The sequence below is a fragment of the Aspergillus pseudotamarii genome (assembly GCF_009193445.1).
Source record: "Aspergillus pseudotamarii strain CBS 117625 unplaced genomic scaffold BDV38scaffold_8, whole genome shotgun sequence".
In the NCBI taxonomy this organism is placed as follows: Eukaryota; Fungi; Ascomycota; class Eurotiomycetes; order Eurotiales; family Aspergillaceae; genus Aspergillus; species Aspergillus pseudotamarii.
In genome coordinates this window covers 1-262,408 of record NW_022475022.1, presented here as the reverse complement: position 1 = coordinate 262,408, position 262,408 = coordinate 1, and the positions used below count along the sequence as shown (strand labels likewise).

Genomic DNA, 262,408 nt, shown 5'->3' with positions numbered 1-262,408 from the left:
ATCACCTGCATCTTCTTCATCATCGCTCTCAAGATCGCTAGATGGCAAATTGTCTAGCGTCGACTGACAGTCTCTCTCGCTGAGAGAAAGATGTGATGTAATCCAGTCGCTACTAGACTTAAATGGCCCTCGATGAACATCCTGAAGGATATGCGACCCCCAAAAAAAGTGCATAGAAACAATTCTGCCCACATCTGGTAATCCTGCAGGCATATGTCCCTTTCCAGGTAGATGTGATATATTAGAATATGCTGAGTTTACAGCAGGCCAGGTCGCTTCCGGTAGTCCGGAAACATTGAGAATAGATTCTCTCTCATAGAGATTTCCAATTCCCTGGAATTGCTTCCGAAAAAGGCAGCTAGAGAAGGCCGCAAACTCTCCAACCAAACTTGCTTTGGCAGAAAATGATAAAGAGCGCCACAGCTCTTCCAAGGGCCTTCCAGGCATTTTGGTCATAATGATCCATTCAAAGCCGATGGGATTTTCTCGGGAAGGTTGATAAGTGATGATTCGAGGAATAGGGATATATGTGGTTCGCGATATCCAGTCCACGGTCGACACTTCACTCATAGTTTTATAGTACGGATCGACAGGCAACGTGACTCGCATAACAAAGACCTCATTATCTATTTTAACGTCATAGAGTTTGTTCAAGGCGCCCTCGGCGAGGAAGGTCACCTTGACCGTGCTTGATGGTAGTAGTGACTGTATTGTCTGCTCGATGACCTGAGGATTGGGCTCCACCGTCCACTGGGGCACAAGATTGAAGACTGTTTGAACCCAGGCAAGGCCCGGGGTCTGTACCTCCAGCGATTTCATTTCTACCGTGATATAAGGGAGTTGTCCTTCGTGAGCTTCCATGTTGAAATTCTGTGGTTTGAGCCTGAATTTGAGGGGCAAAAGAGAATATCCCTAAAGGTCGAAAGAAACGTGTTAAAAGGACATGTGAACCGGGGTCATATCGGGCCGGGATAACAGTGACCCAGCGCAGAAGAGAAACATGGAACACACTTTACCAAAGGATTGAGAAAGAAAATAGAAGAGTGCCCCTTCAATGAGAAAGAGGGTGGGGGAAGTCTGGTATTTGGAAGTGTTGTTACTCAGAATACATGTCTCGCAGAAGGGTTAGCGGTTCACGTGGCCCTCAGTGCCCTAAGCTGGAAAACAATGCCATGCCCGGACAGATTTGAAGCTATCAAGATTTTAATGAGGTAGCAAGGTATCTCCCGAGCCTGAAGGCGGCTATATGGCAGAAGTCTAATCTTATCCAACCCAAACACTCGTATTTTCGGTCTATAGCCCCCACCCCATGCACGTGCCAAGACCCGCAAGCCAACGAAGGATGCATACAGGTTAGTGACATCAGGAATTGACACGAATCAGAGCTGCTTGACTAGGACTAAAACCGACTAATCGGCACCAGCCCCTCCTTTTATGTTTACCAGGGAAAAAGCAAATAGTCTAATCCCGGGTGAAGAAAGGACGCGTTCCCACTTCATTCTTCAATTTTGTGGTTTTTCTTGTGTGCTTTGCACTTAATCACATGAGTATTGGACTTTGCCAATATAATATTGTGCATTTGTTAGATCTATGAACTGTACTACCTACTGTATTCTGCCAGTTGAATTGTCTACGACAAGATGGGAATTCGAAGGAGCCTCTCCAGTATGGTCCTCCCATGTTATCCTGTGCGGGGTTCAGCTGACAATTCGTGTTCACAGGATTTGTTCCCTTCATCGCGTACCACCACGTTCTAATGGGTGTCTGCACAGTTGCGATTATCCTTTTATGTATGATATTTTAGACTTTATACTGCGTCTTTCCCTTATCATACCATACATTTCCTCATATTTGTGGCACACAATGGGCTAATGAATCCACCAGCTGTTCTCCTCGCTGGATGTACATCCTCCAATGGCATGAACAATATCTATCTTGTTTCGCTCAAGTACAGAAATGCCAGTACCTCAGCCCCTAGTGACCCCTCATTCATAAACCCCAGCATTGCACAAAAGGTCTACAACATATCGCAGCCCCGTAATACTACGATTCAAGAAGTGCGGGCGGGATACATGGGACTCTGCTTGACTCGGAGTGACGGCGCGCAATTGTGCTCCAGCAGTGCTGCAGCATTAGCTAGCATGGTCAAAGATCAAGGAATGCAAGGTAGTAATGACACCGCTGATCCGCTGAACCTTATTTGGATTGCGAACAAATTTAAAGAAACAATTGTTTTTGATGGCTTGATGTGAGTTATTTCCCGATTTCGTTTTCCTCTTTGGTATTATTCTGTCACCCTCCCCGTAGAGATATGTAAGGGCGCTTTATAATGCGAATTCGTACATTATGAACCGTGAATAGTTCTGACATGAAAGACTAGATTCATTGCTGTCGCCGTCACCTTTATTTGTTTCCTCGCGTTAGCAACATTCCCTGGATGGCATGAGGAAGTTGATGAGGACGGCTCAGAACGCGAAGTCAAGCCCTTCCCCTCACGGCCGGTGTCACAAGTAGCATTAGGCTTGAGTTCATTAGGGTTCATATTCGCCTTAATCTCAATCCTTTGGCAGCACATCAATAGCAGTGCTGCGGGAACCATGTCGGAGAGTCTCACGTATGGAGCCATCGAGAGCCATGTTGGGACTGCGGCGATGATACTAGGGTGGGCTGCTGTAGTCTGCCTCGGTGTTGTTGCTCTCGCCTTGCTGGTTATGATTATGAGTATTAGTCTCCTCCGTAAATTGACGGACGAGGACTAGTTATGTTTATGTTCCACCTTTGGTGGTAGAGGCTCTGTTGTTCCATATGAAAAGACTTAACTCAAGAGGACAATATACTATGCGATATATACTGGTTGCCAATTGACCATAGGTGCTAAATCACAAAGACTGGGCAGCCGGCTCTGTAGAGGTAGATTCCCTATACGAAGAGGCATACGAGGCATACGAGGTGCTAAGCCTACTCCCGCGCGATATGTTGAGAACCCTAGAATACAAAAGCTGCACCACAAGGAATCCGACACCAGTGAGTAAAATCACCAGAATGGCCGCGGTCAAGCCAGCTTTAATGCCTGACGCCAATGGACGCGTCCATATCAATGCGAGAGGAATTGCAACGAAGCCCATGATCCCAAGCGCCCAGACAAGTAACAAGCGGGTCGTTGGCGGAATCCGGTCGAGCAGGCGCATGACGATCCTGGGCAATGCATAGCGAAAGTCTGGATCGGAATTGCGCCAATACGGTACGCCAACCAGGCCTAGAATAGCAAGCATGATCGCAACTGTAACAGTACTCTGCACGCCTTCGTCCATATTTCGAGTCCAGAGTACGGCTATGGGTGCAGCAGCAACAAGAGCGGTCATTAGAATGAGGCCGACCGGGAATCCGACTACCTGCCATAACTCGGTCCCAGCCTTGCGACTATTCCTGTCGATCCATGCCCACGTTGCCTTGCCACTCCGGTTGAGTACGCTTCCGAACCATCGTAAGAGCAACAACATTGATAGAGACCTGACCTGCACGGGAAGGCTGTGTTGTTCTGCGTAACGTCTAACATCCTGCTTCACGTTCTGCTTCAGACTTGCTAGCCATTGGCTGCGCATTGTCAGCCGCATCAGGTATGCGAACGTCGTTACCGTACTTGCGACAACGAAAAATTTCCACACGGGCGCTGAGTCTTTGAAGGGCTCGATTTGCATACCAAAAACGGATGTTGAGAACGAGAGTGGAATGAAGATGAACGCCAGCTCAGTGAGTCGTGTTACGGCGTGTGCCTCATCAATGGAACGTCGGCTGTCCAGGAGACCCATGTTGGATGTCAAGGACGAAGATGCACGTCTGAGCCGGGCGAGCATCTGGCTGATTTGGTCGAAGAGATCTGATACGCTTTGTATGATATCTGAGCTGTCGTCGGCTGCTGCTAGAGACGCATTGGCTGGGTGTTTGATACCAAAGAACGCTAGAAAGCCTCTAATAGAAGCAATGAGGTCCAATAACTCTCGCTCGGCTTTACTTATGAGTTGACGCCACAATGCCAGTCGATCCTCCATCTTCGTGTCGTCCAGGATATCGAATTCCATGTCGCTCAAGATCTCGTTGAGCACCCGAAGCAAGATCAAAGTATCTTGGCGGATGATCTCGAACAATGTATCAAGCAGACTTACTGGCGTGGTCTTTCTGTCTACCATATGATGAATATCCTGCCGGGTAGACCTAGTCTCATTGAGCTCATCCTGGAGAGTCGCCAAGAGGTTGCCTGTCACAATAGCCTCCTCTAGATCGATAGTAACTGGCTTTCGTGAAGCCATTTGCTTGACCAAAACCTGGGTGGTCCTTTCCAGATTAACTTTTGTTCTATGGACTTCTTGCCTCGGCCGCCTGAGCAGCCAGTCCAATACCCGTCGTCCGGCTGTCTCCCGCCGTGGGTTCTCAATTGGGATCGCAAGCGCCTGAACGCCATCATCGCCCTCGATTATTAAGATCGGTCGAGTTCCTGCTTCGTCACCATCACCAGCGTCATAATCATCGTAATCACTATCAGAGTTTTGATCGAGCTTTGGGATCACCTGCGTCTGATCATGGCTATAACTAATGGCTGGCAGAGGATCAAGCAGCACGATAACTGGATTTTCGCTTAGCTTTTTATGCTCAGAACCGAGAAGAAAGGCAATTACCCACCGATCTCATAGTCTTTGTCCTCAGCTTCCTTCTTCCAAATTGATGCCCGTTCGACCAAGCCAAACTCCCTTGTCTCCTTTGCCGTCCGGCGTGGATCAACGCGTAGGTCCCATTCGGGACGAAAAATATTTGTCTCGGCTTTGAGACTAAAAATTGAGTTTCCGGATATATAATCCAGCCCATCACGATCCAAATCAAGTAGATCTTCTCGGTCGCGGTTCGAGAATAGCGGTTGGCGACGATACATGGGCCGAACCCACTGGATTGACACGTATGACTTGTTCAACCCGGCAGTCTTCCATGATCGCACTGGCGAATCATCATACTGCGCACCGCCGTACCCAGAGTTCAACAGATGCTCCTCGAAGAATTCTGGCGTGATTCCGAATGTCTCCCCTAAGGCGTGGATAGTACGCTTTGATAGGTCTTCAACTATGAACACACGCCCGCTCAACCCCTCAGGCGCGTCGCGATAGTAGGAAATGGACTCGGGGTCATCAATTTCCACACTTGAGGCCGTGTTATCGCTGTAGTATTCATACAGCGTGATGGAGGTTTTCTCCACTCGTGGAGCCTTCCGGATATTGCCATTTTTGATGTGGTCGAATACACCCGCTGCGCGGTCCAGAATTTGAGCATAGGTTTGGCGCGTCGGCGGCTTATCTGTCGCCTGTAGTACTAGTGGAGGTAGTTTCGGTGACGGCGGCAGTGATGGTGGTAATGGAATGGAAGAAGGCAATATGAAGGTGTCATCACGATCAATCACCTCCAGAGAGGATCTCCCTGCATCTCGACCTCGTTCTCCAGGGTCACTGGTCGTCGCCGACCCATCGCGAGAACTGGGCAGTGGAAGTTGTTGCGGGATTTGGCCAGATGCGGCTGGATCATTTTGCAGGACATCCTCTAGCGAGTTTCGAGGTCTTGCCTTTATCTTACGCGTCCTACGTGAAGTGTCCCCCGCTTCGGCATGTTGTTGCTTGATCCATTCCAGGACGCGCCGGGATGGTTGCTGCTGCGCCATGGGGTTTGATGGGATGATTCAGTGCTGAATATTTCCTCTCTCCCAATTTGAATCTTCGGTATGTACATTATCCCTGCTTTGAAACTACTGTTTTGCAAATAAAATGGCTCGGTAAGCGCTGACAATTCGCGTGCCAAGTGGAGGGACACGACTAGTGTGAAAGGCGAGGCTTAGTTGCAGACTCGAAGTGTTGGATAGTGGCCCAGACCCGCTAATTACGGAAAGAAAAATGTCGATCTCCACTGGGACGTCTTTTTCTTCTTTTCTTTTCCTATCTTTCATTAGTTAGTTTCTTTTTTTGCAATTTCCCTGTTTTCGTTTGCCTTTTTCAAAAACTTTGCTTGAAACCCTGTGTATGGATACAGCAGCAGCGTAACCTTAGTATCGACTTGAATCCAATCAGCCCTTTCTCTGTAACAAATATCTTGAGATCTTACTGACTCTAGAATGACCTCTTATATCTCTGCAGCTCATGGTCTGCTGTCATCCTTCTGAGAGGTTGCCCCCATTCTCAACTGCATTCAGGACATTTGCTACTTTCGGGAACAATGACAAGGCCTTGAAAAGCTCCATCTGGCTAGCTGGATTGTTCACGAATATGATGCCATATCTTGTAGGCGTCCAACCCTGTGGTCCGTAGAATTCCAGTAAAATTCTCCTGCTGTCTCTGGTTCCACAACTCCGACCACTAGAAATCCGAATTTAGAGTATAACTCAATCCTGTCGGGCGAGGACATGATGGGGATATCAAGATCATTCTCGTCCACATAATCACAGACTATCTTCAAGAACGTAGGACCGACACCCTGTTGTTGGTGATCTGGAACCATAGTCATGAGCATGATCCCTAGGGAAGATGAGCCACAAAGTCTGAGGAAATCTCACTTAGCTTATAGCTTACTATGTATTCTATTTCCTTGCTAGCTTTGCAAAACTATTTGCATCTTTGTTCTGGGTACTAATTCAGACATACGATGCTATTGTATTAATGATTATGGGGATGGACTGAGCCATGAAGCAGTATATACCTGAACCTACTCCTACCCTTATTTAACTTTCCCTGGTTCAAATTCATTCCCTGAATATGTGTAGAAAAACCGTAGTTAATATTCTATGTGGACCTATATACCTCTCAAGGATCAATCACACCTTTTAGACATGGTCTAGGCCCATAAGAGTGCCGTTAAGTGCTAGACTTTTCTCTCATTATATGTCAGCAAGTGCAGAGCTACACCGGTCCCGAATGACATCCCCTCGGCTCGTTGATATTAACTTCTCGGCTACCAGTCTAATGCAAGAACAATTCTATGTGGATCATCCTGTTCCAACAGCTTTTCCGATTCCCATACTATGCATCTATTCAGTGGTGCTCAGGAGGTTGAAATCAATTGGCTTATGCAATGCGCGCAGAGTCAAACCAACCTCTCGGTCCGTGTTTAATAATGTTCACGCCATAAATGCGCTACAATAGAAGCTTAATTGACAGGCCGGAATGATCCGCAGCGAGAACGAAAGTCTAGCCATACAAATTACTTGGTGATGGCTTCGTGGAGTCGCTTGAGGGTATAGTGTAGAGCCTATGGCCAGCACAGAGGTGAGAGATGGCTGGGCCTAGACAAGGCCACCTAATACGAAGTCACACCACTCATACGGAATCCAAAAAATATGCTTATGTCATGACGATATTATAAACTAACGATGCGGCTGAATTACGCTATCTGATTGATACTGGGACTTAATCGATGTATCCAGAACAAGCAGAACCAAGGTTCCTGGTAAGCCTTCACTTTTTTAGTGGACAAAACTAGGAAGAAGTGGGGCGGTATATAGAGATGTACCATTCCACAACCTCTAACTCATGGGTATCAGCTTATTAACTCCGCGGAAGAAGAACGGCATACAACTAACTTCCCTCTAAAATCCGTACTCCCATTCTCTCTTCTCTTTAGCTGTGAATTTGATTTGGTATTCAAGAGCTTTTTATCAAGCGGCTGCACTGGATTGACAGCCTCCTTCACGTTGGCAGAAGCGTTGGCAAGTTTGGGTTAAGTGAACCGCGATTCTTCATCTCTTAATGTAGTCAGAGCCAGAAAGTTTTGAAATTAACAGATAGTCTCCCATTTCTATCCCTATTGTATGTATTTCGGTGCCCTTCTTGTGCTGCCATTCCTCCCCACTGGACATCAAAATGGACTTCAGATCCGTCAATCCCTGGCTTTTTCTTTGGGCGGTCCTTTCCGTGGCACTCGTCTCCTTCGTCGGAGCAATCAACGAGCAGGACTTTGCACCTGATGATATCGTCGTCCGAGATGTCTGTATCCTTGGCGGCGGGTCCACAGGCACATACGCAGCCATCAGTTTGAAGGACAAAGCGAAGAGCGTGGTAGTTGTCGAGCGAAATAACGTCTTAGGCGGTCACACTGAGACGCTCTACCTACACAACAATCAGTACATTGACTACGGTGTGGAGGGGGTGTTCAACGATGAGCTAAGTCGAAATTACCTGAAGCGTTTAGGAGTAGACCACAAACCACTTCTGCCAAGCACACAGACCACCGAATATATCGATTTCAGAACCGGGAAGAAAGTACCTCTACCGCCTAGGACTTTATCCATTCTTCAGGCTGCAGAAACGTACCGTGTAGCTATTGAAAAGTTTAGCTATTTAAAGGACGGACTGTACAACCTGCCGGACCCCGTTCCCGAGGAGCTTTTGCAGCCGTTTGGTGAATTTGTGGAGAAGACTGGCATTGAGGGTGCGCTCCAATTCGTCATGACATTCGCCCATGGTACCGGAGACCTCCTCCAAGCCCCACTCCTTCGTGTCCTCCAGCTCTGTGGTCTTCCCCAGATTGACTCGCTCTTGCATGGCGGATATATTACGCCCAGGGATGGCATGTATGAGGTATACAAGAGGGCCTCGGAAATCCTCGGGTCCGATGTCCTCTACAAGTCTAGTGTGATCGAAACTGAACGATCAAGCTCTGGTATCAAGGTCGTGGTCCAAGATGCAAGTGGCGCCCAGAAGCTTATCAAAGCCAAACAGCTTCTCATCACGTTCGTCCCCGTCATAGAATCTTTAAAGAAATTCGACCTTACCACCAAAGAATCCTCTTTATTCCAGAAATGGGACTGGATCAACTACTATGTTGCTGTGGTGAACAACACAGGAATCCCAAACGCCATAACGCTCGTCAACGCTGACCCCGACAACAGACCTGGCAGTCTCCCGCTCCCGCCTTTCGAGTTAGAACTGCAATACGCCGGTGCAGACGGATACCTTGTTAGTAAAATCGTCGGTGACAGGACTTTGACCGCGCAGAAAGCGAAGGACCTTGTCCTGTCTGATATTCGCCGGATGGGAACAGCAGGGACGTTTCCTGGTGATGATCCCAAGATTGTTGTGTTTGGTGACCATACGCCCACGACAGTGTCGGTTTCGAATGTTGACATTCGAGATGGGTTCTATAGGAAGTTGTATGCGCTCCAGGGCACTAAGAATACGTTCTATACTGGGCTGGCCTTTTGCTCGGATTATTCGTCTTTGTTATGGGCATATACTGAGACTGCTATCCAGGAGATGATGTCTTCGTGACGAAGTACATCTTCTCTATTTCCAACCGTAAGCTTCATTCGTTGTGAGAATCAGGGTGGTGTTTACGGTCATATTTGTCTCGGGGTTCGTCTTGTGTGAAACGCACGGTTAAGAGCAACGGGCCGATTGAACGTTAAAGGGTTAAAATATCCGTCCAAAGGACTGCACATGGGTCCTTTAAAAGCTTGATAGGAGCATCCAATAACACTTTTTCAAAAGACAAGTACCCATAAACGTTGAAATAAATTAGGTTTACAGATATATGGTTGGCGAAGTAGCAAGGCGATAACTCGGGCAAGTTATTTCTAAATATATATCTCACGGGAGAGTTTTAAACATGGAGGCTGTTGCTACAGATCCACTACGAATTGTAAATATGGTCATAAGGTATATACTTTTGTAGTACTCCGTATATGAGCCTTAACTAAGATAACGATGTACATACGAGGTTCGACTTTACGGGATGCGATTGTCGGGATACTTTCCGTGGTAGACTGAGGAGACGATCTCCACTGATAAGAATCGCGAGTCATGAGGAAGGCTCGGGAGGAACTGAAACATGGATCTTGAATAGAGTTTTATCTGTTATTTAAAATACTTTCCTGCATGCAAAGGCGTACATCCCTCACTGACTATAATGTTGCTAAGAGTGCCCCTTGCGTAGAGGTTATCCTTCGCCGTGCTAGTGGATTCTTTTAAACCGTTTGAGCCGTGCTATATTCGTTGATGAAAACTGACGCGCCTTCGCGTCTAAAGTAATTCAATCTGATTGGTCGCTATATTGCACACCACAAGGACATATTCCTCGTTACCGATGCATTCAATCCTGAGTCTTGCCCGAGTAATGACCGTTAACAGTAGATGCTTTTTCCGCCATATCAAACAGCCCAAAGCTTCCCATACATATCATCAAAATATGCCTCGTTCTGACATGATCACCCCAGCCCAATAGACCCAAAAACATAACCCTGGACAGAGCACACATAACCCCCGCGCGTTAGACCTAGCTCTAACCTCGAACTCATAGGAGCGGTGACGGGAGTGAAAGTAGCGGACCCGCCAGGAGCGGGGAGTCGCCAGTAAGAGGACCAACAGTCACATTGGCCTTCTCCAAGACGCTGCCCAAGCTTGGCCTCTTGCTGTTATCTTCATTGTAGCTATCTTTGATATCGGTAGAGGGAGAGTGATCATCGTAGGACACTGTGGCGCTGTTACGTGACTTGTCGACATTATTGTCGCCGACCGTGGTCTTGTGGATGTCTGCTTCACCATTTTTGGTGCCATTGACAAAGGGACCCCATGTTGGGAAGGCGATGGCCGTTGCGGAGAGGGTTGCGAGGATTGTGAAGAAATGCATGGTTTTGTGAGGTTATGGACTGGATGTGAATAGATTAAAATAGGAAATTGAAGGAATGGATCTCAAGTTGGATTAGTATGGTTGTGGGCGCGCCAGGCGCAGAAGTCGTTACGGAGAGAAATTATTTTCTCGAAGCGATTCGTTACACAGAGGATGCTCTTATATGATCGGGTCTCTAGAAGATTGGCTTAGCTTGAATACTTGGCTATCCTTGGAATGTGCTTGTGGCTGCCGTCTTCGACATCCATAAAGCTTCCCAGGTACCAAGCAATATGGGGAAAGTTAAACTTGGCCTTATAGAATATTAGACGTTTACGGTTGATTCGAGTTGATTCTCGTTTTATTCTGAGTTGGCTATATTGTTGAATTTGGGGGCAATACGGAGTGAGGGAAGGCGGATCTGATTCAACAAGCCCCGATCGATCAGAATAAGAGATTTTTCTGTCTTGGATCCGTCCAAGATAATAACAGGGTGCCAATCCTGGGAGATCCTACTAGGGGTCGTGGGGGAACGTGACATGGGGATGAGATGCAAGGGATACTGCGGAATGGCTGTTGCAGATCATCCGCCAATTACTCTTGTTTCCTAAGAATGTTAACCGGTGTAAAAGCATGCAGAGAACGGACGGAAGTGGAAAAGGTCTGAACGAGAAAATTCCAGGTGTCTGACGAGCAAGACATATGCCACTCCTCGTGGAACAGTCTAGCAATATGATTTGATTTGAGTTGATTACTGATTCATGCACTATCCATCCCTTGGACTGCCTCAGTTGCTGTATGACCGAACTATTGCAGAAGGGCAATTGGATGGCTCTCTCGTACAGAGTACAAATAATAATTATTTCTTTCAGCCAGGTATGAGCTAGTATTGATCGACACCGTCTACATCTTTCATCCGAATAGAGTACCGCTGGGAAGAATGACACTAAGAGCATTATCGCTGGGGTTTACATAGCATACAGCTCTTTTCGATGCGTGTACAGGAGACGCGTCAAGGCGCGCTTTGCTCTGTGGGGCTACTATGAAAGATAGATAAGCAATATGCCGGTCAGCCCCTTTGCTAGATGATCGTGAATGTGAATAGGCAAAGCTCAGTAGCCATTAAGGTGTATTAACTATTTTCAATTAGCATTGAACCGAAATTCGCTCAATAAACATATGCTTTAGTCTGCCCGCTCCTCCGTTGCTTTGTATTCAAAAACACATAATAGATGTGCAACACAACGCATGAAACACAGACAAACAGAAGTAAAGCAGCGTTAGTCCAATGGCCCGTGGGGTATCCCCTCGTAGCCTCGTTAGCCTTGTAAATCCACACCCCGACAATTTGGCCCGGTGCGCCGAAAGAGATATTGAGCGCTATCGCTAGTCCAGCCCCAGCGGTGGAATGAAGGTTGGAAGATAACCACCCAAGTAGGGGAGGAATGCACGAAAATGCGCCACTAGCCGCCACTATTAAGCATCCATACCGACTCTGCGGTACTGTTAGAGGCTTAGCCTTTCTCGGCATAGAATTAGTCTTACCTGATATGCATCTGCAGGTAGGACAGCAGAGGCTAGGAAGCCTACAGCACCAATACATGAGAATATCGCTGCGTGAATTCCGCGCCTATTCCAGTATCAACATTCACTTAGTGTATATTTTGAATTTCGGCTGGATGATTAACATACGCGTTGAAGTGGTCGGCGGACCAAGAAACTGCGACCGTTACTACATATGCAACAGCATAAGGCGGCACAGTCATCAGTTGGGCTTCTAGATTCTCGTACCCCAATCCGGCAGTAATGGATGGGGTGAAGAGTGAAAGACTCGAGAACGGGGTTGAAATGCCGAAATAAATCTATAACATATGAGTGGGTCGTTAGGAAATGAGGCAGATAACAAATACCGCGTAATGGCCGTACAATCGCCAATCGGTCAGGACAGTCTTTGCTTCTGCCAAGCTCATCGTTTTCGCACTGCTCTTAGAGCCTTCCAATCGGAGTCTGTGTCTTGCCAAATTGAGCTCCGCAGCATTCAACCAGCCTGCTGTTTCTGGATAGTCTGGTAAAAAAAACCAAACCAAGATCGCTGACGCGCACGACGGAGCTCCTTCGATTATGAAAAGCCAGCGCCAGGCCGATAGGCCATAGGATCCGTTCAAATATCCAACTCCATAAGCTATAGCACCGCCGAATGCGCCAGCTAGAGTAGCGGAGGCGAGAATAAGTGCCACACGTATAGAACGCTCCGAAACACGATACCAAAACGTGAGATAATATACAAGTCCAGGGAATAGCCCGGCCTCAATGACTCCGAGCAGGAATCGAATACCTGTAACGTCTCCGAAGTTGCGAGAGCCACCCAGACCCATTGTTATGCCACCCCAGGCAAACATGAGGAACGCAATCCACCGCTAGATCATATTAGTGACTTATAGAAAGAAACACATCAAGTGATAGATACATACGCTGGGCCTCAACTTCTTCAGCAAATAGTTGGAGGGTACCTCAAACAGACCATATGCCACGAGAAAGACCATCAACGCAATCCTAGATAAGGCACGGGTTACAAATGATCTACTAAGCCAAGAATTTGATACATACGTATATTGATAGTTGCTCATATGTGTTTCGGAGAGAAGATCGTTGCCCGTATCCTTGTTCAAGACCTTGGCATTTCCTGGAGTCTCTTAGCTTTGTCATTTCAGGGGGCGTAGTTCTTGATTCGCATCTCACCAATGTTGGAGCGATCAAGGTAGCATAGTAAATAAATAAATGCCGATAAAGGCACGATGCGTAGGTCTTGCTTCCATACCAGAGCCTTTTCAGCCGCGGTGTCATAAGTGGGCGTGCCTTCTAGGCTATTCGAACTATCCTGAACCGCAATCAACACCATCTACTATTCTGTATTAGCAAAGAAGCCCTGTTACCTACATGAATACCATTCTCAACGTCCTCCAGTTTATGCTCGTGTGGCTTTTCATCTTGTGCTGTCATGTCTCCCAGATTAGAACGAGAGTCCGATGGGTCTGGTGTTCTCATTGTTTTACGGGGCGGGCTCGTATGGAGAGAGGCCCCAAGAAGCTCGGTAAAATTTGGTGATAAGTATGGTGTACCAGGATATCAAGCCTTATGAAGTATTCCAAAAGCAATGGTCCTGTCTTAGTTCCTGATGTCGTCGGCGTCGGCGGCCGTCACCGACGGACAATGTCCGAGGCCACATAACTAGGGCTTCGCTTCACTGTCCCCGCCCATTTAGCCTGGAGAAAACGCGGGGTAAACGCGACTAGCGAAGAGCCGGGCCCTCGGCATTGGTCTATAGCATCCCCCCACACCGAGTATTTATTGTATCCGGCTTCTCGGACTAAAGCCCGCCGGCTGACTTGTCCGAAAACAACGGAGTCCCAGCACACTTGCACACTCTGGTCGGACCGTAGGCGATATTGAAACATGCATGCATGCGATAGGTGTCATCGGCGCAAGTCCAAGTGCGACAAAGTGCTACCGGCATGTGGGCCATGCCAGAAAGCCGGGGTTGCCTGCAAGTATGTTGATCGGACTAGAAGCCATCAGCAACTTCTGGAAAAATTGCAGCGTCGCTTGAAACAAGTCGAAGCTACGAACCGCACCTTAGCGGCAAGGCTAGCTAGCCATGCTTCTCCAGCTGCACAAAGTGAGCCCGAGGAAGATAGTAATGAGGTGGGATCAGAGATGCCCATACTGGATAATGCCCGTGGAGAAGCTACCACTAGACGGCATGAAAGGGAAGAAGACGAGAATGAAATCATAGAAGAAGTCACCTTTCTATCTAGTGGGGCAGGGGGTGAGCAGCACTTCCTGGGCTCCGCTAGCGGTGTGTTCCTTGCGAGCTTGGTCAGCGCGACGATGGTCAGCTCTCGGCCCCAGGGTTCGCACGAGAAAAGTTCACGAAGAAGATCAAGTAGGTTTCCACCACTATCGCCTGGAACTAATGCCTCTTCTGAGGCTTCCGCTTTACCCACAGAGCAGGTCGCGCGTAATCTACATCGTGCCTACTTTGAACACGATCATCTCTGTTATCCTTTCCTCCACCGCGAGACCACGCTACGCGCACTGGACCAAGCCTACCAAGACCCCAACTTCTTAGAGCAAGACGCCTTTGCATCTTTTGTATTTGAGATGATCCTCGCTATAGCTACGGCTAGCGTGCACAAGTTCAACATAGAGGCACTTCCTGATGCGGAAGCATATCAGGTACGAGCAACGCAGAGGCTAAACGAGGTAATTCGTGATGGTGGTGTGCAAGCACTTCAAGCGCTCCTATTACTATGTCAATACAGGATGACAAATTCGATCCAGGACACATCAACAAGTAAGTAACGGAATTCATAGATTTAGTTGACTAATCTGACTTTCCCCAGGTTTATGGCACATCGTTGGTGTTGCTTCCCGGATGTGCTTCGAGCTGGGACTGCATCGGGAGCAGACTTATCGGCCAGTCGAGACCATAGACACGAGTGACAAAACTTCATATGCAAATATAGAGTGCGATATTCGTCGCCAATGTTTTTGGTGTGTTGTTGCGATGGATAGGTACAGCCGACTCCGTTTATGTTGGTTAAGAAAGCTAACTCTATCCAACCAGGATCGTGAGCATTACATTGGGGAGGCCGCTTGCCATACACCTGCAGGACGTAGAAGTCAGCCTGCCTGACTCTAGGCTTGACACTGCTTGGGATCTGGATAATATTGACTTAAGACACCAGTCTTCCTCGTCCTTTTCCCGCACAGCGTTATTTGTTCACATTGTCCGCTACCGAGTCATCTGTGGCGATATATTGTCTGCACTACACAACACATCTAGTCGAACACAAGGCGATGCAACATCTGCCTTGGAGGCTCGAGATAAGCTTGCAACTGATCTTGTTCAATGGCATCATGAGACTGCGGCGTTGTCGCTTCCAGAAATTAACCTATCTAACCCCCTTCTAGGGGATCAGTCCAGCTATCGTGCTCGGGAGTGGTATGAGCTGTTATATTATAATGCCCTCCTTATGCTATATAGGCCGTCACCAGCGCTGTCATCGGCACCTCCTCAGGATGCGGGAGTCCTGCAGACTATTTTCGTCGCCGCAAAACAGTCCATCACATTATACTCCCACCTCCACCGCTCTCGGCGCATCAACTACACTTGGATAACTCTCCATTCTGTTTTCATGGCCGGCCTGTCCTACGTCTATGCCGTGGGTAGACATTTCCGAGCTCGCAAGCGTGAGACACTTGGCAGGACATCCTCCCTCCTTCAGAGCGATCCTACTATAATGGAAATAGTGCATGACTCAAGAGCATGTTCGAATGTCTTGGTCGGTATCTCTGAGCGCTGGAATGTGACGAAGCATTGCCATGATGTCTTCAACCGGCTTACCGACGCCATGCTCACGGACGCCATCGAATACCATTCTCGGAGCACCGAGCGGGCATCAACCCAACCAACGTCTACAGCCCTTCGACCTGATGAACCATTATTACCGGCAGAACATGCAGCAGTCAGTGCCACACCGAACATTGCACCACCTGGACCCTGGGACATAAGCGATCCGTCTCCGATCTCCCTGGGCATCGACTCCGTTGTTCGGGAATGCTTCGATGACTTGCGGCGCTTCCAGATGCTAGAAGGACAGGGAGATGACCCCGTCGGACGGCTGTTTCATGACTGGTTAGGAGAAATCAGCGATATAGACATGAATCTAACCCCTATGTGGTGAGGATCGAGTTCGCATTACTCCATTAAAGTATGGATCTATCCCAATCTATGTATTTTCCTATGCCTCGCCATATGTGGAGTCTTAATCAAATCCAACCTCGTTCTAAAAACTTCTTCGGGACTTCTACCACTCGACTTCGCAAATATTCCCCTATCCCTTTACCCAACCCATCAATCCGACTAGAGCTAGCGATGCCGCCATCTAAGAAGTCTAGGACCCTGAAGTGAACAGCCAATAAATTTGTAAACTCACATCGTTCCACTGGAGGTTCATTATCTCTTTTTGGCCAATCATCCCCAAGCAGGTCTTTGAATCGATCCACCGTTAAGAATGATTGCAACCATGGATACTCGTCCAAGTTTCGGACGAAGAAGCCCACATTGAAATTATCCCCTTTATCTCCTGAACGGGCGTGAACAATACTGCCCAACGGGGCGGCCTCCGTGACGCCGAACTGGGTTAAAGGTACAAGAGTCTTGGTCTCATAGGAAGGTCTTTGAATCGGGTATGTTCTCGTTTTAGGCGCAGATGGTGCATTCTGTTGCATGCCATTGGAGAGGATGATCCGATGATGTATGAGGTCAAGGGGAATAAGTGCTGGAAAGATCTCCATGAAGGGCTTTGCGTCCATCATCCGAAAGTCAAGGTTCATGTGATATCCTTTTCTCTGTCAGAATAATCATTTCCTACAATTATGTAAAGGGAGAGCATACCAGGATAACTTTGCATCCGCAGAGCATATATCAATGTCTTAAACCTTTCCGCCGAGATATCCGCTATATTCCGTGCTTGCGCAAACACTCGTAGAAATACTGTTCCCGCCTGTTGACTAGCCGGATTAATGGCAGGTGAGCCGTAGAGCTCAATAGACAATTTGCAGAAGTTGTTACCACGAAGAGCATGGTCGAGCTGATTGCGAAACATCTTTGCCTTCTCGTTCACATCCAGACCATTGATATAGAATATTGCTTCGGCTTGATAGCCTCCTGGGGCTGCTATCATCGCTTTTGTCGTTGGTGGTGGCGGCTGTCCTATTGTACCATAGACTCTGACACGATCGGGGCCGACTTCGTCTACGGACACATTTCGCAGGTCGGCTGCGACGTCCGGGTTGAGATATAACTCCCCTTGGAGCTCGTAGAGCAACTGAGCAATAGTGTTAAACTTAGTGACTGCACCACCATAGGCCTCGCATTTAGTGATTATGCAACTGCCATCAGGACTGATTTCAGCAATAGGGAAGGAGAGGTCGACAAGGCTAGGAAGCAAGGGTTTAAAGCCGGAGAAGTTGGCGCCGGTCACATACGGGCCACACTCAATCAGGTCTATGACAATTTCGATAAGTAATATGTCAATTGCATCTAGCATAGAATCACACATACGTCCAGCGACCAGTGCACCGGCAAGCTCATCCCAGGCGTCTCGCTGCCACCTATACCACCACGCCGCGGCACCAATAACTGGCGAAGCATCCGTGACACGACCGCATATGACAATGTCAGCGCCTGCATTTAGAGCTTCCACGATGCCCCAAGCCCCGATGTACGCCACGGCGCAGTGTGGCTTCAAGGGCCAATCTTTCAACTTCCACTCCACATGGTCCAAATGATGTAAGTCCTGGAAGCCAGGCTCTTTCTTCTGGATGGGCGCCGAGATATCATCTCCTAGTACCGAAGCCACTATGACTTGGCTCTGTCCTTTCTCTTTACATAGTGTGCAAACCTGCCGCATCAGGGATGATATGTTCAACGCCCCAGCATTTGCAACAACTTTGATAGCTTTTGTTACAATAATATCTAGACAGTCGCTCAACTGGGCGAGAAACCCGAGCTCATATCCCAGATCAGGATCTTGAGATTTGGTTATGGCATTCCATGCAATGTTCATTTCCGATAGCCAGTCACCAACGATGACATCGACATTGCCATGCTGTGCCATCCGAAACATTGCCTGGGGGTGGTCGCCTGTTGCACCGGAGACATTGCCAATGCGGAGGGGACGCTTGTGGAGCATTTTGATGTTTTGCTGGTTGTTTTCTGAGTAGACCAAGTTTCGATGGCAAGATATATGTAGGGTATAGAACACCTGGGTTTGAACCGACCTGTGTATGGGCCCAGAGCGTCTGACGTAAATGAAATCCCCAATGTTGAGATCAAACAGTGAACAGAGAACCCACAGTTGGTCGGGTCAAAATATACCGACGGCCTATATGTAATTGATATTGTTCACCTTGAGTGTCCCACTATAGACAACGTTCCGTGGTTTCCGTTCCGCATAATGTCATCGGCCGACGGCGCCGAAGGCCGATATATCGGCGATCCGGTCCTAGACCATGGATGATCCCACTTAAGGTTCCACGCAACAGTCTGTACAATATTCAGCCGGTAAATATTACCGGGCCATAAATCATGACTCGTGAAACTCTGTCGATCATCCCAGGAGGGGAAGTTATTGCGCTGAGAACTTCATGTCCCTCGATTCCCTCAAAACCTAAAGAACCCCGTGTCGTCGGAAACCATGAATGCAAGCCAGTGCATCTAAATCCCATCTTCTCTCAGAATGAGAATCCTTCCTATATTCTACGCGTTTAAGGTCCTAGAAGTCGTCAAGGGCATCCCGCTGGAGCGGCAACAGAATGTCGATTGTGCAGGTCTCGCTGGAGTCCAGGTTGACAATGCCGCACGAATCCATCTCGCACAGAATGTGGCTATAGGCGGTCTCACACTATCTAGTAATGGAAACTCGATCCAGAACGAACTTTCTCTCTGCCATGTCCAAGGAACTATGAACTACATGGCGGGCGGGGATGCTACGCCAGACCTAAATGGGAATAACATACTTACCTGGGAATTATTCCTTCCGGACCAGACTCATTACAATGGACGCTTTCTTGCCGTAGGTGAGAGTGAACAAACTATGTACATGTAGCTGCTCACTAATTGAGGCTCTAGGGAATGGGGGCTTCGCAGGAAACATAGACAATTTCACCATGCTCACAAACCTCAATTCTGGCTTCGCAGTCGCGGGCTGCGATAGTGGGCACCCACTGTCAGAAGCTGGACCTAGTGGGGCTAATGACTCCGTACCATTCCTAGATGATATCGCGAAAGTGAAAGCCTGGATCCACAATTCAATAGCCATGACCACCAATATCACTCGGGCCATCACTGCCAAGTATTACGCTGAGCAACCGACCTACAGCTATTTTTGGGGTTGCTCGACTGGAGGTGCTCAGGGTTATGCACTTGCGCAGTATCACCCTATCTTGTTTGATGGCATCTATGCTGGAAGTCCGGGAAACTGGTACAGCCATTTAATACTGAGCTTTCTCTGGAATGGGCTCCGTGCGACAGGGGACGGATTGATCGGTCAAGGTGCTTTGAATTTCATTACGAATCGAACAGTTGCTGCCTGTGATGAACTGGATGGCGTCAAAGATGGTATAATTGAGAACCCGCTGAGGTGTAACTTTGACATAAAGACGCTGGAGTGCCAGCCTGGTCAGACTGCTATCACCAACAATAAGACTATATGCCTTACTCCAGCCCAGGTCCAATCTGCACTCCAAATTTATGCCGGACCGAAGGATCAACGTACCGGAAAGCAGATCTATCCCGGCTTTGACCTGGGCTCTGAAAACGGTTGGTTAGGCCAAGAGACATCTTTGTATTCCTCGTACGCGGCTCCTATCCTTCGACAGCTAGTCTTCAAAGACAAAACATATAACGTCACTTCTTTCAACTGGGGCTCTGATGTCGATTATTTAGACATCACCGCATCACCGGCCATTGACGAAATTTCTCCCGATCTCTCAGCATTCAGTCAGCGAGGAGGCAAGTTAATCACGCTTCAAGGATGGGCAGATCAGTACAATGCCGCCACGTGGCCAATCAAGCACCTGAAACAGATCCAGTCGACTGTACAAGGGCAAGACGCCTCTGAGTTCATCAGATTGTTCATGGTTCCTGGGGGTGGACACTGTGGGGCCAATTCAGCGTACAGTCACGTACCGGCCACTTACCACGCTCTTGATGCTTTGTTGCCGTGGGTGGAGGATGGAATTTACCCCGAGGAAATCATGAGCGATGCGCCTCCTGACGGGTCGAATACAACTAGGAAGCTGTGTGTATGGCCAAAGGAGGCGAGATTTCTGAAGGGTAGTCTAAGTGATTGGAACAGTTACACATGTATTTAAGTACCATGATCCCAGCTATACCGCTTAGTGAGCATTATCCCTGTTTTATTTGTGTCTTTAATATCAGTTCCATGGTTGACATGAAACGCAGGTGGCACAATTTCATTCCCTCGATGCTCCCCTTACCAAGTATCTCACAGTATCGCTCATCTATAAGGGCATATTTACAAGGCTAATTATCACTACCAGCAACCTGGTAGAGCTTCTACTCCCTGAGAGCTGTTCTAAATAATACTAATATACCGACGATATCCCAGGTGGGAGTCAGATAGTGAGGAAAAGCGAGAAGAGTTGCTTGACAAAGAAATAAACTGTGTTACCTTCGGCATCAAGTCCAGCATTATCAACGAGCTCTTAGCCAAGCGCAGTCCACCGGCCTTTTTTTGTTGGTACTTCTTGATGTTGTCGCCGATAAAGTTTCGTTGCCCGGTTGCCCAGTCTTTGATAATTTCCTTGCCAGAAAAGAGCCTTTGCCCACTATATAACCAAGATTCTGGTAAGATTTTCGAAGATCATTACCAATGGAAAGTACTCCGTACTCTGAGCAGAATCTAGACTACATATCTCCTACTTTGAAATTGACCGCCATTCCCGAGCCGCACGATACAAAGAGCAAAGTTTCTTCCCATGCGATCAGATAATGGAGACGTTTGGCCTTATAACCAGTGGCCCTGGCAAGAAAACGTACCCAGCTCCCTAAGTCATCCCTGTTCTCATCTTTCCACAGTAAAGTCAGCCAACGATTGTCAGCACCGCAGAGATGTTTCGAACTTGTATTCTCATTACTTTCTATCTCTCAGCTTTAGTTGTCAGTATAAGATTTTGCCCCGGAAGCCAAGCTGGAAGTAGTGGAACGGGTGGAGCTGGCGCAAATACGATCCAGGACCCACGTTCGTCCACCCGACAGATCCACGACCAGTGCGTGGGTGTCAAGATACTCCCGGCGAGAAACATAAACGCAGCACCGCCGGAGCCAAACAGAGGCGGAGCCAGCAGAGCTGCTCAACCTGCATCAAATGCCATAGTTCCAGAGCCAATATATGAACATCTTGAACCGAACACGGGCGACCCACCCGTACCTCCAAACACCCCCACGAAGCGCGAGCCTGTACCGCCACCGAATGGTGCTCCACCCCCTGCCAGTAACGGTAATCAGCCAGCTGGAAACCCAAATGCACCACCCCAGCTGCCTGCAGCGAAGCTATTTGGTAATTGTAAATCCGGTGGCAGGGATGCACGTCCTACAGAAGTGGTCCTGGACAGTTGTTTTGGTTGGGATACTGTTAGTGAGGCATTGGTCGCTCTACCGAAGTATGTATACTCCAATGCTCTCGTCACTCATGTTTATAGTCAGTCCTGGTTTCATACGTCATGGATGCTGAATGATACATATAGTGGACAAGGGCTCGCGAGAGGCGGTTGCTGGGGCTGCGAATATGTCAGGATCTCTCAGGACAGGTACCGAATCGATTGTTGGTGCGATAATGTGGCCCGGCGCCCCTTGGAATATGTCGCTCGAGGATCCCAGCGAATGGCAGCTAAGGTATCATTTAACGAGGGTGAGTGTTGAGCCAATATCAAGCTAGATTCGGGCTGACATGTTATAGATGGGGTGTTTCAATTAGTCAATGGTCAGCTCACCTGTCCTGAACAGCGGTCTTGAAACCGAACTTCTTTATTTCGCGAAGAATGATGACTATGATCATATCATTTAGGGCTAGGATGAAATAGTAAGGCAAAAGTAGAAGTTGAACATTTTCGACGACCCCAACCAGCTTTAGATTGCTATTATACGTATTAATCTTGTCATCCACCTATTTCCCATTAGCCCTAATATGAGTCTACACGACTAGATCTCACTATTCGCCCAGAAGCTTATAGACTTTATGAAGCTTCATGCAGCTACCGAGGCTGAAGACACAATTGATTCGCTTATAGGTCAAGATCAATTTGTCCATCGCCTCGTCGCTCCGTTGCCCTATCCAACGCGCGTATATATAGCCGGTTAAGGGACTTGCCGATCAGAAGAGCAAGCACAGACCTAGGCATATCCTCAAGCTTCGACCCGTACCGTTAGCCTACTAGCGGGCTAGATTACTTGGCAAGTCTTGTCCGAATGGCCCCCAATGTCGAACGATTCGCTTCTAGGAAACGATCAGCGTGCTTTAGCACTCTTTCATCTCTGCTAATTAAATTAAACTCGGCAAGGCAGTCACTGCTTCGATCCAATTCAGGGACCAATGTTGATCCTGCCAAATGTCAACTTTGACCGGCAAGGCGCATGTCACTTCTGAACTTCATTTTGTCAACTCTGATATGGTGAATCAACCCCGGATGCTACGTATTCACCTTCTCAATCGCAAATCATGACTCAAAAAGCATACGACCGTGCGGAAACGGTCGAACTGCTTGCAATTCCACGAGATGAAGAACCACTGGGGACAAACTCGTCTAGCGAAGACGGAAAAGAACTCAGCGACCGGACGAAACTTCAATCAACGCGAAAGCACCACAAGAAACGCAAAACAGAAAACTGGAAACGGTCGCTATATCTAGGCGCACTATCGAGCGTTATAGTACTTCTATTTAATGTTTCTTTTGTTGCCTGGGCCGTGTCGCATCATGATCTCAAAGACGATCGCGGGGTTCTCTACACCGGCGATTGTACCAAGACCAAGAGAATGAGTACTGGGATTCACTTGGTCATCAACATTCTAAGCACTGCTCTGCTCTGCGCCAGTTCCTATACTATGGTAGAGAACTGCTTCCTTTACCTGCAGGCATGGTGCTTGAATCCTGACTTTAAGACAGCAATGCCTCTGCGCCCCTACACGAACGGAGATTGACCGCGCACATAAAATTAATAAATGGCTGGACATTGGTGTGCCTAGTATGCGAAATCTGTTTCGGATCTCGAAGATAAAACTCATTCTATGGCTGATTCTAGCGCTATCGTCCCTTCCGCTTCACCTGTTGTAGGTTGATATTTGTTACTCGCCACTCTACTTTTAAGCAATACTCTTATCAGCAAGTATTAACCCTAACAACAGTTACAACTCGACGATCTTCTCGACAATTACAAACCTCCAGTACGAAATCTTTGCAGGAAACAAGCCGTTCTCCGATTTCCACGCAACGGACGTCCGACCACCTAAAGATGTTATAGAAATGAGTAACACCAGGTATATGAACCCCTACTTCTCATTCTCAAGAATGCTTGAGGAAGGACTCCACCATGAGCTCTACCGCCTGGAAAATACCGACTGCATGTCCGCCTACGCCACGAACTTCCAATCTACATACGGCAGCGTACTTTTACTCACCGACGACTTTCACCCGAACGACACCGACTTCGACTTTCTGTCGTTCCAGGGACCCTCTACCACCGATAAGGGAGATAATCCATACGCCTGGATGTGTTGCGATCACACCGTGTATTCCTGCGAGATGCAGACTTTATGCCGCGACCAACTTCCGGAGATCCGTGCCCATGCCGACAATTGGATAGTGGGTGGCTACCGCGTGAAATATTGCCTAGCAGAGAAAGTTCCGGGGAAATGCAAGCTGGAGTACAGTCTTCCTCTGGCTATTATTGTCATCGTTTTCAACATTCTCAAAGCAATCGTCATTTCTGCTGTGGCTCTCACCATGACCGACCTGCCCATTCTCACAACCGGCGACGCGGTGGCTTCATTTCTCAAGACCCCTGAGACAAGCGATAGAGTCCATTGTCTCATGTCCAAAACCCTAGCCAAGAATCCAACCTCCAGACCCCTCCCATACAAAGCAAAACCCCAAAGATGGGCCACCGCAGTTTCCGTACTCCGATGGACGGTCTGCATAACATGGTACGTACGCACATATATTCCCCCCCCAACAAACAAACCAACCCTACCAAGCCCCCCACTAACAAAACCCAACACTATCAGCTACACTATCGCCATCGCAATCTGCATCGGCCTCCTCTGTTTCGGGCTCAGCCAAATCAGCAACAAAGGCAAGATCTGGTCCGGTCTCGGCATCACAAACACAGAAACCCTCATCAGCGGAAACACCTGGCCCCCGTCCCTAATCACTAACACCATCATCGCCAACACCCCCCAAGTCATCTTCTCCATCCTCTACTTCGCCTCCAACAGCGTCCTCACAGCTATGACCCTCGCTGCAGAATGGAGCAACTACGCCCTTCACCGAAAGGGTCTCCGCGTCTCCTCCACTCCGCACGGCTCCCAACGCACCACCTACTTCCTCTCTCTACCCTATACCTACGCCATCCCGCTGCTGGTCTTCTCAACCGTGCTTCACTGGCTCATATCCCAGAGTCTATTCCTCGTCAACGTGGAGTCGTATAATATGCAACTAGAACGCTTCGGGTTGTTCGATTTCGCCACGTGTGGATATTCCCCCGTGGCTATTGTCAGTGCCATCGCTGTTGGGGGGTTCATGCTGTTCTGTCTTGTTGGGTTGGGGTTGCGGCCGTTTGCGTCCGGCATGCCCGTCGCGGGGAGTTGTAGTCGGGCTATTGCTGCTGCGTGCTATCGTGGGTTTTCCGCGGTAGAGGGGGATGACGTGGAGACTATGCCTCTGCAATGGGGGGTTGTGTATGAGGGGACGGGGGATGGGGTGGGGGTTGGATGTTGTGCTTTCTCTGGTGGAGAGGTTGGGATGCCGACAGATGGGGTACTTTATCGGTAATTCGGTTGTTTCGACTATTATTATGGTTTGATATGATAATATCTACCCATTTTGTGGTTATATACCTTTTCATATACTGAGGCATGGTTATGGAAATTAGGATAATTGTGTAAAGTTTTATGGCAATTTGGAACCAGTGCCAGCACATGCATGCATTGGTTTCTCTCCAAGTGAAAATGTTCAGATTCAGTGGTTGTAATAAAGAATAGACGCATAATACCACGATATATCCATACCAATATCCGTATATGCAAAGACAAATCCGAAGATCATGAGGTATAGAAAGTGAAAATGTTCAAGAGAGAAGGAAAGGTAGAAAGAAAGTACACACTGTACATCCAATAAATGCACAAGTGTTGGTTAAGACGACAAGGCCTCCAAAGCAGTTGAAGTAGCCAAACAAACTGGTATCCAAGGGAAAAAATCCAACATAAAATCAGAACTCATACATATACAATCAAAACCATCATAAACTGCGCAAGGTATTAGAAACAGATGATACACACCGTTCACATATATACACCGTGTATCCCAGCACATTAGCATATTAATATATACAGGACCTCGACAGAGTAGACCTCGTTCCACGTGGTCCCAAAAAGCCGATCAAACAGGCTCCTCCTTAATGGAATCAGAGGATCTGCGACTCTTAACAAACTTGGGCCATGTATTAGTGAGAACGAGATACTTGATACTCTTCTCGGCGTCGTTAAAGACAGTCGGCCCGAATGCCTCGGGGACTTCACCCCAGAATTGCACGCGGTCGTCTGAGGACACCGGGTGGAGCTCTACCTGGGAGCCGTTTCCAAGGCTGGGTGAGGAAAGAGATTTCAGGGGGAAACTGGGGGTATCAAAAGGAGTGACAGGATCGACGACAGTGCGCTTCTCGCCGTACAGGGCACGAGCAGGAGCTTCGAAGATGTGTTCGAGCTTCCTGAGATCTTGGGAGGAGATGTTCACCGGAAACTCGGCGTGACTAACACTGATGAACTTGATGTAGATGTTTAATGCGCGATTGAAACGTTCGTGGAGCAACTCTTTCATGTTGTCGTCCATGGAAACGGTGTTGTCTCGGAGTGCCTTGGGAAGCGAGTTCTTCCATTCGGCGACGCTGGTGAGGAAGGCGACATTCTCGCCGGAAAAGTCGTTGAGGGCAGAGAATTTCTGAAGAGGAGCGGGGTTGCGTTCCAGGACATGTTCCAATGCGCCCATGGTTAGAACACTGTCGCGGGAGCCGGTGGTATCGACGGAGCCGTTGGTGGATTTCCATCCGGACATCATGGAATCGACCATGGTCGGGACGGAGCTGAGAGATCTGGCTTCTGAACCAGATTTCTTCATTTTTGATTCCCACTGCTCGATCGCGTTGAATGTCTCCTGGCGAAGGGCGTGGTGGCGCATTACTTCCCAGCAGGGGAGAAAGACAGTGAAAATTTCCATGATCCAAATGGACAGGCAAATCCTATATCAGGTGAGAAAATTGTTTTGCGAATATATAGACGAAGGGCTTACCACTGCGGAGGAATCCAGTACTGGTTGACCACTTCCATGGCAGGAACGTAGAGAGCGATGAGCCACATCGGGGTGCCGTGGAGGCTGCGTAAGATGTTAATGAAGAAACCCTCTCGTGTACATTATTCATACTCACTTAGCGAGAGCGCAGCCAATCGTCTGGACTCGCCAGCCTTGGGTATCATGGATATGGCGAGACTTCCAGAGCACGATGGGAGCAACAATCCAGGCCCAAAAGAACTGCCCAAACACGGTGGCCCACCTAATCTAAGTTAGTATCAACAGACCTCGGGCGACCGCTTCACATCGGCATCCATGGTATTCTTACCATTCCCAACCTCGGCCCTGTTCCGTCGCTTGCTCCATCGGAGTACCGGTAACCTCGGTGCCGGGAATTCCCCAAGAGCTGTGCCACTTGCGAGAAATCACCCACATCAGGACAGTGAGGAATATTTGAAAGACCATTGCAATAGAAACGAGGATGACAATCCTTTTCGTATACTCGAGTTGACGGAAGCGGGCAAACAAACCGCCTTTGGGCTTCGCCTCGGGCACAGACTCAGTGATACGGCTATCATGGTGGGCATATTTCCGCTGATGCTTTGCGACGTGCAGGAAACGACTGTTAGAAGCGTGAAAAAGGGCAATTCCGCAGGGCAAATAAGTGCCCATGATCCAGTACTGGGCGTCTCCCGGCATGATGGGACCAATCATAACTCCGAATTGGACGGATGCCCAATACAAATGAAGCAGTACAATTGCTGATAGCGACAGACCAAGGCCTCGAATTCGGAGAGTCGGCATGTTGCGATTGGCGATGAGATAGAGCATACCGAGCACGACGGCGGTCGTCCACACGCCGGCCCAGCATGCCCACCATATGCTCACCGGTGTGTATACAGCCTGCGGTTTGCTCTCTGGGGTGATTCCGAGTTCCGACCCCATGGCGACGGTGTTTCGCTGAAAGAATGGCTAAAAGAGCGTGGTGTAGTTGGGTAGCACTGGTCAGCGATCGCCAGTCAAGGTGGACAGGTTCGCGAGGATATCGAAGCCATGAAGGAAAGAAGAAGTCAATGCGTCTGCAAGGCAGCAGTTGGGCCCGTGGCCAACTTAATGAGTTTGCAGAATCTTAGATTGGCGATATCACTTGCAGATCGGTTCCAGGACGTGCATCCAGAGTGACTCTATAGGGCCATCTCATTGGAGGTGAACTAGCCTAGATTGGAAGTCACAAAGACCCACCTATTGGGAAGATTCCTTGGTTTTTCCTCTCGACCCCTCCGGAACTAACGATCTGTGATTTGGAATTCCCTGGCCCACATCCCACGCTAAAAATGCTACCGTTCCTTTATCACACGTTCAATCCCCGAAACAAAGCTCAAAATCGAGCTTCTCAGGTGGAGACGTAAGACCAGAGGGATTATCAATAACTCAAACTCTCAGTTCAGATCATCAGATAACCAACTAGGCCATATCATGCCAACATGGATGATTATGATGTGGTGTTTTCTTGAACCAGGTAGGGGGTGGGATGGCGACGGGATCACTCGGCGATACCGTCGGGTGGAACCCAAACTAAAAAAGCTAATCCGCGGTCTGGGTTGGAGTATGAGCCCAATTTCCACGTGAACTAAACCGATCTCGCACGCTTGCACGATATCCTCTTGCACGATGTCTTCATGCACGAATCATACAGTGTGGATAATGCTTTGGACCTGCCCACCTAGGCAGGAGTAGATCTTAACCGAGATGGTGTAATCTGCCGCTGAACCAATGTTAACCCTGCTTAAGGTTTTCAACTTAGTCAGTTAGATGAACCTTTGTAGCATCGCAATCTCGCGATTTGGGACCTTTTTTCCTTTGCTAATGCATCTTTGCTGGAGTCGTCCCAAAAACATGGCTCTTTCCGCTTTTTTTGTCCTTTAGAACTTTCGTTGCTTGGTGGAAAACATCCTCACCAATCTCGGCTACAGACCAGCTCACTCATTTGTTACATCATTTCGCTCTCTAGCGAGTCGCGACGCATAATCGTATCCTCGGCAATAACCCGGCGCTCTCCGAAATCTCTCAGATTTATGACCGGGATTACACAGTATAATTAATTAATCTACCCACTAGATTCCCAGCCGATCGGGGATGAGCAGGAGGGATTCAAGATCGGTGCATGCGTCCCATCTCTGGTGTAAACAATGAACATGGGCCACACGGCAGCACGTGGATATTACCCTGTAAGGTACGGACCGTGAAATTGGATATAAAATCCTTCTGTCCAGCTCAGGACAAAAGAGTGAACGAGCCATTAATCTGAGCGCACACCCCTAGCGTCTCTTGGCATTAGGGCTTGAAAGTTTTAAGGAATGGCTTACCTGAGCGGTGTGATGAAGTGGAGTACGTGGAACGGTTTAATAACTCAGTGGAGCTGCTAGCCGGTAAACAAAAAGAGGAGCTTTGAATTTAAGTAACTATCGCTCCCTGTCTCACCTCAAGCTCCCGCATTTTGAGGTTCTTGAATCTTGGAACTCGAGGCAATTGCCGATCCTTACGGCATTTAGCACGTGTCACGTGATAGGACGGGGCGTTGGTGTCTCTACAGTCAAAATTAATTCACCTAAATGGAGTCAGAGGTCTTTCTGAATCATGTGCGTATACCAGCTTGACAGTTTTAGTCTTGTCTTGATCGTTAGTCACTACAGACATAAGAAACATTTCTTGATTCTACGATGGGAGAGCTTGAAACGATCGTTAGTGGGTTTGCGGGTCGTTTATTGACGAAAATTCTGCTAGTCCCGCCTAATAATGGTTATTGATATAATTTAGGAATATACCACGAGAATAAGCTACTCCTACGTGATACTCCGTACTCAAAGGGGTTATGATAGTCAAAGAATGCAACGTTAAATAACCTCATATCACTACCGAAGTAGGCAGCGGGGCTTGAAGCTGAAATCGCCACAGTGGCTCTGTTCGTCCCGCCAACGTTCTCCTTACAGCACGGCATGACGACATCTGGTGGAGTGGAAGGATCAGCAAGCTCAACTAGGAAGAACATTCCTCAGGGGCTAAAAATGATCACTGTCTGCAACTTGAAAAGCAGGAACCCGTCATCCTTTACTCCGGAGTTTCTTCTGGAAAAACTACGGTTGAGTCTACTTGAACGCGCCAAGCTTCAACTTCCGCGAGCTTTTTCCGCCGGACTCCAGCAGCAAATTCCGGTCTCTGGAAGATTTTCTCATGTCCGCGAGAGTAGCAGACAATCCTCGCACTTGTGCTAGACACTTCCACTTTCTGTATTGGTGATTGTTGCCTATCTGATCACCTCGTTATCACTCTTGTGCTCCAGTCGATTAAAGTTGTGATATTAGATTTTAGCTCCAATATCCGCGTCTAGGCCCAGTCCGTAGCTACTGAACCCGTGCAGAAGAGGAACCTAGACTTTCCAAGAATGCACTAGCTGCGAGACATTCCGTCGGATATAGACCGAGGATATATTGATTATTGAGCCATGTGGCAAGGATAAATGGGGTAAGCCGGTGGGCAGCCGCGCGAAAAGAGAAGGAGACGCAATTAGGGGTTCCTTCAGTCACGGGCATGGAGCCAGTACTGATTTCCGGGTGAGTGCAGGGGTTGTGGCAGGGTTGGTGATAAGTAACGCGGGATATTATGATTCAGAGGGAATAGCATCCCTGCCGCACTATAGGCAAGGCTTAGCCTATAAGGGGTAACAGCAAGAGCCATCAGTTGGCCTGAGAAATTGTTGGCTATTCCCAGCGGCATTACAACACATGCCTTTGTATGATCTAAAGCCGATCTATCATGGCAGGGAGAATACTTCCGACTATAACAGGGATGGCAGATTAAGTCCACCCATCAAGGGGACCAAGACTCGTTCTGGTCTTGTGTCTACTGAGTGCCATCAGCGTTATAGCTCTTAAATACTGACTACCATCAGGCCTTTTGGCAGATGCTCATTCACTAAGAAGCTGTTTCAGCGAGTTAATCAACCAAACAAGCACACAATCAACAATCTTTTAATCTATTGCGGCCAAAACAGTTACCTCTCCGGTGAGAATCAATACAGTTCCGAATCGCCATAACACCTCCCGAACCCAATACATCGGAGACAGATAACATAAACAAAAAAAGAAAAGAAAGAAAGAAAGAAAGAAAGACAAGAAAATAGCAAAATAAACCCGCCCGCCACGATACCTATTCTCTGTAGGTAAACCATTCGGTCTGCACTCGTGGCTCTTTCTTTGTGTCCCCATATTTCTTTCTGTGCGTCATTCCTAATAATGAAGTCTCTTCACTCAAAACATAATTCCAGCAATCTAAGGTTCCTGACCTAACCTCCCAATAGTATAAGCACAGAAATTCTACCAGTCAATAACAAGTCAACTTTATCGGATATACTGCTTATTTTATGTCAGAGATTAAGATGTTTAGTTTGAGACATGTATGTCGTCTTTAATCTTCCGTAAACTTTGGTAAGTATACAACTGGATGCAATACCGGCGCCAATGTTTATACTCGTGTATACTTTCAGGTACCCTCAGATGAAACACGCTAAAGCCACGTATGTAAGAGGTTCCGAAAGCCCCTGTTACTGGTTCTTGTATTGCATGGTACTGGGCGTTCCAGGACGCAAAATACTTTACATAACCTGTATCGCCACGTACAAGGTGCCCGTCAGGCCTCGTGGCTACGGCCCGTGAAAGAAGACCAGAATTGCCTAGGTTAGACGTGTGGCCCTGTGGGTACGTCAATGCCCAGAGATGCTGTAATTAAAGGCCAAGCTTACTTGACCACCTTTCGAGCCAGAGAAACCTATCAGAAGAGTGCTTGCCGTGCATGTTGATGCCGTTACCGTCTCGGTCCTCAAGCAGATCAGAATACCAAAGCGGCAGATCATATTATATACCGAACTCGGCTTCAGGTCATAATCAGTTTACCAACGACTGTTATTTATAAACCAAGCCTGTCCGATATTATCTTCATAAAATCCTCCATATCTACTAGAAAGTCCTCAGGCCGCTCCATCGCTGCGAAGTGCCCACCCTGTTTAGTATGTCAGCCCGAAAACGAACCAGATACGATGGTATGCAGGACATACATGATCGTGTTGTCGATAAAACACAAGTTGACCCTTTTTTTCCACGAGCTTCTTGGGCGCCGACATGAGCTCTTTCCTAAACCATGAATAACCGAAAGGCTTGTCAAAGAATGACGGAAACCCGGGAGTGGGCCCACACATAAACGTATGACGATAAGTGTAGGCGCAACGCGGCAAAGATCCGGTGAGCCAGTACAGGGTAACATTTGCTAGGATGTGATCAACGGCACAGGGATGTTCGGGCCATTCAAGGAACTTTTCCCCGATCCTTTACATCGCGTTGTTAGCGTCCTGCTCGTAGAAACGTCAAGCATACTTGCCAGGCGAGATATGCCAAAGGATTCGATGACACGATGGCTGCAATTGTGGATGGCCGCGTACTATTCATGATGGCGGCACCTGATGTGGGCGCTGCAAAGCGATGTAAGCTTTCCTCGATCGCTTTTTGTTCCCAGTCAGTCAGATCCGGGTTGGTCGGCTCGACTTGATCTACGGTGGGCAGAAGGTTCACTCGACAAAGTCAGCGTACATGGCAGCATGGTCAAGCACCTTGGCGCTTACAATGGACCCCGACTGCGGAGGCATATTTGTCTGCGAGGATGGAAGCGATGAGGCACCCAACATCCCCACCCTGCACAACGTACCGAGGGAAGTTCAGCATCTGTAACCCGTTGTGTATGATTCGGGCAGCATCTTCGCCGACCCAAGCATGATCTTGCGGAGGGCCAGAGCTGAGGGTGTAGCCTGGCAGAGAGGGAACGATGACATGAAAAGGAAGCGTAGCTGCAGTGTACTTGTCTCGTATAAGCTGGAGCATTGGCAGAAACTCGAGAAAGCTCCCGGGCCAGCCGTGCAGCAAGACGAGTGGAATTGCCTCCTCCTTGGCGGATAGCAGCGCAATAAAATGTAAGTCTACATCGCCTGTCTGGTCCTTGACCCTGACTTTGAAATTAGAGAATGAGTTGATGCGCTGTTCCTGTGCACGCCAGTCGAATTTAGTCAACCAGTAATGTTTCACCCAGGTGAGCCAGTCATGAGGAATGCCATAGCGGCCATCTGTATGCAGGCTCTCCCAGGTCGCAGGTCCAATGCGGGAAGTACGAAGAAGCTGTTGAAGTTGTGAGTAATCTTCATCCGGAAAGTTGATCTTGAACGGAACCGCCACGTCAGGTAGTGAATAAACCATCTTGTTCTGGAGGTTGTTAAAAGTCACACATGGGAGAGTTTATATCCTACCATATCGTAGGAAGGCTATGACAAGTAACTAGTGGCTGCATGCTTATATAACTTTGTATAAATAGTAAGTATTCCCTTACGTCAACATGCCACTGGCATAGCCAAGCGGAAAATGGCCTTATTGGCGGGCTTGCAGATCTCGATGGGCGGAAAAGAGGTAGTCAATGAATCAAGGTTTGTTCCGCTGTCTAGTGTGAGTCAGACTGACCCAGTCAAATGATATCTACCCTTGCTTGCCACACAGTGCGCAACCCTTTTCGCCAGCGTCACAGCCAAGGATAAAGGTATCCCTGGCTTCGGCCAAATTTTAGTTCGCTACGAAAGCCAATCTATTCCATGTGGCCACCACAGTTAACTGAGACATGATTTACATCACAGCCTATCGACTTGAGTACGCGGGGATACAATTTTTCTGACTCATACTAGTCATCTTCGGGGAGATCTGTAGGTGGAAAGGAGCGTTTCATGCCCATCCGTTCCGTTACGGAAGTGCTAAAGTGATTAGCCGGAGCAGTGGGCACTTCGATAGAGGCAGTTAATTCTTAACTTCCCTCTGTTCTGGTAGTGGCTGATGAAGTCTGTAGGGTGGGTGAGCAAGGAACAAGACATGTTGGTCATGAAGCATCTCTCTCAGCCCCTATAACAGGATCAATATCACCACTTTCAACCCCCACTACTCGATGATAACATCCTGTCAGGAGGCCAAATTGACTCATTTTGCCAGCGTAGACCCGGTCTTCAATATTAAATTTGACCTCGCCACAATCTGATAGGTCCATGTCATGTACCCTTGAGTGTGTACGTCACTCACGACCTTAAATTACGATGACTCACATCGGTCGACTCCGAATTCTGGTCACCGTTTGCAGATTGAAATATCCACCTCGTCTACTACAGGTTTTGGAGTGCCTAGAATCTTGAATGTTACTTGTTATCTGGAACGTTGCCAGAGGTGCTTCCTCCTTGATCATGTGGAGGGCGGAACTTCTCTGAGCTGTCCCGGAGTGACTCCTCAAATTTTGTGGGCCACACATGGACAGTTACTATCCAGTAGCCTCTCTAACTTAGCATGCTCGAGACCCATAGTAGCAGTATTTCGGACAAACCTCGGTAGTAGGCATTCCCGACAGCCCGATTGTGTCCAATAGATTTCGCGCATCTTTACCCCTCGTAGACGGAGTCCGGAGACTCAACGCGCTTCACCTATCTCCTCGGGCATGCTTGCGACATTCGCTACAAGTGGCACCCCGTGAGACTATTGTCGTATTAATGGATATTTGAGTCTTCTTCGTCAGATCATGAACACGGGCCATCCATAAGACAGAAGCTGACCACAGGGTTAAAAGGCACGATACAGGTCTACCTTGTTATTAGCGATTCGACACACATCATCTTGTTCGGTACTTATCAAGTGAAGCGAGCTCCATCTCTTGTTAATCCTTGACAATATGGCCCGACAAACAAACACAGAGCCTCTGGCGCAGAATGTGGTTGTGGAATTACCAACATTTACCACCCCTCGGTATACCCAGAAAGTGACTGGCAAAAGGTCACCTTTATCAGATGACTTGGAAGAATTCCGTGGAATCCCATATGGTGAAGTTACTAAGAGATGGGAGCATGCAAGAATCCGTACTTGTCTTCCCCATAATGATTTTGATGCAACCGAAAATGGGTACGTGAAGCAGTAATGATCGAAGTGTAGGGACTCTACACTGTGTTTTCCCACACTGACCACAGGTCTTTTTTATAGACCTATATGTCCCCAACCAAGTGCGGCTCGAAATAGCGAGTACTATCAAGCGTACCTCGCCTTTCCCGACGTCAAAGAATGCGAATTCGAGTGTCTGAATCTACTTATTATCCGTCCTAGTACAGAGGCGTTATCTCGGGTAGGGACTGACAGACCATCCAAATTACCTGTTCTGGTTTATATCCACGGCGGAGCTGGTACTGGTGCGGGAAGCGATCCTATCTATGGTAAGCGAGAAACAAACTTCAGTTCATCCGCGTGTTAACCAAGGTAACTTTGCTGACGACTATTCGTCTGAGATCAGACCCTTCACGCTTGGTGCTCAGGTCTCTGCAAATCGGCTCTCCTATAATCGCTGTCAACTTAACTTACAGAACCGGCATATTTGGGTCTCTTGGCTCAACTGATATCCTTAAGGCTCAAGATCAGTCACAAGTCAGGGGCCTTAATTTTGGCCTGTTTGATCAGAAAGTTGGGATAACTTGGGTGGCGCGTAATATCGCCCAGTTTGGAGGCGATCCAGAGCAGATTACCCTTTGCGGCAGCTCAGCGGGAGGGAGTTGTGTATATGCTCACCTGCTTGATGCCGATGCCCACATGAAGAAGCCTCTTTTTAGGAGAGCTTATATACAGTCTGCACCCATGTTAACCATCCTACCAATGTCACTCGCTGAGGCTGAGGCTAATTGGGACAAGATTTGCCAGCACTGGGGTATCAGGCCAGAGAGCAAGAGTCAGCAGAAACTAGAATCATTGCGCTGTATATCAATGGCGGACATGCTCAAGTCTTCCGTGGAGATAAATCTCTTTATGCTGCCACCCATTGCTGATAATGTTACAATGACGCAAGACACTGTATCATTTCCATGCGTGGATTCACATCAAGGGCCTAAATCCTCTGACTACAAGCCAATTGAAGTCATGATAGGCACCACCGATGTCGAGGTCAGTTACTTCCAATCTATGACCTCGGCTGTCAAACTACACAGCCACCAGCTCTTGCTGACGAAAGGTTCATTAGTCGGCCGGGTATGCCCATAGCGGTGTTAATCTTCAGAACCTGCAACAGGGCTTTACGAAGGCTCTCCCAACGGCTGAGGCAGGCGCTCATATCTTGGCAGCTTACGACCTCATCGAAGGCTTGGAACAAAATTCATTGGTTGCAGCTTTGGAGCGGTTTCACTCAGATGCAGTTTTTGATTTAGGGATCTACCGCGCACGGAACCTGTTGACCGCCCAGCGCCGAGCCCAATATGGAAACGCCACCAGCATCCAACCCTACCATGTTGAGTTTGGAAGTCCTTTCCCAGGACCGAAGAGAGGATGTGCACATCATGGCGTCGACGTCATATACATGTTTGACGCGTTCCATGACGCCCTCGCCGATGCCGATAACCGCATCTTCACATCGTACGCTGAGGGCAAGGCAGAGGCAGAACACTCCGCCACCCTAGGAGAAAAAGCTATAGTTCAAAAGCCAATCATAACCTCGCAGTCATCCATGGGGAATAATCTCGACCTCACAAGGAGATTCCAGGACCATGTGATTGGGTTCATTGCTGGAGAATCTGTCCCCACTGTCGCGGAGGGCGAGATCTTGGTCTGGGGGGAGGACGGGTTCTTGAGGGTTGAAAAATTGGCGGAGACTCCAAGATGGTTGGAAAGGATCGGTCGCTTGGAGCAGCTAGAAAACTATACCTCGTCAATTCTCAAGGTTCTCAGTGCTATTTGATAGATTCTATAGCAGATAGGGACGCCTGGTCTTAATGACGAAAGACACATCTGTCATGCTCTGAAGGCATTGCTATTACATGACCTGCTACCTACTGGCTTCAGACAGAAGCTCATAGGTGGACACAGTGTCATACAAAGCTATTGCAACAAACAACTAGACATTGAAAATGGAGCTTTGGCAACTGGTCGTCCGGGTCTGCAACAAGATGAATCGCTCGCTATTTAATTCTAAAGAAGCCCTAGCCCATGACCTTGCAGTTTTGTTGCGTGGATCGAGGACGTAGTTCTTAAGACTCTTGCTAATGGTCGAATCCCAAGCAAAGACGGATTTGACTGGGTTGATTCGGTTGTTGAAGACTTGCATGCATACCAGCGCATAAACGTTCTTGAGAAGCCGTACAGCAAAGTTAGGAGCGCTTGCCGTCGACCACAGCCCGCAAGGCAAGACTGGTAACTTGACTAATGATAGTAAATCTTTCCTGAATAATCAGGGGATACGGGGTTGGGTGTCTCAACAGATAATTTCTTTTTACATAAGTCCATGGACCTTGAATCTGAGAGTGTCGAGTAGAGCTTCTCTGGTGCCTTTAACGATTTCCAACTTGATGCCATAGGCGCCGTGTTAAATGCTGTTGATCGTGCAATATTTGGTACTAGTATGGTGTTGGAAAGCAACTCATGTTTCCGTAACATAGATATGGTTTGAGATGCGAAAAATGGGAAGAAGCTAAAAAGCTGCCAGGAGGCGAGGAGGGAAGGAAGATACGAACATGGAAGAATTGGAAGAGCATGTAGGGATGGCAGGATACGAATAGTAAAGTGACTTGATAGTTTGCCAGATCCGCCAGGCACCGCAGCTGGCAGTTGCCAGCCGCTCATGGATCGCCCGTACGGAATAAATACGAATACCGTATGTAAACACCTCATATTACGGAGTACGGTTTTCTACATTCTCGTTAAATTACACGGGAAATAGATATTCCGGGGCTTACTATTTACGGTTTAGTTCCAGAGAAAAGCCGAGAACTATAAACGTTTGCACTGGTATTGCATCCAGCTGTATCTGGGATGCAGATGCTTCAATCTAGGTTCTTTTATGCAATTCGTCTGTTGGACGAACTATATTGCGTAAAACACGACGATCAGTAGAGGTTTCTTATGATAGAATTCACAGAGGACACAATCTACTAATATTGCGGCTATGGCTGGTTGTATGATGTATCCAGGGTCCAAGTTCGTGTCAGCCTCGCGTCCTCGCGTTGCCAAGCAAGCAAATCATAACGGAGTACAAACAAGCAGTTTCCACATGAACATTTAAACCCTCGTCCTTTCTTACCTCCATGTCGGGGTTTACGGATATATCTATGATAGCAAAAAGACAACCCCAATATACTTCACGCTGACCCGTACACTATGCGTAGCACCTCGAGTACCACGAAACTAACAATTAATACCTTTCAAACACACCATGGCCCATGAAACCAACAAGATCGGACGGGTACACCAAATTCTCCACCCACGTTCTATTCTGGCAATATATACGATCTGTACTTACTAGTTGCCATGGATATATATCACTATTGGTATGGATCATATAGAACATAGAATAAAGCTCATCGTGGATAGAGAGCTAGGTGGCCCAGGAAAGTAAATGCAAGGTGGTGGGCGGAACCGTGCAAACTTTGTTATCATTTTACGATCAACATTTGAAGTCCTGCTTCAGGCACTACATTTCGAACCTATGGAGGGAAAGTTATACTTGCCATCTGTTCTCGGTGAGGCTTGTCATGATTGTGAGTTGTGACTCGTTGAGGGAGCTACGGATGTAATGGAAATAATGGAAGTAGTGGAAATAATGGAAATAAAGGAAATAGAAAAAGGCTGTGTTGTTTAGTCACTATCAGCTTTCCTTGTTGTTGCCTGAAAAATTCGGCAGCCCCCCACGCAGCTTGTATTATCGCCCTGCGATGACATATAAACCATCAAGTATTCCCATCCCTAGTGTTATTATGCGCACTTCTTGCAAGCCTCTCGATGACAAACACGTTGCTCCTTTTTTACTGCCTTCCTTCCTTACTTGAGTTTCTACTCAGATCAACATCGTAACTCCTGATGATGTGCCCTACATGCAGTTTCCCATTAGATAATAGATCCATGTCCTCTATGAGAGCTTGCTGGTGTACAGGCTCATCTGAGCCTTCTTGGGTTGGTTTTGAACATCAACGGCCCTTCCTCGCCACACCGGATCCAACCGCTTTCGCATACCCGCCTCTTGCTGCGTTGTCTGAGTCGGAGGTTACGGCTCCCAGCTTGCCAACTCAATCAATTCTCGGTGCCACGATAACCTCCGTCGACCATTCCACCGAGCATAGTAATGGCTCAGGCGGAGCAAACATTCCGCCCCATGCTCAAATCATGAGCTGTGGTGACTTAACATCCAGCAGCCCTAGAGCCAGCCTCTTCGAACAGGACTCCGCCATAGGAGAACCAACGAGGCGAGCAAGCGACATGAATAAATGTGGTAAAAGCCATGTAGCCCGTATCCATCGTGGAACATTTAAGTCTAGGTACGCTCCTTGGCTTATCCAGTCGCTCGTCTGACCATTAATTTCTAATACGTATGCTTCGTCCTAGAGTATATCGGACCGGTCTGTATAGATGTGAGTGGAGGGCTTGTAAATACCCCGGCGAATTTTCGCGTGAGGCAGAATTGATGAGGCATATTCGGTCCAAGCATGTCTGTCCTGGTTTGTACGAGTGCCCAGAAGAAAACTGCAGAAGGATGTTCAACCGAAAGGACAACATGATGGAACATTTTCGACGGATGCATTAGAGCGGCAATCCTCAAGATCAAGACTTCCTGTTTCTCACTTTTTCCTTCCAAAGCACACCTTCGATAGTTGAGCATATCTCGGGCCTTTGCTTGACATTGCATCTCCAGCTTCTCTCTTTTTGTTCTTTAATCCATCGTCGCTAATGTTTTGAGCTTCCGTTTGTTCGGTGTCAAAACCTGGCTGCAAACTATGTCTACTGAATCTGGTGATGCGCACAGATATGTATCTTTGACATCAGATACCGAAGCACTTTCTAGAATTTTCATCAACAGTTGTAAATTGCGATAAAGGATATACGCATGTATAACGGGAAATCTTACAACGGCATGGTTGAATAACAATGGGGGAGACCATCGATATTCAAGGGGCTAAATGGGAAACAGCCTTGGGATTTAGCATTTTACAAATCATTTTGACTTGCACAACCATTCCCTGTTCTCTAATTTTATCGTTTCGCATTTGCGGCTGTTTATGTGGCTTGAGAAGCCATATCCTCCTATCAATAGAATGTTGATACTCAATCCAACCGATTTTTGTTTATCATCCTGACCCGCTCCGGTTAGCTACCCAGAATATATATTTGCAAGGAAGCAGCAAGGAAAAGGCCGCTAACTGAAAACCCCACCACAGATAATTAAAATTGCTCTGGGTTCAAGTAATGCAATGACTCTCATATTAAGAAATGCTCTTACTATTTGAACTGGTAATCACTAGCTTTGGGGAATGTGTATATATATCCTGCTCTGCCCCCATGTGAAACGTCTTAGATTCCCTTTGTAAAGAGTTCTATTATCAAAATAGAAAGCACCTTCAACAACAGCTGGTTGTGTAGTGTAATGGTTAGCACCCAGGATTCTGATTCCTGTAATCCCGGTTCGATCCCGGGCACGACCTTTCCTTTTTTATGTTTTTTTTTTTTTTTTTTTTCCCTCTTTACCCCACTGGGACCCACTGTTTACCCGTGCCCATAGCTTTGTTGCTTTCTGAGAGCTGAATCACCTTTGCTGCGTTCTAGCTTGCCCAAGGAGCTAGGGCAAGTTTCCAAGCCGTCGAAGTTGTATGAAATTGATTTGCGATTTCTCAGTTCCATTTCTTTTGCCAGATTCAGCTCCACAGTAAAGGCAAAGCCAAATGTTTCTCCAAAGCACAAAACCTTTAGCAGAATTATTGTTCGCCATAATATATAATATATACATACCCCAATCACAAGTCGGATGAAGTGCTACGTATAACCGCCTGCTGTTACTCAACTGTGGTCCGTGCCGGTCGTAACTTGTTCATCGACAACAGTCCATGGCAGACCACATTATTAATCATCAATTGCCTCACGCAAAACACTAACTGCAAAGAGGAGAAAGGAAATACTAGCAGTACATCTCCCATCAACATCCGAAAGCCGAGGGACAAGCCCATTAACAGTTGACTCTCTGGTCCTGTGGCCGCAAGTTGACGGAAAATTGACTGTACTTGTCGTTAGGTGTAAAGCCACCCCTATCAAAAAGTAGAAACTGGTGTCATGAACGAAGTTATCGGTTACAAAAAGCTCTGCTATGGTAGATGAGTGGAGGATGTAGCGAATAGTTCATAACCTGCCTTATACCTCCATTGCTAGCTAGGTCACAGCGAGGATGAACTACGCCGAGTCAAAAAGAAATAGTAGGTACCCTTGGTACCGAACAGCTTAGGTGTATCCATGGCTCCTGCAACCATATTATCGGTCACATAACGAAAGTGGTCAAAAATAGGCTTCTGGTCATAGATCATGGCGGTCGAGGTTACTCCTCGATAGACCATCTCCCGTAGCTATCCAGAGATAAAATGTCAGCATGTGGTTAAGGAATGGCTTCAATTACGAGCATGCGTACCGAGCAATGTCCCCAATCTTCCCTCCATACCCGGTTGCCCTGTGCATCATAAACCATGATCGGATCACCGTCGTCTACCGACCGAAAGTCTTTCCCAGCCCATTTCATATCCTTTAAAAGCTTGTGCCCAATATGTCCCGTATCGATATCACCGCCGTCCCACTTGCCTATCAGAAAGGATGGAGAAACCGGCTTCAATTGGTTGTATACATTCTCAACCGTTGATTCTGGCACGAGGTCGGTGGTCTTGGTGAGCTGGATAAACTGTTTTTCAGGTCTGTCATAGATCGTGAGTTCTTTTACTGCATCTGGCTGTTACCGAATGACGTATCGTGGAAAAGACTTACCCTGACATGTTTCCTAAAGTGTTTTGCAAATTCTGTCAAAATCGTCCGTGTAATGCGTGATAAATATAGGACAAGATTCGTTGGTTTGCAAAATGAGTTCCGAATGAATGGCGCTTTATATACACATCTACTTCGGCGGGTGTTCCCCATGGGCACCGGATGATTGAAAAGCCTAGGTCCGCGGGGAGATCGACCCGCGGGGGTTCAGCAAACGGCCGTGGGGAAAAAAAGCTCTCCGTGTCTGTGATACAATGTCGGATATAGTTCTGTGCATGCCCTATAAATATCCTTTAAGAGGCTCTACGCTTCCTCTAACTTGGACAATGGCGAGGAAGCTTTATCGAACGAAGTCTCAGATTATCTGCTGTGGCCCTGTTCAGTAGACAAAGTATTATCGCGGATAGTTGGCAGTGGGTGTTTAGATCCGGTTTATCGGCGGCCGATAACGTTCACCATCGATCGCCATACACGTCACTATATTGATATTGTCCCAGGTATCTCCTTCCGGGATCTGGTAGCAGGTTTCGGTTACCAGGTTAATATACTCTAGAGAGCGATCTTCCTGCTTCAGCTGGGATAGCGCCATTACAGCATTCTCGATTTTGTCTGCCGGCTCAACAGCCGGGAACCGACAAGTAAGTTCCTCCCCCAACCTCTCATAGTTATCCTTAGTGGCCTGAGATAAAGACTGCACAAACCTAGCGGCAATACCGCGAAGACCTGATCGGATTGTAGTAGCGATCGCCTTGTTTCTCTACACTTCATCGAGAGTAACTCCTACCCACGCAAATTAATAGTAATTAAGGTATAGGTCCAATTCCTCGTTCGTCTTTCCCAAAAACATCGGTTAAGAACTGAAAGATATCATATTGCCAATAATCGGCACCGACTTCTCGGGACTATATATTAATAGAAGTCGAGTGGATATCAGGAACTCAGTAAAATATCAGTTATAAAATCAGATTATTAACTGATATAAGTCTGATAAATCCAGGATATTGTGCCTAGCTCTGGATTCGAAAGGAATCCCTCTCTGTAATACCTCTGAAGCGATTCAGCAGAGGGGTTGGTAGGTCTAGAGAGTAATAGAATAGAAGAACTGGTTCCTGATTGCAGTCAGGAGAGGTGAAAGAGGAAGACTGATCAGTTGAGTTCCAACGTCACTCGCAAGCTTCAGGACTACTGATCTACCAGTCCTTTTCCTCCCGGACGATTGAAGCTAACAGCCTTAAGGAAGGAAAGGCAAAATTACAACAGGTGAAATCAAGGAAACATAGGCTCCTCAGCTAGAAAGAAAGGTCCTAACAACTCAGACACCCCAGCCTGGTCACCAGGTGTAATACAGATGGATGAAATCAGGTCAACGAGGTCAATTCAGACGATCTGGTGGGTCAAGGTCATAGAACGGAGATGGTTGTAGTTGTCCTAAACTAGGTTACCGGAGACTAACAAGTAAGAACGCGGCAATATCCTATGCTCTGCTGTGTCTAAAACGTAGGCACGTCCTAAGTTGGCCTTCTTAGTGTTTTCAAGGTTCTTTGTCGATTGGTTGGTCAAATATCCGGCTAGCTGGCGCTATGAATACCTTCCGCCATGGGAAGGTGGAGAGTAAATCCGTTTCCGAATACACTTGACTATTTGGAAACTGATTCTTTTTCACTAAAGCAATTCACTTTGCTATGGTTGAGGTGCCACGGAGGATTATATTTGTGCTCGTGACGCTTTTTGCCACGTTGAGAATAAATGCCAACAGCAGGTTTGGGGTGGGCTAATAACAGTTCCCAGCATGTCTGACCTAGTTGGAGGAGCCAAAGTGTCATTTTATGTGCATGAAAATAAAGAACAAACTTCTGTGACTTTGAATAACCATGACGGTGTAAAAAGTCAAGCCGTGCACGTCAGCTGTGGGAATAACGGTGATTTGAAGCCGGAATTACGGGACAAATTGAGCAGGAGAAACCCTTGGCGAAAACAGAGTTAACATGTATGTACTAACATTTGTTAGACTCGTCCGACCGGTATGATGATGGTAAGGACTGGATTTCGGAATCTGAAATGCGTCCATTGTTGAACGATATTTCTAGATATCCTTGGCTCACTAGCACTTCCTGAGATGATTGATCGAGAATGTAACTTGCAGCAGCCTGTCTCTCGTCCTTGTATCTTTTTTTAAGCCTCTTTGTATAGAAATGTCAATAACGTCAACTTCCCTTCGCCAGGCTTACCCTAGATCCAAAGAAGACCGCGGGTGTTCCTCTCAATTTTTGTATTTAAGTCTAGTATCTATTCGCAAGTGTTGGCAGAGGGCATCAATCTCGAGTTCTTTTTCAATAGCCGAGGGGCAGAGTCACAGCGGACACCACTTGGAATGCTGCGCTCGTTATTAGATCAGCTCTTTCGGCAGGACGAGGTCGTACGCCCTGTGGTAAGGGACGAATACCGTGAGAAGTGCTGTGCTTTTGGAGGGAGCGGATATGGCTGGCGTTAGCAACGGCAGGAGTTGGAGCAATTGCTTCAAGATTCCATCGTCTTGTCGGCTCAACAACAGCAACTTACAATATTTGTCGACGAACTGGATGGAGCAGGCGCAAAATTTGCGTCGGAGATTGTCGCATAATTCCTCCGGGTAAGTGGCTCAGTTGCTGCCAAGATGGCATCGGCCAAAATATGTATTTCATGTCGAAATTATCCTGTCCCCACTATTAAGCCGGGGGTCGAAATATGTATGGAACAGCATAATCAAAGCGACATAACGACATACGTTGAGTGTCACCTAGGTACTCCTTACCTAGGGACTTCCGACAATTCAGAGAGGAGGGCATGGTCTCGTCTGAAAGCAGATATCATTGCACAGAGCAGTGGGAATTTCCACTGGGTGCGTCTTATTGTAGCCTTGGTTGAAGCAAAATCGCCGACGGTGGATCAATGGGTCGGGTTTGCCACGGGTTGCAACATGTCCCTAATGAACTGAGCGATGTTTACCAGGACATCCTGCAGAATGTCATCAGGAGAGATTATCGTAGCCAGTCGTTTCTTCTTTTTCAATGGGTCTGCCATGCTGGGCGATCACCCTCGATGACGGAGATGCGATATATTTTTGCTGCAACGGACGCTGCACAAAAGCCGTATTCCATCCAATGCCAAGGGACAAGCGACTTCACTGAAACCGACGACGCGGTGAAAAGGCGGATCTGTGACTTATCTGGCGGGTTGGCCGAAGTTGTGAATGTGTCCAAGGTTGGTGGGAAGGAAACCGTGCGAGTTATCCACCGATCGGTAACTGAATTCCTGCGCGCACGAGGATTAGGTTATCAAAATGCGCTCGAGGAGGACATCATCTATAGCTATCAGGTGTCATCCGACGGCTTATGTCTGAATTATCTGGTTATAAAGTATGTGAAAAGTGTCGTAATTGCTATTCTTTTAACGATGATATCCTCAACGTTCCCGACAAGGCTAGCTTCAGGCCAGGGATATCTGGGAAACAGTTATGGATTGACAATTTCGCAATGTCATGGCCTTCGAGTTGGTGTACATATGTTACCTATATGTGCATACAAACTTGCTCGCGCGAAAAAATAGTCTAGGCTTGTCTATAGATAACAAGTGATGCATTTGCGAGGGCATATAGACAGATAGCTATGATATATATGCTTTTTAAAACGTTATCATAAGGCTGATCAGATTCATGTCTACCGTGGCGAGTATAACACGCGCAATTCAACTGGAGCAAATAATAAGACTCTAGATGTGATAGAAGTATTGTGTCTTTTCTGTAGTCTAACATATTCCTGGCCAGCTGAATCGAAACTCTAATTTCAATAGTTGTCTCCACTTTGTCGGCAGATTGGAATGTACAGAGTACTCTGTATGTACTTTGCCTACAGGATGCGTGTTTCATACTCTCAGGTTAAGAGTGTCGGCGTCCCACGAACAGTGCATGATTGGCCAGGGAAGTGCAAGATTCAATTGGCACATATGGTCAACCTTCACGCTAAAAGGAACGAGATCAGTGGAACTGGTACCCATCATGTCCACGACTTAGACATATCCAAAGTAAATCCCTAGCGCGGCAGAAAGCGCAGATCGGCAGTGGGGACGAACAGTTCAGCTCGCTTTTTGCCCTTCCTTTTTAGGTCTAGATAATCAACTTTTCAGCTCAGCCCAGGTGTAGAAAATTAATTCAAAAAAGGCCCCTTGTCGCGTAACAGCGTACAGAAGAATAATCTTTTTGCTCAACCACGGAGTATAAGCTGGACAGAGTCTTCTATTGAGTTTACAAGATAGACTGGCTCAATGTCGCGTCTCGCATATCCTGTGAATGCTGCCAAGATATGGCTTCGCTCGACTAAAGTACGCGTAGTGTCAACGCTCACAGGGCTGCCATTTCGGCAGCTCGGGCTATTGGGTGAGTGTCGGTGCAACACAGTGACCATATTTTGTCTACTAATCAGTTTCTCTAGCAATATGTCACTTTGCTGAGGCGGGTATGTATTGCTCCGGAAAATAGTTCCGAATATGTGACCAACGACGCGTCGGGTTGAACTGACGTTCTATCAACATAGTCGTACTCACCTCCATCGTCCCGTATATGGTACGCTAGCTCAGCTTATATCTCGTTTGAAGTCATCTGCGCTTCACAAAGATTAGACTAATCACTTCTCATGCAGCCCGCCATGCTCGAACATGCCGGTGTACCAAAGAACGATGTGCCTAAGTGGGTTGGCTTCACAACGACGATAACCGCTAGCTGTGCCGGCTTAATGGGCGTGATATGGGGTATGGCTTCTGATTCCATGGGTCGGAAACATGTCATCCTGCTTGAACTGAACCTCATGTTGGTATTTATCCTACTGTTCGGCTTCTCACAGCACCTCGCCCTCCTGGTGATGTTCCGGGCCTTGCTGGGTCTCGTGAGTGGTAGCGTCGGGATTATGCGCACCATGATCGCAGAGATGGTCCCTGAGAAGCTATTACAGCCATATGCATTCAGCATCCTGCCAACAGTCGAGACAATTGGGTCGGGGTTCGGTCCCGCCCTAGGAGGATTGTTGGCCCAGCCAGCAGAGCATTATCCTGGCATTTTCGGCAAGATTGGCCTCCTTAAGATGTTTCCCTTCGCCTTGTCTAGTATCGCTTCCAGCTGCGTTGTAGCTGTCGCTATTACTCTGGCATCTTCTTCCCTTCGTGTACGATTTATCTTTCCTTGAGGAAGCTCCGATTGCTCTAACAGTTTGTATAGGAAACGCAACCTGGGCGGAAGGACTCTCCTGATGACTCTGGATTGATGATCGGAAAGATTCTGAGTAGCGTGTGGGCGCTGCGTAAGAGAAAGGCCGATATCCGACCGGAGGTCGTTGATGAGACAACAGCTCTGCTCGGTGACACAATAGAAGATGTAGAAGAGGTTTTGGAGCAGAGAGCAGCTGCTCTCGCGAGCCGTTGGAAAAGTGTTATCTCTCCACAGCCTCTACTCCTAGTGCTGATATCAGGTGTGATGAGCATGCATACTGTGGCTTTCGACTCACTGTTCCCGGTACTCTTGCATCTTCCTAAGCAACAATTGAAGGGGAATCCAGATGTGCACCTGCCATTCAAATTCAGCAGCGGACTCGGGCTAGGTAAGCTAAACACATCTGACGCTATTACACTTTTACTAATGACCGTTTGATGCTATTTAGAAGCAAATGAGATGGGGCTCTTCTACTCGATAGTCGGCGTATTCAGCATGGTAGTCCAGCTCGTCATCTTCCCATGGGCGGCCAGAAAGTATGGAATCCTCCGATGTCTGAAACTGGCTTCTATCGTTTTCCCCATTCTGTACCTTGTGGTCCCATTTGTCCCTCTTCTCCCGCAGCCCCTGTCCAGTGTGGCAGTATGTGCACTGTTGATTTCGAAGATGACGGGGTCAGCCTTTGTTTTCACGTCCTGCACAATTCTAATCAGTGAGGTAGCGGGAGCCATTGGCATGTTAGCCACGGTGAACGGAATCGCTACCAGTATTATCGCTTTTGGACAAGCTCTTGGACCGGGAGTTATGGGGCCTGCGTTCTCACTTGGTGTGAAAATCGGCTACACGATTATGCCTTGGTGGTTGCTGGCTGGATTCGCGTTTCTGAGTTCGATTCCAATAGCGTGGATTACGGAAATGGATATCCAACTGCCCCAGGAGGATTTCCTTCCTAGTGAAGAAGAGCAGCACACTGGTGATGGCGAGGATTATATGGGAAGCCGTGGCAGACAGCCTTTTCCGGCTTAGTGCATCTTTTGGGATAGAAATCTACGGCATCTGCTATACACATCTTGAAGCGCCGTTTGCATGTTTAGTGGACTCGTTTCATCTTGACCTGAAAATTCGCTGGAACACTAGGCTTCTATTTACTGCAACCAAAATGCCATCAGTTTCTGGGGACTTTCAAAGAGCGTACATTTTTGATTATTTTTTAGCCATTACTTTCAAACCGTGACTCCTTCCAGTATTAACTAAGAAACAAGACCATCTCCAAGCTCATCTCCTTAACCCCCACTGGACCAGTGAGACAGAAACAGGACACTCATTCACGCCTACCAAAACATGTCAAGCTTGTTGGCCACCGAGCCATCATCTTCCTCGCTCCTACAGCAAGTGTGGCATTCCTTTTATGTCGTGTTAACAAATGTATGGGAGCCCGGCATTGGTTAGAACTTAGATATTACTCACCCCGAATTTCTTGGCATGCTGTAGTCCTAGAGTTAGCAGTATTCCAAAGAGTAATAAGATGTCCGATGCGCTTACCCATCCCTCGGGACAATGTGGTTTCTCTCCAAAGCAGGCCCTCCAGCAAAGTTCGGTGCTTTGGACCTCCATAAGACGTGGCACGGCGTTGACACCAGTCAGGAGGGCGGTGGTTGCGGTAAGGATGGTGGAGAACTTCATTTCGCAGAGTTACTTTAATTTTAAGTAAGAAAAGGAATCTGATTTGTTGTTGTTCAAGTTGACGCGATGTGTCTGAAGAATGGTGCAATTTCGAGAGATAATGGCGCTCTATTTATCTTTGATTTGGGTGATTCTAGACCTTTGTTTAGTTCAAGTTGTTTTCTTCTATACATGTCGACATCGTGACGTTCATAAAGGATAATGTACGGTTTTGGTAACACCCTTATGCTATTCGGGCAGGATATGATTCAATTGCTCCGTTCGTGATTGTAGGGCATTCCATTTTGGTGAACGTACTTCACTAACTTCCATGATGTGTGCGGGTAATGTATCCATTTTCAAGGTTATCTTTCAATGTAACCTAACTGGTCCAACAAGGGAACCAACGACAATCTTGCGGTTAAGCTTTCCGACAATAACCTGATTCGACTAGACTAGTAGTGAAAGGTTCCAATTGCCCAGGTCATTGTGGTGTAATAAGGTTCTCGCCGGGCTGTCACAAACCTCTGTTGACTGGTTGACATAAAGTTAATAGATATATTGGCTGAAAACGTCGGTGACAGCATCAAAAATCTGATTTCATGACGTCAACCATGTCTATTTGATATAGCTTCCGTTTGCAGCTGTCGTAACCTCTCTAGGCAGACCCTGTATCTCGCTTTACGAGTTTCTGTGATGTTCCTTGATGTAGTCAGCTATCGTAGGTTCTGAATACTAGGGATCAATCATTGGATGGAGATAAGTCACGGCAGGTTGAAATGACTTTCAGATCCAGCACAGCTAGCATTAGCATGAGGCCTTACTATTGATATTGAAGTAAATGCAGTAGGCATAATGACACCATTTTTAAATAGTTTATACCGGTATATGACGGGCGATCGGGAGCGCTCTTCCGTACCAAGGTAGTGGTTATGACTGGAAGCCAAGAGAGCGGGGGCTCATCACGGTCCGATGGCAGTCCCGCTCACGGAAGGTTCCAACCCATGCCAATGCGGTAGATCGAAGAGTAGCCTCTTAAATTCATGAGCAAAGTAGGCTTGACCCTTCAGTGGACCTGTCGGGCTGGCAAATATGTATTGGAGGCCATAGTCCTCCTGTGAGCCTTACGACTTGTAAATATATACAGAATCAATGTATAATATAGGGAACCCTCACGGAAGTGGTAGGTAGGAAATTCATATATACATACGCCCTCAAACCGAACTTGTTTTATCGCGTGGCAAGCTTTGTGCGTGGGGTTTCGGGGGTTGCTCTGGGCCTACTCAGAAGCTTCCCTAGTGACAACCCTAACATATTGATCTGGTAGGAACACTGTTTTAACTACGATGGAGTCGTGGGCCATTTATGTGGTCTTGCCCAATCGGTAAAAAGCTCCACATTTCAGCTCCAGCGCTCAGCATCTTCATCAATGGAATACATACTCCACCTGGACAGTTTACGGCTGACTCGCCACAAACCTACCCTCCGTGAGGCATGGACAAAAGTTAAATGGGGTTAATATCTGCCCCTGACATGAATTGGTCCGACATGGTAGACTATTTCCCAATATCCTGCGTCTGCGAGTCGGCAAAAGAAGGTACTCATACTCTGTCTGGTCCAACATTGATATTCAGAATTAGAATCATTCCTGGACTTCGCTTAGCCCAAATGCTCTTGGGAACTACCCACATGCAGTCGTTGCCGGCGCCTGCGATCAGAAATCGAGAGAGCACGACAACGGTGTCCGATCGGCTCGACCCGGATACCCATGCAGAAATCTTCCACACTATTCAAACCGCGGCGCTTGCGACCACAAATCCAGTTGAGCAACCGATGGCGATCCTCTTGGGCGGTCAACCGGGCGCCGGAAAATCGCGTTTGGCCAGAGATGCAATGAATGATCTCGGCGGCAATGCTGTGAATGTTGATGCTGACGAGCTGCGGCAATTTCACCCACGCTATATCGATATGATGCGCGAAAATGACCTCACGGCGAGCGATCGAATCCATGCCGACGCAGGCCCTTGGGCTCTAGCGCTCACGCGCGCTGCCATAACTGCGCGCCGGAATCTTGTCATTGACGGCACAATGCGAAACGCGGACGATTTAGTCGCACTTTGCCGCAGTTTCCGTGAGGCTGGTTATCACATCGAGGCTCGAGTCATGGCCGTCAGCAGGCTTGTCAGTCTTCTGAGTATACACGAACGCTACAAGCACCAGCGCCAGGTCATGGGGTTCGGTCGCTGGGTAAGCTGCAGCCACCATGATGCCGCTTTTGCGGGCGTACCACTCACTGTAGAGAGGCTTGAGGCGTATAGGTTGGTTGACCGGATGGCGATCTACGCGCGTGACAGCGATGCGCCTGTGTACGAAAATCGACTCGAGCACGGCATATGGCAACAACCACCAGCAGGCCGGACCCACCTTGACGCCGAGCGCATGCAACTGGAAGAGAATAGCGCCGGCTTAAGGAGGTTGACCGGGGGCACATCGGACTATGCCGCAAAGCGGGATTGAAGACGTCCTCTCCTCCTTGCGTACCATAATTGAGAGATGTAGCACGTCCGGTCGCTTATTGCAGATCTTCGCCCACTTACCGACAAAACTAATGCGCTCACGCTGGGACCAGGCGAATGGGCTATAGCCTCCCAGATGAGGTTATCGAAACCTTCCTATAATCCGTCCTGAACAAACCGTTCACTCCACTGTCTTATACACGTTACCTCCTCCAGCATCCAAAGGCAACATCTAGGCTCAGTGAGACAGGCTAAGGCTTATTCAACATTGGACATCTCGCGTTCACTCACGCGTTTTTTTTGTGTGAACACCTTGAGCTTGCAAGCAGCCTGCTGGGCGGAAACCGCATTCGCCCACTTTGGTCTTGGCGGCACGCTCTTGAACAAGCGTGTGAGGACATTGCTGGGACGATTAGCAGCCAGCCGAGTGTTGGCCTGTCGGGACTAGGGCGAGAGGATAGCGGCGTACCGATTCTTCGACAACGACGAGGTGGGTATGGTTCTCTTATCATGTTATTTGTGTCGTAAGTATGAGGGACTTGGTCGTTTGAGTAAGTCGGATTATAAAGATGACCAGCGGACCCTGTTACTCTGTTATGGTGGGATACTTGCGAGGATCAATCGCAAAGGCAAACCAGGAATCTTCATGATACTGTATCCTGATTAGTTAACGGTAGAGACCCGGTGTTAAAACTATTAGTAGCTTATCAAGTAGGCCAACGTAGAAAAATTGCACTGGTAGGTCAGTCGTTATAAAATTTATCCTCAGTTATCAAGGAGATACAATTATATTACATCCGGTGAAGAATCAACTAAAAGAAACTGTTATAGCGCGAGTATATAAAACACGCTACCCACAATCTAATGTCCTTGCAACGTCGTCAGAAAGACAATCTCAAGTAAAGAGGATTCTACAAGGCTGACTGAATTCATTGGCAGTTCGTCGAGAATCTCTCGTGAGCTTACTTCCGAACCTGGGACCCCAGCCATCAAAAGTACTTACCACGAGATCGCGGATGACAGTGCGATATTGACTAAGCTTGAAGAGGCAAGGTGCGACGGTCCACTCCATGCCTAGTTAAGCTTCCCAATAAAGTATAGCGAACACGGGACCTCCAAGCTTATTTGTCGGATTCTCCGTAAGCGTTGAACGTCACATCGTATTGGAGGAGGATTGCAGAGTCGACAGGCGGGGTCAAAAGACCTCGTTGAACAAGACTTTGAAAATTGCCGACATTTCTGGTATTGGCTTGGGTTCACCCTTGATTGGAAGACTGTCGCGTGGCCATGACCAGATGGAGGTTAGAGGTTAGGGTTGTATCCCCGGGAGATTGGGATTGTCGTGATGGCTGGATCCCTCGGTGGAGAAAGAATGCTGGAGGCGCCAATGATCGACCCTGGCCCCCACCCTCCATCTTTGATCGGGTTGACTCGCTTTGGCAATGGATCGTCATTAAGTATTACGAGAAAAAAAATAAAAAAGAAACCAGGAAAGTGTCCCCTGGCTGCAGAAAACATGACTCAAACGGTCGGGAAGTCGGAGCACTTTCAAGACAGTCGTTCGATTCATCCACCATCTTGTTTTGTCCGGTTTGATCCTGAGATGTCGTGGGTGAAGGTACTTTATAAACGAGCGGAGATTTCTCCATAAAATATTCAGTTAACGGTTGCAGCGGTCGAAAGGCTCCATCTGCGACTATACCGTCAACGTGATGATTGCAAGACCCAGGGCAGCTTAGTCGCGGTTCGTTGGCAATTCGTGAACGGGTTGGTCCATCTGGCTTTCTAGCTCATATTGTCTTTTCGGAGCTTCCAGTTCAGTCGGGGGTTTGAGGGGGGGTTGAGGACTGCTGGTCACTAGGATGGCCCCTTCTCCAGGGGGCGGTTGCTGAGATCGCTTTCGGCCACGGATAACAAAGTACCAAAGAAGCGCAACGATCAATGCAACGCCTGCAACACCACCAACAACCCCTCCTGCAATGGCTCCGGCATGATTACTAGAGGAGGAGCTGTTTGATGACTCGGAGGATGACGTGGTGGTTGTTGCGGCGGGTGTCAAGCTTGTTGATGTAGATCCGGTAGAGGTTGACGTGGTTGCGGCAGCCGTTGAAGAAGTCGACTCGAAACCTACGGATCGAAAATTCCCGGTCAGAATGGAAGCTCAAATTGATTCATATAGCAGAAGGTCACCACTGACTCTGAGTCTTGGTAACTAAGATTGTTTCCCCGCGGGCGGTGGGTGCTTCGTCGGAACAGCCCACAGCATTGTTGGGGTTATCCGTCCAGAACCCTGTTTGCCCAGGCAAACAGCAGAAGTAGCCCGTGTGATTATACATTATCCCAGTCTCATTGGCGCAGTGCGGAGTCGCTTTCAGTGGTGCCGTACAGTCGGATTCCGTCGGACAGCAAACATTGTTTTGGATTGATTGGGTAGCCCCGGGGCAAACCGAATCGCCTGGGCAGCAGGCATAGAAGTTCCCCCATGTTTTACCACAGCTGGTTTCACTGGCAAGGCAGGTGCCATTTCTGCGAAGAGGAAACCCGTACGGTGGATCGTAAGAAACCATATTGTGAGATCCCAGGAATTGACGGATATCCGCGCGCGCGATGTAGAAGAGGAGGGAAAGAGGATCAAATGGGTGACAGCTCGTAATAAAAAGAGGGAGAGGCCTGAGCGAGATTCAAGCCTCCACGCTATGATGGAGCTAAAGTCTTAGCTTCCAGGGGGCCGAAAAAAAAAAAAAAAACCGGGGACTGACTCCACTTAATTCGCAAAGGTGGCAGGACGACGGATGAATGTTATTGCTGCGGACGCGCCTCTACTAGTAGGTTGGTGTTCTAATTGTTGGATATTTCGACCGAGAAGATACTGGTAAGCGCATTATTGTTCTGTAATCGAATAAGACTTGGACGTACCTTGCGAAGTGGTCAGATACTCAGCCGAAGAATAGGTGTGCTGTGAGCAATTTCGCAATAAGCAAACAACTTTGTAGCAGGTCTTAAGAGATCATTTCTTGTTATTATCGTCCGATGAATATAAATTCTGGAGCTTGGATGAACAACCGTCTATGCGTCGTTCGTAACTTGTCTAGTAGAATACCCGGGGCTAAGGCTACATGAATTGTGAGTAGTTCTTGGAACATACTTTGAAAGTGGTAGTGGTGAATATTAGCCACTTTGCATCCTACTCACTCCCATCATCGTTTCTCTATACAAATTTGTATTGAATTTCGAACATATGACGATAGACAGGTCGCCTCCAGTTTCAATTCAAACCCAAACAGTGGAGTATCTTGTCAATGCCAGTAAGCCTCTTGTATTCAATTCAAGTTCTGTATAAATTCAATACCATGACCGTAGAAATTCCCTTATAACTGTTTTAAGTGCAGTTGTCAAGGAATCACCTCTATCTAGTAAATCCTTTAATCATACTCTTTTCTTCTCTCCAAAACACTCCCTACTATGGCCAGAAGCAAGACCAAACGCGGTGGAAATGGTCATCTCTTTGGTGAGGCAGTCATCCTATACATTAGGCGAGGAAAGCCACTACGACGTGGAAAGACCTATGGCAAAATGATAATGCACACATACTCGACTGGCAGAGGGCGGCTTTTGAGGGGTTCGGCATCTACACAGAAAAGGGCACAGAGATAATCGAGCAGTTGGTGAGTGACTCTGCCTTCCTAATCGACATCTCTCTAACAGTCGATATATGACTGGACTCCAAAGGCGTATGAGAAAACATACGAGTGTGCTCCGTGGAATGAAACCCTGGCTAGGACATGCCTTGGCACACTTCTTCACACAACTACCTTTATACCTACGGCCAAACGGCCAGAAACAGTCAGAGTTAATCTCCAGTCCAAGATATTGCTTATATGCACGACAAAGAAGAAGCGGGTACATACTCATGCAGATATACACTCTTTATGATGACCCGTCGAAAGATGTAAGCAATCTGCGTGTAATCGAGGCAAAAAAGACGTGATGAACTCAACTGTGGGCAGGCTGAGCTCCTTGCTTATGTGGGTGAGTCATATCTACCTCTAACCTCGCTATACACTGTTTGAATAACTGATAGTTAGCAATGGCCGTCAATGCTGTAAGTCTAGTTGTCAAAATAAGACGTACTGTTGGGGACGGAGAAAGCTCGGGACTGTTCGGTCTCATGACGGTTACACCTTCCATTTCTATCAGCTCTCCTATAAGATGAAGGTAAATGAAATCCATTTATTGGAGGCAATGGCGGTTGACTTCCGAGTGGTATCAAGAGCCTCCTCTCATATATCATCCTGGAGGCTTTTAGAATGACCACAGAGTCAAGAAAGAAGGTCCGCCAACCTTCTGACTTGTCAGTGTCCCCAGTGGGGTCGATGGAGGTCGATTAGTCTTTTCTTTAAACATTTCTCCTCTCTCCTTTTATTCCGAGAAGATTTCATTGTTTGCTACTCTTCTTTGCTCTTATATTGCAAATAGACCATCCTAATTGGAATTCATGCATCGAACCCTACGGTGGTTTTCAATCCCCAAATCTACCGTTTTAATAAAACCGGCAAATAAAACAAATCACGCGTTTGTCCTTTCGTCAAAAGATCCTCGCTTTCTCTGAGGAACAAATCCGTCTACTTGTGGATATAAGTATGGTAGTTTGCTCTGCAGTATGATGGTTAGCTATAGTGTCTCATTTCAATGTTATTTAACTATCATCTTCCCTCCCACAAGATCTTAAACTATCGTAAAATCTATCAAACGTGCTGAACTGTTCCATGACAATTTATATCCTGTTAAGGCTACAAGAGCAATTATCAATCAAGTCCAACTTCTATTTTCTCACAGTTAATCGAAGACACTGCGCCCACCATTACTATTCTTCATATTCCACCCCGGTTTATCTCTACTCTGGAACCTTTCTTTTCCAGATCTATAAAGACCCCAGACAGGTCGACATCACACAGAAGGCTACGAGCCGCCCAGTCAGGTTATTGAACCCTTTCTCCTTGCCCTATACCTTACAGACCCATTATTTATTATCAAAAGAGTTAATATCAAGACAGACTACAATATTATTCACATGTTTCTAATCTTCATCCAGTCGATATTGCATCATGGAAATCTTGAAGATTTACAAAATTAATTGAGCAGGAGCAGAGTGTTTCCTACAAAGTCGTTGTCCATCTGCACTCCTATGACCACAATTTCCAGTTCTGGGTCGACGGATAATATACTACAGAGCACCCTGGGCTAGGCCAGTAGGTCAGTATTCGCACATGAGACGGCCCCTCCATTCAACCTTTCTTTAAATCTGTTCATATGATTGGTATATAGTCTCTTGCAGGGAAGTGGTATTAGTACCACTTCCGGATCTATGGAAGAGGTAGCTGATCAAGTTTCCATACACATAATGTCGATTCCAAACTAAGAAACATCACAATTAGAAATCCCGTTGATTGAATAAGATCGAAATACACCAAAGGTTGGCGGCGCATTTTACAACAAACTCAACTCCCCGAATGCTCACGTAACCATTGAGCAATCTCAAAATGGCCTTCCCTTTCCGCATAATCCGCCGCCTGACGACGTATCGGCTCCAGATCTGCATCATCCCCATAGGCGTTCAAAAGCAATTGGACCATATCAAAATGACCACGCTCTGCAGCGCCGTCAATTGCTGTCCTGCCGTTCTTCGGTGCAGCTGGCGCGGAGACATCTGCTCCACGCTCAAGAAGCCGTACAGCCAGCTCAAACATTCCATTGATGGAAGCCGCCTGGAGCGCAGTAACCCCTCTATCCTCTGCTGGGAGGGCATTGATATCTGCCCCATGGTCTAGTAAAACATTGGCTATGTTGACATGAGTCCACTTGATTGCCTCCTGAAGAGGTGTTCCCCAAGATTCGTTTGAGTGCATGTTAACGGCGGCGCCACGGTTGATAAGAAAAGAGCAAGATTTGTCATAACCTCTGCAGGCTGTACGCTGAACAAGAGTGCTTCCATCCTTGGCGCGGGAGTCTAGAGATACTCCAGACTCTATGAGAAGCTCAATAGTCTCTACCAGAGTTTCTTTTTCACAACGAAAATGACCGTAACTGAGAGGCAGTGCATCCCATGCCTTCTGAGTTGCTTGGTGACGAAGCAACGGCGGGAGTGAGTTTACTTTCTCAAGTATTCGCTGACGGACGATAGTGTCAACTTCGATGGAGAGTACTAGAGCAACCTCAAGCGCGTTTTCCCATCCAGGATGTTTTTGCAAGTCGGGGACTTTTGCTAGAAGCAAGTCAATAACCCCCAAACTTGATCCTTGGTCTAATGCATGCATCAGTGCGCTTTGAGGGGGAGGCCCATCGAATATAGCAGGTGCAAGAACGTCGGCATCATGTTGCAGCAATAAATCTACCATCGTCTCGGATCTGTTCATGATAGCCCACCCCAGAGGGCTTAATAGCTGCTCTGGAGCATGTTCCTCACTTTCATCCAACATTGCTAGGCCAAACGGAGTGTTATTAACATTCGCACCATGGTCCAGAAGGAAATGCACCCCTTCGAGCCAATCTCGACTGGCCGCCCCTCCAAGAGGAGACAGGAAGCCATATACCCCGGTTGCGTTAATATCCGCGCCATGCTGCACTAGCAATTCGAGAAGTGGCAAAGATTCGTGCTCGATAGCAGCTAGAAGAGCGGTCTTACCTCCCTCGGCTGCCGGGGCATTAACCTCTGCTCCAAGGGTAATCAGCTCTTCTACAAGCCGTATGTCGCCGTGCGTGGCTGCTGCCTGGAGAGGTGTTAACCCTTGCACGGACGATGGACCTATGTTTAAATACGCCCCATCGGCGAGCAAAACCCCAGCCATCAGAGAGTGGCCATTCAAACAGGCGGCCTGCAATGCAGTCATGCCTTGTTTTGCTCCTGCTGGTGCATTTATCTGCACGCCAGCGTGCCGAAGCATCAACAGGATCTTCCAGTTTCCGCTTTCTGCTGCCCCTTGCATTGCAGTGCGGCCATTGCAAGTCGCAGGGGGGGCATTTAAATCAGCACCCCAGCTCCAGAATAGTCGAAACATTTCGAAATTTCCTAACCTTGCGGACATTTGCAAGGGCGTGTCACCTACATAAGGTGCAACTCGGGAGTCTGGAGCAACTCCTGTGGATAGCAAAAGCGTGATTATCTCCAAATTTTGGTTTAGAGCGGCGTATTGCAAGGCAGTGCACACCACTTGCTCGCTGCCATACTCAGGTTTAAATCTCCATGGGTCACTCCAGCTTGGCTTAGCTTGATACGAAAGACAACGTTTGAAATCAGGATGTGCGGAGACCGGGCAAGCCATCGCAGATGCTCCTTGTTGGAGCAGCACTTGAAGAAGACCCACATTGTTCATCTTTGCAGCAATTTGAACAGGGGTTAGAAGGGGGATAAGATCTGCGGTTGAATCGGAGGGTAGAATAGGGATCTCTTCACTACCGAAGTTCACAAAAAGCTGGATTTGCGGGACACAGGGAACGTTGATCTCTGCTCCATGTTGAATGAGGTATTTGGCCACCTCCAAGTGACCTTGAGAAGCTGCAGCTTGCAACGCTGTTCCATAATAGTGAGCAAGGTAAATATTGACTCGAGCTCCTCTATGTAGAAGCAGTTGCACAGCCCTGAGGCTACCATTGAGTGCTGCATCAATCAAAGGGAACCCGGCCTTTTCTCCTGTGATGAATCTTTCCGGATCGGCACCAAAGTCGAGCAATTTATGTAAACTCAGAAGCCACAAGTCCCAGTCACTTGGCCATGGCCGCCTACTGTTGACCTCAGGGCGTACCCCTGCCTTGCAAAGTAGCTCAACCACAGCCTCGTGCCCATCGTAAACCGCTTCGGAGAGGCACTCAGTCCAACGTTGACGTTGAGAGGGGTCATCAGTCTGCAGCCGAACCCCACACTGTAAAAGTTTGCCAACAAGAGATATATTTCCGGACACTAGAGCACTCCAGAAGACCTTTCTTGCGAAGGCCTTCATTAACGGGGAGCGAAGCCGACAGAGAATTACAAGAATATCAGCGCCACCTTTCTCCACGATCCAGCGGAAGGCCTCATTGAACTGGTATTGGTTGAGTAGATTGTTGGCCGACAAAAACGCAAAGCGTTGTACGAAGACCTTGACGATCGATATAGGGGACTTGTCCCGCAGCGCCCTTGCACTTTCAATCGAAAAATTTCCAATGTCCAGGACTTCAGGTGGAAGATACGCATTGAGGTCGTTATTGCCCTCAAAGCGGGAACCAAGAACCACATGCAGCTGTAGTAGATCGCCATCGGATTGAGGAACAAGCTGTCTCATGGAGGTCTCAAGAGAGGTGCCAGGGGTTGATGCGACGATACGCCTTCGGAGTACTCCTGAGACTAAGCATCTCGTCAGTTTTGGTTGATTTTGTCATTGTCTCAGAGTCAAGACCAGGAAGACCGTAGTGGAAATGAAAGGAATAGATAGCAAATGAGTGAGGGTATTAGGGGAAAGGGATAAAGAAGGAAGCCAAGGCTGGCCACCAAACACTTACCAAGGTTGTTTATCTCTTGGGCGCATTGATACCAAGGAAGGTCACGAAGAAGGACGTCACGAAACATACCCGGCGTACCAGTTGGCTCTGCCGGGGGGGTACAGACTATGATATAATCTGGGAGTATATCCTCCGAGCTGCACCAATCGCGTCCCAGAGGAACGTGTCGTGCGATTTCTTTTTCGATTTCTTGTCTCGTGTACTTGCGGCCACGGACATAAACATCGCTATCTTTCCCCATTTGGCTTCGTTTCCGCTTCCTGGATCCGATAATCGCCCAGTCGCTTCCGGGGTGATATTTCCCTACGCCCCAAAATTTCAGCTTTCCGGTATATTGGTTTTTACTAGAAGTAGCCGTGTGTCAGCGGCAGAATATGGGTTTATCGCAAGGCTCCGCCCGAAGCAAGTGGACTTTGTACCTCGCTTGAAAGCCATATTGCTCAACCATATATTTAATCGTTCGGTCGAGTGAATTCCCAGCATAAAAAGCGATAATCGCTTCTTTGTGTCGGTCCCATATCTCGTCCGGAATTCGGGGAGCTTTCTTTGGCATTGTAAATGGCAGTATAAAGACAGGTTAGAAAAGGGGAAGAAATGTTTTGTCCGAGAGTTGGCGCCTTATCACTACTAGTAGGTACTTGTAGGTACAGAAGTACGAAGTACTAAGAGATACCCTGGTTGGCTGGGGTGTCAGCTGCCGCCGAAACAGCAGATCTGATTCGACGAGACCCAAATTTGGTTTCCAGGGAGCACTGCCTCAGGAGACCGACGCTATCATTGGCTGACACCTAAATTTTAGACTACAGGTACCTTTCCAGAATCTGGTTTCTTTGGCTTTTATTGCATAATTCACTACTACTTCCAAATTCTGATTTTGGTTACAAAAGTACGGTTGAGGCCACAGACTACCACCACAATTTGGTCTCTACCAAGGGTTTTCCATTCGACATCCAGAATCTGGTTTGACCCCGGAAATATATAAGAATCCAAGAACATGAAGACACACAATTCTTCAAAAAAGCAGCGGAAATGCCTTGGTCGATAGACACATCAATATCGTTCATCACCCTTCTTCTCACTGGAATCTCGTCCCTTCTTGGGATATGGCAATTTGTCATCAATACTTACAGGGGGACTTTACCCCAAGGTCTGCCGTCCCAGTGATAATAACAACAACAGTAACTAATGGGCGTTGTAACAGGCGAAACTAGTCCCGAAGCCTCGATCGTAAGAGCGCAAGACCGACCGAACAATATCGATCCGGAAATTCTACTCGAGTCAGGGCTTCATAATGGAATGTATCGAACACAGTTCGTTGGCCAGGTTTGTGAAGTGACACCACTCAGGACTTCGAGCCAAGATTGACCGGCAGAAGATAGTCGTTGTAAATACCGGGACATTTGTGCGTTTATGACTGGAATGCGTTGGTTCCAGCTTCATTCTTAACATATATTCTGTTGTATACAGACCTGAGGTCGCTTTGAGAGAGATTAGGGCCGGTCTTGATATCTTGTTTTGACGGTCGGATTTGTGAAACCGAAATCCAGCCTTGCGAAGCATCGTATTAGGCGGGCCTCGATACAGTACTAGTATGGACTTCCTCTGGTCATGTGATAAATAGATCCATCTAGTTACAGTGTAGAATAGAAGAAGGTGTGCTCAGGTAGCTTAGGACCTCGTCTCTCTGCTGGTTAGAATGAGGCTCCGCTACAGATATGCCCTAGTTCTTCAGTGAATTCTTCCCGTCAAGTAGTCAATACAGTTGAGCAGAGCATCCAGCTCGTGGCGGACATGCATGGTGATCTCAGTGGTACAGATGTATCGGATAAATGATCCAGGACAGCCTTTTCCAGGTAGCGATATTCTCGCGTGGGTTTTGTGGCTATGTCATGCAACCAAGCGCACCAGTGTTGGAAGGGATGGATTCAATATCCAATCCAGCTAATTACGGCTAATCGCGCGGGGGGGAAATATTTACAGCTGGATGCTTAAACGACCACTTCAGATGAGGCAAATGTGCCTGCAAGAAGTTGGTCATCCTGTCTCAAATGACTCGCCCTAAACTCACCTGAAGCAGCCTCACCGCTAGATTCCCCAGCCACCTGACATATGGTCGCGTCTAAGCCACACGCCGGGAGATGACCACCAGTGAACTCCTCTTGGTGCCTATGTTTGGGGTAGAGGATATTATTTTTGCTGAGATGGGCTATTCTGAAAGTCGCCTTGCGGGGCGCAGTTACTTGATTGGACCATTCTCTGCAGGAGCGGAAAGCAGGTGAGGCACCCATATATATAACAGTAGTACGAGAAGGCTGTCTACCCTAGTAAAGTGTTCTGTCTGGAACCTTCCTTGCTCCATAGATGTACGGGGGTCAACCATCACAATACTCGATCCCTGTCTTCTCTCTTCCGAAATTAACCAACAGCCCATCGTTGTTTAGGATATCGTACAGTCATTTAAGATATATATCAGGTAACAAGTAGACTGTATACTCTATTGATGAAACATGTATTATTAGTTCTGGTTCCCTAAAGAAAAATCCTGGAGCTGTCTCTTATTTGGAAAAGATACTATAATTCTCCTTTTCAAATTAGAGAAATATCTGATATAGCTCTTCAGGGAGAAAGGGCAGCTGTTGAGATACTAAGTATATTAGCTTTTTTAGTATATGTGATTCGGATTAGAACACATATAGACATATATATGGAGATATTATCTTTATAACCAAATAATATTTGCTAAATATAAATATATTCTTATCTGGAGTCTACTAAGTGCTATAGATGATCGTAGAAATCAGTCATTATAGCCGAACACCAATGACGTCCAACTATAGCCCTATCTGTGTGTAGGTAGTGATCGCATCCAAACAATGTAGGCTTCATCAGTGCACGAATTAGTGTTGAAGGTGCACAGAAATTTAGAGTGATCGGGTTGGGGATTTGATAGGCAAACCCGCACACGCCCCAAACATTATTGGCGTTATCCCTCGCGGACGTCCATCCTTAATTGAAGGTGCTTTGCTGCTACGGAAAAACCGAAGATGGGAGCGAATCCTAGGAATCGCACATATGCTACACTTGGCAGCTTTGGCTACCTAACCATTAGTGAGTGATGAATCACATTTGATCGTATGATTAATCATTTGATGTTTCGAAGGGTTAATACTGTTAGCTACAAAGCGGAGGCAGACCTTGATAAATCAGAAATAGAGAAGAATGAGATTACTGGGCCTTGGGAATATTCTTGAAAATTTAGAATTGAAGATGATAGCCTTATGAATGACTGAGTGGCTACAGGCATAGATTTGAATTGTGGTCATCTTCATGTCCTGATGTACTTTGTATCGGCTAATATCAGACTCGTGTACCGAAGGCTTCATCGGAAGACCCCAGAGCCTAACGGGCCACTAAGCGGATCTCAAAAAGAATTGCTGATGTTGAGTACCATTCTTGGTGTAGGTGAGGGCTTCAGTCCTATCGTCGGTCTTCGCCCCGGAAATGTCGATCACCTTGCTGGGGAATGCAACACTGACAATGCTATTTTGGAACAAAGATATCAGCATGAGCACAGCAAATATCTCAGATCTGTGACAGTAAACTTACAAGTAGGCTCCACTGCGATCCTTGACGGGCTCAATCTTCCAGCGCACACGTTTCTCGAGGGGAGAGATGAGATTCGCAGTGATTTGTTTACTATCATCGGCTAAAAGCATTCACATTATCAACATCACTGCTCACACAAAGGATGAGGGTATCCAGTCGTACAAGCCGTGAGATACGTGCCAGACCTGACATTGATGATGAGGTACTCGTCATTGCCAGCATGAGCGAAGACAAATCGTTGATTTGGACCGTATTGGTCATTGTCAAGTGGCTTACTGTTGAGGGTGTTAGTTACTCCTTATGTAGTACGATCAAAGGGTGTGGAGTGGTATACTAGAGCTGCAGCTTGGTGCCATCTTCCTTCTTGCCGCTGTCGAGATCAAGTCGCTTGTCAACATGGCGGGCGACTATGGTGTATACATTGGGCCCAGTGAAGTCACTCATGGTTATGGTGTTTGGACGATGGACTGAATGGCACTTGTGGTTGTTTTGATTGTGAATTGAGAGTGTCAACTGAGGGCTTTTTGAGAAGGTGATTTCGTAGAACGGATACCCACGCTTTATAGCTTGGTTGCGAAGACTGATCATGGGTTTTGGCTGGCAGGGTATTAATCTCATCTGTTTCCATTTCTAAGAGAAACTGAACCATGCATACGTGCTTTCGTCGTCCCTCCTGCCAAACCAATCATTAACTATGGATGTTGCGTCAGTCTGCAGGCATGATGTGCTATTGCGCGACTTTTCACCCCGTCTTGAATCTTGATCCTATTTTCGACCAATTTATATATGTGAGAAATGCTATTTATTAATGCCATTCCTATAGTAGTTGTCTATCATACTCACCAAAGGGCTGAGCATGAAAGTAGCAACTTGTGGTATCTTATGATGCTCCCGTCGGAGACACGTCCAGAGAGCATCACTCCCTTTGCGATAGAGATTCACTTTACATCGCTCAAGTAGATATTTACATTGACCATCGAGGAAGATACGTGGCTCCCTCGCAGCCGCAGCTTGAATCTGCAGATGTTTGCCTAGAAGTGTCAGTGGTGTATGCAGATGCAGGCCATCGGGATCGATTGGCCAGGAAGCCTCCACTTTGTCCACCCTGATGCATAGTACTAGTATTTTACCTATGTTTCCATCGCATCTAATTTGGCTAAAGATCCTCTGATTACTACCTTCCCCGCTCGCTCTCGCACCGTCCGACGCAAGCCACAACGAATACTCTACAGATATTAGGCCCAGGCATGCATTGAGCTGTCCACCTCAGCTACGCCTGTTAGTTGTTTCAACCCACCATCAAGAGGCGTACGCCAATTGCATCGCCATGCTTCATAGCTCCTCATTCACAAGGAATTCGGTTAGTCCCATATCAGGGTACATCTTCTCAGCGACGTGGCCCTTCCCCGCAGCGTTGCAACCAGACACTTGCCGATTAACCCAGGGACCCTGTCCAACAACGTTTACACAGCGTAGTAGTTACTCTTGCGACAGCTGTAGGTAAGGTCGACATGTCACACCTGGTAAGCAATGTTGGATTTACGCCTTTGCCTCGAGCGCCAGATTCTCGACGGGTCGTTTCCTTGAGAATAGCTAGCTTCGGTAGGATGGAGAGCATTCGCATGATTGTGGAGCCGAGCTCCCATCATCTATGTTAAATTTTCCTCTGCTGGTATCTCGCAGAACTGTCCAATAATATCGCGAACATAGTTCTCTACACGGAATTGTTCATAGCTCTCCAGCTTTTGTTTACTGCTAATTCGTATGGATTGTTGCCTCCAACTCCTCCAGCGCAAGCCATGGCGAAAAGTCGCTGCACCGCAGCCCCACGCACCTGGTGGTTCTAGATAGGAATTTTTATCGTTCAAAATCTACGGGGACAGTTTTCTTTCCTCTTACGGCTACTGTCGCTTTAAGAGATTCACCCGGGCAAGCCAAATAATTTACTCACCCATTTAAAATCCTTTATTTTATCTCTTTACCACCAATACTTACCCTTAACCCGTATCCTCCCTTCATACCTATACCAGTTTTCTAGCTACTTAAACATCCATTCTTTTCTCGCAATTCATGACCACCTCCATACTCGACGCTATCCTCACGTTGTAGCTACCATAGAAAGACAGTGGTTAGGGAGTAGAAGATTTAAATACCATAGATTACTATATACTAGCTTAATAGGCAAGAAAATCACCCTTGTCGTGGCTCACGGCCTCGAGCTCTGGCTATAACGGCTTCCAGGCCTCTTTCACCAATGAAAGCTCCACAGGCCATTTCTCCTGTTCCACAATGCGCGGCAGGATGTCTGGGTCCGACTCATTGTCACACGGATCACTTGACATTCCTTGGGCGTCAGGGAAGGCGATAATTCTTTGGGATTTGAGAGTCGACGCTAGAACTGTCTGGAAAACTAGAGATGCAATTTGAAGGGTTCCACACGTAGGTGCAGATATGATAAGTGAAACTTTCGACTGGTCAAAGAAGGCGCCTTTACGAAGCGATTCACATTGACTCTCACCAGTTGGTGTCAAACGTGGTTCAGGAATGGCATAGCAATCGTCACCAACATCATGAAAGCCTTCCCTATGACGAACGCAATGGATAATTGGTGGTATTTCCTGTAATTCTAAGGTCAGTAGACCAACAGTAGAATTTGCAAGACGGAATCTCAACCTTGACAGCTAGAAAAAGCCTCTACCGCGATGCTGGGGACGGGCGTTTTTTGGAGCCAGAATCTGTCGCTAGCAGATGGTAGATGCTCGCTTAGTGAACGTAAACTGCACTCTTTGTCAGGGATAAAGGATAATATTTAACTAATCAACTAACTATACGCCGTGCTTATAAAGCATACAGTTGCCTTGGAGCTATATGGAACAACAACTGAGCTCACTACGTTAGCTCGTCGAACGTGAGTAAGCTAACCTCAACTCTATCTCGAGGTGACTAGTATCTTGGCAGCCTCATTTAAAAATCTATAGTGGATATGTCTTTCGAGAGCTAATCGAATCAGAACGGTCCTTTGGCCAAACATTGTCAGGGTTTTGATCAAACTATACTTTGTACCAAGAAACGGACCAAGGTTTAGTTATTTTCGACACAAAACCTCTTTCTATTCTGCATTTACTTTTAAAGGATGTATATTGTCGAAGAGCTAGCGATTCTCAAGCTCTCGGGGGTTTGAATCGTTGCGACTGTCACATACCGTCGGGCGGCTCTAAATCTCCATCAGTCTTGGTTTTTTTTATGGCGCTGAAGACTTCCGTGGCAGTCAATATCATCGGCACACCCGGTGCCTTGTTTACTAAACTAATGGGCGTATTTGGAGACTTTCAACCTACGAAGTCAATGAAAGCTCACAACATGGCTGTCAAGGATATACGGGGACCGTTCAAAAAACGCCGTCGAAAAGCACCTCTCGGTCAAACATGCCGGAAGTTCCTCAGGCTGAATCACCATCTGCTCGGATTGAGCGTCTTGAACATGAACGTCCACCGGCATTTGCCAATCTATGGACTGAACTATGATTTTTGTTTGGCATAGTTATGTCACAGTTCTTGACCGAGTTCTTCGTCTCAGGCTTCACGGTCATCTTGCCACCACTGGCCCAAGAGCTGAAGATTCCCCAGGCTTCGCGGGTATGGCCTCCGACTACCTTTTTGCTTGTAATTTCGAGTACTTTGCTCATATTTGGTCGCCTGGGTGATATTTGCGGAGGATACCCTCTCTTTTTCGCTGGCCTTGGATGGTTTCTTATATGGAGTCTCAACACAAGCTACTACTTCTGCATAACTAGCTTCTGGCTGCTTTTTCCTCTTCACGAGCTATGGAATTGCCCTTCGCCTTTTCGATGGCGTGTCGAACTGCGTCAGCGAGACTGACACTAACGGTGACGTTGACTTGCGTCTAAAGCATGCTCATGGTAGATATGTGGCACTGGAGGAAGAAGGAGTATATGTCTCTCCATGAGGCGTAAGAAGACGTTGTGTGTAGCCGGTGTATCTATCTCGACAGTAGACGTGGTGTGAGGCATGTATGGAGATGAGGGAAGGGCAGCAGAAACTGAAAGAAAGGTGGTTTTGTGCCCACGACGCGTTCTGATGCGATCTTGAAGAATTAAAAATTGAGGACACACTTCATTGCTAGACCATGTTACTGTCACAAAGGGAAAGCCGAGAGACAGAGTCCCAGTTGGTTAAGTATCAAGCGTCGAATCGATGTGGGTCTGAAGGATCGAGACCATGAACTATATGTTAGAGTAAGTGCATAATGGCAGGAGATTGACGTATTCTATTGACAATCTTGTATATTGGATGTTGAGCTCATCCATATTGTCCTATCAAGCCCGCAAGATAATCAAGGAATAGAATAACTGTATGAACGTCCGATCTTCACCCCACTCATAGACATATTCGATCCAACGTCGAGATGACCCTTCCGTAGCTCGACGAGCCCAAATCTTCTCAAGCACCATAAAGGCATCTACTACACTGGCAAGTTGCGCAGCTTAGGCGGATCCCACGGTTTGACAGCATGTTATGGACTTGGACATTATACATCCCAGGTAATATTTGTTCAGAATCGGGAGTGAACAAGACGGGGTGGGAAAGTGGATTTTCTTACGCGGAGTCATGCTGGAAGGCATTGACTGCCTCTTGGTTTGAATACCTTGCAAACCGCAATAGGAAAATAAAATCACTAAGCCAGGAAGTAACGAATGTAGAGTCTTGCATATAATCGATGGAGAGAGCTACTAGTAGCTCGTTCCAATAGTCGTCTTCCCCTCCCACCTGCTATTCCAGTCACTCCACTAGCTAGTTTGTATACGAAACATTAGTACCGACGCGTGATTCTGCTGAATATGCCAGCATCCAAAAGTGCAAACCCTGATATTCCATTCCCTGCAAGCATATCATATCGTAACATACCAAAGTCAAAGTTGCTCGACAGGTGACTCTTGCTATCATTCAAAACTCACTGACCTTCAAGCTTGTGTACGCTCTGTTCCACTGCAACACTTTACTCGCTTTATTGCTTTATTGTGAATGGCCAAATTATTATATCAGGCTTGTTAGCTTTTTGGCCGATCCCGTATCCATCCATATTTGCCTGTTGTCGAATACCGCCGAGCATTCTCGTCCTACTTTCGTGTACGTGTCTCTCTGATGTCTAGTGACGAACATGACTTGTAATCTTCGGTTGCAAGAGCAATAAGACGTTGTACAACCACGATAAGAAGAACCAACTTTTGCTGTTAATTGGGGTTAAGTCAAAGCCACTTGGTGAGAAACACCAAGGGAAAATGGACGGGACCGTTTTGAACAACATAACTATAGAACATTAGCGGTAAGGCAAGCTTTGCTGCGACTCAAATACTATTATTTAATGTCATACATGTTTGATAGCACCAAGCCATTTTTGATTAGCTGTACCACCATGTTAAAATGCACTGAACTGGTGATCCTTACGTGGTAGTTGTAGGTCAAGTCGACTAATTGAACTTTCTTAATCGAACTACTTAGGCTCTTGGTAGAGTCCTAATACACAGGATCTTTGAAAGGGAAGCAATCCCGATCTATGGCGATCATAAACTCAAGGGCGAAGATGACCAGTATAGTTAGTTTGTAGAAGTCATATATCGGAATACAGAAGATTTACACGTTTTTATATGACGTCATATATCTATGTTCACTTTAGCCGAGGGTGCTTCTTGTATTTAGACTCGGATCTGACAGGCAGACTAAATGTGGTACGGCCGAGCCGGAGATAAACATTGGCCGTTTTCGGCCACATGGCATGCGCTGTCAAATGGAAGTGTAATTGTGTAATATGACATTCCCTAATTGGGATGTATAGGAATCATAAGTAATTTAGATTTTCGTGTTACATCAGTACATTTATAGTAGACGGGTTCCATCGCTGAAAACAGTAGGACTACTGACCAATGTTAGAAGCTAGAATAGGTCAGCCATTAGTGACCGCTGGAACTGATTCCCGAAAGTCTCGGAGTTAGAGCTACATTGACTGTTACCCACCCGTCTGGCAAACCCTGGACTATTGTTTATCAGCGAGCAAAGCTTGTATTCTAGGGCCTTATCTACTGTAGCCGATGGGCTATATAATGATATCATAATCTTATGGAAGTCATCGTATTCACAGGATCTAGACACAGCAAGTCCCCGGAAACAGCTAGGGTACATCGAGGTGTTTGCATGAAGTATTTCAGCAATAAGAATACTACAATCACTGTGAACGTCACCACCTTGATATCACCGTGGAACAGCTCCAAATATCGAGCAAAGCCTTTATAATATGGCCACAAATGGCAGTAGATGATAGACTAATGACGATAAGACTGGATGCTGTACTACTGAAAACGACACTGTAGCTTAAACACCGCGCAGATAGTGTGCTTCTTGTCGCCGCAGCTAACTATATAAACATGGCGTTCACCACAATGTGGTTGCTTGTATGAATGTCTATCATCCATTATCTTTTAATGACCACTTTCTATCAACCTACCTGTTATCAATACATCTCTTGCTATCAGTGACTGCCAGAATGCTTTATTCTAAGATTACTGCCGTGGTGGTAGCCATCTTGCCTCTCTCCGTTACTGCCAGGTTTTACTATCCTACAGCTACTAATGTGAGTGCTTCCTCACAAACCCAAATGATACGATTAATCAAGGATATGCTGCTGATGAACATAGGTACGGCTATACAGTGAGCCTAGTTTTGATGGAGAGGTCCAAGACCCATATATTCGTCGCTGCACTGATTTAGACCCACCCTTGTAAGTATAGATTGATTTAACATATAGAAGATTGTACTAAGCGATGTTAGGAGACATAACCTTGGATCTGCAGAAGTCAAGCGGGGCCATTACTGTCGCCTCTATCGGTATGGAGTCAACTCCTTATCCATAAACATAAGCTAACTCTGTCTAGGCACCAGGGTTGTGCGGGTTACGAAGGTTTCGTTGACGAAGGCAGTTGGCCGGATCTTTTGCAATATGATACACAGTCGGTATTTTGTGATATTAAGCAATATGATTAACTGTGGTGCATGTTCTGTTTTTATAAGGTCCTGGTATGGTTTTTGCCCCAGTCAGGTTGGGTTTTCCCATACCCTTGGTGCAAATGCAGGGGCCTTAGAATCGTATCTCAATATTAATTTTTAATGAACCTCGTCAACTATCAACTCCCAAAGTATCAATTTCTATCGACAAGAGCATATACGAGGCAAAGTTCCGCTGTGTAGATGAAGGCTCGCCTTGTTTGATTTTGTAGTCAACACGTTTACCCTGTTGAGTTGGATGACTCAAGCATCTTCGGTCAGTTATCGCATTGTAGCACTTAATATTTGTTTTTGGCAAAAGACCGGCTACTAGTCCAGACGCCGGTAAGAATGCGTCAATATAATTTAGGGCACTATGTGCAACGGCCAATTAATGATGATACTGGTGCTGTTCAGCTAGAATCCAATCGTGAGGTGGAAAAGAAATAGTTCTTAACTTTCCAATCTCCACCCCGCTTCCCATTCCCAGGATTTATTTATTTACGTTGATATTTATCAACACGGGATCATGAAGGTCACTTTGCGCAAGTTTGAGTCGTGGGTGTCTTTGACATAGCGCCTGAGCAGAAGGGGAACCTGGGTCGCGTGTGATGGCGAGGATTGGGAAATCTGTGTTGGCTTCCAACACCTCATGACGGCCCCTCCTTGTTCAGCAGTTGCGCCAGTGACGAGATCAGCCTTAGACATTGTGCTAAGAGTTTTCAAAGATTGGAAAAAAACTCGATAGGTTGTGTCTAGGGCATGTATTTTGTTGCACAGAACCTGATGCGGCTGTTTATTACTACTTTTCTTTATACCCCTCGGGAAACCTAATTGAGAGGTTGTCATTTCGTGTCTTGTGAACCGCCACGAAAGCCACCAGGCTGCTGGTGTGTGGCTTCAATTCAGCTGAGCGGGTAAATCTGAACAGGCGGAGCTACGAACGAAAATCTGGAACATGTATTGTAATTCTACCTATCACCGTCATGGAGCCATTCAGATATCTGCCACCCTCCACACAGCTGGGCAGCATTCGATTTCTCTTGCTAGTATCACTCGAGGGTACCAGGATTACGTCCAGAATTTTATGCTTGATACCTAATCTATGACCACTACGGGCTCGTGACTTGCGGTACCCGAGCAATATTCTTCGTTGCTAAGAGACAAGTATCTAATTTTCTATGTAATGTGGAACAAGCGAATAGCTTAGTAAGTTTAAACCAGTAAGAGGAAAATAGTGACTCTTTATTATAATTAACGAATAGTTTGCCACAATATCCCAATACACTGGAAACTAGAACTAGGCGGTTAGGTGGTATGGCAGAAATTATGGCCAATATACGTAGGCTGGATGAAGTTGAAAAAAGGATCAAGTACAAAAAAGCTGCCAAGAAATAATGCTGTTCAATTTGGTAAGTCTTGGTTCAGAGTATGGGGATACCCGGTGGGGTGTATTTCAGTCTTGGGGCTATCTATATGCACTAAGGCTCTTTTGGTATGCCCAGGGCTTTTATTAGTATAGTCAAGAATACATTTTGGAGGAAATTCAACAGGGCACTCCGATTATGGATAACCAAATCGTACGATATATCTATTTATTTGGCTCCAAGATATTGTTATTTCTCATCAATCAAAGAGTATTGGCAGAGAAAGTAGTTAGGTACTGGAACTATATAGATTATATAATAAATATTGTTCTGATCAAAGCCAGAATAATATATAAATTAGATATATTTCCTCAAGATAAAGCGATTATTCAAGAAGCTCTAAGACAATATTGGGTCTATGGACAGATGCCGGGGGTAAGCTGGAGTATTTAATAGGGATATATCTGAATTAGTCTGATAGACCTACTGTAAATATATATTCAAAGCTATAAAACAGATGAAAACTAAGGATGAAGTGTTTTTGTGTAGATAGTTGGGCACTTTCTTATCGGGGCGGAGTATTGCTTGTTAGGATCAGTTTCCGCGCGGGTTGCGGGAGAAGCGCCTAAAGAGGTAACCTCGTGGGGTTTAATATCATGCATGGATGGTATACCTACATCGACCAACGGCCCGCAGTTCATAAATAGCCCGAACCTGGAAGACTGTTAAACTTGACTAAATATTCTCTGTATTGCAGTTGCTTCATAGACCAACGGGTCATCCTCAGCAGTACCAGATCCTGTGTTCTATCGTCCAAAAATAGATAACATACCACCGACCAACTTTGTCAAAGGTATCGCCAGTCGCGCCCCCATTAATTCCAGTTATGGCGGTGATAACGCCTACCAAGCCCACAAAGGCGACAGGAAACATTGGAGATTCTTTTGCCTCCCTATCTGGGGCGCAAGGTTCCCCATTACCGGATAGATTTCGCCAGTTGAAATGTGACCTGGTCAAGGACAAAGAGAAAGACATAGTGGATAGCTGGTTCAGGCTCTTGAGGCAGATCGCAGTCGAGAATAATGTGATTGTTAATATGAGAAGTGACGTTATTCCCTCCATCGAATTCTCACAATTTGAGAGTGACTGTGAAGAAATGAGAGATGAAATTAAGAAGAGAGGTGTCGTTGTCGTGCGAGGTGTGATACCTGAGCACGAGGCCAGAGCGTATAAGGAAGAGATCGAAGAATACGTTCGAAAGAATCCACATACCAGAGGTTGGTGTATTGTCCAAAGCTATATAGTAAAGAAGAAGAAGAAAGAAAGAAAGAAAGAAAGAAAGAGAAGAAATATGCTCACGAAACACCTAGGTTTTCCTCAGAATGATCCCCAAGTCTACGAGCTGTACTGGTCTGCGCCGCAACTCAAAGCCCGCTCACACCCTTCTTTACTAAAAGTTCAACGCCTTCTTATGTCGTTTATATGGGATACGCATCCAGACAGTCGCATATCCTTGAATCACCCCCTCACCTATGCTGACAGAGTACGTATCCGTCAACCTGGAGACCAGCATTTTGCGCTCGGTCCCCATATGGATGGTGGAAGCGTTGAGCGCTGGGAAACGGAGGGATATGGCAAGGGTGGTGTGTATGACAAGGTCTTTGAGGGTAAGTGGGAAGAATATGACCCGTGGGATGCAAGTGGCAGAGTCCATGCGCAAGTGAATTTATACGATGGATTGGGTGCATGCTCGATGTTCAGGATGTGGCAAGGCTGGATGAGCATGAGCAACTCTGGCCCTCTGGAGGGAACTCTGCTTGTAAACCCACTTGTACAACTGTCCACTGCATATCTGCTTCTTCGGCCGTTCTTCAATCCAGTTAATAAATGTACGGGGCCAGAGTTTCTGGACGAAAGCAATTGGGAGTTTACGGGACTGCCGAATATGACCAGCGAGCTGCAGGGTGCTACCTGTGATCATCGTCAGGAGCTTAATGATGCACTCCACCCTCATCTTCAACTGAACCAGACTATGGTTCACATTCCAAAGATCAGGCCTGGCGATTTTGTCGCATGGCATTGCGATTGTATGTTTCTACAGATTTACCTGCCCGCTGTCCTAATACGCATGCTAATATCGGCCTCTTCCCAGCTATCCACGCCGTGGATAATTTGCATGTTGGTAGCTCAGATTCCAGTGTTCTATACATCCCCGTCTGTCCCATCACAGATAGCAACGTTGAGTATCTGAAAGGCCAACGTACAGCATTTCGGAAGGGTATCCCACCAGCTGACTTCCCTGGGGGTGAGGGTGAAGCCCATCATGTCGACCGCCCATCCGAGGAGATGCTCCGGGGGTGGATGAACTCCGAGGGAAGACAAGCCCTTGGTTTAGAAAGGCTCATAGCCTCAAAAAATGCGTTGCCAGGTGAGAAGGATGTAATTCAGACGGCAAATGAGATTTTGGGGTTTGAGGGTATCGTGTCAACGAACTAAGCAGGAGGTAACTACTATATCAAACCAGAGAGCAACTGGTACCCGCTCTGATGGTGACATTGGGCTTATTGCTGTGCCAGTTAAATGATAAGCAGGGAATGTCGACTGCGATACGTGAACAGTCATTGTGTAGTACGCAGAAGCTATGCGTTTTGCCCAGGCACACCAGTGCCGCTTAATTAAGCCGGTTGCTTTGGCTCCATGGAACTGATACAAGTCCATCTACAACTTATTCTTCTACTGTAAAATTACTTCCTCGAGAAAATATGTGTTGTTGGACGCTGAAGTACCGGCTCTACCACTTGAGAATAGATCCATCACAGGTTTGAGTAGCCTTTGCATGTCGATCCGGAGTCATTAATGCCTTGGACTAAAGTACACTGCGCCGATATATTTGTCGGGAGGTAATGATTTACGTCCGCTACTCTGTTTTGGCTGTTGTGTACACTCCTGTTGGTCCCATGGTTGTCACTCCTAGAAATGGCGGTTAATAAAAGGCCATAATGACGACAGAAAAGGTCCTGGAACTTTCATAACCTGGCATTTCCTACCCAGTAACATTGTTTAATTCATTCAGGATATATTTGAACCCGCAGATAGGTCCCACTCCGAGCACCTGGCGCATGGCCTCCATTTACAGGGTATTGCGTACCATGAGAGGGGTTCCCTAGTGGCTATTGCGAGAATTCCTAAATAACAATTGCGCATGCTATAAGCTTATCAGCTTAATAGCACCACCGACACCCATGCAATACTCATTTTCATGGACGTTTACTACTTGTTGGAAATATCAAAAGTCAAATTCTCAGCGGTCCTCGGACCTTCCCTTTTTGGCGTACCGCAGCGGAAGCGGTCTCCAAAAATAGCAGAAAAGACCGCCTATTGAAGATATATTGCTGCACCCGACAGACGGTTTTCTCAATGCCAACACAACTACAATTCCATAATCGACACCATGATATTCACAGAGGTAGCTCGAGGTGCAACCCGACCACTCCGAAAGGTCCAGTCACATCGGATAGTCGTCCGAACGATGCGAACGGTTATGACTTGGGCGGAACAAGACCACTGGGAGGACCCTCGCGGCCCTTTGGGCATTGACAGACCAAGTCCAAAGCTTGCCCCTCTCACTTCTAAGAGTCCGCAGTGGCTTCACGACCTTCATCAGCATGGTGTAAGTGGCCCCTCTAATGTCGGCCGGCCTTTTAGAGAATTGACCGATTCCTAGTGGGCTCTAGTGAAGGGGGCAGTTCCCAAGGAAAGGGCTCTCAAATACGCCGACAAGGGCGAGGATTGGCTCGAGGGATTCAAGATGGGATACAAGCGCGACGACCCTTCAACATGGAAGTCAAAGAACATCCCACGACATCGCCATGGAGGACTCTTTGATCAGTGAGTTTTATGACATCCTTCATAGACGCCGAGACTAAACATGTTTAGTTTCTCGTTTGCTCACGCTCAATTCGTCTGGGATTGTAAATCGGAGCCTGGTGTTCGGGATATTTTTGCGAAAGTTTGGGGTACCGATAAGCTAACGGTCTCGTTTGGTATAAACATTACATACAGTCGCAATTAGAACATTGTTGCTGACCTTGGCAGACGGAGGCACGCTAGCTATTCCCACTCCTGAGGAAGCTGACCACGGCAAAGCGCCCTGGCCGCATGTGAGTGTGGCCGAATAGACTTGTATTTCACCCCGTACTGATTTGGCTATAGTCAGATCAGAGTGCCTACCGACCTTGGCCTCATTGTATTCAAGGTCTGCTGAACCTCGTACGTAACCTGCTGCTCTTCTTTTCTTTCTTTCTTCTATATTATTGAGTTTTGCTAAGTGACAACATTAGCTCCCAAATGGCCCCAAAGATGGGGGCCTGGCAGTTATGTCAGGTACCGCTCCTCTATTTAAGCAATACTTTAAGGAGCATCGACCAGTGAGTGCAGCGTCTTCCACCAACTTCAAAAGAGATGATGCTAAGAGACGTAGCCTGACGGTGGGTGGATCAAGAAAGACCTTTTCAATTGGACGGATGAGGAGCTTCAGTGGTTTAAGGACCGTGGCTGCGAGTGGGTGAAGCCCAGCATGGATCCCGGTGACTTTGTTCTCTGGGATTCACGCGCTGTGCATTACGGAGCCGCGCCCCTCGGTAACGACAAGCGCATGGCGGTTTGTAAGTGTTCCTCCATCGACTATTGTGATTAAAATGCTAACATTGGACAGATACGTGCTACAAGCCCATCGAATTCCTAACTGAAGAGCAAAGAGAGCGCAAAGTCGAGGCCTTCAAGCGAGGTTATATGACTGTAAGATTACGCACCGGGTCTCTGTTGAAAGGAAACTTACTAATATAAGTGCAGTCGCATGATCCTACTGACTTTGTGCTGAAGGAAGAACAAATGGCGGACTGGAACCTCCTCCATCCTTACAGGCCACCGACTATCAATAAGGAGACTCAGCAAGCTATCGGTATAATCCCGTATGATTGATCCATACCCAGCACGAGCTCCTACTTCTCTCTCGAGGATTTTTGGTTCCTTGTTGCCTCTTCCGAGGCTAATCTGATTATGGTGTTCATATGCATGACCTGTACATCATAGACTGCCTGCGTGGCAGTTTGTTTCTTGGGTATTTATGTTGATATTGTTCATCAATGCATGTTGTTCTAAGAAGGTGACCATTGTACACAAATTATAGTAATATTTGAATTTATCTAACAGAATAGAGCCACGATAAATATATTCACTAAATGAATGATGTCTGCTGGGATGTGACCATCATAACTGAATTCCACTTTCTCAAGCAATGTGCACTGATATAAGTCGACTAAGAGATAGTCTGAAATCTCAAATCATATGTATATCCTTTCAATACGTTGGTTTATGACAGTCTAAAAAAACATCAAGAGATTTCTACCATCAGAGACGCTAGGTAGTGTCTGAGGGACAAGGATATATATAGATATGTGTGTATTCTGTTGCATAATGTTCTACCTTCTAGTGCACTACTTAGTTGGAGCTTCAGTATAGCCCTGCAGCTTTAAGGTACTAATTTATTTTAAGTATACTATCAATGTAATAATGTACATCCTTATATTTGGGTGTTGAAGAGAGCGGAATGCCTTCCCGTATGGTTCACTTCCTAAACTGGAATTGCCGCACGCAACGTACTAGCGGAGAACTTTCCGAAAGTAGATTTTGGCCCGCAGGTCCACTTTTTGCTCCCTACTGAACGAGCGAGGGATGAATGTAAAGGGAATTCTCTAATATAAGAGAGTATTCGGTTGACTTATATTCTATAATCAATAGAAGTCAATTATATTTTAGGTGAAATGATGTACAGAGAGGCATATATTCGGCGTAAATGAATTGATGGATCAAGGGGTGGTTTAAAAGACGTAGAATAAGTTAATGCAGTTCGATGATGCTAAATCATTTCCCATGGTTCCCTTTTTTATTTTTTATTTTCTTTCTTTCCTTCCTTCCTTCTTTCTTTCTTGATTACGTCTCGTATTGCACCCTATCTTCCCCACGTTCTCCGCGAGGGGTGAGTGGGTCACCTGGATTCAATCCCGAAGTCTCCCTCGCCGTTCATTTCGTATTCAGAGCCCCTGCCGCAGCCTCCGTTGTGCAGCGACAGAGACACACTAAAATGTCAGGTAATCTCACATTTGTGTCATACCATGATATGAGTGATCGGTCGCGGCGTATCCGATTGCGGAGAGCCTGCAATGAGTGTCGGCGCAGAAAGGTTGGTGCCCTCGCAACTTTCTCGGCAATGTCTAATTTGCCCTATTTAGAGGCGATGCAATCACCAGCTGCGAACGTCTTCTGGAGGCTCTTCTTCCCCTTCACATAACTTGGTGTGGACGGAGTCGCAAACAGTCTCTCAAACTAATGATTCGGGTGCAGGGTCCCGGATACAGTGGACAAACGCCCAAGAGCTATCCCCATCACCGAGCTCTCGGCCAGTTCAAGGTGAACAAGACCAGCCGTCTCCACATCGGCCGGAAGAGCCAGAACAACAACGACAACGACAACAAAACCAAACACAAGAATCATTAAGACTCGATGCTCATGCTAGTCCGCACACAACACGCTTCGTTGGTGATTTGAACCCAGAGGCTAGACTCTTGGGTGAAACCACCACCCCCGAAGATGCGCAGGAAATGGCACCGGGAGAAGTTGGCGTTTGGGTTCAGCCACGACGCTCCAGCAAATGTGCCCCAGGCGGCGAGGGATTGCCCCAAGCAGGAGCAGCAGTTATATCTCCTTCGAGAAACTCTAAGCGATCTCATCCACCGGTCTCGGACATTTTGCCCCATAGAACTATTAAAGCACTATCCGATATTTACTTTGCGAACATCCATCCGATGATTCCCCTTCTCGATGAAGCGGAGTACTGGCAACAAATGTCCCGGGGCACGATTCCTTCGCCTTTGGTACATGTTGTGTGTCTTCTGGCGGCCAAAGATAACACGGCTGGGCAACATCTGAAGCTTATACAGTCCAGGGACGCTGTAGTACCGGTCCGTGAATTCTGTTGTCAGCTATATGTATCTCTCTCGACTGTCCTCTCGCGGCGCACCACATTAGAGAAGACCACTCTCATCCGCATCCTTGGCCTGTTGTCTCTGCACCAGGAAGGAAATGAGGGCATGGATGAATCATCCAGCTGTATTGCTCAAGCCATGCATTCGGCTCAGTCTCTGGCTCTACATTTGCCGCGACCCAACGACGTTAGGAATGAGTTAAGGAGGATCTTTTGGTGTCTTTGGATCCTGGACCGGCTGAATGCCGCGACGAACTCACGACCTTGCGTCATGGCCGACATCGATATAGCAGTCCCCGACCTGACACCGGAGGAGTCTGGCTCTGTCGCGTTTGATGTCTGCTTTCGAATTGCTAAAATCCTCAATCAAGTTATTGCTCTTTATCGACCCACGGCGAAGGACCCTGCATCAGGGTGGGATACAGACTTTCCGGGGTTTGAACAGGTCATGGATGAAATGCATGCCTGGCAACTTTCTTCCTCCACAATCGGTTAGTTCACTGGATGGGACTGAATCTATCTTCTGACTAACAACGTCCCTTTTGATAAAGCCACATTGCATATCTTCTACCTCGCCACTGCAATCCTCGCACACCGCCTCAAGACCATCACTACATTACCCTCACCCACACCAGCCAGGCTGCGACAACAGCTTTCTGCAATCCAAGTGATCCGGTACATGCAGGACTCCGATCGACTAGATGCGTTGCATCCATTTCCGGTTGTGGTGTATGCCGCCTCTCTTGCCCTATCTGTCTCTTATCAGCAGCTGCGATATAGTCGTTTGCCCGGCGAGCAGGAAGACGCCCGGCATGACTTTAACACCGGCTGCGATATCTTGCAGGAGCTACGACTCAAATGGGTCTCTGCCGATGCAATGGCATCCTTGGCGCATCGAATATCCGCCGCACTCGACCAGCTCCCAAGCCTCGACGTACTGCGAATCAACCGTTCCGATATCGCCGAGAGAGATAACACTCTTACCGACAGGCAAGGGATGACTGGAGATGTAGTTGAGGGAGCGGATTCTCAATCGTCGGCAGATGTGCCAATGGCTAACCGCCCAACTGATTTCCAAGCTACCCAACCTCACCTGGAAACTATGGACTTGTTTTCTGGTATGGATGATGTTTCTTGGATGTATCTGGATGCGGAGAATCCTGTTAGCTTTGATGTTTTCCCTTTAATGAATTTCGAGGCGCCATATACTTCCTGGTAGAGGCTATCCTACCATCTTAGGCCCATGAATAACCATAACTGCCATGCATGATATGACTAGATGACGCCTATACAGGCAGGTTGGCTGTGCTCCTCGATTCAAATCGGATCCATGGGCGTTGTTGACTGTATGTCAAAAAGGTGTGTTATACCGTCGTATCCAGACATAAGATGTGGATTGAAGTAGATTCTTTATTTATTATTGACGAACGGCAGCGGAACACGCATAGGGGTGCTGTAGGGCCGAGTTCCATTTGTGGCTTCAGCGGTCCAGCAATAATGCAGGAACGGGGTTGGACTATCTTGGGTGGCCGTTTCCGCCTTAGACTTCAGCGGTCGATAACCGTCTCTGGCGCGGAGGAGATACCATTTAAGAACACGGTTTCTTTACCCCCGCAACCCCGGATGAGGTGAAACCCCGACCCCAGACAGAACGGAAACTATACCCGGCAATGTCAGTCAGATATATAACTATCCCTGGGGCTCCGGATGCTTCCCGCGTATATTCTACAAATAATTCCCTACGGCTTCGTTTCCATGATGTTCGAAAAAGCTAGAAAAATCTTTAAAAACCATGGGCTGGCCTTGCTTTACTGTGGAGTCTCATCCATTGGCGCACTTGTGTATGGCTACGACAACACTTATTACAATGGCGTACTTGCCATGCAGCAATTCAAAAATGATTACGGGACTGAGATAGACGCCAATGGCGATCGGGCTCTCTCCTCGAGTTTCCAGTCTGTGACTGCATCTTCCATCTACATCGGCGATTTATTAGGAGCGATGCTGGCTGCTCCAGTTAACGATCGATGGGGCCGGAAAGCAACCTTCTGGCTTGCTTCCGTTTGTATCCTGTGCGGAGGGATTGCCCAAGTGGCAGATACTCATTTTGAAGCTGTTATTATTGTCGGACGCATTCTGATGGGGCTTGGCGTCGGCCAGTTTACCGTTACCTCGCTTCTGTATATCGGCGAAGTTGCACCCACCGAAATCCGAGGCCCGGCCCTTAGTTCTTATCAATTCCTACAATCTTGCTCGCAGCTCGTGGCTTCCGGTCTCAGCCAAGGAACGGAAAGCATTAGTAGCTCCCTAGCGTACAAGCTACCGATGGGAGGCCTAATTGTGCTTCCTCTGTTTATGTTCGCGGCTCTTCCCATTATCCCTGAAAGTCCCCTCTGGTATGCAGCAAAGGGAAGGCTCTCTGAAGCCGAATCAGTCCTGCGCCGGCTGAATCGCAGCAATCCCACTTATGACCCGACCACCGATCTAGCAACCTTGGAAAGTCTCCAGCACGCCAATGAAGAGAACGAGAAAGAATCCAACTGGGGCGCCTTGCTCTTCGACCCGATCGAGCGAACCAAGGTCATCTGGTCCGCGGGAGCGATGTACTCGCAACAGATTTGTGGGATCCTCTTCTTCTACGTCTACGGTGTAGTCTTTGTTCAAGCCATCGGAATCGACGAGCCGTTTCTCGTGCAACTGATTCAGAACATCCTCCAGATATGCGCGGTCACCGTATCCATGGCCACAGCTAATCATGTCCCCCGAAGAATAAATCTGCTTGTTACCACCAGCATCATGTTTCTCGCGTTTGTTGTTATCGGAGGTATCGGCGTTCAGGACCCCCTGAGTACCGCCGCACAATGGGTCATCGTGATCCTTTCATTTGTCATCGTGTGCGTGATCAACTACGGGCTCTCAACCGTCGCGTACACCGTGGCCCGCGAGATGGCCGTCGGTCCGAACCAAAATAAGATCATGTCTGTCTCCATTATGACATTTTACTTCACGGCGTGGGTTATCTCTTTTACGGCACCGTATCTCTACTATAATGCCGGGCTGGGTCCAATGGTCGGGTTTGTCTACGCCGGAACCACGCTTACGTCTCTGATTTGGATCTGGATCTGCGTTGCGGAGACTACAGGCCGCTCGAATTGGGAGATTGCACGGTTATTTGAGATGCGCGTGCCAGCTAGGAAGTGGGCTGCATTTCCCATCGGCAATATGGGGGATCTTGATTCTGGTCCTTCGAAGGAGGACCCCAGAGATGTCTCTCATTTGGAAAGCGTTCCATAATCCTCTTTTTCTTTTTTACGAAACCTCTGACACAACTCTTTGGGGAGAAAGGGCGGCCACTGGAATACTGAGTACATTGACCTTTGAAGCATGTTCGACTTAGATTAGAATGTATACAATAAATATATGCATATGGATATCTTCTCCACGGACATAGCTCGTTTTTGAATATATGTCTTTATCTGCAAGTACATTAAAGGCCATAGATCATCTTAGAAATAGGTCAATGTATCTGAAAACCATGACGGCCGACTGTAGCTCTACATACTTGTGGATATTCGGTCACCGTCGGCATCCATCTGAGCATCGTGCACTGGCACGAAGGATATAAATAGTGTGGGGTCGAACATGCTTGTATTGTTTAGCACTCCGAGCCTTCTTGCTATGATTCCTGAGAGCAAGTTGAGATACTAGTACTTCTAATGAGAGAATAAAGTGGGTTCCGTTAATTCGATATGGCTGTTTTCTATTGCTTTGAAATACTGAACCAGGACATACGACCATAGGGTGTGGAGAACAGGGCTTCCCGTCCGCTCAGCCGTACTTAAGCCACACGCCGGGAGGTTAGTAGTTGGGTGGGTGACCACCAGCGAATCCCTCCTGTTGTATGTCATTTCTCCTCTTTTTTGTTTTGGTTTAATCATCTTTACCCAAGCTCTAGGGACTCCTAGAGTATTAGAAATTTTATACTCGGCAGAGTCATACTTTGCATGATTATGCCCACCACATACGGACGACAATATCTATCATTGGGCGCAGGATCAGCACCAGCATTAATACCCTGGGTAGTCTATGCTCCGTATGGATATGTTCGATATCCTACGTATTGCAGCAGCGGCATCCCCGGGTTACCAACGTACTGGGCAATATTGGTGTCACTAAGAAAGGGAAGAAGAAGGGGAAGGTGGTGATATGCTTCGGCTACAATTTGGCAGCGGTGGCCACATCTTGCATAGATTCATGGTCCGAATGGCTATGTTACATACGTCCATACTGTAGTAAAATATTTACAAAGCAGGAAAAATACTGAAACCAACAATAGCGCATCTAAGAAAAAGGCGAAAAGGGGGAAAATAGTAATTATATCCTTCGGTGCACCAGGTATGTGGATTCTCTACTAATTTCAGTCATATGAACAGCTGTACCAGATGTTTCGACCCATGCCCCTCGATTCGCCTTACCAGAGCACTTTCTTGTCGTATCTTTATCCATCTGGAAAACCCTATTTAATGTTTGCCACTGCGCAGAGAGCCTTGCTCAAATCAACTGAAGTTGGCATCGACTTCGGTACAGAAGCCTCCTGATACGTTGGATGAAGAATATATTGATGAAGTGCAAAGGGCCTTCTGACACATAGGCTGCTGCCGAGGAAACCGGTAGCAATTGAATATCTATTGTTCCAGAGATTCAAGTGAAATCGACGACAAGTCAATCTAGAGCATAGTGACCAAGGTGGTCCCCAAGAGCAGGCTTCGGCCCCATAACGAACTGCGAAAACATGGCTCAATACACCTCTTTCTAGAATTACTTTTATAGTGGCGGCTTATAGTAAGCTAGAATCTGTCGGGGATGGTTCTCAGTTTGCGACATCCCTTGTCTAGAAGACGAAAACAATGGGAAAAGCGAGGCTATGCAAAGGCACACTCGTCTATGATGACCCGTCGAAGAACGCGAGCAATCTCCTTATTATCGAAGCGAAAAGACATGATGAATTCAGTCGTGGCCCAGCCGAGCTATTTTCTTATATGGGCGCGTTATATAAGTAAACGTTTGAGGAATGAGCAAATGCATTCCGTCATAAGACAGAAAAGTATCAAGAGCATTTTGCTTTGTTGGTTGGTACGTCCTATATATGGCCAAAGATGACGGTACACTGTACAATTGGTTGAAAGAGGAGGGCTTTGGGGAGGATATTCAGAGCCCTCGAAAGGTAGATCCTGGCGCTATGGACTTTGTATTCTGTAATATAGAAGCTATTAGAGTTCTTCTCCATCGATCAATCCCTTCTGTCAAATGTTAGTTATTACTGTACATCTCCGGAGCTGTGAATTTACAAGTCTTCATGTTACTCGATTTGACACCCTAACAATTCGTGCGATTGATATTACGGTTACTAGATACGATCCATTGCATATACAGGAAGAGCATTAGCTACTATCGGTACACTACAATGCCAGCCTGAGCTATTCTTCCGGTCAAGCCAAGTACTCTGTACAAGAAACGATATCTCTATCAAGATAATATAGATATATTTTAGACCCTGGTGGCTTCATCTGTTGCGAATAGCGAAAGTCAAAGGAGCAATATAGTTGAAACCTTCCTCACAATTAGATCCACCAATGTATTCACTATTGCGGGTCGCCTATGGCACCATCAAATGACGTCTGTTCCACGCAGCATAAAAATCCTCCCAAAACAGAGCGCTAGTACCAAATGTTTTGGCATTGTACATAATGATGGCACCAGTAATGTTATGGGATTCCTCACGAGCGATCCTGTGCCACACTGGGTCTAGATCTTCATACCAAAGAGGCTTGCCCATATTTCGTAATCCCTGGACAACAACATACAAAGCTTCCTCTTCACAGCTAGCCACCCACGCACTAGTCTCGCACGACCTACATGCAACTCGTGGCCAGAAAGATGAGTTACATATGAACCGGAGGAGATCAACGTGCGGGCAGAGGAATAAGTGCTCAGTAGGATGGCCCTGCCAGTTGAGATAATCCACCCGCCAATGGGTAGGTCTGTAGCTGTTCATACGAACATGATATCCTGTTTGTGCTTCCAGTCGCATACTCTCGTTGAAACTGACTGTGATCATAATGTCGACCAATACTCCCGGGATGTTTGGTATTGAGCATTTGTGTACAAGAGATGCCTGTCCGGCCGTGGTCAGCAGCTGGAAGGACTCTCGGATACGCTTGGAGAGGGTGTCTGTAAGTCCTGTATGCAACCACCGTTCTAACCGGATTCGGTCGAAAAAGGTCAACGAGAGGCAAGGACATAGGTCTATAACTCTCGCCGTGTATATGCATTCCAGGGATAGCGGCGGGAAAGATTCGATGCCTGGCCAGAACAACGCGCGTGGCTGCAATTTCAAGCATGCCGCACAGTAAACCCAGTAGTCATCTTGGAGCTGAAGCAAAAGCTGAGTTCTTAGAGCAACTGGTGAGATCTCATCACTCGATCCACACTTGCTTAATGTGAATGTTTTACAGGCCAACAGACCTGGCCAAGCTAGCCTCTCATCCTGCAAGGTGGAGCTGAAAAGGCGGAACAAAGACTTGCAGCTGAGTGCGAGACAAACCTGCGAAGGGAGCGGCAGGAGGGGGAATATTTCGAAGAGGATATCAACTGGGAGACCCAAAAGAGGGGGAGTAATTACGTTTTGCAACTCCTGTTGGGGTAGTAGAAGGACAGGCTTCGACTTGCCTTTGAAGATTCGAATGAAAGACCGTATCCTTCCAGCGAGGAGAGGGGTTATGATAGTAGAAAGCATTGCTGGGTTCAGTGAGAATGAAATATGGAGTCCCTAGAAAAATGGATAAAGAGAACTCTGACAGGCTCGTAATAATGATCGATTTACGGAGTACGTCAACAGCAAGGAACTGGCACTATACCCAGTTTGACTGCGTCACCGTGAAGTCATCCGTGCAGATGCATAGACTCGACTACTTCTGATATCAAGGGATCTGAAAGCATCCATAATGGATATGTAAGGCCTTTACTGAGGTGTGTAGACGAATGATGCAGCCTTTACGCATGAAATTGGTTGGCCTTCCGCTAAAAACATATGATCTATTGAGAACATGACCGCCCGGCTCTCAACCTTTATCAAAGGATTACTAGAAAGAATATAGCAAATAGTATCAAGTAATGAAACTCATTGTTTGGATAATAAACTGACATAGCCACGTAGTAGATACCACGGAAGTACCAGCCACACCTTCCCAATGTCAAGCACGGTATCTACTTCCCTCTCTATCTGCAACATGTTTGTCTACCCATTCCGCTAACAAGGTACTTTTAAGAACGTTCGGGATTATCTTGGTAGGGAGGAGAACTGCGAACTCGTCTTGGCTTCACCCGAAGGCTACTGGTAATCAGCACTACGGAGAAGTGCGAGTCTTTTGCTGATGGACCCTCCCCTGGTTAGTGTCGCCGCACTAACGAGGATCATCGGGCTGTGAGTAACGTTTGTTGTCAGCCCTGCCCCATACTACCGAGCTCGACTTGACCTAACGGCAATCTCCAGGCAGCTAAAGCAACCCTTCGATATCAGAGAACAAGCCATAGAGCGTCCTTTCAAGAGCACTCAACCCGTCCTCAACATCGCGGATTGCTTCATCCCGCGCCCGCAGATCCTTCTCCCGCGCGCCCAAGCGATCGGCCAACATGACCAAGCGGTCTTGCCGGTCGTCTAGGCGGTCTTCTCGGTCGTTCAGCCGCTCTGCCCGCCTTTCCAACCGACCTTCCCACTGGATCATGTCGGCTTCCCTAACTCGGGATTGTGAGTGAAGGCTACGGGCTGTGGTCAGCATATCCCGCACAAGTTCGGGGTTCAGGTCCATCCTCAAGGCGGCCTCTGATTCACGATTGGGCTTGGTCTTATCCTTGGGCCAGAGGACAGGGACCAGGTGCTTGACCCAATCCTTAGCGGGACTGACGCCTCCGAGAACATTGGAGGTTACAAACGCTACCCACCCACGAACGTTAGCCCAATCTACCATAGTAAATAAGGGTTAGTGTTTCTGTGGGTGGGTGGATGTGGCTTTGTGTATGTGTGTGCTTTCAAAGAAAAGTGTTCACTTAGCTCTGGTTAACGTTGGTAGAGAGAAGAGTGGCTTGGAAGCTGAAGTTGGAACATAATAGCACAGACTCAATCTCCTTCAAACAGGAAGGAACGGCCATCACCATAGATCCTTGATACAGCAGGTATGCTGAACTGAGAACTATCTACAAGGCAGGAGCGGGTAGGCTGCAAGCTTAGGTTTATCCTTGAGGGCCTCCTGTATATGGTTTCATGTATATTTTAACAGTAGAATAGAAATCTGACTGCTGTAGTGTATGCCAGTTTTGACCACATTCATCGTAGTGAGCCCCTCTAGAACTATACCCTACTATTCCATCGTCTACGCCGTAGGCCTTCGTAGATGTCAGGGGAGAGTCATCCGCGCGTATAGCCTAGATTGGGAAAAGTATAAACTGACAGGTCTACTAATAATACACATTGAACAGGCTTGGAAATACGCACGAATGTACTCTCAGAGAAGCTGCAATGAAAATTGTTTTGATTTAACCATAAATTATCACGTAGGTGAAAATAAGAATGCTACCGTCCTGGAGCTAGTACAGACAACGCATTGGCCAAAGGGGCTTTTGGTAGCTTGGTGGGTGTGCGGTATTGATTCGGGACGGTGAAACGATCTTCGCAAGAGGTCTGACTAAATCTGTGATCCCCACGCCTGTGCCAACGATATCTTAGCTATACCCAGACCCCTGTATATATCAATGTGCCAGAAATACCTAAATCGGCGGATCTGTTCCGGACATGTAATGTAGCCATACGTAGTCGGGAGTGGTTGAAAGAGGAACGGGTAGAGAACGGTTATTTTAACAGGTAAATAGATATGATGCTGAATGTTAATGTATTGATTATTTGGATTCAATACCATATTCTGCAAAATCACCGGAGACCAGATATATATAGCAGTAAGTATGGAGAGATTTGCCATTCATTACAACTATTTTGTAAGCCTGTGAAAGAGGCTTTTAAGAAATAGCCGCCGAGATTCTTGTATACCGTTCTGCAGTGACGACAAACATTGGATTAAAAACCTAACATCACCGCAATACATAAGGGTGGGACCATGTGACTTATGCATATCACAAGTGGTCTTTAGGTTGAGGCTGAGCATTGCTGGAGCCCTAATTCTTGAGGCTTAGCTATACAACGGTTAGTTATTGGCCAGTGCTCGAATGTAAGCAGAACACCTATAAAATCATCTAATGTCCCGACTTTCTCATTATAATCCTACTTTCAAAACCAAGAGTCACATTATGTCACTCAAAGCACCATTCTCCTTCCTGCACTTGCCATCCGAACTGCGGTTCGAAGTCTACCGGCACTTGTTTGGTATCGCCCCACACACGCGACTCCGAGTCGGCGAGGCATGTCTGGACAGCGACTTGCCACACAACACCGAGACCTCGACGCGTCTCTCCACGGCGTTCGAGGTCTACGTACACACACCCTGGCCCCCAAATGCAAGCGATTATGCACGAATACATACTAAGCACTACTCAACGAAGGAACAATCCCGACACCATATATATCGCCAACACCGACATCTGTTTCTCGCTATTCTGGCCACCTGCAAAACAATATATGAGGAAGCAATGCCATTCTTCTACTCGTCGACATTTTTCGCTATATCAGGAAACATCGCAAAGGCTACCAACTGGTTAGTTGGAATGAGCGCCCAACGAAGAAGGCATATTCGGAGACTCAGTTTTCACTTCAGCAGTAAAGCTTTATCGGAATGTTTCTCGAACCAGAACAACATGCAATTCCTCGCTGAGGAACTGATGTATATGGATCAGGTTGATGTTGTGGAATTGCTGATCACAAATACAAGGCTGGAGGAAGAGTTGTTGGATTTCGCGGAGGCAGAGAGTCTGGGTATCCCGCAGTATGCTGTGTCTCGACGACCATGCGAGCCCTTGGTGCTATTTGGTGTGGAGCAGTTGGAGGCAGTGCCGAGGCTGGGGTGTTTACGGATTGTGGGCCGTATGGATAGGTTATTGCAATACACTGAGGATAAGGAGTATTTAAAGGCCATGGCAGAAGGAAGGAAGCCCGCTGGGCTTGGAAAGGAAAATGGCCATCGACCAGTGGTGGAGCTTGTGCAGCTATAAGGGCTATGCTTGACTCCAACTATTCACGAGTTAGTACAAATTCAAGGGATTGAAGCGCTGGTCGCAAGAATATTATTTCGATCATGAGAATCTGGGCACATTTGGTAAAATACTTCCTCTTTGGAAATTCGCGATAAAGGTAGAATATCTCTCTTGTACACCGTACAAAGAATATAGTCAACTCCCTACTACCTTAGTACTTACTTCGGAGGTTCCTCCACTCAAGGCTCGGGCTCCAGCCAAGGGCTTTCTGTTGAAGCTGCCTAAATAGGCCTAGCGCTCTTAGTCCAGAGCGACCCATTTCTTCTCCCACCTGTGAGTAGATTCAACCATTTCTGAAAGGAATCAACGAGCTTCTCCCCACCAAAGACATTATTCGGGGTTGGTTTAAGACATTATCCTGGAAAATGCGAAACCTTACAATATGTGGTCATTTATTTTGGAGTTCTTGATGAAGACCATGATAATAGTCGGGGAGTCGCCAAGCGCTGTGAGCAAGGATTGTTCCTCAAAGGAAATATTAGCAAGCACAAGGTATTCTCTTTTTGTTACTATTTAGTAGCACTTTCTAATTTATTTCGCTAACCTCATTCACGAGTCATTTTGGTTCGCACCATTAAGGGAAAGCTGACTCAGCTTGAGACTACAAGTACAGAGTACAGGGGTCGCATACTCTAAGTCTAGGTAGCCTTATCACCGGCATTGCCAAGAGAACGAACAGTATTCTCTTCGATATGCTTTCTTGGTTTCTGTCGCCTTTGCCCCATGCGATGGTGCCATTGATTCCACTCAGGGCAAGCGGGGGACTTAACGATAGGGTGACAGTGACGGCCGTGATGATATCCAAGCCCTTGGCATGGGGCCCAAGGCCCGGGATTCTTTGATATAATAGATTTGCCAAGCAGCTTGGCCCGGTGCCGAGCATCCCCTATGACCCGTTTGGTAGGCACCAAGATCAGATGAAAAGAATATTTCGCCTGCTCTCCAATTTTTCATTGCCATACAAAATCCGATTACGCCCGGGCGGGACGGGAGTATATACCCTCCCCAGACATCCCTCTACATGTGCAATCCTCACATTATGCTTATGTGAGCCTCAGGATTGAAACTGCATCTTACACCCTGCCACTCGAACCGTGGCGACCATGGTTCTTGTGCCGTATCTGAAAAAGATTGCGGGATGGCTGGCGCCGCCGCCCCCAAAGTCGGAAGATGGGCGCGATCAATGGCCCTCACGCGCGGCGTTTCTTCTAGCAGCCATGGGCGGTTGTGCAGGACAAGGAAACCTACTACGGTACCCGTCGGTCGTCTATAACAATTATGGCTTGCAGTGGTTCATTCCATACTTGTTGGCCGTGTTTCTTATCGCCATCCCTGCCCTCATTCTCGAAATCTCGATCGGTCAGGCCTACCGTGGAGGCAGCGTGATCGCTTTCAACAATATCAACCGACGGCTGAAGGGCGTGGGATTAGGCCCCATCCTGGTCAGCTTTATCGTCACCCAGTACTTCACTGTCAACCTAGCTTGGATCATGAACTATTTTCGCAATTCATTCTACAGTCCCTTGCCATGGGAGGGACGAATTGAAGAGTTCTATATGGGAGATGTCATTCATAATGTTGACCCTGTGCAGGGGAGCTTGAGCGAAGGAAACAAAGGCGTTGTCGCATTTACCAAATATCTCGGGCTTGGTGTGATCGGAGAGACGGTGGGCTGGAGCGCTTTCATTTGGTTCCTGATCTGGGTATCGATCTTTCGCGGTGTGGGCCTGACGGGGCGCGTAGTCTACTGGACGATGGGTTTGCCAATTGTCACTACGATTATTTTCGTCGGTCGATCGCTGAGTCTAGAGAACGCCAGCGAAGGTGTTCGCCTGCTCTGGGCGACTTGGCGAAGCTCAGAGCTAGCATCCGGGACGGTCTGGCAGACAGCTGTCGGGCAAGTCTTCTTCTCTACGGGGATTGGGTTCGGATATTTCACCTCCTATGCCTCGTACAATGCGAAGCACTCTAACGCGGTGATGGATGCCATTCTCATATGTGGCAGTAACATCTTATTTGAGAACTTTGCGGCGTTCGCCGTGTTCGGTGTGGTGGGCTACCTGCGACGGTGGCCCCAGGAGGGGGAACGGCTGGGTGCCTTCGTGGTCGGCTTTTTGACGTTGCCTGAAGCAGTCCTTCACATGCCCGGGTCAAATTTCTGGGCACTTCTGCTCTTCTTTACTCTTGTGGTGCTCGGGTTTAGTTCGGCGTTTGTGATGCTGGACGCGGTGACAACTCTCGCTGTCGATTCAGGGCTCAAGGTTTCGCGCCCGATAATTGTAACGACATTGACTCTGATCTCCTTCTTACTGTGCCTTCCGTATTGCACCGAGTTTGGATTCTATCTGCTGGACGGTATCGACCGGTGGGTCAACAATATTGCTTTGATATTCGTCGTATGGTCTGAGCTGGTCGGCGCGACCACGGTCTACAGGTGGACCGATGTCGTTGGCCAAACAGGACTACCAGCGTTTGTCGTCTATAATTTTGGCTATTTTGGCGGACAGATTGCCGGTATTGCGGTGGCTCATGGAACCGAAAATCCAGCCGCCGGGGCGGGCGCAGGCTTTGGACTGTATGTTGTCTGTCTTGCTGTCGCGGTCTGTATCGCAACAACTCCACAGGCGGAGGCAGCCAGGTTCTGGAATAGAAGCCCAGTCCTCCGTCGATTCTGGTTTTTAGTGTTCTATTCGGTAAGTTGACCCAAGATATATTCACTATTCCGCGGTCCACACACTAAACGTCCCCCTTGAATATAGGGCAACCAACTACGACGCGACCTCAACCAAATTATCGGCGGTGGGCGAAATTGGAAGATACCTGTCTTCTGGCCAGTGCTACTACGGTATATCAGTGCCCCCGTTCTGGCTATCATCTTCAGTTTTGCCTACCCGGAGTTCCACACTTTGCGGTATGATCCCATGATGATCGCTGGGTTTATCCTTGCTCATCTCTGTCTGTTGGCCATGCTGTTGGGTCTCATCCTACCACGCTATTATGATTGCTTCATTCCACCAAGCCGCCAAGGCGAGAGCACGCAGGGGACTATTCCCAACGAGCCCCGGCCGCAAGATGTCGGGCAACCAGGCATGACTTCCTTTCATGGCACGGAGATTGATGCCATCCCGGCAGGATCTACCCTGGGCGACATACAATCTCTCGAGTTCAAGTCACATACTAACCCTGCAGGGACGAAGTTATGAATATCGCATGATTGCTTCCTTTGTAATTATAGTTTATAGTGGAGTTGCTTCAATTGTATTGTCTGGAGTTTGTTGTTCCCGTGAGTTTATATATACATAATGTAGACTTCGTGTCTATAATGAGCATCCCACCATGAACAGTTTGTATTCTTCGAACATAATTACAGATATAACATAAATTATCTGTGATTATACACCAATTAAAATACTCCTACCTACTTTCTATTCATTTGCTTCAGTCTGCTCTACACTGTCTTATATGGAGGCCTCGGGCATAGGCTTATGTAATAAATCTCGGAGATCCTCGGGAGTTCGGAGATAAGCATCATTTCTCGACGCTCGCCAATTCAAGTCTTTCGCTATCTCGAAAACCAGTGACCGGAAACATAGAATAAATGGACACCCCTTTGCAGCCGACCCGGAAGCGCCGACGGCCCGCGTACTCTTGCACCGAGTGTCGTCGTCGTAAAGTCCGATGCGACCGGGCCCAACCTTGCAACCAGTGCACTAAGCAAGATGTGGCCGTGTTATGTACGTATGAGGAGCATCCCCGTACAGCTCCCAAGCGCCAGGAGACAATGAGACGGCAGAGCACTCCGCAAGAGCCACCCTCCGTTGATGGCTCGCCACACACCTCAACCACCTCGAGAGGGATCCGAGGCACCATATCGAAGACACGGGTGTTTGGCCATGGGCATTGGATGAATACCGTCTCTATGGTAAAAGTCCTTTCACCTGTGTCATCAAAGTGCGTATCGTTCCATTAACAATTCTCCAAGGTTGAAGAACTCTCAGCTCTCCAGCCACTCGGGGAATTCTATGATACAATGTTTCAGACGGAAAATCAGAGCCATCACGATAAGATCGCAGAGAAAGTCCTCGAATGCAAACAGCTCGCCCGCGATGTTAAGAGGAAACGTCCGAGTCGAGGTTGTCTCCCGGCTGATCTCTATCGATCCTTTCCCGACCGGCGCGTGATGGATGAACTGATTGCCATCTACTTTGCTACCTTCGAATGCTGCTACCGAATTCTTCACGCCCCCTGGTTCCGAGAGGATTACAAGAGCTATATACACCATTCAGAATCAGCGAGGGGCCCCTTTCTATTACAGGTTGCTCTTCTCATGGCCCTCGCGGGCACATTGCATGCAGATGTGAATATCCGCAGCCAGATGATGAGTAAAGGCTCCACATGGATCCATATTGCTCAAACATGGCTTTCTGCACCGTTGGAAAAAGATCGCTTGACATTGGAAGGCATTCAAATCCATTGCTTATTGCTTCTTGCCCGTCAGGTAACTCGAATAGGCGCCGATTTAGTTTGGATCTCGGCAGGCTCGCTTGTAAGAATAGCCATGCAGATGGGTTTACATCAAGATCCAGACTGTCTCGAGGAGATGAACATAGAACAGAAGGAGATTCGACGGAGGCTGTGGTCCACCATTCTAGAAATCAATGTGCAGTCGGCACTGGACGCGGGCATGGTACCGATGATTACGCATACAGACTACAATACACAGCCGCCATCTATTGCGATCAACGCAGAGCCACAAGACAATACACAAATGGGCACTTCAGCTGGGATCTCCTTTCAGGCTCTGTTGGCGGAATCATTACCTCTAAGATTGCGTGCGACCAGAGTCATAAATAGTTTACAGGACGAACCCTCATACGACGAGGTTGTAGCCCTTGGAGACGAACTAGCCTTGGTATGTGGCAAGGCTGCCGTTGCTATTGAGCAGGCTGCCTCCGACACCGACGCACATTCTGTAGGGTTTGCTTCCAGCTTCTGCAATCATCTCCTTCGTCGTTTTCTTCTCTGCCTTCATTATCCATATGCGGTTAAGGCCAAGAAGAATCCGATGTACTGCTACTCCCAAAAGGTTTGTCTTTCAGCCGCTCAGGACCTAGTATTACTTCTTGAAGACGATACCTATCACCGCCTTCTCCTTACCGGTGGTGGCATGTTTCGTGACCTCATCACGTGGGGGGCATTGCTTATTTTTCTCGAACTATGCCCGGAACCCGATGCAGACATGTCGATGTTCGCCAGGAAGAGTCACCGCGCTCGCAATCAACCATTACTACAAGATGCTCGTCGTGTGGTGCAGTATGCAAGAGACAGAATGTGGAACGGGGAAACGAATGTTAAAGTCTACGTATGCCTTAGCATGATGATGGCCCAGGTCGAGGCTCGGCTTGACGGCTTGCCTGTAAAAGAGGCTATTTCGAAGGCTCTGCACGGGAGTCTGGGTGTATGCCATAATCTTCTAAAGGCTATGGCTGCTGATTCTTCTATCAACACAACGGATCCGGTTCTGGATTCATGGGCGTCGAGTGGCCTAATGATGCCTTTATTCGCTGATTTGGATACCGACTTTGACTTTTTAGGTGACGGAATCCTTGACATGAGCTTCCTAGACAATTGCTTTGACCCGCAGTAAATGGCCGTTCGACTATAAACAACTATCAGAAGTTCGAAACATTATTGAGAAGTAGTAGCAGTGTCCTATTCACTAATAAACTAATATACAACCGAGGATAGTGCAGTGGTCTCTATCCTATATAGAGTACGAGCGAAAAAGCTTCGTTCTTTTGGTTAGATTCACAACATATTGATAAGCCATAATAATACATCGAGCGGAGAATATTCACAGACTTTTACGGCTAGATACAATCTCAAACAGAGACACAATTTAACATCTGCTTGTAGTCCGGAAGCTTCCAACCCTTCGTATCTTCGCGCAGTAACCATTTAGCGAGAAAGTCGAGCCTCAGCAAGGATGCAACCCAAAAGAGAACATAAACCATCTGAACGCCAAGAGGAGACGATGGGAACTTATCCATGTAACATTCACTGTCCGTTAACCCTTGCTGGACTGTATCGATGAACGGCCTGAGCTTTTCCTCGTACTCGGTCAGAGCAGTCTCGATGCTATCTTTGGGAACTGGCATTTCTCCTTTGAAGCCCTTGCCACAGTGCTTCCCAATTTCTCCAGCGAGGATATAGGCACCGGCCATAGCACAAGTTGTCCCCATGCCCGTCATAGCGGTCGGGCAATACGCTGCATCACCAACCAGCACAATGCGACCCTGAGACCAATAGTCCATCGTCACAACACCCATCCGCTCACAGTAGAAGTCACCGGCATCGACCAGGCCTTTGAGAATCTCATTAGTCTTCCACCCAATCCCACGGAAGGCCTCTGCCAACCCCTTCTTCTCGTCTTCGATATCGCCTTTGCTCGCGTTTTTCAGTCGCTCAGAGGAATTCGGGTCGCAGAGCATATATGCCTGGTACCTATGGGGATCGGCGCGACGAGTCATAATCCCTTTGTTACCTGTAGCAATAAACGCAGTCGCATTGTACCCCTCGCCTGGTTGGATCGACTCCTGGATCGTAAAATACCCAGCATACACCCCGAGCGGATGAACCGGGTCTTTAGCACCAGAACCCAGTATCATCTTCCGAGTATGAGACCCGGATCCATCTGCCCCTACAATAAGATCAAACCGCTCTCTGCTCTCGTCAGAGAAAAGGACGTCAACGTAATCCTCCGTCTGTGCGAGCTCCTTGACACACACCCCGAAGCGATATTCGACACGATCCTTGGTAACATCATACAGAAGTTGACATAAATCTCCCCTCATGATCTCAAAGTCGGTCGTGAAGCTTTGCAGCCCTTTCCCAGAACGGTTTGCAGGGAAGTACCCCCAGCTTTTCCCTTTGTGATCGACTAGCTGGAGACCTTGCTCCGACACGGACCGAGCACGGAAGGCTTCTTCTAGGCCCATTCGTCGCATCACCTGAATGCCTGGTCCGCGGAGGTCTACCTGGAGTCCACTCGCGCGTATCTTTGGGAACCGTTCAATGACGGTGGTCTCATGGCCGAGCTTTGAGAGCCAGAATGCAAGGGCGTTGCCTGCGATGCCTGCGCCGCAGATTAGGACTTTGAGTTGCGGCATGTTGCGTATTGTTTTAGTTGGATGGAGAGAGGAATATAATGTTTGATAATGGTATCGCAAGCTGAACAGAGTGGGAAAAGGCGTCTATTATAAAATGATGTCGGTATTCAAACAGGCTTCGGCCAACGCGATACATGTATACTTGCAACCACCGATATGGCCGATATGGCCGTTACAGCCGACATACCCGAAATTCAATATTCTATGGGTGAAAGCAGTTAGTACTGGTGGCGTGGGCTGGCTTATGCTGTCACATAGCGTTCCTTCAGGTCCTCTGAGAGGTGGAAATGCATAAGATGTCTGTCTAACCACTCAGCATAGAAACAGAGCGGCTCGCGTGTCGATGGTTGCACGGTTCTTCTTTCTGAAGAGTTGGACACAACTACCAAAACACTGATCTCAAGATGAGGACAAAGATTGTATATTCCTGAGTACGGCTGACCGAGGATGGGTACAATGGTATCTCAGCCACTGGCCTGACTTTTGCTAGCCATGTACGAGGGGCATCGCGGCCAGGTCACATATATAGACCTCCTCGTCCGACACATGAGCCAGTCTTTGAAGCCGTAGGTTGTCCACTCCAAACCTGACCCAGAGAATCTTTATTCTCCATTGCGAAAGGTTCCGGGTTTCAATTTATTGACACACTATGTCTCCTACCAAGAATCCCTATACCCGACCAACCGACGCGCCAATTCATCAGGTCGTTATAAGGCCGATATTCGACGCACTCGAGCCGCCACAGAAGCCCTACACACACTATATTGCAAAGGCAGCCTGGCATGGAAGCCGAATGATCATGCGACAGGTCTCACCAGAAAGTAGAGACATTTTCGAATTCATCATGGATCTCTACCATGTCAACGGGACGTCTTGATAACGCGATGGGGGATCACATCTGAAGAGCTCGCATCGTTTTAGCAGTATCCAGCCATGTTTCTCTGTAACTTAGGCAACTACTATATACGTTTATTCTGAGCTAGTTTTAGTTTCAGGCCTGACGGGTAATCGGGCCAAGGTGGTACGAAGTTCGTGCCTAATTTGACTATCGAGACCTTGCGAAAGATCGCCAGTATTCGCCCATCGATAAATTCTAGGCTTGAGAAAGTCATCGGTCCGATGATGGCTGCCCCGCCGTTCAGCCTTGGGTATCCTGGTAAGCACGCACAGTCGGGATAGTATCCTAGCGGGGAACTTATCTCTCTCAATGGGATGGCGAAGGTATCGGGGACAATGAATGGATATTGCATTGGGCTTGAGGACACCTGAGTTCGGGAGCTAATTGAGGACAACAAGCCTGTCTACCGGATATTGCAAGCTTCTGCCGACTTTGAAGCTTTTCCGAGCAGTGAGCACAAACTCGTAGATGACATATTTTGTATCAGGGGTGACCACCCCAAAGAATTGTTGGGGGTATGCTCTAATTTCATACATGCAAAGGCATACGTGATCACGACTGAGCAAATCCAGACCTCGGAACATTATATTCAGCACTTTCGCACTGGCAACTTAAAAGCTTACTAGGAGTCGCAGAAGGCATGGGTCTCTGGTGGGTCTGCAGGGGTGGAGCACTTGATCTGGTTCATAGAGCCCTACCGTGATCCAGCTGGAATTTGGTCGGAGTGAGAAGCCATGGTAGGAATCGTCGACCCTAATGAGGCGGCCAGGTTGAAGCGCTTTGTCCAAAGTTCAACTGCTATCATTCGGCAACTCCCATGGGCAGTCGAGGGCGTAGATGATGGGAAAGGACACTTCGAGAAGAGTCTATTCCAAGCTCCTGACTTCACCGTTCTTCACGAATAGCTACTCCTCGACCCTACTGTAATCATGGTAATATGCTAAGTCTTTCAGCGCTCGATGTGTGTGGTGGCATTGTCTTCAAAGCTACCATCCCCCCCAACGCAAGATTCGAAAGTGGATATTCGCAATGGAAAGATATTGACAAGTCATCTAGCGTGAATGGATCCGAGAAACCTGCGGATTCAAGAACATCATCCTCGCCAATCACCTCGATGCCAACCATAACCCTAATCTACTATGTCCCTGAGTCCATCACTTCAAGGCAACTGCACACATCGTCAGATCCATCACTCCAGCCATGGCCGAGTTATTTGATCATGGGATTCTTCAGTCGTGGGCTGATAGAGGGATTTAAGGCTTCAAATGAATAGAAAAGCTACCTTACATTCTCATTGTGATCCAAATAAGCTGATATCGGCAATCAAGGTATGGAGACGAACACTAATGGAACCCACCCTCAACAGGAATAATCTGCCCATTAATGTACGAAGCATCATCGCTGAGCAAGAAGGCGACCGTATTCGCAATCTCCTCCGGCCTAGCCAGTCTCCTCAGCGGCACATTCTTGACGTAATGATCGACAAAGCCCGGAGGCACACGCTCAAGCAAGGGGGTATCCGTTCCCCCAGGCGCAACACAATTGACCCTGACCCCTTTGTCGCCGAAATCTTTTGCCCATGTCCTCGTGAGCCCCAGAACAGCATGCTTGCTTGCACAATAGGATGCAATTCCCGGGCCTCCAAACAAAGACGCCGTAGATCCGATATTCACCAAACTTCCAATTCCCTCCGGAACGGACCCTTCTTCTCTATTGCGCATGGTTTCTGGATGTCGTTCCAACACGTACCGCAAGTAAGCTGTCCCTACATTCCATGTCCCGCCGACGTTGACTGCCATCACTTTGTTGAAGTTCTCCACCGGCTCGAGGATGTTGGTGGGGAGGATAATGCCTGCGCAGTTGACCAACCCGTTGATCACGGGAGAGACTTTTATGATGGATTCGAACGTCTGCGTTACTTTCTCGTTCGAGCTCACGTCGATGTTGGGGTGGAAGTGAAGTCGGTCGGGATTGGCAGAGGAGATGGTTGGCATCTCTGCGGCTTTGTCAATGGCGTGGACTGTGGCAGATACGCCGAGGAGCTTTTTCACAACAGCCAAGCCCATCCCTGATGACCCGCCGGTCACTATATAAGCCCTGCCGGCATGCATGTTGCTGGTTTTGTGTTCCTGGATGGGATCTCGGGGGGTAATAGTATATGAACTCCGTAGCAATGAAGTAATATAAGTAAGCACCTGTTTGAGTTTACCAGCGGGGAAACCGCAAAGTTTCCTTATAAGCTTATTTTCATGAAATGCTTGTCAGTTGAACGATGGCTCTCACATAAAAATATCAGGTTGGGAACAACGATGGATTTATGCGGTGTGATAGTAAGGCTCCTTGCAGTATTTAGCGTGTCTTCTGTCCTTGGCACATTCTTTTGATTCTTTGAGAAATGGCAATTTTTTAACAGTATAACTCAGCTCATCTTCATATATCACTTGCAAATTGAAAATGCTGGAAACTCCTATGGCAACCATATTATTTCCAAGTTTACAATGGATCTTTTTAAGCTGATTTCGATTCATTAAAAATTAAGCAACTTCTAGTTTAGATGGTATTAATTTTAGAACTTCGTCTTCTAATATTCTAAATAGTAACCCGAATGGCTACTATATACATACCGCCTTCCGTCATGATATATATATCACGAGTCCAGAAGAGCACAGAGATGTCAACTTGAAGTATGACGTGGGGGCCAGTCAAAACAACGCTTGCCGCAATTGGCTCTAGTCCCTGCATGATGAATATCATGTGACGTGGTCTCTGTCGGGGCTGGAAGTTCCAACAGCCGGACAACCTCATCCCAGTGTTATCCGTATGTATTATTAACACCTGGAAGTCTGTTCGGTTCCTTAACAGGTTAATGTATCCTTCCATCGGGTCAGCTCTATCAGCTGTCGCTTGATATGATACTTTCTTTTCAGTATAACCCCTCATGGATGAGTTTCCTCCTCCAAACTCTGTGCTCGCGTGTCGAATCGCACGCTAGTCACGTGGTATAGCCCTCTAGAGCGAGAGTCAACGAGCTTATATAAATTGAGAATTGTCTAGCTCCAGGTGATGCCGGCTCAAGAAGCGGTCTAGTAAAGCAGCACTTATTCTCATATAGAGCCGCGGCAACTCAAAATGGTTCGCGAGGATAAAATATCTTCTCGTTTCAATTCGGACGAATTCAATAGGCCAGGCCAGACCTCGCCAGATGTCTCAAACATTTCTGGTGAACAAACAGGAGCTTTAACAACATATGTAACAGAACAGGGTATGTTGTACTTCGACCCCTCAAGACAGCAGCTTTCGTCTTTAGAGCAATTTACGTTGGATGCAGGTACACAAATAAGCCACAACGTTTCCACTGACCCTGTGAGCCTTTATAACCCCCCAGGGGGTTCCGGCCTCCCCGGCTCCGAGTCGGTATCAACTTTCTTGGACTCTTTCGACAACATGGGTCCTTATTCATCCGGTAACCAATGCCTTCAAGACGACTTCGATGATAAATCGAACGATAAGGAGCTACCCTCCACGTTTATGGGCGACCTGGTACAATATGAATCCATAGGTCCACTAGAGCTAGATGATATCGAGAATTCCAGATTTGAGTGTGATTCATTCCCGTCATGGAAGGATATTGCCACAAGTCCCCCGCTTACACCTATAAACGACTCGAAGCCCTTGGTAAGGCGACTGTACCATTCTATGACGCCTCCATCCATAGGCACTGCTGAGCTACATGCACTATTCGACGAGGGCACTGATGAGTTACCTGGACTATTTGACGAAGATATTGTTCTGCTATTCCCAGAAGACTTCGGCCAAGAGGATTACGAAGCTTTGTTTTCCCAGACGTTTACCGCACAATTAGACCAAAATGCGATACCCCCATCCAGATCCACTCCACTTGATGGATCGCCGCCACCTCGCTCACCTGATGATCGAGATCAATTGCCTTCTGTTCAAATGGCCCTGCATGGAGCCCTTAGACTGGAAGTGTCTACGATTGCTTCTGATGGCCCATCCAGAACTGCTAATCCACCGCCACCCATAAATTCGAGTTCAGGAAAGGACGGCGTACACTCTCCTGCTGCAATCGGTGATTTTGAATATCGGTCGAGCGTCGGAGTATGTCAACAGTTGGAGGCTGATGCTACCCCATTCCACGGACGTGAAACCGGGGCTAAATTGGACGAGGTTGCACCGCCCAGTACCACAGACCCTTCTATGGAACATGGCTACATTACAAGCTTAAATTCCTATGACAGAAGCGGGTTCAAGAAAGAGGCCTACGTGTTAGCATTTGCAGAAGAGCTTTTCTCGTCTATGCACTCCTATAACCTAGATGCAGGGGTCCTCGAGCATATGTACCAAGCTCTTCCGGGCTTTCTGGAGGTGTTTGCTCTGAGTTTTGCCCACAACCGCCAAACGCATGTTCATCGAGAGATAATGGCTTTCGTTTACCAACATAGATGGTTAGTCAGCTAAGATAGGGCGGAAAGGACAGGTTCTAATTGGACCGCTTCAACAGTGATATCGCCGTAGCATTACGGGAGAAACTCTCTGAAGGCCTGCTCGCCCAGCGTCCGTCCCGCCATGATGATGGAATGCCCCTACCCGAGCTCATTGATTGGTGGAAATCTACAAAAGATGAAGGAAATGATGATGTGTTGGATGTAATTCTAACGGATAGTTCATCTGAAGCAGTGATCAAAGAGAGTGACGATGTCACCGCTCTAACCACTTCCGCCCAGGAACCGCAATGTGCATCCGATATTGATTCCAACGCGGAAAGTGAAAATCGAGACCAATGTGCAGATGAAGCAGCAAACATATTTCCCGAGATTCTACCTTATATATCGTTGATTTGTGAATCGGGCGCATATTCTGACCTAGTGGCAAATATTCAAAAAGCATGTTTCCTCTCTTCGCCGCAGCCCAACACCATAAAGGGAGTCCGCGATGTGGTTCTCGAAGTCTTACATGTCACAAGTTTCATAAGTAGAAGGACGATACCCGAGAGCTATTCCATGGTATATACCATGAGTTGGGATTTACCTGCCTTTGTAAGCGAACAGGAATACCATTCCGCCGCTCATATTGCAATGGAAGGCTCTATTACACTAACTGGCTCTGAAAATGAGCTACAAGCGCTGGCATGTGGTGAATACATAGTCCAAACTTGGCCGTCGATGGGACCATCTGTCTTAGTATTAGTTAAAGAGGCAGCTAGGTGGCCGAGACAGAAGCATGAAGGTATGAGAAGTGCCATATTGGCCTTTTCGCAGTACTAACTCCGCCAATTAGTTGTCCTACCAGATGGCTCCATAATAAGGGCTTTCCCATGTAACACTTACGACACATATGAAGTTATGGTCAGTGGCCCGTCATACACCATCGCTGAAGTTGGTGAAATGCTAGCTTGGCTGGGATCTACCTTTCGCACATCCCCTTGCTCTGAAGGGGTTATCTATCGACAGCCATTTGCTTTGAAATCTGAGAGTCCTTCCTCGTACCCCGGTGCATTTGGATGCCGTCTAGACTACGTGGAGCGCAAAGGCGATGCGTCGGCTAGCAAGAACGGGAATTGCTGGCACGACCTTTTCAGGAATCCGGTGGTGGTGGAGGGTTATCCTATTAAACGCAGGCGGGCTACCGCACTAGGAGTTGAAATTCCCCTACGGATGATCGCCGAACTGATGCAAACTAAACGTATGAACCCCTTTGCTGGGAATATTGTCCTCAAAGGATATTCAACGATTTTGGTCCCAACTGCTTACGAAGACGGCATAATCTCTTGGCATTTACTATGCAACAGGACGGGGGATCGTATCTCATACCTCAGTGGAATGGCCATCCCTCAGGTAGGGATAAGTATCACGCAGTTGGAGAGGTCTCGTCATGTTATAGGATGGTGCAGAGATATGAAGTTCCATGCAGGTATAGTTGTACAACTCTAGTTTATTGGCTGTGGCTAAACCGAATAGGTGGACCAGATGCGTGCTATGACGTGAAAGGGTCCAGGCTTCCGAGGACACAGGAAAGAAACCTACTTGCTAATGTTTCCATCTCAATGGGGCAGCTACTTATAGGGGACTCGAGTTTCATCCTTGGGAGAAAGGATACCCCAGTACACATCTCCCGTAATGGCTACATACGGAAACTAAAATGGATTTCGAAGAAATACGTGCTCCTGTGGGACGAAGCAGATAAACGCGGCTGGGTAGTTAACGGCACGAGTGCTTTATTGCATCTTGTTTATGCAACCCTAGAACAAGACAAAAGGGATGGCTTTCAGGGCGTCTCTTTGTTTGAGATGAACAAAGTTCAATGGGCGAAGCAGCCATATCAAGCTAAGTCGGCCCTCCAGGTACTCCTCAATCAGAGCAATCTACAATTGAGGGTCTATCCCGAAAAGGACGGTTACACGAGGTTGCAAGATCATGTAGAAAGCCTTTTCGACACATTAGAAAAGATTATTGACCATCAACATGGTATTATGGGAGAACCTCCAGGCCTGGACATATCGAGGGCAAGTCTAGAGGGATGGGACTTTAATGACCTGATTTCTGAACGAGATCCAATATATCCACGAGTGTCGGTAATGGACACCAACGGGAAGTCGTGGATAGACTTTACGCGATCAATCCATGCCATTACTCTCTTCGGACGCGGCTTTCAGGACATCATTCAACCTATGAATGTCTGTCCCTGTTGGGCAACAGTCCCTAAAGACATGTCATATATAGCTGTTTGCCAGGACGATTTGGAGGATATTATGGAAGCTGCGGGGGATCCATCTTCAAAGCCAGTGAGACTTACCGACAGACTCATATGGCATACCCCCGAAGTTCCCTCTGGGACATGCCATTGCCCAGGTTCGGATGGAACTACCCACCTAGACCTCGCACAAGTCATCCTACCATCTAGCATGTGCCAGGAGCTATCCTCACAATGTACCAGGCCGTACAGAGAGGGAAAGGGCGCTTTCATCTTTGGTTTCAATTCAACTTACAGGTGGTTTTGGGGAGACACTGGTGACCCCTCACGGGAGGCAGCAGACGTGGATTTCCCTCAAATAGAAAGGCTATTCAAATTTCCCTCCCAAGATAGTGGAATAGGTTCAAGCCTATCATCAACTACATTCCGAGAGAGTGAAAGCACAGTCGACTCAAGCATTCATCAATCTCCTAATGTCGAACCGTTTGTTAGCTCAACACCCTTTGTCAACTCGATGGACAACAACCAGACGTCTCGAAAGAGGCCATGCCAAAGGTCAATATTACCTCACATTTCCTCTAAGAGGTACACCGTGGGCATTGTATGTGCACTACATACAGAGCTATTGGCGGTCCGTGCTTTGTTTGACTCCACTCACCAGCCGATATCTATCCCTGATGACGATCCTAATTACTACGCACTCGGCTGTATCAGTAATCATAATGTGGTTGCCACTTGCCTGCCGGATGGTGAGTACGGCACCAACCCCGCTGCAAATGTTGCATCCAATATGAGGCGAAGCTTCCCTAATACGAAGTTCTGCCTGCTGGTTGGGATTGGTGGTGGCGTTCCCTCGTCAAAACATGATATCCGGCTTGGCGATATTGTGGTAAGCACACCGTCTGGAGCAAACACAGGCATTATACCATATGACCTAAAGAAGGCGTTAAAATGTGGGACATCCGTGTTGAATGGCTACCTTCACCCGCCACCACAGCACCTACGATGTGCGCTCAGTGAAATCAAATCAGACCCTTCGCTATCTAGAGCACCCCCACTGCAGGGATATCTACAACAGATTCAAGAGTGTACCAAAGACTATCATCACCCGGGCCACGAAAATGATAGGCTTTACGCGCCAGGCTACATTCACGCACACGCCACAAAAGCCTGTGATTCTTGTGATTCTCAGCAACAACTACCGCGGACGCCGCGGGTATCCCTTGATCCTGTGATCCACTACGGCACAATAGCTTCCGGTAACCAGGTGATCAAGGACGCAGCGCAAAGGGACAAGCTGGCCAAACAGTATGACATCCTTTGCTTCGAAATGGAAGCAGCCGGCATAGTCAACACGTTTCCTTCATTGGTAATCCGTGGGATATGTGATTATGCTGACTCCCATAAGAACAAAATGTGGCAGAAATATGCCGCTGCTACTGCTGCATCATTCGCTAAGTTTCTTTTGTCTCGTGTGAGAACCCCTCAGGATTCCGATATAAATTCTTGATGGAAGTCTTTCTGCAATGGAAGATAATGCGAACTATTTTGGTTCTTCAGCACTATCGATTAAATCGATATCGAACTCCAAATATTCACTGCATCATTCCGCTATCGATCCAAATTCAGTGGATCACCTCCATGTTCGGAATCGCAGCGCGAATGCGTTCTTCTCCACATTAAGTTACCCAATGCTAGCTCATATACCGAGGGTGCCTCGCTGAGCTTAGCAGCAGTCGCCTTTCTGTGGTTATTCCGCTCCATCACGCACGTTTCGCTGCCTATCAGTTATATACCTGCCTTGGTTCGAACGTTGGTACAATCATCACGGCAGCTGTTGCGACCATATCTTGCATGGTGCCCTCTGTGTTTCTGGGATTCGGTGGACGACCCAGAACCAACCGATTTGCGAACCTGAGTGATCAGGCTCATGGCCAGCAAATGCCTGGCTGAATCTAAAATGAAGCAGAGCCTATGCTTCCAGGCTAGGGATCAAGTTCCAACTCGGTATAACTTGGGGGTAGTTTCCAATATCTGCGTGTATATCTAAGCGAAATACGTACTCTAATAGGTATCTTTGAAATGTTATACAGGATATACTGAAAACATGAGCATCTTAAAAATTACGAAGTTCATTAATTTTTAGACTATTTCTCGAAAAGTTCTTTCCAACATCAAGCCACAGATCGATCTATCGAACTTTATGCTCTGGATTAAGTGTGCTGGGCTAACTCTACCCCAGAATGAGCCCGTGTATATAAGGATCTGGGCCGCCATTGTCGGATCTGCTATTCCTTAACATACTATTTCTCTCCTCTTTTACCGGCCTTTTAACAACATTCCTGACATCACTCCCACAGATATCTTTCTCCCTTGGGAATCACTTTGATCTTCTTAGTTGACATCGTCCGACAATATCCAAACATGAGAATCCAAATACGGTTGTCGCTTGCCGCTGTGGGTCTTGCCTTCGCTGAACCGATTCAACACCAACGACGTTGCGACGTGGAAAGTCTCAGCACGTGTATAAAAGAAGAAGTCGTCGGTGAAACTCAGGACCTTCAAGACGATGTTAACGGTATGAAAGACGATGCACTAAAAGCCCCTGGCTTCTGTGTTGATCAAACTATCCAAGCAATCACTGGTGCAGACCATGAAAAACCGAGCGATGACGATTGGGCTGGCTTTGAGCATCGATGCGTAAGTGAAAGGAGTGGTGTAGACTTGGAAGACCTGTCCGCTAATCTGTTTATTTACAGCCCCAAAGGCTTCTAGAGTTCTTACAAGGCGCTGCTTTGAGGGAGACTCTACCGATGACGTTACAAGAACTTCCCTCCAAACTCCGAACAGCTTTGGAAAAATGTGTGGCGGTGGGGAGCAACTGACAGTATTCGGGTTTGAATCTTCTGCTTACATGTATCACCATATTCAATATTCCCTTTATTTTCTATCTGGTCGTCCACTCATCCACGTACCCGAAAAATCTACTTTTCTTTGAAGTTCATCCTTAATATGTAGGGCATGGATCAGGATATGCCTTCTGCTGGGGTACTAATAGAACTTGGTAGGAAATGTACAAGTTGTTTTTCGTACGATATAAAATGTTTGATTTTTATATTCACAAAGGTTTGGCCTGGTGTGTAGTACAAGACTCACAGACCAGTTAGTACAGTAAAATACTCATATATGCAGATAAATAGACTGACTAGGTACAACGAGGAGGCTACCATACTACCACACTACCCCCATGGCCGCCCCCCCTCCGCACAAGCTTGCCCAACAGCAACAACAGCAGGATGTTGAGTAACGTGGGGTTTCCAACCCTACGTTTTATACCAATCTCCACTCCCGACGGGGGATGTTCTAGGGTCCGTTCTCCGTTCCGACGGGGAAGTGGTCACCCCCACCCCGGAACCATATTACTCTTTGGCATGATATGCTGATGGTGGCCGCCACATTTTATGTACACGATATCGTCGTAGTGGATGCTAGAGCTGTTGCCCGGCAAAGCTTGAGCGGGGCCGAGACGGACAAATCTGCCCCGTTGATGGGGCCGATGGGGCCGATGGGGCCGATGGGGCCGATGGGGCCGATGGGGGAAGGACAAACAAGTATAGACGAACAGCTTGCATCGCGGAGAGCGACTTTATTTAAACTAGAAGCGGCGCCCCTTGACCCGTCGCAGTTCTGTTTGTTAGATTCATGCCACATACTGTGACCCCTGCAATCCACAGGAATCATGGCCCTCGTAAAGCAACTGGTTGCGCTGCGCCGAAAGGCTGGTCTGACGAAAGAGGAATACTGTGATTATCATTATCAAAAGCACGGTGCTGTAAGTACTGCGCCAACTGCCGCCGAAACCCCTAGGTAGACAAATCTGCTCCTTTCTCTGTGATTTTATCGCTGAATATAGACTAGCAAATACTTCCAAACGCATTTCATTGATGCAGCATATCATGCGGACCCAACGCAGAAGGCTCCCAATGCCCACCCACCGTGGGCATTCAGTGATGGTGTGACGGAGCTGTATTTCGACTCACCAGAGCACCTCAAGCACGTCTTCAAGTCGGAGTGGGTAGCCCAGAAAGTGGGACCCGATGGCGCCAACTTTTCAGACTTCAGCGCAGTTCTTCCGATGTTTGTGAGAGAGGACACGGTTCCCTTACCCATTGCCGGTGCCTCTGCCTCCCAGACACACCAGCTGGGAGAGAATGCCTTCGTCGCCATGTATTTTGTTGCACTGTCCAATGTGGAGATAGCGTCAGAAACAGTAATCTCGGAGCTGGTATCGTGTGTAGATGACCATGCATCACAAGAAGTGCTAGCAATGCTTGTTAACACACCTGATGATACTGATTTTAATTTGGGTGCTTACTTTGGAGGGGAGCCTCCGGTGCACTTTCATTTTATTTTCACGATTACATTGCGGGGTAAACAATCGATCATTGCTATCCGCAAAGCCCAGAAAGACTTTGAAGAAAGGGTCCAGTCTCTCGATCTGCCCGCTACATGGATTGGCTTTGGAGAGCGCGCCGTGGTGCTAGACCAGACCGAGAATATCACAGTAAGCCGGACCCTCTTCCTCTCTGATCCCACAGGACTACAACTAATCACTTAAGTTGCAGTTTGATCCAAGACGCCAACCTTTCAAGAGCTCTACATAAGCCTTGCCTTATCAAGGATTTGGCTCGCACTTCTATTACATCCATATAGGATACTTCAAGAGACTCATTGAATTATTACCAATCATGTTCCTTGCGACATTGACTGATTCATCTATACGTTAAACCAGCGCCATCCTCTTGATATCTCTCTATTATTTTTAGTTTAGTTTTGTATTTAGTTATTTTTATTTTGATTTATTCTTTTCCGGTTCTTACTCAAATGCCATACTGTGGTTTCAGGGTTGACGTTGGATAGCCTATCATGTAGTCGTGATAAAAGGTGACTAAGATAATATGTCGCACGGGGTTCCAGCCGGTAGCCCTCATAGTCATGGTTGGTACGGAGTAGGGCACTGATATTTCTCAAAGGTGCTATATGTTGTGTTGAAATTATCACATTAAAGGGGTTGGCCTAAGGCAGCCTGTAGGGATTGGGTGGCATCCCATTAACATGCTTCCTCTCAGCCATCACTTACTATAATATGAATTCGTGCTATTCCTATATATCTGGATGGATAGCCAAATAAATCCAACGAAAAGTACATGATTCTTCGTCACATGTCAATCAGACTGATCCAAATCATCTTCACCATATCTCTCGACCTTGAAATACCAAAATTATGTCCTATATGTTCGCTCATACCATACGTGACTTAGTCATCAGATAAAGCCTTCAGCTTCTCCTGCAAGGCAATATTGGCTTTACCGTTATCCTTCGATATCTCGATACCAACAAGTGTAGTAGCAGCTGTCCATACAGCGTAGCTAAAGAATATCACAACTGTGGATATCTTCGTCACAACGCAAAGGGAGCCGTCACATTCAGATGCCCCTGCTAGGAACTTTGCGAGGCAGATGAACGCCACCAAGGATACGAAAGATACAAGCCAATAGATGGCAAATATGAATGGCTTGCTGAGGCCTAGGCGGTTTTTAGCACAGTCCTAGTGAGCGAGGATGTCGAGCGTACCTTGTGAAGGGGAAAGCGATATGTAAGCCATATAAGTGACGGCTACGAGTGAGAGGCACGAGGAAGACATCGCAACGGATACCTCCCACGGGACATGGTCAAATGCGGTAAAGTAGGAATGGGCGGCTTTTAGGAAATGGTTAGGTTAGCTATGTTCAATCATGAACCTTCGAGCATAGCCTTCACTTACCGGCGCACAAGAGTGCGAATGTAGCAACAGCGTATATCGCTTGCGAGACTCTCAAGGAGAAGAATACACCAGGCGGGGCCATTGTCGGAGAGGAACCGGAGCTATAATCGATAATAGCTATAGGAAATATGAAAGACACATTCAGACCTTGCCATACTGGAAAGGGGAGCATTAACCGTCATATATAAGACGGGACGATGGTGGCAAAGCTGGACTGAACGTTGTGGGCCCTCGCAATCCTTCTTACCCACCTAGTGACAAAACAGTCAAGCTTTTTAGTCTCGCGTCTATATAAAGCTTACCTAGGCTGTGTGGAGATCATCTAAGCTATAATTGTATTAGCTTAGGTTGCAGCTATATTGCATTTAGGGTCTAAGTACGGAGGAAGTTTCCTGGAGTTTATTCGGTGAAACACCATTCCTTCGAGCTCTGCAACTCGCCATAATTTTTATCACTGGAAGCATGTCATTCAATGACATAATTATTAGTCCGTGCCGATTTCCGGATCCTTCCCACTTCTACCGTGTTCGCTAGCTCTCGTTTGACGTCTGATCTGCTGGCCAAGAAGCTCTTGGACTGTCGGGCGTACTTGGCTCGACATCAGTTCATCCCTTCTCCACCATTTGACAGCTTGGCGACGATCACTCTATTGGCCTTAGGGATATGTCACTCCTTTTTTGGAAGTCGGTGTTTGCGTGTCCATAAACGTATGAGGCCTCTTACCTCCCTGTGCCCCGAAACTTGTCTCATATTCGGCTTCGGGATTAATCGTCTTTCTCCCACCAGTTATATCAAGGCAAAGTCCACCGGCTAATACAAATGTCTCATCCTCTAAGCAAAGAGCAATGTTAAATGGTCATTCTGGATTGCCACGTGCGTGCTCCTGAGCTAGGAAATATTCTCACTGGACCCACATACACAGATCAACGGCTGTACATTGCCACTATTGGAGCCCGGTGTTTGAAGAAACATTCGAATTACCCGGTTGTCTCACATTCCTCCACAGCGGTCCGTAGCGTAACATAAAGCAACGAATTCGGTGTTCTCCCCGTCTTGGCTCAACGGTTAGCCCACCGGCGATGTTCGATACTTATACATAGGGAACACTGCATTGCTAGGGGATCATTTCGTAGCTGCAGTAAACTGAAATTCTCATATCAGTTCCGCTCCTCCATTGACCTGCATACTCGCTGACTATACCCGGTGCTAATATGGTCATATGACAATGCAATTCAAGAGACATGGACATTCCCCTCAGCATTGTGAGTGTGGCTAAGCTTTACCCAAAAACTAAGCTTCACTAAGAGTCTTAGCTTCTGCATGATGATCATTGATGCAATTATAAATGTTATAGTTAAATTGCCACCTGCACGAGTATCCGTATATGGTTAGAGGCTGTAGGAAACGGCTCGTAGTATAATCAGTGGATACAGCCAGTCCACAAGGCTACTCGAATCGGGGCAATGCTTGAACGTGGCTTTCTACGACTGCCTATTCATTCGTATCTGCTGGGTTTACTGAATGAAACCAGAGTTTCGGCTATGGATAGAAAATAGTCCTTTTTATTTCTCCAGAATGTTGTGTTCGGTTGAAGGGAATAGCGTATCATTGAATGTTTAGTCACATCTGCCTTCCGTGGCCGTTCGAGATTCGTAAAGCGCCTGATGTGTGTTATCTTTGTTAGAGTCATATATGTAATCAGTTAATCTCCGCTCCTCTATCAAGTCTAACGTTTCGATATGCATCATGTAGATAATTCTCAACAACGATTGTCTTGGCGTATCGACTATATGGATGAAGGTCATTTGAAGTCTGTCATATCGAGGAAATTTAACGCTGTCTTTAGATATTTTGTTTGTCTTAGTCTCCTGCTGTATCTGTCTTGCACTCAGGAGACGCTTCTAACCCGTTATTAGACATGATAGACTGTATTCAGCCAGGATCGACTGCGCCCTTTGCCTAAAGGAAGCATAGTGTGAGGCCTGCCACATGGGGTTATTCAAGCGTCTGGGTCTAGGGGTGTCCGGCGTGGACGGGCTAATAATGATACTCAAGTTGTCGACGGATGGAAACTCTACTGTACAAGTATACTAATCCGTCGTATGAGCCAGTCAAACTCTACCCCCACTCCATTTTTAACGTTACTGTAGTACTACAACTCTGACCTGCTATAGCAGTGTGAGCATACCAGAAAATCAACATATTCCCCCACGATGGTAGTCAACAGTGGCTGTCCTTCTAGGCTTTTGTCTAGGTGACTGAAAGCCATCTTTGGATATTCAGTCGTAAAATGCCCTCCCTCTGCTCAATCCTCTAGACGACAGAATAATGCATCCCACTAGCGGCCCTTCGTTCTATCTAAGACATCTTCGGGATAACGAGAAGCGCATTAATGCTGCCGAAAGCGTGCGCGATTTAGTATCCTGAGATATTCCCAGCTCCACAAGGTGAGGGAATCATCTCCGAGGTATTACGGAGAAACGAAAGGCCCTGATAGCAAATATTAGGGGAACGTTATGGACACGAAAAGGTATATAAAGGCCTGTTTACTCTCCCCTCTGCTGAAGAAAGTCAACCAGCACAGTTCCTCCGCTTCCAGACAATCCTTATCACTTGCAAGCTCCAGCTTCCTCATCAACCCCATCGAACTTTCAAGATGCAGTTCAAGCTTTTCGTTGCCCCTCTCCTTGTTGCCCTGGCCATGGCTGCCCCTTCGTTCGAGGACGGTCATCTCGCCAAGCGTACCTGCGGCACCCTTACCGGCGAGAAGCTGAAGATCTGCCAGGAAGCTTGCAAGGCCATCTGTGTACGTTGATAGTAGACAAAATCGATGGCCATTTAACCAACCGCTGACTGTGTAACAGAAGGCTGGAACTGCGGGCATTGCCTCGGGCCTTTGCGAGAAGGCCTGTGACCTTGGCGTAAGTCTTCCCGTCCACTATTTCATCTTTATTGTACTAATCAATCCTGAATACAGCCCATGAAGCGAGAGGCCGCTCCTGAGCCTGAGCCCTCTTTCGGCCAGAAGGCTTGTGATGTTGCCGTAAGTTATACACAGGCTAATCCTAAGTCCCTTGACCTTGATTGCTGATGCTCTACTCAGTGTGACGTTGCATGCAACTCTACCGTCCTGGCTTTGGAGCAGCGGAAGTGCCTTGAGAAATGTGTAAGTGTTATGAATTTTCCTTTGTTACTTTCCGCGGTGTTGACATGATTCGATCTCTACAGAAGGCCAAGTGTGACAACTAGACTTTGGGGTACAAATATGCTGGCTTAGGGCTCTGGACCACCTCTGTACTTTAGAACTTGTTACATTAGACAGGAATAAGGGGCATGGGGAGGAATTGATACTTACTTGGCCAATTTACATCCAATTGGCGTTAACTGGAAGTACTCTTCCAAGACTGTGTAGTAAGGGTATACTTTTATGTATTTTTCAAGGAGCTTCATCTAATTTCACCTCTTGGAATACAAGGCCCGAGGAAGATAAATCCATCTCACTTGCTGTTAGTAGAATTGATTCAAGGAACTCCGTAAGGGCAATGTGAGAGGAAGGATAATTGATTACTATCTAGAAATAATCAGTAGGGGGAAGAAAGGGGTATATTAATGCCTGATACAAAGCATCCCGAAACCAGAAAATGCAGGTAATTCGGTCACGCGCATTTTTTTAGATGAAACAACCACATTGCGTGTAATCTAAGGCAATGGTCCATGTAGATGTTGTATTCCACTAATACGGGAGGATACAACTTTACAAGGATGAAGACCTCCACAGGCGAGGTTGTGGTGTCGCCTATGCATATTTACCTCATGGTCGCGGAGTGTTGAATATATATATAGGGGTACTGATAAAAGGCAAATGAGATCATTCAGCCCAACTATAGGCGTTAGAACTGAACCACTCATCACTGGCCCCGAAAGGGTACAAAATATCCCAAAGAAAATCGCAATGAGTCGTCCTGAATTAATTAAGTTTACTTGATCTGGAGAGAAGAAAGAGAAGAGCAGACGGAAAAGATGATTATAAGATGACAGTCTTTCCGCCTCGTTATGTTCAGGAACTAAGGCAGCCGCGACACCAATGAGAAAAGGATCAGTCCCACCGCTGTACTCCACTTTAATGATTGTGCCGGCAGAATCGACGCCAACGTGGAGTTTTCTCTACTATTTTTCTCGGGAATATTTCCCCTCATTCATTCCCAAGCCGCCAAAATGCCCCTCATCACCGACTTCACTCTACCCACATCGCCAAAGCACCTCGAATTGCCCGAGAGCAATGATGCAAAAGCCTTCATTGTGTTTGTGACTTCCGATGACCCTTTGACCGGTCAATCCTGGTGCCCGGATGTCCGTGCCGCGTGGCCAGTTCTGGAAGCCACGTTCTCCGGGGCGAACGCACCGGCACTGAGAGTGGTTGAGGTTGGACAGAAGCCAGAGTACATTGATTTCTAGATATTTAGATTGGCTATTCAGACTACTGACTTTGTCGTAGGTGGAAGGATCTCCAGAATGTCTACCGCACAAACTGGAAGGTCCCTTGTATCCCGGCGTTAGTGCGATACGAACACGTCAACGGTGAGACAGTCGAGACGGGGAAGTTGGTCGAAGGAGAGATTCTAGATAAGAAGAAGCTAGGGGACTTTATTGGTGCGACGCTTTAATCGTTGCTATTGATGTGTATACGAACCTTTTCCGACTGAGATAGAAAGGCACAAATCCCAATTAAACGACTTTCCATGTTTAGACCTGGAAAGAATTTGGCCAAGGAAACACAGCATCGGTAACCGGGCCGGAGCTATCAAAAAAGAACAGCCCATTAATTTACCGTTTGATAACCAACCGCTTGGGGCCCCTTGGATGAGCCAAGTAACTCAACCTCTTAAAGAGACATGCTTTTCGATACTATCGTCTATAGTCTTGTCGTCCAGCCAGGCTGCGGTAAAACCATACGTTTCTTGTTTTGTCCACCGATGACCGGCCTCTCTGATAAAAATTCCACTGTACGGATTAGTACCTCCGTCCTCATCGTGAGGGATTAATGGGCCAAGCCGAAGCCGACACGAATGTCGATCATCCATTGCCTTGACAATCTCTTCTGCCATGAGATTCTTGTAGAATTTGGAGAATGTGATGTCCTCACCCTCCCACCTTTCGTCTTCGTCGAGATATGTATCGATATCCTGTGCAATACATTCGTACCGACTTCCACATCCCCCTGAACCCAAATGTCTAAACGCATTATTTGGTAGGCGTTCAATTTGTGATTGCGGCCTTGGTCTGGTGGTTTCGTTTTTCTGGCATCCTCCACTATTTTGCCCAACCGCCAGAGGTGACCCGACGTTAGAACTCCTTCTTCCGACAACTTCACGTTAACGAATCGACCACGTTTGATGAATGTAAGTTTTCGATCAATATCAGGTGTCTGAAACGTGCGAAGAGATTGGTTCCTCAGATACTCGAATATATTGCTTCTAAGAGCGGCTCGAGAGTAGTTAGGGCCATTCATGAGAATTTCTCCATTTAGTACGAACAGAGCCAGCATTGCAATGCTCAAAGTGCATCGTTTTCGTTCGATTTCTTGGGTATCAAGTCGGATATAGTAGTCTAAACAGTTGGCGATCACTGCCAGACGATCCGACTCCACCGTGATTCCTCGCTTTCCAATATTAGAGAATATTATTGGAGACATGGACTGCCTGATCGTGGGCATTCCCTCGAGATCGAACTCTAATAGCTGAACATTGTATTTGAAGCTCGGTCTAGAACTCTCGCACACATATCCTTGAATTCTGGGTCCCTTCGATAATATATGCAGAATTTAGTAGTTTGAGAGCGAGAGTCCGTGGGTTTGATGCAAAGTTCGCCCTGCAGCCTGCCAAGGATGCGGTGGTTCTTCTCTTTGAGCTCCTTCACAAAGGAAGAGTGAGGGATCAAAAGGCACATTTTTGCTGACGCGCAATAGTCTTCCTGAAATGTCCAACCCCTTCTCTACCAGTGATCAGACGTGATATAATCTAGAAGCTTGAGAATGCCGCGGACCCAGCCCCTTTCATGATTCCCTGGTGAATGCTCCCTCTTAAGGATGAATATAATTTTTTTCAATTGATCCTGTGATTCGATCCGCACCCATAGAAATGCCACTCGGAAGGCACTGTGGCTATACACACGCTCAATGGATTGTATAGCACGCTGCTTCTCGGCTTCATTTCTTGGTCAATGCATTCCACATCAAGCCGGAAGCCCTGAACAGGGCCCTTCCTGGCTTCGCAGTAATTTGCATATCTGATGACCCGATCAAGCACCTGAGCCCTGGCTTTGCTTGATTGCGCATCAGCTCGGTTCCTGCATTGTACTTTATACGCATCCCAAGAGCTGACCTTTCGAACCCGCTAGATGAAGAGGAATAATCTTTTTACTCATGCGATAACCAAGACGAAGATGAATGCCTTCGTAAACTACGTAGATAAAGGAAAGAAGCAGTATTTTTCCTTTTGAACACTTCCATGTATATTAGCATATCTTGATAATACAACTGTCTGATCGGTTAATCCACACCTCGTATTGGTTAGTACAATTCAAGACTAGGTTGAATGTAGTGTTCGCATTAGGAAGCTCATCAGTATTAATATAATGAACATATGCTACTATGGAATGTAAAGCTGACACTGTAACATGTCGATGACTATATATGTTGGCAGGAAACTCGATTTGCTTACAATCCATATATCATAGGAAATGAGGCTCACGTGAACGATTCTCTATTGATTCAACCTTTGCCACGACACTCAAAGCTCTCGGGGTGACTATGGATTTATTTCTGAACCTTGTCAGCTGACTTGTTTTCTGACATATAGATTATCGGGGAGAACCATGGTTCCGAGCGAAAAGATGACAATTGATATCCAATCCTATGCATTGACCATACGAAGCTGCCATTCTTAGTAATACGATGTAAGCGTCATGATTATTTAAACACAATGAATTGTTGATAGGTCATTAGTGAACACACCCACCCTGGATAATGCATATATCAGATGAGGGGTGAACCATTAAGTCATAGCTCCTTCATCCTTCTAAAACTACGAGCTACTCTATGTGACCCTTACGGTGTAAGTCCTCCGTCCCTGTCTCTCATTGCAGTGGGAATAAATAGTTGCTTTATGCATACTAATATTCGGTTATTTGGATCAGTTCAGAGCCACAAAAGAACCACCTCCGTACAAGGAGCCCCACATATCCGGGAATAAGCATCTGGTCTACTTATCCTCATCCTCTCTGGCCAACCTTTAAACGATCGAAAAACCACTTCAATCAACCAAAGATGGACGCAAAGAAAAACTTACTGTGCGCTCAGCTGGCCGGTCGTGAATCCCCCGCCCCTGAAAGCCAGACCGCTGAACAGCAAGAACCTTACTGCTGGGGTAGAATGCCTGCCAGTTTGCAACAGCCAAAAGAGCCCAAAGCGGAGGAGATTCTTAAGCCTTTTGTGTTGGAAAGTAACCCTGTTCATCCCCTTGAGGGACCTCTGATGGCACAATATGCGCGTGATAAACTGAGGCGTATGTCGGACTGACGGTATTACGAGGTTGCCCTCGAGTCTTTCTTTCACTCCGTGAAGGGCCCTCATTACTGTGTATCTTGTGGCAGGACGATTACTTGAAAAAGCCAATCTGTGGGGAACTCTCACTACGTTTTATGACAAAAAGCATGAGTGCATATGTTGGACTAAATGTTAAATTAATTCAACTTCGCGAGAAATCATCAACTCGAATTACCAAATGAACGAATTAATTTCTGTTGCACTAGAGCTTTCCAAAGACGGGCTTCTCTTTGGACAAAATGGATGAAATAGCAACAGGAACATCTTTAGTTTGAACCGCTGCGACGTTATAGGCTAGTTGGTATTGCAGCCCTGAATTGAGAATTAGCACCATGTCCCATTCTAAAACCCGAACGCAGATATGGGACGTACCTTCAGCAACAGTGCGATCTCGGCTGTAATCCAGGAAGTGTTTGATTGTCTGTACCGCAACCGGGCTTTTCCCACTCAGATTCCTTGCAACTCTGAATGCTTCCTCCATCACTTCATTCTTTGTTGGCAGGACAGTGCTCACGAAACCAACTCGAAGTGCCTCATCCGCATTGAAATTCCTGCCGGACATGGCTACATCCTTGACCCATGTGTATGACCCAACGACCTTTGGTAGCCTGGCGAGAATTCCAATGTCAGAGGCTATACCGATATCAACCTCTTTAACACAGAAAACCGTGTCTTTGGAGCAGATTCGCATGTCTGCCGAAGAGCAAACATCCATCGCCATCCCTAAGGCGTAGCCATGCATAGCACAGATCACAGCTAAATATTGTTGTCAGCGCTTAGAGACTAGAATATCGTTTTCAAGATCCACCCTTCGAATCTGTCTTGCTGGGGATGAATTGAACTGGATATGTTGAACAGACAAGGCGAAACTTACGCTTCTCACACTTCTCTATACTGGAAATACACTCCTGGAATTCCTCCCCAAATCTTCGAAGAGTGGTGACTGCACGTCGGCCTGGATCGACATTCTCCCCTGGTGGGACCATAAACGGTGAGTCCTTGTTCGAGACCCATTTCAGATCGATGCCAACCGAGAAACCCTTCTCTCCAGATCCGGAGAAGACCACCGCACGAACGGATGGGTCCGTGGAGAGACTATCGAAGACGGTTCGCATTTCGCGCCACGCACTAAGGTGTTTAAGCTTGATTTCTTTGGATATCATTCATATCTGGGGCTTACTCTTCCAAGAAGGCATTCACATGGCCTGGCCGATTGATCTCGACGTGAGCGATCCATGGCTCCGGTACCGTGACCTTGAAATATTTATAACCCTTATCCGACATGTTGATATTGGCGTTGATAAATTGATATCCCTAGGAGTTCGAGGGTATTATAGGAGACCGTGTGATGATCTGGATTCTTTATTTATTAATGTTTTCAGAATTGGCCAAGCAGGCAAGTCAGGACATCTCTCCTCGGCTCGGTGTCTAGAACGGTTGATAACTTCTCGATTGATCAGACCAGATAATCAATTGGCAGGAGTAGTGGGGATTGCCCCGAAGACCTTCGCGATTGCCGACTCAGGTATCAGTGATCGGAGGAGATGATCCGCCGACTGCTGCGGGATTCCCCCACAAATCGCAACTCCACTATAATAAGGGGCAACTTAAGGACGGATGTTCTATTCCTCTTTTGTCATCAAATACTGTGGTTCCCATCGTGGGCCACGGACCTCGGCTACTACGCAAATACTGCCCGGGTTAATCTGAGCGTTGTTGACTCATCAGAAACATCCAACCTAAAACAATTGGCAGGTCGTACTAATGTTGTATTTTTATCGCCGAGGCTGTTCCGTCCTTGCTTCCCAGAATTGGACCCAGGTCTCTCAGATCAAGCTCCTATGCTAACTCATATGATGGAGACTAAGCCATTTCCCGGTTGTCATGGTGTAATATAAATACGGTAGAAGAAAGCTCTTCCCATCTTCCTTTGTTAAGCTGGAAGGCAGTTCATACAGTCGAATAACACACTCTACATTGCTTCACTGAGATATATGATCTAAGACTGTTGTCTTTGATTAAATACTATAAGAAACACTAAGCATCTTATACTTTGCTCAGATAGAAAAAAAGGAAGAATGCCTTTCAATACAGCTCTCACCAGAACACTGGGGATTGAAAGTAAGTCATTGAAGATCATTGTCCTGTACGATCAGAAGCTGACATCCCTAGTCCCCGTGGTGCAAGGAGGGATGCACTGGGTAGGGTACGCCGAACTGGCCGCTGCTGTGAGTAACGCAGGAGGGCTCGGCCTAGTTAGTAAAACCTTTAACCGCGAGTACCGGCATCGACAAGCTAACATATCTGTTACATGTTACTGCTCTGACTCAGCCGACGCCGGATGATCTCCGCAAGGAGATCCGGAAATGTCGGTCAATGACGAACAAACCATTCGGTGTGAACATCACTCTCCTCCCCTCACTTATGCCACCAGACTACGGCGCCTACGTCCAGGCCATCATTGACGAAGGGGTCAAAGTCGTCGAGACGGCAGGCAATAACCCCGGGACGGTTATCAAACCCCTCAAGGAGGCTAATATCATCGTCATACACAAATGTACGACTATTCGCCATGCCAAATCTGCCGTAAAGCTGGGCGCAGACTTTTTGTCTATTGATGGGTTTGAATGCGGTGGTCATGTCGGAGAGGACGACCTCACTAATTTGATCCTCTTAAACCGGGCAAGACAGGTGCTGAGTGTCCCGTTTATCGCTTCCGGAGGCTTCGCAGACGGGCATGGTCTAGCTGCTGCGTTGGCGCTAGGAGCGGAGGGTATCAATATGGGGACACGGTTTATGTGTACAGTGGAGGCACCTATTCATATCAAGGTGAAAGAGGCAATAGTGGCAGCTCAGGAAACGGATACAGCATTGGTGATGAGGCGATGGAAGAACACGACTCGGTTATATGGGAACAAAGTGGCAAAGGAGGCTCTGAAAGTGGAAACAGAGAGTAAGAACGGGAAGTTTGAGGAAATTGCGCCGTTTGTGAATGGCAAGCGGGGACAGCAAGTGTTCTTGAATGGGGATGTGGATTCCGGCGTAAGTTTTCATTGCCCTAGCTACGGTATAATCGAGCTAACTGTTGCATAGGTTTGGACTGCCGGTCAGGTTATTGGACTGATTCATGACATCCCTACGTGCGCTGATCTGTTGGAACGAATCGAGCAGGAGGCTTTACATTCCATGAAGCGGACAAGATCGTTGTGGACGAATGAAGGAAATCAAAGCAGACTTTAGAGTCCTTCTTTCGTGCCTGATAGCCTCTTAGGTATTCTTGCAATTACAAACAGGTTTGCTGCAGCTAAAGCATGATGGAGTACCCCTGGTCAATACGGCCAATATATGATACTTTAATTTTGAATACCATATAAAGGTTCCTGCTATTCCATGGATAACCTCAATTTGACACGATACCGAGATCGTAGCGTTGTATCTCCGAATCCTAAATTAATGTTAATTGGACCACTTCGCTTGTCGAGATACACTGGGATAGCGATAGGGGAAGTACCTAGATCTCAAAGCCACGAAATATCAAGCACATGGCCACGATAAAGTGATATTCTATGATATGTCGACCATGTTTCCCGAAAAAGGTAGTTCAGGTGAAAACATCAGCCTGGCTCTGCAGTGCTAAGAAAGTTTGTTTATCATGCCCAGGAATAACCTGTCCCTTAGTAATCCGTTCGAGATGCTTGAGACGCTGCGTACTCCTGAACCACGATGGGTGGTCTCGAGCCAACCAGCCCTGGGGGATCCCATCCCGCCACTATTCTAAAGTCAATAAATTGTCCGTGTCCCAAAGAAGCGTCACTTACATTCTCAATCACATGACAATGATCACTAATGAAAAAGAACGTGCCCGTGTTGAGCATGTTAATCTGCATGCCAATGAGACCATCCGTATGTCCCGGCAAATGATGCAGCGTGATGCCCTGACAAAAGTCCAGTGTCTGATCATTGAACGTTTTCCAGTTCCTATATCTCATTAGCCCTACTCCATAACATATCAACCAAGATTGAAACAAAACACCATACAAAGACAACTTGAGATAGTGTTCCAAATAAACTCCAACATCCGCCCCCGTAGCAACAGACCAAAACGCATTGGTCAATTCTTTCTCATGCACCCAGACCTCGACATCCGTGCGATGCAAAAACTCATCTAGACCACCGGCATGGTCCAGGTGCAAATGTCCAATAATAATCTTCTTGATATCATCAAGCTTATGGCCCGTTGCCTCAACAGCGGCCCGAAGCTCATGTCTAGGCTCGTACTTCACCCGCGCAAAGATATCAGCAATAGCCGGACCCCACACTGTAGGGTAATCCTTTCCGCTGCCGGTTTCCCAGAGGATCAGACCCTCGTGCGGGTGATCGATTAAAATGCAGTACATGGGCATTTCACAACGCTCGTTGACGAAGGAGCCGTTTTCTGTGGACTTGATGCTAGTGTTGCCGCCCCTGATTACGAAGCCTTTGTCGCATTCCAGCCAACCAACTTCGAGGACATGGAATTTCGTGCCTGGTGGACAGACATTGGAAATGGCATTGGGGACGGCGCCTTGGTCTAACTGGGCCTGGATTCTGGACATTTTGTCGTGAGTGCTTGGCAACAATGCTTATCACTGCTATAGCCGGGGTTGTTTCATTGGGGACGAAAGAGAATTTGTGTGTAGCATTCAAGCAAGGGAGGATGTTTATATGGAACCTATGCTATCGCTACGTCTACAGCAAAGTGAGACAACCCCGCAGGTATGTGTGATGTGTAAGACCAAGACTGAGGCCCAAACTGCGGGGAAATATGTGGAGTAACGCATACGATACACAGGAGTCATAGCTTCGAGCCCTGTATTTGGGAATGAATATAGTATAACCCTTGTTGGTAATTCCGCTAGTCCGATTGGTCCTGCCCGACAAAAAGACCCAGATAGGTGAAATAGTTCGTATTCTTCAAACGCCTCACTACATAATTATTGCCATTAATTGGCTATAATGTACCAGCTCCCACCTGTTTAGTTCTGGAAGAGCCGCTAAGAAGTGACAGGTTACCTCGATACACGTGTTATGCAACCAAATAAGACGTTTGTTGGCTAAGGACCTCTTAGTGGGGGATCCCTGGTGGAGCTATTTGGTGATACGCCCAACAGCGCCGGGGCAGCAATCTCGACATCCGTTCCAAGAATTTCTGTCACCAGACTTTTGTCATTGGCTGCCACCTAGCTAAAGTGATATCAGCGGCCCGGGCCAGGATGCGCCATGGGCGGGCAGATTCTTGGCAGGTTAACACTTTAAGGGTCCATGCTCTTACCTATTCATACCCATTCCAGGGTTTGACAGGCTTAATTATATGATATAGGAACAGGTGGACAGTGTCCCTAGCTAAATATGTGCCTTGACTGAGTCGGGATTGTACATTGCTTAGGTATAACGGGTTCATTGGGCATATAATTAATTCGGGGAATCACCACGGCTTCGGCGGGGCTGCTTTTACCCCAAATTGGGGTCTCCAGATCTCCAATTTCCTTTTTCTTCGATATCCTTTGGCCTGGTCACGCTTCCACGTTAACCTTCTACATGGGTGTGAAATAGGAGATCTCGATATATATATATTGACGCTGCCTATTTAGGCCTAGCGCTGTTGTTCGTCACAATCGATTTCTTCCCACAGTCATGTTGATAGAACCAAAGCAACACAATCAATCTAATCGAGGAATTCAACGTAGGGGACCTTTTGTCCATATACTAGTCCACTTCTTCGATTCCGCAATCCCGGGTCACAAAGCCATACTATTGGAGTTGCAGTACTCGGCTCGCTTCCATGGACACGATTTGGAGTAGGCCACATAGAGTTCATCCTAATCTTTCTCTCTGTATGAACCTCATTGAAGTTTAGGTCAACATGGGGGCACAAATCGCGCCATGGTCGGAGTGCCCTCGTACCGTAGTTGTGGCTTTCTGACTTCAATCGCTCACTTAGATGCAAACCCAAGAATGGAGACCGGACGAGCTAGCTTTCAAGGAGTTTTTATGAAATAGTCTAACGAACTTACATTCAAGATTGCTCGGTAGTTGTTACGGCTTCATCCAATTTGATTCTCTCAAAATACGCGTATCAGACCACTTATATCTGAAATGTCTCCCTGCCGTCAACCAAATCATACCAAAGAAGCCCCACCTCCGCGGCCATTTTATAACCAGGCAGTCATTGCCAATGGCTTTGTTTTCTGCTCCGCCCAACTTCCCAAGGATTCTACAGGAAGGATTGTCGAGGGCACCGTCCAGGACCGTGCGGTATGTGATCTAATCCTGCTTTCCACTTTGTCCTACAACTCAACATTGTTTCCAAGAAGTCTGAAGCTGACAGAAATCCACAGCATCAATGCATTAGAAACTTGAAGCCCGTGCTGGGATCAATTGGATCCAATCTCGAGAAAATGGTCGAAGTAAATGTTGTCCTGTTGGATATGGAGGACTTTGAGAAAATGAACGAGGTTTACTTGGAATGGTTTGGTGACATCAAGCCCGTTAAAATATAAGTCACTACCAGTCACCCGACTACAAATGCTGTTTCTACAGATTTTTCGCATCATGGCAAGAGCTAAACCATGTTTCCAACGAAGTAGTTGTGTGGCACTCAAATCGATCCCAGAATACAGCGACGTTGAAATAATGTGTGTTGCGCTCTTGTAATTCGAGAAAGCTAAAGGGAAGCGAGCCAGAGATTCCGTATCCCCTCTGATAGCGTGAATCACCGGAATGCAGATGTTCCTTTGCTCAGAAATAAGCTGGGAAGCCACAACGGCTCGAAAGCATAACCCTCTCATCAGATGGAATGAAAAGTGACGTTCAACGGCCGTCTTATTATATAGACTGGTTGCTGAACCAAGGTCAGCAATTAGACCAGATAAATTCTTAATACTATTTTCTAAACGGTGAGATACTCTGTAGATCATTCGCTGAACCGTAAAGCCACCCAGAGCGAAAGCATGACCTCTCCAACATCACACTGCTGGTGTCATCCTTGAGCTTAGTTGCCAACAACAGAGGTGTAAGGCCCCGACTATTCCCAAAATGCGGGCAGCAGCCATTCTCCAGCAGAAGCTTAAGAGCGGGATAGTTCCTCTTCCAAACTGCCCGCAACAGCGGAGTGAAAAATAGGTCATCTAACAGCCACCCTGTGCTCGGATACCCTACATTTCGTGGGACGTCTGAGTCACCATCCTTATACGGCTGCCCGAGGTAATAATCTCGCCATAGAAATTGCAAACCGTCATTCAGAAGGGGCTCGTCTTGCGTTATGATTTCAAACCCTAATGGTAGGAATATCCGCCGTTCCACTTGATATGGACTTATTATCTTGGATGAAGGGAAGCCGTGCCGCTCATGTAGGTTAGGTGTTATATTCAATCCCCTTCTAATCTTCCCCTTCGGGCGGCCCATAACTTCGAGATATTCTGGCAAGTCTTCATATGAAAACTTATATCGTTCCTTGGATGCCGGTATTTGCCTCCAAGGCCGGAGTAGACTCTGAAGCTGTACTGGAAGATCTTCATCTGCAAATTGAGCGAAAGGCGAGTATACAAACTCCATCCTCGGCTTTTCCCTCAGGATAATTTTGAGGGTAGTTTCGGATTTTCCGTCAATAGCCCGAGTCAATGGCGTGCCCCAGCCGGAATCCCGGATGTTAACGTCTGCCCCCTTCCTTAATAATAAGGCGACTATAGCGTCATGGCCTTTCCAGGCTGCATAATGCAGCGCCGTACCGCCATTTCTATCTCTAGAGTTGACTTTGGCACCGTTGTCGACAAGCTGGCTTACGGCCAATGCATGACCGCGTTCTGCAGCGTACGAGAGTGGTGTCCGACCATAACAGTCTACGATATCTACGGGAAGCTTTTCCAATAACTGAATCAAGAGATGATGTAAACCAAAATATGCCACCAGATGCATCCCAGTAAATTCAATCGGGATCTTCCGACTGTAAGACGCATGACGAAATTCTGGAGTGAACAAGCATTGACTGGCGGCGAAAGCATTTTTTTCCTCCATGAGGAATGCTATAGCAACATCTTTCACACTCTCTTCCACGCCTCGAGAATGGTCGGCCCAGTATCGGGAGGCATAGTCGAGCAGAGGGTACTGTTGGAGTCTCGTTTCGAATGCCTTGTCATTTGGACACGCGCCGGACTTGAAAGCATCGTAACCAAGGTATGTGAGACAGCTGACAGCGATGTTCGTGTGGGCGTACGGGAAGTACTCGTGAATCTTTTGCTGAAAATAATCTTTCGCGGTATTATGGACCAATCGAACATTTTTACTTACCGGATCGAGTACCACCAAGCCTGCACAGCTAGAGACTATTTCCTGAAGGTCACAAAAATTGGTGGTGTCCAAACTACGTGTACCAGGTTCAACTGCCAGGGCATGCAGTAACTCATCTCCTGTGAGCAATTTCCTGGCGCAAACAACCCAGGACAGCAACGCCTTGGCCAGGTCGCCGCGGATCCTTTGGAAGGCACCGTTATATGCCTGGTCCAAACCTTGGTGCCCCGTCACCATTTTATCCAATTGACGGTAAATGGCCTTCTTTGTATTTTTATCTTCAAGGGAGGTAATGTAAAGTTGAGCTAGCAGAAACATGCCATTGGCTGATTCTAAGATTCGTGCTTGAATCTCATGTTGCAATGTCTCATCGCCCTCCACTACTCTCGACAGGTGATTCATCTGGCGTCTGAGGTATTGTTGAATGTCTTTCTCATCCGCATGAATGTCTAACACGCTATGGTGTTCTGGTGAGATGTTAGGTCTGGAAGTCAGCATCAATCGAATATCCGTTATCTGTTGCAGCTGGAACAATTCAGACAAGAGGATTTTACGAGTTGTATTGTCTCGGCATTCATCAAGAGCATCAATCACTATAAACACTGTGGAGTATTTGGCTATAGTGGAATAAAGCTCATTCGATATTTCACGCAGTGAAGGTCGTGCTCGTCCTTGATGGTGTCGATTATAGAGTTTAGAAATGGACAGTGGAATGGGACTTTCTTCCAATGCCAGCTGTGACAACAGTGATGCGAACAGGTCGTCAGATTTCTGCTCGCTCTGTCTCTCGTAGCTGCAGTAGATAAAGGCTATGCCTATCCTGTCGTGCTGAGAACAAGAATTGTGTAGGAACTTTGACCGTAAATGGTTCACTACCATAGATGCCATCATCGTTTTGCCGGCACCTGGAATTCCCGGACAGAAGAGTGTTTGTGACGGGCTGGCCACCCACCTTTGGAATTTGGGATGATCCAGGAACCACTTCCCGGTTCCCTCTTGGTAGTTGCGATAGGTGTCGTTTTGAATTGTCTCATAGTCGATTGGACTCAGCCAACAACGCAGGGTTTTGCGGTATTGGTCTGTGCAAACGTTAGAAATGAAAATCCACGAGCCATACAGCGGCAACTTACCCTCTTGAGAAGACTGAAGTAAATAGACATCATGGCGTATCGTGTCAGCATATTTTCCAATCTTATGTACTGTGTCCGACATGGCTTTCATCACCTCTGCTGCTGCAGGTGTTTCGGTCACCTGAGTCGGCGGAATAACCGATAAAAATTCCTTTGCAAAGGCGGCAGCAACCCCAGCCGCATGTTCTTGCCAATCTTTGTTCTTATGTGAGTCGCAATAATCGCAGATCCCCCTAATAATGGCACATGGAAAGCTGTTCATCAGTCCAGCTGCCTCCATTTCAAAGCAGAGGACGTCGCCCCCGAGCCTGGCATTAATCCTGTCGCGAAAAACCGCATCTTTGATGACCTGGTTACCAGAAGCAATCAGGCCGTAGTGGACAAGCATGTCCTGGGGCTGCCTCTTCAATGTCCTGCGTCGGTCACAAAATCGGCAATCAGTGGCCTCTTGTTTAATCATCTGGCCATCGTGGTTCCGCTTTTTACCTAGACCCTTGTCAGAGTGCGTGGTAATCGCTGTGACATGATCATAGTCTGCTTCAAAGCAAACATCCTCAAGCTTTTCCGACTTTGAATATCTTGGCGCGAGTTTTGGCCATTTGATCATCAAATCGTCCAAGTACTGCGGGATTGAAGACCCTTCCATGTCGTGTTTTGACTCGAGCTTCGTAAGCGCTGTAAGTAATGCGCTCGGTGGATTATTTAGTACACCCGTTTGTCTAAACGTCTGTCTTTGTTCTGCTTTCCCCATGTCCCACTGTACCACTCCCGGGAAGCCACCCGCTGGCGTACTGACCACGACATCGCCCAACCTCACTTTCGGAGGAACACCACCACCGATTCCCACCATCAGACCGAACCGGATCGATGGGAATGTAGATATCATCCGAGTTGCCACGGTCGCTGCTGAGTTCGTCCCCACCTCACCTTTAGGCAGGCATGCGATCACCACATTGTGGTTGCTCATAGATCCCAGCGTGTATGCGTTGTGATCGTGAGCCGGATTGAGCAGGTCCTCATGGCGCTCATCCAGCATAGCGATCGCGGCCGTCTGTTCTTTAGCTAGCGCGCAGACCAATCCAACAGTGTAATCATTATGTGTCCGAGATCTTGATGTCATTGCGTGAAATTCCAACGCAATTCGCGATGGCGAGCTTCATTCGTTCAGCGTTTATTAAATTAGGGTGATAATTGAATGGGGAAAACCGTTGATGATGAGGCTATCTACTGTGTAGACTTAGACTAGTACTTACTATCTCAGCGGAAAAAGTGGGTGAGCGGGGCGACCCGCTACGGTGGACCAAATCGACCACCGTATCTTTTTCCCCTCCTAGTATGCTAAGAAATAAGTAGCGGCAGTGTGGGCGGTGGCAGAACCGGGACGGCCGTGACACGGATTAAGCTACCAGTCAGCTACTGTACGGAGTTTATACCCTGACCCACATGCCATTGGCTCTTTTGGATGCTGTGATATACAGACTCTTGGTTGCCTCGTCATGCACAAGGGCATGGGCAACCGCAGTGCTGCTCGACGACAGTACGCCCCAGGGAAATACATGATTATCATCTGACACCCACGGCGACAACAGCATCCTGGTCATGGGCGTCGGTCAATTGGTTAATAGAGACGATAAAGTCACAGTCTACAGCTACATCTACAGGACAGCTGCGACCGACAGTCCGTACGGAAATGGTGACATTGAAGCAACTCAGCTTAATTAGTGCGTTCAGGATCTATGGTCCAGTATTTCCCGAAGCCTATGCCTAGTCAGCCATACCTTCTAGACCATCGGCCAGGCCAGCCGACACTTAGCCCGGCAAGGGTGGCGTTCTTGATCGTGCGTGTCATTGGCTTGGATGACAGTCTAAAGGTAAAATAGCACGTAAATTGATTTTGACGGATTGCGGCTACCCAGTTTCGTTGTATGCAATGTACGGGGCGGGAAATGTTGAGTTTTGAAGGTCTGTAGTTTACGTACAGCAAGCCAAGTGTGGCCCACCCTGGGCTTGGGAATGCCCTTTTTTCTTTTTTTTTTTTTTTTCTACTCATAGCGATATATGAGGCTGTATACATATGATATATTTTACTGGGCCTTTTTCCTACTTGTTAGGATCTAGGGAATGAAGGAGAGAAGTGAGAGGGATGATAAGGCCAAGTTCTCTGGAGGCGAAGGATTTATCTAACCTATGGATCCTATCTGGGCAATATCATTTCATGGGAACAAATCTATCAAAATACTTCTAGTTATGGATTGAGGTAATATAGGCTTTGGCGTTCAACTGATATCCGGAAATACCAAGCCGAGGAACAATCTTTGTCTCAATTTGCCTAATGCAGTGTCATAACCCGCCAAGACATTCGACGTTGGAGAGACCAAGATACAAAGTGTTATATCATTGGCTTTGTCCGTACACCAATAGGTGTGGAAGTGGACCCGGGAGCAGGATTTAGGATATTCCGAGAGGTAGATAGTACTACTTATCCTACTTATCCACGGTAAACTGCCCAATGAAAACATTTCAACCCACTCAGAACTGATATTGATCCCATTGGTGCGCCCTAATGGTCCACTTTCCTCTTCGTCTGATCGTGTGCTGGCTCTGAGTTATCTTTGAGCTCTCAGTGCGGAGAAGTCGGCCAAGGCACAGTCAGTCGGTCTTTGATCGATTGTTCTCCAAACGCGTGAAATCAAGCACAAAACCCCCAAATACCAGCTCTTACTCTGCCAATCAGGAAAAGTGAATCATCCCACATTTGAACTACAAATGTTAAGAACAGGGTATCGGACAATCAGGCTTGGAGTTTCTGGGGCCTTCTGTTGGAGCAGACCCTTTCACCGGCCTGTCATAGCTGCCAACCCCAACGAATTGTAGCTTGCTCTGAAAAAAAACAGTTCCGTACTCATGGGACCCAGGTCTTAAATTGGCGGGAGACCCCAGATTGACTTACCCTATGCAGTTGTATCGAATGCGTGCTTTGTTCGATAGACTCATTGGAATGGCCTTAGTGCTGCTTCCCATATTTGGCTGATAGAGCGTCCGTTTGCCATAAACAGATCGTTCAATCGAGTCAATGAGTGAAGGTTTGGAGGAAGAAAGATTCTACCCCAAACTCTTGTATCGAAATACACTAAGAGCTCCAACGCCGTCAAATGTTTCAAGGCATAATTACTGTTGGGGTAGGTCGCTACCTGGAAAGTCTTTTTGATGAACCCCACTATCTGTCCGAAATTCCGTGCAGGTTCCCGAAAGTTGCCCCAAATATTTACTCGGAAACTCATAAATATGTCGTGCTCTGCCTACCCTTGTTCCCTCCTTTTCAAAATAGTTATCCTTTGATAAATTAGTTGGGACATAAGAACAATGCCTACCGTGCCTGCGCGCAGTTTCGCTACTCAGCGGCTACATGTCGGCCAATCGATAAAGGTCATTAATTCATTTGGCTCCCAGGTTGTTGACTTCTGGGCTTTTTCGATCCCATCGACCCCTTCCTTCCCGCACTATATGTCCATGACTCATACTCGTTCAACGTTGCATAAATTCCTCCCCTCGCTGCAGGAGTCCTTCCTCGACAACCGGAGAAATCCTATCCTGACAATCGTGGAAGACATATCTCCAGGAATTCACGATGTTCTTTATGCCGCCTGCTCCCCAGAGCGCTATCTACAACTAGGCGCCTCTGCAGAACACGACAACTGTGCGACCAACCTTTTCAACGCTGCAAAAAGCATAACAGATCCATCGTTCCAGTACCTTGTGGAGTTCCTCGGGCAAGGCTGGATGCCTGATCCACTGAATCTCTTCATGAAAGTAGCTGTCAACAAGAACGAGTTGACGTGTTTAGACCCGGAGAGCAAACCAGGGGATTTCATCACTTTGAAGGCGGAGCAGGATTGTGTCGTCATAATGAGTGCCTGTCCCATGGACTTGAGCGCTTGTAACGGGGGTCAACCTACTAGTGTGGAGTTCCAAGTTCTTTGAATCTGGAACACAAGGCGAATGTGATACTTTTGTGCATTCCAGAAACAATCTTTGGGCGGCACTCTGGAATGTCAACATGGACTGGTTTAGTAAGAGGTCGTGATAGTTTGTTTGTTCTTTTCTTTCTAGAAAAGCCGCAGAGCTCATTGATAAGTACCTCATTCCGGGCCATACACGTTTGAAACACAAGGGCAAGTGAACTGCTACATCTACACCTCCCATTAATACTTGGTATCATTAGTTAGGTTCTGTGTACACTGTTAAGTGGACAGTATTTATGTATCCAAACCAAAAGTTCAACATATTCATGTAGATAGACGTAGATGGTCAGTCTGGTTGGAAAATAACCCTGGCGTATCTGGGTTCTGGTGTTGGCCTCCGGCATTGAATATCTTCTGGCAAAATTCAAAACGCATCCACTGAGGTTCAATGTTCAGGACCTCGTTGGACTTGTCAATATACTGGATGTGAGGACTCTGCACAGGTTTCATTGATATCGAACTCGTTATCTGGGATAACAATCATGTCGTGGTGCCTCTCATTACGAAGACTCCGTCACTCCAAAGCGGCGAAGCTAATGGCATAATCTGTATGAAACTCAAGGACGATATGAATATGATGCAATGTAGGACGTTTGGGTCTCTTCAGAGTCGATTAGCTACTAGTAGACTGCGCCATATCCTTAAAATATCCTTAAACCATGTTATAAGGATACTACTGAGAATATGCCGCAGTCTAGCTACCAGGGCTTTGAAGAACATTAATATTCACGGCTATGCGATTCTGTTGTAGTAGCTCTTGAGACAACCCCCCAGCATCTTTAGCTACTACGCTAGGATATACAAGCCATAAATACCTTCGTTTATCTCAGGAACTATGCTATTATATAGTAGTTTACTGTGGCCAGGATACGTAGGCATATATTGCATAAGATTACTAATCATGAGCTGTAAATTTTATTGTAAGATTTTATATAGCACAGTATTAACATCATAAGCAGCTCTTGGACCTAAAGACGAACGCTGATTCTACAGAGAGTATTATACGAAACTAAGCAGCATAATACTCCATAATGCTTCTTGCAGCTGGTCCTTTAGTCACGTGAGTATATCGCATGCCCCACTTTTTCCCTTCGCTGGCAAGGGCAAGGACGGCTCCAGGTGATCGATCTGCTGAATGACTATGAGTCCAATCTCCATGCTATGTCTTCCAGGAAACAACACGTTTGAATGTTTCTTTCCTACATCTTTTGTTAGGTGTTACCTCTCGAAGCGCGACAATTGTATGAAGACTGGCGATAGTACGCAACATGTCCAGAGGGAGCCAATCGATGCACCCGAAAAGGACTAATGCATTTCAAGAGGGGGGGCGGCCTTGAGAATCGTATGCAGCCATCTGCTGAGCTAGAAATACTTGAATATCTTTATTATTGCAGATGTACATGAGGTTCCCTGTACGTTTTCCTTTTTGGTTACAGTTCCTATCATATCAGGTTTCTTGGGCTTCTTCAGGTGCTGTGAGGCAGCTTGTAGAAGTATAGGATCTGACTGACTCTGTGGCCTGTGGTAAGATTCGCTATGAGTACTTAATACATTATTGGCATCCATAATTCATGGTTAGATAGTTAGCCACACATGGGCCAAGTTGACATAAGTTCCGCCAGGCCTAGAAAGAAAGCACAGAAACACCACTAGTCTGTGTGGTAGATGAGCAAATGATATTTGCAAAATATTGAAACAACAATAATAATAAAATGTGCAAAGACAGGAAAAAGAAGAAGCAAAGCAGATTCAGAAAATATATGACAACCGGTGCTCGTTCAGATCACCGAATTTATTTAGGTAATGATTCTTCATACGGGTTCAACCCTAGTATTTAGAACGAGGATAGTGAGGGTGCATAATATCATCTACACATCGAAAAGAATGGCGAAAACGATACGACCACTATAGGATGGTAGTCTCGGGTAATTATTTGCACTTTGGCCTTTTGTGTTTGTATCTGAATTGTTTATTGGGGCCTTTTCTTTTTTTTTTTTTTTTTTTTTTTTTTCGTCCTCTTACGTGGGAGAAATATATATATATTGAGGAAGCTAACACCGTTAGATCACAAAGTACGCCTAAACTCTGGTCGGTTCCTGCTATCGTTGAAACAAAGTAACAGCCTGTCTCATCCTAATCTTGACCAGTGCATCCTATGTTGTTTGTCCCCGCTTTATTAATATTGTTATTATTTTTTTCTTTTTTTGATGTGCTCGTCAAGGTGATGCAGGCAGATGACGTACCTAAAGTCGCCGAAGCATTTTTCCCTTGGATAAAGTTGAATTGTCAAAATAAGCTTCAAGCAAATGGTATATCGAGCAGTAAGATAAAGAAAAATTGAATCACATGAAGGAAATGACATTTCAGGTGATGATGATGAAGAACGAGTTTTGAGGCTTTACCAATTCGCAAAGCTTACTGAATTCGGTATGCTTCGCACGCTGGCCAATCAAGACAGGGAAGTGGAGACTAGCCAATACTTTGGTTGTTATCCTTTGGCCAAGACTTCAACTTCGCGTACTTTGACGGGTCTCTGGGAGATGATCATCGCTAGGATGAATATCCTCTAAGCCGGACCGCATACCAAAATGGGTGGATCTTGCAGATCTTGCCCTCTATTAACGGCAGCAAAAACATACGATTGATTGAAGGCAGGACTACTAGTCAGTAATGGATGGGAAGCTGATACAACTCGTGGGGAAATGTTGGGGAAAGTATCCACACCTCGGTTGCACTTTTATTTAGTTCACATGTTGCGCTGTTGACTAGCGTACTAGAAAAGAGGGAGTGGCCTCGAGGGCGATCAAAATGATGCCTAAATTCTTTACCCGCAGCTTCACAACACATGCCGCCTCGAGATGGCTACAATCACACGCAATCCGTTGGACTCGATGAAGTCCACTTGGCGTTCGTGGGATCGAACGCAGTGGAGCGCAGCCCACTGGCTTATCGAGACCCTCAATATACACCATATCGATCTTGATAAAGAGGTGCCGGTTCACCAGAAGACCGACAAGGTTCCTTACGCTCCAGAGCTACAATTTCATCGTTGGGTCCTCATCCACGCCAGCATCCCACTCATCATTCATCAACTCTATGTGAACTATGTCGGTCAACCCTCGGCACTGCTGGTGTTCGTCTTTTACAGCCTGTCCCTGGAGTTAATTGCTATTCACGAAATACATGTCCTGCGCCGAGTCGGACATAAGATTGGATTTTTCGATGGCGACAAGCATGCCCGTGATGGTGTGCCCGATGTTGGAGTCCGGAAGACGGCCCAGACACTCCTGTCAGTTATATTCCTTCGCCCCATGGCCACGGTAATCATCTCCTATCGCGCAGACGAAGCCCCATCCTCGATCCGATGGGGATGGCTCATCTTTGAAACCGGCGTGTACGCAGTCGTGCTGGACTTCTGGTATTACTTGTTCCACCGCTCTGCACACGAAACAGAACTCTTGTGGCAGTTCCACCGCCGACACCACCTGACAAAACATCCGAACCCTCTGTTGACGGCGTATGCGGACCTCGTACAGGAGTTCTTCGATCTTGTCGGTACACCTTTGATCACATATGGCACAATGAAGCTGATGGGGTTCCCCATGGGCTTCTACGAGTGGTGGATCTGCCAGCAATATATCATCTTTACCGAGATTTTGGGTCACAGCGGTTTGCGAATGATCGCCACTGCGGTGAATCCCTGGACCTCGTTTTTAAGGCTGTTTGATATGGAACTCTTGCTCGAGGACCATGATCTTCATCATCGCAAGGGCTGGAAGAGCAGTTATAATTATGGGAAGCAGACCCGCGTGTGGGATCGCTTGTTCAACACATGCACCACTCGTATAGAGGGACATCAAGATAATATTGACTATGTGAACACTGCGGAAATTCCATTACACTGATTTGATTCACACAGCACGCCTCGTTGAAAGGAAAAAGAACGGTTATCTTGGCATGGCTTCTCCATCTCTGAGTGATACATGTTATGAGTTCCCTCTAGGACGTGTGATTTAAAATCAATATATTTCCTGTCATGTGATGTCCTTGCGTAACCACAGCCCTTTTTCAAAAGACCTTACCTGGAGGTCATTCCTGAGCTGAACCACATAGGGATATGGATGGTTGAATCGCATCTGAGATGATGGAAGAAATTAGGTTTCAGTGTCTAGCACTCATCGGATTTCGGCGTTTACAAATGTCAGGCATATCCACGGACATTGCAGTCCGTAGTAGGTGCAACGTTAGGGTTAAAGGCGGATGTATACCATGAACTGGAAAGGTATAGATGGTTTATTAGTACGTCAATCTGGGTCTCTCTGCAGTACCGCTTAAGTTATCCAAGCTCTCAGTAAAAAGATGTGGTAACATCTTAGGTGAGCCTCATTCTAAACGCCGAAGTCCGAAATGGGTATTCATGATCTCCCTTGGAACATAAAATCATATAACGAGGATTGTGCCCTTTGTCATACCCCTTCAACTATCGTCAATTTTACTAGAGCTACCTCAATTATCCCACTGAATACCGCTGGTCGAGTGTTTTCTTTTTGCGTTACTCCGAAGAACCATATTCGTTCCACTGTCTATTACAGTTATCAGAAATTTCTTTATTGCTAAATTAGAACTACTGATAGCCTGAATTTATATGGTTTTCAGCATCAGAATGACTGAACTTACCAGTGATACGTCTGTGCTTTCTCCAACCCCTTCTCAAAAGGCCGGGGGTACTCTCGATATTATTCGGCAGGCAATCGACGCTCACGACAACCAGTTACAGTTAATTAATGAACAGGTACTATATACCTTTCTTGGGAATCCCCTCAGTGATAGTACAAATTGTCATTAACGTTTACCCACAGATACACAAGAACCCCGAGCTTGCGTATCAGGAATTTCAGGCACATGACAATATAACAACCCTGCTTGAAGACCTTCGGTTCGTGGTAAAGAGGCATGCATATGGTCTCGAGACTTCTTTTGTAGCAGAATATGGAAGCGGGGGGCGGGTTGTGGCCTTCAACGCCGAATATGATGCCCTCCCGGGAATTGGCCATGCATGTGGTCATAACCTTATTGCGACCTCCTCGATAGGCGCCTTCCTCGGTGTGGTCGCCGCGCTAAAGGCATCTATGCTTGCTGGTAGAGTTCGGCTGATTGGCACACCGGCGGAGGAAGACGGTGGTGGTAAGATCAAGCTCATCAATGCTGGAGCATACGAGGACGTGGATGCGTGTCTTATGGTTCACCCTGCTGCACATAAACGGTTCCCAGAGGGTGTCACAGGTGTTTCATATGTCAAGTCTAATGCAATTGTCAAATTCAGTGCCCGCTTTACTGGCCAACCAGCTCACGCGGCAGGAGCACCGTGGCAAGGTGTCAATGCGCTTGATGCGGTCTGTTTATCATACAATGGTGTTTCAATGCTAAGGCAACAAATACAACCCCATGAGAGAATTCATGGCGTGATTGTCGAGGGTGGAGTGAAGGCTAATGTTATCCCGGCCAGTGGAACTGTGGACTACTTTTGTCGAAGCACCAGTTTGGAAGAAGCCGAAGCTCTGAAGGCGAGAGTTATAAAATGCTTTGATGGGGCTGCCATCGCAACAGGCTGTTCGGTTGAATATGAAACGTGAGTAAAACGTGCAACCCAGTCGTGATTGCCATCTTTAGCACTGGTATCAAAGAAGACCAAAATTGTTAACGGGGTTCCATTTACTGCAGTCGCGAGGCGTACGCGGATCTCAGACCAAACAAGACTCTTTGTGAGAAATACGTTGATGCGATGGAGACTCTTGGCTTCCCAGTTGCAAGCTCTGGAGCCACGCAGCCCGGTTCAACTGACATGGGTACGTGATTGCTTTCTATGATTTGAAATTTTTGATATGACGCTTTACCTTCCGATATGCATTGATTCAATATTCAGTCCTGGCAGAAGGCCCAAGCAAACATACTAATTGTCATATGCACTCCAGGCAACGTAACGTACGTCTGTCCTGGGTTCCATGGCGGGTTCGCTGTTCCGGCCGACCCAGGTGCATTCAACCACACTCCTAGCTTCACCAAGGCAGCCGGAACAAGTAAGGCTTATGAACTCGCCATAAGAACTGCGAAGGGGATGGCTCTTGTGGGGTGGGATGTCCTGTACGATGATAGTGTAGCGGATAGAATCAGAAATGACTTTGAGGAGGATAAGAAGAGTCGGAAGGCGTCTCGTCATATTGGTTAAGGTGTGGTGATAGTGGATAGTAAGGAGCAAAACAGCCTTCGCTTGTCTTCCGCTAGTTTGTAGAGCTGACTTCAATTTATTATACGCCATTTTTTGATCTTGCAGTATTATCCGTATGAAGCCTGATAGTAGAAGTTGGTTATATGCACATATCCAGGTCGCGAATTGATACATCAGTCAGATCTGACAGATAGGTTAGAGCAATTCTGACAGGTGGACCCCTGCAAAGACACTCGTATATGTCTTTGGCTTTTGGGACACGTTAGGTTAGAGTCCTTTAGAGGACAAGGAATACTCATATGTTATTAAATTGTAAATGAAGAGATGAATAGTGACCTGGGAGAAGCCTTCGATAGCTGTTCTCTATTGCTAATCAATCAGTGACAGCTCGCACTATGGCGTTTGATGTGTCTGTCCTACTCGGATCAACTCCAGGCCTGTGCAATATTTGAGTAAAGCGGCAGATCAAACATACCAAAGCCGGGGTTGCCTACAAAGTGACACTGTGACAGGAGTCCAAGCCGCATTCTAATGTGATTGTAAGCTGCAGAGTAGTCATGTTAGTTATGCGTTGAGAGGGGATAACTATTACATAACTGTGTAGCTCACATGGGCTAATCCCGCACTATAAGCTCTAGGTTTCTGTCTTCTCTCCACTCCTATACTCTTACACTACATCTTCATCAGAAGTACTCAACTATAGTACATCATGGCGGAGAATGCGGGAGATTCAGCACCAAGTACTGTGTCTACTGCCAAAAATTCCTTTAACCATCCAAAACGTGTCATCTTACAACTCCGTCGAAACAACTGGCTCCCCAAACTTTGCTTCGAAGATTTAGATGATGCTATTAGAGTATATCTGGTATCTTCAGGGTGTTCAGTCGATGGACCTAGCCAAGATATTCATAGTATACATTGAGGACTGCCATACACGATGGTATTAGGATTCTTCTATATAACTATTGATCTTCACAAGGGTCTGCTTGGGAATCCTGATATAAATCGGGTGCAGCACGAGCTGTATTGTATTCACCGGGCTGAGAACGGTATAATGTATGGGTATACTATATCACACACTTTTATCTTCTGAGAATTTAGCTAATATCTATATAGGTCAGTCCGCAGGTTTCGGAACCCACTTAAAGAGCAGAGTGTGCTACGAAGGATAAGAATCTGCAGTGATATAATGTACCAATTGGAGCATATTGAGTCTTGGCTAGGCCCATTAATGGTGAGAAAGTCAAGTCTTTGCGAGATCTATCAATGGGGAGATGATTGAGTCTGTGCTAGGCATCTGGAAGACAAGCAGTCTTTTGTCAATTTCAGCAAGCTATATGAAGTATAATGCCTTATGTTGGTAGGGGATTCCAGTAGATAAGCGGTCCCACAAACACTTGGTTGTTTACGCTCAGATAGTTTCCGCGGGAGAGGCTATTTTTCCAATATTATGAAGACTTACATTCTTCCATGAAACACGGAGTAATGGTCAAATGAGACTATAACTTAGCATGATAGATTTGTACCTAGCTAGTAGTTCTATAATATCCCCACATCCCGTTACTGAAATAATCGTTTCCTTTGCCTTTCAAGGACGATCAATCGACAATATTCAATTGATGTTTTGTTGAATACATCCAGGATTCACGGATTCTAGTTCTTTTGCAATAGCCTCCCAGGCGTGCCTCTGCCATTTCTTTCCCTCATCATTTGTCACCCATTGAGGTACCACACTCCTAGCGTGCCAAGAACATCAGTATTGACAACAATCCATTTTCAAATCAAGTTCACTTACTCTCCGTTTTCGCAAGAATGAAGAAAGCATCCATGGCTCTCTATACCTGCCACGGCTCCATGAAGGAGTGTACGGCTACCGTCCTCCGCAGTCCGCCCAGACTGTGCAACAAAATTGGCCACGTTCTCCTGTACTTCAGCTGGCGCGTTGCGGCTTATCTCGGTCTTACATAGTCCTGGGCAGACTAGGTTCATAACAACACCTGTGCGTACTACCGGGACTAAGGTTGCCAGATGACGGACAGCCAAGGTCAGCATGAGCTTGGTAAGGGGGTATCTAGTGGTTTGTGTCAGCTGTCAAGCGTTTAGCGATGTTTAGTGAGGGGAAGACTCACAGTCCCATCATATCCATATCTTGGGAATCCATCTTAGCTAGTGGCGCATCATGAATATTCTTCCAAGCTTCCTGACAGTCAAACCCAGTAACACTGGTCACGAACACCAGACGAGGCATGGTTCCGTAATGCTGAGCACTGTCTCTCAGCTTTGGCAGGATGAGCATAGCAAGTAGAACCGTGCTTAGCACATTAACGGTGACGGGTAATGGGTGGCCCTCCGCCTCCATACGCTGCGACAATGCCACTCCCGCATTCTCAATGACGGCATCAATTCGATCAAGCTCTGTTGTTGCCCTCCGTGCAAACGCCTTCACAGAGTCATAGCTGGCAAGATCAAGCAGCCAAACCTCAGCCACACCAGTTTTTCCAGTGGATGTCTCAATGTCGTCTTTGGCCCTGTGACCAGCGCTGAGATTGCGCACCGCGAGGATCACTCTTTTAGCACCAGCACTAACCAGGTGCCTGGCTGCTTCCAAGCCCAGTCCACTGTTGGCACCGGTCACAATGTAGGTCCTCCTTGAACAGGTCTCGGGCGTCACCAGGAGGGGAAGACCGCGACGTTGAGTTGCGACAGTGGCAGACATGACTGTGATGTGCTCTTCAAGGTATGGTAAGTATAAGGCAAAGAGATCGTGTGATGTTGACCTTGACTCTGTACTCGTTCCGCAGCAGGGGGGTATTTATATGACATTATGAATCCTACGTTTTAGGTTTTTACAGAGTTAACGAACCAATGACAAACAGATTTTGTCTCATACTATGCGTAACTAACCTGCAGGGTGAGGTGTTCTCTTCGCAACCTTTCCTTATCTTTCCATTTCTGTACAGCGAAGACCGATATGCCCGGCAACTACGCCACGTACACAGATGTGGAAAAACAATCTCACTCGGGATATACTTTCCCATTGGTTAGGCAATTGCGTATACACGTTCGTTCCATGGTTCCTAAGAATTCAATTTCGCCGGGAAATCTTCAGATCCGAGACGGAATCCGGCAGTCTACAAGGCCGGAGAAAATAAACTAGAAAACCATATTAGATTGCTGTGGTGGGGATCATTGCTCTAGAATTAGCTTATAATAGCTCAAACTCTTATTAGACAGTTTCAGGCTTTCAGCAAGCCCCACCTCGCACTTACAGCCCTTTATGGTTTAGGCGAAGGATCTCCAAGCCGCGTATGAAATTAGGTTAAGAAGGCTATTAACTTATTAATAAGCCCAAAACTTAACTTGTCACCAGTCAGACTAAGGATGAATTGAGCTACCGATATGCTGCCTGAGAGAAACTGTCAATCTCCACCAAAAGTAACCAGGAAATTGTTGTACACTGCCTGAAGATTTTTTTGCTATCGAGAAACATCATTGTGACTTGGAACTTTAAGGAACATATCGAATCACATAGAAAAGCCTTTTTTCCACTATGGTCAACGCTGGTAGGCGATCAAAATGTTGTTTCACGTGTCGCCAACGACGCGTCAAGGTGCGGCAACTCTTCGAAAATGTGCTCTTAACCACCAAGGGTTTCAGGCTGACCGTAGCTACTCTTTGCACTCTAGTGTGATCTGCAAAGACCACATTGTCGGCGTTGTACGGATGGCGGACGTACCTGTCCCGGCTACCCGGAGAGCTGGGATGTCATGCTTCGCAAGCAGAACACTTTCGCTGAGAAAAAGGTCCAGATGCGGGTGGAAAAAGTCATGAGCGTTAGGAGACGCGAACAGCAAGAGAGACGGGTAGTCAGCCGCATCCCATGCGGAGTTCGCTTCCCTGCCGAGCTCTACAGCTGGAGCCATTTCTACAGGGATTATGCAATTGACTCTGGGTTTACATTCTTGAATATTCTCCCGGGTTTCTATACCAACAGCTCGTCAGCGTGCTGCCAGGAAGCACTCCACTCCGTTACCTTGGCTAGCCTAGCTCGCCAACGTCAGCAGTCCGAATTGATGGTAAGGGCAAGGTGGCACTACGGTAAGGCAATTACAGCGCTTAACTTGGCACTGAATGATCCGGTTATGACTGCTGACGATTCGGTTCTCATAACGTTACTTACACTTTCACTCTTTGAGGTAAGCTATCGTATTTATCCAGTTGGTCTTGTCCTGTCGGCTGTTTGATGCTCCCCTTAGTGTACACGTGCGTAGCAAGGAGACTCAATTTGAGGTACTAAGTTGTCCCACTTGCTAATTGTGGCTAGACAATTGTACCAGAGTCTTTGGAGACAATGATGTCTGATGTTGACTACCACTGCCATATCCATTTCCGTGGAACGTTGCTCCTCCTTCGATGGCGGGCTGAGCGGGGCCAAAATTCGGATCTGGACAAGCGCGTTTTTGCATTCTTCTCTTACATTTGTGTACGTATCTAGTCAACCCATCGGAGTCCATTCATGACCAATGAACCACTAACACGGGTATTCAGTTCATGAGTATCTTCGTGAATCACGAGTCAGGCGACTCGAAGTGGTCAGCCCTAGAGAAATTCACGGCTCCGTGGATGGATGGCCCCCTCTTAGAGCCAGTTCTGAGTCGGGCCGTTGAGTTTAGGAGACGGATCCGAGTTCCACTGACCGAAATGGGCCATGGCACATCTAGATTGGAAGTGCTTTCTAAGCTGATCAGGGACGGGGTTAGTATTAGTGACGATCTTGAAGCTGTAGCCACTGGTGTCCAATGCTCCACAGCGACAGAGCAACAGCCAACCGCATTTAATTGCCTTCTCGAGGTCTCTACCAAAACGGCACAGGCGATTGCGAGAAGTCTATATCGAACTATTAGGTACCACATCATAGAGTTAGTCATGGGCTTCATAATGGCGCTTGAAGCGGACGGCGAGGAGCATAAGGGGACTCATACGCCCCATAAACTAGCTGATCATCATCCCTTCTCGCATAATGCGCCTGTAATAATTCTTGAGCAAATATGCGAGGAAATTTGTGCTGTTCTTGGCTTCCACAGCGCGAGCGGTATGGAGGAAGAAAAGACCGGAATGGCTTATCGATCGTTTGGCATGTTTTTCCCTATGGTTGTTCTCTTATTCTCTTCGTTAGTTGGGGCAAGGAAGAAAGTCTGGCTCCAAGAAAAACTTCAGTTCATCGGCGAGACGAGCGGCCTCGGTCTGGCAACCTACGCAGCTGGAAGAGCTGCCTTAATGTCTAGAATATAATTATCAGCTTGGACAATGCTAAAAATGAATATGTCACTGGTCAGCAGCAAAGGCAGTCATATCGAGTTTGGTTCGCACGAAGAACCCGAAATGGTTTGGTGCGCTTTTACTTTGGTCTTGCTTCAGACCCACAGTATGAATCTACACACGGACGTATAGACTATGAAGGTTACCATTAGTTCCTCGCACCAAGGGACAGATTTGGTTTAGTGAACATGTGTGCACCAGCTGACAAGGGTCCTGTCCAGATTCTAAATTTGTGCTAGGAGCCCTGAGTGCCTACACCAACACTATCCCCTTGTTGGGGCGACAGGCATATGAAAGGGCTATAAAAGGGCCAGAGACACTTCTATCTGTGACTTATGCTCACACATTCTCAATTCAAGCATCATTCTACCATATTTTCTACAATCACACATCGGCAACTTTCCCAGCGCTTTTGTGCATAGCCAAATCCATACCAATAGCCATGGCACCCACTTTCAACGAAGAGACAAGGGCCAGTGATCTTGTCCGCCACTATAGCCCTCAGATTTCTGGCAAGACCATTTTGATCACCGGTGTCTCCCCAGGTAGCCTTGGTGAAAGCTTCGTCAAGCAAGTTGCCGTCGCACACCCTGCAACTTTTATCCTCGCCGGTCGCTCAATCCCCAAGATGCAGGGCCTCATAGAGGAACTCAGCAATACGAACCCACGCATCACAGTCAAGCCTCTCGCGCTTAACCTGCTCTCATTCGCCGATGTCCGCAAAGCAGCCGAAACCGTCAATTCCTGGACCGACGTGCCGAACATAGACGTCCTCGTCAACAACGCCGGCATCATGGCCGTGCCCTACAAACTAACCGAGGACGGCTTCGAAAGCCAGTTCCAAACAAACCACCTCAGCCACTTTCTCTTCACCAACCTTATCATGGGGAAGATCCTGGCCTCGGAGACCCCGCGCGTGGTCCTCGTCTCAAGTGGCGTGCACCGCATCGGCCATATCCGCTGGTCAGATTATAACTTCAGCGAAGGCAAGACCTACCAGAGGTGGCTGTCCTACGGCCAATCCAAAACGGCTAATGCCCTGATGGGTCTCGCACTGGCTGAGAGACTCGGCTCCCGAGGCCTCCTAGCCTTTCCACTCTGTCCGGGTACCAGTTTCACGAATCTTTCGGCCCATGGAAAGGATGATTTGGTCGCCTTTGCGGCAGATCTTACGGAGATGGACAATATTTATGGCAATAAGTGGTTCTGCGGCATGCCGAACTTGAAGTTCAAGGATTTGGATCAGGGCGCGGCGACGCATGTTTTTGCTGCTTTCGATACCGGCATTGTGCAGCGTAATGGCGCTTTCCTGAGTGATTGCCACATTGCAGATCCGCATGAGGAGGAGGTTTACCCGTGGGCAACGAGCAAGGTTGACGCAGAGAGACTGTGGAAGTTGAGTGAGAAACTTGTTGGTCAGGAGTTCAACTATTAACCATGACATATGCTGGATGATACTATCTTCCTCCTAGGCTGGGCGCGGCTAGGGTGGCTGATCTCCTTTCTACCTCTCTATGTCATTCCGTTGACTATAGAAATATTGAAATGTCTAGGTTGTGAATTGATGTACGGAGAAATAGCACATCATAGTGACATTCATCTATATATGTTTTTGCCACAGTATTATATTCGTCATACACCGTCAAAAGCCTATGCATTGACGGGACCAGTTACAGTTGAATTTTAAATCTCATTCTCGTAATATTCCTACATCAGATCAATAAGCAAATACAAAAAGGGTGTATATCCGACATTTGTAGGCCTCTATTATATATGGTTCGAACCTGTTTTGTTGGTTGCAGTGAGGTCACGTGGCCGGATAGACATTGGCCTGGCACAATGGCTGAAGCGCAATTTTTGATAAAGTGTCACCGTCATTCAGTTCTGCTGGCTTTATCGAAGCGAATCGCTCGGTGGTCAAGCTCCTAGTTGTTCCGTTTTGTATACCATGTAGTTAGATTCAATCAACTACTATAGTATCATTCATCATCGACCTGATCATCGACCAATCATCGTATTCGGCTCCCTGGAGGACGATTACGTATGGGACCGGGTTTATATAAATCATAGGAACATACTTTTCTTGTATCTTCTTTATCTGACCTGAGAGGGTAGTATGGCAATGGTCAGCATCACCAAGGCCAAATACTTATAATTCCGGTTAGCGATCTGCGCATAACGTAAAGGATCGGATTCTACATCTCGGAGACATATGGTCCTCCTCCGAAAAGGCAGCCTTGTTCAGGTTGGCTGAAGGCTAGGTTGACGGGCCTGGCACATATCTTTATTCCTAGTCACAGGATTACCGAGTCAATCTGTATCAATTCAATAATCTAGGCTTCAAAGTCTCAGGTTCATGCTACAGGGTTCTATAATTCCTGTTTCCTGCACTACTATCACTGGCCTAAGTAAATATAGGGGAGTTCACACATGGGAGACCTTTATACAGAACCATACTCAGCATGAAATGGTTGCAACTAAGAAAGACTTTATATCTCACGCAACTCAGTATGTTGTGACTAGAGCTGGCAAACTTGACAAATGGACCATTGTTGGTAGTACGCTGAGAAATAATTGGTTCTATATCTGTAACTGTACATTTGCATTACATGCATTCCTTCCTCAACATGCTGGGCTGAATAGATTATACATGCGTCTAGTATGCTATCCAAGCATCTATTCTTCTAATCCTTGTGCAGGCATCCAGCTCACAGCAATTGGTTCGTGTTTACCGCTTAGAATCCTCTTATCTTTGGACCATAGCTGGAAAGACAGGTCGGCAGGTCCAACAACAACCTTTACCTCGAACACCGTTCGCCAAAATGCAGGCTTCATGCTGTACCAGTGACGATTCTTTAGCTTCTTATCGACAGCATCCACAGAAATATCGAGGCAGCAGACTTTTTGGACACCCTTTTCTCTCATGTTGTATGGTAGAATGTCAGGGGGTAAGGTTGACATGACGATTTGTACCCTCCAGTGGTCATTCTCCCGGCCGGGGTCTACCTTGAGCTGAAACTCTTTTGTTATACCGGTGTATGGGATTGGGGAGCCCTATATCGTGATCAAGTCTGAGTAAATATGGAGTGTTCGCCTGGCATACAAAAGGATAGTTGCTTACCTGAATTATCAACCAGTCAATCTGATCCACGGCAAACATGTTGTTATCTCGGGGATCCAAACGTACTGGTTCCCCAACATGTTTATTCGGGTCATAGAGCTTGTCGCACATGATCCCGTAACTTACAGGGGCACATCTTGACCCAAATGTGACTACCCCACGTTTTATACGCTGAATTCGATCTAGAACGAGACCATGGACCACTACAAGTTGCCTGTCAAAAGGAAGGATAACATCAGTATGCTAACATGTCTAGGCCAGCCTGATTTACTCACGGTTCATCTGCGAGAAGAACTTGCATGTCTTCCGCATTCGGGTGCTTATACTCGGCTGAACTACCGAACCTGTCTATCAAACATTGCCTTATGTACGGGGAACTTCCGAAACCTCCTGAGAGAACGAGGTACGTCTATTTCGCCGTAAGCTATTTGCAGTTGAATATTAGTAGTGATGAGGCGTACATACTATTTGGTCTCCAGGATACTTAGCGTGCATTCTCTTGATATGTCCGTCCAGCAGAGTACACATTTTATTAACCATCAAATCAAAACAATCCTTGATCTCTTCCCTAAAAATATATTAGCTGCTAATACCAATCACCCGTTGGTAATGAACTAGAGTAGAAGTTACCATGCAATATGCATTTGACCATTGTAGATCTCCGCTTCTGGTAAGTCCAGTATAGTTCCTAAAGTTGGAACGTCGAGCTTCAACCATGGCGTTAATATAGCGTCTGTACCAAAGGCGCATTTCAACCGTTGGAAACGTCCTGAAGTCATGATCCATGCTGCATCACTGGGCGAGAGTTCTAAATGGTCACGGACCTTTTCCAGCCTTTGGCAAATGAGGTGGTGGATTTTTCTATCAATAAAAACAGAGCCAATCGGTTGTCCTATTGGCTTGTTAACTCGAGGTCTTCAAACATTCACGATAGTCTAGGCGTGCCATACCTTCAACGTGGCCCAATTGCTCCAGTCTAGTTGGCTCACCCCGGGTTGAAATAAGCTTTAGCACATTCACGTCCTAAATCATATATTAGAATGCGGCCATGAACTCCTGCTAATGGGCTAACCAACCGTAGTGCCTCCACCTGCGTCACAGACAAGAATGGTATCATCTACCTACAAAAAGACTTTTAAATTTCGATCAATAATACATAATAAGGTCACCCATAGTTACGTACCATATAATGTTCATTCCCGGCATACACGGCCGCTGCCTCTGCTTCGGTGAGACCTATAACAGCGCGGTGGCGCGGCGTCTTTGTGTTAATGACGCGTTCAAGAATAGCCCGTGTTTCTTCAACCATCCGTACATCTTTCCATGTCGTGGGCACACTAAAAAGAAATTCCACTTGGCGCGAGCCAAATTGTGGGACGGTAATATTGAAGTGGGATACTACGTGTTGATATATGGACAGGATGTAGTCCTGAAACCAGCGTTGGGCCTCCTGTCGAGTAGGGCCTCCCCGAGTTTCATCTTGATGCTGAGGCGCAAGGTGTAGCTTGAAGAACTCCTTGATATCTGACCCCTTCACTTCTGGATCGCACTTGAATCCCCAATTTTGAACTTTGCCTGATTCAGTAGAATACTCAATGGAGGTAGGGACTTTATTTGCGAGCTCTCCTGGGAGCCTTCCCGGCCAACGCTGGATTGTCTTTGGGGGTAACCATTCTGGGCCACAGGAATACGCGACCCCTATGTAGTGGACCATCGAGCGAGGGTCAGTTCGAGTATCTGGGTTACATCAGGGCCGTATGTGTGTACCTGTATAGGTCATCCCAAAATCTATTCCTACCACAATATCTGGCGTCCAGCACTCTGGAAAGCCTTCCACAACTTCTTTATCGCCCATTCTTAAAATTCGGAAAGATACCAATTTCTGGCGGTGCTGGTAGTGGTTTAGAAATCATGTTCTCGTGAAGGCCTTAAGTGGGTCGTGCTCTGAATTTGAATGGTTTCCCTACCCCCGACCCGAGAGTGCGCCACTTCTTCCCCTGACAAGGGTATAGGGAATTCCCTCCAAGTCCACTGGCGCCAAATACCCAAGAAGGATCCGTCATAGCGCTATGTTACTAGTGGTAACAACCTTCGCCGTGGCCTTACCCCGACTGTTAGCGCTGGTGCTCTGATTTGGCCCTTCGCCCGACGCTTAAATACACCGAAAGATCCGGTCGCGAACCGGGGCGTGAGCGAGATTCTACTCTGAGAACCCCGACTTGTGATTTCGAGCAGCTTATTCCGCGATGGATGAGATACTATGGGCTCGACAAGTAGCAACCCCAACCACGGCTTCGGCTAGTACAACCTCTTCCCCCCAGGCTGCAAATCTTGAAACCGCTCTTCCTTCCTCACCTGGTGCCAATCCTACGTCGAGCTTAGCAAACACACCCGGAAACTCCGAAGCCGCTCTTCCCTCGTCATCTGTTGTCAATCCTACCTCGAACTCGGAATCCAGCAGCGTCGCAGATGCTACAAGTAGCTTCTTTGCCACGTCAGCCCTGCAGTCGTCCTCGAGTTCTGAGTCTAGTAGTGTTGCAACCGCTTCAAGCACTTCCGATATACAGCATCCGAGCAGTGGACTAAGCGATGGGGGCCTTGCGGGCGCAATTGTAGGGTCTATCTTAGGGACCTTTATCTTCACGCTACTGGGCGCTTTCCTTTTCTTTCGTCGCGGTAGACAGAACAAGTCCCACTCCGAGAGGACCCTAGTGACATCCCCGGACATCACGAAAGGACTGGAACAGACCTACTCTCACCCTATTCAGTCATCACTGCTGTCCACGAACGGGACACAGGCATCTCATTCAGTTCCTGTCGGGGCACAATATCTCAACTTAAGCGCATATATCCCACAACCGGCAGATGACGGTACTGTGTCTTCGCGCATCCAGACTTTATTTGATCAGGCCAGTCTTCATGTCGACAACTATTACTCTACAAGACTTACTAAGCTCGAATTGTCGCAAGACGTCACCCATAGCATCGAACACTATGATTCCACTTTCCTGCCCGCTCCGCTTACCACCATGCTCTCTAACTCAAGGGCGAAAAGGAGCGTGCTCACCCATGTCTTGGTTCGAAAGTTACTGCAAGCCATTCAGCCCGGGAATGAACCAGAGTGCTTGCTTCCGGTGCTTTACGCGTCAGGTCCACGACTGACGCCAGATAACGGTAAGATGTGACCTCGTCCGACTCTACATTTGGATCCCATTTAGCGTAGCTAACTATGTTTCTTAGGTGACGACCGTGCTATATTCGCTTGGCGAATGCTCACGGCATATCTCCATAGGGCAGGAGGTCCGGGCCAGGAAACAATTCCTATTGACCCTCCAGAAGATGCAATAAGGTCTTTTGCCGAGGATTTCACCTCGACGTTTGCACCATACAGTGACTCTCAGTTCCCGGATTCAGACCGGTTTGCACACCTAACCAGGGTGTTTAGAGCAGCGTCTGATCTTGGAGCGTGGCTGTTCTCTCAACCGTGCACCTTTGACTTTCGCTGGGATACAAGTTCAACCCCACCAGGCCAGACTGTCGTACTTCCGGCGGTGGTGAAGGTGTCCGATGAGTTGGGTCAGCGGTTGTTGGCGCCTCAGACGTTGGTGGAGAGAACTGTTGCTCGGATTTAAGAGGAATTTTCCTCACGGATTGGTAGACTCGCTGACGCGTATTGTATTCTGTCTGAAATTTGTATACGTGATATTTCGTGATGAGCTATTTTATCTTGCGACGATTTGTTGGGAATGATTCGAGTAAACTAGGATCGTTAGTTATTCTGTGACGGTGTACAACCCATAATTCGCTGCAAAGAAAGCTGGTTATATACACACACAGAGAAGAAAAAAAAAAAAAAGAAAAAAGAGATGAAGAGAGAAACAGAAATATCGAAGGTCAAATATATAGATTGTACCTTAGACATCACCGTCAAACTGACGCGCTATGTGAACAACAGACCGCTTACTCTCAGCAATGGACCCTCTCGACCGACGCCAAGCCAATAAATCATCTATTTCGCAGTCCACAGTACCAGGGGCTAGTGTACGCTTCTCGGTGGCTTTACTGACCACGGATTCCAGCTTCGTGGCACCGGAAACCATGACCATCTCTTCAATCGGCCTGTGAACACGGTACTCCAATCTGTTTCCACTAGGAGCCAATATCTTGCCCTGAACTGGCTCAGTAGGTATGACCTCCAACTCGCTAACCTCAAGAGAAACACTCGAAGATACCCCAGCATCAAGCTCATATGTCCTCTCAGATGTGGACAACGAAAGATCCACCTGCCGGAGATAACTCAAAACTCCGATCAGGCTACGATGACACGCCAGCAACCGCTGAGTTTTATTGATCGTGCGCTGACCATCCCGATACTTCCAGCGCAATTGTGTCCGCAGACTCAGCCTCCCATTGCCGATCTCTAGCTCTATGCGGATCGGCTCTAAGAGCACGGCTATATCGTGCGCTGCATCCGTGATGTCGGAGATCGTGGAGTTTATCCAGGTCTTCTCGGCGGGATCTAAAAGCGAGGCTTTGAGCTGTCGCAGACGTTGGGCTTCCTGGAGCTGTGTGCGGATATGCTTTGTTATCTTGAGGAGCTCGGCTGCTTGTTCGGTTGCCGAAGATGATTGTTTCGGGGCTTGCAAGGATGTAGTGGGTGATATGGAGGTGAGTACTGGTGATGATGATGCGTCTTCGGGTTGGGCTGTTGATGATTCGGATTGACTTAAGCTTGGGCGTCCTGGGTAGAAGAATCGTGAGCGTTTTGCTGATAGTGCCATTGAGGGTTGAAGGTGGAGGATTAGAACTTAGGGCTGGTTTGAATGTATTGGGTTATGCGGCGGTGGTGGGGATAAGAGAATGGTTTGAAGCACTCATGTGCAAGGTGACATTGTCAATTATTTCTGTTCTTATTTACAAGGTTCCCCTCAGTTTTCCCTTTTCTGGTATTAGAGACTTATTTTTGGGTAAACAGGGATATAACCTCATCTAGACTCGGCCCGGACCTAGAGACGCTCGCTGGTGGGTGGAGATTCCCCTATTACGCTAGGGCACCTAGGTCCGCTTTTGCTATTTATTATTGGTCTTTCAATTACGGGTCCTGGTGGTTGAACCATTCACTTTACTAGGTTCGTGCATGGATATATTCCTGCGTTCCTGTCTGACCTAGATCCCACATAGTGATAACCTGTGTTACTGGTACGTGATACACTAGCTTCGTAAATAGGCCGCGTTTTCCCGAGGCTCGCCATATAATCTCAATGAGACGTATTCTAACCATACTTCCTTGTGTAGCACTTAGTCTATCTGCATCCGCCCTAGAAATTAGTGTAGCTGACCGGTAAAGCAGCGAGCCCCATACGGACCTTCGGTCTTCTGGGCGAGCTCACATATTTGGGTTGACGAGGACTGAGCGCCTGGGAAGCCCTGTTTTCTACACCTTATAGTCGTGTGTGCTGGTATATGGCGCATTGGTGAACTTGTTATCATTCTTCTGATTACTCTGGAGATGGATAATTGAACGAAAAAATTGGTCGGTTGCCTTGGGGCTTCGGACAATATGACAGGGGTGATATTCCTTGTTCGCTCTTTTGTTATACATAGGTCTGCCTGTGCAAAAATTGCACTAGACTCGTAGTATCTTTCTACCGACTGAAAACACAACCTTTCATCGGGTATACCTTAAGCGAAGATAACGCACTATTCGAGAACGGACATCTAACACTTTAGATAAACTGATGCCCTGTGCGGGCGGCATACCTAGTATGATTCCCCGTATATCTATATTGGGCAGAGCACTATTGCATCCGCAGAACCTTATTCATGTCGAGGTCGTTCTGTCTAATGAAGCTCTCCCGTGTCATCGCTTCGCAAGATCGCGCCTCGAGTTGTTTAGTACAGTATCTCACTAAGCCTGGTGAGGTTATGGTGGACCTGGCAGGTTCAATGACCCAAGCCTACCTGGCCACGGGATGGACCAAACCGAAGTTCATACCCGAGCAATATCATGAAGAGGAGGTGCTAGAATACCGAGCAGCACGTCAGTCACTCAAACGAGCCAATGAGGCTCATAGAAAACAGATGCCATTCCGTTGAAGTATTCCCGCGACCCATTGGAGTTTCGACCCGGATTTCGAGAGAGTGGAGGCCGCCCTCTCCCTCGAGCTGAAGGTTGTATACGAACGCGATACCGCTCCCATCAATAAACTCCGCTACGTACTGCTTGGACATATCCCATCAGACGCCCGAATCATCTTGGAACTACGAAGCAATACATCCTAGTCTGTCTTGTTCCAAAATTGTATTACGTATCGACTACCTTGTGACGACACCTTGAATAGCGTAGGTCATCTCTCCTTGGACACTACGTCAAGCCAGGTAGTCTAGGCTTGATGGCAGACTGAGGACCGTTACTTCGTTGATATCTCGACGGACCAGGAACTTCATCCAAATTCGAAGCGATGTGGAAAGAATATTCGAACTCATCTGGGCCCACGCAAAAGCGGGCGAAATGAACCTTTTGAGGGATACCCTTTGCGGCTACTTCCCCGGAATATCGTCGGCCATAAGTTATAACATGATACATAAGACTTGGTGTATGGCATCCTCGCAACCGCCCTGTCATCTTCAATGCTCTATCTTTCAAATTTCGAGTCTTACACTAACACCTGTCAGATCACATGTGTATCGCCTATCGCTGTATTGTCTAGGTCCAGACAGAATCTGATACAGAAATTGTTGCTGTGTGCAGATGGCAAGTTGGCAGTTGACCCTGTAGTTATTGTAAAGATCGCCTATTGCTTATATTTGCAGACGAGGCCGCAGGGAAGTAATAATGTGTCGCTTTTGAGAAGTTCAGTGATCTTTTCAGACTATTCAGCAAGATAGACTGCAAAATGAAGGTATCACTGGGTAGCTTTTTGACGTTCACAGCAGGTCTACTAGCCGCTACTCAGCCCCCATGTTGGATGGCTGTTTAGGTTTAAATACCTTACATAGTGATTAGTTTGAATAATTATCGTTAGGTGCTCTAATGATGGTAATGAGATACTATACAGGAACCATGGATCATGTTAAATAAGTCATATGTATCTCTTGTCCGACGGTGGTTAGCGTGGACAGTCAGGTAGCTCCGGGCACCACTCCGTAGCCTGGCTTCTAGCTAGCTCTTTCAGGGTTGACGGATGTGAGTGCCTCATTGGCGATATTGCCTCAGACTCTGGACGTACTGTTAGTGTTTGACTTTTTTTCAATTGAGACTGGCGATACTTGAGGTAGGTAACGGCACCGAGCAGGAAATCTACTTGTAGTCCAACGCCGACACCAACGCCAAGTGGGATCCTTGCGGCGGAACGAGGCCAGATTCAGATGCCGATACTTTCGAGGTTTCAGTAGGAAGAGATGGCGCGCCACTAGCATACGAGAATGTTGATGAAGTTGCTGACGGCAGTTCGGAACTTGATGTCGCTCTATAAGTCGCCGTTGCCATGGTCCGTTTCTTTTCGGTTATGTTGAGGTAATTCGAAGTAAATCTATCGAGTGTATCGGCGCTGATCCAGAAGTAGATCGGTGAGTCTCAGGACTGAAACTGTATGTTTGCACGGTCTTGATAAAATGCGTCACTCAGATGTTGTGCACCTATGCTTCAACTTTTGTCGTGGTTCTCGGTCCAGTAGGTTCCACGTGGAAAGGAGACGATGAGAACAGGATATCAATGCGTACAGAATATGTTTCTCACATTAGCCACACTCCTTTTAATGACACTCTCTTGCTACATAGGGACATTAAAAGCAGTTAGGGCTGCCACCTATGGGACTCATTGCTGCTCGCCCAGAACCCAGATGGGATTTTCAGTCGAGTCAGCAGGGTATTCCTAGGGTATTGTAGGCTGACGAGTGTAGTTGTCAGCGCGATAGACAAAGACGAGTTGTGTTCATATATATATAGCGCAACGGCATTAGTGGCCTTTCCATAGGTGTTCAGGGCCACGTCAACTTGCTATTTGATTATTACTCGCATGGTGAATGGTTATTTTGATGACGATGAATGCTGATGTAGAGGTTATAGATTGAGGAAAATAAGAGCGCTGCGAGGACGACCAAGCAACAGCCAGGTTGGACGTTGGTTTCTCAACCTAGCCTAGTAAAATGACCGGAAGGGAACTTCCTAGATTGGTCCGAGATCAGGGGATATCATGCATGTGTCAAATACACCACATATAGCTTACCTGATGTATTGGGGTTGTGGAGGTTTATTGTACACTGGGCGAAAAGGAAACAACGACACGGGTGTATAACCCAATATTGACATTCCAGTCTGGAAGAATAGTGCTCATACACTCCCTTTGCTAATCTCATGTATACCAGTATTGTCAAGTGTCTTCAAGACCCCTTCCGGTAACTTCAACTGTGTGGGATCAAGTTCACGAGCTGGTGTGTCCTCCAATACTGCATGTACTGTGCGTTCACCGTTCAACAAGTGACCCGCATTGTACATGGCACTGTATATGGTTCCAACTGGGGTCTCCTTATCGACCCAACCATCGTCATTGTGGATGTCCGACCCCCTTGCCTTTGGACCCGCCGCCTTCCATAGTCCGATTAATGATGGGAAGGGGGCAATACATCTCAACGAGCCGCTTTGACAGAACCGACCCATGGCCACGTCGAACGGAGCTCCATCACCTGTCGGTGTCAAGGAAAGCCCAGAAAGAATTTTTTGGGCTCCACGATAGGTAATTGCATATCCAAGGCTACATACTCCATCATGTAACCTTGCTACCAGGCGAGTGTTATTGTCAGCACCCGCAGGAAACCCGTGCCAGTATCGTGGTAGCTCCGGGAGAGGCACGACTGTGATATCATCTGTTGTCACATGAATGGGACCAGACTTGAACGCTACCCCACAATGTCCTATCCACAGCAGGTCCCAAGAGTCCCCATAGGGTGAATGTGATGGTCTAGTATCACCTTGCAGTAACTGCGAAGCGGAGGCAAATCGTTGAAGTTGTTTCTTTAAGTTCACATCCCAGTCCGCGTCGTCCTCCATGATGAATGCGGTGGAGATCCGGTCCTGTACTATTCTAGAGTACACAAGTCGGTTCAGCGCGAATCAGAGAGGATTTCACCATTCTGCCTATCTTTTCGTACCTTTGCATGACATTCATATGTGCCCGCCAGGCCCCCATCTCCCCTGGTTGCTTGTCATAATCCCAATTCTAAGGCAAATCGCAAGACCTTAGTAGCGACTCTATCGGGCATCCGAGCGAAAGTGGCACTTACTGAAGGGTATGCCTTTTTGTCAATGTCGTCTGCAAATACCCCGTTCACTGGCTCTGGGTGGAACTGTAGGATCGAGGATGCCAGTGTTATATAGTCACGCTTGTCCGGTCTGTTCGGCATGTTGATGAAGAAGACCTTCTCGAACTGGTGCAGGATTATCAGCAATCGACATGATCATATTGCTGCGCGTCAACAGGAGTACCCCAAGAGTCTCATTTTTCACTGCGTCTAGATCGCGGCGGGTGGCCCCGGACGCGCTGGCGCTCGCTCCTGTATAGGATGAGTGCGGCACCGCCAAGAAAATTAAGAGAATTATTACAACCACCACCGCAGCCTGCAATAAAGGACGATTGATTAACTTCATTAATCTAGCGAGGTTGGCCATTTTGTTCGTGATAGGGAAGAAGGGAAAAACGCCCCCCCGTCAGCCTGTGGAAATGGGCGGCAGGCGATCAAAAAAATGGAGTTTGGAAAACATTTAATTATTCGCGGTGCCCATTTGTGAACAGTGGATCCAGCAGGCGGACTTCGACTTAAATATTTATCCTTTGTTTGTTCTCGCCCCACCGACTGTCGTTGGTCTTTGGTTGCCTCTTCGCCTTAGACCAGTCTATCCGGTTCAAGGAATAAGTCGCGTGAGTTTACTAAGCTTATTCCTGTGAAAGTCTTGGCTGGCACTGATCATTGCGCGGTCTGGAATTGGAAAGGGACCAATACAATTAATTGCCTGACTCGTGAGACCGGCTGTCACTCATTCAGGTAATTTCTGATACACTGGGAAAGCATCCCTACTCGAAGTGGACCAATTACACGGAGTATCTGGAAAAAATACCATGAGAGAAGGAGAAATTACAAACCCCACTCCGATGTCTATTGTCCACGTTGTTCCATCCCCCGGCCGGTGTTGGCCAGCGGGCATTAATTATACGCACAGGTTTGAGTGACACATGGGCACCCATCGCAGTACTCAAACAAAGGCCTAGGATGATTCTTGACTCCCTAGTACGGAGTACTAGGATTGGCATTGGCTGGGTACATGAGACCTTCTGAAACCTGGGGACTGAGGGACAAGGGTCTTTCAGGGATCATGATGAAATCGACCAATGTGCTGCGGAGTCCACGTTCCAAGTGCCCACAGTGGGGACCAACGAGACCCTGAGGCTTAGCCCTAAATCGCTGCGATCGTCGGCTCGATACGACTTTGCCTATCTATTTATATCTCAATGATTATTTCTTGTTTTAGTATTCTCCTTCCCACGCCCCGGAGCAACGGGCAGGAAATCCTTGATTTATAGATTCAAAAGTAAAAGTGTTTAATGTTATCGAGCTATTTTTCCCGATATTTAAGCTAGCCGATATAACTCTCACCTGTCCAGTCGGTAATTATGTACATAACTACTATTGTTTAGTTATGGAATATGTATTACTAATCGATGATTGGTAAGCGCTACACCCCTTTGGCAACTTTCAGACAACGCATCCATGTCGCATCCCATGAGTACCTCGCCACCTCCCACTCCGCCATCGAGGGCCTTAAGAGATAATGAATGGAGATTCGAACCTATTACATTGCCATGTGAGTGGGTGGAGGATTACCGCCCAGGTGGTTATCATCCCGTCGTTCTCGGCGACATCTTCAAGAACGGCCAGTACAAGGTCATCCGGAAGCTGGGCGAGGGCTCCTACTCAACCGTGTGGCTGGCCCGTGACCTGAAGTAAGCTCCTCTTTTGCAGTGTGTAGATTATCGTTACTTATTTCCGGTAAGAAACAGTGGATATGTCGCCCTGAAGATTCTTGTGTCGGATATCTCGGGATCGACAACCGAGCTACGAATCTTACGTCACATCACCGAAGTCGCTCCGGTAGTAGGGGCCCGGCATATCACACGACTGCTAGGTGAGTTCGAACACCGCGGCCCCAATGGTGTCCACAGATGCCTAGTATTTGAGCCGATGGGTCCGAGTGTGAATACTATGGTTGAGGAGCTGCCGCAATTTAAACCTCGCATGCAAGGAATGAAGATCCGCTATCCGCTTCGGATTGCAAAGAGCATCCTCAAGCAATCATTGCAGGCTCTTGCATTTCTCCACGAAAACGGTATCGCCCATGGAGACTTCCAACCGTGCAACATACTTTTTACTCTTGACGATATCAACTCAACGCCTGAGGACCTGCTGCGGCAGGAAGAAGATGTACAAGCCGAGTCGATCTCACCCCCGGTACAGAGAGTAGACGGTAAAGAAGATAAATGGGCCCCTCGATATCTTTGCGTTGGGCAACCCCTAGTGCCCTTTACCTACTATGGCGAAGGTTTCAAGGTCAAATTATCCGATATGGGCGGCGGTCAGTCCCTCCTGTTTCGATTATTTGTTTCTTTTTCTTGACCAACATTTTATACTCATATCTGTCTATCCCGAACAGCATATTTCTTCACCGACCCGCCAGCAAAGCCCGTTACTCCACTCGGTCTTCGAGCTCCCGAGTTGATTCTTACCGGAACCGTTGACAATACGCTTGATGTCTGGAGTTTCGGCTGCCTTGTCTTTGAGCTTATCACCGGACAGCCACTATTCTGTATACCGGGGTCAGACTTTGAAGATGACGATCATCTTCTCTCCCTCACCGCCCGGCTCGGCGCCCTCCCCGACGAGCTCTTCAGGCATTGGAATGCCTCATCGCTCTACTTTACGCCCGAGAGGAAGCTCTTTAACTGTCAACTTGGAGGAGTCGCTCCGGGGCAGGAACCTCTTATAATGGAGCAGACGTCCATGGAGGAGTTATTCGATCAGGCTAGCCCAGATCTTGATGAGAAGGAAGCCCACGAAGTCAAGGCGCTCATTCGATGGATTTTGCAATATGATCCCGCGAAGAGACCTTCGCCTGCGGAAATCTTGTCTGATCCATGGTTCTGTGAAATTGACGTCGAGAGCGGCTCGTCCAAGGTATCCCTAGTCTAGTTATACTTCCGTCACGCGTAGCCATCATCCTCCAGACAATGGTACTCTACACCATAGAAGGAGTTAGAGTAACCTCGAAGGTTGTCTTGGACCCAGACAGCAAGTGTCTGAAAGAGTATATAGATTTTACGTAGCAAACACCTCTTGGTATGCCTGTTTTATATATCTTGAATATGGTACAGTACAGACCTTGCCTTAGTGTGAGATGTGTGTAAGATTGCGAAGAATGATCAATGGGAAGTTTCGGATACCAGCTTCGAGCATGCATGCATAGAGAATGATCTACTATTCTCAACCCATCCTATAGGATACCGAGCTTAAAAGTGGTGATGGTTTGGAACACTTGGCAGACGTTGTTTTCCGTTGACTATGTTTACTCTTGATTGGTCATAAATATCCAACGGACTGATTGGCTACTTCAAAGTTCTGGCTTCGGTTTGTTTTATAAGAAGCTGACACTGTGCAGAGACTAGTTGTAAGTCATGAATTCAGGCATTATCCGGGTGATATATATACATACCTTGTCTCATTAATTCACTTCCCACTGTTTGCGAGGGTCAATAACCATGCCCATAATGCTGGAGAATGCAAGGAAATTCCAAGAATCCTTGATGAAACCCTGACTTCCTCCATAACTACCTATACCATGACCCCATTCTGTATTACCAAAGACAGAGACAGTGGAGGATATCCTCGCAACGAATAAATGGCACCGTTGGGAGGTGAGGCAAGCCGTGGCCCAAAACACAAGGAAACCTGTTCACGTCCAAGATGACCTAGTTTAGGCTTAGCAGCTAGAAACTTGGTATGGGGACAATCGCAAGGATACTTGCGACGAAATGAAGCTTGCGATGGGCGCACATGTGTTAGGTACATACAAAGAGAGAGAGAGAAATTTGCATTATACCCGAATACAGCCCCCCTTCCGGGGCTCTTCTTGGGTCGCCAACGGCCGTTTAGTATAGTACTAAGCAGCTCCTATTGACAGTTGTGTCATAAAATATGCTTCATATATAACATGCATACAGTAAGGGGTCTTGGATTAACGGTGACCATAGTAGACTGCTTCCCCCCTTTCCAGGCTCAATTGTCATATGTCTGGTCATATGACATTCTAAGCAGTTTATCATGAGATAGTGGAATGATCCTAGAACAATACATGAAGAATCATCTCATAAGGAAACCAACCATCAAGAACCGCCTCCCAACGGGAGTATGACATCAATACTACCATTTATAGGGTTGACTTAATAGTCTATATAGACCACAAGGTAGAAGGAGTACTGCATACTGGATGTGTTAATATATACTGTATATACACGTGAAATTCAGCAGCGGGAACATATATTTAGAAGGCATCTATATAGGTAGACTTCTAGGGCTCACCGAGCCTACCGCAAGATGACAAGACCGACAGGCGAAGGGGGAAAAATGAGTTATCTTCCGAATGTTACCGATCATCCCTACTAAGTGTGTTATTAGGATCTCCATCCTAGTAGCTAAGAAGTGGATCAGAGTGTGAGATTTTATAATGGGTCTTCGCTACATACGTCCTCACTTTAAATAAGCTTCATACTGTAACTTGCTACCTAGCTTTCACGTCTGCTCACTGGCCCACGTGGTCACCAGAACTTCAATGTAAGGCGCAGAGAGATCAGGCTTCACCTTCACTCTACGGAATTGATTGATGGTCATTTGTCATTATGGTTGTCAAATTATCCTCCGCGCGGATGAAACCTTCACCAGTATAAAGAGTAGCCGGTCAAATGAAGACAAGTATAAGATGTAAAGTCTACTGTATGCAGAGTTCTTCTTGATACCACCTATAGTAGCTGCACTCCAAACTATTCACATCGTGCAGCGGTCATATTATTATTATCCTGGAACCTTTTATTATATTCACAGCGCTACTATACAGACAGTTAATAGGCCCTTGAAAACGCGCATAGGCCTACTCACCCAATCTTTGGCCTCCATCTAGTTCGTAAACAGATCTTGTAGACCCTCGCAATTCACTGCGCGCATTGCTACCTGCTTCTAACTCCCGCCGCGGGTGTTCAGCTGGCAGTTCACCTCCCACGCGGTCCCTCACCACCGGTGCATTGTCGGACCACTTTTCCGCCAGCAGTTGATTCCGATTATCTCGCCGTCGCTTTTTCAGGATGAAGAAGATTATTGCCAAGATGATAGCTACGCCGGCAACGCCCCCTACTACACCACCGACTATCGCCCCGATGTCAGTCGATGAATTACTAGCGCCACTTGATGGGTCGGATTGCGCATCCGTTGAGTTGGTAGAATTGTGGGTTTTCTGCACAAAAAGTGATTCCAGAGCTGCGTCAGCCCATGTTGATGGATAGGGCGTGGATTTGATGTCATTGGCTGTTGCAGAGGGGACTGAATACGCCGACAGTCTAGGCTGTGGATGGGTCAGTTCGTATCGTAGACAGTTGAGAGAAAACGAATAACCATACGTCGAATTGGGTCCGGATGACCTCGGATTGAGCATCATATATAAAGGCCGGCATATCATAGCACCCTCCACCGGAGTCGTCTGCCCACGCGAGTCGGCCTCCTACACCGAATATTTGCCGTCCATATGCTTGACATACATGGGTCATGCGAGGTTTGTTGAGAGGCCCGGCTTGAAACCATTTGAAAGATGGGATCGATAGATAGGATCTAATAAGTGAGTGTTGGCTTGAATTACTCTATATGGCATGATTGCAACATACACGTCTGCGAGCGACTCCTCCGACTTGTAGTCCGCTCCTCCAATCACATAAATCTGGTACGATGACGTCGAGAGATCTTGTTCGACAACTGCGCAGAACTGGGTTCGTGATGCCACGCTGCCGGTAGTAGTTTGATTATACCACCTGTTCCCGGCAATATCATAGACCCATGCATAATTCCATTGGTTCTGGAATTTCTCGTTTTAGCAAGGGTTTTTGAACAATGCGACCAATCCGAACACTCACTGGAGTTAAGGTTGCATTGATCCCATCCTTGATAGACGGAACTTCGCCTCCCACAAACACTAAGACCCCCTTTTCTCCCACTGGAAGATATAGCAGTGTACCCTGCTGCACGGGGGTAAACGGAGCATCCAATTGAGTCAAGGTTCCGGTTGTTGTGTTGCACTGAATCATCCCCGTCGCATAGCTTACCGTGTTATCGGTGATGGCGGGCGTTATGTCGCTGTTTTGAAACCCACTTACCCAATATACAGCTTGGACCTCGGGCGCATTGGCGTACGCTATTCCCTTATGTTACAGCGAAGATCCAGCCACGCATTGATAAAAGTAAGACATACCACCTCCTTGTAGTCGCACTGGCTGGATACTTGTCTGCTGCAATTTCCATGAACCATCGGCGATAGTGTATGTCCACAGACCCTGGTCAACGGATGTGACGTTCAGGGAATTCCCACCTTAGGTAAACAGCGTCGTGTTGTCCTGGTTCGACCACAATGCCTGACCCTTGATTTTCGGGACCTTACTGTCGACTAAGCTCATTTTAATTTTTGAGACATCATCAGTTGAGAAAGACGAGGATAGGTCGAGTTGCACGAGATAATTGTTCGCTGGACGATTAACGGGGACCGCCAGATGTTCGCAGATCGAGAGAAGAATATGTACTCAATGAACTCGTGTCGCCCGGAATGAGGCCTCCGTCCAGATCTACCATGTAAAGGACATCCTTGACAATATTCGCTGTATCTGCTAGTCGCTATGACTTCTGCCCTGCAGAAGTGGACTAAAGGGCGTATGTACCTCCAAACGCGTAACTGCGACAGAATCATTCCGACAAGTCACTCAATACCTTGGCTTCACTTGAAGAAAATAGCGACACCAGGTGGACAAAACCCAGGGACATGAGCCATTATAGGGTAGGATGGTGGTTTGATTTTGTCGAATGTCAAGCGGCCAGATTCCATTATGGAAGGGCGCACGAGCTCGCCTCCGGGGGATTAGCGACATTTTCAATTACAGCCGCCTTGGAGGGGTTAAACTTGACCCCAACTTGAAATGCGTCCAGCTGCATCAAATATCGGATAACCCTTGGACTAGCATTTTTAACGTCTGGTCCCCCTGGTTCGTGATTTGACAACTTTTTCCCGCCGGTGCCTAGCGAGGTCCACCAAATAGCCTTCCATCCCTTGCTGGAGTGGGCCGAGGTCTGATGGTGATAAGCCTTTGATCTTTCGATATTCTTGGATATTACCGTTCATAGAATTTCATAAAACACCAATCATCTATACCTCACGTGATTTACATGCAAGGGTCTGGCGAGATGTAGTATTTCTAATAGCATCATGATATATATCTAATTAAGATTGTTCATGTAGGTCTGGTCGAACCAACACAGACCCGTTGGGCAGCAAGGGTACGATGACATGGTGAGGGTCGTTGTTCTGATTAGGACTGGGTTCTAGTCCTGCCTGAATAACTTCTATGCCATGAATTTGCGTCACCTCTTTCAACGAGTCAGTCATTTTGGGGCTGATGGTGGATGGAAATTGACCCCAAAAAAATTTTTTCGCAAAAAAAGAAGGGAAAAGAAGGGGGGTAAAAAGAGAAAGAGAAAGAAGAAGCTAACAGTAGGTGTGCAGATGCCCTAAGGGCTCTATTCTGCCTTGTATCAAATCGGCGTTTCTCGGATGTTCTGACATCAACCAAAGCTTTATAAAAATTTTGCTATCAAGACAATATATATCCCTAGTTATCTCTGTAAATATAATGCAATCCATTTATATTCCTACAGCATATATATTGGCTCTGTATCCCTAAGAATTCTAGGCTCGCTGACACTAGACAGCTATAACGAAAGCTGATACTAGACAATATTTCAATATAATTATACTTAAGTAGCGATCTTACTATTAATCTACTTAATATCAAAATTGATATTGTCAGCGGTGGCTGCCCTTGGAATATGTGTTGGTGAGGGCTTCCGTCTGGCCTTAGGGCCCAGGAATGTGGGTTCTTCCGGGGCCGGTAAGCGGGGGCCCACAACGCCGAGGAATTGGTAGTAGCTAGCTGAGATAGCCAAGAATGAGATCAAGCAGATGAAAAAAGCTCTCCTTTCCACTCACTAAGAATATATAGATAAACTTAGTCTTCCCCGCCGGAAAAACATTTCCGTCAATGGCGGTGTCACCGTTTTACGAGCGGCGCCGACCTATCTGGGATTTACTTTCAGCAAGAGCTCGCTCAATAACACAAATATCACCATCAATGTGCCCTTTTTGCTGCTAAACCTCACACTAGGGGCGCCCCTCATGGACAAGCCCATCCTATATTTCCCCGGCATGGGCACAGATAGGAACTACGTGCTGGGCCGAGCGTTTATACAGGATGATCTTTTGGGTATCAACTGGGAACCACTGGACCAAGAGCTTGCCAAAAGCGTTGTTGGACTCCTTTGTACAGCCAGTATCTCTCCATTAGTGGAAGTCTGGCGTTGATTTCCAGAAGTGTGGATGCCAACTTCACATGTATATCAACCGTTATTTATTGTATTTTAGCTTTTTATCTAAGGGCCGTCTCTGAAATACTACGATCGTATTCTTTACGGCGTAATATAAGGCAGTGCAGTTTTGCTGCTGAGCTCAGGGACAATAGAGCAGCTGTGGTAGGCCGAATGCACGACCCTGTGCTTTTCAACTGCGGTGAGCTCCCCTAAGCTGTCTTCCCCTAATCCGTTTATTTACTAGCCAGTCACTAGTTCTAGAGCACTAAAGAGGCAAGGCTCATGCAACAGACTTCATAATGGCTCTAGGCTTTTGTGAAGTCAATGTTTACATGTAACAGACTAAGCACAAGCGCCAGAGCATGTTGCTGGGCAAGCTTTTTCCTAACTAGGTCGAAATGTCACAATAATCTGACTATACGGTGAGATCTGCCCGGATCGCACCTATATAGTATACCGGCGTTACAACAGGGGCTTAATTATCCTGGATGTGCTTTTGACTAGATATATATATCCTACGCGTTGCTAGATAAAGTCTCTGGTTCTCCAAAAGAAGAGGGTAATATAAGCACAAAGCATGCTGTGCGGCTGAACATAGCTCTTAGCCATCTAGACACAGATATCTGGACTCGGATGAGCTCTATGCGTTGTGGACTTAACAGTATTGTTTGATATACGTCAACCAGGAGCCTTGTAGCACACTAACCCCAAATTACTCTTGTAGACATGATTGTATCATCCATTGGAGAGTATATGCCAGTTTGGCATCTAAAGAAACGGTTTCCATCCTGTCCACCATCAAGTGTGGATGTCAAATTAGCCGGATAGGTTATGCCTTTGCAATTGTCCTTGTGCGAACCAAGGCAGCTGTTGATGCATATAAAACAGCATTTCTCAATTTACCCTGACGTAGTTGATTGAGAAAGTACATCTCAAATAGTTGAGATTCAAAATGCAAGGGGCGGGCTTTGCAACAAAAGCAATAAGATCCAACCCTTGTTGTGTAGCCTGAACAGCACGGCACCTTTATGGTAACACCTTGTTTGTAGAGGTTGTGCTGGGTAAATCTTAAATTGTATGGTTTGGAACTAGCTCATTCATGGGCGTCGGGGAGAATCACTCGGAGGTGAGCGGCGATAAGAGGACAACATGGTCTACCAGCGCAGCGAACAAGGCGATTATAAGGGGAGTCCAATCGCTCACATCTCAGGCAAATGAGCTGTTCTAGATCGAGACCCTTACTACTAATGAACTGGGATCTCCCCCAATCCGGCGGACCTATTCGCGCAAACCCCTGTTCGGCCATGCACGCTTGTTTGCTGTTGCATTTGCCACCATCATTATCTGTGAAGGTACATGGCTACCCTGCTGGAACAGATGGAATAAAACCCAATATTACCACGAATTTTAGGATAAGGCCATGTAAGACCCCATATTGAAAGGACTCGCAATATGTGAAAGTAAGTTACATAAGCTTATAAATGTAATCGTTTGTGAGGCTCTTGCCTGGGCGGGTCTCCATGGACGCGATATACGTCGACTTAAGTAATTAGGTATCATGGTAGGGCTTCCGCATATGAAATCGCCTAACGACAGGAAGCTCTATAGATCTAATCAGGGCACCTAAATCGTAGATTCAGAATTATGTGATCTTTTACTCTTGTGGGATATCGGGCCCCGGCAATATCTCTTACACCCCCAAATCCATACCTTTTGAGGTCAAGCACAGTAAATATTCTGTTGTACGGAATTTCTGTGGACAGTAAGAGTAAAATCCAATCTTTTGGGTCTTTATTAGATGATTAGTGTCGATTGGACTGTTGATATGATATGTATATGGCTAGCATTCTCTATCAATGAATATCCCAGAGAATAGGAATCGACTTTAGGAATGCTGAGTTAATTATGCCCGCAATTGTTCTAATATCCTCATTGCTCGTCGCAGGAAGCGTTGTTTCTTTTTTACTTCTCACCGTATGCTTGAGAACCTTTTCTCATTTGCAAACACTGCGGTCCACCAGGAGCAATTCGCCCAATATTTTCGCTTTGAACATCATGCTCCTATAAGGGATCACCATTCACCCTTCCCGTTAGGTTGTCGAAAGAATTAACTTTAGCGTAATTACACCAGACCTTGAGAAGAGAGCATCCACCAAGTGAGCCACCTATTATCAAGAAAGTAAACGTATGGAAAATCCACTAGGGGTATCTGCTTGTATAGATAGTTGTCGCAGATACCCCAGCAGATGAAATGTTATTGGTAGAGCCATGTCTATAATTTTCGCAAGCGAGATAAATATCTTCTTGTGTATCAGCTCTTAGGTCATAGTTAACATTCAAGGAGATTCACCAGACTCTCCATCAGCTAGATGAGCTAGATATGCCTTGAACGCATTTGCTAGAGCCCTTTCATTAACTATAGTTTCTGATGCCGACTCATTCTTATTTGGATCCCCCGATTAAAAGCTGTAGAGCTCAGAGCATGTGCTAACAGTTCAAGCGAGCCCCTCCAGCCCTGATCCGCAAAAGGACGGTGTGATTTAGTAGTCGAATTCATCCAGCTTGGAGGCGAGAGTATTCGAGTTTAAAGGCCTCACCACTGGAGTCAGGGCGATGATATATACTGTTGTACGGGCTAGTTGATATATTGTCGCCATCATACTGATTAGTGTAATAACGGAGCTGGTCTAGTCAGGGGTTGAGCCTAAAAAGTAGGAGTACCGTTGTTAGAAGAGAAGTTTTGTTACAAACATACAGGCCAGAACATTCTGCTACCTCCATATAAAAAAATAAAAATAAAAGGTTCAAATAATCATTGTCGGTGGTGGTACTACAGGACTTGCTGAAGCTATGAGTAAGGAGAGACAAAACGACCCAACACTTAGGAAGTCAAGAGGTCGCGCCTACTTGCAAAGTAAAAGAGGTGCCATAATTCAACTTCAACCAATCATATTCATCTTGCTCTGTTATACGGCTTTTATAGACTTTTAATGGGCTATTATGTTGATACGGCATTTTACATCATCAATATTAGACTGTTGTACAGAGTATACTATCTAATATCTTGATATATTGGTTCTAAACTGATAGTTTATTATTAACACGATATCCACCCTATTCAAAATACGTTATTATGTTAATCATAGATCTGGCAGAATGCTAAAAAATTTAGCCCGCTGCGGCAGTGGCTAGTTGTAACAACTTAGAGGCGGGTACAGTTATCATCCAGTTAAGAGAGATATTGGGAACTGATCCTATTGTTCGTGCAGACAGAATTTGGTGTACAATAAGGATATATATACATAGAAAGCCCATGTTATTAACCTATATCAGGCTTTCTATCCATTATCCTGATCGACTTAAGTACACTACTGGAGGTTGGTGGCCAGGGGAGTTGGGGGTGTTTGTGTCGACATGGACATTGAAGAATGAAGTGGAATGGTTTCGGGACTTTCCTTGAGATCGTGCAATCAGAGAAAGGATAATGCTTGGAACTCGCACTCTACACCATCTGTCTTAAAGCCGGCTTCCTTGACGTAGAGCCTTGATAAACTTCGTAGCCATACCGACTTAAGGTGATTCACCTTAAAAATAGCCGTGGTCTATTTGACATGATTGGGATAATATACATACATAGAAACACTCGGATTGAAGAAGCCGTAACGCCTGGCCCACATTAAACAGCATCAAAATTTTTTCCTCCCTTGTTATATACCGCCTTGATTGCAATATTCATAATATCCATGAACCTGTCATTTTCCAGAAAGACATCTTCATTATGCCAGTCATTATTGCTTGCACGAGCAGCGTGGGTGCTGAAGTAAGAATGCCCCATTAAGGAAGCCATGTTACGAAAACCTTTATGATTCAACCCTGCCGGCAGAATCTCAACCATAGATGAGCCTTGTGACAGGAAGATACCATGTGTTAATCCAGCCCCATGTACTCCAACAAGAACGTCCGTCCCTCGGACTATGTCTAACTGCCGCTCGAGGGACATCGTCGCGAAATCAAAGGATTGAAGTCTTGTATGGGGTATGTCCGCTTCAACAGCCTGGAGGTACTCTTCGCTATGCGTAAGTCTCCGTGAGCCAGTACGATTGATAAACGTCACGACAATTTCTGGGCCTTCGGGCACGCGCTCTTTCAGCCCATAGAAATCCAAGACTCGGCTGGAAAAGGTACGTAACAAAGGTGAATCCTTGCAGGAATGTGGTTCCCAATCACCTTGCCATAATGGATTGCTACCACCTGCAAGAGGAATGATTAAGTTTTGCGGTTCAATTGATAAATTCGGGTTCAAATCATGTAGGCGCAGCGCTGGTCTCTTTGCAAAAAGCGACCACAGATCAAAAAACGGTCCATTTTCGTGGTTGTCCATAATCAGTACTTGGGTATTGTCGATATCAGCAGCTGTAAAGAGGGGTCTTTCACTATCGACATCACGACTCATCTGGAGAACATCGATTGTCATAGTCATGGAGAAGATCTCCATAAGCGTATGCCAGGGATTCGTTGCACCTTCACGGTTCACTAGTATTGTGAAGTTCGCACTCCCAAGTGGTGTCCCAGTGCTAGTACTCGAGTCGTTCTGTAGATCGATCAGGTTGTTGAAAACTACGTTCGGGCCAGTGTTATACCAATAGTTCTCAAACCGACCGTATTGAGGAATGTCGAACGGGGAATCCGGCTTTGACGGTTGTTGAAGTTCACAATCCAAAGCGAACTTTTGGCGACTAGAATTGAAACTAGCACCCTGTGCTAAACAGAACGTATCAACGCGCGAACCAGAGGCCTGGTTGTGGAAACACGTTAAGGTCGAAGGGGATTGCGGAGCACAATATTCGGCTGCTACATCACGCGTGTTTTCCAGATAGGCCATGCCAAATAGATTCGCGCAGAGGGGGGCTTCTTGGGGGCTAGCGACGTAATCTGAAGGCGGGGGTGGCATCACGACTTCTTTGTCCCCCACATCTTCCGCAACAGGAGTGGGCGATAGATGTAATGTAGTTTCTCGAGCATGTCTAGGAACGAGCAGGAAAGAAATGAACGATAAGATGATAAGAGCAGATACAACGAAGCGCAGGGCTTTCCGCTGGAGAAATACAGCTCTATAGTCCATCTCTGCCCGAGCGTTGGGTAAGGTAAATGAGCCCAATCTGGAACGCGGTAAGACGCTGTTCAGAGTTAGACGACGGAATGGGAGAACAAATTATAGGTAAAGATGTGAAATTCCCCAAGTGGGGCGAAAGTGGGAGAGGGCAACTTGTGACTACGAGGGCTCCAATGCAATCAACACTCCGTAAACGGGGATTCCACCACATTCGGACCCCACTGCAGGACTGACTAATTTTAGGTAGTCACTAAGTAGCTTTAAGCAAGTCAATCTTGGACCTTTTTAAAATGCACATCATGTGATCTTTCCACCACAAGGTTGTAACTAATGATCGGATAATTTCAGAAATCCTAACTTAAGAAACAAAGGCTGGTTTCAATTTTATGATCAAAGTTTTCTACAACTTGGCAAAAGGGTGCTATTCCCAAGGCGCGGGCGTCAGAAGGTAGGGCGGGCAGACTCAGCTTTGGATGACAACTCGATGAGGCAAAGTCCGAGTAACTCGCTTATCGCAATTTCGGGTCAGCTCGGGAGGACGGGGGCCGTCCACGACGGAGGTTTTAGCGCTGAGGGGTTTGGTTTTAATATATAGACCCACCATGATTGGACAGCCATCATAGGCTAATGCATGCTGGTCAAAGAAGTTGCCAAGGCTGTACCGAGTTATCATCCCGGACCACTAAGAAATGGTGGTGTCAGCCTTTCGGTTGGCAAAAGCAGGCGTTGACCCTTAGCGTCTTAGCGTGAGGCCCTCTTGTATCCACTTGAGAGGGAACAACCTAAATAATGATCAGCATCATGGAACACTGGAACACTGTGGTTACATGATGTTCTATATGGCATACAAGGTTACTTTATTGGTGAGGAAGAAGAAAGTGTCTGACAAGGCAAATGGATGTTGGTTTCACCCCGTACCCTGGCCCAGAAGAAAGGGTGGTCCGAAATCGACACGAGGGAAAACTTGGGCGCTAAGCAGAAGTCTCATTTCCCGATGTTTGGTAGGGGATCGTAGTACGAGCGCTAGGTTAGTTTAGTTCGAATATCCCTGTCACTTTCTCGCTTCGAACAGCACCAGATCGCTAGCCATATATAGGCGTCCTGTGCTGGTAGCCCATTTTGTACAGCCTTTGGGACGCAATACCCAGTGAGGCCGTCATACGGACCAAGCATGTTCAATAAAAGGAGGGTCCCATGTGGCCTCACTATTACTCTTTTGTTCAGTCTACAGAGCGTTTCACTGTCCGCAGCAGGAGACTGTGCTCCTTATCCAGTCAGTGTTAATCTCAATAATGTGACTCTTGGGAATACAACTGCCCGAGGTGTATCCCTATCTGTTGGCAGCCCAAAACAGTCATTTGCATTCTTGCCTCAATGGTAAAACTGCCCGCCTAACGCACATGAGCATCTCTAATTAGAGGACATAGGCCTTTGAACAGCACGTTTGTGTACGGCACTGATGGATATTGCGGCGAATCATGGTCCGAGGCAGGTTGTCGAACATTTCGAGGAGGCGCATACGATTCATCATCGTCGACAACGTATAAGGATGCCCCATCGAACCATATAGAAGCTTCACCATATCCAGATTTCACATGGGGAAAAGACGATCTCATATTCAATTCCAATACTACGCTGTTAGACTTCCCGATAGGAATCGCACGAAGTGATTGGGGCGCGCAAGGATATCATCCCCAGGTGGCATTTGGTCTGGGAAGGAACTCCACCATTCTAAATAGCCTCTATACCGCCGGTCACATTGCATCACGATCATGGGCTATGTTCTGGGGTCGCACAGGTGGCACCGCGGATACACAGCAAGATGGGAATTTCGTCTTTGGGGGCTTCGATAAGTCCAAGGCTTCAGGCGACAACTATACCAGCGATCTAAATTACTCTAACAAGAATTGCGCCAGTGGTATGTTAGTTACTATCACAGATTTGGAACTTAACTTCCCCAACGGTACCACTGCAAGCTTATTCGATGGGATGCAGTCTTCTGCAATACTGGCCTGTATTGTCCCAGACTACCCCGTCTTGATGACTCTGCCTCGTGACCCATATTTTGAGCGATTTGAAAGCCTTACCAACGAATCCTTCAGTTACAGAGGGTTTGGTGTCTACTACTATGGGATGCTCTATCCTAATCCCGACTCCATGTATGCCTACCTACCTCTGCACTTCATGCGAGATGCTTATAATTGAATTAGATATACTGGTGATCTAACTGTTACCTTGAACAATGGGTTCTCAGTTCGAATACCTAATGACCAGCTTGTCGTCCCAAATCTCACTATTGATCCATCTACTGGGTCTCTTCATGCGAATGGGTCTACTCCTGAACTGGTTATAAACTCCATCCAGCAGGTGAACCAAGGCGATCTTCCCCAGTTAGGCCGCCAATTCCTGTCCAGCGCCTACCTTATGTCAAACCAAGACTCCAACACATTCACCTTATGGAATGCCGCGCTTGAGGAAGAAGAGAATCTGGTCGCGATTGATACAAATAACAAGCCAGTGGACATTTACTGCGCTGCAACTCCCACATCGACTTCATCGTCCACCTCATCCCCACATAGTACAGGCAATCATGATAAAAAGCTGTCTACCGGAGCGATTGTTGGAATTGCAATCGGATCTGCAGCAGCATTGGCGATAGTTGCAGCGGGTGTCTTCTTGGTTGTGTCGAAGAAGAAAACAAAGGGGGTAGTACATGTAAACTACTTTCCTACAGCCGCTTATCGTGACCCTCCGTCTGAACTTGGTCCGAGTCATATGGAACCCCACGTTCCTAATGAGCTTCCAGCTAAGCCGCCAAGTCCCTCGCACCGTTTCGCTAATATACAAGAGTTAGCGTAAACTCGTGGGGAAATATGGGAGCTGTATTGTGTCTACCGGAAATGCAATGCTGGAATTACGATTTAATATAGTATTTGCAGATAGGATCTGTCAATGTAATTCATATTTATCAGTGTAACGGCAACACTAGTAAGTGAGGATAGGCTTCAGTGACCCTGCGTAGACCTCATCGTGAGCACTGGAGTTGCAGCCTGACATGGCCAGCCCCTAAACGATCTCTTACAGACGTTTACACGGCCAGGTGCAAGGTGACAGCGAAGGCAGAATTGTCCTCAGGCCTATAAAGCCTAGTAAACAGTGGTACCATAGGCTCGATGTTTACGTCAAGTCACAGCCCACTCCGGTGCAAGGCTGTCCTGAGGTGGACTTTGCGTGGTACAGGCGGTAAGAGGATTCTCCTTGTTGGGTCAAAACAAGACGCTAAAATGCTGACTGCATCAAGCTTTCCGTTTTGAGCTAGTGTGATTGGCCTACATCTGGACCAATTTTCAGGTTGGAGGCCAGCCGCTCGCACCTCAATTTGTCGCCATCTCCGAAGTGACAGTCTGCTCCTTTCATAACGGCGATTTGGCCACTTGATTTGCGACAATATGTTCGCCGGCCGGCAATATCACTATGGCATGGTCCATGGTGATCTACATACAGTACTAGGCTTTTTACAATCTCTACCTAGAAAGATTTATGATTTAGTATAATAAAACAGCTACTTCGTATCCGATATATGGGCCATAAAAGGCGAACAATTATTAATCGTTTCTGTGGCCATATTATAAATATGGCAAAAGAGTATGCATTGCTACATCCACCGTAATACAATTATTTTCCTTTGGGGACATCCATTATTCTGACCCTGTTATCTTCCTCAACCCAAGAAAGTTTTACAGCTGATAGATGTGGTAAAAAGCCTCTGAGAAACTGCATTTTCGTAGTGGGCAGGTGCAGGTACAGATTTCCCAATGAAGCTTGGTTTAATGGGGATACAGCATGGCAGCCCTAAGTCACACTGTGATCCACTGTTGTAGCTAGGATGAAGATCCTAATATAATGCTATAGCAGGGTTAATCGGCAACATTCGGAACGGGCCTCCTCTTCCTCGGCTCGCTTGTTAGTTTTGAGGGCTTGTGATGGGTTCACCCCGGTACTTTAGCCCCACGAACCTACCATCTTTTACTCCATAAGTACTCCCAGTCGTGCACAGCCTTGTGTTTCGGGTCATGACATATACTGCTTGTCCCACTCTCACTAGGCCATCCTTCGTCGCGAGGTTTATGACATAGCTAGTTATGGAGAGGAAGTCCGCTTCTGAAGGATTTTTAAAATATTCTTTCCTTCTCAAGCATGCATATATATATATATATGTGTGTGTGTGTGTGTGTGTGTGTGTGTGTGTGGCTTACCCACACTGGCAGGCATAAATTGTTTATGCACTAAGGTGCTCCGTACTAATCGGACAATGCCGATGTCTACCATTAGTATTAACTTGCTGTTAACTTCTTAGGATAAACTAATGATCGGCAATTAACCGGTACCATCCGTTTGACGATGCTGTACGAGGGATAGTTCGCTATTATCTGGCATCGATTATCCCGTAGCTTACCATATGACATTAGACGAGCCAGATAGCGGGTGTGACGTTGCCGTACAGAACACCGTAACCGCTTAGATGGGAGTAAAAATTGGCCTCAGGTCAACTACTCAAGACTGCCACATTCACTTAATGTCTGGGGACATCGACTTCACCATGATAGCCGTATTAGATGATAGTTTATGTAGTCCTTAGTGGAACGTATGGGCCTGTTAGCACAAATCTATTCTTCCCTTTTGTCCATTAATGTAGTATAGATAGTCGAACCTACCTTTGAAAACGGCTGACTCCATTTTTGATGCGGCTTGGTCATGTATTGCAAATTGCACGAAGGCGGTTCGAGCGTGGACTTTTAAACAGTGGTACTTTCGAAAAGGGGAAGAAAGAATTTACGTTATAGGTACTAGTCAGTGTCACAGCTCCGATATAGAACCGACCCGTCCACTGCACGGAGTTCCCGGCCCCCGAATACCATGGCTCCTCGTACATAATATCCGCTCATTCTTGCAGTTATAAACCAGCCTGGCAAGGCATCGTCTGACTATTCAGTCCTGCTTGCTGAGCCCCGATATCCTACCGAATTAGCGGGTATCCTAAGCTATTCGAGAGCAGTATCCGACATAAGGAGACAGGTAAGAATCAAATCCTTAGTATTTCGTTTAAATATCCAGCCAATGATAAACGTTTCCCTTCTTTCCTGCCTACGTATCCTTACCTGACTGGTAGGCTATCGACCTCACATAGTAGAGACTTCGCTGTACTAAAGAGCTCTAGGTTTATCTATGAAAGTCTGTTTAGTAGAATAAGTAGCTCAGTAGCTGTATTACTATTGTATTTTAAATCAAATCTACACTGAGAATTTAATTTCACTAATCTTAGTTAAATACATGTAATTTTATTATTATCTCTTACACTAATATATAGTATAACTATTGGACTATATAGCTAGTTATAATTAATTCATTAAACTTTTTTCTAAGTAGTTGTACTAGAAAGACTATCTATTAGAATTTATTTCATATCCCTTCCTAATCATTACTAAGCATATAATAATATATGCCATCCTAGTTACTGGCACTGAGCGGCAGTTTGAGTTCCGTGGAATCAGTAACTAGTTTAAATTTGGTGAAAATACTGTCAGTCAATCGATTTTACTATTCGCAGGTGATGTGTGGAAGATATACGTAGGAGTCGGTGTCGTTCACAAAAGCAGGTAACACTGTAGTCAATCGAAAACGTTTCTCGGGAGAGGGAGACCTAATTTATCTATCTATATCTAGGGGGAGCCGCGATTAACAATACTACTTTTAATATCGAGTGGATCAATAGGGAGAAGACTACTGGCATATAATTATATTAAAACATTACCCAGTATTAGCGGGCCCAGAATCCTCGGGAGTGCAGAGCCAATATGTATATCCAGCAATATAAAAGGATAGGATCATACTCACAGAGATAATTTAGGACAAATTTCTTCTCGATAGTACAATTGCCATGTGAGTTAGTTGATGTCAGCACGTCCGAATGAGAGAACTCCCATTTCGACTTGATACGCTCTACCCCCTGCAGCATGAACCTTACTATCTCTCTAAACCCGATTGACTGACCATGGACAGGCGACTTAGCGGATCACATTGAGAACCTTCAACAGGAGATAATGCATGATTTGCAATCCTAGAAAAGGTTGAATGTTTCAAAGTCCACCCCTTTGCCAAGGGGGTGCAGCACTATTGGTGAAATAGAACATATAATCAACGTTCGTCGTGACTACTGAAGTAAGTCACCCTTCTTTCCTGTCGTAAATAGTATGGGCACAGTAAACTTCTCCTGGGTGGCATATTTGACCAATCATTCCGAGAACGCTAGACTAAAATGGAAAACAGGATTATGTGACCGCATATTTAACCGCATTGAAAACATTCTCCATCAATGCCAGGCCATCCAACTTAACATTGAAATGGTCTTGCGTCTGATCCTGAAACCTCTATTTGGAGCTTTTCGTCTATGAGACAAGCGGCAGCGACTAAACATCAAGGGAGATGTATATACACACTGTGCTATGAGGCTTACTTTAATAAGGTGCGGCGGGCAAAATTTGTCTTACGGTCAACCCGCAATTGTATAGTCATGGACTTAAGAGTCATAGATTCTTAATTATCTATATAATACAGTAGTAGGGCCCGAAATAGCTAGTATCTAGACTTACAGGCCACTGTACCTGGAGATAGAATAAGTCCTTTAAACTTAAAGAGTAGTCAAATACTGCAAGATTAAATTATTTAAAATGGTAAGTGACTTTGGAAGCGGACTAGTCGATTTTCCAGATATATGTCTATCATGATATAATTTCTGTGCGTTAGATTCTAACTATTCTGGCGGACTAAATCTAGCTTATAGTCAAACCCATAAATTTTACTAAGTTTATCAACAGCAATGCACTATTATATATCTTACTAGGTTTATCTATTAATTCACATTATATTTTCTTCCATGCGCCAATATGAAAAGGGACTTGTAGAAAGTAAGTATGAGGAGTCTAATACCGGATTTGGTAAACGACCATGCTTTTACTATTTACTGGAACATAAATTATCTGTAGAGCAGCATTGGAATTTGTAAAGCTTCTGTGTACTCATCAGAGACGACTGGCGTCGTTGCGTTTGTCGCTCCTCAATTAGCAGCACATTAAAATTTCATAAAGAGGCGCAGGTGATAAATTGATAGCAGATTTCTGGCGCGTTGAAGATGGACTTCCTTTCCTGAAAAATAATATGCGCCGCAGCTATACTATGCCAGCCCATCCTGAGCACAATGTACTGCAATTTACTATAGAGTAGCCACGTTGCTAAAGTTAACAATAGAAGCCGACCACTAAATCGAAGTTTAGGAACAATGAATGTGTTACGTTACACTTAGTTCTCCCATGAATTATTTTTTCGTGACTAAACCCACAAGGGTCTATACAGAAGATGGACATCATGGTGTCAATAGTCCCTTTTGAGGTTATTATCACTTCCCTAGAGCTACTTCTTTCTAAGAGATCATTGTTAATAACACTGCAAAATCTATTTTATGTACAAATATTGATGGTATATCATTTTCAGCTTCGGCTTCTATTCGCATACATGGTGCCATCTCATCAGAATACCTATAAGCCAGGAGAAACGCCAGAAAGGAGATACCGTTAGTACATAAATACTAGGCTCAAGGACCGTGTTCCCTAAATTCGGCCAGATACCGGCTTGTAAGCGTGGGGCCGGCGCTTGTTAAATGTCCGTTGTACCCTTCCTCTCGGGGCTCATTCCACAGATCTCCTATGCCAAGTTAGTAGGACATCTCTGATTATCCCATTAGACAAGTCAGTTCCATACCCCTCGTCTCCGCCCAAAATCGCTATAGAAGCCGAGCCATAGGTCACGGGAACGACAGTCTTTTACGCCTGAGACCGTATCATTGTGACGTATCGGTTGGTTTTCTTGTATTATGGGCTCTGGAGCACGGAGGCAGGGCTAAAAGTATTTTAGATCAGTTCATCTGTGCATAACCGGAGGGGAAGTTGGTTGGTAGGTATTCCGTTCCGTACCTTGGGCACGGGCCAGTCCGAAAAGTGCAGATATTTTGCCTCCTTAAAGACTTGATCGGGATCCCACATTTCGATATCGTTGCCCAAGTAAGCAGTATGATGATTCAAGCGGAACTCCCCGGTCAAGAGGCCGTATGGCCGGTGGGGTAGGATAAGTGCGCTGTCGCGGTAGAGGTGATTGACGATTTCCATATCGCACTCGGAGTCGCTCGCTTTCTCGATTGCCTGCATGACTCGGTTGAACTCGAACTCAGACGGCTGAATCAGTATTATATAAGAGCCTAATACGCGGTCGTCGAAGTTGCCCCAATATGCACGCGGCATGGCAACGGGACACGGGGGTAGAAGGAATAGCTCATCTATGGACGGCGAATGGGGTCTCTGAATTAGTCTATCTCCTGTGGGTTCATCCGCCGGGGACATATATATACCTGTAGGACGGTTGCGTCTGAATCTAAACTAAGGACGCGATCATATTGGGTCTGGTTGAAGGCAAACAGCTTTGTGTAGCTCTCGGCCCATGTGGCTGGCTATGATCAGTTGCTTGATTTCCGCTTTTCTCGGAGCTGTCGAGCCAGAATCAGGATATACCTTCGTTAGTAGGCTTACTTTGGACGGCGATGGGTACAAGCTGTACACCATATCTGTCCCGGGCCTTGTGGAGCAGTTTGCCTTCCGCAGAACTGTTATCTAGTTTAAATTCCGATGGAAACATCATTAGTCGGTCCGCCTTGCTATTCAGGCAGGACAGCGATTCAAAAAGCATCACTGAATTACAAAGATAGTCAAGCTTCGTAACATATTGTACGTAAGCGTAGCGTGACCAGTCAACAACACTCGCTGGGGAACTCAATGGATGGAAAGAAGAAGAAACTTCAGGTAAGGAGACATCCCACAAGGTGCCATTCGGGAGCATCAGTAGGCTGCTAACGATAAATATCATAAAGAAAATGATCGTCGAGGTGCGACGGGCCCGCAACGTGAATAACTTCATGGCTGTGATCTGAACGACAGAACACATTGATCAAACTAAGTTGCAAACTGCCGATTTGGCAGTTAGGCATCTGAGGCCCTTTTCAATGGGGTTCTGGCGGGACACCAGATTTAATGGAGCAGCATGACAGCTGGACTCAGCAGCCAGTTACGGATGTCTTACCCCATGGCTTAACATTTCCTTTATTTAATCCGCCCAAATCTATAATTAAATATGCATAGTACAGTTTGTTCAGAGGTCCATAGGTTTGTTTAACTTTTGTCCGTCAGCAATTCCGTTTTCCTAGGGACAAAGAATGAAGTCAAAGAACAAAGTTTTCAATCAGCCCCGTCCATACTATCCACAGCCCTTTGAAGTTTGATTTCACCAATCGGAACCATAACTGTAAATATCTCGCTTTGCAGGTGGGGCTCTTGAGAGTCGGTCGTCGTCCAGGACAACAAGTGCCTGCTACTATATGGAGTACTCACTAGGCCTGTCGGTTCATGGAGATAGGGGATGTTTGTGCATAGTTCCAAGGGCTGCGCTGTGGCCAAACCCTAGCAATTGGTCCATTTCTCGCAGGTATAACCGTTCTCTATAGCGTTACTTGGGGTCCCCTGCGAATACAAAACAACTTTAAATGGTGAACAATGGATGAATAGATGTATTGACAGATTATTGTTGATAATGTAGAGTACCCGACTGATCCTACCCTCAACACGAACCATGGAGATGATCGGTGGTAGATAGCAACTCTCCTAGGGTTCGCATTTCCAGCATTGAAGATAGTTCCTACAGTTGAGTTCTGAATCCTCTCCATAGGAAGAATGCTAAATAACTTTGCCTCCACTCATTTGTTTTCAGGGTCACGTCATGGATGCCGTACGACCGCCGTCACCATGTACGTCCCAAGGGCATCTCGCTAGAAGATGGCATGGAAGGGCAAAACCAGGCTTGGCTCCACTCGCTAAATTACTCCTCATCTCACAAAGGAGTCTTACTATGATCTCATCCCAGTGGCCGATTCTCAAACTGATGAGCGCTCCCAGGACACCACCAGGCAACGGAAATCGTGTGTTATTGGCTGGTTAGTGGAACACGATTTGTCAGATATGGCTCAAACGCATTTATCCTCCTTCGGAATATTGATGACACATAGCGGAACATATAGATAGCATTTTATGAACCACCATGTCACTGTGCCCTGTAACAAGTTCTCAGCCATATATAACGAATAATCCCACTCCTCTCCGTATTTATCATCATTTGAAGAACTGTAATCTCCTCGCCATGCTCTACAAGACGACTTGAACCTCCGAAATGCCCATGAATACTTAGAATTCCTTTGTTCTCCGCTGTTGCCCCTTTATTGCACGATGAAACACCATATAATCTACCTCTCTCTTCTTCTTTTAAGAAGGCCTGATTTTATTGCCGCGGGACCCTTGTCCATCCCGTGGTCGGATAAACCGCACGGGCCGGATGGTCCATGGCATGCAGTTACGATCAGTCTAGGTTCGCCCCAGCAAGCAATCGACCTGTATCCAGGGGGGAGTTGGGGTAGTGGAATCCTCCTCTCCACGACCTGTCAGAAAGCTTCCCTCCCTTCCTTGTGATATACAGATCGAGAGGGAGCGCTATTTAACAGTGACCTCTCCAGCACCTGGGACAATACATCCATTCGGCTACCTCTTATGAACAGCGACAAGACAATCCAACCAATGGGCACTGCCAATGAACTACCCCTTTATGGGAAGGCAGTGCGTGCGTTCGATGAGGTCAACATTGCAGGCTATTCAATACCAAATGTCTCGCTGAACGCCTTCTCCGATACCTACCAGGTATACCCGGGAGGTAAGGTGTACCAAGTCGAAATGGGGGTTCTTTCCCTCGGGTGTTCTGACATCAATCAAACATTCACGGGAAATCGCAACATCGAGACAACATTCGTCCCAAGTTATCTCTATGAGCATGATGACATCCCCTCATATTCCTACGGCATGCACATTGGCTCCGTACCCCTGGGGATTCCAGGCTCGCTGGTGCTGGGCGGCTATGACAAAAGCCGGGTGCTGGGTGATGTTTCGACGCAATCATACTCGAATGGCGACCTCCCCATCGATCTACTAGATCTCAAAATCGGTGTCGTGAGTGGTGGCTCCCCCTGGACTTACACGGATAAACCCGGTCTCCTCCACCAGGGAAACACTTCCATCAACTACGGTGTCACTGTTTTCGCAAGCGGCGCCGACCCTTACATATATCTCCCACACAGCACCTGCGAAGCCATCGCGGCCGAGCTCCCCGTTACCCACCATCCCGAATATGGTCTTTACTTCTGGAACACCGAGGACAAGCGCTACTCCGAGATTGTGAGCGCGCCGACCTATCTGGGGTTTACCTTCAGTAAGAACGGGCTCAATAACGCAAATATCACCATCAAGGTTCCATTTTCGCTGTTAAACCTGACGCTGGGGGCGCCCCTCGTGGACAGGCCTACTCTATATTTCCCCTGTATGGGCACGGATGGGAGCTACGTGCTGGGCCGAGCGTTCATGCAGGCTGCTTTTGTTGGCGTCAACTGGGGCCCGCATCAGGGAAGCTGGTTTCTGGCACAGGCTCCTGGTCCCAACATCCCCGGTACTACTACAGCGGTAACGATCAACCCTTCGGATAGTACGGTAAGTAGTAGTTCCAGTGATTGGGAAATCAGCTGGAAGGGGGTTTGGAAGGAGCTACCTACAACATCGGCTTCGAACACGAGCACACCGACACGGCCGGAAGATAAAAGCCAGAGCAGCGGATTTTCTATGGGAGCCAAAGTCGGCATTGCCGTCGGAGTAGCGGCAGCAGCAATTGTCGTGATCTGTTTCATTGCGTGGCGGTGGCTGCGGGGCCGTCGACAGCTTACGCTAGTAGGTGTGCAAAGCCAGAGAAGGGATCAGGAGCAATCTAAGAGGATATATGAGATGGATAACACTGAGAGGAGTCGGGTTTATGAATTGTTATAACTAGACGGCTATGCTTCAGTTTCGTAACTTGCCTATATTGGTTGTTATGATGCGCGGGCGTGTCGAAGGTGGATCCTGTTAATTGTACAATACCTACTAGACAGCATAGACTTTCAAAAGCAGTAGAGTATCCTAGGTATAATAGTCGACATTAGTACCCCACTATTATAATTTTCAGAGGGTTACTGTTCAATAGGATCACTTTTTAACTGCACACTTGAACCGCCTCCATACCCATGGCCAAGTCGCAAAACAAAAGGAGCCAGTCCTTAAAGATAGAATGAACAGTCTATGTATGTCTTACCCTGGTGGACAAAAGGGAAGCACAGGTATCTATAAACAAGTCCAGTAGCTTGACAAAGGGCTACACAAATGATGGTGTAACATAGTTCATCGTGGTGAGGTCAATGTTCTCACACCTTGCAAGAATTATCGTCCAATTGCACATGGCCAGCTGCAGGATAATTGATATCAGATTATGGCAAAGTATCCCTTGTGCAACACAGGCAAACGGATGATGCCAGCTGACTATAGATGACTAGTGTTTCTAAGAGGCTGGGTCTGGGCAGATACTAGTGGTAAGCCTCGGTCTCAGGTATTGTCCAGGCTACATACTTCAATACTCATTAGCTCACTTCCGACTGTTTCATGTCAATAAACCACCCACACAGGCACACATATAGTATATGCATCGTTGCTGCTAACCACACCCATGCCTCAGAAGGAAAGAAATTTCAAATGCTTGAAAAGCCTGAATTTCTCCATACTAACAATGCTGCCATCCCGTATTCTACGGTACAAAGTGAGATGGACGGATGACACTCGTCCCGACCAATGGATGGCACAGTGAGCCATAGTACAAGCTGTAAATGTCGTGACCCGAAAGGCAAGGCTGTGCACACCCAAGCTGATCTAGTTTACGCTAGAGCGCTTGGCACGGGGCAATCCCAAAGGAGATGGTAGCTTCGTGGATTCGTGGGCCTGAAGTATATACAACCACCGCTACTACCATCCCCAAACTTCACGAGACCGAGAAGCGAACCGGGGAGGATGAGACCCGTTCCGAATACTGCAGGTCAACCCTAATAGGGCATTATATTGGGATCTCCATCCTATGATCTAGCTTACTGTCATAGGTCCGATATAGAATCGGCCCGCATATCCTGCAGAGCTCTCGGACCCCTACAATCCTGAACCCGTTTGTATAAGCTCTGGCCTCTTTTGCAGCCAGAATCACTCTGATAAGATATCGCCTGGCCAATTAGTTCCTTACAACGAGATAGACCTAGCCAAAGGGGGAGGATTCCAAGCTGGATTTAGCGAGAACTACACAGTAAGGACATAGGAAAAAGGCGCAAGAATCAGTCTCTGTTGTATTTTTTTACTATTCAGTTAATGATAAACACTTTTGTCTTTAATCGCCTATGTATCTCTACCTTACTTAATACTCAACATTACCTGTTTTAAGCTTATGAATTACTTTCCATTATTTCTGGACAAATTACGTCTTAGGAGTTTACTAGTGTCTCTATAAATATAGCTCTATTTCGTTGAGTTTAATATATTAATTAATAGCTTTTCAAAACTCTGATAATATTAAAAAAAAATCTAATATTATATTATTTGTTAGCCCTTTTCAAAGCTTTATTGAGGGCCACGCGAGATTGGTGCTGGATAAAACTATTACACGACTGTAGCCAATGATGAATATCTTTGGGCCGTAACGTGTCCCACCTTCCACCTCGGCAGTATACGTGGGACATCAAAGTCCACGGCAACTTCATATTTTAGGCAACGCTGGACTGACTACAAGCTGGAAGATGTAGGGTTGTATCAGGTAGTCATGCATGAACCGTATGTGTGCCAACACTGGTTCCCCGGCCTTCGCTTTCCACTTGGCCTAGTACATGTGTCTTGGAGTGCACAGTGCGATTATACTCATTCCCATAAATACTCTGATCATTATTGAGAACAAATGAAGATATTGTACACATCGTGGATTATATCCATCCAAGACAACGACGCAATGGCGATCAATTCCCTGGTCCTGAGCCATGAGGAGAAGCGCATACGTGAATTTTATCAGATAGTCTACTTGTTACAATCACTAGACGTTCGGAGAGGAGATCGTATCAAAGGAAAGTTTCCAGACGAAGAAAATTACTACAGCCTTGCGAAACACAGGCGGAATATTGCCGACGCTCTGGCGTACATGGCCGCATATGACAAAAAGCCAGACCGAGTGACTGCCGTAGCGCTTGGAAAGGAAAACGGCAGATTAGTTGTATGGATAGCAGCCAATAAGACTGTGAGACCCGAGGTTACGGATTTCCTAGCCATAGTACTTAGTCGGCTGGAGGAAATTGTTTATGGTTCGGAGTCAGAAAAGGGAAAACTTCTCGATTTAATTCTCAAGTTCAACAGGAAGGGAGTCCAAAAATACTACGACAAATTTTGTCGTTCTTGGGAGCAGTACTGCGAATCCCGCCAGCCCTCAAGTTTGCAAATCCTTGCCCCTGGCGGATAAAAGATACACATGGCTGATGAGTCGAGGATAGGTCACGATGTACTCCAACAGTTGGACATCTGGGTTCGAAGGACATTCTACAAGGGTGGCAAGAAGTTACAGTTGGAGGACATGATGAGCCTAGCGAGGGAGTGTCACCAGGCTCGCCACCGGGACCGTGATGTGTTCCACATGCTGAGCGAAGCTTCAGGTCAGGGTATTATGCGTTTACATGAGTATGGGCAGCTACATGACCTGCTTTACAAGATAGGGAAGAATGTTACTCTGTGCCGGAAATTGATTCATGCTAGAAGATCGCTCTCGGAAGACTTCAAACAAGGTGCAGTGGTGAAATCAGTTGATGTTCCTCCCCGACCTCTTCATGGAATCAAACCGAGAGATTCCTTTGATAGCATTGCAGCTCATATTTTCCGCAATGATTGTGAAAAGCAAGCATTCTATGATCATGTCAATATCCTTCATGATCGCGACGAGGTATTAGAGAAATTTCAGAATTGCGCCAAGGATCGTCCTCCCCCGGTGCACGCAGAGATTCAGCTGATCAACTACTTCGATAGACAGCAGTGCCAGCTACTCGATGAAAGCAATCCATACATTGGCTGTAGTAAACCTGCTTGTTATCTATGCTATAGGTATATTACCGATCATCCTAGACGATGGCTTCTGCCCCCTTCCCATCAAAAGCTTTACCATCGTTGGAGCCTGCCAGAACCGCGAGGACAAGAGGACCGGGAAAGATTCTTGGCTACTACAGCAGAAGTCCTTCAACACGACCTACGAGATAAAATTGCAAAGAAGCAAGGGCCGAGATCGGTATATGACGATTCGACAGCAGGTGCCACTACTGCGTATTCTAAGAGACAGGAATATGCCAACTCACAACCGACTTATGATAGAGCTCGGGGAAGCAGGATAAGGTAAGGCAAGACCCTCGCTATTCACGAATGGCTCCCATCTAATTGGCTTAAGCTACATTCCGTCTGCGAGGGCGATCGGTGTAGGAGTGGAAGGAACTGAGAAACTCGACGATGATACCGATGGAGGTGTTAGTCTTCTCTAAACTCGGTGGTGTCATGGGCATTGTGTATCGGCGATCTTATGCCAACTATATTCGAGGACGTTCTATCCTTTTGCAGGACATTTTGTATCAATTCAACCACATGCTAAACCCATTTGATATTGATCTGGGATGCACCACCTTCTCTCTACGTGTCATGTTTCGCCATCAAACGTTCTGAACTGAACAGAATAGAAACCCAGATTTAGCCAGTTGAAGTTGTTCCCCTCCTTCCCTTGAAAACTACAGTTTCTTCATCATCTTCATCATCGCTTCCATCACATCTCTTGGAACCAGGGCATTTGTCACCTTCAATGACTGGTGGAAGCCTGTAAGGATTGAGATACTCATTGGCCTCGCCAATTGATAGTTCCTGCAATGTCGTGATGGTGTCAATAGACAGGCTAGATGACTGCGAACTATCATCGTCTGACAAGTCGTTACTCCCGGAGCAACGCTCTAATATAAAATTCTCAACATCTCTGCGAGCACGTTCTGTCATTTTGCGAAGTATCATTTTCTGTTCGTCAAAACGTGCGTTGCTTTCGACAGCTCGGATGTCAGGCAAGCGCCACTGAAGGTCGATGTCGGTTGGATCGCAGTTTTGGATCTGGTGGTTGCGACGATGTGACACATACTGGCTGCAGAGGTAGCAACAGGGCTTGCTAGTCGCAATATATTTGTCACAATCGTCCCAATATTGTAGGCGACTCCTCTTGTCGAAAAAGTCGATAACGCGAAGTTCCGGATGGATTTCAGTATAAACATTTTCTGGATAATATTTAAGCCGTTCAGATAGCTTGCTGGGTGCAGGCACGACCTGCTCCAGCCCTTGACGGAGTAGCTTGTAGTGCTCAGGGTCAGAATCTATCCGGTTCAGAATAGCATCAGGAATTTGCTTCTTTCTGACTAGGGGGATCTTCATGCGCTGTACAGGAGGTACGTGCTCGACCTGAGTTTCCCTCTGAAGATGTTCCCGTATGCAAATGGCTGACCTGAGTAGCAGATCACACATTTTCATAGGCATAGCTAAGTCTAGCAGCTGTTGATGGAATTCCTCAAACGTTTCTACAGACGGTTGGCTTTGGCAAATAAAACGCTTGAATATGTCAAACTTCCCATCACGGGATGCGGCGTAGCACTTCTGCACCAGGGCGGGCATATCAGCTTTGCGCAGCGCCATACCATGACTGTCCACAAAGCTTTGCTTAAACCAAACCGGAAAGTCACAGCTACGACCTGGACTGTTGCCTGCATGACTTTACATTAGCCACATACCCTAAATCACAGGGCAACCATTGTCGTACCTTCTAACTCCTCAGGGCTAGCAGCCATTAGCGGTATGCAAACCGGCGCAATATGGTCAAATATCCTGTGATACACCGCCCAACTATTGTCACCTTGCCAGTCCATCACGTAATTGGAGATTTTCCCAAGCTCTGTCTCCCATGACCTAGCGTTTAAGCCTGCATCGAGAGCTCTGTTGACCATGCCCAGCAACTCTTCCAGAAACGGAACGACCAGGTCACTGACGTCCAGATTTCCCGCGACAACGATAATCACACTCTCCTCATCACAGCCTGCTGTGAGAGCCAAGTGCCATTCCTGCTTCAACGCGGCTAATCGAACAAGCGCATTCAGGAACTTGCGCCGGCGCTGTAAGATTCCACTCACCCCACAAGCATCATCCACTGCGCTGAATTTATGCTCTGGAATTTGTTCCCGCAGCGCGCATAGTAGCGAGAGGGGCTCATAGAGCAGCCGGAGTCCTCCTACTTTATGACTGACATAGTGCGAGGAGGCGAAATGTTGACTCATGTTCGGTCACGGTCTTTAGAGTCTTGAAGTAAATGCGTTCTAGACTCGGCCGATTTCTTTTTGATTTATGGCATAATAAGTGTTTTCCGAAGTCCCAGCGACTAGACCTTCCTGCTAAAGATACTACATTACTTAAATCCCGATACAACCCATAGGCGAGAATTAAATAAAATCAGCTTCCCAAGAATCCTGCCACGTGTTGACACTTCTGTAGCAAGCAGCCCACGAAACAGTCAGTGAGCTACCCAAAGCTAACCTTGTTATGTCGAATTTGTCTAGAATGTATGGCTGACACTGCACCTGATCTTTGCATCTAAAAGGATTAGTTTAATGATGAGAGGTTTTAGGCAGAACACCTAATGGCCAGCCCATACCTCTTACAAAGTTTGATGAAGCTTCAAACTCTGGTTGATTCATATTTAAACCGTGCGAGCCTTGACTTGGAAGTCTTGATTCGTCAGTCCTGGCTATAGATTATATGCTAAGAATGCCCCCGCTGTGCTCTCAGAATCAAAAATGCATACGAATGGGCATGCAAGCGAACACACCTACCCAAGCGCTATTTTACGTATGCCTTTCTCAATCTCTTGCAGTGGATGTGCACCCACTTGCGTTACCTGTGTTTTACACTCGTTCGTGATGGATCATCTGCAACTGATGGACTTGCATAAGTGATCGAGCTATTAGGGCACTGGGAATATCTCATCTCGCTCGCTCTTAGAGTGTGCGTAGGTAATTCATGGTCAGCCAATGCCGATAATGACAACCAAAGGAATTTGTCGGACGTGGCACGAACCAGTGAACCAAGTCGATGGGGTCCTTACACTCCGATATATTGACTGTCTGGTAACTCGCCTGTCGGTGCCTCAAAAGCGTTATAGGTTATAGTCGCTTTCCACATCGGCGCTAGATGACTAGTTCAGATTATGTTGTACTCAGGCAGCAATCCGCATACGATACGCATACCTAAGGCACAGGGCCCTACTCGCGTATCTGTGGTGCGGTACTTGGAAAACATGTGAGTCTGTCTATCCGGAACTACCCTGTCCTGCTCCAAGCCGCTAAATTCACCCTTATCCGTTGGCAAATGTCCTGGCCACGGGAGTCCGAGGGGCTGTGAGATGTCATATACAGTGTGAATTCTGATAATTTAATACGCTGGCTGTGATAACGTACTGTCGATCATTGGAAGTCATGCTCGGGCCTCTTAACGCACATTGGCGCTTGGGCTGCTTTGCATCCGTACCATAATTTGGATATTCTATTGTGAATCGACCTGAGCTCCTTTAGGGTAAATTCCCAATATCTAACTTTTTTCGGTCTTCGAGGACGAGGCTGTCCTGCATTGTAACTGGGAAACTGTAATGGAGGGTTGCGGTGCTTATCTAGCTCAGTTGTACTGTACAGCAGAGCCACGGGGAATAGATGGTTGTCGCCCCGCACCACTAATGAAGGGACAAGTACAGCCAAGTCGAGTAGTAGAGCCTCGCAGGTTATTGTGTCATTTAGCAGCCAACGAGAGACAGTTGAAATTGCTTGCAATATACTACCAACAAGACACATGGTTGTGCTTAAGCAAAAGTGCGCGTTTTTATGCACGAACCAAACCAGTAGCCATGCCTCGTAACAGTGTATGCTTGCGATCAGCGAAGTAGCAAAGCACGATGTCAGTCATATTATGCAACCATTCGGCCAGCTGACTAGCAATCGGCGGTCCGAGCGCTTGCAAGCGGACGCCAGTTCGAAGTTCGTCCTTATGATTGACCATTGGTTGCCCTCGGTAGGCCAGAAACTAGGCTAGCGAGCGGAACAGTTGCGAGTCATGGCCAGTCCACGCATGCTCTTGGCACCACCTCTGTACTGCGAGGCGCCAAAGAAAATAAGCATAAGGCCGACAGGGAGGTATTGTTTCTGGGTTAATTTAGGATGTATTGAGTAATCATGCTCTACATGACGATATTGCTCTCCTGGAGGGTGAGAAATCCTCGCTTATAAAAGGTGTCCTTGTGCTGGTAAGTTTGTTGTCACAACAGAATAGCATAGCAACTTACAACTCTGTCCCACCTGCCATTCCTCAAGATGTCTCCTGCGCGGGATCAGACCAACGACTGCTACAGTATCGCTGGTAGGCTATAGACTATTCTTATTAGAAGGTATAGTGACTGATTGACACCCAGACTTCGAGATTGGCAAGCGGCTCTTCACGACTTATATGGCTATACAGTTAGTCGTGACCTCACCTGAAGGCAGAGAAGGTGCCGATTTGGTGGGTTCTCCCTACTACTACATAGTGACCGATTCAGGCCGCATATGATTAACTGTGCTCTAGTCCCAGTTGGACGCCCTAATCACTGGCTATCCCTTTAAAGAAGCTGTTGCCGGTTTGGTAAAAGCTGGCTTGGATATTCCCCGGACGAAATTGGTCTGCGATGAGACCTATCAGGACATCCTTTATAAAATTATCGGACGAACCAGACTGGGTGACTCGCACTCAAAAGAATCCTTGCCCACATTGTGGAAGGAACTCGCGTCGTTGGACTCATCGACTGGTGGGGTAGACTTCACGGTCGATGACCTTACTCAACGGGTAGAGGATGGGTTTAGCACCAGTCCCCAGGACTCAGAGGCTGACATTTGGAAATATACATCTCGCCTGTGGGAGGATGCACAGTTCAAGGGAGTGGAGGCACCCAAGGTGAGGGAAACTTGCATCAGCAACTTCCCAACCAAATTTCGTGTCACCATTCGACACCGTGGAGTGGAAGCCTCTGGCGAGGGTAGGAACAAGAAAGCAGCGCGTCATATTGCCGCCAAACGTGTTTGCCAGAAACTCAACATTCGGCTAGCCTAGTGAGTTTAGAGTCATAGAAAATGCGTCTTTCTGTTACCCCATTGTTCAAGGAGATGCAGTAGTACTTAGTTGGTATAACCCAAGGCTCAATTACCTGATAAAGTCATTGGTAGACGATTAACTCCAATCTTGTAAGCGTTTGTCAGAACTGCCTTTTTTAAAAGTCTGGAGGTCCAAAGCACACATAGCTCTATCCCGGCTAAGATCCTGTGAGCTGTCAGATGCTTGGGGTTTAAAACTACCTTGGTGAGGCATGCCAGTATATTCTAAGCATTATCTCCCTAGCAATGGCACTTGGGCCTGGGTTTGTATAAGTCAATGGGGTTGGATTACACTTGAAAGCGACACATGCCAACTACTAAATTTACAATCTATATTACATGTCAAGAAATAAAGATAGATCCTTCTCTAATTTCATTCGTGGTACTGGAGCTTTTCTTGGAATAGGCAATGGGTAGTGAATGAACGTTCACATCTGCTAGTTGCACAAATACACTATGGTTTCTTTTGTCCTCAACGATGACTTCAAACAATCAACAGTTACGCTATACTTGGTCAGCACTCGCTGCTTTACCTTCTTGTCTATTCTGCCGAGAATTCTGAGCTTGTGTAGCAGGCGGGCCTTTGGGATGGTCGGTCGCCACATCGTGCGCTATGAAATGCTCAAGAAGTGGCAGAATTCCTAGTTTCTCAGCGAGAGCCTCACATTCCTGCAGGTTCGCGAAAGAGTCGACATATATCGCACCAAAAACACTTTGGACAATGTCAGAGAGTACTTTGAGATCTCGAAAGACACTGAGGTGTGCCCAGGGGTATACTCGTTTTTCCCACAGGTCCCCCTTGACGATGTGTAGGTGACTGGTAAAACTTTTCGTAAGGCCGGATAGCTTGGCAGAGAGTGTGTCGCTTTGTGAGCGTATAAAATTATACAGAGCCACTCGGTGACTACTCCGGATGACACCCGGGATGCCCTTACTATCAACCTCGATAGTATCCTGTTCCTTCTCCCGATAAAATGTGAGACAGACAAAGGCGAGATACATATTGTTGGTCACAGCCGATTTCAAAGATTGCAGTCTTTTAGAGCTCATCCATCTATTGTGTCGATGTAAATATGTGACAACTACTAAATCGATGACCGCAGCCCCAAGAAACGACAGACGCCGATAGGATGTTGTACCGTAGAGTCCGACACAGGAAGCGTGTGTCATTGATTCTATTGCCAGACTCTTATCAGAAAAGGTGTATGCAAGCAGGTCTTCCAAATCTACGATCGTTGTTGCCCCCAGTGCTTTGGGTGGCCGAGATTTGGAATATGTGCCATCATGAAGAGATCCTGTGGTCCAAATCTTGATCTTAGGGATCATTGCTGCTATACATATGACAGCTTGATCCAGGCCGTTGTCTAGGAAGGCAGCGCCTACCAAGGCCTTGGCCATATCAGCAACAGTAGCGGCACCAACATGTCTCTGCCTGGTTCGACTGCCGTTTGACAATGTTGTTGACACGAAAGCCGGCCGCCATCGTTTTCCGTTAAACCGTGTAGTCATGAGATAGTGCCCAAACCCAGAATGGCATACAGCCGCTGCAAGCCCTGCATCAGACACAATGGAATTCTTGCTGCTTGTCAAAAGGCCCTCGTGCCATAGCGTATGATGCAGAAAGAGCTGTCTCGTTATGAGAAACTTTGCGATTGTATCCCCGATAAACGCCATAGAGCGAAACTCGGACCGATGCACTATATCGGTTGGGTTGATAGCAATGGATAGCAAGTCCATTCGTTCAAAAGGGGCTGCTTGGGCATTTGAAAACATTCTGTCCTTTAACTTTTCCGCGATCAGATATACTCCAATCTTATGGATTATGCTGGGAGCTAACACGGCAGCTTCAGCATAGACTGACGGAAGCCGATCGACCAAATAATCTTCAACAGCCAGCTCGCCCAGTTTCTGTTCGACGACAAGGGGCGATTGCCGCTTCTCTATCGGTGTAGCTGTTACCAGCGCTGGCTTATGGAGGAAGTTCCGGCGTCTGGTTAAGGGGTGTATCTTGCCTCTGATTGCTAGGCTGGCATCATTGCTATGAGGGCCCTCGTCCTCGAATTCCTTCAGCTCTTCAACAAGCAGTGGGCGACAGGCCTTTGTGACATGGCGCATGAGCCCAAGCGAACCGGGCCGAGCTCGGCGTGTCGGAAACCAGGCGGCGAGGCTTGTCCTTCCGGAATGACTCTCAAGAAATCCAGAAATCGCAACGGGATCCCTATCTGGGACAAGGATATGAACGTAGTCGATGCTTGTTTGATCTTCGTGGCCTCCATATACGGACTGTAGAATTAAATGTGTCGCCTGTTGACATATTGAGATGTCCGTGGTTATTGCTCTAGCCGAACTGACAACTGCTGTATGCTCCGTGTCGGAATCCAGAAACAATTGAATACGAACTTCTGTCCTCAGTGGAACTGAGAGAATCATAAAGAGCTTGATGTCCTCTTTCTGTGGTCGGACAATGTGAAGTTCGTGGCAAAATAGCTCCCGTCCACCAGACCAGAGCAAAGCAACATCATGCCAAGGATCTAGCTGCTCAGGGATCAAGTAGTGCGACCTTGGTAACAGATCTTTTTCAAGAATGTCCGACAGCCGCAAGGGGAGAAGATAATCATTGACGAGTCCGGCATGGTACAAGGCCTTGTATGCTTGGAGGGCTGCATCCTCCTTTGCCCACCTTTTCCTAGCCCATTTTTTGAGACTATTGAAGGTGTGAAGGGATGGGTCAAGATTGCTCGGCAGCCGGACAATTGCCTGTACCTGGCTGCACCCATCCATCTCGCAGTTGAATACAGGTTTATTACTCACATATGGCTGGGCTGGTAGCTCTGAGCAGAACCTATACAGGTGGCTAATGGCATTTCCCATGGTCATTTGAGCCCTATATGGTCAGATCAACAGGCCACAGGTTAGAGTTTAGAGGGAAAAGCACATACCCTGTGGAAGTACTGAAAGTCAATGAGTCTCTTAGCTGTTCGTCGTTTTTCAAGTCATCTGGCAGTACTGTCCTTTCCTCATCCTGAAGCTTTCTCAACAGCTCACTTTCCAAACGCTGTACGGATTTCACATCATTTAAGTCCTCTCCATCTTGAAGAATAATGATGAATTTGGACTGCTGTCTTCGTGCACGCCCACGTCGCTGAATGAATGACTTTAAATTCAAGGGACAGTTGAAGTTCAGGACTGTGTTGCATGCTGGTATATCTATTCCTTCCTCTAGGGCGTCGGTCGTTATGATCAGGTCTATCAATCCATCCTGAAACTTCTCGAGCGTTTCCATTTGGCTTCTAATATCGTGAACATCCCCGAGCTTGGTTTGCCTTTTGTAGATCTGAGACATACCCACAAATGTCCCACAACGGAATCGCTCGCGTGTTCCTGCGTAATTTTCGATGAGCCATTTCAATGCAAGTACGGTTGCTCGTTGTGAGACGAATATCAACGCACGAAATCCTTCCCTATGTTCCTCGATGAGAGAATCAAGCAAACATTGACTCATAGGCGAGGTATTATCAGGGTGAGCCTGCCCGCCGTATTGGTCTATATTACCTAGTTCACAAAGCATTTCCATGATATATTCTTTTTCAAGGCTTGGAGTGTTTGTTCTTTCAGCATTCCTTCGCATGTCTTTTTTGAACTCGAGAATTGAAGTTACAATGTAGTTCGTAGCGGCCCAAGATCCCAGCTCCCAGTTTATTGCTTCCGCTTGGTTGACAAAGCGACTGAGTTGTTTTTTTGCCTTTGCCAAATCTCTCTTTTGTTCATGACGTGCTTGTAGAAGTTCGTGCAGTTTTTCTATTATGGGTAACCCGCTTGGATTTGTCCGTGAGCGATAGAAGGATACTCGTGGCACAATCAATGGTTGATTCGTAAAGCGTAACAGCTGCGCATAGAACTGGCGCGGCATCCTGCATGAACTGTGTAGCCTTTTTTCGACGTCCCTTTTGTATCTTTGTCAGGTCTTCATCTCAATCCTGCTGATCAATGGTATATGTATACATACTCTAAGGTAGAAAGATCTGACAAGATCGGAGATGCAGTAAGACCCAATATGGTTGGCTTCTGTTGATCCGAGATCTGCGATTGACGATGATAGTACTCGCTCATTATTTTACTGGCAGGATGGTTGTCGGTGCAATGATGAGCTAGTTGGTCTGTCAGCTATGGCATCACATAGGGCGCACTGTCCTTCTCTCTCCAGAACTTGCCTTCATCAAAGATAATCAAAGATAAACGGGCCATAGTTATAAATCGATGGACCAGCGCATCATACAGAACCTGATAGGTCGAGATTGCAATCTTCACATTTGCCAGGGCAATATCCCACGTTTCAACAGTATCCCAATGATCGACATTATCGTTACTAGTAAATGACCTACACCACATGGGAGGGAAATGGGCAGCCATCGTACGAACATGCTGTTTGCATAACGCGACTGTTGGACATAAGAACCAGATAAGCTGCCGGTGGTTAATTATACTATTTGTATAGCGGATATGAAGTACTTGCCTTGTCCGAGCTTCCTCGGTCTATCTCTGCGAGGATTCGGTGTACGGCACTTGTTCAATCTTCAGCACCTAAAGCTCGCCGTAATGGATATGTTTCTTACATTTGCGTTTTCCCGGTTCCCGTGGGCATCTTTGATACTATATTATTTCTTTTTTTCTCCCTGGGATTCTGGACCTAGAGAACAAAACAAGAGTGATCCTACTCACCACAACAATCAAATTTCCTTCTAAACTCTTATTCACCATTTCCACTTGGTAGTCCCTGATCTGAAATTGCTTGTCATCTACATCCCGTGGGATGTAGCCCTGGGTATTCTGCTCATTAGATGCCATGTCGGAATTTGCAACAGACTGTATCGGTAGTTATGAGAGTTGATTGCAACGACTGCCATCACGGCACCATGCCATGTATTCATATACGATACAATTTATCTCATAGGAGCAATACCTCTAGACAGCCATACTATCCAGAACGCTCTATGTTACGAGAGGAAGTTAGCTTTGCATTTGCTGCCCGAATTCCATTTTACTAGAGCGGGCTGATATTGGTTGCCTCGCTTTGGACACGTAGCCAGCGTAAAGTCAGGCTGCGATGTTCAGCCTTGCATCGATCAAACGAAAACCAACAAATAATTGTTGAACCTACTCCCCCCCAAAATTAATTTCTTTCCATCTAGCCATGGGTGGCTTTGTTGAATTACACCAAAACATGAAAGAGGAAGAGGGGGAGGAAGAAGAGAATTTCAGACTCCAGTCATAAGGGCTGGATTAAGCGGAATTTACTCAGTGTCGGCCAATATGGACAATACGGACTCAAAAGTACCAGCAATAGGCCTCGCACGTGATAATAGCTGAGGGTCGCAGAGATCTTATTCCCACAACCACTGGGACACTGAATGGTAGCTGCTAGGATTCAAACTTTTATAATATATGTGCTATTAGCACGGAACTCGGTTCAAGCGTTGTTGGTATTAAACTTCTCCAAAACTACACGCAAAGGATGGCAAGACCTCTCTTCGGGAGAGTCTGGTCAAGGCTATACAAGCTGAGAAAACGAATGACTCTCACAATAGCCATGGAGACTTAGTATCTGGATAAAGCTAGCCAAAGGCTTCCAAATAGGTAGAACCATATGCCCTTTTTGAATGACTATCATTATTCTCTTCCAACTACTGCATCACAAGAACCTGGGGGTACACTCCACTTCAGGGAGCGCTCAGCAAATCAGGTGTCAAGGTAAAGGACCTCTATGTTTAAAATAGCAACAAGACTGGATTGGATGATCTAGACTTTCCACCTTTCTGATCCGGTACCGGTCGTGAGTCCATGCTTCCTTTTGCAATGCTTCCGTAGATTGTCCTTTCGCGTGAAAGTTGTGGAACACACGTCACAGTGGAACGGCCCCTCAATCTTCCATTGATGCTTAGCCCACATACTGTGGGCTGCCACTGCGTGCCGACGAACATCCTTTTGCTCCGCAGCTCTGAAGTTACACTGAGGATGCAGACATTGGACAGGTTTGTTGTGGATCCTCATATGCCTCCTGATATCGTCAGAAAAGGTACCGAAGATGCAAATGACACAAGATCTTACGTGAGGTGGGCCCTCAGCGTGAAGCCACGCCGGTTTCGACATTTCGGATAACTGCAACGGTAAATCCCTTCTTCTTGGACGTTAGAATAATCGTACGAAGGCATTCTGACTTCTGCAAGCTCCAGATCACTCCTTGGCATCGTCATTGTGGAAGCTGTCTCGTGGTTTATCAAGTTCGGTACCTCACCAGCTGTCCCTGAACCAACGGCTTCAAAACCACCCACCATGTCAAACCAGGTCTTGGACAGCAAAGTACTCTAAGGAGACCCATAGACGTCCTCGGGACCGCTAATGACATGAGATTGGTACCCGATTGGGATTTGGCTCGGGGTGGGAAAAGGGTATGAGAGTTGTTCTAGCGTTGGGCTAGATATATCTGCTTGCCCTTGAAGGTTTGCGAACGCAAAGCAGTCTTCAGTTGTCGCGGTGTCGTTTACCAATGGAGTCATGTCCAGATTCCAAATTATGTCGTCATCGTCACTCGGAGGTTGTAGTGCCATGGCTAAAGTCGTGCGCGGGTGAGGAATAGGGCCGAGAATATTACTTCATGGCCCAACCTGTCGAAGGCTACTGACTGTTATTTCTCCCACAGTGGGTTGTGGTGTTCGGTAGGAAATGGGAAGATAAATACTCACCAGACCAAGAGTGCCAGCTCCCACTAGGTCAAAAATTAGTGCCACGGTCCGTGTGGGGGATGGCACTGGTTTTTTGAGTTGTCCCCGTTAACATTTAGCATCATGTATTGATGCAACCCAGCGGAAGCGAACCCCATCGCCACGTCAGCATCGCATGATTTTGAATTGATCCAGCATACAATACCTAAAATGCTACTCTTTACAGCCTGGCATCTGGCTAACGGGGGCGTACAGCAGACACATCACCTATTTTATCACCTGAGCATGTAACCCGTCCCCTGCAGGGCATCGCCGACGTATAATTATCGGGAGTGACCAAACTGCAACCTCTGCTGCACGTTATTATTGGTGGGGCGGACCTAAAATGAAAAGAGTAAATTTGCTAGGAAATAATCCCATAAGTCTTCCTACACTTATCGTATATGTTACCGATTCTATAATGCCCGGTAACTGTCTTCATGGATTAATATAAAACTCCTCGGGACCTTTTTTTTTTTTTTTTTTTTTTTTTTTTTTTTATTTATTTTTTTTTTTTTTTTTTGTTCTTTTTGTCAATAAATAAAGCAGGCAAGCTCGTGAATATATATATTTTGTTTTCAAACGTAACAGGCGTCCTGGTAACAACAGACCTGCTATTAGAATGGAGGGGCCCCTGTGTATCTTGGACATTATGACGCTAGATACGTAAATTTACGTGGATTTTAGCGCTCCAGCTAATCCTCTGCCTTCAGCTTCATCACCCCCAGTTCTACGTTACAAGGTGAGATTTCATACGTCACCCTGCAGATGAGATCTCTTGAAGTCCACACTACGATTCAAAGACATAGCCATGTGACGGAAGAGAGAAGCTCGTCATCACGAGCGGATCGGTTTGACGGTAAGAAGGAGGCTTGCAAGGACAATTTTAACGATGTCTCGCCTATGCTGTTCTATGAAGATCGGGAAATGATCTAGAAAAGATCATGCTGCCTCTTTAGAATGCACACTTGACTCGGGTATAAGACAGCCTATGTGGTGTAGGAATATTGGTCGGCGAAGAGCCCGACAAAACCGTTACATGGCCCGAGACTAGTTTGATACTTGGTTGAAACATTCGCTCAACTGAAATCGATTGTGATGATGAAATCCAGCGCATTACAAAACGGAAATGAGCAAGAAGGCCACAGCGACTTTGCTCGTTGTGATTCTTTACTCAGCGACCGACCGTCAATTTAGGAGAGGAAGGATGGTATGTAGATCCTTCGGTTGCTCTAATATATAGCTAGGTTCGATTATCTCGAGCTGGAACGGAGGGCAAAAGTCTCGAGGTTGGTAAAGCATCGTCCCTATAGTTTTCCAGGCTGCTTTGCTCAATTCCCGCAAATAGTCACCCTGGGAGTGATCGAGGATGGAAACAATTTGCGGGAAAATGGACTCCGGCACCTTTAAGAGCCTAATAGCCGGTTAGTTGGATCTCGAGCTTTCACATCCATGACTTACATATTATCTGATAGTTCCAGACCTGTTTGGTAGGATTGTAGCGGGTATGGTATCAGTGCGAGAATGCCTCTACCGAAACGCCCCTGTAAGATGTGAAATCTCCGTGCAAGTATTCGAAGGTTGCTAACATCTTTGTATCCTTTCCTCCACTCTGAAGATTCCCGTTTAACATGAGGAAGCACTTGCTTCATCATCGCTCTGGTAAGCTCTGCCTCTGCATTGTTGCGGGGATTTCCTGCCCGTCTTTCCCCCGAAACGATATAACCTGGGGTTGCAACGAACCCTGAAAGTGACGGTGTCTCACATCCACCACACTCTTCAAATAAGTAAGAGATTTGATACCTTCGAAATAAATTCAGACCTGTGATTTGCTGGCTTATAAGAGAGATATTGTTATATGTCTGTGCCTTCGATGAGTGGTTAGAGATCTGCAAATAAGACAGGTCGGCCCTCCCTCTCCAGGTTTGAATTGCCTCTTGAACGACCAGGACTGACTGTGCGCTGCCAGAGCCTAATATTAGCCGTTCCAAGACATCCTTCGATAGCTTATGATCTACCCTCTCGATGGCTCTCGCAATGTCCGCGGTAAAGTACGATTCTTGTGGAGTTGGAAGACGATTTTCTTGACATTTTATGCTTTCTTGCGCCAGGAAGGATTCCGTCGGACTATCCTTCTGTCGTCGAACTTGCTTTGCCTTCCTCTGATCACCCCCACTCTTACTGAATGAGATATCCGCTGATCGTTTGCGATCACTCTCTTGCACTGCATTTGGCACATCACTCCCTTGTTGGACACTGCTGAAGGCTGGGGGCATGGGATGACCATTCGTGCACTCAATATCGTACAGACTTGAGTTGTGCTGACATTCTATGCTCATGGCTCCGAGCATATCCGCCGCTCCTGCACAATTACCGCCTTTCTCAGGCAGTGCTACAGGCACATGCGTATCCATATTTATGCTAGTGTGTAGCCATGAGGGATTCACCCCGTTGTCCTCTTCTGTGAAGAACCTAGAATACTCATTTGTCACCCGTGATTCAATTGAAATCCATGAATAGCTTCGTACCCTATGTACTCCAGTATCTGCCACGTCCGTAGATAACTTCTCCCACAGTCGAGATGTGCAGCGGCAATAATCGCTGCCAAAGCCTTTCCGACGATGATGTGACCCTCCTCGACGAACTGTGGGTTGTATACGATCATTCTGTCAATGGTCGTGCGTTGGGCAACGGAGGCAAGGTGAGCGTATGTGCACAGTTTATCTTTTCTTTCGGCAATGTAGCCTTTTGTTCCTGTGAGATTGATCGTCCTTCCAGGAGCTTCGAGGCCCTTACTTGATTGAATGTTCTGTTCATAAGCATTAAACGAAAGGCACGAACGAATCACGTCAATACCAAAATCTGCCAGCCCTTCCCCGCCTCCCGCTGGTGCCGTAAGAGCCTTGCAAAGGTAGATCGGTGACTCAGATTGATAGCCCAGAATACGTGCGACCTGTGTAATGTTGCTCTCGATGCTCATGTTGTCAGACCATTCGCGTAGATGTTACCCGCCGAAGAGAAAGAATTTCAATCATAGATATGGTATGATGTTTTCCCTGAGAATCTCTCAATTAAATATGCATTCCCTATACCGCCGAATTATTATTTTTTACTAACTTCAATCGCATAGCCTTGCTTTCCCGTTGTGCCTACATCTAATGTGCTAAGTGTCAGAGGAATCTTTAACCAAGGTCTACACTCAGTGACAAGACAGCCAACTAAGCATCCCATGCTTGGACTCTATGACGTTACCGGTGTCCTATACAAGCCCCATCAGCTGCATGGAGGTTCCGGAAGCGGTTAGGGCTCCTGTACATATTGACAAGCTTGCTACGTCCCACCCCCAACACAAAGTGGGGTTCCATCTTGTTAATCTTAGATACCTCTAGTCTATCTTTCCATCATAACCATGGATCGAGGAGTGGGTGTCCCGGGTCTAGCCAGATACTATTAACAGATATTAAGTTTCGTAAGAACCGATATGTTATAAAAATCAAGGTGCATGGATCTTACATGAGCTTATTGATAGGTAGTCGTAGTTGGGAATATCATAATATTATTAGGTAGGTCCACTACATCTAGGATAGATGAAAATGTTTTTTTTTCCGGCGATAACGCAAAAATTAAGCTACATTTAGGAGCCACTCAACAGGATTTTGTTCACACGTGGTTGCAGATAACTTATTTTATTAACACATATTATGCGGGAGGCCCACTACCCATGCCGGAGGCCCTTTATTCCGGGAGTCGACCGTGCGGGAGGCCCATCATGCTGGAGGCCCATCATGCGAGAGGCCCAATATGTCGGAGGCCCATTATTCCGAGAGTCGACCGTGCGGGAGGCCCATCATGCCGGAGGCCCATCATGCCGGAGGCCCAACATATCGGAGGCCCAATATGTCGGAGGCCCAATATGTCGGAGGCCCATTATGCCGGAGGCCCAATATGTCGGAGGCCCATTATGCCGGAGGCCTGTTATGCGGGAGGCCTGTTATGCGGGAGGCCTGTCATGCGGGAGTTGGACTAGGTAGAAGGCAGGCTGTTATCGTTCAGATTCTCCAGTCTGCCCTATTCAAATTTTTAGTCGGTGAGGCGGGTCTTTTATGATAATGTTGTCCTGTGGACATTAGAAATTATTTGTGAATACGTCAACTGTTATGATGAGAAATGGAGTAGGCTGTTCTACCTTATGACTAATCATACTGGCGACTGAGAGATACAGAAGTGGGCGATGGAGTTAAAGCTGCTGGAAAAGATTGACAATGTGGAAGACAGGTGGAGGGTACGCATATATGTATATCTATAAATCATTCAACCAGCAACTTACTGACTCTGCGGATTCTGCTTTCTATCCCGGGTTCGGGTCCAGCGGGGGAACCTGTGCCATTCTAGACTCGGCTGGCGACTGATCTCGATATCTTTAAGTCCGTTGTTATCTAAATAATATAAATAAAGCCTTGGAGCTGTCCAGATGGAATTGATGACTTCTTTTCCCTCTATGAATCATCTCCTTTTGAAACCTGGAAAAGATTTCTGAGAAGGCCGAGTAAGGGGACCGGTTATCATTGTTCGCCCATGATAGCTAGTAGTATATAGGTAAACTAGACTTACTTTACTCCTGTACCTTGAGATTAGGATGGACTCATGTTTCATTTTGTATTATTTTGTGCTTAGGGCATTCAATGATATGGCAATATTGACTTGTATGAAAGTAGGGCTGCTACTGTATATATATGAATCTAAGGATACAGATTTAAGTCATGGTTATTAAGTAATATATAATAGGAAATTTAAAGCGATGCGCGACAACTATAGATCTATACGAACTACTATTAACATACTACCATGGGATAATATATGATGAGACCCTACTACTCTATCTTATAGATAATTAACTTAACGTTATAAGTATACCGTAGCTATCACATAATGCAAGACACCAATCCTTCGACAAAAATCGGAGGTTTGGCTGTATGCTAGATTTAGTCCATCGTAACCTATTTACGGATTAAATCCACAGAACATATCAAAATTAATTTCATATACTCGCACATCCATACAAAATAATATCCAACCCCTTCGGATAGAGACGAACTTGGGGTACTGAAGCCAAGGTAATATAACTGAGAAAGACAACAGAGTACAGACCCAGGTGATTAGTTCAGTTCAGTTCAGGGAACACATTGGACTTGGAAGACTACAGCTTTGGATGGGCGGGCTGCCCTTCAGACATGCTAATGACCACCTTAAGAGATCCGGATTTGGAAGGTGTCTGGAACGTCTCATAGGCCTTGTGTATCTGATCAAACGAGAAATCTGTTGGATATGTCAGCTGAGAGTGACCCAAGATAAATATAATGACCAGCCTACTGTGTGAAACCAGGAAATGAGGACTAATCTTGCCCGACTCGACAATCTTCAGTAAATCAGGGGTCGTGCACGCATCGACCAGCCGAGTTCTGATACCTATTCATAGTTTAGTGAGAACCACAGGAAATGGTAGACAAAATAGACATACAGATATTGCGATGCCAGAGGTCCTCCAAATGCAGAGCACAGGGTGTCCCAAACACCCCCAAACTGGCTATCGTCCCCCCGGGACCTACTAACGCCTGAGCGAGCTCAAACGAATCAGGGGTCCCCACTGCTTCGATCACCACGTCGAATCCCTGATTGTTCGTTACTGCGAGGGCGGAGCTGACTGCGTCCGCCTTGCCCCGGAGCACACTGATCGCGTGATCTGCGCCCATCTCCTTTGCAGTATCAAGCCTGGGCTGTCCTCTACCGACTACGGCAGTTATGGACGGTCCGAAAAGATTCCTCGCCATCTGAAGCGCCATCAGCCCGATTGGACCCGTACCGATGATAGCAACGGTTGACCCGGGCTGGATCTCACCATTGAGAATGCCGCATTCGTATGCAGTAGGAAGAACATCGGATAATGTGACGGCCACCTTAGGGTCGAGGCCGTTCGGGAGCGCATGCAGCGAGAAGGATGCGTGGGGGATCCGCACGTACTCAGCCTGTGTGCCGTCGATGGTGTTACCCAGGATCCAGCCGCCAGATGTACACTGTGAGGGCATTCTCTTGCGACAGAAGTTGCAGGAGCCACACGACGTGATGCAGGAGATCAGTACGGGTTGTCCAACTGAAAATCGTGTGACGCCGGTACCCAATGATTCAACTATTCCAACGCCTTCGTGGCCGAGGATACGTCCGGGAGTGCATGTCTGAACGTCGCCTTGTAAAATATGCAGGTCCGTTCCGCAGATGGTGGTGTGTTGGACCTTGACGATGGCGTCAGTGGACTCTAGGAGGGATGGCTTTGGACGTTCCTCCACCGAGATGGTGTCCTTTCCAGTGTAAACAACTGCTTTCATGATTCCAAGTACTTGGCTTCACCTAGGTATAGGTATATAAGGCTGGTATCAAATACAAAGAAATAAAGACAGCTCCCTGTGGGATTTTAGTACACCTTTCGATAGAATCCTTTCAGTACATTCTTCTTTCCCCGTAGAAAATGCCACCTTTTATAATGAGGGGGTTAGGGTACTGCAGCTGCACAAACCAATCCTTCAGCGAACTATTGATGCCCGCATAGCTACCCTTAATATCTATCATCACTACCATTGGGTAGCATTGTCTCACCGACGAGCCGACGCCGCGGAATGATCTAGACTCGAGATATCTAGATCACCGGGCGTTCACTGGCGCAAAGGGGCAGCGATAGCCGATCAATGAATGGCTGTCAGATATCAAAAAAAAAAGCCCTGGTGCAACATCATGCAGCTTACGATTGCGCTAAGGCGGTAGTCTTTCCGTTATCCCAGTCGGTTTCCATGGAAGTCGCTTAATGCAGCTACTAGACCCAAGCTAATCACTTATAGGGCAAAGTCCCTCATCGCCGCAACAAAAATTGCGCATCGTCACATGAACATCTGCACGTGCCTCTAGAGACACACAGGTAGCAAAACACACAATTGCTTTCGGTGCGGAGGAATTTCCCATACTTCCTTCTCTGCGGCTGTTACGCTTTTAGCTTCAACATGACAGGTCTTGGCGTTTGTAATTGTCTAGCAGCTCGCCCGGGCTTGGAAATATTCCACAATTGAATCTCCGTAATGGATTCCAGCTCATTATGTCTCGTGAGGATCTGATGGAGCTTTCTTTCAAAACAAAAAATAGTGAAATTGATTCTCTGTACGTTGGAAATATATTCAAGACAACACGGGAGGTGAACAGCCTCCATTCAATTCTAGCTTGTGTTTACTTCTAACATGACCATGGCATTGTGAAGCGCCCAAAAGTTTGGAGAAAAAGAGGCCTTGTGATTATTAATTGCTAACATGTTTGACTTATTCTTCCCAGTTGTCATGGTATATCCATGTTTACAAGATCTCAAATCTCCGACCTCGTTATTAGAAGACACCGCCGAATATAGGATAGAACCTGCACATGCTATTCTAATAGTACCATGGTAAAAGGTATATCATAATGGAGTTAGCATCCACGAATTCAAATGCGTCTGCAATAATTTGCGATGTCGACAGTATGGTAAGAGCCGAAAGCTCTACATTCTATTCTTAGTTATTAGCACATGCTAAGACACCTAGGTTGCCAGTACTTACCATAGCTAGCACATCATGTTGCCGCTATTCTCAACGGCGACGCCATCAGAGCGTCATATTGGACCATAAGCTTGATGGATACCAGAAGACTGGTTCTGAGGCGAAGTATAGCACACCGAGCTGGCGTGTGAGCTAGAGCAAGTGCGTTCAGTCTTCGAGGCTACTAATCCCCCAACGTGAAGTTTCGCTCCTGGATAAGCCGGGATAACAGTCGAATCTCATGAACTAGGGAGTTTACCGCTTTAGCATTCTGTCGGAGAGTAGCTAAGAGCTCTTTGTTCGTAGTCGTGTCTGGACCGGGAGAGACTTGTCGGGCATGTTGAATGACATTTATTCTCCGACGCAAGACCATATCCGAAGACGTGTAGTAGTCGACTGTTGCAGAGTGATGGGCAAGCTCGGCCACATGGAGTAAGATAGTCCGCTAGGATGCACAGTAGTTCTGCTGATATGTTGGCTAAATTAGAACATGCGAAGCTTGATGGCTTGATCTGTGTAGATCGGAGATGCCCTCGGTTACAGGGAGCTTTAACCAAGCCGTTATCGTTTATAAGGAGATATAAAGTGCTAAGTGGATGATGAAACTTGAATTTGCTCACTGAGCAGAGTGGTAAACCCCTATTAAAACAGTAACATACATGACCATGAAAGGAGATCCTGTCTCAAATATGTACACAGTACATCTGAAAGTATATGACATCTAGCAAATACCGTGGGTCTTGCCATGCTTACCCTGCAGGGAATGCGTCTCTCCCTTGTAGTGAGGGTGGTTGTGCTTGGACTTGTGAGAGTGGGTAGTGTGTGTGCGGACGTGTCTGGTTCAGTCAGTCTCAGTTACCAACATATAAAAGGAAATGCATAAAGGCTCCTTACTGGGTGTACTTCTCCAACATGGCCTTGTCCATGTCACCCAGCGTCTTCAGGCCCAACTTAATATCACTAAGCAGCGAGTCACACCGGCTTTTCGTGAAATCCTCGCGGACAACCACACGCATCAACTTCAGGTTGTTGCTGTTGGGCGCCATCGTGTATGCAGGGACAATCCAGCCACGTTCGCGCAGCTGGTGTGCCAGGGCAAACTCGTCGAAATGACCCTCCCGCTCAGCGGGCAGTCTGAAAGCGACCAATGGGAGACCGTGGCCGCGACGCTGGCTCATGATAATAAAGCCCAACTTCTCAAGCTCTTGGGCCAAAAAGTCCGCAATGACAGTAATGTTGGTCATGATGGAGCGGTAGCCACGCTTGCCGAGTCGGATCATCTGGTAATACTGGCCGATGACCTGAGATGCACCTTTGGAGAAGTTCAGGGTAAAACTGGCCTGCTCAGCTCCGAGGTAGTTGATGTTGAAAATCAGATCCTTGGGGAGATATTCCGGGGACCGCCAGACGACCCAACCCACACCTGGGTAGACCAGACCATACTTGTGGCCCGACACGTTGATTGAAACGACCTTTTCGAGACGGAAATCCCATTCCAGCTTGGGGTTGATGAAAGGAGCGACGAAGCCACCGCTAGCGGCGTCAACATGGATAGGAACATCGATGTTGCGCTCAATCAGGAGGTCATTGATTGCCTTGACGTCTTCATACTCACCGGTGTAGGTGGTACCGAGGATAGCGCAGATACCGATAGTGTTCTCGTCAACCAGGTCAACCGCTTGCTGGGGATCAATCACATAGCGGTCCTCAGTGCAGTACACATATCGCTCCTCGACGTCAAAGTACCGTGCGGCCTTCTCCCAGCACACCTGTACAGCACTGTTCATGACGATGTTAGGGCGAGAGCAGTCCTTGCCTTCCGCCTTGCGTTTATTTTGCCAACGGCGCTTCATAGCCAGGGTACCCAGCATGATTGCCTCGGACGATCCGATCGTTGAGGTGCCCATCGGGTGCTCGTCTTCGCTGTTAACAGGCGCGTTGAACAGGCGCGCAATCATGTTGACGCAGCGGTTCTGAATCTCCGCTGACTGAGGATACTCCTCGTAATCGATGAAGTTCTTACTGAACGATTCAGTCATGAGCTTTTCGGCTTCATCTTCCTGCTACGATTAGCATAGGACCTCATCATCATCTCGGTCGAATAAATTGTTACCATATAGGTCGTGACAAAACTCGCCAAGCTATGTTTGGTTAGTATCAATCGCATAAATCCACGGAGGCGAGAAATTGAAGCCTACTTGAGCATTGGGTTTCCATCGAGACTCAGCTCGTCCTTGATCATGCGATAAGCGACCTCCCTGGGCATTTCCCGCTCCGGCATCTCAGTCTGAGGCAGCTGTTCTGTTGCGAACCGCGTCCCGTAGACGCTGGAGTAGAATCCATCTTCTTCGGTGTTCTCCAATTGAATGGAATCAACACGCTTGATGGTGTCGTTGAGATCACCGTTGCGGTGGACTTGAGCGAGGTGGACCATGATTTCGGTAGATTATGCCAAATATGTTAGATAAGGAATTCACCAGGAATATAGCAGCGAGAATAGGAAACGAGGGGCAGGAAGGCGCGCTTTTAGCACTCAGCGAGCGGCACGATCCGAGCTCAGTCAGGCAACGTAGTCAGGAGGAGGGGCGACCAAAATGACTGGCTATTGTTCCACAGCCGATGTTTAGGCCTTCGCTACCCCTGCACGCGGCGATCTGTAGCCATACAGATCGCTCGCCCGGGCGGTCCGCGGCCATCCTGAATTACGCAGTTTTCAGCTCGTGGCGCAGCAAGTGGGTGAGGAGATCACCACGTTGGTGGGCGAATCGCGAAGGCTGGCTCAGGGGCCCGATTATTCAAAGCTTACTCGGAGTCGAGAAAGCTTGGCCCAGACTTGTGCATCAATGGATAAATGGATCGTAATTTGGTGGATAGTCTCCGCTATCGATTCTCTCGGTTATTAGTTCCTGGTAAATCCCTCGTGGGGCCGTGGGGTCTCGTCAGCAACTTGTTTGTGGGACTCTTCTCCTGATGCGATTCCTGGAAGTTGTGGACTAATATTGTCATGATGAAGGCATCGATGTAATGAATTGGGGGGGGGGGGGGGAAGCAAAGAGGGTCAACTACTAAAATAATTGGAGAGACTATAAGGGTGAAGGTAGGATCCGACTAGCATTACCGTATAAAGGAGAAACGCACCATCCGACAAACCCGTGACCCCACCTGACTGGTTTCAACCCTTTTCCCGTTACATTGTCCCGGTTGACGACTGGTGGGGAATTGCAAGACAAAACAAATATCGGTGAGGATGAATTCTTTGTCTTTCTTTTCAGACTCAGGCATCGCCGCGGAGAGTCCCATTGATCTCTTCCAAAGTATCGCCATGAGGGCATCTACCATCCTGTTGCCTACGTCATCGCATCACTTGCCTGACCAGTTGACGGACACCGCCACGACGCCTGTTTTAACACATCTAAGCAGTGTATATAAGAGCCTCGCACGTCTCGATCACTCTCCCCAGTCTAACCTCACATTTTTCAGTACGATGGAAGTCATGATGAGAACAGACAATCTTGCTAAAATCCCAGCGGAGAATCCCCTCAACTTAGCTAGCTTACTAGACAATGGACATCCCGTGCCTGAGCAACTTATTAGCGACGTGTAAGGACATCGCAGCTCATTGTCGCCATCTACTAACACTGCCGAGTCATGTGTCTGTTATTAAAGACACTGTTATTGAAGTTATCGACATTGGCATCTTCAAGAACCTCCTGATGGCCGGTATAAACCCTAACTCCACTAACAGCAAAGGGAACACACTACTCGCTATCGCCATGAAGAAGTAAGAATTCGTTGAGTACAACGCGCCTCTGAATAGGAATGAACTCGTGGAAGACAAGCTTACTGAGTTTGACGCATTTGTTGATTTGGTTATGCGCTTATAAGCACGTGGCGCTAATCCTTCTCTAGCAAACCAGGATCACACGCTGCCGCTTGATTTGCTAGTCGGTGGACTCTCAAGAACGGGGAATTATGTGCCGCTCTATACAAAAAGGGGGCCAGGGTCACCGACTTGGCTGCTTTTAGCCGCATATGCGAATGTCAACCTGTATCATGGATCGAGAAGCTTATCAGCAACGGAACTGACATAGCTGGTCGACGAGAACGTGTCCGCCAGGGCCTCATTATATTCCATCGTCTAGCGGCCAACAGCAAATATGGCCTCTCTGAAAAACGGCCAGTGCTAGATTTACTACATCAAGTTATGCCTGGGCTTCTGGATGAACCGGCGATTGAAGGAACCACTCCTCTTCATCTTGCTACAACATGCCGCAGCGATACTCTCGTCTCCTATTTACTTGATAAAGGGGCCAACATCGAAGCTTTGAGCTCGGATTGTGGGAATCCCTTGAACTGTGCAGTGTATCTTGGGGATTCATTCATCATCAGTCGATTGCTTACCAAAATAGATAGAACACGTCGACCATCAGAGCGCCGTGACGACTTCGAGGTGATCTTGAGGATTTCGCAAGAGCAAGAGACTGAACCGTCTCATACAGGAGTCTATGCACGGGATGCTTCTATGCTTCACACATCATCTCCTTACTAAACCCTTCGGTGTTCCGGTCATGCTTGCTATTCATTCTTAGACTGCATTGTTCTAGGGGATTTCTATCGTGCCTTCACAAAGTGGAACTAGCTCAACTCGATGCAATGGCCTTGGAAGGCAGGTCTGTGCTCGGAAGTACCAGTTGAAATATCAGACAGAGAAATACAGATGGTGAATACCATTACCTCCGCCTAATATAGGATAGACAGGTTCCCAGTTGGTAGATTGATGTCTTTCTTCCCACAGCCAAACGAGCTAAAAGCGAAACACGACCAGAACAGCCCAGGATATTCTTTTTTTTTTCTTTTTCTCTCTAGAGGCAATATATCAATAGTTCCCTTTTCTCACCTCTTCGATGTTATACGCTTACTCCCTTGTTCTTGCGTACTTGTTCTCTTTCGTACACGAGATCTCTATTGAAGAACTACTAATAAGCCACAAAGTCCTCTATCCCAAAATACCGTACCTACACTATTGCTTGCTTATTGCCTATAACCCGTTACCGATTACGTCACATTACCTTGAGAGTATATCGACATGTCAATCACCTTATTTGGCCACATACCAGTCTTTACCCCATAGTCTAACTCAAACGAATTGCTTTTAAGTACTCTATACTCCAAGACAGATAGAGATACACTGACAATCATAAGCTAATTAAAATATCTATAAAGGTAGTTAATATTGCCGTGGTTTATAGCCTTCGTACCACGATAGAACCACTCCGACTCTTATTCTTCAACAGAACATTGTGAAACAACAGAATAAGTTTACAAAAACTGCTCCAAATAGAAAGGAAACGAAGAAAAAAAGCAAAAGCAAATCCAAATTAGAATATTCATCCTGCCATGCCAATAGTACGTCATATAGTCCATAGTAACTCCATCTAGTGACACTACAGCCCACAGAAAAGTAATCAACCCCTATTCCACAACTCCAGAGTTAGATCGTCAATAGATATCTATCATAGACTAAATCCGTACACCATTCCCGAATGAAGGAGCCCCGCCCCGCTCGGCTTTTCGTAGCGGGTGTCTGATATCCATGCCCAGAGAGGAGGGTAAAAATAGATATCAGATCAGGAGAATGCGTGTCATGATCAGGATCTCACCATGTCAAAAGTACGGACAAATGGCGGTGAATGGCACTAAATCAGATGTCAGCCCATGTTTCATTTTCATAAGAAATTGTTCAATTCGGATCTCCCAAGGACGAGAAAAAAGAACCAAAGAGAGAACAAAGTTTCTTGATTATCATTAACTAATAGCAGAACAGGCAATTGCTTTACAACCAACACGACAGAATGTCCATCCCATCCAACCGTTCGGCATCCTTTTGGTATCCATCCTATCATATCGATTATCATACACGCCATTGACATACATGAAGATATATCACTTAAAAAAAGTTTTTTTTTCGTCGTTTTCGGTTTTCTCTCTTCAACCAACCCTCTTGGGTCCGTGGGTATCAGGAATTAGGGTCTCCGTGGGCTTTCCATCCCATCCATCAAATAGCCAAAATAAAAACAAAACGGGAACCAAAGATTATCACTCGGTGACTCCCGTTAGGCTTTTTCGCCCTTGAGCTTACGCTTGAACCATCCGAAGAAACCACTTTTCCGCTTCTCCAGCTTGGCAGCCTCGGCCTTGGCACTTTCTTGCGCCTGATCTTGCGCCTTGCTGGCTTCGTTCGTCACGGTCTCCTGGGCCTGGTCGGCAAGACTCTTGCCCTCCTCGGGCTTGCTGACGGTACCGGCTGGGGCTGCCTGTGCGGCCTGAGGTTCCTTTGTCTTGGCCTCTTCCGGTTTCTTGATGTCTTCCGACTTCAGCTCCTCCTGCTTGTTGGCCGGAGCAGCACTTTCCTCCTGAGCATCCTGTACGGCACGGGGCTCCTTGGTCTTGGCTTCCTCGGGCTTCTGGATCTCCTCCGGCTGCTTTGCGGTGCTGCCACCTGTTTCCTGTGCCTCCTTGGCAGCAGGCTGACTCTCGGGGAGCTGGTTCTTGACGGCTGCAGTGCCCTCCTGCACTTCGGCGGCCGGTTTACTCTCTTCGGGGATGGTCTCCTTCACAGGAACCTGGGTGTTGTCGGACGCGCCCTGGGCTTCCTGCCCCACGTTGGACACGGCTTGGTCGGCAGCAGGCTGGTTCGCGGAAGTAACCTTCGAGTCGGGACCGTCGTGAATGCTGGAGGGAACCTTAAGGGCTGGTTCGGCAGGAGGGGGAGCAGAGGTTGCACTGCCAGTACCGGTGGTGGCGGATGCCGATGCGGCCTGGGCGGTCTCGACGGGCTCTGAAGGAGCAGTCGCGCCAGAAGGAGCCGCCGTCTCTGTGCCAGGAACCTCCGAAGGAGCTGCGGCGGTGGTCAGTTCAGTGGGAGACGGAGCCTCCGGTTCGCTAACAACGGCTGGCGCAACGATGGTGGGAGGCTCGCTCGTGACCATCTCCTCTGCCTTAGATATTTCCGAGTCTTTGGACTGCTCAGCAACATCAAATTTGCCGGCCGACGTAGGGGCTCCTGTTGGAGCAATGTCCTCTGCGCCCTTGGGTTCAGTGGCGACTGTCTCATCCTCTGCCTTGGATATTTCCGAGTCCTTGGGTTTCTCAGTAGCATCAGCGTTGGCATCAGAGGTAGGGGCGCCCGTTGGGGCAATGTCCTCTGCGCCCTTGGGCTCAGTAGGAATGCTAGAGGCAGGAACAGCCGGTGCCTCAGGGGTCGCTGGGACCGTGGACTTCTCCTCTGCGGGAGAGAGACCAGGGACATTCAGGACAGTTGACACATAGTCGTTCGGGTCTGCACCAAGACCCGGCACAATCTGAGGCTGCACGCTCCCCGTCTCTGCAGGAACGTCCGGTTTCCTGGCCAAGGATCCCGTCTCAGCAACATGACCCGAGGTTGCACCCGCAGCCGCAACGGTATCGTCCACCTTAACCATCTTGTGGGGTAATTCGTCGTCCTTGGCGGTCAGGCTGCTCTCGTATGGTCGTTTGGCATGGGCATCGAAGGTGTCTGTAACCGTCTCCTTCGGGCGCTCGGGGAGGGAGGTTTCCGTTCCAGTAGTGGCGGGCAGCGTCTCGGGGGTCAATTGGAGCGGCTCATCGGTCACGGACGATTTGACTGTGGGAAGAAATGGTTAGGCCAGGAATGGTTGTGTGGACGACAGCCAATGCGCTACTTACCCGCACCAATTGCCTCTGCATCAACCAGCTCAGCCTTATCGGCCGGGCCAGTTTCCGCCTTATTTACCGCGTCCTGCAAGATCTCCCTGGCCTCCTCAGTGGAGGCAGGCGGGGCGGCCGAGGGGATATTGGTAATCGCATCGGGAACCGTGGTCGTAGGCGCCGCCGTCACGGCCTCAACGGGTTCTGTGACAACATCACTGACCTCGCCTTCTCCCTTCGCAACAGTCTCCTCGACTTCATGGCCAGGGGTCCTGCGCAGGCGTCAGTATAGCGGCCAAGACGCGCGACCGCCCCCTCCCGAAAAGATCCGGCGCGGGCGATGCGAAGTGCGACTTACACGGGGTTCTGAATATCAGTGGCCTTCTTGGTCGCGGCAGCAGCGGCACCGCCCGCCTTGCCACCCTTGCTCTTGTTCTTACCCTTTCCTCCTTTCTTGGCCATGGTGATCGACGATAATCTGGTAGCGAGCGGAGGGTTAGAGAGGGCTGGGACATGGATTGATGACGACAAGAGGTTGCGCGGGGTTCCGAGGGTCCCATGGAGACTTACAGTAGGGTCGAGGACGATGGAGGATGGAAGGTTGATAGAGAATTGCACAGCTGGACGATTCAATTCAGGCTGGAGCAGACTGGAAACGGACCGGTTGCGTGGATGTCAGTCAGGGGCGGGTGAAGGTCTGCCTGGTTGGTATGTTGGTTCTTTCCGAATGCTAATTTAATCGTTCGGCGAACGTTAATCCGCGATTGTCGGGAGGGCAGTCCACGTTTGCCCAAACAACAATTGTCCCCTGTCGCGACAACCCTTGGAGTCACTCAAGTTGTCGTTGCAAGGAAGAAGAGTAAGAGTAGTGGGCGTCGAGCTCCAAATTAACAATCACAAGTTCATGCAGCCAAAGCAAACATTGGACGTGACACACTCTGGTCACGCTCTAGTCACATGAGGCGCATCCAAGGGACAACTTTCGATCCTTGCGCGCTACAGCCACTCGTTTGTCTAAAAGGCAATTGACACCAGAAATGGCTGGAAGGGAGAGCAATCCAGGTGGCGATTATCACCTTGCCAAAATATGCCTAACAATTACAAGGGGGGGGGGGGTTGTTTCGTTCAAGTTTACAGCCATGGTTACTCGTTCTCATCGTCTTGTTGACCGGATTGTTCGGGAACCAACAATTCGCAATGAGATCTGTTCAATTAAACCCTCCAGACGAACTCAGACACCCGCTGGTTTCAGGTCAATAATGCGATCATGTCCTTTGAAATTTCCCAAAGGGGGGATCTCAAGAGCTCTCGTTCGCTGAAAGGCATTGTCTGAATTCGAAGCCGTCCGCTGGTTTCGTCGGTGGCGGCGATCCACGGTGTGCCTGCAGTAGTTGCTCTTAGCAAGGCTGGGGTACAGTCAGCTCACCCTACCTCGGGTTATCGTTGTTCCGGAGGTCCCACGTTTCCAGTTAGGGTAAGTTTGCACTTGACCTAGTGATACAATATAAACAATAATGGAATAGATGAGGAATGATTCCTGGGACTTACTCCTTATGCAATCAGGATATATGCTTTGTGCCCAGTGGCCATACAGGGGCACAGTGGGCAAAGCTATACGGGCTTTACAGACATACGCATAGACTCGTAGAGAGCATGGTTGACAAGCGAGTTACATCACCAAGAATGTGTGCAGCCTATCAACCGAAAATAGCTTCTTGGCCCAGAATGTTGCGGTCTTCCGGTTACGTAGAGCGAAGTCTCGATAGACTAGACAAGAATCGCAGTGTGCGCCCTGCAAGGCCTGACCCGGATGTTGACAGCCAAGGACGACTCTATGACTAAGTCGATCTTCACAGCCTGAGACACAGCCAGCCATGGTGACTTGGCGTGAATGCGGAAGACGTACTTGTATCCCTTGCCGATCTTCGTGTGGTGTGAATCAGCATCCAATGATGCGTACAACATGCATGAATGCCTGATGCAGACAAGTTGAAGAATCTGAATCTTCCAGAAGGTCACCATGAGTGACATCATCGGTCATACGCAGCGGAAGTTGCCCAACAAAGGCTCCATCAGCCCCTTGCAGCCACGGCGTAAGCGTACCTACTACGGGAATACGAGAGTAGTTATCTCCAAGGAGAAGAAAGAAAAAAAGAAAAAGAGTAAAAGAACAACGGAAGAGAAGGGAAGGAAAAAGGGAACATAAGTAGTATTATGGTCGATATTGAATATATTTTCTATTTGATAGTTACTTTGAGTAACGTCCAAAAAGATTGACCGACGCAGGGATCGAACCTGCAATCTCTTGATTCGTAGTCAAGCGCCTTGCCATTGGGCCAGCCGGCCTGGTTGTTGAAAGAATAATCCGATATCTGCCTACATTAGGCAAAACTATACTATTCACACGACACGGAAGCAACGTGCCGAGTGGGGGCAACGCCGACGTCCGCCGGGATTAGCATCCCAGACATATCATTTGCCCACACCCACTTATCATTGATCATATTATTGATGGATATTAGCAAAAATTACTAGTGCCTCTAGTAGTCACTATACAGAATATACCCACAGCGCCAGCGCCATTGACGGCATAGTGGGCTTGGAACGGCGATGGGAAGCGTGGCCGGAGTCACCGCGACCAAGGATTGACGTTGCATACATGAACGAACAATGATCTCGATATGAGTCGCATGCTACGGTAATGATAGATAACAATAAATGTTCATACTACTAAATGTCGGCCGCATGTTACATCCGGGTGACACTCGGCGTCTTCAGAGTCTACGGTTCCCTGGGTTGGCTGCTCGGTGGTGGCACGTCGATCGGTCCGGCTGGGCCGACGGACGTTCTGGAATTCTTCGCTGCAGGACACGACAGCATTGCATTCCTTTGGTCTTATTTTCAATCAACATGGGTGTACCATTTGCCACCCCATGAAGCAGTGGGTGGGCGAACTACCAATACCGCGCGTCAGGGAGGGCAACCAGTTGTCATTCTTGACTGGATTTTATCTTCCCTTTTGATTGGGAGATAAAAGAAGGAGGATCCTTTCGCAACCCATTCGACAGCCAGGAATGCTTGGCCAGCGGCGAACCACCCGAGAGCACGTAACCATGGTAGCATTGGTGGAAAAGGGTAGCAGTACCTTTCCTTGATGCGCCGCACAGGTCGGTACAACCCGATATTTCTTATTTGATTGTTGAACGGGGCGAGAAAAGGGAATCAATCGGCCATGGGGTTGGGAGACATCCGGGGCATCGCGCATCGCTGCACCCTTGCGGCATTTCTTTGACTATGAAAGCCTCGCTGGGCAGGAGAACAGTTGGCCTGGCCGTCGGAGTCATCATATCGATTATTATTGGCCCCCAGGTAAGCCGTCAGGTTTCTCCAAATGGTACACTCTCCAGTGATTCTTAACTTATCGAGGACAAACTCGCATTGGGAATGCGATAGGTAAATTGACTAAACCATTCGGGAAAACCGGATCATGGTCTGGATTTCAATACTGTAATGTGCGCACGCACACACACACAGAGAGAGAGAGAGAGAGAGAGAGAGATCCTAATGAAATCTCCACATTGACTTAACGCCCCTCTTTTTCTGATTGTCTCACCGGATGAAGTGATGGCTTATCGCGGCTTAGAGCGCTGTACTAAACCCAGGTGGGAAGTAGACGATAACCTTAGACCCGGTTAATACGGTACCGACGGTAAAGTCCGGGTATGCCTCGTCGTCTGGTATTCCAGTACCTGGTACGAACGTCCCCGTTCATGCCCGATGAACCAATTACAACCGTCATTTTGCATTTTCCTTCTAATGGAAACTCCCCCCAACCATGAAATCATCGGTATGATCCATGTAACCAAACTGCTGGAGTGGGATTCCGTCGATGTTCCGTAGTTTACCACTTAACCAGTCTGAGCTATATTCCTTCCAAACGCCCCCCCCCCCATCCTCTATCTATTCTATGACTTCCTGTCTCTCTCTCTCCCTCTCTTTTCTACTTCTTCTTCTCCCCATTCCTTGTTCACACCAACCTCCTTCCTTTATACCCGTCTATGCAAACGATGATATCACAGTTTATCCGTAATTACGACTGTCGCTTGTGCTTGCACGCTCTCCCTCGCGTCCATTCCCTTCTCGGGAAAGGTCTGCTGCTGTGAGTTGCTGACTGGATCTGACGCTTGTCCCCATACATCGAACTATACACACCGGTCCAACAAATTTGAATCGTACACGGGTATTAGGAGGATTCTTGGTACTTCTCGCCAACATGAGTCTTCGCGAAAAGGTTCGCAGAGTATTTCGTCGCTCGACTAGCGGTTCGAAATCGAAGGACAACTCCAATTCCATCAAGATCGAGTATTACAAGCGCCATGAGATTCCACCATCCAAGTTCAAGGGCCCTTTTGACCGCGAGCATCAAAAGAGCCTAGCGGCATGGTCCTTTGACGACGCCCAGGCCGAACGACCCCGGTCCCCAGATCTTTCTTTGTCCCCTTGCGCATCTTTGCCCGACTATTTGAGGCCTCGCATCCAGGAGGATAGTGTGGCTCCTGATGAGGTTCCCTCGCTTGCCCCAGAGGATTTGTCTGATGGTACGTAAACCTGCCATTCCGAGTCTCCCCCCCTTGCCGCATTCTTAATTCTTAACTCCCACGTGCTTGACTGTTGTCTAACATGGACTAGCATCCGCCACGATCTCCGATGATGAGCACGCCCAGGAGCGCCAGGAGAACAGTGGTTCCACGTCCTCGACCGCTTATGACCCGGACAGCTATAGCAGCTCCATGATGACTCTCTTCGACGAAGTTATCCGACAGGACTCGATCGCCCAACTCAAGGAGACGATCCGGTACACGTCACCCGTGGTCCGGGCCATCTCCCCACCCCCACTGTCCCCCAAGGGCAGCTACATGCCATTTGCCCCCGAAGATTTGACCCGTGCGTTGAATGCCGTGCAAATCTGTGGTTAAACCGACTTCTGGCCAAGTCCAATTACTTTTCATTTCTTACGTCACGTGAGAATCCGACCACACGGCGCTTACTACTGGGACCCTTTCTCATTTTAATTTCCGACGACCCTGGTGTGCACTTCCCTTCTTCCCGCCCTATTTCACCCGAGTAGTGTGACGGATGGTCATGATTCGAGATGACCCGATTTACGAGGACCACTTTTTATGCGGCTTTGACGCGAGGGGCAAATCTTAAATATACCCCCAAAGCTGGGCCTCCACCGCCTTCACGCATGCAACGAGCGATGTTTTCAAAAGCGAACGGTTTTCCCGTGTATTGTCCTTTGAGCGTATACCCGTTTTGAGGTTTGAAATTTCCCGGGTTCCCGGGGTGAGTTTGTACTGTACGTACATGATTATTAGACGAATAGAATCAGTGTACCAACAAATAAGCCCTTGCTCTTGTTTATGTCCGCGGAGTAAGTCTAGCCAAGAAACGTAACGAACATACGTAAACGAACCGGCTTCTAGACTCTTCCCCTCACCGGAAAAGTCAAGCTTCCAGTAAACCATGGATTGTCAATCATCCCCGCCAAGACAATAGACCAACCCAACGTCGATCCGCGTTACCCGGAATGTCAGTCACGCGATGGTCACTACCAATGAGATGAAGACCGTTATCGCATTATTGGCCTGGCTTTTGGGACGTCTGGCTTGATCGCCGCAGGGGTTGTGGAAATAGTCTCGAACGTCGTTGCAAGGTTAACTTTATGCTTCGCTGCCCTTCGGCTGATATCGGATATCCGACTTGTCATGTTCAATTATGGAGTAGAAACTTTTTGGCTTGTTCGAAGGTTCCCTTTTTATCCTTTCCACATTTGTCATGAAATGACGTACACCTCTTAAGCATATTCTGGCACCAAGATCTATGGACTTGTGTTCTGCAACTTCCACCCGTTGCCGATACATAAATGTCGCCGCTTTTACGATGGCAGCACGTGACCACCCACTTGATCAATATTTGTTCAACAACAGAAATCGAAGCCCTCAGACCTATCCTGTAGTATTTCATAAGAGTATATTATAGACCAAAGGCTGCATGGCATCCTTGCCACCTACTCACTCTATACTACTGACTGGCGCTCAGTACTCACAACTACCACCAAAAGCGATGTCTATCTACAGTTATTTGGTTAATATATATCTCAACTAATGCATACCGTAGTAGATACACAACGCATATCATTACCATAGAGAGTGCCAGCTAAAACAAAGTTTCTAATCAAATAGCTTATAATGGTTGCCCTAAATGAATTATTATAATTTCTTATCGTGTGAATTTATTGTCTAGAGAGTAGAATTGCAGCAAGTTTAATTCTCGTAAGAGATCATGATCCATGTCTCTACCGTTTCTTAATAGCCGTGCTAGCAACAATTGTACAAATCACTCTAGTCTATTCCATATACATAACATGTATATAATTAGGACGTCGAGACGCCCGCCGCGCCATCGCCCAGAGTCCTGGACCGCTTAAGGTACCAGACACGCGCCTCTTCCGTTGGTTGCCAACATTCCTTCTTTTCTCCATGCTTACATAGCTTATAGTATGAAAAATATCCATCCCCCAACCCCCCTAAACTCCCCAAAAGTTTCGATAGATCACAGTCCTACTTCAAGGTTAGATAATTCATAATCAATCCATATGAGGTTGACAGTAGTGGAAGCCGGATATTCAAGAAAATGGCTGTGGTAGACCGGCAAACGCAAGTCGAGAAAGATCCGCGAACTCCCCAGAGATCCAGCAAGGGTCGTCGGTGGCGGTCATATGGGTCTCCAGGCCTTGGAATATGTCCCCCAGCATACACCTCCCACAGTGCAAGCCTTGGTGACAGAGAATTCAGAAATGGAAACAAGTCACGGAAGCTGAAGATGTCATAGACGTTTTCTCGCGATTCACACATTGTTGTCGTATTCCGGACTCGACCACTATTGCGCGACGCTCGCAGTCTATTGATCGCGTTCAATACCACTGTTGACCCGGGAATTCGTGCTTGCACCTGATCCAACGACGACACAAGCATATCCAGCTCTTCCGAACAGTAGCTATCAGATTCCGTCAGTGAGCATTCAGCGGCGTTGTATAGAAGCTGCGGCATTGCAGCGACTATTAGGAACCAGTTCTGTATACCAAGAAGATAATTGAGGTCATCCCGGCAGTCAATCTCGTGGTATAAGCGGGCAATGCATGAAGAGGCGATCAGAGATACAATGTTCGGCACCGATGTAATGTCATGATCGTTGAAGTGGTCACAGTATAATATAATGGTGGCAAGATACACGATATGTAATTCGAAAACATCCCGTCAGTATGTTCGCACACCGTTGCGGCCGAACATGTGAATAGGGGTCGGAAGATTGCGGATCCAATCTTTCAGTGAACGGAGGATATCTGGATGCTGGTCATGGCAGCAAGAGTAAGTATGAAAGTCCGTGTCATATCACATCCGCATGCTAAATGACGCAAGGCACATATACCTGGGCTTGTATATCTTTAGGCGCCGAGCAGTTAATGGGCAGCACGCTCGTCGAGCGCGCCACGATCCGGCAGTGGATTTGCTTTTCCCAAGGTGAAGTCATGGCGAATGTCATCCAGCTGGCATTGTGGCGTCGGGGGGCCAAGCCCTATGACGAGGCGGTTGAGAACAACGCCTTGGAGCGCCTGGAGCGCTCGCTCGTCTTCCTCGACTCCCACCTGAAGGACGGCACCTGGATATGTAGCGATGGCAAGATCAGCATGGCCGATATAACACTCGCCTCGGCGCTGCCTGGGGCTTCTCCATGGCTATCGACGCCGAGATGCGCTCCAGGTGCCCGGTCACCATCGCATTGTACGAGCGTGTTATTGCCGTCGACGGAGTCAAGCAGGCTTTGGCGAGAAGAAGTTCATCGAGAAGCGCCAGGTTCCTCAGAATTAGATAGATTGATAGAGTACAGACCGTGTATGTGAATGACAAAAGAGACGCGGACGCGCTCATAAAAGAATTCGTGCTATTACAAAGACTATAGGTATCATAAACTAAGAGCACCAAATTGGCGTAGTGTAGATGGCAGAGTGAACTCCCGCTTGTGTCACGCCTTAGTATCTAACGGAGCCGACTTGTTATACCTGGCAAAGTCCTAGTCTACATTTACAGTATTATTCCTTAGGGGAAAGGAAAGTTGGCCCCTCTAACGAGACAACGATCTCAATCAGCCGGGCTCCTAAACGACATATCGCTAACAAATTAAGCAAGATGAATATTAATTGATAACAATATCAAATGTCACTGTATTTTATGCATTATGCAACTTGCTATCTGGCTAGATGATTAGATGTGGGGGTCGAAATCTACTCTAGGATTAAAGAACCGACGTGGGTTGGAATAACAGCCGACGACTACCGAGCAGTACCGACCAGCCACCCCAATGCCCCCGGTTTGTAGTGCTATGTATACCATTGATCTAGATCGAATGCGAAACCATTATCTCCCTTTTTACTTGGGTGATACCGAGCTGTTCTGGGGATGTGGAGACTCCATTGGCTGCATATGGAAAGAGCGGCAAGGGAATGAACTGAAGTCATACAACTAAGCGCGCTCGTCTCGGCATCGTATAGCATATCTTCGGCATTGAAGACGAGGATAAATCCATCTACCCGCATGAAAGAGGTCACACAGGCCTGGTACTATGAAGCATGCACCGTGAGTCAATAACCATCACCCTAGCGTTGAGACCGAGGCATATGAGCTCTTTTTAAGAAACGTTGTGCGCCGAATCTGATGTTCAACCATATTTCTTCTCTCCATCCCATCTCAACACGAACAGCCACACACCGGTGCAGCCAGAGTCGCGCTTTGACGTGATTATCGTTGGCACAGGCATCTCCGGTATCAACGCCGCCTACCGCATCCAAGACCAGCTGCCCAACTTCAGCTATGCGATCTTGGAAGCTCGCGAGGACCTGGGTGGTTCCTGGGACCTGTTCTGCTACCCCGGCATTCGCTCAGACTCAGATTTATTTACCTTCGGCTTCGCTTTCAACCCCTAGAACCACAACAACCCCATTGCGGAAGGCTCCGCGATCAAGGAATACATGCACACCACTGCCGAGAAGTATGGTATTGATAAGCATATCCTGTTCCGGCACCATGTGTCATCTGCGGACTGGTGCACAGCTAACAGCACCTGGTCACTGGTCGTTGATGCGGACGGTGTGCCCAAGACCATAACTGCACGCTTTATGATTTTTGGTACCGGCTACTACGACCACAAGCAGCCCCTGCAGGCCAATATCCCCAGTCTAAATAACTTCCAGGGCCAAGTTGCGCACCCGCAATTTTGGCCCGAGGACCTCGATTACAGGAACAAGAAGGTTATAATCATCGGTAGTGGCGCTACCGCGATCACGCTTCTCCCTAAAATGGCAGATGAGGCGGCGCATATCACAATGCTACAGCGTACTCCAACCTATATTTATTCAGTTCCCAACCACACAGCCAACAGCAGACTAGCATACCTCCTACCATCGGGCATATATCACGGACTACAACGAGCTATCTGGACCCTAAGGCAGCGAATGTTCCTCCTCTTCTGTCAACGCTTTCCCTCCTTCGCGACCTGGATCCTCAGGCGCGGCTTGGAAAAGGAACTCCCCGGCCACATCTCCTACGACCCCCATTTCAAGCCTCACTACAAGCCCTGGGACCAGCGAATGTGTGTCTGTCCTAATGGCGACTCCTTTGCCTGCCTGCGCAGTGGAAAGGCAGATGTCCACACCGACACCATTAAGACCGTCACGAAGAAGGGTATCGCGCTCAATGGGGGCATGGCACTTGACGCGGACATCATCGTCACAGCAACCGGGCTTAAGCTGCAGATCGGCGGCGGCATCAGGCTAAGTGTTGACAAGCAGAAGATCGACATCCGTTCCAAGTACCTGTGGAACGGGGTTATGTTGCAGGATCTTCCTAACGCGGCCTTCGTGATCGGATACACCAACGCTTCGTGGACACTGGGTGCCGACGCCATCACGCAGTGCATCACCCGCATTCTCAAGATGCTCGAGTCGCGCAAGCTCGTCGCTGCCGTCCCGCGTGTCAAGGCCCAGGATGCCCAGAATTTCCAAGACCGCCCCCATGACCGGTTTACTGTCCAAAGAGAAACTCGAAATGATAAGTAGAGAAACAAATTTCGATTATCAGGGCCCCAGACCGAAGTATTTCTAAGACATGCCAAAAAAAAATTCGAAAAGAAAAACGAAAAAGAAAATCTTAAAGAAGTCAAAACACTCTAGCTCACTAACTGCCCGTTCCCCCTCCTTTTAGGGTGAGCGTAACCCTCTGAGCCTTTCTCAAGTATGACTGTATGTCACGGCACCGCTATATATAAGGCGTGATTTGGGCCCGGTCATACAGGTCTGATCAGAGTGACTATTCAACCTATGAGCATATGGGTGCGAATGCAGTTGTAGTCTGTCCTATATTGTGCCATGTATGGAAGCGTAGCATGAGCAGCATCTTCCAATATAAATAGTTTCTCCATGGTCCAACGTATAAGTAGAAACCCGCTCAATAAGAGCCATTTAATAACTTTCTTCGATCATGCCCAGGATTTTAGTAAGCCCAATCAGAATAAGCATTGCAAATAGCCAACTGCAGTGAAGACCTACACTGGATCCCACCCCCTGGAATATCGCCCTCATGCCTTGGAGTGCTGCTTCTGCATTTCCACTTCGCGGGCTCCGATACATCAAAATAGGGAAAAACCATGTTTTATACTCTCCCAGAGCCGACTGTGTCCATCATAGCATGCCTAGAGTCTCTCATCCTAGTCCCATATCAGGGCGGTTATGATATACGATGCTAGCGCTCAATTCCACCCTGGTCGTTCCAGAATATGTGACAATTTGGGATCGCTCTTTATCTTATCCATGTTGACTACTGCACAATAGGCAGCGATACCAGACATTCCCAAGGGGATTTCTGTCCTCTCAGCACGATTCTTCGAGCCGTGGGTTTAATATAAGTAGTGGGTGTCGGGAAATCGGCAATTTAAATATTGCTTAGGGCGAGACAAACTCTTATAACCCATACATAATCAATCGTGCGTATATTCCTGACATAATTGGTCTCGGTTAGGCTCTTTCGCGTGTGGAATTTGCCGGACACTCCGAAGCGGGGCCAGCTAAAACTACTAGTATAATCTTGTATACAGACCAGACCAATCGCTCAACTACCCAATTGCACGTGTGGGAAGCTTAGCTGCCTTGTGCCTTGCTTATCAGCAACGCACGAATGCAGCTGTGTAAGCATGCATCTCACTTATAAAAAGCCCAGCCAGCTGGCTGTTTGTGATGGGGGGAGGCACGGCTTCAATTCTTTCTCATAATGAAGGCAACCACTGCTTCCGTCTTGCTGGCCCTGTCGAGCACCGTCAATGGCCGCCCTACAGTCGATAATCGCTTCCCCTACAAGGGTCCCGCGGTTCCTGTAGGTGACTGGGTCGATCCCACAATCAACGGCAATGGCAAAGGTTTCACCCGACTCGTGGAGCCTCCCGCCGTCAAGCCTGCATCGTCGCACCCGACGAACAATGTTAATGTGATCTCGCTGTCGTATATCCCCGATGGTATTCACATTCACTACCAGACACCCTTTGGACTGGGACAATCGCCCGCGGTGAAATGGGGCACTAGCCCACACCACTTGGTCCACGTCGCGCGAGGGTTTTCCCACACGTGAGTAGCTTCTAAGACTTTAATTGAGACAAGGTTGTATACTGATAGATTTTAGCTACGACCGTACTCCCTCCTGCTCGCAGATGAAGGCTGTCACGCAGTGTAGTCAGTTCTTTCACGAGGTTTCTCTACCTCATTTGGAGTCTGGTAAGACCTACTACTACCAGATCCCCGCCGCAAATGGTACAACCGAGTCCGAGGTCTTGAGCTTCACAACCGCCCGGAAGGCCGGTGACCCCACCGAGTTCTCAGTGGCCGTTTTGAACGATATGGGCTACACCAACGCGCAGGGTACCCACAAGTACCTCACCAAGGCTGCCAGCGAGGCCGCCTTTGCCTGGCACGGCGGTGATATCAGTTACGCAGATGACTGGTCTTCTGGTATCATGGCCTGTGAGGATTCCTGGCCTGTCTGCTACAACGGCCCTAACACCTCGCTACCCGGTGGTGTGATCACCTCGGAATACAAGAAGCCTCTTCCTCAGGGAGAAATTCCTAACCAAGGGGGTCCCCAGGGTGGCGACATGAGTGTCATTTACGAGTCCAACTGGGATCTCTGGCAGCAGTGGATGGGCAACATCACGAAGAAGATTCCTTACATGGTTCTTCCCGGTAACCATGAGGCGGCCTGTGCTGAATTTGATGGTCCCCATAACGTCCTCTCGGCCTATCTGGATCACAACGAGCCAAACAGCACCTGGACGAAGAATGACCTCAACTACTATAGCTGCCCTCCTTCCCAGCGGTAAGTTCCTAATCAACCCCACACTAGTCCCCTATCCCAATACTGACCCCGTTGCCCCATAGAAACTTCACGGCTTTCCAGCACCGCTTCCGCATGCCCGGCTCCGAGAGCGGTGGTGTGACCAACTTCTGGTACTCCTTCGACTATGGCCTCGCCCACTTCGTCTCCATGGACGGCGAAACCGACTACGCTAATAGCCCCGAGTGGTCCTTCGCCGAAGATCTCACCGGCGACGAGACCTTCCCCACCGAGTCCGAGACATTCCTCACCGACAGTGGCCCCTTTGGAGCTGTCGACGGCAGCGTCAAGGACACCAAGGCCTATGAGCAGTACAAGTGGTTGAAGAAGGACCTCTCCAGCGTCGACCGCACCAAGACGCCCTGGGTAATTGTCATGAGTCACCGCCCCATGTACAGCTCCGCGTACTCGGCCTATCAGAAGAATATCCGGGAAGCATTTGAAGCGCTTTTCCTCCAGTATGGCGTTGATGCTTACCTCTCCGGTCATATCCACTGGTATGAGCGCTTGTGGCCGCTTGGTGCGAACGGCACGATCGATACCGCTTCAGTGCTGAACAAGAATACTTACCGGGTCAACCCTGGTCAGTCCATGACTCATATTGTTAATGGTATGGCGGGGAACATTGAGAGTCATAGTGAATTTAGTGCTGGTCAGGGCCTCACGAATATCACTGCGGTTCTTAATACCAAGGAGTATGGTTTCAGCAAGCTTACGGTTGCTAATGCTACTGCTCTGAAGTGGGAGTACATTAAGGGCAGTGATGGCTCGGCTGGGGATACACTTTGGTTGGTTAAGCCTGAGGCTGCTGGTTTCCCCGGTCATGGAAAGAGCCCTTTTGCAAAGAAGCCTCGCTACTAGATGGTCTCGGGCTATTCTAATGGCCCTTGTATTTCGATCTTTTATGTACATAACTTGATCTGGGTTCTGTGACGGGGACCTCTACCTGTACAGGGAGAACGTATGTAATATATTGAAATAGAAGTGAAGGATATCTGTTCTACTCAGTGAAAGAGAAAGCCAAGAGCCGTCAAGAGAAATCAGGTACGGTAGGAGTAGTACCTCTAAAAGGGAGTTTGTAGTATTGATTCTGTCGACCTAAATAAGGCTCTTATTCTCTCTGGGTCGTTGTAGACAACAGAAAGACAAACCTAGAGCTGTGTAGGGCTATCGAAAATGGTAGAGAATACCTCGTATATTTTGTATATTGACATCAGACAATATTCTCACTTAACATCGTCAACACATGAGCCACCAGGTATGTACCGACCTAGCTATGTTTATGCAGTGCACGAGCCTTACCCCACGTATCAAAGAACAACTCTAGACCAACAAGTGCCGAATTCAGCTATGATTGAACAAGGCTGAACTTGGCAGATACTACTAATTAACACCTACGTGGGCCACATGGGAGGCCTTAGTGGGGTCCGAACTAAAAAAAAAAAAAAAAATACGAGCTTCTTATCGGCCTGATTTATCCGTACATATTTAGATGTGTGATTTCCGAAAACATCATGCATATATGTAGGCATTTCCTAACGGGGGAAGCTGTTGGACACGCTGCATTATTTCTTATTCTCACCCTAGTCATTATAGCCCTATCTCTCATCTACCTATTTAATTCTTAAATCAAGTGGAACTTCTAGTTTTCTAATCGATCACCCCTACCTTTGGTCAATTTTGGTTATTCCACAGTTTATATCTAAATTACTCCTCTCCCGAATCCATCTCTAAGAAATTTTAGATTTATACCTACAATATCACAACAAAAACCCCCAATCCACCAAAGAACCCAACAACAACAACCATGGCCCTAGACCCCCTCTACCACACTCTCTACAACCTTCCCCCACCATCCCCCAAACGCACTCAACCAATGCAAGTCCTAGCCGTAGGAATCTCCCGCTCCGGGACCGAATCCCTCCGCGAAGCCCTCCACATCCTAGGCATAAAACACACCCACCACGGCTTCGACACCATCCTCCCCCCTTCCTCATTACAAGCCACCTACCGCCTCCTCCAAAAGAAGTACACCGGGTCCCCCGAGCCCCTCACCGCGTCGGACTTCGACACCGTCCTCGGCAACTGCGTCGGCGTAACAGACCTCATCGCCGCGGAATTCGCCCCGGAGCTCATAGCCGCATACCCTGATGCCAAAGTCATCCTCAATGTCCGGCGCGACCTGAACGGCTGGTATAAAAGTATGCAGCTGACTATGGGGTACTTTGATCGGAATCCGGTGGATTGGGATTGGTGTAAGAGTTGGTTTTGTGCGGAACTGTTTTGGATTCGGCAGTGTATGTGTCGGACGATGATGAGGAGGTTTTTTCGGGGAAGCTTCGAGTCGAATGGGAGGTGGGTGTATGAGAGTCATGTTGCGCTGATTCGTGGGTTGGGGTTGGGGGAGGAGAGGCTTTTGGAGTGGAGTGTTGAGGATGGCTGGGAGCCGCTTTGTAGGTTTCTGGGAAAGGAGGTTCCTGAAGGTGTGGAGTTTCCCAGTGGAAATCCGCCGAAGGCTTGGGCGGAGAGGATTGCCAGGACGATGGAGGTGCATCATCGACGGGCGGTTAGGAATATGGTTGTGTTTTTTGCGGTGGTGGGGGTTGTTTTGGGGGTTTGCGGGGCATGGTTGTTTTATTAGTGGGTTTTGTATATCATGGTGTTTTGAGGCTGTTGTGATGTATATATCCTGATTTGGAAGATTTCAGTTGAGACCTAACATGGCTTGTTTCGGTGAGGGTTCATTGGTTCAGTCCTGGGTAGATTTTATCGAAGGTAGTTGTGGTTCTATGTATTCTTGGAAATCGTAAAGATTCCATTGCTCTTCGTAAAAGACGAAATATAGGTAAAAGATCTAGGCCTCTTCGTCATACACCCCAGTCGTAGATTGAAATTAGGTCTGCTAGAAATCAGCTACTCAATTAAAAGAACCACCCACATAAGTACAGGGTCTAGATAACGCAATCATCGCCACCCCACGCCATAATCTATATCCTACCTCATTGTCCTGCTTACTGACACTCGTCGTAAAGATCGTATTTGGTGAAATCAAGGTACAGGTCCCTTCAGCGGCTTCTGACCGTAGACGCTCACCCTATACACAATGTAACGAAGACTGTCAGCTGCCGATCCCATCCGCCAACTTTCCATGTCAAACCAGGGCGTGGACTTACACGTGGAAATAGGCATGGATCTTGGAGTAGTCGCGCAATCCTTTCCTCATCTTGGCCAAGAATACCTGCACTTCCTCGTAGCTCCACTGTTTATGATGTCGTTAGTCTCGTTCGCATAGACCCAACCTGTCCCGTAAACTGAGAAAAGCTAAGAAATAAGGCCTTACCCCCATCACACGGGTGAGCAGTGCCATGGACCATCCTTCGATACCCTGCTCGCAATGCAGCAGATTCCAGCTCCCCAACTGTCGGTAGTGCTCGTCCCTGCTCCAAGGACCAACAGGGAGCTTGAATCGCCGCTCGGTTACATTCTCAAATCCGGCATCGATCATGTGTTGGCGGGCTAAGTCGGCGATGCGAAACGTTTTGCCGAATCTCTCCCCTGCGTCGATGAATAGACGTGACCACTCTGCCAGGACGTGGTCGGGGGTCACGGTGCCGTCATCCGATCTGAACTGGATGGACATCTCGAGTTGGTCGAACCATGCGCCAGGCCGTAGACCGCTGTAGCAATTAGAAATTGTCCATTTGGAATAAAACTAACGAGTATGATGTTTAACAGGAAGCTCTAGTGCAACCTACATCAACATGTTGCGATAGAACGCTGGCCAGTTGGAAATCGCCCCGTAGAGTGCACGCACGTGGATCAGATCGAAATGGTTCTCGGGGTATGCCCATGAATCTTCTGCGTCGTCGATCTCGAATTGCAGGTTTGGCGGGACAAAGCTGGGTTGAGTCGGTGATAGGTCAGTCCCAATGACCTCTGCGGAGGGGTATTCATCCGCAAAGTCACTGGACATACGTTAGCAATCATGCACGGTCAGTCTACATTGGTTTGTACCAACATAGCCCATATCCCCGTTCCAGTACCGACGTCGAGCACTCTCTGTTACATTTCAGTCAACCACTCTCCTAGTCGGTGCAATTAGACCTTACCTGGACATCATCTGAGATAGGGGCAAGACACAGCCTGTTGCCGAGAAGCATTGTGAACATATGATGACTAGAGTTTGAGGTTAGAATATTTGAATGCTTGTTGACCCTGGCCTCGGGTACGTACGCTATGTCGAGTTGTTCGTTCTGGGTCTCATCGTTGGGGCCCCTGATCATCTTAGCCATCCGCATCCTCGGTAGAAAGTCGCGCGCTTATAGTACCAGTAAGCACCGTCCTTGTAAGCATGATATCGTCTCCCATTTTCATAGCGATAAGCGGTGATCGCCGAATTGATCGAGGTGGTGTCACTCGCGCTAAGAAGGTTAATATCGGGGGAGGGCAACATCGATCATGGAGGTCGTAGCTCACAACTCCTCGTAATAATCAGAATAATCTGTGCCATCATCCAGCTCTCCCTGCACTGGTCAGCCCCGCGGTTTCCGAGAAAGATGGAGTGGATACTAGTAGCGAGAAGGGGGAGACCGACCGCCTGGTCGTAATTGTCCTCTGCATTTCCCTCCCTCGGCGAAGATTCCGAGTCCGACCGTGGCGATTTTTGGCGCCTCGCAGCTCCCATGGTGAAATGGTTTGACAGTTACTCCACATCACTGACGAGAACCGGGAATCTTGATTGTTTTCAACTTCCAGCGTAAGCTCCACTCCGAATGAGAATCCTCCCCACTTAAGGTTTAGTCCCAGGCACCGTGCGCCGCCATTGATCGAACCAATGATGCTTCGATACGAAGGCTAATGCTCCACTTCTCCGCCACTATCCAGGTGAAGAGTGGAGTCCTCAGGCATGGAGTATTGGCTGTGCTGCCCTCTTTTGGAGGCGCCGCCGTGCCGGTGCACTTTGGGGACTGCCCAAACGAGCAAGGATGTCTTTCTGAAGAGTCTGCACCGTACTCCGTAGCCTGATACAGTTTCGAGTACCCACAGCCATGCACGCGATCCAGCAATAGGATTGTCGCACCCGAAGGTCAGAAGCACCTTGCAGCACTAGTCCATGTTAATTGCGTCGTGGTGAGTAATGAATGCGACATTGTTAGTAGTATTTTGCCAGTGAACGCATCCAAGGCAAAGGTAAACCTTATGCAGCCGATCGTTGGTCATTGTCACCCCATTGTTCCTCGTCGACATTGCAGAAACGGTGTGGAGGCCTTGTGGAATGGGACCCCGTACAACGCAAGGGCAGAACATTCAACGAACAAGATAACCCATCCAGTCAATCCGGCAATGGTCTGATATCCATAACCCCCCACCTCGGCAAAATCAACGACCCATTCGACTAACTGAACTCGGTGTTGTCAGAAAGACATGATTGCAGATTTTGGAGACCGTTTCCAGCTGTGGGGGGCGCTAGCTTGGGGAGTTATCGAATCGCAAAGTTGCAACGGGACCTGAGGGATTTACTGAATTGCCGTGGCCCTCCCTCGTCCAGATTGCGGACAACATGTGGAGGTAGTAGGAGGAGTATGCGAGAGGAGTAAGTTGGACTACTAGTCGTAACTAGGTCACGTTACGCCATACATGCCATGGGTAATACGTGTCAAGTGTAGATATATCTTTACGTCTATCCTTATCAATATGAGAAACAACCGAAAAATCGTCATACAAAAATAATCATTTCGTTAGCATTGGTATCCGACATCTATCCGAATAATCATCATCAATCATAGCACACGTCTGAGTGGGTCTCAAGGATCTATACATGGATCGATCTATGTCCGAGGCCTGCAAGTTGCTGGAATCAATCACCCTCTGGGCAGCTTAGTCTTCATGCGTGACGGCCATATCTAACACTTCGACTCGTCCTCTGCCCCGAGTGTCGTTGCCCACAAATTCATTTAGTCCTTTGAACGCGCCCGGTTCGGCAAAACCAACAGCCTCCCACTCGTCGCCTGCAATTTCTTGCGACTCGACTGACTCGATGAAGCTCAAAATCTTGTCCTTGACATTAGTCGGTACCTTTGGCTGCGACGGTTCGGTGTCAGAGCTACCCTCTGCATCGGAATCTTGTTGACGTGCAGACTTCTTCGATCCTTTGCCGCCTTTCTTGTTGGATTTGGAGTTACCACCCGACGAAGCTTCCTTCTCTTTGTTCGAGCCCGCTGGTGCTGCAGACTTGACGCTTTGCTTCAAGAGCGGCACGGGACAGGTCACGCGGAGGCGCATCCGTGCTCGCATCACTGGAATGGGTTGCCATGCAATGAGTGCCTTCATGGCTTCGAGGGCTTGTATTTTCGCTGACTTGTTGGGCGTGACACCAGTCCAGAGTGGCTTCCGAGGTTGCGCCGGGCGAGACTCATCGCCAGCACCACCTGCTTCCCCATTATTATTCTGACTCTGCGCTTGTTGCATCTGTCCACTCGCTGAACTGAGTTGATCCAACGCCTTAGAGATCATTCCCGGTGTGTAGACTCGCTTAGTGGTTGGGTCAACAAGCCTGCCCGATACAATATCCAACACCTCCTTCTCAACTCGCTCGATGATCTCCTTCCGCTCGCGCTCACCAACTTGCACTTCACCTTTCCGTAGGATCTCCTGTCGAATCTCGTCTGCGGGAGTGTTGGCACCGAACGCTTTGGCTATCTCCGCAGATGGAGCGGTTTGTGCTTTCGAAACGGAAAGGAAAATGGTAGGCACTTGTAGGACATTATCAAGATCTTTCTCGGCGCCGGAGCGGTATTCTAAAAGTTTGTTCTTGTAGCAGGCGAGTTCGAAGCGCTTTTTGCCTGATGAAAAAATTATGTTAGCGGGGTTGCGGGGTTGACCTTGTGAGTTCTAATTTTCTTTGGTTTTCCCTTTGTTTTACTCCTTCATTCTCTTTTCAACAATAGTCTTCACAAAAACTTGTATTTATGAAATCAAATGCCGGAACGGAGAGAGTATTTACGGACCTTTTTTCAACCTCACCACTGATACATTGGTGAATTTAATCTGATTACTGGGTTGCATAATCGGCATCTTGGCGGATGTGTCTTCCCAGAAGACGTAGAATGCGTATATTGATAAAAAAACAAGAAGAATAAAACAAGAAGATAGATTAACAAGGCGTATGGGGTATCTTTCAAGCTGTTGATGCAGTGAAGAAAGTATGTCAACTTTTTTTCCAGAAGCCAAAACTGGGTCTTTTCCGATAGTCTTGTGATTGGCGGAGAGGGCAATGACGCGAGTCCCGTGATTACATGAGTCAGCGACCTCTAGATACGGCTGACTCAACGCGTGCCTGCTGTTTCCCCGGAGGTCCTCTCTCGCGTGATTGGCTGCCCTGGGGACTCCTATCGGCGTCATCGGCGCTTGCCATCGTTCCCCAACCAACCTAGGTTCACCTCCTCTTTCTCCCCATCTCCTTCTTCTCTGACCTCTTATCACCCGTGGCTGGTTCTTCATCAGCTACTTTAGTTATTCTGTTAGATCTGTTTCTCCAGTATGTTCCAATCCCTACCATATCTCCTAGCTACCCCCCAATAACAGCGTGATACTGATAAGCTACTTCCCTAGACCGCAAGGTACCCTCTTATCGCCATCTCGCCCTTCCATCAGAAACGCCCCCTTGTTACATCTCATTTGGAGTCCAAGTGATTCAAAATGAGAGTACTACCGGCTACTTTGCTGGTGGGAGCTGCCTCCGCGGCCGTTCCGCCTCTCCAGCAGGTGCTGGGTCGGCCTGATGAGGGCATGAGCTTCTCCAAGCCACTCCATGCCTTCCAAGAGCAGCTGAAGACCCTCTCAGAGGACGCTCGTAAGCTCTGGGATGAAGTTGCCAACTACTTCCCGGACAGCATGGACCACAGCCCGGTCTTCTCTCTTCCCAAGAAGCACACCCGTCGTCCGGACTCTCATTGGGACCACATTGTCCGTGGTTCTGATGTCCAGAAGATCTGGGTGAATAATGCCGACGGAGAGAAGGAGAGAGAGATCGACGGAAAGCTCGAGGCTTACGATCTCAGAGTCAAGAAGGCTGATCCGAGCGCTCTCGGTATTGACCCGAATGTAAAGCAGTACACTGGTTATCTAGACGATAATGAGAATGACAAGCATCTGTTCTACTGTGAGTTCCCTTGACCGCTATTTGGTTATTTGTTTGATACTAATCTGCAAAGGGTTCTTTGAATCTCGCAATGATCCTAAGAACGACCCTGTCGTGCTCTGGCTGAATGGTGGCCCCGGCTGCTCTTCCCTCACTGGTCTATTCATGGAGCTGGGACCTAGCAGCATTGATGAGAACATCAAGCCCGTCTACAATGACTTCTCGTGGAACTCTAACGCCTCCGTCATTTTCCTTGATCAGCCCGTTAACGTCGGCTACTCCTACAGTGGCTCCGCTGTCAGTGACACTGTTGCTGCTGGCAAGGATGTCTACGCTCTGCTCTCTCTTTTCTTCAAACAATTCCCCGAATACGCGAAGCAGGACTTCCACATTGCCGGCGAGTCCTATGCTGGACATTATATCCCGGTGTTTGCATCCGAGATCTTGGCTCACAAGAACCGTAACATCAATCTCAGGTCCGTCCTCATTGGCAACGGTCTCACGGATGGCCTCACTCAGTACGAGTACTACCGCCCTATGGGATGTGGTGAAGGTGGCTACAAGGCCGTCCTTGATGAGAGCACCTGCCAATCTATGGACAATGCCCTGCCCCGTTGCCAGTCCATGATCGAGTCTTGCTATAACTCTGAGAGCGCCTGGGTCTGTGTCCCCGCCTCGATTTACTGCAACAATGCTCTGATCGGGCCTTACCAGCGCACTGGACAGAACGTCTATGATGTTCGCAGCAAGTGTGAGGACGAGAGCAACCTGTGCTACAAGGGCATGGGCTACGTGAGTGAATATCTCAACAAGGCTGAGGTTCGCGAGGCCGTCGGAGCCGAAGTTGGCGGTTATGACTCGTGCAACTTCGACATCAACCGCAACTTCCTCTTCCACGGTGATTGGATGAAGCCATACCACCGTCTCGTTCCCGGCCTTCTCGAGCAGATTCCTGTCCTCATCTACGCTGGTGATGCCGACTACATCTGCAACTGGCTCGGCAACAAGGCCTGGACCGAGGCTCTCAAATGGCCTGGCCAGAAGGAGTACGCCTCGGCCGAGTTGGAGGACCTGAAGATTGAACAGAACGAACACACCGGCAAGAAGATCGGTCAGGTTAAGTCCCATGGAAACTTCACCTTCATGCGTCTCTACGGTGGAGGCCACATGGTTCCCATGGACCAGCCCGAGGCTAGCCTCGAATTCTTCAACCGCTGGTTGGGTGGTGAATGGTTCTAGACTAGCCAGTCCAGACTGGAACAAGACACGTCTGGATGCGTCTTGGTGATATAATACTGGCCCAAGAACTGTCTCAGAGAATATGTTTCGATGCGTAATGTGCTTCAATCTCTTATGTACTGTGATGTTTGTACATCAATATTGATGGTCGTGTTGTGCTATGCATACCTAGATATATATAGGGCAAGGACTCGACAACTAGAATACAGACCCTTTCCATAGAATAATCGCACGTCTGTTTGATTTAGTAGATGGTAAATAAACCGTAGTTGACGATACATTTAATGGAAATAAAGAAAAAGGAAAAGCGGCAGATCGTACGGCGGTTTGGTATTCGTACATCCTTCCTCAAGGGTACCTACTAAGTAGTTGCATACTCCGTATAGAAAAGATAAGAGCAGCGATGTCCTTATCACAAGAGGAACAATTCGACTGATAAGTACTCTCCGCAGATCCTCCAATATTACATACTCCTCTGGAAATTGTATATTCAAAGCATACGACAGGCCATCGACAAGAACCTTACAGGCGTGAGGAGGCATGAGGGAAACGACTCTACTAATGGAAGCGAGTCTAGTCCTGGTAGACCCCTTCTAGAACGAGAAAAATGAAGTTTTATGTTTCATGTCATATTGGTATGATTGTTTCATTTTTCGACCCGTGCCAATTTTTATATTTAACACCAGATCATGTGCAGGTCCCACGAGAATTCGTTAAAACACACCAACATACAAAAAGGAATTCCCCCATCCCCACCAGCAAGTACGAAGGAAAAAACACAGCATAGTGACCCTCTCGTATGGCTTAGCCCTTCTTCTTGCTGACACCGACGGTGCGGCCACGGCGACCGGTAGTCTTGGTGTGCTGACCACGGACACGGAGACCCCAGTAGTGACGGAGACCGCGGTGAGAGCGGATCTTCTTCAGGCGCTCGAGATCCTCACGCATCTTGCTGTCCAAGTTGTTGGAGACAACCTGGGAGTCCTTGCCATCGGTGATGTCGCGCTGTCTGTTCAGGAACCAGGTGGGGATCTTGTACTGAGTAGGGCTCTGGAGGATGGTGACGACACGCTCAAGCTCTTCGGTGGTAAGCTCACCGGCGCTGGAAAGAAAGAAACCTGTTAATTATATTGTCCTGTATTTTCGATCTCGATCCACTTGATCATGGTAGCCACTTCTCTTCCTCCTCTTGAGGATCATTGCCCTTATTCCCAAGGTATCTGATGATGGGGGAAAAAAAAAAGAACCGGAGAACGTACCGCTTGTTGAGGTCAACATCGGCCTTCTTGCAGACCAAGTTGGAGTAACGGCGACCGACACCCTTGATCTGGGTCAGGGCGTACATAATCTTCTGCTTGCCGTCAACATTGGTGTTGAGCAGACGCAAGATGTACTGGAAGTTCGTCTTCTCGCCGGACACGAGCGCTGTAGGTCAGAAAATCACAGTCAGCCTTTCTTTCTTCGCTCTCCATTGTATTTCCGACAATGCCGCCATTTTACTATCATCATCCCCTTCCATCTCTTGTCGATAACTCCCACGCAAAGTTGCAACCCGTTTCTTTCATCGGGGAAGAATGGCGGAACGACAAGACACCAGGAATTTTGCAAATCAAAAGCAGCTCGGGATCAGGAGTATAACGTACACATGATGGGCGGTTGGCGCGACGGGATCGCGGTTGATTGTCGACAGCGAGAGGGGTGAGAAGGAGGTGAAATCGATGGCCCGACTTTGCTTTGGACTTTGCTTCGGCTCCCGTTGTGGGATCGGGTAATCACGCTAGACCTCTTTGGGCATTTGTGCGCTCGCTTACTCTGTTAGCGCTAGTACTGGAATAGCTAGATCGGCCTTTGGGGATATGGCTCATGTGACTATGTCGTAATATTACGGTTATTGGTGTACGGTTTCATTACGCTTATCGATTGCTTTTCCCTTGCTCTCCATACTCTCTGCTTATCAGTCACGGTTGCTCCATTCTGTATTCTCCGCAATGGGGACATTTTGGAACGATCTCTATGCGCGTATGCTAATGCTTTATCTTGCTCAGCCTTGGTGTATTTGATGAGACACTAATTCTAGTGAATGTTCTTATCTATGTTGTCGTGCTTTACCATGTCTCGCATCTCTATGTGTTGGCTCTTTAGGAAAAGAGCATACACAGGATGCTCTACATTCACTCAGTCATCCTACACTGGAATATGCCATCCTTCTGCCATACTACTGCATTAACTTGCCCTTTGGCTGATTTAGCTAACCACTGAACTGCTCAAAATAGCCATAGACTTCTGTTGCCATGGCTTCAGAGAGAACAGCTCAACCCCATCGCAAATAAACAGACTTGGATGTCATCGCTGTTGGAGCAACCAAATTGCTATGCATATCTGCATGGATGGCTTTACTTGCTTCAAGATGACTCTCGACATGGTCTATGTCTAAGCATCCGTCAAACATTGAATGCTGTTAAACAAAGATGGCACAATCTCTTTATGCCTTTGTCATGGGACGAATGCGCTTGTTTCGCTTTCAAATAATCTTAATTGACCTTATTTGCTCTTTGTTCTTACGCCGTATATATATGGTATACTGAACAATCGTGTATGCACTATGGTCGTCTTAAAATATATCCCAGGGTATCATGATGCCCTTGTTTGCAGAAGATGCTTATCTTTTGAGTCTCCTCGACTTGATCTACCGTTTTATTCCATGGAATAGCTGGTGGATATCATCCATGCCTGGAAGAAAAGCTGTATGGCATACTGCTTTTTTACGCTGACTACCCTTACTGGGTTTCCCTGACTCGCTCACGCAGTTCTATCCTTTTCGAAGCGCAGCTAACCTTAACAATATACCATGTCGTCAGAAAATAGTGACACTAGGACAGTGAAGGAGGAGGATGATTTTAAATATAACCCTGAGCTCAACTACCCCATGGTCAAGCTGGCTGACCTACCAGAGCCTCCCAAGAATTGGCGAGTCTGTGGGCGAACGGCAGAAGAAGCTTCCAAAGCTCGAAAAGCAACCAGCGAGGAAGCTAAAAAGTGGGTAAGATACCACAGTTGGGGTATCGACATGGGAGTGAAGGGCGACTTGACCAATCTCAGGTGCTTCAAAGTTCTATGGAAGCTCTTCTACTACCAGCAGGACAAACATAGACCTCAAGATTTCGACCAGATAAAGGACTTTAAGACGAGAGATGCTGGCCCTCGGCTCTTGCAATGTTCGGTGGATGTCCCTGACCTCCTTCCCATTAGCAGGTACTATCCTCATCCACCCCCTGCCACTAGGCTTCCGGCGGAAGGGTTCCACAGGCCCCTCGATGCTCTAGCGAGCAGGCCAGATAGTCACATAGAACAGATGTTATATCCGGTATTTGGAGTACCGAAGGAAGTCAACAATTTTCCTGAAGAGATCGAGACAGCTATCGCTCAGACCACAGGCAATGGCACATGCAACAGAAACCAACTCAAGATACGTCTCCCTAAAGTCATGGCCCGATCCGTTATGGAGACCATTGAACGCGCTGTGATGCAATTTGCCTATGAAGATCTCACTCGAGATTGCAGCGCTGTTGCTCAGGATGGTCAGGTACACCTGACTGCGACGGCGGAAGAAGATCTACGGCAAGCCAATATTGGATCCTTTCCCGCAACATCTCACGTGAAACTTGCTCTAGATCCTGACAATAGCGATAGACTAGTGTTCAGTGCGGACGGTGATAAATACCCTTACAGGGGCCGTGGACCCGTGTACCGCAACAATTCTTCTGGCATCGACAGTATCATTGTCGTCGGCAAGTTGCTCGACGCCGGATCCACCGTACTGGATCGCAAAGGTCCCGAATGGCGCGGGCGCTTCACCAATGTGGAGAAGGCCTTTATTGAAGCCACTGATGTCAATTGGGATCTCTGCTCAAGAGGTGATTCTCGAGATCGCTTCTGGGCAGTGATGGCAGCGGAGACCGAGAATGTCGGAGTGGGTGTTCAATCTCCTCTCCTTGACATGTGGAATGTGTCAACAGAACACTTCGACCAGTTCTTGTTTACGTATGATGAACAGACTACGTTTTGCTCCCCGTGTACGAACAGGATTACAAATGCTGCATACCAGAGCGCAACTGTGGCACCGCCTACATGCCCAGAAGATATGAAGGGAGTATCGATGCAGCAGTTGGTTTCCCGCTCATTTGCATCGGAGTACATCAGTCGCTGCGGCAAATGCCAAGATAAAGTTGTGAAGTGTCGGAGAATGCTGCATGGCCTACCAATGCGCTTGACTGTAACTCTTGATGGCAGTGTGCCCGTCAAGAAACACACCGGAGATATCTCCTTCGACTATATTACGAACGATGGCCAACGCGGAACAGCGGCATACCGCTGGCTAGGCGGGATATATTGCAAGGACGAACATTATCGGGTCTATTGGAATGACACTAAGCGGGGAGAAGTCGATACAGGCCAAATTCAAATGTATGACAGTACCATGCTTTCGGGCATCATCGTGGGAGGTATCGCCCAAACACACAGGGACGACAAAGTACCCGAAACATGGTGGAAGAACAAGCCTGTGCCGCTCCTCGTCTACGAACGCATCATGAATCCAGGCGATGAGGTCATGAATGTGGCCTTGCACACGTTAGGCGACATGGTCAAGGTCAGAAACCAGCAGAAGTTGCTCCTCCAGGGGCATATTTCCTGGACCCCCTCAGAACCCCCAAGAGCTCGGGCAGGCTTCCCGTGGAGGCGACTCATCGATCGAAAAGAAGATCGCTTCCACCTGGCGTCAGGCGCTTATGATCCGAAAAGTCAAGGCCAGATATCGACGAAGCCTTCAGGCGTTGATCGTCATGCCAACATACCCGGCCCATCTTCAGCTGGCCCGTCGAAAACAGATGCCGGGTACTTGACGTCTTCGGCAACCACACCAGAAACCCAACTTGAGATAGGAAGAATATCGCCGTCGTTGTTTAATGCTCCGACTGCTTCTATGTTTGCTGAAATCTCGCCTCTCCTCGCACTTGCCAAGACCCCTTCGTTGTCGGGCCTAGAGTCTATTATAGAGGACACCGCGCTGATCAATGAACAGCTCAATGGACCACAACAAGGACAATATAGCGCGCCCAACAATGTACAAAATAATACACCGTACGTTACACAATCCAGCTCGCAGCTCCAGGCGGGGTATAACATACAACGGACTACGCAGCCGAGTGGAAAGCAACATGGCCAGTCTCATGGGCAATACAACAACACAAGGACGAATACACAGCACCAGCGCCCGTATAACACACATTACATTACACAGGCAACTGCGCGGCAACCAAATAGATATAACGCACGACAGCATGCGCAGTCAAACGGACAGCATCGGACGCAGTACAATACGCAATACGGCGTACAGCCAAGTACCCATCCTCATGAACCGCATGGCACACTCGATACTTCATTTGACCTGCAAGACATCATGAACGATGGAATTTTCCAGGATTGGACTACTGGAGGAATCGATGACTTCAGTCTGAGTATTCCAGAACTCAGCAACAGCGTATTTGCTTCACCAAAGCCGAATCACGCTAACAGTACGAACATCGCTCCAGCTCCCGTCGAAAACAACTTCAAATATTCTCATCAGGACCGCAACAATGGGAACTCGATGCCACAGTACATTGATCCTAGTGTTTTGAACACGGTCCCGCAGAATTCATCATCACTACCAGAACAGGTCCAGCCGAGGCCTATGGACAGCCGAAGGCCTGCGTCACACGTTGCACCTGCGGCGGATGCTCGATGGCACAGCCACGGGGATTTACTAGCTGGCTCCTACATGTCGGCGAACCAGACACCGCAAGGGTCAAAAAGAAAGAGAGTCGATGGGGCAGAGGCCCGGCGGTGTCCGCCGAATTTGCGTTAACATCATCTTTTGACATGTTTTTTCCTCAGAAAACCTTATGTATCATTCATGACTTTGATCCTTCTTTGTTCCTTCTCCCATTCTTCCTGTTGAATCATCATTGTAGTATGGATTTTTTTTTGTGCAGCGAAAAAGTGGATTGTGTAGAAATAGTATTTATTAGAACCAAATAACTATGATCCAGCAACATCCATATATATATCTCTACACCACAACACACCTCAAGTCACCACATCACCCAACCTATCCACGCCACACTGGTTCCAACACTAGAATTTATTTAGGGAGAAAGGGGGCCACGAAGTGGCATTTGCTGCCAGGGGAATTCTTTTCCCGTTTAAGCGACATGAAGTAACCGTTCATTTCCCCATGCATTAAATTTATTTGTTGTCGGGAGGGCCGACCAATGACGGGACGGTTAAAAGTCTGTGCGATCAGCTTCCCCGCATTTTCTACGTGCCTCCGGAGTACTCCAGTTTCTTTTCCTATTATGATCTCTATCCCTTCCATCTCTCGTCTCTTTTCCTCTCCTTCCCAGTCTTCTCATCCTCAACACTATCCTACTTTCTTCATTGTTCTTCGGCTTCGTCATAACCAGTGATCCCAATGGAAGTACTGTTCGCAAACTTCTAAATCTATTAAACGACCCGTTCTCTATATTCGATCTTCTATCTATGTACAATGAAATAACAGACAAATACGGAACCGAAATCTACAACCTGGCCATCGGACAACCACCACCGCGTTGTGATAGCCCAGTTGGGACGTTGCTTTTCTTTGGTGCGGAGACGTATCCGCCCTTGACATTGTCCGAGTTGATGATGGCTCCCTTGGCGTCACGCTTGATGCCCAGCTCAATCAGCTTAGCAAACACCTTGGCGAAGTGATCGAAGAAAAGTTCCTTGTCCTGCGCGTATCTCTCCACCCAAACGCGGAATTCCGGATCGGTGATCAACGCAACGTCGGTCGGCAGCATCATCAGCTGCTCATCGCCTTCCTCCGCATCGGGGTCCACATATACAAACTGCGCAATACCATTCTCCAGAGTCTTAGGCGTCCACTCAAGCTTAAGGAGCAGGTTATAGAACTGGTTTGAGAAGCGGGTCGGGTTGTTCACCCAGGGGCCGTGGAATCCACTCCGGTCCATGTGGCAGCGGCCCATGTTGTGCCCTCCCGCCAAGGCGACAATTTCCTGGTCGTTGAAGCCCATCCGGTTGAAAATGAAACGCAGGTGCTCGGCACCCTGGGCAGCGTCGGGCAGACGACCACGTGGTGGCACCTTCGAGTCATCAACCAAATCTGTACGGCCTGGCTTCCACGCCACTTCGGGTCCGCCTAGCTCTTTGATCGCTACTACGCCTGCTAATGTCCATAGATCGGAGTATGTGATCCAAGGGTGTCTCTCCTTTACTGGTTCGAGGAAGGCCCGTCCATGCTGAAGACCGGCGTTGGCTGGGTCGCCACCCTCTGCCTCATACCGCATGCCTGCACCATTGGAGCCGCCTGTGTCCGATTCTGCGTCGTATGTGCCTGCGGAGTGCCTAGAGATGATGTGTCAGGTAAGTCGTCCTTGGAGGGAAAGCAGAACGCGGAAGGGAAAAAAGGAAGGAGAAAAGAAAAAAAAAAACTAACCATGCCAGTCGAACAAATACAGGTCCTGCGCTCCCATCGTCGTAGCCCGGCTTCTTCAGTTGGGCAACAATGTCCCTCCGTACGGCATCATAATCCCCTGGTGTGCTCATCTCGGCCGATAACTTGTCTGGGGTAAAAGTCGGGTATAGGTGTGGGTCAAGAAAAGTCTCAGAAGGTGAAATTTTTCAACGCGCTCTGGTGTGAGACAGAGATCCGAGAAGTAGCGACAAAACTTGGTTATAGAAAGAGGAAGAGATTGAAGATGTTGTCCAGGAAGAAATATGAGAGAAGTCTTTCGGTCCAGGAGGCGATGTCTTGCTGGTCGCACATGAAGAAAGGCAATGAGTGGACCCGCGGCACGAATCAATAATTTGACCGACGGTATCAAATGCCGAGGTTCATTCGCTCGTCCCTTTCAGCATCCTCTACGGAGTACAATGGGGCACTCCCCACGGAGAACCGGAGTATACTAAGCTATGAGGATCATGGATTTTCGATGGGAACAATTAATCGCTGCTACTTCCGGTCCACCCCTACTGGTCTACATAAGTGTATGAGCTGAGGCGCATTCACCCCAAGAGATTTTTTTTTTTTGGTACAACTCGGACCTTGCGATAACGGAACAAGGGACCTTCAAGCGATAAATAATTTACAGCGTCTTTTCCCTGGCCGGTTTTCGTGATCAAATCCTGCCAGCATCCCGACCAAAAGCCGCCGATACGAAGAACCTCGGAACTTGATTTCCCGACCAGCGAGAACTGGTCCCTGTCTGCCTATCAACTGCTCCATTTCTTCCGTCGCCATAATTTTGCGCGCGAGTTGCGTCAGATAAGCCTGTGATCGCTGTCAGCATTCTGCTTGTTTCGTCCTTATTATTAAAGCTGGTTCTGGAACGTTGGAAGCATCACAAGATGGATCCCGATACCCAGTTAAGGTTGTCGCCACTCGTCCCGCTGCTGCTGATAACGACGAATTCTTGACTGGCTATCGGCCAAGATCCACACATGTGAATGGTTTCCGTTACCGTATGCCCTCTATATTGGGGTCTCACCATCCACTTCATTTCCACATTTCCTGTTGGAAGAAGAGATTTTGTGGCACAGCCAGTGTCTACAACCACCTATTCGCAGGGATTTCCAAAAGGATTTCGTGGATTTAACTGTCCCAATTGCTTACAAGCGAGATGCAGAGGAAAGCACCTTCATCTATTCGTTTCTGCTAGAGTCGCATCGGTCTCTCTGCCCAACAGCTTCTCTCTTTCGACCCGTGACCTGGACAACTCATATTTCCATCTCAGTGCCGCCAACTCCCTTGTCGCACCATCAAAATTGCCGCTCACCATCTCCAATCGCTCCTTCCACTCCCTGTAGGTTACTTCGGAGTGTTTCACTAGGCCTTCGACTTTCCGGCGCATCCACTTTCTCTCCGCTCTCCAACGTCGTTCGCGCTGACGGTACCGCTTTAAGTCTTGCTGCAGCCTTCGTTGTTCCAATCGCTCAGTGTTCCTAATGCTGGTGATGAAATTATGAATGGGCCTCGTATGTCTGGCGCTCAGCGTGCCGCAAGAAAGCTGCTTGGAGATGCAGATGAAAGCGACCGAAATATCGTCTGCGATAGATCGTAGGAGGCTGGATTTTGAGACCGATGAGAGACCTTCTAGGTTCTGAAGGCGCATTGCGCAAGAGCCTGGAGTAAAACATGGCTCTGTGGCCGACATTGTAATGGCTTTCCTATCAAAGGTGTGATTGTAAACTCCAGATGGAAGATTAATCAACAAAAGCTCGTAGACTACAAGGTAATATGCAGGTAGGTTTCATAAATAGTATGTGTAGAAACTAACCGCACCTGTAGTATATCTAGGATAGAAGGAATGGATGATGTTGATAAGATTCATTCTACGTTGATCAAAGCTATGTCTTTCACTTTATCTTTGTTTGACCAGCTAGGAGCTGCATGGACAAGCTCAAAGAGCTTAGCACGCATCGATCATTCAACAAAGACGCTTCTACTATACATGGTGATAAGCAAAGAGAACAATCTCATCCGAAGCAAACACTTAAGTAGTGGCATCAGAAGAGACATCAAACATATCACCACGCTCTACAATTTCTCCCCGCGCAGCACAGCTACAATCGCATCACCCACCTCTGTCGTACCAGCCTTTCCTCCCAAATCTGGCGTGCGGATGCCGGAGTCTAGAACAGTTCGTACGGCCGCTTCGATTTGTTGTGCTTCACGCTCCATATCCAGAGAGTACCGGAACATCAGTGCCACGCAGAGAATCATAGCAACGGGGTTAGCGATGTTCTTGCCGGCGATGCTATCAACCTTTAGCTGGAACTTCGGGCAATGGCTCTGTTGAGATCTTAGGAAACCATGAGAAAACTTACGTCGGCGCCGATCCATGTGTAGGTTCATACAACCCATTGGTCCTCCTCCGGGTCTCAGATGGCAGCCCATCCAAGCTCGCACTCGGCAATACGCCCAACGTTCCAACTATCGAACCCGCCTGGTCAGAAATCATATCGCCGAAAGTGTTATCGGCCAGAATCACGCCGTTCAGCACGCGCGGGTTCGTCGCCAGAATCAACGACGCGGAGTCCGCTAGCTGATGTACCAGTTTCACCTGCGGGTACTCCTCCGTCATGGTTTTTTCGACGACACGGCGCCAGAGCCGTGAAGATGCGAGCACGTTAGCCTTATCCAGTGAGATGACGGGCCACGGGGGATCGTGGCGCAGAGCCAGTTCAGCAGAGAGACGGGTGATGCGCTGAATTTCGGAGGTTGAGTAGGCCCATTCGTCCATTGCTTTTGCCCCATTAGCACCGCGCTTCGATAGATAGTAGTAAAGAGGGAAAGGGAGGGTATATAGAAGTGTAGAGATCCCGTACCATAATCATCCTCCTCCACCTTCCTGCCAAAATACGCTCCTCCGCAATTCTCTCTCACAACCACGAAATCCACGCCCTCAATGATCTCCTGTCGAAACGGACTAAACTCCCTCGCAACACTCCTACTCGGCGAATCCGCCGAGCAGGGCCTCAAATTGGCATAGATATCCATCGCCTTCCGCAGCTGTAGCAACCCACCCTCCGGCCCATCCAGTCCCCTCCGCATATTATCCCATTTCGGACCGCCAACGGCAGCGAACAGCACCGCGTCCGAAGCGAGAGCGGCTTCCTTGACGGCATCCGTGATTGATTTGCCGTGGAGATCGATGCTGCATCCGCCTATGAGTTCCGAACGGGTATTGAATTGCACAGCGGATGTGTTGAAGGCAGAGAGCACTTTGGTGGCTTCGGCCATTATCTCGGGCCCGATGCCATCGCCAGGGAGGATGAGGATGTTGTAGGTTTTTGCTATGGTCATGTTGGTCGTTTGTTTTGATTCAATTATACTAGATAGGTTTGGTCGTGCGTGATATGTTTGTGGAAGTTACTGAAGGAATAAATCGATTACTCTAGCGTATATAATTCAAGGATCCTTTTGTCCACTCCATATTGCTCTTTATATGGATCTGTATAGGGTTCGGCCAATAGACCGATTTGCGGGGAAGAAGACGTCTCCTCACGGCGTTGCCCCGATAGACGGAGGAGACTGGTTGGTGTTGATCTGCTTCTTGGTCTACTGTATTAGAGTTGGGACAGTATCCGACCGAATATACCTTCAAACCCGAGGCAACGGATCGCATATAGGATATGACCATTATATTTTCCTACCAATATCGTAACGGTAATAACCATAGATCTCCACAAGATGATCGTAACCATACTTGAAGTCCTCCGTAAGTATGGATAGTATCCGGAAAAGGAAATAGGGTAAACCCTCCCCCCTCATGTTTGCACCGTTTGTCTTTCAATTTATCAGATGAAGATGCAGATTTCCATGACCGACTTCACTGGAATACCACCTCGCCATTCTTCGCAACAGTGAGATAATATCCGTCATCATGGGCCAGATCGAAGAACTCCCCGACGACTTCGACGAGTCGCTCAACTTGAACAAGCAGACTCCCGAGACGAAAGATGCCCCGCCGGCCAAGGAGGTAGAGACCTCATTTCCGCTGAATAAAGAGCGAGCGAAGGAATTCGAAAAGGAAAATCCAGACGCGCCGAAGATGCCGCCTCAAATGGAGGCTGTGCGGTCGCATACGACGGACGAGCTCTTGGACATGATGAATAAGACGCCGTTGTTCATGACGGATATTGACAAAGCGGGGGATGAGAGTATGTTTCTCTTTCCAATCTTTGTTGTCACTATGTGCTTGATGGGTGTTCGGGGGATGAATTGCTACTGAGGTGGGCTTGTGCTTACGTTTTGACTACGTATAGATGGCGAGAATATCTTTCTGGATGCCCTTCAGGCGATGCAGAATGAGGGTACGCGCGCAGAAGTCGCGCAGAACTTCCGCGAACAGGGTAACGAAGCTGCGAAGGAGCTGCGATGGATCGATGCCAAGGAGTTTTATACTAAGGCTATTACCGTTATCTTCGCGAAGGAGGATAAGTGGGAGAAGCCGGAGGATCTGGATGCGGAGCAGAAGTTGCTGCGCCAGGTCGAGGAGGCTTCTCATATTAATCGCGCGTTGTGTAATTTGGAGTTGGGTAGGTTTTTTTTTTTTTTTGCTTTTTTCCCCCTTACTGTTGTCATGGGCTGTGTGAGAGTGCTAATTTTCTAGGCAATTACCGGCAATGTACGCTTGACTGTGCCTCGACTCTCAAGTTGAATCCGAAGAATATCAAGGCATTTTATCGTTCCGCTATGGCTTGTCTCAAGCTCGATAAGGTCGCTGAGGCTGAGGATGCGGCGAAGCGGGGCTTGGCTATCGACCCGAATAATAAGTCTCTTCAGACGGCGGCGGAGAAGACCGCTGAGCGCAAGGCTGCCCTTGAGCGTAACTCTTCTAAGCGCAAGGCAGAAGAAGAGAGAAAGAGTAAGGAGAAGAAGTTGCTTGATACTGCACTGAAGGCCAGAGAGATCAGGACCCGCAAGACGGACCATCCGGCAGACCTGGAAGATGCAGTGATTCGTCTTGTTCCCGATTCTCTCTCTCCCGAAAGCACCCTCGAATTCCCTGCGGTGTTCCTCTATCCCATGGATGCCCAGTCGGACTTTATCAAGGCGTTTTCTGAGATGAACAGCATTGAGGACCATCTCGAATACATCTTCCCCTTGCCTTGGGATACAAAGAACGAATATACCATTAAGGGCGTGGACTGTTTCATGGAGACTGCGACTGGAGGATTGATCAAGGCCGGAAAGAAACTGCCACTTCTGCAGATTCTTAGCGGCAGCAAGGTTGAAGTTGTAGATCAATTAGTGAAGTTTTTCATTGTGCCGACCGCGAAGAGTGGCCAATTCATTGCGGAAATGAAGAAGAGGAAGCAGGGTTGAGAATGCTCGTCCCGTTCTTCCAGGAAGCCATAGGGCAACTCCTCCTCGAGACTTGAGGCATCAACGAGAAGGCTCTTAGGCTGTGAATGCAGATGGCAGACCAACATCTACTCTGTGGAGTTCTTCCGCCAACGACCGTCAGTGATTCACCACATGGACACGGGTATATTTGCCCATGCAGCTCTCAGGCATGAATATGGACCTCCACTATTCCAGCTCGGGCCCACCTGTTCATAGGAGCCATGCATTGCGTCTGACTGTGCTCCAAACATGCGTCGGGAACATACACCGAATGCCGTTATGATGATGATAATATATCTGTTCGTACAATATTAGAATAGAACGAATGCCATGAATAGAACCTCGGCTGACCGAAGTGCCGCTAACATCGGGCGTCAATCCATAATAGTCGAGAGGATCCCATCCCCTTAATTTACTTTTCGAAACCGACATTTATCCGTGACTCTAGATAATGGAGCCATCCCTATCCATCGACCTAAATCCACTATTGAAATCCAGAACAACGCCATTGAGGAGAAATAACCGCCGGTCCATGCAGAATCCCCACTTGATTTAGGCTATAAGAACTGAAAATGCCCGAGACATTCTGGCATCCGAGTCAGTAACGGCGTGGAACCGTTTCAGATTGATTAACGGGGACACTTGATCATAAATCACACACGGACCAACAGCCGAGTCCATGAATGAAAATGAACCACTGAAGAAATCCGGCATCAATTCTCCGCGGTGGAGTCATGCTATGCCGATGAAATGAAACTGAGTCTAGGGCAGGGGCCATCCATGGTTTAATTTAGCTTGCTTCAGCTTGGCTGCGAGGGTCGACTTAGTCTAAATGGGAATTCGTATAAGTTGTTTGGAGGCGACCTCGACATAAGCATTTCTCCTGTCAACTCTTTTCACTCCTTAAGCTGTGATCCTGGTGATCAAATTGTCCAACTCTTACCTTCTTTTATTCTTTTCGTCGATTAATAATTGCCATGCGTTTCCAGCCTTTGACCACGGCTCTGGCTGTGGGTGTCTCTGCCCATCTGTTCGTTTTTTCCCTGTTATCCCAAACACAACTTTGAATCTCAAGCCGGGTGAAGATATTAACGAAGAATTAAAGTGCCCAAGCAGCTGGTCTGCATGACGCCGCCGTCGCAAAGGGTCTCCTCTACTTCGGTACTGCAACCGATAACCCGGAGCTCACCAACACCTCCTATGTCACCCAGCTGAACAATACGGGTGACTTTGGCCAGATCACTCCTGGAAACTCACAGAAGGTGGGGCCTAGTCGCCTTCCTGAAGGATTTAAAGAATATGAATCGCTGATGTAATGGAATGAAACAAATAGTGGGACTCAACCGAGCCGTCTCAGAATGAATTCTCCTTCACCAAGGGCGACGTCATTGCCGATCTGGCCGACGCCAATGACCAGAAGTTGAGGTGCCATAACTTGGTTTGGCATCAGCAGCTGCCTAACTGGGGTATGCTTTATTTTACGTGTGCCTCCGTGATGGTAGATATCGGATGCTAATGAAGACAGTCTCGAGCGGGTCCTGGACCAACGAAACCCTAACTGCCGTTCTGCAGAACCACATCACAAACGTTGTGAAGCACTACAAGGGACGATGCTACGCATGGGATGTAGTGAACGAGGGTACTGTTCTTATCTCCTAGCACGCCTATTGAGAGCAAAGATATTGACTCGAGACAGCCCTGGCCGACGACGGCTCCTACCGCGACTCCATCTGGTACAAGACCATCGGCGAGGCCTACATTCCTATCGCCTTCGCAGCTGCCGCTGCCGCCGACCCAGACGTGAAGCTCTACTACAACGACTACAGCATCGAGTGGGGCGGTTCCAAGTCCACCGGCGCCCAGAACATCGTCAAGCTAATCCAGTCCTACGGCGGTAAGATCGACGGTGTCGGTCTGCAGGCCCACTTCACCGTCGGCCAAACCCCCGCCCGTAAGGACCTCGCCAGCAACCTGAAGGCCTTCACCGACCTCGGCGTAGAGGTCGCCTACACAGAGGTCGACGTGCGTATGAAGACCCCAGCGACAGACGCCAACCTGCAGCAGCAGAGCACCGAATTCGCCAACATCGTCGGTGCTTGTCTTGATACCGAGGGCTGTGTCGGGGTTACCATCTGGGACTGGACCGACAAGTACTCCTGGGTGCCCAGCACATTCCCGGGCTACGGTGCTGCCTGCCCCTGGGATGAGAACTTTGAAAAGAAGCCCGCTTACCAGGGCATTTTGGAGGTTTTGGGAGGTGAGGCTTCTGCTTCTACTTCTGTCTCTGCTTCTGCCTCTGCACCTGAGACCACTTCTGCCGTCTTCTCTACCACTGCTGCTGCCGTCACTTCTTCTTCTTCTTCTACTACTACTACTACTTCTTCCAGCACTAGCACCAGCATCAGCCCCAGCTCTTCTTCCGCTATCATCTCTTGCACTGCGGCCGCTTCTTCTACTTCTTCCAGCTCTCCCAGCACTACTTTGGCCACCTCTTCCAGCACTTCCTCCGCCATTCCTTCTGCTTCTTCATCGGCTACGCCAACTGACTTCATCCCTCAGCCTAGTTCAACCGCCACCGGCCGCGTCAAGGTCTACTACCAGTGCGGCGGTATTAACTACCAGGGTAGCACTGAGTGCGAGGAGGGTCTGACCTGCAAGAAGTGGAATCCTTACTATTCGCAGTGTATTAAGGCCTAGGGTGTATATATGCCTGAGAAATTGGTTTGTTGAATTTACCAAAGTTTATCAGTTATTCTTACTGTAATACTCGATACACTCGTCGATTCATACGGCTAGTATAGTTTCATAAGTACCGTAATCTGAATATACATCTGAAATAAATCTTTAACACTTATAAAGGTTATATACTTTGCTATCAGTAGCTACAATAGGAAATACAACCCTTCTTCCAATCAATCAATCAATCATGATTTCATAGACCAATCCCACCCAACCCACCACAACAGCGTTCATAGAACCAACCAACCCAGTGGCAAAACCCAAACCAAAACCCAACATCTCAATAATACCAGACAAACATCAAACCCTCCGACCAGATTACAAACCCCTATAAAAGCAAAACTACCAATAAACCTCCACGAAACCCCAGTCACCTATTCCTATAGAGCCGGGATTCCAACCAACTAAGTTGAACTAACCACGTGCCAAGTCCAGCACCCTATACCAGACTCACCTATTATGACTCCTTCCTGGAGAACGAGTGGATCACACCTTCAGCCAGGAAGGCACTATACATAGATCCGATTTCCCAAAGATTAAGTTCAGGGTTTTCTACACCGGGAAGCCAGCTGGCAATGCGGGATGGTCCGATGGATATACTTAGTACAAATATAGTCTACTTGGCGGTTTATTGCATGTACTTAGCCTGTTTAAGGAGGTAGGTATGTAGCTATACATGTAGGTAGGTAGGTAGGTAGGTTGCCTCGTGCTCGGACCCCCCCTGTTTCCTGGGACGGAGATCTGTGCACGGCACTTATAGATTTATAGATAGATAGGGGGGATATTAGGTTACCTACTTGATAGTACCAGGATCTGAACGAGCTTAAGTTATACTATATAATGGGTCCAATGGTCAATGTCACGATGGAATGCAAGATACCACTAGAATAGGGTTATATTTTAGGTTATGTTTTAGGGAGGCTATATGCTAGGAGAGAAGAGAGGCAACCTCCCCCAACGCATATGCAGCCTGAAGATTGAGACTTAGACTAGGGAGTCAATTGATTTCAGATCTGGTCGGTCTGGCCGTTGGAACTTTACCTTCCTCTTCCCACCCCTTGCTTTTTACCTTTTGCTTACGTATGTTGTACTTATCTTTTGGGCTGTGGAGCGTTATTTTTGTTGGGTATAAAGAGGACCATGGAGTAGGTAAGTGTAAAGTGGTAAGTCTTGTCTTGTTTTTCTCAAGATTTATTTCTATTTGACATCGTTTCTTGATTCCCAGTACATTAGATTTGTATAGTGCCCGTGTCTGTGTGTCTGTTGCCATTCCCGTTCCCGTTCCTTGGTTTTTCTTGGTTCGGTTTTTTTGTTTCTTTTCTTTCTTCTTTTTTTTGGTTCTTTTCTTGTGTGGTCTGGGTTTGGGTTTGGGCCTGGGTTTGATTTGATGTTCGTGAATATGTACACCTGGGTTTCTTTCTCCCCTCTCCTCTATTAGTGGTTTTGGGTCCTGGTCGCTGTCCGAAAGTCTATTACTATATTTTATGAGTTCCTGATGTTGGTGTTGTGAATGAATGCAATACCCCTGACGCCGGTTCGCTGGAAACAGATACAAAGGAAATGGGTGGTAAAGGAGTGTGGTCATTTGTGAAGATTGAAGATTGAGGAAATTGGAGACGTTGAACGTGAGTATGTGTGGGTATGAGTCAAGGAGAATGAGAAAGGAGAGTCGAGTCGAGTCGAGGCGGATAAGTCGGTGAGTGAGTGGGTGTAGTTGAGAATTGAAAAAGAGAAAATGACTCATTAATAACTGGTGAAATAGTACGGGTTCGCACACCCCATATCCGCTGGCCCCGTCATCCCCATCACAGAGAGAGGTTGGGAGTGCTGTTGATGGCCCAGGTGAGGCTCACTGTAATACTTCAATGGATAGTGCGAGTCGATGGAGACAGTGGTTGGGGGTTCGTGCTGGAACATGTTCGTGTTGAACTCTAGGGGATATGAGCTCTCGCTTAGCCGGGTACGCTTCAACGTACTTAGAGAGGGTAAAGATGGTGGGAGACATGGGTCCCAGGTTGTGCTCACGCTGCTGGCGGACTTGGTGCTCGCTATGCTGTGCTTGGTTGTGTCGCTTGTCGGGGAGCTCCCTGTGGATGGGAAGACGGAGGTGTGGGATTCCATGTCTGGGACCTCTTTGCGGTAGACTGGGTTGAGTTCGGTTTTTATGGTCGAGCCTGGTGAGCTCATTGCTTGGGCTTCGGATATTTCGGGGAGGTTGACCCGGGATACGCAGACCACAGCTTGTCCGTCTGTTGGGGGTTAGTTGCTGGTTCTACTTAGAGGGGGAAGGGGTAGTACGTACCTGTCCTGCCGTCGAGGAAGGCTTCCTCTTCTTCGCGGACGCTGTATATCTCGTCCAGGACTTGCAGCCGCTCGCTAGGTAAGATCTGGCGGCGGATTGATTGGTCGGCTTCTCTTAGTTTGTCAACGCAAATTGCGTGACTGCTGCGTAGTTCGCAGAGAATGTGTACCAGGAGTCGGATTCTCTCGGCCTTAAGCAGATGGTCAGGCTCCCGATGGGTGACGCCCGATGGCCACCAAGCAGGCTTGGTAAGCTCGGGGTCAAATTGCTGCGAGGAGCCCGAGATGATCTTGCGCCCGTTGTACGGATAATTGACCTGCTTGCGGGGCTCGACAAGCTTGATATACGCCTTGGCAAGGATACGGCAGTTGATCTGCTGCAGGCTCTCGAATGCCTTCTCGTAGTATTTACGCAGGAGACCGTGGTTGCGGATCGGCAACATGGTTTTCTGGTGACAGTTGATGCTCATCGGGACCACGCACTCGTGAGATACCCGCTTTCTCTTGGCCTGGTGACCGTCCTGGTGCGTTTGAAACCTAATTTTGTCAGACGATCACTGGTTCTCAAGGAGGGTTCTACCACATACATTGAGTTTTTGCGGCTCAAGTTACTAGTGCCGGGTGATTGGGGCGACATGGGGCTTCTGCCCCCCATATGTTCTTGGTTCAATCTCGGAGATCCTGCATGCTCTGGTCAACTTGGACGCCCTTATAGGTCGTAAAAGAAGGCTTACCTATCACGCCGGGGTCACCCTTGTTCGACAATGCCACGGCTCTTAGGAACGAATCGGTTACATTAGGAGACAGAATCGACTGGCAGTTGCTCGCAATAGAAGGTGATGCTTCAAACCGAAGCTTGCCATTCTCGTCAATGTATATGAGAGCAAAATGAGCCGAGGACAGCGAGGAGAGTCCGTCCAGCGGCGCATCCATAGATATCGGTGTCTGGGCCTTAGTTAAGTCAGTCAATCAGGAACCTCTGAGGGAAAATGCAAGGGCAGGAGTGACAGTACCATGGTCTGTGGTTGCATTGACCTCTGTTCAAAGAAAGTTGGGGACTGGGGGTCGCCTAAATGTTAAATGTTAATACACCTGTTGCCAATCAGGTTGCTCGGGAGGAGGGCAGCAGCACATACGCGCAGAAGACATCTCTATTACCTAGGCACGAGAACCAGCATTACTTTTCTGAACGGTGCAGGAGAGACGATGTTGTTTTGCGGGGATCCACCGACAATAAGCTTACGGGATCTTCCTGAGCTGTAACCACTCTCACATCCTCCTTTGGTGATGCTGCGATGCGCTTTATATGCGTGGGACACGCTTCGTCGAGGGAGAGACGCCAGCACCAATCTTTGAAAAATAAAATAAGAAAATGAAATAAAATAAAATAAAATAAAATAAAATAAAATAAAATACCAAAAACTAAAATGGAAAAAAAGCAACTTTCGTAGGAGGGGTGAGAGTGTATCTACAGCGTAATGAAACCGTAGAAAATAAATTAAATCAGCCCAAAGCTGTGTCAGAGAAGGAATGTGCGTGGCCTTACTCCGTATGTGGCTCAGCATTCGATCCGCTCGCATGCATTGGGCTTTCGAACTAATGACTCTACTGCATTGTCCTGCTGCTCCCCCAATGATCGGCTGTCTGGATGGCGGAAAGTCTGGATCAATCGCGTTTGGATCATGTCTGCACTCTGCAGACTGTCATTCCATGCTAGGTTGTTCGCTTTAGATTTCAAGCCGGCTTTTTTTTCTTCACTACTATACTATTTTTGCTGCGCTCTCTCACGCTTTTGCCCTGTTTTTGGTATCTTCTTTAACCCCGTATAGCATCATCCTGGCTGTCACACGAGACAAAATCAAGATAGATTTCTTCATGATGCGGTCATGCAGTATGAGCCTTGTTTCAGCTCATCGAGCGTGGCAAACACTCGGCTGAGCTCGGCGTCTGGTCGAAAGCCACGAAAAGAATAGCTCATGGACTAGAAAAATCACCGAGACGCCTTATAGTCAATAATCTAGAGGAGCATACGATTCCCACCTGCACGGTTCGTAGCGAGGCCCAGAGCCATGGTCCCTGGTCCTTGGAGATCTTTTCCGGCCGGAGGGGTCCCAGCTGGAGGGATCATGGTGGTCACGATTCCCTCCCATGTTAGCTCATCTCTGTGGTTCTTGCTGTGATCTTCCTCGATAGAACTGAATAGCGTCGCTGTGGCCGGCCCTCAAACCCCCCTTGCCTCGCGCATCGGGTGTCAGGCATATGCATTTGCGCCACTAAGGTGTGGAGTCCCTGCTGACAAAATAGTATGGTAGAAAAAGTCAAAATGATTGAAGTTAGTGTAAAAAAAAGACTCCCCGGTGCCGATCTAGAAACGGCAATTTCCGTCGCAGGGTCCTGACAAAGGGGAATCGATGCAGACAAGTCAATAAGCCCCATACGTGTTCCACCAAATATCCACAGGGGAAAAGAGATGCAAGACGTATGCAAGACAATACAGATGACGTTGTGGGACGGTTTTCTTTCTTTCTTTTAGGCCCAACTATAGACCACCCTAATGTGTATGGGTGAGCCCATCGAACGATTGTAGTCCGGATTGACCAGGAAGCCTAAGTTAGCTAATATCATTGGTGTCGGATATCAGTTGCGGGGCCAGGGTTTTTCGAGCGAGTTCCAGCTCTTTGAATGGGTATTTTTTTTTTCTTTTTTTCCTTTTTTTTTCCCTTCGTAAAATAGAATAAAATAAATAAAATAGAAAATAAAAAAATCCTTCGGGCTAGCCTTTGGACAACTCAAGAGTCAACGCTTGGGAAAGTTTAGTGGGACTCCACATGGTAGGATGTCAAATTGTCACTATGACTCGCTTCAATGGGTAGGTAGATAGTGGGTTTTGGCGCTAATGAGAGCTCCCTTAGAGTCCCTCTTCTCTGGGGCATGATTTTGTCGCAGGAGGGGAAGTGGTCCTGCCTTCTCCTCGATTTTTGTTATTATAATTGACCCTCTTGGTGATCCAAGCTGTGGCAATAGTCAAATCCACTCTCCCATGGGTCCAGTTCCATCAGCTGAAGCTTTGGTGTAAGACAATTGAATTGAAAAATAAAAATTATAATAAAATGAAATAAAAAGCAGGAAACGAAGAAGAGGAAGTATACGATGGAACCTTATTGGCCATTGGTTCTCTGACTCTGGATGGCTGGATCCTGACGCTCAAACCCCACTCGAAGAATGATGAATCACTATCGGTAGTTGACACTCTGCTTCGAAGTCTCCACGCTGAGAATCGGTTGAATGAGTTAGTACATCCCTACTATGTTGGTACCTAAGCTTCAAAGTCGTTTCTTTGTTCTTGACTAGCGGCTTGGTGGAATTAGAGCTAGATTGGGGGTTAAGGATCTTCGTGAAGTAGGTACGCGGGATTCAAAACAACCTGCAGAGAAAGGATTAGGGTGTGGTGACAGCCTGCCCTAACCGTCCGAACTAGGCGTTCGGGACACCCAAAGCAATGGGTTGTCACGCGGCAACCATGGGAGAGTCAAATTAAAAAAGCATAAAATAGAACAGAACAGAAGAAAAAATTAAAAACGAAATAGAAAAAAAAATTAATTTGAAAAGAGACAATTAATCGAATCCTATTATTTTTCTTTCAGCGGCTGTGGCGTTCTCATCTGTCTGCCATTTCCAGGTGGCTCACCTGATGTGTCAGCGATAAATGGTATAGATGTGCATCGCGGATGTAGTAACTTTGTGATCTATATGACTCGTCCCACTGGACAATTGCGGGCCTAAAAATCGGTAGGGATTGAGCTAAGCTAGTGATTGTCGGAGCCTATCCCATTGGTACGTTATCTACTATCAAATTGGATCTAAAACGAAATAAATAGTAACTCACGCGTGAAGTGACATGCGCTGCTCAGTGGATAGATAGATGATCGATGGAAGCGAAGCGAGCTTCGAGAGTACCCATGGCGAGGACGAACACCCACTCGAGGATATGATCATCTGAATGACACTTTATTTGAAACTATTGTTGCATGGCGTGGATCACCGCTGGACAGGATCGCTAGTCACGTCGTTTCGAACGTACAGTATGTCTATCGTTCTGTTGTCATCTCCTGGTTCAGTTAACCCCATTCGCTAGTCTGACAGATTTCCTTTGGTAGGCAGCTCGGAAGATACGACCCGTACGGGCTAGCAGTACTCCATACGGCACCTCAAGGAGAATATTGCACCCTACAAAAATAGCTACGATGACCGGTGACAGACCAGTGGCATCGGAACCAAGTGCCTTTCAGTCCGCACGTACCCGTCCCAGAGTTACCCTTATCTCGACCTGATGTTGTTATCCTTCATTTTGATAGGAAGCTCTTATCCCAGCCCTGAACCATGTGGATAGCTATTTCAAATAGCGTTTTCCAGTACCATGGCCGTGTAGCTGGGGTCCGGGGGGGATCCTACGCAGCGCCACCGTCATGGATGCAGACTTCTATGAATTTATATTATCATGTACTTTTGACGCAGGAGTAGTTCGCTGCAGGCCAGTATCAGGAGGTTGGGACGAGGACGGGAGACGACGTACTTACCCGACAGGGAAAGACTGTCGGGTTTAAAGTTGTTCTAGATACGTGATAGAAATTATTGGTTTGCTAGTGTGATGGAGCTGGTTCGCGATCGTAGAAAAGTATCGAGAATTCTTTGCATTGGATTGATTATGTGGGATGGATGGTAGAGGTGATGTATCGACTTAACCATTGATTCCGATATATGATATCGTCTGGCAGGAAGGAGGTTTCGTTGAGGAACAGGTCTAGCTTGGACGGGTAGAAGGCAGCAACTATTGGATGCCTGAGGTAACTCCAGGCAGCCCTGGAGCATGACCCCGTTGTTCCCAATAGTACAGAACAGGCCACGATAAGAGATACCTGATTCCTCAGGCACGATACTCATCAGCTGCCTCGTACTTTTTCCGTCGCCATCACATTCCAACTTCACTCCCTCCTCAACTCCTTCCCTTCTCGAACTCAAGCGTCACCATCACCTGTCATACATATTCTTTATTTTCAAAAGAATCAGGTCTCCAAACAGTTTCACTACCGCCCGACGTTTCACCTTTTCCCAAACACGCCCCAAAGCTAAATCGGAACACCGATTATGGGGACTGGAATTGGTTCCTCTCCAATTGGACTCCACCGCCCAGAGAACCCGCTGCATTAGTTCGTCTCTCCGCAAAGGCTGATCAGCAAATCTCTTTTCACTCGTTGACTACTCGAGTCGATCGTGTTCCCTCAATCAATCTCTTGTTCTCCTTTTAAATTACTACTACCGACTTTTTCCCACCACGCCCCCCTTAACTTAGGACCATAGTAACACCATCACCGCCAATCATTCCGCGTCCTCGGTCCTTTTTCCATTACAACCCTTTTTTTTTTCCTTTTTATTTTCTTTTTCTTAAGTTTTCGGCGGATCGTTCCAGAAAACCTTGTGGAATCTGTTCAACGGCGCGATTCTTTGGCATCCCTTGAATTCCCGCGAGTCAGCGACTCTCATTCACAGTTCTCATTCAACCCGTCCCATTGTCGTCCGTGCGGTGACCGACTACAAAATTAATACCTTTTTTATTATTTTTTTATTATATATATTATTTTTCAATTTGTATTATTCTTGATTTTGTATTTTTCATTTTATTGAATTTTTTTTTATTTCCTGTTATTCGTTTTTTATTCGACAGACAGCCCCTGCCGTCCAACCACATTTCCACCCCCAAGAATCATGGATCCCAACGCGACCGGTTTCCCTATGTTGCAGCAGCAACAGCAACAGCAACACTTTCCGGTTACCTCCCAGAGTCCACAGCAGTTTCCTTTCTATCCGAACGCGATCCCTTCTTACCCCCAGCAAAAGGCTCCTGCCCATCTTCCACAGCAGCATTCCTTTGGTGCCATGCCGATGCAGGCAGGCGCCCCCGGTGGAGCTATGATGCCGGCGGGTTTCCCCCAACACTCTGGTACGTCGTACTTCCTCTTTCGATTTATTTTCTTTTTCTTTTTCCTTGGACTATACTTTATTGTCCTTTAAGGGTGGCTCTAGCTTGGCTTTTGTCTTCTTTACTTGGGGCCCCCATCGACCCTCTGTGCCACCCCCTTGGACAATGGTATGGATCGTTAGTTTCAAAGATTTACCGGTATATACACGATCCATTAGTGGCACATGGAGAGCTATACTTCTGGTCTGATGGGGATCTGCCATGGAACTATCGTTCGGAGCGATGTCCTCGGTTTTTGTTCTGTGCCTTGCGTCCTTTGAGCAACAACGTCGGTGACAAGCCGCTAACGGAATGTGTGATCTTCGCTTTTAGCAGCACCCCACGCCAACTTCTCTGCTCCCTTTGCCCAGCCACCTGTTCCCGCGACAATGAACCAATTTATGCCCCCGCAGACTGTAGCGACCTCGACACCCGCGTCGAACGTCCCGTCAACCACGGCGCCGTCCTTCCCTCAAAATATGGCTTCAATCTCGGCGAATAACCTGGTGCCCGCGCAGCCTCAAAGGCCCGCTCCACAGCAGAACCCTCAACAGGCGTCTGCGCCCCCGGTGACTCCATCGCCCGCAACGGCCCGAGAGAAAGCACGTGTGACCGTTCTGCTCGATATCAATTCAATGTTGTTGCAAGAGGTCGTGAATCTACAGGCAGCAGGCAAGGCCGGTGGTCCTCCAGCTCAGCCGCAGGACTCGAACCCGCCGTCGGATCAGACCCCTGACACCGCAAAGGGGCCAACCCAGAAGCCCAGTCAGGAGTACATCGATTGTATGCGTCGTCTGCAGGCCAATCTGGCATACCTGGCAACCATCGCCGACCGCGCCAAGAAATCTGGAGGAGTGCCTCCTACAGCACCAAGTATCATGACGCCGCCTCCACACATGCCGTCTATGAACGAAATGTATAAGAAGCTCGCTGGGCTGTTCCCACGCACGGCGCCAGGCACCGCCGGAACACCTCAGGGCAACGGCAAACCCAGCCCCTCTCCAGCTACTGAGACCGTTGTCTGAGTAAAGTCAATGTTTTTGGAATGAACCGATAATCCACACGTGCGCGCAGTCCCGATTGTCGAGAAATTGGGCGATTCCGGCTCAGTGCAGTGTTGGGGAACACCGCTCCATAGGCGCTATCTCTTCAGTTGAGATTCACATTCAACGCCACAGCTGGACCCCAACACACTCACAAAATTGTCTATGACCCGGAACTGTCCTTGCTAATGTGGCTTGCAAACCAATCCGCGGATGAATCCTGATGGAGCACACCTTGGCAAAGGTCGGATACCAAGGGTATATGAGAAATCTCTTCCGCAGGGAACTAATTGGGGAATGCCGTGTGCCCCCAGGTATGAAACTCGGAAGTCCACCTGTGGAACCAGCTAGGTTTTCTAATAAAATGTCCGGATCCAGGTAGGGATAAGGAACAATGAGTACAAGGATCATTTACTGGTTTTTGTGAAGTTAACTGTAAAAATGAATCGGTTTAATCCGTGCACAACATCAATGATACCATGTCAATGTGTACTAGTAGTAGTAAGTTGCTGTAGGGCTCTGGGGGTGAGGGACGATGCTTCTTCCCACCACCTGAAAGTTTGACAAACGTTGGGTTTGTGCTTAGACTTCCCTGTTTTCCTCCCTGACTGTTCCACCGACCATCTTAATATCAACGGTCAGAAGACATGGAAAGCTCCAAATCACTTGATCGTCTGCAGCCACCGCGGAGGGGGGAAATGGACCAATCAGGGGCCCGGATAAGGGCTTTCCGCCTGCCGGAGGTGCAACAGTGTTTCCAACCCAGCGGCAGTTCGCCTGACTTCTTTTTTTTCCACGCCGACCCCCAACCCTTCTCTTTGTCCTTTTATCCTTCCCTTTCTGAGACCGTCGGGGGGTCTTGTGAATGTCTCTCGCCTCGCTCCTGGTGTGCAGAAGGAGCTTGTCTGTCGCTACTACTTCTACGACTGCTGCTGTTACGGTTTCTTCATCCACTCCCGCCGCACCGCCGCCGCCTCCTTCTTCTTCTTCTTATTATTATTATCATTCTTATTCTACCTCTTCTACGGAGCGCCTTTCGACAGAGTTTGGTGGTTCGTTGACCGCATCTCGGTGGTCGCCAGTCCCGTTTTCTAGCGCTGTGTGGTCAATCTCTGGTCGTTCCCGCCGTCCGCTAGCACATCAGCTCCCGGGTCCCCAGCTCTGGTCATACGCCATAGCTCCCGCTCAGAGCATCCATCGTCACGAATTTGTCCGGTCGATCGCGTCGCTCGTGCCCTCTATTCGCCCTCGTTCGCGATCTAAGCATTCTTCGATTAAAGCCATGGATTTGAACGGAGATGCCGGCGCGAAACGCAAGCGCAGCTCTATCGTGCCCGCCGAGCGTCCGGCTAAACACCTCAAGCCCGAGAGCTCTGCATTAACCCCCGGGGACTCCACTCCGGCCAACGGGACCGTCTACGATATTGAGGATGAGGATGATGCGAGCCGTCTATTGCCCATTGGGCCCGCCCAGGCTGATTCGCCGGAGTGGCAAGCTACTATCGAGGAGGTTGTGAAAAGCGTGGTTTCCATTCACTTCTGTCAAACATGTTCTTTTGATACAGAATTATCGATGAGTAGTCAGGCTACCGGTTTTGTAGTCGATGCTGAGAAGGGGTATATCTTGACTAATCGACATGTGGTCTGCCCCGGTCCCTTTTGGGGTTATTGTATCTTTGACAATCATGAGGAAGTAAGTTTAGCCATAGGCCGGCCAAACTCTCGGGGAAGCTGTATGACCGGGTATATTACCGTAGTCGATGCTGATAATGGGCTTTCCTTAGTGCGATGTCCGTCCCGTGTATCGAGACCCTGTACACGACTTTGGTATCCTTAAATTCGACCCGAAAGCTATCCGATATATGAATCTAACGGAACTCAAGCTCCAGCCCGACGCTGCGCGGGTAGGTTCGGAGATCCGGGTCGTTGGTAATGATGCAGGAGAAAAATTGAGTATCTTGTCGGGCGTTATCAGTCGACTGGATAGAAATGCGCCAGAATACGGCGAAGGCTACAGCGACTTCAATACGAACTACATCCAGGCCGCTGCAGCTGCCAGCGGCGGTAGTTCTGGTAGTCCGGTCGTGAATATCGACGGTCATGCGATTGCGCTACAGGCCGGTGGCCGTGCAGACGGGGCTGCAACGGACTACTTCCTTCCATTGGATCGTCCGCTGCGTGCGTTGGAATGCATACGCCGGGGCGAGCCTGTCAGTAGAGGTACCATCCAGACCCAGTGGATCCTGAAACCTTTTGACGAGTGTCGCCGTTTGGGCCTGACACCAGAGTGGGAAGCCACCGTGCGCAAAGCGGCCCCCACAGAGACCAGCATGCTGGTGGCAGAAATCATCTTGCCTGAGGGACCCGCTGATGGAAAACTAGAGGAGGGGGACGTGCTCCTGAAGGTCAATGGTGAGCTTCTGACACAGTTTATCCGGTTGGACGATATCCTGGACTCGAGCGTTGGGCAGACAGTGCGTCTGCTCGTGCAAAGAGGCGGTCAAGATGTGGAGATCGAATGCCAAGTGGGCGACCTGCATGCCATCACGCCTGATCGCTTCGTGACCGTAGCCGGCGGCACGTTCCATGACTTGTCCTATCAGCAATCGCGACTGTACGCTATTGCCACACGCGGTGTATACGTCTGCGAAGCGGCCGGTTCCTTCAAGCTGGAAAACACTCTTTCCGGATGGCTCATCGATTCCGTGGACAAACGGCCGACGCGAAACCTGGATGAGTTTGTGGAGGTCATGAAGACCATCCCCGACCGCTCGCGAGTGGTCATCTCTTATCGGCATATCCGGGACCTCCACACGCGGGGCACAAGCATCGTCTATATCGACCGCCATTGGCACCCCAAGATGCGATTGGCGGTGCGCAATGACGAGACCGGTCTTTGGGACTTCTCCGATCTGGCGGATCCCCTCCCGGCCCTTCCCCCCGTACCCAGAAAGGCCGACTTCATCCAACTGGATGGTGTGAGTCAGCCTGCAGCCTCAGAGATCGTGCGCAGCTTTGTGCGTGTGTCCTGCACCATGCCCTTGAAGCTGGACGGTTACCCCCAGGCCAAGAAGACTGGATTTGGGCTCGTCGTGGATGCGGAAAAGGGGTTGGTTGTCGTATCGCGAGCCATTGTCCCGTACGACCTCTGCGATATCAATATTACCGTGGCCGACTCGATCATCGTCAATGCCAAGGTCGTATTTTTGCATCCACTGCAGAACTACACCATCATTCAGTATGATCCCAGTCTGGTGCAGGCCCCCGTGCAGAGCGCCAAGCTCAGTACGGAGTACATCAAGCAGGGCCAAGACACCATTTTCGTCGGATTTAACCAGAATTTCCGCATTGTAGTGGCCAAGACAGCTGTCACTGACATCACGACTGTGTCAATCCCAGCAAATGCCTCTGCACCACGTTACCGGGCCATCAACCTGGATGCTGTCACGGTGGACACTGGCCTGAGTGGACAGTGCTCCAACGGCGTTCTGATTGGTGAAGACGGAGTCGTTCAGGCATTATGGTTGAACTATCTGGGAGAGCGCACCCCCAGCTCGCATAAGGATGTGGAATATCACCTCGGATTCGCGACCCCGTCGCTGCTACCGGTCGTGTCCCAGATCCAGCAGGGCGTGATGCCCGAGCTGCGGATCCTGAACATGGAGAGCTACGTAGTCCAGATGAGCCAGGCCCGCATTATGGGTGTGTCAGAGGAATGGATCGAGAAGGTGACGCAGGCCAATCCATCGCGGCACCAGCTGTTCATGGTACGCAAGGTCGACTGCCCACCCTCTGGTTTCGACAACACGGCCGACACCTTCCAGGAGGGCGATATTATCCTCACCCTGGATGGTCAGCTGATCACGCGCGTTTCCGAACTCGACGTGATGTACGACAAGGAGTTCTTGGAGGCTCTGGTCGTCCGGAATGGACAAGAAATGAGCATCCAGGTGCCCACCGTACCAACGGCGGATCTTGAAACAGACCGAGCGGTTGTCTTCTGTGGTGCCGTTTTGCAGAAGCCGCACCACGCTGTCCGCCAGCAGATCTCCAAGCTGCACAGCGAGATTTATGTGAGCGCAAGAGTATGTATTTCTTCTGTCTTATTTTATTTTTATTTTTTTTTCTCCCTTCCCCCTTGGTGGAAATAGTTGGTGGCTAACCTATCAATAGAGCCGTGGTTCTCCTTCGTATCAGTACGGACTTTCTCCGACCAACTTCATCACCGCCGTCAACGGAGTACCGACCCCGGACCTTGACAGTTTCGTGAAGGAAGTGAGCAAGATTCCTGACAACACGTATTTCCGACTACGGGCGGTCACATTCGACAATGTCCCCTGGGTGGTGACTATGAAGAAGAACGATCACTATGTGAGTTTAATCCATGTTTCATAGGCCTGGCATGAAGCTGATTGCGTTAGTTCCCTATGTCTGAGTATCTCAAGGACCCCTCTCAGCCGTGCGGCTGGAGGACGGTTTCTCATAATAAATCCAAACACAAGGATGGCATTACGCCGGACGTGGCCAATCTCAACCCGGACGCCATGGAACAGGGGTATGACGGGGCCAGCGACATTGAACCGGAGGCGGAGTAAAGTAGCGGCTTGTGTATAATAGACCTGGTTGTATGTACCACAGATGTACAGTGCGTGACTAATATATCCAAAATGATGACTTGATGACTGTAATAGTAGTTATCCTTGATTTATACATAGAAGCTGATATTGGCAATGCTATCATCAGACTGAATGGCAGCTTAGAGAAGGTATCTCTACCCCAATAACCCTACCACATTCAACCCTCTATCTATAAATCAACCCCAACAAAGGCCCAACCCTATAATCCCCCAGAGCCTTCCCACACTCCCCATCCCACTGCCCCAAAACCACCCTCGCAATCCTCCTCCCCCATCGCCCTCATGCTCACCTGATCCCCCGTCAAATCCATCGCACAAAGCCCCGGATCCGCCCCAAACACCTTAAACCCTTTCCCCCCCCCCCCC

General features: G+C 47.6%; 95 protein-coding genes and 2 non-coding genes across 97 annotated transcripts in view; 50 read left to right on the top strand and 47 right to left on the bottom strand.

Annotated features, from left to right (window-relative positions):
• BDV38DRAFT_296814 (phosphotransferase family protein) overlaps window positions 1-819 on the bottom strand; it is a gene marked incomplete at both ends in the record, with an annotated part of 1,359 nt that extends 540 nt beyond the window's left edge. Inside the window, one exon of the mRNA XM_032063006.1 lies at window positions 1-819. This exon is cut by the window's left edge and continues 540 nt beyond it. Within this exon, the coding sequence (XP_031917357.1) occupies window positions 1-819 (819 nt within the window).
• Window positions 820-1,640: 821 nt separating this feature from the next.
• Window positions 1,641-2,759, top strand: BDV38DRAFT_279196 (Fig1 domain-containing protein; the record flags this gene model as incomplete). The annotated part of the gene is made up of 4 exons (XM_032058953.1): window positions 1,641-1,665; window positions 1,722-1,790; window positions 1,885-2,248; window positions 2,381-2,759. The coding sequence occupies 4 exons, from the start codon at window positions 1,641-1,643 to the stop codon at window positions 2,757-2,759; spliced, it is 837 nt and encodes a 278-aa protein (XP_031917356.1).
• Window positions 2,760-2,879: 120 nt separating this feature from the next.
• On the bottom strand, window positions 2,880-5,698 carry BDV38DRAFT_279195 (uncharacterized protein; the record flags this gene model as incomplete). Its single annotated transcript, XM_032058952.1, has 2 exons — window positions 2,880-4,621; window positions 4,678-5,698. 2 exons carry the CDS (start codon window positions 5,696-5,698, stop codon window positions 2,880-2,882), a joined length of 2,763 nt encoding a protein of 920 aa, XP_031917355.1.
• A 2,188-nt stretch (window positions 5,699-7,886) lies between these two features.
• Window positions 7,887-9,293, top strand: BDV38DRAFT_268551 (uncharacterized protein; the record flags this gene model as incomplete). The annotated part of the gene is made up of 1 exon (XM_032056791.1): window positions 7,887-9,293. The coding sequence occupies one exon, from the start codon at window positions 7,887-7,889 to the stop codon at window positions 9,291-9,293; it is 1,407 nt and encodes a 468-aa protein (XP_031917354.1).
• Window positions 9,294-10,314: 1,021 nt separating this feature from the next.
• Window positions 10,315-10,650, bottom strand: BDV38DRAFT_279193 (uncharacterized protein; the record flags this gene model as incomplete). The annotated part of the gene is made up of 1 exon (XM_032058951.1): window positions 10,315-10,650. The coding sequence occupies one exon, from the start codon at window positions 10,648-10,650 to the stop codon at window positions 10,315-10,317; it is 336 nt and encodes a 111-aa protein (XP_031917353.1).
• A 1,147-nt stretch (window positions 10,651-11,797) lies between these two features.
• On the bottom strand, window positions 11,798-13,528 carry BDV38DRAFT_268550 (major facilitator superfamily domain-containing protein; the record flags this gene model as incomplete). Its single annotated transcript, XM_032056790.1, has 7 exons — window positions 11,798-12,124; window positions 12,175-12,259; window positions 12,322-12,491; window positions 12,540-13,046; window positions 13,101-13,182; window positions 13,237-13,312; window positions 13,369-13,528. 7 exons carry the CDS (start codon window positions 13,526-13,528, stop codon window positions 11,798-11,800), a joined length of 1,407 nt encoding a protein of 468 aa, XP_031917352.1.
• A 554-nt stretch (window positions 13,529-14,082) lies between these two features.
• Window positions 14,083-16,376, top strand: BDV38DRAFT_279191 (transcription factor domain-containing protein; the record flags this gene model as incomplete). Its single annotated transcript, XM_032058950.1, has 3 exons — window positions 14,083-14,983; window positions 15,033-15,204; window positions 15,257-16,376. The coding sequence occupies 3 exons, from the start codon at window positions 14,083-14,085 to the stop codon at window positions 16,374-16,376; spliced, it is 2,193 nt and encodes a 730-aa protein (XP_031917351.1).
• Window positions 16,377-16,461: 85 nt separating this feature from the next.
• BDV38DRAFT_279190 (acyclic terpene utilization AtuA family protein) lies at window positions 16,462-18,389 on the bottom strand (the record flags this gene model as incomplete). The annotated part of the gene is made up of 3 exons (XM_032058949.1): window positions 16,462-17,036; window positions 17,090-17,701; window positions 17,759-18,389. The coding sequence occupies 3 exons, from the start codon at window positions 18,387-18,389 to the stop codon at window positions 16,462-16,464; spliced, it is 1,818 nt and encodes a 605-aa protein (XP_031917350.1).
• A 546-nt stretch (window positions 18,390-18,935) lies between these two features.
• Window positions 18,936-20,571, top strand: BDV38DRAFT_279189 (Tannase/feruloyl esterase; the record flags this gene model as incomplete). Its single annotated transcript, XM_032058948.1, has 2 exons — window positions 18,936-19,275; window positions 19,328-20,571. 2 exons carry the CDS (start codon window positions 18,936-18,938, stop codon window positions 20,569-20,571), a joined length of 1,584 nt encoding a protein of 527 aa, XP_031917349.1.
• Window positions 20,572-21,331: 760 nt separating this feature from the next.
• On the top strand, window positions 21,332-22,234 carry BDV38DRAFT_279188 (uncharacterized protein; the record flags this gene model as incomplete). The annotated part of the gene is made up of 3 exons (XM_032058947.1): window positions 21,332-21,882; window positions 21,967-22,130; window positions 22,179-22,234. The coding sequence occupies 3 exons, from the start codon at window positions 21,332-21,334 to the stop codon at window positions 22,232-22,234; spliced, it is 771 nt and encodes a 256-aa protein (XP_031917348.1).
• A 703-nt stretch (window positions 22,235-22,937) lies between these two features.
• Window positions 22,938-25,266, top strand: BDV38DRAFT_296811 (uncharacterized protein; the record flags this gene model as incomplete). Its single annotated transcript, XM_032063005.1, has 4 exons — window positions 22,938-23,324; window positions 23,383-23,546; window positions 23,622-24,419; window positions 24,501-25,266. The coding sequence occupies 4 exons, from the start codon at window positions 22,938-22,940 to the stop codon at window positions 25,264-25,266; spliced, it is 2,115 nt and encodes a 704-aa protein (XP_031917347.1).
• Window positions 25,267-25,872: 606 nt separating this feature from the next.
• Window positions 25,873-27,723, bottom strand: BDV38DRAFT_268545 (uncharacterized protein; the record flags this gene model as incomplete). The annotated part of the gene is made up of 4 exons (XM_032056789.1): window positions 25,873-26,728; window positions 26,779-26,862; window positions 26,915-27,040; window positions 27,107-27,723. The coding sequence occupies 4 exons, from the start codon at window positions 27,721-27,723 to the stop codon at window positions 25,873-25,875; spliced, it is 1,683 nt and encodes a 560-aa protein (XP_031917346.1).
• A 3,446-nt stretch (window positions 27,724-31,169) lies between these two features.
• Window positions 31,170-33,074, bottom strand: BDV38DRAFT_296807 (epoxide hydrolase family protein; the record flags this gene model as incomplete). The annotated part of the gene is made up of 4 exons (XM_032063004.1): window positions 31,170-31,833; window positions 31,889-32,156; window positions 32,209-32,398; window positions 32,450-33,074. The coding sequence occupies 4 exons, from the start codon at window positions 33,072-33,074 to the stop codon at window positions 31,741-31,743; spliced, it is 1,176 nt and encodes a 391-aa protein (XP_031917345.1). The 3' UTR covers window positions 31,170-31,740.
• A 293-nt stretch (window positions 33,075-33,367) lies between these two features.
• Window positions 33,368-33,997, bottom strand: BDV38DRAFT_237661 (uncharacterized protein). The gene has a single exon (XM_032053610.1). The coding sequence runs from the start codon at window positions 33,901-33,903 to the stop codon at window positions 33,739-33,741; it is 165 nt and encodes a 54-aa protein (XP_031917344.1). The 5' UTR covers window positions 33,904-33,997; the 3' UTR covers window positions 33,368-33,738.
• A 425-nt stretch (window positions 33,998-34,422) lies between these two features.
• Window positions 34,423-36,840, top strand: BDV38DRAFT_203866 (alpha/beta-hydrolase). Its single transcript, XM_032052498.1, has 4 exons — window positions 34,423-34,799; window positions 34,878-35,104; window positions 35,182-35,822; window positions 35,899-36,840. Exons 1-4 carry the CDS (start codon window positions 34,573-34,575, stop codon window positions 36,607-36,609), a joined length of 1,806 nt encoding a protein of 601 aa, XP_031917343.1. The 5' UTR covers window positions 34,423-34,572; the 3' UTR covers window positions 36,610-36,840.
• Window positions 36,841-39,167: 2,327 nt separating this feature from the next.
• Window positions 39,168-39,526, top strand: BDV38DRAFT_237655 (uncharacterized protein). The gene has a single exon (XM_032053609.1). The coding sequence runs from the start codon at window positions 39,232-39,234 to the stop codon at window positions 39,442-39,444; it is 213 nt and encodes a 70-aa protein (XP_031917342.1). The 5' UTR covers window positions 39,168-39,231; the 3' UTR covers window positions 39,445-39,526.
• Window positions 39,527-40,267: 741 nt separating this feature from the next.
• Window positions 40,268-40,339, top strand: BDV38DRAFT_t55. Its single transcript has one exon. It is a non-coding gene; the product is annotated as a tRNA-Gln (tRNA).
• Window positions 40,340-41,062: 723 nt separating this feature from the next.
• Window positions 41,063-42,243, bottom strand: BDV38DRAFT_279183 (DUF4334 domain-containing protein; the record flags this gene model as incomplete). Its single annotated transcript, XM_032058946.1, has 3 exons — window positions 41,063-41,248; window positions 41,311-41,612; window positions 42,111-42,243. 3 exons carry the CDS (start codon window positions 42,241-42,243, stop codon window positions 41,063-41,065), a joined length of 621 nt encoding a protein of 206 aa, XP_031917341.1.
• Window positions 42,244-45,953: 3,710 nt separating this feature from the next.
• Window positions 45,954-47,916, top strand: BDV38DRAFT_279182 (major facilitator superfamily domain-containing protein; the record flags this gene model as incomplete). The annotated part of the gene is made up of 6 exons (XM_032058945.1): window positions 45,954-46,065; window positions 46,121-46,144; window positions 46,223-46,251; window positions 46,328-46,846; window positions 46,900-47,278; window positions 47,339-47,916. The coding sequence occupies 6 exons, from the start codon at window positions 45,954-45,956 to the stop codon at window positions 47,914-47,916; spliced, it is 1,641 nt and encodes a 546-aa protein (XP_031917340.1).
• Window positions 47,917-48,221: 305 nt separating this feature from the next.
• Window positions 48,222-48,573, bottom strand: BDV38DRAFT_279181 (uncharacterized protein; the record flags this gene model as incomplete). Its single annotated transcript, XM_032058944.1, has 3 exons — window positions 48,222-48,293; window positions 48,358-48,375; window positions 48,433-48,573. The coding sequence occupies 3 exons, from the start codon at window positions 48,571-48,573 to the stop codon at window positions 48,222-48,224; spliced, it is 231 nt and encodes a 76-aa protein (XP_031917339.1).
• Window positions 48,574-50,220: 1,647 nt separating this feature from the next.
• On the top strand, window positions 50,221-51,069 carry BDV38DRAFT_279180 (zeta toxin family protein; the record flags this gene model as incomplete). The annotated part of the gene is made up of 1 exon (XM_032058943.1): window positions 50,221-51,069. The coding sequence occupies one exon, from the start codon at window positions 50,221-50,223 to the stop codon at window positions 51,067-51,069; it is 849 nt and encodes a 282-aa protein (XP_031917338.1).
• A 1,734-nt stretch (window positions 51,070-52,803) lies between these two features.
• On the bottom strand, window positions 52,804-53,635 carry BDV38DRAFT_279179 (uncharacterized protein; the record flags this gene model as incomplete). The annotated part of the gene is made up of 2 exons (XM_032058942.1): window positions 52,804-53,195; window positions 53,266-53,635. The coding sequence occupies 2 exons, from the start codon at window positions 53,633-53,635 to the stop codon at window positions 52,804-52,806; spliced, it is 762 nt and encodes a 253-aa protein (XP_031917337.1).
• A 2,777-nt stretch (window positions 53,636-56,412) lies between these two features.
• On the bottom strand, window positions 56,413-60,035 carry BDV38DRAFT_296801 (ankyrin repeat domain-containing protein; the record flags this gene model as incomplete). The annotated part of the gene is made up of 3 exons (XM_032063003.1): window positions 56,413-59,445; window positions 59,601-59,903; window positions 60,020-60,035. The coding sequence occupies 3 exons, from the start codon at window positions 60,033-60,035 to the stop codon at window positions 56,567-56,569; spliced, it is 3,198 nt and encodes a 1,065-aa protein (XP_031917336.1). The 3' UTR covers window positions 56,413-56,566.
• A 2,975-nt stretch (window positions 60,036-63,010) lies between these two features.
• BDV38DRAFT_279177 (ricin B lectin domain-containing protein) lies at window positions 63,011-63,650 on the bottom strand (the record flags this gene model as incomplete). Its single annotated transcript, XM_032058941.1, has 4 exons — window positions 63,011-63,140; window positions 63,207-63,306; window positions 63,369-63,481; window positions 63,541-63,650. 4 exons carry the CDS (start codon window positions 63,648-63,650, stop codon window positions 63,011-63,013), a joined length of 453 nt encoding a protein of 150 aa, XP_031917335.1.
• A 1,781-nt stretch (window positions 63,651-65,431) lies between these two features.
• BDV38DRAFT_279176 (uncharacterized protein) lies at window positions 65,432-66,891 on the bottom strand (the record flags this gene model as incomplete). The annotated part of the gene is made up of 2 exons (XM_032058940.1): window positions 65,432-65,824; window positions 66,766-66,891. 2 exons carry the CDS (start codon window positions 66,889-66,891, stop codon window positions 65,432-65,434), a joined length of 519 nt encoding a protein of 172 aa, XP_031917334.1.
• Window positions 66,892-69,764: 2,873 nt separating this feature from the next.
• Window positions 69,765-70,261, top strand: BDV38DRAFT_279175 (uncharacterized protein; the record flags this gene model as incomplete). Its single annotated transcript, XM_032058939.1, has 4 exons — window positions 69,765-69,851; window positions 69,916-69,998; window positions 70,049-70,105; window positions 70,153-70,261. 4 exons carry the CDS (start codon window positions 69,765-69,767, stop codon window positions 70,259-70,261), a joined length of 336 nt encoding a protein of 111 aa, XP_031917333.1.
• A 2,253-nt stretch (window positions 70,262-72,514) lies between these two features.
• Window positions 72,515-74,124, top strand: BDV38DRAFT_268540 (DUF1479 domain-containing protein; the record flags this gene model as incomplete). The annotated part of the gene is made up of 3 exons (XM_032056788.1): window positions 72,515-72,905; window positions 72,999-73,715; window positions 73,781-74,124. The coding sequence occupies 3 exons, from the start codon at window positions 72,515-72,517 to the stop codon at window positions 74,122-74,124; spliced, it is 1,452 nt and encodes a 483-aa protein (XP_031917332.1).
• Window positions 74,125-74,627: 503 nt separating this feature from the next.
• BDV38DRAFT_296799 (uncharacterized protein) lies at window positions 74,628-76,608 on the top strand (the record flags this gene model as incomplete). The annotated part of the gene is made up of 10 exons (XM_032063002.1): window positions 74,628-74,642; window positions 75,095-75,298; window positions 75,353-75,516; window positions 75,565-75,671; window positions 75,724-75,788; window positions 75,841-75,897; window positions 75,969-76,055; window positions 76,109-76,292; window positions 76,343-76,425; window positions 76,480-76,608. The coding sequence occupies 10 exons, from the start codon at window positions 74,628-74,630 to the stop codon at window positions 76,606-76,608; spliced, it is 1,095 nt and encodes a 364-aa protein (XP_031917331.1).
• A 1,162-nt stretch (window positions 76,609-77,770) lies between these two features.
• BDV38DRAFT_296798 (fungal specific transcription factor domain-containing protein) lies at window positions 77,771-79,889 on the top strand (the record flags this gene model as incomplete). The annotated part of the gene is made up of 3 exons (XM_032063001.1): window positions 77,771-77,869; window positions 77,919-79,161; window positions 79,222-79,889. 3 exons carry the CDS (start codon window positions 77,771-77,773, stop codon window positions 79,887-79,889), a joined length of 2,010 nt encoding a protein of 669 aa, XP_031917330.1.
• A 539-nt stretch (window positions 79,890-80,428) lies between these two features.
• BDV38DRAFT_279172 (general substrate transporter) lies at window positions 80,429-81,964 on the top strand (the record flags this gene model as incomplete). The annotated part of the gene is made up of 1 exon (XM_032058938.1): window positions 80,429-81,964. The coding sequence occupies one exon, from the start codon at window positions 80,429-80,431 to the stop codon at window positions 81,962-81,964; it is 1,536 nt and encodes a 511-aa protein (XP_031917329.1).
• Window positions 81,965-84,326: 2,362 nt separating this feature from the next.
• On the bottom strand, window positions 84,327-85,961 carry BDV38DRAFT_296794 (uncharacterized protein; the record flags this gene model as incomplete). The annotated part of the gene is made up of 3 exons (XM_032063000.1): window positions 84,327-84,459; window positions 84,535-85,364; window positions 85,914-85,961. The coding sequence occupies 3 exons, from the start codon at window positions 85,959-85,961 to the stop codon at window positions 84,327-84,329; spliced, it is 1,011 nt and encodes a 336-aa protein (XP_031917328.1).
• Window positions 85,962-86,226: 265 nt separating this feature from the next.
• On the bottom strand, window positions 86,227-86,697 carry BDV38DRAFT_279170 (uncharacterized protein; the record flags this gene model as incomplete). Its single annotated transcript, XM_032058937.1, has 1 exon — window positions 86,227-86,697. One exon carries the CDS (start codon window positions 86,695-86,697, stop codon window positions 86,227-86,229), a length of 471 nt encoding a protein of 156 aa, XP_031917327.1.
• Window positions 86,698-88,027: 1,330 nt separating this feature from the next.
• Window positions 88,028-88,950, top strand: BDV38DRAFT_296792 (uncharacterized protein; the record flags this gene model as incomplete). Its single annotated transcript, XM_032062999.1, has 1 exon — window positions 88,028-88,950. One exon carries the CDS (start codon window positions 88,028-88,030, stop codon window positions 88,883-88,885), a length of 858 nt encoding a protein of 285 aa, XP_031917326.1. The 3' UTR covers window positions 88,886-88,950.
• A 947-nt stretch (window positions 88,951-89,897) lies between these two features.
• BDV38DRAFT_237649 (sodium:neurotransmitter symporter family protein) lies at window positions 89,898-92,292 on the top strand. Its single transcript, XM_032053608.1, has 2 exons — window positions 89,898-91,620; window positions 91,687-92,292. Exons 1-2 carry the CDS (start codon window positions 90,031-90,033, stop codon window positions 92,128-92,130), a joined length of 2,034 nt encoding a protein of 677 aa, XP_031917325.1. The 5' UTR covers window positions 89,898-90,030; the 3' UTR covers window positions 92,131-92,292.
• A 665-nt stretch (window positions 92,293-92,957) lies between these two features.
• Window positions 92,958-94,574, top strand: BDV38DRAFT_296791 (putative C6 transcription factor; the record flags this gene model as incomplete). The annotated part of the gene is made up of 1 exon (XM_032062998.1): window positions 92,958-94,574. The coding sequence occupies one exon, from the start codon at window positions 92,958-92,960 to the stop codon at window positions 94,572-94,574; it is 1,617 nt and encodes a 538-aa protein (XP_031917324.1).
• Window positions 94,575-94,667: 93 nt separating this feature from the next.
• On the bottom strand, window positions 94,668-96,096 carry BDV38DRAFT_296789 (uncharacterized protein; the record flags this gene model as incomplete). Its single annotated transcript, XM_032062997.1, has 1 exon — window positions 94,668-96,096. One exon carries the CDS (start codon window positions 96,094-96,096, stop codon window positions 94,810-94,812), a length of 1,287 nt encoding a protein of 428 aa, XP_031917323.1. The 3' UTR covers window positions 94,668-94,809.
• Window positions 96,097-98,305: 2,209 nt separating this feature from the next.
• On the bottom strand, window positions 98,306-99,105 carry BDV38DRAFT_296786 (SDR family NAD(P)-dependent oxidoreductase; the record flags this gene model as incomplete). Its single annotated transcript, XM_032062996.1, has 1 exon — window positions 98,306-99,105. One exon carries the CDS (start codon window positions 99,103-99,105, stop codon window positions 98,338-98,340), a length of 768 nt encoding a protein of 255 aa, XP_031917322.1. The 3' UTR covers window positions 98,306-98,337.
• Window positions 99,106-99,820: 715 nt separating this feature from the next.
• BDV38DRAFT_237643 (uncharacterized protein) lies at window positions 99,821-105,827 on the top strand. Its single transcript, XM_032053607.1, has 4 exons — window positions 99,821-101,460; window positions 101,517-102,241; window positions 102,293-102,925; window positions 102,973-105,827. The coding sequence occupies exons 1-4, from the start codon at window positions 100,124-100,126 to the stop codon at window positions 105,213-105,215; spliced, it is 4,938 nt and encodes a 1,645-aa protein (XP_031917321.1). The 5' UTR covers window positions 99,821-100,123; the 3' UTR covers window positions 105,216-105,827.
• Window positions 105,828-106,129: 302 nt separating this feature from the next.
• BDV38DRAFT_279163 (uncharacterized protein) lies at window positions 106,130-106,590 on the top strand (the record flags this gene model as incomplete). The annotated part of the gene is made up of 2 exons (XM_032058936.1): window positions 106,130-106,405; window positions 106,465-106,590. 2 exons carry the CDS (start codon window positions 106,130-106,132, stop codon window positions 106,588-106,590), a joined length of 402 nt encoding a protein of 133 aa, XP_031917320.1.
• Window positions 106,591-107,323: 733 nt separating this feature from the next.
• On the top strand, window positions 107,324-108,354 carry BDV38DRAFT_296783 (EthD domain-containing protein). Its single transcript, XM_032062995.1, has 2 exons — window positions 107,324-107,572; window positions 107,624-108,354. The coding sequence occupies exons 1-2, from the start codon at window positions 107,445-107,447 to the stop codon at window positions 108,321-108,323; spliced, it is 828 nt and encodes a 275-aa protein (XP_031917319.1). The 5' UTR covers window positions 107,324-107,444; the 3' UTR covers window positions 108,324-108,354.
• A 668-nt stretch (window positions 108,355-109,022) lies between these two features.
• On the bottom strand, window positions 109,023-109,611 carry BDV38DRAFT_279161 (uncharacterized protein; the record flags this gene model as incomplete). Its single annotated transcript, XM_032058935.1, has 3 exons — window positions 109,023-109,291; window positions 109,340-109,465; window positions 109,530-109,611. 3 exons carry the CDS (start codon window positions 109,609-109,611, stop codon window positions 109,023-109,025), a joined length of 477 nt encoding a protein of 158 aa, XP_031917318.1.
• A 2,574-nt stretch (window positions 109,612-112,185) lies between these two features.
• On the top strand, window positions 112,186-112,778 carry BDV38DRAFT_279160 (uncharacterized protein; the record flags this gene model as incomplete). Its single annotated transcript, XM_032058934.1, has 5 exons — window positions 112,186-112,335; window positions 112,394-112,450; window positions 112,507-112,572; window positions 112,633-112,695; window positions 112,758-112,778. The coding sequence occupies 5 exons, from the start codon at window positions 112,186-112,188 to the stop codon at window positions 112,776-112,778; spliced, it is 357 nt and encodes a 118-aa protein (XP_031917317.1).
• Window positions 112,779-113,739: 961 nt separating this feature from the next.
• BDV38DRAFT_237637 (uncharacterized protein) lies at window positions 113,740-114,520 on the top strand. Its single transcript, XM_032053606.1, has 2 exons — window positions 113,740-113,968; window positions 114,025-114,520. The coding sequence occupies exons 1-2, from the start codon at window positions 113,745-113,747 to the stop codon at window positions 114,191-114,193; spliced, it is 393 nt and encodes a 130-aa protein (XP_031917316.1). The 5' UTR covers window positions 113,740-113,744; the 3' UTR covers window positions 114,194-114,520.
• Window positions 114,521-117,334: 2,814 nt separating this feature from the next.
• Window positions 117,335-118,247, bottom strand: BDV38DRAFT_268528 (ClpP/crotonase-like domain-containing protein; the record flags this gene model as incomplete). Its single annotated transcript, XM_032056787.1, has 3 exons — window positions 117,335-117,444; window positions 117,505-117,888; window positions 118,007-118,247. The coding sequence occupies 3 exons, from the start codon at window positions 118,245-118,247 to the stop codon at window positions 117,335-117,337; spliced, it is 735 nt and encodes a 244-aa protein (XP_031917315.1).
• Window positions 118,248-119,092: 845 nt separating this feature from the next.
• On the top strand, window positions 119,093-120,542 carry BDV38DRAFT_237634 (NAD(P)H-dependent flavin oxidoreductase). The gene is made up of 4 exons (XM_032053605.1): window positions 119,093-119,253; window positions 119,305-119,387; window positions 119,446-120,174; window positions 120,226-120,542. Exons 1-4 carry the CDS (start codon window positions 119,211-119,213, stop codon window positions 120,370-120,372), a joined length of 1,002 nt encoding a protein of 333 aa, XP_031917314.1. The 5' UTR covers window positions 119,093-119,210; the 3' UTR covers window positions 120,373-120,542.
• A 191-nt stretch (window positions 120,543-120,733) lies between these two features.
• On the bottom strand, window positions 120,734-121,727 carry BDV38DRAFT_268526 (N-acyl homoserine lactonase family protein; the record flags this gene model as incomplete). Its single annotated transcript, XM_032056786.1, has 3 exons — window positions 120,734-120,901; window positions 120,951-121,110; window positions 121,171-121,727. 3 exons carry the CDS (start codon window positions 121,725-121,727, stop codon window positions 120,734-120,736), a joined length of 885 nt encoding a protein of 294 aa, XP_031917313.1.
• A 1,540-nt stretch (window positions 121,728-123,267) lies between these two features.
• BDV38DRAFT_279155 (Endoribonuclease L-PSP/chorismate mutase-like protein) lies at window positions 123,268-123,671 on the top strand (the record flags this gene model as incomplete). The annotated part of the gene is made up of 2 exons (XM_032058933.1): window positions 123,268-123,426; window positions 123,510-123,671. The coding sequence occupies 2 exons, from the start codon at window positions 123,268-123,270 to the stop codon at window positions 123,669-123,671; spliced, it is 321 nt and encodes a 106-aa protein (XP_031917312.1).
• A 382-nt stretch (window positions 123,672-124,053) lies between these two features.
• On the bottom strand, window positions 124,054-127,707 carry BDV38DRAFT_279154 (uncharacterized protein; the record flags this gene model as incomplete). Its single annotated transcript, XM_032058932.1, has 2 exons — window positions 124,054-126,536; window positions 126,588-127,707. 2 exons carry the CDS (start codon window positions 127,705-127,707, stop codon window positions 124,054-124,056), a joined length of 3,603 nt encoding a protein of 1,200 aa, XP_031917311.1.
• Window positions 127,708-129,869: 2,162 nt separating this feature from the next.
• BDV38DRAFT_237630 (uncharacterized protein) lies at window positions 129,870-131,241 on the top strand. The gene has a single exon (XM_032053604.1). The coding sequence runs from the start codon at window positions 129,951-129,953 to the stop codon at window positions 130,566-130,568; it is 618 nt and encodes a 205-aa protein (XP_031917310.1). The 5' UTR covers window positions 129,870-129,950; the 3' UTR covers window positions 130,569-131,241.
• Window positions 131,242-133,187: 1,946 nt separating this feature from the next.
• BDV38DRAFT_296763 (sterol desaturase family protein) lies at window positions 133,188-134,514 on the top strand (the record flags this gene model as incomplete). Its single annotated transcript, XM_032062994.1, has 1 exon — window positions 133,188-134,514. Exon 1 carries the CDS (start codon window positions 133,468-133,470, stop codon window positions 134,512-134,514), a length of 1,047 nt encoding a protein of 348 aa, XP_031917309.1. The 5' UTR covers window positions 133,188-133,467.
• Window positions 134,515-135,272: 758 nt separating this feature from the next.
• On the top strand, window positions 135,273-136,835 carry BDV38DRAFT_268523 (M20 family metallopeptidase; the record flags this gene model as incomplete). The annotated part of the gene is made up of 4 exons (XM_032056785.1): window positions 135,273-135,401; window positions 135,469-136,238; window positions 136,331-136,455; window positions 136,582-136,835. The coding sequence occupies 4 exons, from the start codon at window positions 135,273-135,275 to the stop codon at window positions 136,833-136,835; spliced, it is 1,278 nt and encodes a 425-aa protein (XP_031917308.1).
• A 1,612-nt stretch (window positions 136,836-138,447) lies between these two features.
• BDV38DRAFT_279150 (putative short-chain dehydrogenase/reductase family protein) lies at window positions 138,448-139,551 on the bottom strand (the record flags this gene model as incomplete). Its single annotated transcript, XM_032058931.1, has 3 exons — window positions 138,448-138,571; window positions 138,631-138,906; window positions 138,965-139,551. The coding sequence occupies 3 exons, from the start codon at window positions 139,549-139,551 to the stop codon at window positions 138,448-138,450; spliced, it is 987 nt and encodes a 328-aa protein (XP_031917307.1).
• A 1,051-nt stretch (window positions 139,552-140,602) lies between these two features.
• BDV38DRAFT_279149 (uncharacterized protein) lies at window positions 140,603-142,127 on the top strand (the record flags this gene model as incomplete). The annotated part of the gene is made up of 3 exons (XM_032058930.1): window positions 140,603-141,031; window positions 141,160-141,318; window positions 141,384-142,127. The coding sequence occupies 3 exons, from the start codon at window positions 140,603-140,605 to the stop codon at window positions 142,125-142,127; spliced, it is 1,332 nt and encodes a 443-aa protein (XP_031917306.1).
• Window positions 142,128-142,596: 469 nt separating this feature from the next.
• BDV38DRAFT_279148 (oxidoreductase, short-chain dehydrogenase/reductase family) lies at window positions 142,597-143,589 on the top strand (the record flags this gene model as incomplete). The annotated part of the gene is made up of 1 exon (XM_032058929.1): window positions 142,597-143,589. One exon carries the CDS (start codon window positions 142,597-142,599, stop codon window positions 143,587-143,589), a length of 993 nt encoding a protein of 330 aa, XP_031917305.1.
• A 1,079-nt stretch (window positions 143,590-144,668) lies between these two features.
• On the bottom strand, window positions 144,669-147,170 carry BDV38DRAFT_237622 (Hsp70 family protein). Its single transcript, XM_032053603.1, has 9 exons — window positions 147,043-147,170; window positions 146,459-146,973; window positions 146,352-146,396; window positions 146,226-146,298; window positions 145,906-146,167; window positions 145,741-145,843; window positions 145,551-145,684; window positions 145,276-145,489; window positions 144,669-145,208 (listed from the first exon to the last, which is right to left on the bottom strand). The coding sequence occupies exons 1-9, from the start codon at window positions 147,128-147,130 to the stop codon at window positions 144,831-144,833; spliced, it is 1,812 nt and encodes a 603-aa protein (XP_031917304.1). The 5' UTR covers window positions 147,131-147,170; the 3' UTR covers window positions 144,669-144,830.
• Window positions 147,171-147,468: 298 nt separating this feature from the next.
• On the top strand, window positions 147,469-149,138 carry BDV38DRAFT_237620 (uncharacterized protein). Its single transcript, XM_032053602.1, has 2 exons — window positions 147,469-148,449; window positions 148,516-149,138. Exons 1-2 carry the CDS (start codon window positions 147,522-147,524, stop codon window positions 148,905-148,907), a joined length of 1,320 nt encoding a protein of 439 aa, XP_031917303.1. The 5' UTR covers window positions 147,469-147,521; the 3' UTR covers window positions 148,908-149,138.
• BDV38DRAFT_237618 (uncharacterized protein) lies at window positions 149,115-150,201 on the bottom strand. Its single transcript, XM_032053601.1, has one exon. The coding sequence runs from the start codon at window positions 150,054-150,056 to the stop codon at window positions 149,190-149,192; it is 867 nt and encodes a 288-aa protein (XP_031917302.1). The 5' UTR covers window positions 150,057-150,201; the 3' UTR covers window positions 149,115-149,189.
• Window positions 150,202-153,348: 3,147 nt separating this feature from the next.
• BDV38DRAFT_203651 (uncharacterized protein) lies at window positions 153,349-155,027 on the bottom strand. Its single transcript, XM_032052497.1, has 4 exons — window positions 154,557-155,027; window positions 154,425-154,492; window positions 153,503-154,357; window positions 153,349-153,441 (listed from the first exon to the last, which is right to left on the bottom strand). Exons 1-3 carry the CDS (start codon window positions 154,674-154,676, stop codon window positions 153,607-153,609), a joined length of 939 nt encoding a protein of 312 aa, XP_031917301.1. The 5' UTR covers window positions 154,677-155,027; the 3' UTR covers window positions 153,349-153,441; window positions 153,503-153,606.
• An 890-nt stretch (window positions 155,028-155,917) lies between these two features.
• Window positions 155,918-157,537, top strand: BDV38DRAFT_203632 (serine/threonine-protein kinase). The gene is made up of 3 exons (XM_032052496.1): window positions 155,918-156,271; window positions 156,323-156,900; window positions 156,979-157,537. Exons 1-3 carry the CDS (start codon window positions 156,039-156,041, stop codon window positions 157,512-157,514), a joined length of 1,347 nt encoding a protein of 448 aa, XP_031917300.1. The 5' UTR covers window positions 155,918-156,038; the 3' UTR covers window positions 157,515-157,537.
• A 1,928-nt stretch (window positions 157,538-159,465) lies between these two features.
• BDV38DRAFT_268517 (uncharacterized protein) lies at window positions 159,466-161,393 on the bottom strand (the record flags this gene model as incomplete). Its single annotated transcript, XM_032056784.1, has 8 exons — window positions 159,466-159,933; window positions 159,989-160,196; window positions 160,250-160,437; window positions 160,496-160,773; window positions 160,831-160,947; window positions 160,996-161,100; window positions 161,156-161,230; window positions 161,333-161,393. 8 exons carry the CDS (start codon window positions 161,391-161,393, stop codon window positions 159,466-159,468), a joined length of 1,500 nt encoding a protein of 499 aa, XP_031917299.1.
• A 4,762-nt stretch (window positions 161,394-166,155) lies between these two features.
• BDV38DRAFT_237599 (DUF563 domain protein) lies at window positions 166,156-168,477 on the bottom strand. Its single transcript, XM_032053600.1, has one exon. The coding sequence runs from the start codon at window positions 168,109-168,111 to the stop codon at window positions 166,666-166,668; it is 1,446 nt and encodes a 481-aa protein (XP_031917298.1). The 5' UTR covers window positions 168,112-168,477; the 3' UTR covers window positions 166,156-166,665.
• A 796-nt stretch (window positions 168,478-169,273) lies between these two features.
• BDV38DRAFT_268515 (aspartic peptidase domain-containing protein) lies at window positions 169,274-170,956 on the top strand (the record flags this gene model as incomplete). The annotated part of the gene is made up of 4 exons (XM_032056783.1): window positions 169,274-169,479; window positions 169,530-170,261; window positions 170,313-170,781; window positions 170,837-170,956. The coding sequence occupies 4 exons, from the start codon at window positions 169,274-169,276 to the stop codon at window positions 170,954-170,956; spliced, it is 1,527 nt and encodes a 508-aa protein (XP_031917297.1).
• Window positions 170,957-175,905: 4,949 nt separating this feature from the next.
• BDV38DRAFT_268514 (nucleotide-diphospho-sugar transferase) lies at window positions 175,906-177,045 on the bottom strand (the record flags this gene model as incomplete). Its single annotated transcript, XM_032056782.1, has 4 exons — window positions 175,906-176,055; window positions 176,130-176,510; window positions 176,561-176,655; window positions 176,721-177,045. The coding sequence occupies 4 exons, from the start codon at window positions 177,043-177,045 to the stop codon at window positions 175,906-175,908; spliced, it is 951 nt and encodes a 316-aa protein (XP_031917296.1).
• A 1,436-nt stretch (window positions 177,046-178,481) lies between these two features.
• On the top strand, window positions 178,482-180,116 carry BDV38DRAFT_268513 (aspartic peptidase domain-containing protein; the record flags this gene model as incomplete). The annotated part of the gene is made up of 2 exons (XM_032056781.1): window positions 178,482-178,692; window positions 178,729-180,116. 2 exons carry the CDS (start codon window positions 178,482-178,484, stop codon window positions 180,114-180,116), a joined length of 1,599 nt encoding a protein of 532 aa, XP_031917295.1.
• Window positions 180,117-182,142: 2,026 nt separating this feature from the next.
• On the top strand, window positions 182,143-183,703 carry BDV38DRAFT_279137 (nucleic acid/nucleotide deaminase domain-containing protein; the record flags this gene model as incomplete). Its single annotated transcript, XM_032058928.1, has 3 exons — window positions 182,143-182,614; window positions 182,675-183,560; window positions 183,613-183,703. The coding sequence occupies 3 exons, from the start codon at window positions 182,143-182,145 to the stop codon at window positions 183,701-183,703; spliced, it is 1,449 nt and encodes a 482-aa protein (XP_031917294.1).
• Window positions 183,704-183,905: 202 nt separating this feature from the next.
• BDV38DRAFT_279136 (nucleic acid/nucleotide deaminase domain-containing protein) lies at window positions 183,906-185,518 on the bottom strand (the record flags this gene model as incomplete). Its single annotated transcript, XM_032058927.1, has 2 exons — window positions 183,906-184,951; window positions 185,008-185,518. 2 exons carry the CDS (start codon window positions 185,516-185,518, stop codon window positions 183,906-183,908), a joined length of 1,557 nt encoding a protein of 518 aa, XP_031917293.1.
• A 2,079-nt stretch (window positions 185,519-187,597) lies between these two features.
• BDV38DRAFT_279135 (double-stranded RNA binding motif domain-containing protein) lies at window positions 187,598-188,369 on the top strand (the record flags this gene model as incomplete). Its single annotated transcript, XM_032058926.1, has 3 exons — window positions 187,598-187,643; window positions 187,696-187,784; window positions 187,848-188,369. 3 exons carry the CDS (start codon window positions 187,598-187,600, stop codon window positions 188,367-188,369), a joined length of 657 nt encoding a protein of 218 aa, XP_031917292.1.
• Window positions 188,370-188,914: 545 nt separating this feature from the next.
• BDV38DRAFT_268512 (dicer dimerization domain-containing protein) lies at window positions 188,915-191,693 on the bottom strand (the record flags this gene model as incomplete). Its single annotated transcript, XM_032056780.1, has 2 exons — window positions 188,915-191,294; window positions 191,350-191,693. 2 exons carry the CDS (start codon window positions 191,691-191,693, stop codon window positions 188,915-188,917), a joined length of 2,724 nt encoding a protein of 907 aa, XP_031917291.1.
• A 330-nt stretch (window positions 191,694-192,023) lies between these two features.
• Window positions 192,024-193,326, bottom strand: BDV38DRAFT_237582 (uncharacterized protein). The gene is made up of 3 exons (XM_032053599.1): window positions 192,924-193,326; window positions 192,622-192,874; window positions 192,024-192,558 (listed from the first exon to the last, which is right to left on the bottom strand). The coding sequence occupies exons 2-3, from the start codon at window positions 192,818-192,820 to the stop codon at window positions 192,395-192,397; spliced, it is 363 nt and encodes a 120-aa protein (XP_031917290.1). The 5' UTR covers window positions 192,821-192,874; window positions 192,924-193,326; the 3' UTR covers window positions 192,024-192,394.
• A 430-nt stretch (window positions 193,327-193,756) lies between these two features.
• BDV38DRAFT_237580 (uncharacterized protein) lies at window positions 193,757-195,203 on the bottom strand. The gene is made up of 2 exons (XM_032053598.1): window positions 194,516-195,203; window positions 193,757-194,465 (listed from the first exon to the last, which is right to left on the bottom strand). Exons 1-2 carry the CDS (start codon window positions 194,740-194,742, stop codon window positions 194,207-194,209), a joined length of 486 nt encoding a protein of 161 aa, XP_031917289.1. The 5' UTR covers window positions 194,743-195,203; the 3' UTR covers window positions 193,757-194,206.
• A 1,114-nt stretch (window positions 195,204-196,317) lies between these two features.
• On the bottom strand, window positions 196,318-198,148 carry BDV38DRAFT_296745 (uncharacterized protein; the record flags this gene model as incomplete). The annotated part of the gene is made up of 3 exons (XM_032062993.1): window positions 196,318-196,582; window positions 196,630-197,640; window positions 197,697-198,148. 3 exons carry the CDS (start codon window positions 198,146-198,148, stop codon window positions 196,357-196,359), a joined length of 1,689 nt encoding a protein of 562 aa, XP_031917288.1. The 3' UTR covers window positions 196,318-196,356.
• Window positions 198,149-198,969: 821 nt separating this feature from the next.
• BDV38DRAFT_279132 (uncharacterized protein) lies at window positions 198,970-199,275 on the top strand (the record flags this gene model as incomplete). The annotated part of the gene is made up of 1 exon (XM_032058925.1): window positions 198,970-199,275. One exon carries the CDS (start codon window positions 198,970-198,972, stop codon window positions 199,273-199,275), a length of 306 nt encoding a protein of 101 aa, XP_031917287.1.
• A 939-nt stretch (window positions 199,276-200,214) lies between these two features.
• BDV38DRAFT_203464 (putative zinc-containing alcohol dehydrogenase) lies at window positions 200,215-201,871 on the bottom strand. Its single transcript, XM_032052494.1, has 3 exons — window positions 200,687-201,871; window positions 200,539-200,634; window positions 200,215-200,484 (listed from the first exon to the last, which is right to left on the bottom strand). The coding sequence occupies exons 1-3, from the start codon at window positions 201,546-201,548 to the stop codon at window positions 200,366-200,368; spliced, it is 1,077 nt and encodes a 358-aa protein (XP_031917286.1). The 5' UTR covers window positions 201,549-201,871; the 3' UTR covers window positions 200,215-200,365.
• A 1,451-nt stretch (window positions 201,872-203,322) lies between these two features.
• BDV38DRAFT_203469 (glutamate decarboxylase) lies at window positions 203,323-205,301 on the bottom strand. Its single transcript, XM_032052495.1, has 4 exons — window positions 204,974-205,301; window positions 204,889-204,916; window positions 203,670-204,835; window positions 203,323-203,611 (listed from the first exon to the last, which is right to left on the bottom strand). The coding sequence occupies exons 1-4, from the start codon at window positions 205,207-205,209 to the stop codon at window positions 203,497-203,499; spliced, it is 1,545 nt and encodes a 514-aa protein (XP_031917285.1). The 5' UTR covers window positions 205,210-205,301; the 3' UTR covers window positions 203,323-203,496.
• Window positions 205,302-206,097: 796 nt separating this feature from the next.
• BDV38DRAFT_279129 (uncharacterized protein) lies at window positions 206,098-207,324 on the top strand (the record flags this gene model as incomplete). The annotated part of the gene is made up of 3 exons (XM_032058924.1): window positions 206,098-206,375; window positions 206,422-206,556; window positions 206,721-207,324. The coding sequence occupies 3 exons, from the start codon at window positions 206,098-206,100 to the stop codon at window positions 207,322-207,324; spliced, it is 1,017 nt and encodes a 338-aa protein (XP_031917284.1).
• Window positions 207,325-208,736: 1,412 nt separating this feature from the next.
• Window positions 208,737-210,527, bottom strand: BDV38DRAFT_203408 (uncharacterized protein). Its single transcript, XM_032052493.1, has 2 exons — window positions 210,501-210,527; window positions 208,737-210,438 (listed from the first exon to the last, which is right to left on the bottom strand). The coding sequence occupies exon 2, from the start codon at window positions 210,254-210,256 to the stop codon at window positions 208,889-208,891; it is 1,368 nt and encodes a 455-aa protein (XP_031917283.1). The 5' UTR covers window positions 210,257-210,438; window positions 210,501-210,527; the 3' UTR covers window positions 208,737-208,888.
• Window positions 210,528-212,756: 2,229 nt separating this feature from the next.
• BDV38DRAFT_t49 lies at window positions 212,757-212,828 on the bottom strand. Its single transcript has one exon. It is a non-coding gene; the product is annotated as a tRNA-Arg (tRNA).
• A 1,836-nt stretch (window positions 212,829-214,664) lies between these two features.
• On the top strand, window positions 214,665-215,574 carry BDV38DRAFT_203340 (uncharacterized protein). The gene is made up of 2 exons (XM_032052492.1): window positions 214,665-215,080; window positions 215,172-215,574. The coding sequence occupies exons 1-2, from the start codon at window positions 214,756-214,758 to the stop codon at window positions 215,456-215,458; spliced, it is 612 nt and encodes a 203-aa protein (XP_031917282.1). The 5' UTR covers window positions 214,665-214,755; the 3' UTR covers window positions 215,459-215,574.
• Window positions 215,575-217,105: 1,531 nt separating this feature from the next.
• Window positions 217,106-217,594, bottom strand: BDV38DRAFT_279126 (uncharacterized protein; the record flags this gene model as incomplete). Its single annotated transcript, XM_032058923.1, has 1 exon — window positions 217,106-217,594. One exon carries the CDS (start codon window positions 217,592-217,594, stop codon window positions 217,106-217,108), a length of 489 nt encoding a protein of 162 aa, XP_031917281.1.
• Window positions 217,595-219,136: 1,542 nt separating this feature from the next.
• Window positions 219,137-220,662, top strand: BDV38DRAFT_296742 (flavin-containing monooxygenase; the record flags this gene model as incomplete). Its single annotated transcript, XM_032062992.1, has 3 exons — window positions 219,137-219,178; window positions 219,325-219,445; window positions 219,551-220,662. The coding sequence occupies 3 exons, from the start codon at window positions 219,137-219,139 to the stop codon at window positions 220,654-220,656; spliced, it is 1,269 nt and encodes a 422-aa protein (XP_031917280.1). The 3' UTR covers window positions 220,657-220,662.
• A 1,201-nt stretch (window positions 220,663-221,863) lies between these two features.
• Window positions 221,864-223,837, top strand: BDV38DRAFT_296741 (purple acid phosphatase family protein; the record flags this gene model as incomplete). Its single annotated transcript, XM_032062991.1, has 3 exons — window positions 221,864-222,213; window positions 222,269-222,958; window positions 223,021-223,837. The coding sequence occupies 3 exons, from the start codon at window positions 221,864-221,866 to the stop codon at window positions 223,835-223,837; spliced, it is 1,857 nt and encodes a 618-aa protein (XP_031917279.1).
• A 769-nt stretch (window positions 223,838-224,606) lies between these two features.
• BDV38DRAFT_203296 (sulfotransferase family protein) lies at window positions 224,607-225,933 on the top strand. The gene has a single exon (XM_032052491.1). It carries the CDS (start codon window positions 224,784-224,786, stop codon window positions 225,615-225,617), a length of 834 nt encoding a protein of 277 aa, XP_031917278.1. The 5' UTR covers window positions 224,607-224,783; the 3' UTR covers window positions 225,618-225,933.
• Window positions 225,821-227,871, bottom strand: BDV38DRAFT_203246 (class I SAM-dependent methyltransferase). The gene is made up of 10 exons (XM_032052490.1): window positions 227,571-227,871; window positions 227,453-227,499; window positions 227,305-227,397; window positions 227,210-227,251; window positions 227,086-227,152; window positions 226,995-227,035; window positions 226,732-226,941; window positions 226,317-226,653; window positions 226,150-226,235; window positions 225,821-226,070 (listed from the first exon to the last, which is right to left on the bottom strand). The coding sequence occupies exons 1-10, from the start codon at window positions 227,658-227,660 to the stop codon at window positions 226,025-226,027; spliced, it is 1,059 nt and encodes a 352-aa protein (XP_031917277.1). The 5' UTR covers window positions 227,661-227,871; the 3' UTR covers window positions 225,821-226,024.
• Window positions 227,872-228,568: 697 nt separating this feature from the next.
• BDV38DRAFT_203238 (guanine nucleotide exchange factor SDO1) lies at window positions 228,569-230,282 on the bottom strand. The gene is made up of 2 exons (XM_032052488.1): window positions 229,984-230,282; window positions 228,569-229,818 (listed from the first exon to the last, which is right to left on the bottom strand). Exons 1-2 carry the CDS (start codon window positions 230,048-230,050, stop codon window positions 228,854-228,856), a joined length of 1,032 nt encoding a protein of 343 aa, XP_031917276.1. The 5' UTR covers window positions 230,051-230,282; the 3' UTR covers window positions 228,569-228,853.
• A 156-nt stretch (window positions 230,283-230,438) lies between these two features.
• cp3 (carboxypeptidase C PRC1) lies at window positions 230,439-232,609 on the top strand. Its single transcript, XM_032053597.1, has 2 exons — window positions 230,439-231,137; window positions 231,190-232,609. The coding sequence occupies exons 1-2, from the start codon at window positions 230,675-230,677 to the stop codon at window positions 232,353-232,355; spliced, it is 1,629 nt and encodes a 542-aa protein (XP_031917275.1). The 5' UTR covers window positions 230,439-230,674; the 3' UTR covers window positions 232,356-232,609.
• BDV38DRAFT_237509 (uncharacterized protein) lies at window positions 232,610-233,637 on the bottom strand. The gene has a single exon (XM_032053596.1). It carries the CDS (start codon window positions 232,895-232,897, stop codon window positions 232,637-232,639), a length of 261 nt encoding a protein of 86 aa, XP_031917274.1. The 5' UTR covers window positions 232,898-233,637; the 3' UTR covers window positions 232,610-232,636.
• On the bottom strand, window positions 232,610-234,042 carry BDV38DRAFT_237508 (40S ribosomal protein uS13). The gene is made up of 3 exons (XM_032053595.1): window positions 233,999-234,042; window positions 233,615-233,780; window positions 232,610-233,457 (listed from the first exon to the last, which is right to left on the bottom strand). Exons 1-3 carry the CDS (start codon window positions 234,000-234,002, stop codon window positions 233,160-233,162), a joined length of 468 nt encoding a protein of 155 aa, XP_031917273.1. The 5' UTR covers window positions 234,003-234,042; the 3' UTR covers window positions 232,610-233,159.
• A 1,161-nt stretch (window positions 234,043-235,203) lies between these two features.
• BDV38DRAFT_268500 (uncharacterized protein) lies at window positions 235,204-238,260 on the top strand (the record flags this gene model as incomplete). Its single annotated transcript, XM_032056779.1, has 2 exons — window positions 235,204-235,395; window positions 235,435-238,260. The coding sequence occupies 2 exons, from the start codon at window positions 235,204-235,206 to the stop codon at window positions 238,258-238,260; spliced, it is 3,018 nt and encodes a 1,005-aa protein (XP_031917272.1).
• Window positions 238,261-238,765: 505 nt separating this feature from the next.
• BDV38DRAFT_237503 (heme peroxidase) lies at window positions 238,766-239,914 on the bottom strand. The gene has a single exon (XM_032053594.1). It carries the CDS (start codon window positions 239,741-239,743, stop codon window positions 238,973-238,975), a length of 771 nt encoding a protein of 256 aa, XP_031917271.1. The 5' UTR covers window positions 239,744-239,914; the 3' UTR covers window positions 238,766-238,972.
• Window positions 239,915-241,093: 1,179 nt separating this feature from the next.
• Window positions 241,094-241,567, bottom strand: BDV38DRAFT_279115 (uncharacterized protein; the record flags this gene model as incomplete). Its single annotated transcript, XM_032058922.1, has 1 exon — window positions 241,094-241,567. One exon carries the CDS (start codon window positions 241,565-241,567, stop codon window positions 241,094-241,096), a length of 474 nt encoding a protein of 157 aa, XP_031917270.1.
• A 425-nt stretch (window positions 241,568-241,992) lies between these two features.
• Window positions 241,993-243,261, bottom strand: BDV38DRAFT_279114 (3-isopropylmalate dehydrogenase; the record flags this gene model as incomplete). Its single annotated transcript, XM_032058921.1, has 3 exons — window positions 241,993-242,212; window positions 242,283-242,700; window positions 242,784-243,261. The coding sequence occupies 3 exons, from the start codon at window positions 243,259-243,261 to the stop codon at window positions 241,993-241,995; spliced, it is 1,116 nt and encodes a 371-aa protein (XP_031917269.1).
• A 540-nt stretch (window positions 243,262-243,801) lies between these two features.
• Window positions 243,802-245,402, top strand: BDV38DRAFT_203159 (HSP70/90 family co-chaperone CNS1). Its single transcript, XM_032052487.1, has 3 exons — window positions 243,802-244,118; window positions 244,224-244,496; window positions 244,571-245,402. The coding sequence occupies exons 1-3, from the start codon at window positions 243,842-243,844 to the stop codon at window positions 245,284-245,286; spliced, it is 1,266 nt and encodes a 421-aa protein (XP_031917268.1). The 5' UTR covers window positions 243,802-243,841; the 3' UTR covers window positions 245,287-245,402.
• An 882-nt stretch (window positions 245,403-246,284) lies between these two features.
• On the top strand, window positions 246,285-247,853 carry BDV38DRAFT_296738 (putative endo-1,4-beta-xylanase; the record flags this gene model as incomplete). The annotated part of the gene is made up of 6 exons (XM_032062990.1): window positions 246,285-246,337; window positions 246,413-246,569; window positions 246,641-246,773; window positions 246,833-246,946; window positions 247,004-247,626; window positions 247,701-247,853. The coding sequence occupies 6 exons, from the start codon at window positions 246,285-246,287 to the stop codon at window positions 247,851-247,853; spliced, it is 1,233 nt and encodes a 410-aa protein (XP_031917267.1).
• A 1,936-nt stretch (window positions 247,854-249,789) lies between these two features.
• On the bottom strand, window positions 249,790-251,496 carry BDV38DRAFT_279111 (DUF2841 domain-containing protein; the record flags this gene model as incomplete). Its single annotated transcript, XM_032058920.1, has 6 exons — window positions 249,790-250,295; window positions 250,349-250,884; window positions 250,935-251,028; window positions 251,082-251,298; window positions 251,361-251,416; window positions 251,484-251,496. 6 exons carry the CDS (start codon window positions 251,494-251,496, stop codon window positions 249,790-249,792), a joined length of 1,422 nt encoding a protein of 473 aa, XP_031917266.1.
• BDV38DRAFT_237496 (uncharacterized protein) lies at window positions 251,190-252,318 on the top strand. Its single transcript, XM_032053593.1, has 3 exons — window positions 251,190-251,298; window positions 251,361-251,697; window positions 251,894-252,318. The coding sequence occupies exons 2-3, from the start codon at window positions 251,654-251,656 to the stop codon at window positions 252,174-252,176; spliced, it is 327 nt and encodes a 108-aa protein (XP_031917265.1). The 5' UTR covers window positions 251,190-251,298; window positions 251,361-251,653; the 3' UTR covers window positions 252,177-252,318.
• Window positions 252,319-255,699: 3,381 nt separating this feature from the next.
• On the top strand, window positions 255,700-257,459 carry BDV38DRAFT_203098 (uncharacterized protein). The gene is made up of 2 exons (XM_032052486.1): window positions 255,700-256,345; window positions 256,697-257,459. Exons 1-2 carry the CDS (start codon window positions 256,111-256,113, stop codon window positions 257,386-257,388), a joined length of 927 nt encoding a protein of 308 aa, XP_031917264.1. The 5' UTR covers window positions 255,700-256,110; the 3' UTR covers window positions 257,389-257,459.
• Window positions 257,460-258,688: 1,229 nt separating this feature from the next.
• On the top strand, window positions 258,689-262,001 carry BDV38DRAFT_268494 (putative nuclear serine protease HtrA2/Nma111; the record flags this gene model as incomplete). Its single annotated transcript, XM_032056778.1, has 4 exons — window positions 258,689-259,099; window positions 259,191-261,491; window positions 261,580-261,777; window positions 261,828-262,001. 4 exons carry the CDS (start codon window positions 258,689-258,691, stop codon window positions 261,999-262,001), a joined length of 3,084 nt encoding a protein of 1,027 aa, XP_031917263.1.
• Window positions 262,002-262,408: the final 407 nt, after the last annotated feature.

Excerpts from the sequence above, each read along its gene's own strand:
- BDV38DRAFT_203651 (XM_032052497.1), bottom strand. The coding sequence starts at position 154,676 with ATGCCGAACAGACCGGACAAGCGTGACTATATAACACTGGCATCCTCG. Across the intron at positions 154,493-154,556 it reads ACAAAAAGGCATACCCTTCA|AATTGGGATTATGACAAGCA; the intron begins GTAAGTGCCACT and ends GATTTGCCTTAG. Across the intron at positions 154,358-154,424 it reads CATATGAATGTCATGCAAAG|AATAGTACAGGACCGGATCT; the intron begins GTACGAAAAGAT and ends TGTGTACTCTAG.
- BDV38DRAFT_203632 (XM_032052496.1), top strand. The coding sequence starts at position 156,039 with ATGTCGCATCCCATGAGTACCTCGCCACCTCCCACTCCGCCATCGAGG. Across the intron at positions 156,272-156,322 it reads TGGCTGGCCCGTGACCTGAA|AAACAGTGGATATGTCGCCC; the intron begins GTAAGCTCCTCT and ends ATTTCCGGTAAG. Across the intron at positions 156,901-156,978 it reads ATTATCCGATATGGGCGGCG|CATATTTCTTCACCGACCCG; the intron begins GTCAGTCCCTCC and ends TATCCCGAACAG.
- BDV38DRAFT_203238 (XM_032052488.1), bottom strand. The coding sequence starts at position 230,050 with ATGCCGATTATGCAACCCAGTAATCAGATTAAATTCACCAATGTATCA. Across the intron at positions 229,819-229,983 it reads AGTGGTGAGGTTGAAAAAAG|GCAAAAAGCGCTTCGAACTC; the intron begins GTCCGTAAATAC and ends TTTTTTCATCAG.
- BDV38DRAFT_203469 (XM_032052495.1), bottom strand. The coding sequence starts at position 205,209 with ATGGTCCACCTCGCTCAAGTCCACCGCAACGGTGATCTCAACGACACC. Across the intron at positions 204,836-204,888 it reads GTTTTGTCACGACCTATATG|GAAGATGAAGCCGAAAAGCT; the intron begins GTAACAATTTAT and ends TAATCGTAGCAG. Across the intron at positions 203,612-203,669 it reads ATGTTGGAGAAGTACACCCA|ACACGTCCGCACACACACTA; the intron begins GTAAGGAGCCTT and ends TGACTGAACCAG.
- cp3 (XM_032053597.1), top strand. The coding sequence starts at position 230,675 with ATGAGAGTACTACCGGCTACTTTGCTGGTGGGAGCTGCCTCCGCGGCC. Across the intron at positions 231,138-231,189 it reads TGACAAGCATCTGTTCTACT|GGTTCTTTGAATCTCGCAAT; the intron begins GTGAGTTCCCTT and ends TAATCTGCAAAG.
- BDV38DRAFT_203246 (XM_032052490.1), bottom strand. The coding sequence starts at position 227,660 with ATGGGAGCTGCGAGGCGCCAAAAATCGCCACGGTCGGACTCGGAATCT. Across the intron at positions 226,942-226,994 it reads GGAACGGGGATATGGGCTAT|TGACTTTGCGGATGAATACC; the intron begins GTTGGTACAAAC and ends ACGTATGTCCAG. Across the intron at positions 226,654-226,731 it reads TTCTATCGCAACATGTTGAT|CGGTCTACGGCCTGGCGCAT; the intron begins GTAGGTTGCACT and ends TAATTGCTACAG.
- BDV38DRAFT_237649 (XM_032053608.1), top strand. The coding sequence starts at position 90,031 with ATGGTTCTTGTGCCGTATCTGAAAAAGATTGCGGGATGGCTGGCGCCG. Across the intron at positions 91,621-91,686 it reads GGTTTTTAGTGTTCTATTCG|GGCAACCAACTACGACGCGA; the intron begins GTAAGTTGACCC and ends CCTTGAATATAG.
- BDV38DRAFT_203408 (XM_032052493.1), bottom strand. The coding sequence starts at position 210,256 with ATGGTTAAGGTGGACGATACCGTTGCGGCTGCGGGTGCAACCTCGGGT.
- BDV38DRAFT_237622 (XM_032053603.1), bottom strand. The coding sequence starts at position 147,130 with ATGGGCGATAAAGAAGTTGTGGAAGGCTTTCCAGAGTGCTGGACGCCA. Across the intron at positions 146,974-147,042 it reads TTTTGGGATGACCTATACAG|GGGTCGCGTATTCCTGTGGC; the intron begins GTACACACATAC and ends TCCACTACATAG. Across the intron at positions 145,844-145,905 it reads GGTCAAATGCATATTGCATG|GGAAGAGATCAAGGATTGTT; the intron begins GTAACTTCTACT and ends ATATATTTTTAG.
- BDV38DRAFT_237634 (XM_032053605.1), top strand. The coding sequence starts at position 119,211 with ATGCCTTTCAATACAGCTCTCACCAGAACACTGGGGATTGAAA. Across the intron at positions 119,254-119,304 it reads CAGAACACTGGGGATTGAAA|TCCCCGTGGTGCAAGGAGGG; the intron begins GTAAGTCATTGA and ends TGACATCCCTAG. Across the intron at positions 120,175-120,225 it reads ATGGGGATGTGGATTCCGGC|GTTTGGACTGCCGGTCAGGT; the intron begins GTAAGTTTTCAT and ends ACTGTTGCATAG.
- BDV38DRAFT_237509 (XM_032053596.1), bottom strand. The coding sequence starts at position 232,897 with ATGCCTCCTCACGCCTGTAAGGTTCTTGTCGATGGCCTGTCGTATGCT.
- BDV38DRAFT_237503 (XM_032053594.1), bottom strand. The coding sequence starts at position 239,743 with ATGCGGTATGAGGCAGAGGGTGGCGACCCAGCCAACGCCGGTCTTCAG.
- BDV38DRAFT_237580 (XM_032053598.1), bottom strand. The coding sequence starts at position 194,742 with ATGGTGGGTGGTTTTGAAGCCGTTGGTTCAGGGACAGCTGGTGAGGTA. Across the intron at positions 194,466-194,515 it reads ACGCTGAGGGCCCACCTCAC|GAGGCATATGAGGATCCACA; the intron begins GTAAGATCTTGT and ends TGACGATATCAG.
- BDV38DRAFT_203296 (XM_032052491.1), top strand. The coding sequence starts at position 224,784 with ATGGCCCTAGACCCCCTCTACCACACTCTCTACAACCTTCCCCCACCA.
- BDV38DRAFT_237643 (XM_032053607.1), top strand. The coding sequence starts at position 100,124 with ATGGTTCGCGAGGATAAAATATCTTCTCGTTTCAATTCGGACGAATTC. Across the intron at positions 101,461-101,516 it reads TTCGTTTACCAACATAGATG|TGATATCGCCGTAGCATTAC; the intron begins GTTAGTCAGCTA and ends CCGCTTCAACAG. Across the intron at positions 102,926-102,972 it reads AGATATGAAGTTCCATGCAG|GTGGACCAGATGCGTGCTAT; the intron begins GTATAGTTGTAC and ends TAAACCGAATAG.
- BDV38DRAFT_203866 (XM_032052498.1), top strand. The coding sequence starts at position 34,573 with ATGGCCCGACAAACAAACACAGAGCCTCTGGCGCAGAATGTGGTTGTG. Across the intron at positions 34,800-34,877 it reads TTTGATGCAACCGAAAATGG|ACCTATATGTCCCCAACCAA; the intron begins GTACGTGAAGCA and ends TCTTTTTTATAG. Across the intron at positions 35,105-35,181 it reads GGGAAGCGATCCTATCTATG|ACCCTTCACGCTTGGTGCTC; the intron begins GTAAGCGAGAAA and ends GTCTGAGATCAG.
- BDV38DRAFT_237630 (XM_032053604.1), top strand. The coding sequence starts at position 129,951 with ATGCCTACCGTGCCTGCGCGCAGTTTCGCTACTCAGCGGCTACATGTC.
- BDV38DRAFT_203464 (XM_032052494.1), bottom strand. The coding sequence starts at position 201,548 with ATGAAAGCAGTTGTTTACACTGGAAAGGACACCATCTCGGTGGAGGAA. Across the intron at positions 200,635-200,686 it reads CCTCTGGCATCGCAATATCT|GTATCAGAACTCGGCTGGTC; the intron begins GTATGTCTATTT and ends AACTATGAATAG. Across the intron at positions 200,485-200,538 it reads TCATTTCCTGGTTTCACACA|ATTTCTCGTTTGATCAGATA; the intron begins GTAGGCTGGTCA and ends CATATCCAACAG.
- BDV38DRAFT_237496 (XM_032053593.1), top strand. The coding sequence starts at position 251,654 with ATGCGTGGGACACGCTTCGTCGAGGGAGAGACGCCAGCACCAAT. Across the intron at positions 251,698-251,893 it reads GGAGAGACGCCAGCACCAAT|TCCGTATGTGGCTCAGCATT; the intron begins CTTTGAAAAATA and ends GCGTGGCCTTAC.
- BDV38DRAFT_237508 (XM_032053595.1), bottom strand. Across the intron at positions 233,458-233,614 it reads GATGTTGACCTCAACAAGCG|CGCCGGTGAGCTTACCACCG; the intron begins GTACGTTCTCCG and ends CTTTCTTTCCAG.
- BDV38DRAFT_237655 (XM_032053609.1), top strand. The coding sequence starts at position 39,232 with ATGCTTCGTCCTAGAGTATATCGGACCGGTCTGTATAGATGTGAGTGG.
- BDV38DRAFT_237582 (XM_032053599.1), bottom strand. The coding sequence starts at position 192,820 with ATGGCTGCCCATTTCCCTCCCATGTGGTGTAGGTCATTTACTAGTAAC. Across the intron at positions 192,559-192,621 it reads TTTGATTATCTTTGATGAAG|CTCATCATTGCACCGACAAC; the intron begins GCAAGTTCTGGA and ends CAGACCAACTAG.
- BDV38DRAFT_237637 (XM_032053606.1), top strand. The coding sequence starts at position 113,745 with ATGCCCCTCATCACCGACTTCACTCTACCCACATCGCCAAAGCACCTC. Across the intron at positions 113,969-114,024 it reads GAGGTTGGACAGAAGCCAGA|GTGGAAGGATCTCCAGAATG; the intron begins GTACATTGATTT and ends ACTTTGTCGTAG.
- BDV38DRAFT_296783 (XM_032062995.1), top strand. The coding sequence starts at position 107,445 with ATGGCCCTCGTAAAGCAACTGGTTGCGCTGCGCCGAAAGGCTGGTCTG. Across the intron at positions 107,573-107,623 it reads ACTGCCGCCGAAACCCCTAG|CAAATACTTCCAAACGCATT; the intron begins GTAGACAAATCT and ends AATATAGACTAG.
- BDV38DRAFT_203159 (XM_032052487.1), top strand. The coding sequence starts at position 243,842 with ATGGGCCAGATCGAAGAACTCCCCGACGACTTCGACGAGTCGCTCAAC. Across the intron at positions 244,119-244,223 it reads TGACAAAGCGGGGGATGAGA|ATGGCGAGAATATCTTTCTG; the intron begins GTATGTTTCTCT and ends GACTACGTATAG. Across the intron at positions 244,497-244,570 it reads GTTGTGTAATTTGGAGTTGG|GCAATTACCGGCAATGTACG; the intron begins GTAGGTTTTTTT and ends CTAATTTTCTAG.
- BDV38DRAFT_237620 (XM_032053602.1), top strand. The coding sequence starts at position 147,522 with ATGGATGAGATACTATGGGCTCGACAAGTAGCAACCCCAACCACGGCT. Across the intron at positions 148,450-148,515 it reads ACGACTGACGCCAGATAACG|GTGACGACCGTGCTATATTC; the intron begins GTAAGATGTGAC and ends TATGTTTCTTAG.
- BDV38DRAFT_237618 (XM_032053601.1), bottom strand. The coding sequence starts at position 150,056 with ATGGCACTATCAGCAAAACGCTCACGATTCTTCTACCCAGGACGCCCA.
- BDV38DRAFT_203340 (XM_032052492.1), top strand. The coding sequence starts at position 214,756 with ATGAGTCTTCGCGAAAAGGTTCGCAGAGTATTTCGTCGCTCGACTAGC. Across the intron at positions 215,081-215,171 it reads CCCAGAGGATTTGTCTGATG|CATCCGCCACGATCTCCGAT; the intron begins GTACGTAAACCT and ends AACATGGACTAG.
- BDV38DRAFT_237599 (XM_032053600.1), bottom strand. The coding sequence starts at position 168,111 with ATGGACTATAGAGCTGTATTTCTCCAGCGGAAAGCCCTGCGCTTCGTT.
- BDV38DRAFT_237661 (XM_032053610.1), bottom strand. The coding sequence starts at position 33,903 with ATGGACCTATCAGATTGTGGCGAGGTCAAATTTAATATTGAAGACCGG.
- BDV38DRAFT_203098 (XM_032052486.1), top strand. The coding sequence starts at position 256,111 with ATGGATCCCAACGCGACCGGTTTCCCTATGTTGCAGCAGCAACAGCAA. Across the intron at positions 256,346-256,696 it reads GGGTTTCCCCCAACACTCTG|CAGCACCCCACGCCAACTTC; the intron begins GTACGTCGTACT and ends CTTCGCTTTTAG.